This window comes from Zootoca vivipara, chromosome 5 (genome assembly GCF_965207765.1).
Source record: "Zootoca vivipara chromosome 5, rZooViv2.hap1.1, whole genome shotgun sequence".
In the NCBI taxonomy this organism is placed as follows: domain Eukaryota; kingdom Metazoa; phylum Chordata; class Lepidosauria; order Squamata; family Lacertidae; genus Zootoca; species Zootoca vivipara.
In genome coordinates this window covers 58,930,919-59,133,247 of record NC_142588.1, presented here as the reverse complement: position 1 = coordinate 59,133,247, position 202,329 = coordinate 58,930,919, and the positions used below count along the sequence as shown (strand labels likewise).

General features: G+C 41.6%; 6 protein-coding genes and 1 long non-coding RNA gene across 16 annotated transcripts; 4 read left to right on the top strand and 3 right to left on the bottom strand.

The window, feature by feature from the left end:
• The first annotated feature begins 1,467 nt into the window (after positions 1–1,467).
• On the top strand, positions 1,468–22,212 carry EHHADH (enoyl-CoA hydratase and 3-hydroxyacyl CoA dehydrogenase). The gene is made up of 7 exons (XM_035133329.3): positions 1,468–1,775; positions 5,235–5,338; positions 7,995–8,170; positions 8,529–8,640; positions 9,478–9,582; positions 13,149–13,490; positions 19,575–22,212. The coding sequence occupies exons 1-7, from the start codon at positions 1,702–1,704 to the stop codon at positions 20,843–20,845; spliced, it is 2,184 nt and encodes a 727-aa protein (XP_034989220.3). The 5' UTR covers positions 1,468–1,701; the 3' UTR covers positions 20,846–22,212.
• Positions 22,213–26,823: 4,611 nt separating this feature from the next.
• C5H3orf70 (chromosome 5 C3orf70 homolog) lies at positions 26,824–55,178 on the top strand. Its single transcript, XM_035133328.3, has 2 exons — positions 26,824–30,470; positions 51,594–55,178. The coding sequence occupies exons 1-2, from the start codon at positions 30,269–30,271 to the stop codon at positions 52,148–52,150; spliced, it is 759 nt and encodes a 252-aa protein (XP_034989219.1). The 5' UTR covers positions 26,824–30,268; the 3' UTR covers positions 52,151–55,178.
• A 3,600-nt stretch (positions 55,179–58,778) lies between these two features.
• On the bottom strand, positions 58,779–147,290 carry VPS8 (VPS8 subunit of CORVET complex). 7 transcript variants are annotated; one of them, XM_035133325.3, is made up of 46 exons: positions 147,160–147,290; positions 145,437–145,685; positions 143,586–143,654; positions 143,066–143,196; positions 142,575–142,668; positions 141,816–141,848; positions 139,664–139,718; positions 135,627–135,751; positions 133,619–133,705; positions 132,435–132,502; positions 130,844–130,997; positions 130,694–130,753; positions 129,812–129,919; positions 129,091–129,171; positions 127,444–127,614; positions 126,348–126,422; positions 125,837–125,872; positions 124,920–125,010; positions 123,714–123,760; positions 122,263–122,352; positions 121,858–121,904; positions 120,886–121,108; positions 119,820–119,909; positions 119,033–119,084; positions 118,215–118,257; positions 116,650–116,722; positions 112,769–112,888; positions 110,922–110,993; positions 102,749–102,868; positions 101,715–101,771; positions 100,343–100,425; positions 97,785–97,869; positions 97,394–97,492; positions 94,582–94,671; positions 92,907–92,953; positions 89,219–89,360; positions 87,894–87,983; positions 85,163–85,205; positions 82,557–82,660; positions 81,290–81,371; positions 80,353–80,435; positions 73,856–73,936; positions 70,364–70,533; positions 69,528–69,696; positions 61,396–61,476; positions 58,779–60,645 (listed from the first exon to the last, which is right to left on the bottom strand). In XM_035133325.3, the coding sequence occupies exons 2-46, from the start codon at positions 145,593–145,595 to the stop codon at positions 60,496–60,498; spliced, it is 4,230 nt and encodes a 1,409-aa protein (XP_034989216.3). In that variant the 5' UTR covers positions 145,596–145,685; positions 147,160–147,290; the 3' UTR covers positions 58,779–60,495. The 7 variants fall into 7 exon arrangements, with proteins under 7 accessions (XP_034989216.3, XP_088525853.1, XP_060130596.2 ...); XM_088669727.1 differs by having other exon boundaries at positions 145,437–145,679; positions 147,160–147,253; XM_060274613.2 differs by lacking the exon at positions 147,160–147,290 and adding an exon at positions 146,519–146,617.
• LOC148685698 (uncharacterized) lies at positions 72,249–76,526 on the top strand. Its single transcript, XR_015950018.1, has 3 exons — positions 72,249–72,351; positions 75,546–75,649; positions 76,405–76,526. It is a non-coding gene; the product is annotated as an uncharacterized LOC148685698 (long non-coding RNA).
• Positions 147,291–150,828: 3,538 nt separating the features above from the next.
• NME9 (NME/NM23 family member 9) lies at positions 150,829–164,722 on the bottom strand. 3 transcript variants are annotated; one of them, XM_035133550.3, is made up of 8 exons: positions 164,537–164,722; positions 164,084–164,120; positions 160,667–160,724; positions 158,766–158,869; positions 157,270–157,341; positions 155,953–156,069; positions 154,434–154,530; positions 150,829–153,922 (listed from the first exon to the last, which is right to left on the bottom strand). In XM_035133550.3, exons 2-8 carry the CDS (start codon positions 164,114–164,116, stop codon positions 153,918–153,920), a joined length of 486 nt encoding a protein of 161 aa, XP_034989441.3. In that variant the 5' UTR covers positions 164,117–164,120; positions 164,537–164,722; the 3' UTR covers positions 150,829–153,917. The 3 variants fall into 3 exon arrangements, with proteins under 3 accessions (XP_034989441.3, XP_088525851.1, XP_088525852.1); XM_088669725.1 differs by lacking the exon at positions 164,537–164,722 and adding an exon at positions 164,452–164,508; XM_088669726.1 differs by lacking the exon at positions 164,084–164,120 and having other exon boundaries at positions 164,537–164,577.
• Positions 164,723–165,092: 370 nt separating this feature from the next.
• SLC35G2 (solute carrier family 35 member G2) lies at positions 165,093–170,319 on the bottom strand. Its single transcript, XM_088669723.1, has one exon. It carries the CDS (start codon positions 170,305–170,307, stop codon positions 169,069–169,071), a length of 1,239 nt encoding a protein of 412 aa, XP_088525849.1. The 5' UTR covers positions 170,308–170,319; the 3' UTR covers positions 165,093–169,068.
• A 6,865-nt stretch (positions 170,320–177,184) lies between these two features.
• On the top strand, positions 177,185–198,929 carry PCCB (propionyl-CoA carboxylase subunit beta). 2 transcript variants are annotated; one of them, XM_035132397.3, is made up of 15 exons: positions 177,185–177,679; positions 181,409–181,528; positions 182,744–182,812; positions 184,183–184,239; positions 186,199–186,312; positions 187,319–187,429; positions 188,125–188,233; positions 189,591–189,711; positions 190,844–190,925; positions 191,880–192,003; positions 193,411–193,518; positions 195,106–195,206; positions 196,445–196,543; positions 196,997–197,090; positions 198,489–198,929. In XM_035132397.3, exons 1-15 carry the CDS (start codon positions 177,410–177,412, stop codon positions 198,608–198,610), a joined length of 1,701 nt encoding a protein of 566 aa, XP_034988288.2. In that variant the 5' UTR covers positions 177,185–177,409; the 3' UTR covers positions 198,611–198,929. The 2 variants fall into 2 exon arrangements, with proteins under 2 accessions (XP_034988288.2, XP_034988289.3); XM_035132398.3 differs by lacking the exon at positions 187,319–187,429 and having other exon boundaries at positions 177,301–177,679.
• The last annotated feature ends 3,400 nt before the right edge of the window (positions 198,930–202,329 follow it).

Sequence of the window (202,329 nt, the reverse complement as noted above, 5' to 3'; positions counted from 1 at the left end):
GCTCTCATATAGATAGTTCTATATACACGCTTACCTAGGAGTAAGCCTTAATGAACCTAAGTGGACTTACTTCTGAGTAGATGCACACAGGATTGCACTGTGATCAACCCCCATAGGGACCAACTCCTAGGAGACGGTATCTTCAGCCCTCCCAATAAAATATTTGAGGGGACCGCCCGCCCCTCCCCCAGGTTGATGGGCATTGCCATTCAAATAGTGTCATGTGATCGATTTTTATTTGTATTTTTTCACACCTAAGTGAAAAAGCTGCTTTCGTTTTGTGTATTCATCTCAGGGGCGTACCATAGCTGCCAAGTTTTCACTTTTCTCGTGAGGAAGCCTATTCAGCATAAGGGAAAATCCCTGTAAAAAAGGGATAACTTGGCAGCTATGGGGCGTACCCAAGGGTTGGCAAAACTGGCCTCCGGGAGCCAAAAATCCCCCCAGAAATCTGTCTCCAGTTTTCTCTTTCTCTCCTTGACTGTGCTGGAGATGGACATAAAAGGGGACCACAAAACAAAAAAATAAAACAAAACAACAAAGCAAACGGTGTAGAAACCTCACATCGATTACTTGCTCTGCTACCCTCCTGCAAGGGTACCCCGCTGCCTGTGGAGCAGTTGATCCATTGTTTGGAAAAGAAGAGCGGAGCTGGCGGGGTGGGCTTTCCCTGCGCCTCTGTATGTGAGTGACTGGGCGGGCATGAGGAGGAGGAGAAAGAAATGAATGAAAATTGCTTGCACAGTCAGACTTCACCGTTTCTAAAAGCGAGCGATCCTCATCCTTTCCCTTTCCCCGGTGAAGCAGAAGATGCGATCCCTTCCTGTATGGTTTTGCAGCTGTGTGATCCTGGAGAGAACGAAAGTTATCGCTGTACAGGCGGTCATTCGTTCATCTAGCTCGATATTGTCAACAACACTGACTGACTGGCAGCGGCTTTAAAAGTGGGCTCGACAAATTCATGTAGGAGACTGCTAACTGGCTGGTATTCCCGTGATGGCTCGGGAAACTAGTTGCTGGGGATGGCAAATGGGAGAGAGATTTTGCGGTCATGTCATGGTGCGGCTTCCTATAGGCATCTGAATGGTCCCTCTGGGAACAGAATGCTAGACTATATAGAACCCTTTAGTCTGATTCGGGAGGCTACAGCGTGTTCACTCTCAACTTGGTCCTGCTGATTTGAGTGGGACCTTTTCTCTACCAAGCTTGCAGCTCTTACTTGCTGCAAGTATTTTGCCCTGCGTACGCATGCGTGAATGCAGCCTCTGTGAATTCTCGCCCTGAAAACTGCTTGTCGTAGCAGAGTGAACGGTTGTATATTAGAGCAATTTCAGAGCATAGTCGTAGCCTGGAGGGCAGGGGGAGGGGGCAGCTGTCGCCCCTGGATCAAGCAAAACAATAGAAATAACTAACTGACCAATCACGTCGGTTCTGCCCCTCCCCCCAACAAAATCCTGGCTTCGCCCATGTGAGCATGCATCTGGCAAGTGTGGGTCCAAGCAGGTTACGAATTCACGATTTGGTGCCCCAGCTGGAACCTCCCCCTCGGGTGCAAACGGGCCCAGCCTCCTCTCCAGTCCGTCAACATGGAATCTGGTTAGCCCGGGTTTACTGGTTCCCACAGGCGCCGCCTTCTTCTCGGTGCTGCTTAATCCAGCTCAAAGCGTCTGTTGGGCTCGTAGGGTCCGTCCGCGCGAGATCATGGCTCTGTACGCGCGGGGATCGGCTGCAGTGGCCGTGATTCGACTGTGTAATCCTCCACTCAACACGCTCAGGTAATTTGCAAGGGAAGACAGGCAAGGGATTCTCGGGCTCCTGGTTGGGGGTGGAAACTGCTAGTCTGCAGATTCGACCCCAGAGAGCGCATTTTTGACCCCCGAAGCAGGCTCGGCCCCAAAAAAGATACGCTGGCAACAAGCGAGCCTGCATGCGTTTCTGCATGGCGGTACTCGGAGGGTCGCTTGCTGTCGCACTCAGGTTCAGCTTGCATGCTTCCCATAGGCAAGGCATCTGGCTGGCCACTGTGAAAACAGGATGTTGGACTAGCTGCTTATGTTTACATGGAAGTAAGTCCCATGATACTCGGTGATGCTTCCTCTTAGGTGCATTGGGTTGTAAGCAGAGCCATTTGCACCCTTACTCTGATTTCATGGGGTTTACTTCCAAATAATTGTGAATAGGATTGCAGCCACAACTACCTTCTTCTTGCTGGCCAACCCTTATTTTCCAACAGTGCATAAGCCAGCAAGATATTGAGATGTTGGAGTTTGGTACTGCAGAGATACTTTCACCCTAGTTGGGTGGTTAGCTTTGTTTTCAAGTTTAGCAAGCAGCGTGGGGACCCTAAGTTATGGCATCCCCCCTGCACTTCAGATTCCAGCCCTGAATTTTCTGATAGACAAAAGATACCATATGTACACGAGACATGTGAATTATTACAACTGTTTTCCAGCCTTTAATTCCAGAATAATACAAAAATTCCCTATTCTTAAATACAGTTTCTTGCCTGCAGCAAAAGTTAGTTCAAATCAGCACAGGAAACCAGCACCCACACACACTCCTTTTCTTTTTCTTTTTCTTTTTGCCTTCCTTGATCCCTTATGGGATCAGTGACAGTAGAAATCATTAACTGGCAGATTTCTCCCTGTCAGGATCTGGACTTTAAACCTACCACACTTATGCCCTCTTGGCTCTTTGCCCCACAGTCCCCCCCCTCCAAAACTTTGCTTGCTTTCCTGCCTGCCAGTAGTTTACAGCCCCAGTCCTGTTTTCCCTCCCTCCCTTCCTTCATTTTTATTAAATATTTTCTTGTGTTACAAAGGTATGTCCTGTTTTCTTTCTTGGCTCTTCTTCAACTGTTTGTCTTCACCATGCACCTCCCCTTAATCTCTGGTTAATGTTGGTAGGCAATCATCTGTGTGGGTTTCCGACCCACAGTAGTTCAACAACAACAAGCCTCTACAGCTCAATATTATACTATTAAAATGAAGAAAACTGGGGGGGGGGGTGGATATTTTTGTGAGAGGACTTAACCCCTGTCCTGGTGAAAGCAAAAAAGTTAATATATTAGTAAATTTAAGAGCTCCCCTCCCTGCCTATCTTGCACCTGACTCCAATGGGTAGATCTTGGAATTTAAATAACAAGCAAGGTAGATCCTGTAGCCTGCATATTCCTGCAATATAACATTTCTGATATATCTTCTGTCACACCACATTTTGAAATGCTGAATATAACAAATAGTAGCCTAACAGCCCATTCCAATGTATGTTTGCTTGGAAGTAAGTCGAACTGAGTCCACTAAGGCTTATTCCTAACTAAGTGTGCATATGATTGGAACCGTAAGTCATATTATCCCTATTTTTGCAAAAACAATTTGGCATTGTTAATGCCCAACCACATCATAGGATCTGCTTTACGGTTTCGAACTGACTTGTCACAACTGCTTAAATTCTCCCACACAAACAATCATGGAGCCATGGCATGGAATTGTATATGTTATAAGAACCACACTGGTACATGCAGTACTGTTCAAAAGTACAAGAGCAGACATGCAATAAGGGAGCTGAAATTCTAATTGGGAAGGTGTCCAAAACACAACATATAACTAAATAAATTAGCATTGAGCTTGGGAAAAAACTCCATTATCTATATCAATATGTTGAAATGTTCACATGATGCAGTTGTGCAATACATGTCTGCAAAACACACTCCCAGTTTACTCTGGGGCACAACATTATAAAATAATCTCTGTGTAGGATGTGTTATGTTTACTGTAATGTGAGATGTGTAGCACCAATGTTTTTCACGTAACAAATCAGTCAGCCTGGGTTCAAAGTGGTGTGTTCAAATGACTTTAAGATTAATGCATCTTCAGTTTCTAATTGTGACTTTCTGCTGGCCGTGAAGGCGGAAGAAGTAATGGGGAATCACCTCGGTTTTGAATTTATTTCAAAGTTTTTGCTGCCATTTTAGCTCCCTCTAGAGGTAGTTCATATCTTTTCAGACTTAATGCTTTATCAATGGCCCAGTATGCACATAACAGTAATCCAAGTGATGGCTTACTGTGAACAAGAAAGTGTAGTAATAATAATAATAATAATTATTATTATTATTATTATTATTATTATACCCCGCCCTTTTGGCTGGGTTTCCCTAGCCACTCTGTGTGCTTGTGCCCAGGGAGAAAACTGCAGCCGCTTTATTTCCACGCCCCCACCCCTGGCCCTGCTGCTGCACATTGCAGAGCATAACCACACCACTGTCTACTACGATACATATTTAATTACCTATGTTGTTTGTATGGCTACTGTTTTTCCCTTAAAGAGAGGTCTTTGCAAAATCACCTTTTCACTAAATACTCTAGAAACAGCTCTGTATCTGTATAGATAGATCATGTTTCTTTAGAGTATATTGCCTGGTGTTCATCATCAAGCTTCTATGAGAACAAAAATTCAAATATTCTCATGTTCACTCACACCTTCTCACTCCAGTCTTCTCCTCATACCCAATGACTTCTTCCTTCTTTTTCTGCTTCGACCATTTTGTCAGAACTGACCAACTACTGGCCTCAGTCGACGCACAGAGAAGAATGACATGGTAGAATACTGAAGTACTAGAATGGATTTTAAAACTTCAGAATGCAGATGCTGCTGCTGCTGCATATTTGTAATGTCCCCATGCGTAAACAAAAAAAAAAGGTTGCAATTTAAAACAAACAAACAAAAACCACTGCATATTAGGAGAGAGATTCTAGCCCAGCCTACTTCTTGTGGTGTTAGATTTTACTTACCAAGAAAGTTTTGGTTTTCTTTACATAGGAGAAGCATTCAGAAATGGTATCCCACACCTCCACCTTGAAGTAATATTATCTCTTTTCCATCTCAGGTCATTATCACCTTCACCCATCTCTTTTTGCTGATGTGTGGATCAGGCCTACAGTTAGTTTCAAACTATTATTGGAGGGAGGCTCATAGAGGAGCATACAATTCTAAGGCTTGGCCGTCTAATTGCCATTCTTTCTGAACAAATACATTACATGCACTTTGGTTTTACCTGTGGACTCAACATAACATCTTTGTAATGTTTAGGTCAGGTTAGAATGGTTAGAACCCTCCATTGAGAGTTCCCAAATAGATTTCATGTGATTTTTAAAAATTATTTTAGAGATTTTTAAAAATAACACTCCTATCAGATATTCCCCTAGCACTTTCAGTGATTATTTTCTTTATTTTAGCCCTGCAACATTACTGGCTTTAGAACGAGATGTGAAGCATGTAAATACTGATCCCACTGTGAAAGCTGTTGTGATTTGTGGAGCAAATGGAAAATTCAGCGCAGGTAAGAGCCTTTGACCTCATGCTTCTGTATCACCTTTTTTCTGCTCCTGTTAAAAATTAATGTTTTGAAACTCTGCACTGGTACCATGGATTTGCCTGGAATCAACTGTATTCTTAGTATTTACTGAAAATAATCCTGGCTAATGAAATGCCAGTACACTTATTCTGTACTAGCCATGTTGTGCTAATGAAAGTAGAGTTTTGGGCACCTTTCCTTATATCTTGTGATGTCTATTGTTCCTTTAACACACCATTATTTTTAAAGGACTATAAAGTGATTTTTCTGTAACTAAAATAGAGAACCATTTCTGAAGACTCACATTCATTATAGTCTCTGATGACATCAAACATTATTGTTTTCCTCTCATTCACTAATCTAGTGGTTCCCAAATACTGTATTTTGGTATGATGACTCATAGCCCTAATTTACTTGGTATGGTGACCCATCAGTTTATTGTCACATGAATTTTGGACCACTTGTCTTCAGCAGCCATCAGTTTCTGGCATTCCAACTGTAAATTCGTGTATATTGTAATTATAACTTGAAGTATCCAAGCAAAAGTGTACTTAACATTCCTGTTAATGTGGAATTTGTTGAAATGTTTAAGGAAAGTGTGACCCCATCCAGAGCAGGCAACTTACCAACTCAGGAGTGCCAGCTTGGCCCCGCGACCGTGGGTGCCCGGGGCTGTGGGTGCCATGCAGCATGCATGGCCCTGGCACCGAAATTTGTGAATACTCGACCCAGGGCCCCAAGGAGCCAGCACCTATGTACCAACTCATATAACCCTGCTACCATATTTCATCTTCATAGCCTGAGTCACAAAAATAGGTACTATCAAATGGCAATAGCACAGGTATTGCCTCATCATCCAGCACAGGATATTCAGTAGCAATTGAGTGATGTGAGTATCATGAAACCAAAATTCAGATAACCTCACTTCCCCAAAGTTATCTTTGGGAATCATGTTATGACAGTTCACTGAGTTGTTGTTCATTTTGCACAGACAAAGGCAACCTTGTAAGATTAGTTACACATGGGTTTCACATTCACTCAAATTTCTGCTTCTTCAGCAGAATATTAGTGGACAAATGTTGTTGAAGCAAACTTCAAATCACCCTTGGCTAAATTATTAACTAATCCTGGTGGCAGATCTGGTGATGGTTTGCCAAAAGGTGCTCATCAGAGGCAAGCTGTAACAATCACTCAAAACAACTCCCCAAATGAGCAACCTGTGGCAAACTCTCACTGGATCTGCTGCCAGATGCCAGAGCAGTGTTTTTAAAAAGTGTAGGACTCAAGCCTTTCCTACATTTGGTTACAAGTGACAACAGAGTATTATAATATGCCAACAAAACAAAATGCTGTTAGAGCTTTCATCATACCAGTTAAGGATTAAAAGCAATAATTAATTTGGGTTTGCTTATAAAACCCAATGACCTACTTGCACAGGTTTTGTGACCTACAGGGTTGGAAAACACTGCTCTAACCTGCCTTTATCTTGACATTGCTTATAATGGCTACATTTGCCTATGTTAAAGTTTACGTTTTGTTGGCCCTTTTGTGACTAATTCGATCTGTTTGCATCATTGACTTAACCCTAGAACTTGCTAGCCGTCTAACCCTTGTATCTGGTTTTGTGTTAACTTCACTACCCTGTTTCTCATATTTTAAGACATACCCATAAAATAAGCCATAGCAGGATTTTTAAGCATTCAATGAATATAAGCCATACCCCAAAAATAAGACATAGTGATAGGCGCAGCAGCAATGCTGGCCGCGGCAGGAGGAGGAGGGAAAAAATAAGACATCCCTTGAAAATAAGCCATAGTGTGTTTTTTTGAGGAAAAAATAAATATAAGACATGTCTTATAATATGAGAAACACGGTAGCGATTAAATCTTCCTTGATTGTCAATAGGGATGTTGAATGTAACTGGGCACAGCAGATCAGTGCAAGATCCTATACTAGAGACCCATAGTGGAAATTCTTATTGACTTGACACCTGCCTGTATATAATTTGTGGAATGTGTTCTTTGATTTTGTCTATTAAAAAGCATTACGAATGTCTCAAGAGCAGGTTCACTATCCGCTATGCAAGTTCCATTGGTTTGAAATACTGAGCACACAACTGAAAGCGAACAAAGAGCAACCCTCAAAACTCACAGATAACCTTCCATGGAGCAATGCCAGTATCCACCCTTAATAAATTACCCACTACATACCGTATAATACATCCCAACACAATTATTGTAGTCTGTTTTTCTGCCATAAAATTTTGCTTCAAACGGCATAGATTTCTGCAAAGTATGATTCAGCTAAGATATTTTCTTCTAGTTTTCATACATAAGTTTTTCCTAATAAAAACAATATGGGAATTTCAGTGGTTCCACAATTACAAGTGTGTTATTTGTGGCTTCTCCTTTGCCAAAGTTCTGCAGAGAGTCCCAAAGACAGAAAATGTAGGATATGTTTTTCAGAAAACAATGTTTGTACACCAAATTGAATCTTTAACATCTATACTTTTCACCCTTCTTGAAGTCTGTGAATCTGCCCTGTTGTTGGTTGTCATCTACCAATTTGAAGAATGGTTTATCTGGATAGTTTATTTGAAGATTTGTATATATATATTCATGGTTTTGTTCAATTTCTTTAGGTGCTGATATCAAAGGATTTCCCAGGATAGGTCAAGAAGACATGCCCAGCTTGGAGGCAGTAGTTTCTCTGATAGAGAAGAGTGAAAAGCCAGTGGTGGCTGCTATTGAAGACGTGGCTTTTGGAGGAGGCCTGGAACTAGCATTGGGCTGTCATTACAGGATTGCAAATAAGCAGGTACAATGATTTTTTAAAAAACCAAAAAACAGCTTAGATAGGTCAGCCTGTTGGAAGGGCTCCTTAATGTACGTTCTCTCCATGAGTTTGAACTTGGAATATTACCTCTAGTCCACACACCACCCAGAGACCTTAGAGACATAACCCAGGTAAGGGATACCTATTTATCATTAAAGACTATGACATCATTGATAAATGAGAGTGATACAGCTCCACATCCCCCCCTTTGTTTTCATTCAGTTTTGTTTGTTTGTTTTTTTGTTACTAGATGCTATTGAAGTGTATGTTCTCTCATATATATATCAGAAACCCCAGTAACTCTCTACCATTCATCTCAAATATCCTATCTTTGTTCCAGGCTTGGGTAGGTTTACCTGAGGTCACATTAGGCTTACTTCCTGGTGCTGGCGGGACTCAACGACTGCCCAGACTGATTGGAGTACCAGCTGCACTTGAAATCATCACCACAGGTAAGGGCTCGTCCAGATGTGAATGCTAACCATACCGATGTCAGGTATATTAACAGCTGGATAACTATACTGACATTAAAAGATAATGAATATCTATGCAAGTAACATGTTAGAAAATGGCTGTGACAAGCACACACTATGTATGTATAAGGTCCTAAGTTCGATCCCTGAAATTTCTAGGTAATAAGATGTATATAAGGTCACAAAATTGGACATTCAGACTGTTTTGGGTGGAGTTGCACTCCCCTTAGGAATCACTTCACCAGTCCAATCAGTGGAAGGATTTGCGCTTGCACAACAGGGCTTCCCGACTCTCTTCCCCCATGTCGCCCCCCAATGGCTCTGGGTTAGGGTTAGGAGAACACCCCCCCCCCCGAATAGTGCATGGGGAGAGGATGGTTCCATCTGCCAAGCTGCATTTTTGTGCAGACAGAACAACTGGAAGAGTGTGGCATTGAATTGCGCCCTATATTTCTATCCCACTTTTTAGCTAGAGTCCTCAAAGCAGCTAACAACATTTATAAATGCAACAGATACACAAAGAGCCACATGCTTCAAACAAACAAACAAACAAACAAACAAACAGCCCCACTGGATCTGGAACTGACTGCAGATATTCCTTCCTGCATGGCAGGGTGAAGGAGTCTGAGTGGTGTAGGTCCCACTCCCAATCTTCTTGCTGCCTGCCTCCCTTGTTCCTTTCTTCCTTCCCACAGGGCAGTTGGTGTCAGGTAACACTATGCAGATGGGGGGCAGAGAGGGGGCAGTCCAACTGGAGCAAACCCTGTCTTGTCTGCCTTCCTCACTCTCTTCTTCCTTCCCACTTCTTCATGCCAGGAAGACATGTGCCAGCAACTGAAGCACTGAAACTGGGAATCCTAGATGGGATTGTGGAAGGAAAAACAATCGAAGCAGCCATAAACTTAGCAGAAAAAGTAGTAGGTAAGAGGTATTAACTGTATTGGGCAGCAGCAGAACACAAGAGCCATGACCTGAAGCCCAGTCTAATATAAGCCCAAATGTGGAAAAACGCCATAGACAAATATCAGTGAAAATATTTATTTAGCAGAGCAATCCTATGCATGTTTATTCAGAAGTGTTGAGTGGGGCTCATTCCCTGGTACATGAGTGTGCATAGGACAGTAACCTTACCAAGGTACAACATTGGAATGGTACAAAGCCCTGATACACAGGATAGTTGGTGGAAAATTTGATGCCCTGCCAATTAACTGGTGGAGCTGTTTTTTATGTTTTTGTTTTTCAAATAAAGCTATAGGATTCTGAATATCAATGATCAAGGCATTCCAAAAACATTGCTTTTTTCAAAATAATCACATGACTAAGGTAGGAGTTCATGCAGCCTTGGTTGCCCTTAGTCAATATAACCTTGTTCTCATAGGGGTGGAAGAGCGTTCCCTGAAGTGTTACTCCACTTGTTCTTATTTATTGCTGATCATGGCAAATTTTTACTGGACCTTTATTGTCTTATTGTTTATTGTGTTTTTATTCTAACATATTCAATGTTAGGTAGTATATAAATGTTGTAAATATATGTCTGAAAACAGTAATTCATGTCAGGTATGGGGAACCTGTGGCCTTCCAGATGTTGATGGACTACAACTCCCATCATCCCTGACTATCCTTGGCCATGCTGGCTGAAGCTGATGGGAGTTGGGAGTCAACACCATCCGGAGAGCCATAGCTTTCCCAGTCCTGTAATATTTGCCATCACAGCACTGAATGTCCTCTTTGCCTGGGTCTGCTAAAACATAGGAGTTACAATATCCTCGGCAGGCCAAAATACATGGCTCAAGGCTTTGGTGGGTGTGTAAATCCATTCCCAAAAGAGGTAAATACTCCCCAAGGAAGTTTGGGAGCCTTCCCTTAGAACCTTCCAAGCAAGGACTTTCTATAACCTGCACAAAACAATCTGCTATGCTGCTAATCTAGTTTTGCAGTTATTAACTTCTTTCTATGGTTTAACCTAAATCTGCTTTCTGTTTCCACCATTTAGCAGTTTCCATATATTTGTCTGTTTACTTCTTTGTTGATATCCAGGCATCTGCTGTGCAGTGAGTTAAAGGACAAACGCCGGCAGGACCCTACAGGAGCACCTGAGGCCTGTCTAAATCACTGAGCAGCACATTCCTTGGTGCATATACCTCGTGAAAATGTGTCTATGCAGAGTCAGTGTCAACAAATGGCTGTCCTATAATTTTGGAGCTGAGCATCATTACTGCAAGTTGTAACGAAAACACAATTGGTTAGAAATTTTAAAACAGAGACACGCTTGCGACTGAGCGGGTCTAATAATCACACGGTCAAGAAACGCCTATTTTACGAAACACAAGCAAGCTTAATGCGACAAATGTAAGCATGGCCAACAGGTGACTAGCAGCACAATCCTATACATCCCTACTCAGAAGTAAGTCCCATTGAGCTTAAGTGGTGCTACTGGCACTTACAACAGTTGGTTGGTGCACAAGCACCAGATTGGCTACACTGGTGTGCTTGGTAGCTCTGATCTCATTGCTGCCCTGTCCAATACCAGTAAGTGACAGCAACACTGTGTGGGGAGGGAGGCTGTACACTCCTGCCCTGCCCTGCTGGCCATTCCTGGTAAGAGAGTATAAGATTGCAGCCAATGGCTGTCATCTTGTGCATGCTTCCCTGCAGAGAACCTCAATGAGCAAGTAGTATTTACTTCTAATTAAAATATTCATAGAATTCTGCTGTTAATATGTTTTTTAAGCACCAGAAAACAAATTATCGAACAACTAGATCATTCCACATTTGGCTACCCGTAAAGTCATACTTCTTCTCACTACTCTTCTGAAGGCAATCATTGGTGAGACATTTCCAATGCACAGAGGTCCACATTTCAAGCAGGATGACTTCAGGGTACTGCTGACTGAGTCACTGAGGCTGCTGTCCTATACGCACACTTACTAGGGATTGGGAGAGCAGTTTGATTCAGTTCACAATTTTCGGCAATCCTACTGACTTTGCACTTTCTGAAACAATATGTGAATTGAAACAGACATTCTTCAAATTCTGCAGTTCTCCACATTTTGCCATGCAGCTCTCCAGCCAAGTAATGTTTACTAAAATGCACATGCTAGGGTAAAATATGCATTCAAATGCATGTACAGTATTCAGGAAAATATCATACAAAAATTCATTATATAAAGGAAAATAGCTTTGGGAAAATGGGAATGTTACACAAAACTGCATACAAAGATGAGCATATGAGGAGAAATCCATGCTAAAATCTAGTGATTTTCATGAAGACTAAAAACAAAAAACAAAAAAACCTAAGTAACTTATGAACTGATGAAGAAAGGTGGTGAACTAAGCTAAAGGGTGAGAAAATGAGAAACTAGAAGAAACCAAAATGGACCAATTCATCTATTCCTACTAGGGAATAAGTCCCATTGAAACCAAAGGGGCTTGCTTTTGAATAAACATGCACAGGGTTGCCCTGTGACCCTGTTCTACAGATTACTCAAGTGGTGTGCAACTTGCACCTCTGTAAAAAAGGGGGGAGAGTATTCTCAATTCAGCTAGATGTCTTGTGAGCAAGGAACAGAAAATGTATTTGTGGGGGGAATATGTTTGCATCAGCTGTTTTTAACATCACACTATTCACTTTGTCCACCTGATGGCACTAAAACCTGGATAATAATGCTGCTTTCAGCATACAGCAGCAAATACCATCAATTTATCAGAGTTCCATAGTTCTTTGTGTTCATGGAGGCAGCTACTGTGCCATTGTTCAGATGAAGTCTGAACAGTGGCTGCCTTTTAATTCTAGGCTTTTTGAAGGAAAGACGGGGCACAAATGTAAAAAGAATATAAATGTTACCATTTAACTGTTGGTAATTCTACCCATGACACAACAAAGTTTGGAGCGTTTCAGTGCCCAGTAATCTGTATGTCTGAGGAAGGTTTCCTGCAAAGCAGACCTTACTGTAATTAGGTTGCCATAATTTTTCAATGGCGTTTCAAGCAGAGTTTGGGGGAGGTGAGCCTCCAGCTCTTGTCTGGGTGAGTCGCCTGCCAAAAACAAACAAACAAACAAAACCCCATCTCATCTCCTCTAAGAATCAATTAGAAAACACCAGTAATTGGTGACAAAGAGTGTAATTGGTAACAAAGAGTAATTGCTGACAAAGTGTGTTTGCAAACACATCGGGTTTGGGGTGGGGCTCAGATGCACTCCTATAGCGCACATTTCACTACCTACAGTCCACAGATGGTCACCTATGGCAGGTGGGGACAAGTATAGGCTGTGGTATCTGTGGACTTTAAAGTAAGTGGTAGACTGTCACTTTGAGATGATTACAATACGGCGTAAAACAGGGGAGGGAAACATCTGGACTGCAGTCCCAGTTTGGCCTGTGAGGCTGTTTCCCACAAACCATGCCCACCTACCCTGTACATGATGTCAAGTATGGGGCAGACATGGACTGACTAGTTTTATCGTCTTGATTTATCTGTCCCTACAGGACAACCGTTGGACCCTCGCAGGCTCTGCCAAAAACAAACTCCCAGGCTACCCAACATGGAAGCCTTTCTTGATGCAGCTTTTGTGAAAGTGAAGAAGCAGGCCAGTGGGTGCCTCTCGCCAGAAATGTGTTTCCAAGCTGTAAAAGCCTCTGTGTACCTGCCATTTGCAGAAGGACTTCGCAGAGAAAGAGAGCTGTTCATGTTCCTCTTGACTTCAGGACAGGCTAAGGCATTGCAATATGCCTTCTTTGCACAAAGGTTGGTGCAGAAGTGGGCATTGCCCAGTGGAGCATCTTGGAAAACTGCAGTCCCTCAGCCAGTCCGGAGAGCAGCTGTGATAGGTAAGACTATAGGATTCCACGAGTTAAGCCATTTCTTGATATCTCGTTCTCGGTAGCAGTTGTAAAGTTCCTATTTTGTTCCCTGTTCATTCTTAAGCACCACCTAATTTGCATGCAGGAGATCCAAAATTGGTGTATCACCTCTTCAGTCCCGGCTTCCCTTTTCAGTAGCTGCATCACTGTTTAGAGATCCTGGAGCTCAGCCATCCTTTGAATCTCGTCACCTTGCTTCTACTTAAGGTTGCCACCCCTAATTCTGGACAGCTTGATATGCCTTTTTGCAAATCTCCCAATACAGGGGGAGAAAAGTAAACCAATGGCCCATTATCCCTTCCTCTTCTGTGATAGGTTAAGTAGAGGGAGATTGTTTTGCTCAGCCAGTATAATAATAATAATGTATTGGCTCTATGAAATTCCTGTATTTGGAATGTGATCTTTGAAAGTAGGTCTTCTGCAACAGATGCAGAAGATATTTTTGTCAGGTGTCATGCGGAGGTGACAGAAGGTGCACCTACACCCACACAGCCCATAAAGGCTCCTTTGCTTCTGGCCACCATGGTGGGTAAAGGTTCAGCAAGAAAAGGGGGCTGTCAGGCTTGGGTTTCAAAGACTGCTTTCCTCTTGCACAGAGGCTGTTTACTGAAACGTACTTAATCATTTGTGGATGTATGCATCCCAATATGTTTTGTTGACAAGTACCTTTTAAGAAGCTTTCATCTCATTGTAGTGAGCCACTCTTCCCATTTTGGCGTCTCCTATTTCTCTAACAAAACCCCCCCCCCCGGAAAATAATGCCTTCATTAATTTTTTATACAGGCAACTGAAATAAAGCTCTTTGATGCACTGCACAGATCTCTCAACAGTCCTTTGCTGTTTTGCATATTGATCGGTATACACTACTCAGTGGGAGACAGCTCTTTAAGTAGCCCAGCCCTTAGCAATGCCCCTTTGATTTTTAAGAGACTGCCAGCCATCTCGTCCCTCCCTCACCAGTTATTAGATACAAGATGTGCTTTGCTGCAGTGGGTGCAACCTGAGCTCTCTTCAAGCTCACCTCAGTATGAGGTAGCCTTGAGGACTGTGGCTTCATATGCCCCTTTGCTTCTTCCACTTTGCAATCTTAATTATCATTCTCTGCATGATTCATACCCCTTTAGAGCAAAAATCTCTATGTCGTCAGTTACATCTGCCAACAAGCCTGAACTCTCCAGTTGCTATGAACTCATCCACTGGAGAACTGACATTCATGTTAAGCAGCATGGAGCCTGAAGCTCAGCACATGTGGGAGGGATGTGGTTTATTGTTCAGTATGCAGACGTAAATGTGTGCCGACCTGATCTGCATTACCACATGGGCTTTGGTAGGAACAGTCTCCATTTTGAGTTTCATGGGAAATCATAAATGACAGGTTTGCTGCTAGACAAGTGACAGATATGCAAAATGGATATGTCTGTTATGGAAATACAGATACAGGTCAAAACAGAAATATTAATTCTGAATTATCATTGGAATGGAGCAAGAATAGTTTGCCCAGAGGATCTTACTCCAAGCTAATATTAATCTAGAGAATATGTAGTAGAAACACTAGCATCTACCAACATCTGTTTCTCATGTTGGCACCTTATTTGCATATTCTTCAGAGACTACCAAGAACTTTGAAATAAACCAGCACTTTAATTGAACATTTACAATCTGAATATGTTTCAATTCATTTTAAGCCAACTGAATACAAGTTTTCCATCATTATACATGGGTCACTGTGCGTTGCTACAAACTTGCTTCACTGCTTCGAGCAAACTGAATCTGAAATGCTTTTAAGGCAGTGCTAGGATGAATTTTGCATGACTGCTTGAGCATATCTGGTGCTCAGCTACCTAATAAATTGATTTGGTCCTCTTTTGTTGTAATATACAGAAGCAGGGTGTGGGTGTTAAGTTGTAAGGACAGCATTATCGAAATGAAGGTAACAACACTTGTCTGTGGTGGTTGCAATATATATAACACCGCCTCCCCTGCCCCTGCAAAACTTGAATGTGATCCAAGTCTTCTCTTCATTGCAATGGAGTCTGGGCTTCAGTATTAGACCTAAAACTCTCTTTAAAGAGCCAGTGTTGGGCCCTGCCCTTTGAATCTCCATTAATCTTCTGCATTGATCTAGAACTGGTTTTCTCAGATTCTTCTGTGTATAAAGAGACTTTTCATCCTTCCCCAATAACAGCCAAATTTGGAGAGATTCATAAACAGGATCATGCATGTGTGTGTGTGTTTAAATAAGGCGTAATCGTAGCTATAGATATCACTATGATTCAGATTTGGTCCACAGCAGTGGGCGGCAGAGTTTTTTAAAAAAACAATTTCCCCAATGAGCTCCCCCTCCCCCAAAAAGCTGTTGTGTGCCCCATATGGGGAAGTATACAGGCCCCATGCATACAGGGAACCAGCTAGAAATCAACCATACAACTAGAAAACAACTATAGTGGGAACTGAGGTCAGATCAACTACATGAGATGACTTAGAGGGGGGAAAGGACTTCCAGACGTAGTAAAGGTAAAGGTAAAGGGACCCCTGACCATTAGGTCCAATCATGACTGACTCTGGGGTTGCGGCGCTCATCTTGCGTTATTGGCCGAGGAAGCCGGCGTACAGCTTCCAGGTCATGTGGCCAGTATGACTAAGCCGCTTCTGGTGAACCAGACCAATGCACGGAAATGCCGTTTACCTTCCCGCTGTAGCGGTACCTATTTATCTACTTGCACTTTGATGTGCTTTTGAACTGCTAGGATGGCAGGAGCTGGGACCGAGCAACGGGAGCTCATCCCGTCACGGGGATTGAAACCGCTGATCTTCTGATCGGCAAGCCCTAGGCTCTGTTGTTTGACCCACAGCGCCACCCGTGTCCCAGAAGTAGTAGGAAACATGTAAATAGAGAGAAACAGATTCCAGCTTTTCTTTTCATTGTCAATCAATCAAAACCTTTATTGGCATCATCCACAAACATTCACAAACATTCTTTTCATTGTGTCTTTGATCTTGTAAATATTTTTCATCCCACAGTATACTCGAGGACTGAGCCAAATTGCTACCTTGTTTGACCTGCATTACTAGGAATTGATCTTGTTTTACTTACAGCATAATTTCAGCTATTCTTCATAAAGCTGCTTTAGATTAATTTTTTAATCCCTGTGGTTTGTATTTCTTTGTCCAGCTAAAACAAGTCACATTCATAAACCTGATAATATGGGCCATGAGTTTTTAAAATAATTAAATCACTGTACAGCAAAAGTGTTAGTCACATAGTTTTGACCCCTTTAGCAAGCCTTAGACATTGACAGCTGGTTCTAAATATTGTTTATTACAAAGTTTCCTCATTCTGATCTTTGGCCCCTGCAGTACAAAGGGATTTTGATCTGATCCTCATCAGGTAGCTGTCCCAGAACACAGATTGAGAAGCTGTCCAAATATAAAATCAGTGGGCTGAAACTAGAATGTATTGAGCATTTAGCAGGCCAGCCTAGATAGCTATCTCACTGAGGAAGCACCATGTGTAAGGCTCCATAAAGCTTTGAGCAGAAGGCTTTTGGGGAACATTGACTAATAGCAATTTGATGCAGCCTTTCTGGAATAAATGAAGATCAATAAGTTTTGAAAGCATGCTGCACATGCAAGAAGGTAACCACCACACTTCATGACAGAAAAGACGGTTAATCAGACAAAAGGTCACTTGATTGTGAGGAATTCCTATTCTGCTACAAGTTTATGCTGGCTGCATTCTGATATGATGGTACACCGTAGTTTGTATTATGAACACAAGCATCCAAGAGCCTTAGGATTGCACATTCCCTCATCATCTTATTTCTATAAGTGGAGGAGACTAGAAGTATCTAGTGGGGATTTGCAGCCATTTTGTCCAAACCTAATAACTATGATTTGTGTAAAAATACAGTTTGCTGGAGTTTGGCAAAGCAGCAACTATGAATTGCTACATAGCTTATCTCCTCCACTCATGCATAGAGGAAGAAAAGGAGGAGAGTGCAATTTCAAGTAGCTATTGAACAGAATCCCCTATGAAATGCATAATCCCAACTCACTTGCACAGACATTGACGTTGCTTTCCATCTTCAGCCTTGCTGTAGTTGCTTTACTTTTCAGGATGGCAATGTTAATTCAAATGTGGATCTTCTCTTTTTTTAAAAAAAAAAAAATTTTTTTTTAATTGTACAAAGACAACTCCAAGTCAAAAAAAGGAAAAAAGAAGAAAAGGGGAAAAAAGGAAGAAAAGGAAGAGAAAAAAAGAAAGGAGAAAAGAAAAAAGAAAAAAAAGGAGAAAGAAAAAAGAAAGGACCTAAACAAAAACAAACAAAAAACAAAAAAAGGAAATACAGTATATATATATATATATATATATATATATATATATATATATATATATATATACACACATACATACATACATACACATACATTCGCATATGAGATATATGTACACATACATACACAGAGAGGAAAAAAAACTGCAACACATAAACACTAAAATGTGGTACAGATAAAAATCAATTCCTATTGTATGAACATCACTTCCCTTTATCAATTCTTCCTTATCCTGCTCTATCTTTTTTACCCCCACCAATATATCCGTATCTACCTATCTCTATTCACATATCATCTGCCAAATTGATCTTTCCTCTATTTATTATCCGTTTGTTGCTCTTTCTATATGTATTTTAATCGAAGCATATCACCAAATTTGTATTTATCTTTTCTTTTTTAAGATAATCCTCAACATATTTCCATTCTGCCTTGCTTTTTTGTATCGGAATATTTCTAATTGCTGCTGTCATCTTTGCCAAATTCATGAATTCCACTAATTTTTCTTGCCATTCGCCAATTGTTTGTACTCTCTCTCCTTTCCAGTTCTTTGCTATAAGGAGGCGTGCTGCTGCACATGCATATAATAATATATTTTTCCTATCATTAGGGAAATTGTCTGGCATGCTTAATAAAAGTATTTCTGGTTTTTTCTCAAATGTAAACCTCAGCATCTTTTTTAGCTTCTCATACACATTATTCCAAAATTCATAAATTTTATCACACTGCCACCAGCAATGAAAATAATTTCCCAATTTTTCTTTGCATTTCCAACATTCTTTCGAATTAGTCTTATAAATTTTTGCTAGCTTTTCTGGTGTGAGATGCCATCTATATATTATCTTCATCATGTTCTCTTTTATATTTGTACAAGCTGTGAATTTCATACCTTCCCTCCACAGTTTATCCCACTGCGTTCTATAAATTGGTCTTCCTAGGTCTTGTGCCCATCTTATCATTGTACATTTCACTTCTTCATCCTTCATTTCCCACTCTAACAGATGACTATATAATGACTATATAATTTTGCCAATGGTTTACTTTTGTTGTCTAATAATATCTCCTGTAACTTAGATTTATTATCTGCAAAACCAATTTCCCTGTGTTTGCTCAATAGACTCTGCATTTGGTGATACTGCAGCCAGCTCGAGCACTTATCCCTGATTTCATGATACGGTTTCAATATTAATTTCCCATTTTCCTTTATTAATAATTCCTGATACGTTAACCATTTCTTATCGTAAGTTCTGTTACTTAAAGCTGTCATCTCCAAAGGTGATGTCCACCAAGGCGTTTTGGATTCCAACAGGTGTTTATACTCCATCCAAATCTTTAATAATGCTTTTTTGAAAACATGGTCTGAGAATTCTTTTAAATTTCCTTTCTTTTCATTTAATAAATATGTATGCCAACCTGCTAAATTTCTAAACCCTTCCAAATCCAAAATTTCTTTATTTTCCAATTTTATCCAATCCTTGACCCAACACAAGCCTGCCGCAGCATAATAGATCTTTAAATCTGGGACTCCCCACCCCCCTCTTTCTTTAATATCAGTAAGTAACCTAAATTGAATTCTGGCTTTTTCAAATGTGGATCTTCTCAATGGTCCCCCCCCCCTCAATTTATTTGCCTATATTGTAAGTTGCCTAATAAGCTTCTCTCTGTATAACATTTCTAATTATTTCTTCTCTTTTCTCTCCCTGCCCTTTTTATTACAAGGTTTAGGGACAATGGGACAAGGCATCGTGGCATCTCTGGTCAAGGCTAAAATTCCTGTAGTGGCTCTTGAACAGGATAAAAAGCATTTGGAGCTGGCTAGAGGAACTATCACAGCCCTGTTAGAAAAGGAAGCTTTAAGAATGCAACAGAATGGCCAAACACTGGCTGCCTCTATCCCTGGTTTGCCTCAGTTCACACTGGATTTTGGTGCACTGAAGGATGTAGATATGGTTATTGAGGCTGTATATGAGGATATGGCTCTGAAGAAGGAAATCTTCCAGAAGTTATCAGCAGTCTGCAAACCTGAGGCCTTTCTGTGCACAAACACCTCTTGCCTTGATATTGATGAGATTGCTTCTGTCACAAACCGCCCTCAGCAAGTTATTGGTACCCATTTCTTCTCACCAGCTAATAGAATGAAGCTACTAGAGATAATCCATGGTCAGCGAACATCTCCCACTGCCATTGCCACAGCCATGAGAGTTGGCAAAGCTATGGGCAAAATTGGGGTTGTGGTAGGGAACTGTTTTGGTTTTGTTGGGAACCGAATGCTGAATTCTTACACTGAGCAAACATACTTCCTTTTGGAAGAGGGCAGTACTCCAGAGGAAGTAGACAAAGCTCTGGGGGAATTTGGTTTCAAAATGGGTCCCTTCTGTGTTTCAGACCTTGCTGGGCTTGATGTGGGCTGGAGATCTAGGGAAGGGCAAGGCCTGACTGGTCCCAGCTTGCCTCTTGGCACACCTCCTCGTCAACGAGAGGGCAGACGATACAGCCCACTCCCTGATATTCTGTGCGAGAAGGGGAGATACGGCCAGAAAACTGGGAAGGGTTGGTACCAATATGATAAACCTGGGGGAAGGGTAGCAAAGTCAGATCCGTGGCTTCATAGTTTTCTTGCTGAGTACAGAAGTGCTCATGGTATTTCAGTACGCACCATTAGCCAAGATGAGATCCTGGAACGCTGCCTATATTCCCTTGCCAATGAAGGTTTCCGGATATTATCCGATGGAATAGCTGCTTATCCAGAAGCTATTGATACCATCTACATCAATGGCTATGGCTGGCCCAGACATAGGGGTGGTCCCATGTTCTATGCTTCTGAGGTAGGGTTGCCTACGGTTCTAGCAAAATTGCAGAAGTATGCTGAGGCTAATCCTGACATACCCAGACTACAGCCCAGTGCCTTTCTGCAGAAGCTTGTAGCTTTGGGCAGCCCTCCTCTGAAAGAGTGGTCATCACTTGTGGGAACTCAGAACAGCAAGTTGTAATTGCACTGCAAGCAGTCTTGTTTTCCCATTCCAATATTTTTGACTATTCCAGTCCAGACTAAAACACAGTGCATTGTAGAACATTATCAGTGTCTCTTCTGATTCTAATACAATCTATGTTTCCTGCCTATGTGGGTGAAATATTGCTGCTTGCAGCATGCTTTTTTATCATACCTTCTTGAAATTGTGCCTGAGGGTCTCACTTGAAAACATAATACTTTCATGTCTAATGAAACTGCTCAGCCTCTCCATGAGATCATCATGGAACCTGGTTTGACAGCTCAGAAAGGGAAAGACAACTGAGAGAGAAGGCACAGAGTTTTAAAAATACAGTATATGTGACTTTCTACAGCCACTGTTTTTTCCTCCATTTCTTTGTTTACTACATTTAAAGTCGACCTGCCCATGAGGCTGGGTGAGGCAGCCACCTCAGGTGCCCCCCCTCAAGGGGTGTTACCCCCATTCTGCTGCCCAGCTTGCTGCTGGTCTCCCTGGACTCTGGGGCAAAGAGGGACTGATGCCAAAGCTCTGTGGAAGGCCTCCCCCTCTGCCAAGTCAACAAAAGGAGGAGCATTCCTCCACCCAGGTTTGCCACTGGGCAGAGGGGGAAATCCCCCCACCTGGTGGTGTAGTGGGGCTTTGCACTGACTTCTCCTGAAGGGAGGAGCTGATGCAAAGCCCCACTGCCTGGCAGGAGATAGTTCCAAATAAATTCAGAGGAGCATATCTCAATTTCACCTGCTTCTGATAGCTATCATGCTGACCGTTGCTCTTCCACAATTATTGTGTGCTAAGTAAAAAAAAAAGACCACTTCAAAGATGAAATGCAGTGAAGTGGATAAACACTGCTGAGGAGAAATGTAGCTGAGAAACAGAACTCTCAGCCTTGGAAAAAGCTCAGTTCCACCTTCTTACACATTGATGGTGGACAATGAATCTCAGCAACTGATGTTTCAAATGCTCTTCAGTCTAGCATAAACAAGTGCCTCGTTCTTGCTGGCTGCCTTTTCTAAATCAGTGTCTCCTCTCCTTTTCAAACCTATGTGATCGCCAAATTCCTCAGTCTGTTTCTCTTCCATAATTTGGAATTTCTGTTTCAGCAAGTACAGAATAAGAGCCTTCAGGAACATTGATTTTAGGGCCTGCTGGAAATAATGTGTATCAGGGATTCCATAAGCACCAATGGTGCCAGCAAAAAGGGCTTCCAAGACTGCTGTACCAACCCCTGAGTCTGAATTACAGTGCTGAGGCCGCAAGATTGTCCAAACTTCTCTTCTCATTTCTGAAATCCAGGAAATCAAAAGTAAAATCACCAAGATTCAGCAAGGATTTACCCCCCTTAAATAAAGCTATTTTAATTAATCACATATACCTTTCTACAGTGTCCTTTCCTGATCTTACACTCAAATCTAGTATCACAAAGCACCTAGAACTGGGGCTGGGAATTGCCAGCCCACTGGCCAAATTTGGCCCACCAGGCGGCCTCATTTCGCAAATCACACCAGGGGCGAACGCGGGTCTTTGAAATTTCAGTGGCTCCTGGTACGAGGCCAAAATTCACTGCTCCCCTGCCTCTCGCCTTCCATACATCATAGTTGCAACACCATGAGGTGCCCTCTGGGCTCAGCACCCAGTGCAGTGGAACAAATTATGCTGACCTAAATCTGCCTCTGGTTACTCCCAGGGCTTGGCCAAAGGGGGCTGTGCAGGCATTGCCAATATGGCAGGCCTTAAGATGCTGAATTTTCTATTCATGATTATTCAGGAGAGCTGGTGACATGTATTGGTTAAAAGGAGACCCGGATTCAAATCCCCACAGCCTTGAAGCTTGGTAGGTGAGGTTTTAGCCAAACATACCTCATGATGTTTGGAGAATAAAATAGAAGGGAGAGGGACTGTGTATGTTCCTTAGAGAATTGGTGGGATAAAAATGTTCTAAATAAATTCAAACAGTGGATTGTGCATCCTTCTCTCATGCCACTCAGCCTTGAAATGACCACACCCTATTGCATTAATGTGCTAACCACAGGATAGTAACTAGAACTAATATGTTACTTTCTCAGAAATAGAACCAAACTATAACTTCCCTCCCTCCATAATGGGTTGCAGTTCTAGGTAGTTTGTGAAATTCATTTCCTTCCTCTTAAACCTAGCTGCCTCCTTAAAGTATCCACATATAGCCTGTAAGAGGGTTCCTGTGCTTGTTAGACTTTCATAGAAGGAAGAATTTCATGTGTTGTGGCTTTTCCCATCATTGTACTTTGGTGAAGTGGGAATTTGCCCCAGCTAGAATCCTCCTGTGCATCCCTTTAAATTATAGACAGCCTCTCCGGGATAGACTTGGCAACACTTTGCCCCTCTTGCCTGCCTGGTCCACACTTCTTTGACTTCCAACACACTTTCCATTCTTGGCAACAGCGCATAACCATTCTTAGACCTACTGTAGGTCCTGCATAGCTTGTCTGCAGCCCCATCTTTTTTCTTGCCCCAGTTTTGTTCACATCAATGCCTTTGCTGCCATTGTTTCAAGTCCCTTATTTTCCTGCCAGTGCCTAGTTGGTTTTGTCTCCTAAAAGCTGCCCTGGCTCTTAGTCAACATCCTGTATTGCTCAGTGTTTCATTTGTCCCTGTTCCTCTCTTGCCAAAACTGTAGAATTTCTCATGTCCTTAGACACTGTGAACTTTGTCCAAAGCTCTTTCCATCCCTGCCAACAGCTCACAACCATTCCTTGTCCTAGGCCCTGCACAGCTTGCCTGTAGCCCCATCTTCTTGCATGGCCCTCATTAGACATAATTTCAGCTGTTTTCACTGCTTGTAGTTGAATATACTCTGAAGGAGTTCCCCAGTCAGTCATGCAGAAGAGGAGTTTGAGGTGAAGGCTGAGGTGAGGTAGGAGTTTAGGAGTGTGCTCCAGCTACCAGTGAAAGAGCCTACGATGTCAGCTTTCCTTGATGGCATCGCCATGTGCAAGATAGTGCTGCATATGAAAAATTCACTAGCCATTGGTACCACAGACTCTTTTCCTTGCCAGCCTCAGAAGAGCAATGAGGCAGTCTAGGTCAAGGTAGTAGTAATGGTTAGGGGAGAGGGGTGAAATTCTGACACACATAAATCCAGATTTCCTCCCTGATGCAACAGCTTCACCCTACTCATGACTGAGGGCCAGTATTTTGCAATAGCCACGCAGTTCCTCCCGAAGTCACAATATATAAAACCAGTGCTTACACCTCTAAAAGAATAATTGCAACTTATATTATGATACGCAGCTAAAGCTTTTTAACAACACATCACTTTGAAAGATTTAGGCAGACAGCTCAGTGTGGTTTAAAATGATGCCGTTCTACAACAGCTCCAATAAGTTTCCTCAGGCGTTACTTTATTTGTTAATGCTATAATTTGTTTAATGACATATTTCTCCAAGTGGTGGGAACTTTTGCTATTGGCATTGAAGCTCCTAGATTCTCTCTGCACAAATACCCAGTATTTATGCAAGCTGTTGTGGATTTTTTTAAATATAAGAATTAAGCCAGTGCACTCTTTTTCCATTAATGGACTAGCCCACAGGGATCTTTCCAAAGAGCAAAGGGGTGGGGAAGGGGGGATCACATCAGCATGCTAGGGGAGAGGAAAGCCTTGACTTTTATTGCTGTCCCCAGCAGTACTAAACCTCCAATGGGAATCTAAGTATTACATTCATGATGGCACAGAGACGAGTTTATACTCTGAGTATGAGGGAGTACAGGAAAAGGCCGTTCAGGTTCTGTAAAAAAGAGTTTTTAATACATTCCTTTTAGGCAGTGTTTATCCACCACTTTTATTTTATCTCAACTCTGAAAGGAGTCTGGCAGCTGCACAGTAGTGCTTGCAAAGGAGCAAGTGGAAACAGCAATTTAAATGACTCTCTTTCTCTCATCTGCACACAGCAGGATTGTATTGCGCATCTAACTCTGGCCGTATTGCAAACTGCATGCTATTTTTGCTGGTCTTTAAAAGGAAGGTTAAAATCATGCCTGCACTGCAAAATATTTAATGACGAGAACATAAAATGAATTGCTTGTATTTTGACATCTTTGCCCCAGCTGTGACTGGCTCTAACTAATTATCTATTTTTCCCTGTGAAATCTGTCCTTGAAAGCAACCGTCTTAGAATACCACATGCTTGGAAATGATGGGAAATTCTTTCTGTTCATGCTGTGATTTACGATTAGCTGGATCTGGCAAAAACCTGGGCTCACATATTGAATCCGTTAACACACATATGCCTTGTTCTAGCTGCTCCAAGGAAAGAATGTCCAGCATATTATCTGCACCACAATCCAGAGGCTGGTGGTAGATAACTTTGCAATCTTCCTTAGCACTCTGGTTTTGAAGAATCTGGTATTGAAGAATCTAGATGCACGCTATACAGTACATTTAAAGCACATCCAATGGACATTTAAAGCACACAGCTTCCTCCAAAGAATAATGGGAAGTGTAGTTTCCCCCACAGATTTACAACCCCCAGCATCTATAATAAACTACAGTTCCTGTGACTCTCTGGGGGAAGTCATGTCCTATAAATGTATGTTAGATGTGCTTTAAATGCATGGGGTGGAGATGATGCATATAATCACAGCTCAAGTACTATTGTCTTTTCAAGTACACAAGCCTATTCACGTTCCTTCCAATAACAGTCAGCATTTATTCTCCTAACAGTTTAATCTTCATAGATGCCTCTGCCACATGGTTGCTGTTTCCTTTAACAATACTTATTACCTATATGAGTGGTATGGAATTAGGAGTATGCAAATGTCGATTCCAACCAATGAGTCTTCATTGTCTTACTGTACTGGCATAAGATGACATTCTCTGTTGCCAAGTTTATCTTGGAAAAAGCAAATATATGCATTCACAAACACAAATGATGTGATTACTTCTACTACCTCAAATAAGCATCTGCTTTAGTGCTTTTCACAAAAGTATGATTACTGAGGGAGAAAGAACCTCTCCCCCCAAAACCTTTGTTATATCTAGTACATAATTGAATTTATTTTGGATACAATATTGAAGGCATTTTGAGTAAGCTAGGAAGGAGATGTGATAGAAATGTAGAACTGTATTGCAATTCTGCAGTAATCCTTTAAAATTACTACTTCTATTCATATTCATTGCAAGTTTTAAAAAACTGAATATGATGGCCAATATAACCCAACCTCCCCAAAGTGGAAAGAAGAAGAGAGAGAGAGATAAAACACTGAATGTAAACAACCAGATATATCTAGTCTGGTAAGAGGCTAGTGGGACCTGGTACACAATGTTGTGGAGCGGAATATTCCTGTTTCCAGGATACTCCATTCCATTTCCCCTCCCACTTGGATTTTCTGTTCTCTCTGTCCCTCTCTCCCCAAACTCAGTCTGCATTCCATGGCCACTGGGTTATTTTGGGTTCCTCTCCCTAGCTTTTCTTATCTTGTATGGCTGCAATCCTTAGGTTCCCATAAGCTTGCTTTGTGTGTGTATGTTGATGTTTTAGCTATACTTGGAGAACTGAGATTGCAGATAGTATAAGAAAGAAGGGAAAAGGGAAAGTATAGAAGAAGATATCAAAGAAAAACAAAAATAAGATACAGGAGAGAAGTAAAGGGAAATGCAGTTGCATGGGAACTCAGATACCATGTGGAACTATTGCTAAAAAATATGAAGATGATCTTAAGAACATAAGATGAGCCTGATGGATCATGCCAATGGCGCATCAGGTCAAGCATCTTATTCTCAAAGTGGCCAACCAGATGCCTGTGGGAAGCCTGCAACTGTGGTGTAAAGGTTAGAGTGTTGGACTATGACCTGGGAGACCAGGGTTCAAACCCCCACTGAGCCAGGAAGCTCACTAGGTGACCTCGGGCTAGTCACCATCTTTCACCCTAATCTACCTCACAAGGTTGTTGCAGGATGAAACAGAGAGGAGAACCAAGTACACAACCTTGAGATTTTTGGAAGCAAAGGTGGTATTTAATGTAATCAACACAATAAGCACAAACATTCTGCCCACTTGTGGTTCTCAGCAAACGGTATTCACAGGCATATTGCTTCTGGCAGTGGAGGCAGCACATAGCCATCGTGGCTAATAACTGTGAATAGCCTTCTCCTCCATGAATTTGTCTAGTCCTTTTCTAAAGCCATCCAAGTTGGTGGCCATCACTGCCTCCTTTAATACCATTGTACTGTATGTACAATTGGGTTCAGTGATACTTGCTCCAGGTAGGCCTGTATACTCCCAAGCTCAATCCAACCTCACTTAATTCCTGCGAAAACATTCATAGAAGTGTGCTGCAAGAGTAATAGGCCAGCCTGTGATACCAAATCTATTAAAAATTTAAAAGTGGCCAAATAAACATTAAGACTCAAGGAAGGCAAGCCTGTTACATTATTAGACACAAACGAAACTGCATATATGCAATCCAACCTACTTAAATTGATAGCTCTGCCACACAGCTATGGGAAGAAACCACATTTAGGCAGCTCCGAGCCCTGTGGTCAAATATGCTGCCACCAATCAGGAGTGGGGAATCAGTGGCCCTCCAAATGTTGCTGGACCACAAATCCAATTATTCCTGACTATTGATCACAGTGGCTTGGACTGATAGGATTTGGGTTCCAACAACATCTGGAGGATGAGGCACAGGATCAGGCAATCTATCACATCAAAACACACTGCTCTCTACAATGTACTACTAGGACCAAGACAACCAGCATTGCATAGTTGTCCTTTAAAATAATTTATAACAAAGGGTAATGGATTCTACCCTGTTATTAGAAGAGTAACCCAAAGCCTTCTGGCATTTAAGAAATTAGAGAGACAATCGACCTATATGTCCCCCGATCATCTCCCATACAAAAGAAGACGGTTTCATGTCACAAGCAAGATCCTTGTGGTTGGCTGTAATGCCAACGATCTTACTGAACACTGAAAGACAATTGTGAACAACCTCTGTGCTCTCTCCATATGTCATATAAAAAGTTAATTGCATATTACTGTCAAAACTAACTCCTTTTTCTTCAGTCCTTTTTATCCCATCTGTATTATTTTTGTAGTGGTGCGATCAGAACAAAACACAGTACTGTATCTTTAATGTGGATTTATTTTCTGACCTATCATTTGCAACTTTCCTAATAATTCCCAACACTGCATTTGCCCTTTTCATTGCTGCAACACTACCAAAGGCAAATAAAATAAAATAAAAAAACCTTCAAGTGCTTCACACCTCCCCCACCTCTGGCATTAAAGATATCATAGTCTTTCTGCTCCACTGTATTTTTAATTATTGCTTTAGGTTGATTGTATTTTCAGCGGTGGCTGGTAACATTTTTACTTGGTAGTACTGTAACCTTGCCATTTTTATTGCAATAGCACTACCACAACACTTATGTTAGGAAATTGGACCATTACACACATTCTTAATCCAAAAGTACAGTTATGGCAAAGAGGTCCCTCCAACGTGTCTCTAAACAGAAAACCTATGGGATTGATCAGCCAGAAAGTCAGCCCTGGTAGGAACGCTCTTTCTATGAGACCTGTCCAGAACAGCCATTGGACTGATTGGTCAGAGCACAGATTGACAGAAATGCCTCTGGAAGTTCAAGTAAGAATGTGGCGGGGACAGGAAAGAGTGCATGGCTTTGAGAATCTGAGAATCTGACTGTGTTGCAGTCAGAGGCACCAAATTGTTAGGAAGATTGCAGGGGTCAACATGTGTGACATTGCATGTGCGATGTCCCAAAGGTATTTGGCTTCTAAAAATGTTTTGCCATTAGGAAAGCCAAAGAGAGGGGTCTCCACCGCTCTGTGCCAAATGGCAGATGGGAGGAGCCCCCTCCACAACTTACTATTAGTTAATAAGACAAAGGCAGAGTTCGAAGGAGAGTTTTAGGGTTGGCTGTAATGTGACCTAGAGGAAAAAAGGTGACAGATGGTTTAATGGTTAAAGGCAGCAAGCTAGAGAGAGGGTCAGAGCAGGATGTCTGATTTCCGTTTGCATCCAAGGCTGCAGCTATGGGAGAAACAAGACCTGCTTGGGGTGTCAATGCTGAGAACCCCTCCATAATAGGCTCATGTTTTGTGTGTGTGTGTGTGTGAATAAACCATACTGTATCATAAAGATACCAGAGTCTCTGCTGTGCCTCATTTTCCAAAAGCAAACACAAACCCTGGATAAAGCATCTGGAACCCATGGAATCTTGCACCGCTGAGAGACCAGGGTGGCATGCAACAGTAGAAGGGAGCTTTCTGAATGCCATTGCATGGCCTTTCGGACAAACTCCTGCTTTGCCTTCCTTTTCTTCTGGAACGCACTGAGTCAAGGAGGGAGCAATTATCAACCCCATGCAAAAAGAAGCAGGGCTTCATTCATACACACTTATCAGCTTATGACATATTTATACGAAATCAGCTTGCTTCAAGCCACCCGCCTTTATTATTTAGTGTATGTCTTGCAAAGCCGACGGGGGAGCCCTGCTAGGAGCATTTGCACGTCTATAACAGATGTCCTGTATCGCCACGTTGCGGATTTGCTGCTATACAAGCCCGCAGGGTCCAGATAGAGGGGGTGGCGAGATCATCATCCGAGCGGCGTGGAAAGGTTATCCGGGAAAGCGGGGCCGCCGCTAGGTACCAGATGGAGTGTTGTCAAGAGGGAAATGGTTGCCTCTGACTAAATAAAATTAAAACAAAAACCCGCCCACCCAAAGATTCTCAGTCAGTGGTTGTGGAAGCAGCTGACGATGCATTCGATATGGCTTCCAGCAGCAGGGGGTCTGCTGGAGCCCGGGGTGGGGTGGGGTGGGGGCTTCCTCTCCCTTCCTCCCCAAGGGCAGGTGAGGCTCCTTGGTAACCGGTCCCTCGAGAGAAGGGAGGTCCACTTGTCGCTCTGACTGGCTGCCAGGGGTGGGGAGCGGGCACCGGGCGCCCCTCCCTCCCTCGCCTCGCCTCGCCTGAAGCAGGGGCTGCCAGCCCAGGAGCCGCTGCGCGTCCTCGGAGGGCGGCGAGGGCTGGCCGGTCTTGGTCTCCCGGGAGGATTCCTCTCCCTCTCCCGCCCTCCTCCCGCTCACGAGGCGTCTGGCGGAGTCCCCACGGCAGACTTCCCCTCACTCCCTCGCCCGCTCATTCAGAGCCCCACCCTCCCGCCAACCCACTCACCCGCTGGAGGGGGCGGGCTGTGGCGGCTGAGGCGGAGCCGGGCGCCAGGCCAGGGTGGCTCCAGGCGCGGCCGGGCTAGCCCGTGGCGTCGTCCCTCCTGGCCAGAAGCGCTGCTCGCCGCCCCGCTGCGCCTTGTGTGCGCGCAGGCGGGAGTGACTCGGCGGAGGTGCGCGGTTCGGCGCGGGCTGCAGGTGGCGGCGGCGGCGGCGGCGGCGGGGAAAGCGGCGACGGCAGAACCACCAGCAGCGCCATGAGCGGGACTGGGGCGGCGGCCAGTGCCGCTTCTCTGGTGGCGGGCAAGAGCGAGAAACTGGACGAGGCGCAAGCGCTGGCCCGCAGCTGCGCCGGGAGACCCGACTTCCAGCCTTGCGACGGGCTGTCGCTGTGCACCACGCACAGCCACGGACGCTGTTTCCGCCTGCACTGGTGCTGCCACCTGGGCTGGTGCCACTGTGAGTATTTTGGGGGGACGAGGTGGATGGATGGATGGCGCGGGATGGGCGGGCCGCCCGGACGAGCAGCGCGCCTTGGCCCCTCGCAGCCCGCGGACTTCCAGAGGCTTCCTTCCTTCCTCCCTCCCTCCCTGCAAGCGCAGGGAGCCCCCTGGCTGAACGCTGCAGAGATTCCTGTCGAGGCGGGGAGTGGCGCGCCGTTTGGGTGGTGGTTTGCTAGCCGTCAGGGAGGAAGAGCAGGCGAGCATCCCGGAGCGCGGAGGGGGGGGGAGGAGAGAAGCGCACCCTATTTGCCCCCCTGGGATTCGGATCCTGGGGAGCAGGCAAGCTCTTGCCCGCCTTCCTTCCCTTCGCCTCAGTGGCTCTGTGGTGCCCGGAGGGCAGGATTTGACGGCGAGATCGATAGTGGCTGATCGCATGGCACCCGGAACGCGATGGATTTCTCTAGCCTCCCAGCCTGCATGTATCTGATGAGGCAAGAATGGGATGGGCTCGCTGTAAAGCTGCGTTAGTGGCAGTAATGGGTAAAATGTGGAAGGGAAGCAGAGGGGTGCGAACAGAACCACGTTCCCCTCTCTCCCCGCTCCACGTATCTTTTTTGTTTTAGGGGGGCTGAGAAGCAGCAAACCTCCAATATAATCCTAGCCTCTGTCACTACAAGAAGGCGCTCCCTCTTCTGTCTATGACAACCGCTGGAGTTGTAGGTTCCTTGTATATGAACACAGATGTTCAGGCAGGAAATGGATCCAACATTCCGTGGGATGGGCTGCACTATTTGTAGGTTTTCCTTACTGGATTTTGTGCGCTAAGAGTGGCTCTCATAATGTGTATGAAGTCTAAGTTATATCAATGTATAAACGCTAGTGATTGAAAAAAAGGCATTTAGTTTGGCTGTTATTTTTATTGTATTTGTTAGTTGGTTTCTTACAAAGTGAGGCTGATTGACTTAGGCTAAAATCAGTTAAGAACCAAAAAACAACAACAACCCCACGCCCTAAAAAGGCAGCAGTACAAAAAAAGGGCTAAAAACACAGCTGAACAAAAAGGCAGGATTACAGGTCCTGTCCTACCCAAAGAGGCCATGCTACCACCCTTCAAATCTAGAGCCAAAAACCTCAGTAAATAAGAGGAAATTATTTGCTTGGTGCCTAAAACTGGATAAAGATGGCACTAGGCATGCCTCCCTGGGGAGAAATCAGAAATACCCATCAGAAATACCTTCTTTTGTGGGCTTGGGCTTGCTGTTTCAGGCTAGGCTTGCTGATTCAGAGTGGCTTTAAAAATTGGTGGTTTCTGTTATTTATTCTCTTATAGTATGGAGCTGCATTTAATAGAGCCTGTAATCTTATTGCTGTCTCGTTTCCAAGCTATTAAAGGATCTTCCCTGGCAACCTGAAATTTAATCTATGCCCAAAGAATGCTTCTAAAATGTACTAAAGAATGGTTTAGTTCAAATGTATTCATTCTCAATTATGGATTTGGTTTTTTGGTTTAGTCACACACACCCCTCCCTTGTCCAAGCTAGAAACACCTTATTGAATGCTAGGAGGTGACCCAGAGTGAAGGACAGGCCATGCAGAAGAAAATAGATGATAAACGATATGCTCTTTCTTCCCATTTTTATTGGTATAGTTGTCATGAAACTCAGTGCCACACCATCTATCTGGAACAAGTCACACAGCAAATCTCAGTTGCTTGATGTGGCCATTTCATTATCTACAGCCAGAAAACTGAGAGGTAGATGCATTGGACTTGTTACAAAAGAGAAATCGCATTTCAGTTTTCTTCTTCAGCATCCTGTTGTTCCCATCCAAGTCTCTGTGGGGTTTTCTCTCCACTCACAAAGCATCATGACTCATGTCCCAGTCCTTGTGACCTGAGGAAATTTATATGTTAGGATAGGATTCATTGTCATTTTCTGCTTTTAAACTATACCTCATTTGTAAATTTAGAGGTTTGTTGTATCTCCTTTTGAAAACTGCTTGCTCCACAATAAATTGTCAAGCTATCAACTAATGGTGTGTACTTCTTGTCCAAATCTATATTTTCGCACGTTTTAATGGCCTCAGCTTTCCCTCTCTTTGATCTCATTGGGTTTTGCTTTCCACCCCCTCATTTGGGAGGCCCTAGTGATGCATCAACTTGCTAACAAATGGCAATAAAACTAAAATTCACTTGGGACTGTGGACATGGTTAGCATGAACTACAACTCCACACCCTGAGTTAGATGGACATCAGCATTCTTAAACTATAGTTCTTCCCCACCTTACCCCTTTGTGCTGTTTCAGCCTACAAAATTAGGTTGTTGCTGAGTAGAACAGTGCTCCACTAAAGCTCTAATGATGCCATACACATTAGTGTTCACTAAATGCTCTCTGATAATGTTTCTGGTTTCCTGTTGGTAAAGCACACTGTTAAGCCTTTTTGAATCTGCTGCTTTAGTGCTTCTAATCAAGTGGATAAGTTGATTCTCCCACTTGCACATCACTACGATCACAGCCTGATCAAGTGCTTTCTCCGATATCAGGATTGACCAAGATTTTGTGAAAGCATTCAGTAGAAATACTCCTATCTGTAACTGATCTTAAAAAGCTCTTAGCAATTTCCAAGGACTCTGTGCAGATAACCATTAAAACAATGCACTCCTTTCCATTAGCAGTGGAGGGAATCCAGCCAAAGTTATATCAGGATTGGACAGAATGGCACTCGGAGGGCCAAACTGAACATTATGTTAAATATATATTTGCATTTGTTTGAGTGTTGTGTTTTTTTAAAAAGCAAAATACTGTATTTTTCAGTGTATAATGCCCCCGTGTATAAGATGGGGACTCAAAATTCAGAAAATGGGGGGAGATTGCCCCCCCATATATAAGCCCCCTTTTTAAACATTATGTTTTAGTAAACAAATATAGTCTTATACACGGAGAAGTACGGTAATAGCTCTGGGCCTCCTAATCTGGATTGCGACAGTAGCCCTGGTGGAGGGGGCTTAACCCTTTCCCTCTGCTCCATGATCCTAAAGAAAATTTCCTCAAAGCTATTTGTCCCAGGAAGACATATCTGCAGTTGAAAGGTTTTGTCCCTGCAAGTCAGAAGGTAACAGCACTCATCATAGACATGGAGAATTAACGAGTTGCAGAGGTCTCATAGCGTGGGATGTAATGCAAAATTCAACACGTGACAGGAAGGGTCATAACTCAGTGGCAGAGCATGCAATTTGCATTCAGGTGATCCCTTGCATCTCCAGGTAGGGCCAGGAATGGCATCTATCTGCAACCCTCAGGAGCCTTTTCCAGTGAAAGTGAAACACAGGTAGCGCCCCTCTGTCTGGCCCTCTGAACTCCCTATGCTACACATCTCACTGGTTCTCCATCATACTCCAAAGGTCCTTGACCTCAGTCAATGCCTCTTGCTTCTCTGGATGGAGGATGTGAGTAAATATTGCATGAGTTGCTTCACTCACTTTTGCCTCTGGTTTTGCCCACCACTGGCATACACAGCCCTCCAAAGGTTGCCCAAAAGGGAATGTGAGCCTAGGGCTGAAAAATATTCTCCATCCCTGGTGTAGGTAGTGCTGAACTGGATGGCGCAGTGGTCTTTTAGAAGGCAGCTTCCTTGGTTCCAAATGGACCACCTCCCACTTCTAGGACTTGCCCCATTTATTAGTGCTAAAACAGTGATTCCTGTGTTGACATACTCTGAATCTACTGAGATTTCTTTTGCCAGTGGAGAAACAGGGCTGGAAAGGAAATGGGAGGTAAAGTTCTTAGGGAGAAAATCGAGTCAGTATTGAGGACATAAATATCATAGGAATCCATAAGATCACAAAGGCTTGGCTAGACAAATTATATTTTGTATTTTTATATTGTAAACCACCCTTCAATCCTCAGATGAAGGACAGCATAGATATTTAAGGAATAGGTAAAGTTAAAGGGGCCCCTGACCATCAGGTCCAGTCGTGTCCGACTCTGGGGTTGCGGCGTTTGTCCGCAGACAGCTTCCGGGTCATGTGGCCAGCATGACAAAGCTGCTTCTGGCGAACCAGAACAGCGCACGGAAACGCTGTTTACCTTCTCGCCGGAGCGGTCCCTATTTATCTACTTGCACTTTGATGTGCTTTCGAACTGCTAGGTGGGCAGGAGCTGGAACCGAGCAACGGGAGCTCACCCCGTTGCAGGGATTCAAACCGCCGACCTTCTGATCAGCAAGCCCTAGACTCTGTGGTTTAACCCACAGCGCCACCTGGGTCCCTTTAAGGAATAAAATCAATTAAATACAAAATTAGACAGTTGAACGTCCTTATCTAGCGGTATGGATGGTCCCACTACTCATCAAGGATTCAGTCCCCACCTTTGGAGTTCCAGAATGAGGTGGCATGTTTCTTGTCAGTCTTTGGTGAATGAGCAGAATGTCTTTGGTGAATGAGCAGAATTGTGACACAGCAGTGAACATAGAGCAACAAGAGGAGGCATGAGTTCAGTGGCCTGCAGAGTTCATCCCACACAATTCTTCCTGAACCTGCTTGCTTAGCTGATTGGTTCCTTAGTGAAAATTGGCAGCTTATGATTACAGTATTGAATGAAAAGTTCCACCAGTAGTAGCTGTTGTTTTCCGTCTTTCTCTACATTGACGCTAACATTTCTTTTAAAGGTAAATTAAGGTCCGCCCTGGATTTCTTCTTTTTTACCTCCAGGAAAACCAGTGCAAACAATTATAAAATCCCTATTAATTTAGCATAGGCTCTGTATTTGTTTCCCCTTGGGAATGTTGCATATTTAAATATATTATTACCTAAGAAATGGCTTGTAACTTTGAGATGTGGGAAATGGGTGATCAGTACATATACTGTGTTTCTCTGAAAATAAGACACTTATATTTATTTTTTTCTCAAAAAAACCCCCCAAAAAACCACCACACTATGGCTTATTTTCAGGGGGAGTCTTTTTTTTTAATTAAATGTGGTACAGTTTAACCTACACAAGGTTAAACTGCCTATCACTATGGCTTATTTTTGGGGTATGGCTTATATTCCTTGAATGCTTAAAAATCCTGCTATGGGTCATTTTATGGCTACGTCTTATTTTCGGAGAAACAGGGTATGTACACTACTAATGTATTAAAATTAATTGGTAGTCTTACTTTCTCAGATAGATGTATGAGCAGATTTTAGAAAATAATAGCAATTTTCAGTATACAACATGAGCAGCCATTTTGCCATTATTATTTATGGCAAAGTTATAAATATCAGTTTTTGTAGCTTCAACAGAGTTTTGGGGTCTCAATATATTGTTTTCCTATATATTTTATGGCAAGCAGTATCATACCTTTCCATTCTAACCTCTGGCCTTTATGCATATACAACCTTGGCAAATAACCCATATTGCCTACCCCTAGTTATGTGAGAAAGGCGATACTGAGTATAGTTAATTACAATTGTTCTTGGTAAAAAAAAGTGACTGTTGCCTTGGGAGCAATTTCATATTATTGCAGAGCCTCTCAATTTATTTTTGTTTGCTTGGGAACAGTAAATGGTAACTATGACCAAGCTGGAACATACTTACCTTTTCAATGGGCAATGGAAAGAGACTTCATAGGTGGACCTAGGGCTCATCCACATTCCACTCATCCCATGCCTAGAAAGCATAGGGCCAAACAGTCTTTCGTGTGCCCTGACGCTTTTCTTTGGAAAACCCACTCTTTACCATTGAATCAGAGCAAACGTCCATCCATGGAAAACCCAACTGATGTTTGCTCCGATTCAGCCGTGAAGAGCGGGTTTTCTCAAGGGAAAATGACAAGACAAGCAAAAGTATGGTTTCCTAAACTGAGTAACCTATGAGGCTGGGAAGAGTAACTTTTTTTGGTACAGTATGTGAATTAACTTCACAACCATGGCTTTTATTGCTTGAGTCATGTTGGGAAAGATGGAGGGCACTAGGAGAAGGGGACGACAGAGGACAAGATGGTTGGACAGTGTTCTCGAAGCTACGAACATGAGTTTGACCAAACTGCGGGAGGCAGTGCAAGACAGGAGTGCCTGGCGTGCTATGGTCCATGGGGTCACGAAGAGTCGGACACGACTAAACGACTAAACAACAACAATGGAAGGTCCACAATATGAGATGGAATGGCATATGAATTAGCCCTAAACTTTACATCTTTCGTACAGTATCTCTAGTGGCGTACTGGCCTATCTGGAAGGAGGTTTCCCTCCCTTTGGTGCACGTAACTGAAGGAAACCTCCAGGTCTATTTTGACAACTTGGTTCTTTTTGGGGTTTAGCCTCGCTACCTATTTATAGCATATTTTTGTCCCCTAAAACCCAAGGCAGCAAATCTTTTGGTATTTTAGATTGGGTCCAGATATTTGAGATTTTAGTCTTGAAAACATTATGATTCTCTGGATAATGTACATTTCTGCATTATTATGAGGGGCACATCAAATTGTCTCAGGGCCACATACGCCTTCCAAGAGCATAGCATTATGTAATATGGTGTGAATTCTGCTGCCAGTGACATTGACTCCCATAGCTTCCTCCTCTTTATGCTTGCTTAAATAATAGACAATTGGAAAAATACAAGTCTGTTAAAATCTTTTTCTATTTTTCTTCAATTGATTATTCTTTCTATCCCTTGGGCTGAGAGCATCTTATAGTATTTTTTTCTTGATGTTAGTAGTTGTGTCCCTAAGGAGTCTAAGAAAATCAAACAATTTGGTGATAAACGATACCAACTGAAATAAAAATGACATTGTAACATAGATATCATACCATATTACCAAACCATTACAACCAATTTATAACAGGCATTCTTAGTATATGAGCATAGTTGTTAGTATCAGGCAAACTGAATGTGATAGCTGTCATGTGTTCACTATCATTTCCACTGGTTGTGTGAATTGGCCCTGAGAAGATCTGTTCCACAGCTGACATCTGTTTCTTTTATCTCTATGATGAAGAGAAGGGAGGCCTGGATTGCTCAAGTGGTAGGCATGAACAGATGTGGAACAATATCAAGGATTAAAATCAAACCTTCACATAGAAGGATTAATTTTGCACAGTGCATTGATTTTTGCTTCAGAACTCTGTAATAGTTTTTTTCAATTAAGCTCTCCTTTTTTTGTAAATGCAAAACAGCAGGATGCAAGATCACACACATTATACATCTCCTGAAATAGCTTTTTGAAATATTATCTGATATTGACCTACTGGTGCTAGATGACCTTGGGAAAGTCAGCTAAAGAGTAGACTTCTAATTCTGAACATATGACTGAACTTAATTTTTTTAAAATAAAAAAGAACCCCTTTTTATTTTTGTGAGGAAAACGGAATGGCCAAGTGAAATCCAGTCATTATAGACATTTGCCATTTTTCTTAGGCCATAGCTCATCATTCTTTTTAAGTTTCACAGGCATCAGATAGTAATAATTTTGTACCAGTGGTACATTAGTTGGTAAGGGATATTTTGAGAACTGATGAAGGAGTAGCTGTGATTACAGGTGGTGTTCTGCATGTGCAAGATTGTCTGAGTTGATGATTTTATTGAGAGTTTATGGGCTTTGTCAGAGTGCATGCTTTTCAAGGCTAGCAGGGACCATTCTGACCACATAGCCCAGCCCAGAGAGCATCACAATTTATTCACTGGAGGATATTTATTACTACTACTGACTCACTTGGAGATGAATTATAGTGATGCTTCATTCAGGGTGCAGTATAATATGCCACCTGCACTTCTTCTTAATCTTTTCCGGTAGTTAATTATCCACACTGTTTAAAAAGTGGCATTTTATTTCTATCTTGATTTTTAAAATATATAATTTCACATTCCACTCCTAGAATGTATCTTTAAATTTTCTGTTTGATATGTTGAAAGAGCCCTCTACAATCAAATAGCATCTCCTGGGACAGGTGTTTAAAGTTTTGTAATCAAGTTGCTTCTTCTCTTGTGATTAATCTGCACAGATTGAGGTCATATTCAACCCTGTTAAAATTGTTATCAGAATCACGTCACAAAATGGGAGCTGATATCTTTATTGTAGAATATGAAAAGAGGGGTGGGAACTGTGAATTAGCAGAAATATATAGATTTTCCACTTGAGAGAGTCGCACATCATCAAAATCTTAATTCAAGACAAGTTTACATGCCTTTGTGGGGATAAGGATGCTCTCAAGAATTATTTGGTGTACTCGTATACAGTACACGTGTTTCTCAGAACTGGACAAAAGTGCAAGTTCTTGTATTACAAATTGCAGGGGCACTACTGTCATTGAAAAATGTAACCAGGAAAGATGCCCTTGCCCTAACCCTCCTTTAAACTCTCAGAATTGGTTTTGAAGTCTTGGCTTTTAGGAAAGCATTTTCTACTTTGGGCTAATAGAGTAGAAAGGAAGCCTTGGGTTTAAATTGAAGTTACATGGCTTGATATTAAATACCACAAAGAACTTCTGAACTATAAGAGAGTCTGAACGATGGAGCAAGCATTTTGTGGTAATGGAGTCTTCATACTTGGAGGTTTCTAAGGAAGGTTCATCTAGCATGCTTTATATTACATAGAATATTCTGGCTTGGGGAAGGGATTCTTGGCTAGATGACCTTCTATACTCCCAACAATTTGTAACGGTTTCATGACTTCCTATTCTTCCTGTAACTAACAGAAAGTGTACCAGTACCAACTTGAATCTCATTTGCATTCACTATTGGCAAATAATGAATATGGGGGTTGAAGACCTCAGAAAGGAGGCAGCATAAATTGTGACAATATGTACTGAATTGGAATTTACATGACATGGATGCCTCTTTGGATCAAAGGGTGTGTGTGTGGAAATAACAATGAAAATGGCAATGGGCTCAACACAGACAAAATGATTCCCTACTGCAGGATTTTGGGATAGCCACAGGCATCATGGGCTTTGAAAAAAGGACTCTGCAAATTCATGCAGGATAAGTCCATTACGCTCTAATGAAATCTCCCATGTTCAAATGCAATTGACTTCATGTTGCTAGAGGCAAACTTCAGGAGCATATTATCGCCTTCATGTGTAGGGTATACATGTATGATGGCTGGTAAACATTGATAAAAGAATGTTGGATTAAATGGATCTTAATCTGATCCAGCAAGTGAGTTCCTTTAACATGTGTGCCTTACTGAGGGGTCTGCAAGTTCCCAGGTCTACTTTTTCAAGCATTTTTTGCTATACAATATTGACTAGACTGTTGTATATGATAGGAAGCCATATATCTTGTCATTATGCATATGAAAGCTCCATTTTATGAGGAGAATCCTATCCTCAAAGATTTGTGCACATAACATGGAAGCATAAATGATGAAAATGCATGATACCTCAGTTAAAATAATGGCTAAGTACCATATGTAAAATTTGGCTATGTGTATGTTTAGAACATGTACTTGTGGTTCACCCTCGGGCTAAATATTTATAGCTATCTCAGCTCTTGGAAATGAGCTGGAGACTTTTAGTTTGTTGAGTGACTGCTCATATTATAAATTCCAGGAAGCCTTAGAGGCCCATAAATCAACTGCCTACCTGTGTTTACACCTTGCTGCCAATTTAAAGCTTCATTTATAATCCATAAAAGGTAAATGGATCCTGGAAATATGCAATACAATACACAAACAAAAATAGTCCAGTGCATCGTTACACTTCAGTTTGACTAACTCAGCAGGTGATTAGATTAAGCATGTATTGAGCACCTATAATTTTGAAAGTCTGGAGTTATATTTCATGGTAAAAGTATTGGCCAGTTGTGAGTTTTGTTAATACATGTGTTATGGACCTCTTCACTTTTTTCATTTGGCTGGAGATCAGCAGTTACAAGCTTTTCTATTTTATTTTGGAAAACACCCAGGTAATCTTTTCTTTACCAAAGTACTACAAAACATGGCCAGTTCCCTAGGCTTTATTGAAATGCTGCCATTGCTAAGGGCACTTGTTGCAAAATGGTTTGCACATTTAGCCTGTAAATCTAGATGCACCCTGCTAATTGAGAGAGAAGTTGTGGAAATGTTGGAGCTAGCTCTTGAAGGAAGGGTAGCATAGAGGCAAGCCTCAAACCTGTGCAAGCAATATGGGCAGAATTATGGCTTATTGAGAAATTGACACTTTAAATTGAAGATCTAGTTTAAAATGCTGTCTCCCAAATATCCCTATCCATTTTTTCTTCTATCTTACACCTTTTACTTAATCTTCAACCTCTTCTGGTTTTTCCTTATGTTGTGAACAATGTACCTTTTATTTTCATAAGAGTTAATGTAGCCTCATGCATGTGATTCTGTTGGGTAGGGGACTTAATTATCCCAAGTTCTGTCTGTGTCTTTTCTTAGCTCAACAGTGGAGTCTTCTCTGTAAGCATTTCCCAAATTGGAGTGTAACTTTTATTACTTTGAAGCTGTTTTCATTATTAACCTTTTTGAAAAACATGAACCTCCAAGTTAATAAAGGTGGTGATTTGGGGGGGGGGGACCAGAAGCTGAAAGCGCTTTTCATATGTGAGCAACATTACAGAGGTTCAAAGGTAAACTGGAATGCTGGGATCAATAGAAGCAGAAAAAAGAATGTTTAAGCAAATCCTCTGTTTATTTCACGGTTAGATACCTTCAAATTAGCCACAGAATTTGATGCTGTGAGGTAGGGATGCATACAGACTGCTAAATTAGTAAATAACTCTTTTTGAGCTCAACCTATTGACTTGCTGAGAATTTTAAAAAATGTAAATAAACTAACATTGTGATGAGCTTAACAACTAGCATTGCAAGGGGTTAGTCTAGAATAGATTACCCTTCCAACTCTTTAATTCTATGATTCGATGAAGACATTCCTCTCTTTAAAATCAGTGATGTGATTGGAGAGGATTGGTGTTTGACTTTAAGATAGCATAGACAGAGAGTTGTGCCCAAGTTATGTTAAGTGTAGATGCATTGATATTAATGGAGCTAAATTAAGACATTTCCATTACTGTCAGTGAGTCTGCTCTAAGTAGGACTAACATTAGATACAATGCATAAGTTACAGACAGATTCTTACCTATCTCCATGCACATATTTGAGCTGTCACCCAATTTTAAAAAATCTGAGGCTACAACCCTATACTGTATATAAATGGAATTAAGCATAATTCTGAGTAGACAAGTATAGGATTGCATTGTCTGTTAATTATAGGTTAAATCTATTCCATCTTATAAGAGGGGATTCTTTCTTTTGGACGGTGTTTGCATATGACCTTCTTAAAGTATGTGTGTTGGCAGAGGGAACCAGAATCCCTAAGCTTAATATCTGCCATGATGGAAGAAAAAAAGTTTATCACTTAATATCTTCTCATTGCTTTCCTAGGGGAGTTTTTATGTCTCCTGCCCCAGTAGGTGCAAAACAATAGTATCCTGTCTTCTGTACCACTCATGTTTAATCTGGTATTAGAAAAAGCATAGATAAGGATACAAAATCCAAAGTATATGTTGAATCTTATTTATTTTTTTAAAGGAACAAGCTGTTATGCTTCTACTGGTTACAGAAAAAAATCATCCAATAACTGCCTAAAGGAAACTGGTAGAGATCTGTTTACAATAATGAGGTAGCACATTAGTGGAAATGATTGATTAGGTTGATTATACCATGTGAGCAAATGTTCTTTTTGCTGCAAAAGACCTGTCATGTCTGCAACAAATGAGAGCTATGAGAGTCAACTTCTCCTACCTCTGGGAAGAAACAAAAGCTTTGTATGGAGGAGCTCTTGATCCAAATATGGGAAACAAGTCTCTACCCTGATTTCACAGAATGATATGTTGCTCTTGTGAGGGCCAAGTCTTCTACTTCTTCCTTAGTACAGTATGCCGTTTTGCAAATGCAGCTGGCCCATAAGAGCAACAATAAAATTGGTATCTTTTGAAGTGCCACAAGACTTCTTGTTTTCACCACCACTGACCTTTCTGGAATCTGAAAGGTTAAGGCTCTCTCTTGAGCCATGAAATAATTGGTAGAGCAGCTGACCAGCAAAGGCTTGGGTGCTAGAGGTTTTCTGCAATGTGATGTTACGTGTTGCTCTCATTACAGAGCAGCTACTCCCAATTTTCTGGCACTTTAGTATGGGCTCTCGCACAATGCATGTACTTACTTGCGATTGGGCCACAGTGGTGATATTGAATTACCTGCTCCTAATGGAAAAAGGGCAAATCCATTTCCCCCAAAGAAAGCGCAGCTCTGCTGATGGTGTTTGTGATGGAACAAAGCACTTTATTTCTTTCCTAAGAAATAAATGCATTCTTCTAAGGTAGCCATTAATGCTTACGGTTCCTTCTAAGCATCAGACAGTGTTTGAGTTTTCACCTGGTCAGGGTTAATTACCTTGGCTGCTTTTAAAAGCCTAGGCACAATTCATTTTTTTTTCAAATTACATAAGGCTTGTGGGAGTCAGGTGTGCTTTGAACAAAATAAAAGTTTTCTGTATGCATTTTTCAAATAACATTCATTTACAGATTATTCCACAAAGATTTGTTTCCTTTTATTATAACCAAGTACTGATAATCAAGTGACGGTGGGATTCATAAACAAAATGAGTTTATAGAGGTGATATTTCCATAGTTTCACAGGATGCTGCCTTATGTCAGCTGTTTCAAGAGTACTGGACCAGTGTGCTCTCAATGTCATTGTGCACAACCACAAGATATCATTAATGAAATCATTCTTATGCATTTAGCTCTGTCACATTTTTGAACATAGTCACATTTATTTAGGTGGATGGATTGAGCTCCAAAAGGGCTGGCACATAGGAGTCGTAGACCGTAAATCCACCACCAAACTGAGATTCTTTTCTGCATTATGTTAGTTGAGCCTTTTCTTTGGAACATGCTCAAGCCTGTCTAGAGCTACTTGTAGAGGACAAATGACTTTGTGAATAATCTTCTGTTAAAAGCTAAAAATTGTTTCTATGGCTTAATTTGAGTCAGTGTTGCATCCTGGGACATTTTTACAATTCCTGGGCATGGTAAGTTTAATAAAGGAGAGTAAATTGCAGCAGCTTACATTTCCCTTGCCACTCAGTAGTTGCAACAAGTCTCAACACACCTGGAATTAGGAGACAGAGTTTCCAGGTCAAAGGATGCATGTAAATGTGAGCCTTCATACGTCTCCTTTTAGAAATCAAATGCTTGCATTTCCCGTCATTCTTGAAATTCCTACTAGCATGCTTACTTTCATAGACATACATTTGGGGAAGTAGGTTATAATTATATGCTATAGTATGTGATCTGTCTTGGACCCCTGCCATTTTCTAGTAGAACATATGCCTTCTGAATAAACATAGTGATATAAGGGGCCGCTGACAAAGCTGCAGTATTTCTTGCTCATGAAACCTTTGAGAGTTTCAAATATGCTGTATATCTGATTGTTTCTGAGTACTAAGCAAGCCTGACCTTGGACACTGCCAGGATAGGAGACCACCTGGGACCACATGCAAGTCATTCCGAGGCCCTTGGAAGAGGAGCATGGCAAATACAGTAGACAAAAAAATCTGCAGAGGCAAAGATTAACTCTTGGCTTCAAATACTGTGCAAAGCTACCTGCACAAGTATCAGCCTACTTTGCTTTTTTTGCTTAAAATATTTATATGATGTGCTGAACCATTTTCTCAGGACAGTTTAAGACTGAGATAAAAAAACAGATGAAAAATAAGTAGATCAATAAAACGCATACATACCTAAAGCCCAGATAACAGGAACTGATAGAAGGACCTGAGAAAGTAAGAGTGGCTTTACGTGGTGTCAGCAGGAGATCAAGCCAGGCATCAAGTGAGGCTCTCTGGGGAGAGCATTCGAGAGCTGAGGTGCCACTACTGAAAAGACCCTTTCTCCAGTAGTTACCTGTCACACATAACCCGGCAGGAGCACCCAGAGAAAAGGGCCTCAGAAGGTTATTGAGATCTAGGTAGATGAACCTCCAGGTACTCTGGTTCCATGCCATGCGGGACTTTCAGGGTCAAAAAAAAAACCCAGCACTTTGACTTCGGCCTGGAAATAGACTGGAAACCATTGAAGCCAGGAAAGCACCAGCATGCTCTCCAGCTCATGCTCTCCAGTTCCAGTTAGCAGTCTTTCTGTGTTCTGATTTAATTGAAGTTTCACATTGGACTATTGCAGTGTATTGTACATGGGTCTGCCTTTGAAGGCAAATGGGAGGCTATCAGGACATGAAAAACTGAAGCTCGGTTGTCCCTGTCCAGATAGAGTCCTAGTTAGTAGTACAGCAATATAAACTGGAAAAAGGTGCTCCGTGCTACGGAGACAACCTGCACCTCCAGTGACATAGATGAACCAATTTTGTACGTAATACTTTGGGAGGAGTGCAACTCCATCCAGAATAGGCAGAACACTGCTCACCTAGACAGATAAACCAATACAGTACTAGCCATATCCTCAAACCTCCAATGACATGTAATTTAAATGTTATATGTAAACATAAAACAGCATGGAGGATAGAATAGCACCCTGTGGAGACCCCCAAAACACAAGTGCCAAGCAGTCTAGCAGTCTTTCCCCATCATCACCTAGAATTGTCTATCCAAGTAGGAGTAGAACTAGTTAGTCCCCCAGTCCCCAACTCATCCAGTCAGAAAGGATACCATGGTTGGTGGTATTGAAAGATTATAAAGGTCCAAGAGAATCAACAGTGTGCTTGTCTTTCTCATGGTAAAGGTCTTACCTCAGAGCGACTGAGGGAATTTCTGCTCCCAAACCATGCCTAAATGGATAAAGAAAATCCATCTTACATTCAAGAGTGCCAGAAGCTCATCGGCAACCACACAGTTGAGTACTGTGCCCAAGAAGGGAATGTTAGCCACTGGCTAACAGTAGTTCAGATCTTTGGGTTGAAGGCGGGTTTCAGGAGTAGTTATCCCACAGCCTTCTTTAAGATAGCTGGGATCTGCTTCACTTACAAATCATCACAGGGTAGAATCTACTTACATATAAAAACTGCTGTGAAAATGCTTTTTTAAAAAGAGTTTTGGAAAATACATTAATTTTTGCATAGCTCACTTTTGCCATCTAGTGTCACATTTGTATATTGCACCTTACAACACATTTAAAACATTTTATTTGCGGCGGTGTAGCTGAGTCCAGGATCTGTGATGAAAAATCTAATTCCTCTATATTATAGGTCAGTGTACAGTGATACCTCTGATTAAGAACTTAATTCGTTCCAGAGGTCCATTCTTAACCTGAAACTGTTCTTAACCTGAAGCATCACTTTAGCTAATGGGGCCTCCTGCTGCCGCCACGCCGCCAGAGCACGATTTCTTTTCTCATCCTGAAGCAAAGTTCTTAACCTGAGGTACTATTTCTGGGTTAGTGAAGTTTGTAACCTGAAGTGTTTGCAACCCAAGGTACCACTGTACAAGAAAATGTGGAAGTTATGGTTACCGGTATGTGAAAGCTATGGCTCTGACAATTATTATTACTATTTCTTAGTAGGTGAGGCTATTGGAAAAGAAATGTTCAGAAAGACCCAGTATGTTATAGATTATTTCAGTCATATATAAAAGCTGATAAAGTCCACTGCAGTATCATTTTTTACCACATAACCTGTGGTATGAATACAGCAGCTCTGCACAGGGAGAATTTCTATTTTGAGTCACCTTTGTGTGTCTTGGAAGGAAGGATGGGTATTATCAGCCTTCCACAGTTGGTGCATTTGGAGGCACAGATGGGTTGGTTTCCTTGAGTAATGACTGTGAGCCAGCAAGAAAATCAAAAACATATCCTGTATCTCCTGTCTGCAGTCTCTGATCAAAACATCTTGATCTAAAGTGTTCTGCAACATAGCAGGAGCCAGTCATTATTTTGGAGTGTTTTAAATTTAGCATTTCCTGTATTGCAGCCCTAAATCTATTATTTGGAAATAAGTCCAACTGCTTTCAATGACAGTTACTTCTCAGAAAGTTTGCTTAAAAGATATTAGGAAATAAAACATGAAACATATGTTCTGTGCAACACAGTTTACTTGGAAGAAATAACAGGTTATGTTTAACCCACATGGCACATACCTACAAGTGAACAGAGTTGTCAGCAAGTCAGTGTTTTACCTGCCTATTTGGTATCATTGCATTGGTTTCAATATTAGGTGTTTGATTTAGGGTTTTTTTTAAATAAAAAAAACCTGTATATTAATAACAATCTCAGTTCTGCTTATGTAGGCAGCACAGCACTAGTCACGCCCAAGAGTGAAGTAACAGCAGATGTGGGAGACTCCCAAGATCTATATTAGTACAAAAGAATCTTTAGGAAATAAAACTTCAAGGGGGAATCCACACCCCCAATAAGGACTGAGTAGGCTTATTCACCAGGAAAGTGCTTGTGGTCAAGGACTGAGACTTATCTCCTTTCTTGGCCATGAAACTCACTTGAAGAACCGTTTGTCAATCACTCTCACACAGGTATTGTTCTGAGGATATATATATTTAGTTCATAAAAATTGCATACAGCTTTTTTGTTTATTTTTAAAACAACCCTCAAAGTGGGATGGAACCACACAGTCCTTAAAATAAAGTTGAATGCTGTATAAATAGAATATTAAATAAAAATAAAAAGTTGCAAAAGAACCTTGAAGGTGTTTCCGCCCCCTAGAGCTCACTTCAGTTTGTAGCCTATAGGTAGAATCCAGCGTAGGTCTATGTCTCTTATTCCATTAGGATTCTCCTTGCACAGAGCACTTCCCCCCTCTTGTTTCCCTGTACCCCCACATGGCGTCTGGAGCAAATTTTGGAAATGCACAGGCAAGGTGGGGAAAGTCCTATTGCAGAAGCAGAAGTCTTGTTGGTAGTTCGTTCATTCATTCATTCATTCATTCCCTCCTAGGCCATATTGTAAAGCAAGATTTAGTGACTGTTTCTGTTTTGATAAGAGCATCTGATACTGACAGTTTCATGTTTCTTAGACATCTTATTAGATTTTTGATGCAAATAGTTTTCGGTCCGCTTTCTCCCTCCTCTAAAATGTTGCTGAGCGTCTCAAACAATTCAAGTAAGGTACAGTATATGATTAGCTGACACCGTGCCTATGCAATGGTAGCGGCTTATCTGATGGGAAACAACATTTGTATAAGGATGAGCAAACACAACTTTCAAGTAGGATCTAGAAATAATCGAAAGCAAATAGTTCTGGTTACAGGTAGGTAGCCGTGTTGGTCTGGATCGAAGTAAAATAAAAAAATTCCTTCAGTAGCACCTTAAAGACCAACTAAGTTTTTATTTTGGTATGAGCTTTGAAGAAGTGTGCATGCACACGAAAGCTCATACCAAAATAAAAACTTAGTTGGTCTTTAAGGTGCTACTGAAGGAATTTTTTTATTTTACTTCGAAAGCAAATAGATTGCTTTCTTGAATGTTTACTGGGTGTCCAGAACTATCATCCGAACTCCTGCCTGGAGTTCTGGGCTCTGCGTATATGGCGTAGATTGGAGACTTCAGACTCTGCTAATGTCACGGAACGGTTGGCGGGCGGTTGAAGCCCTGACTGAGGACGTCAGGACCAGAGGCAAGATGGTGATGTAGAAGCAGGAACAGGTGCAGGGCTGAGGGTCCAGCAGCAGGCAGTCGCAGGGTCAAGGAGCAAGGCAGAGATGAAGGTCTAAGGAGCAAGGCGTCGGCAAGGCAAGGGTCCAAGGAACAAGAGGCCAGAGGCAACCAGGCAGGGATTGCTGTGGCAAAGAGCTGAAGAGAAATGCTGGGCTTTTATCCCTCCCAGCTCCTGCCACCAGGTGCAGTGAGGTATCAAGTGGCCTCACCTGAGTGACCACTCCTTGCTTCTCCAGCACAAGCTGAGGCAGGCCCCAGTCCTGCAAAGCACTACAGGCCCCAGAGCCTGACTCCTGTCTATACTTCTGACAGCTAAGGATTTCTCACTATGAATGAGGCCCTATCCACCCTCTTCACTTGTGTTCCTTACCAATGGTGGCTGGGAGGCCTCAGTTACAAAGAGAAATCTGTATTACAGCCTCAGGCCTTCAGACCCTGCTGTTTAGTGCTTTCATTTCCTCAACGTAGGGCCTAAAGGCCCAATCTGAACCAGCTGGCATTCATTTTCTGTGATTTCCCAGCATCCCTGGCTGAATTATGCATGTATAAAGGATTTCTTAGCCTTGTGCTTACGTCCCTGAGGTAACGGACTGGGATGGACTCAGCAGGTCTGCATCGGTAGTGCTGTAGCCTCACATCAGGTTCTAGAGGCAATAATAGGCCTGCCCAGGAACATGATTTCTACTTCTAGTTTGTATACCATTTGATCACAGTCATCCCTATGTGGCATGCAACAGAAATAAAAATGCATCCGAGCTATAAAATCAAAATTCGATTTAAAAGCCAATTGAAATATACTGGTAAAAGGTCTTCAGTAGGTGCCAGAAGTGCAGCAGGGAGGGCGGCCTATCTGACCTCAACTGGAGTTTCATAAAATAGGGTCCACAATACTGAACAGAAAGATTTGGGAGTAGCACTTGCTTTGTTATCCTGATTAATTTTTAGAATGGAGATGGGCTCCAGGTTGTCTCAACTCCGGTCTGGAGTGAATTTGTTGCCAGCAGGAGGGGAGCAACTCCCATAATCTAGCCACAAATTTTATTTTTGCAAAGCTTGTGCTTATCGCAACCTGAAGCTAAAGCTGAATTCCTGGATTCCATACAACCAAATGTCTCTCTTCTACTTCCCCTCTACCCAAGTGCTCTGCAAGAAACATAATAGACACACATGGGGATAACATTATTGTTGAAAAATGTTTGTAATCGTAGAATGACCATTATTAGGATTCAGGGTCCACCTGCAACACTTGCCTCCAGATTCTGAAGCTCAGGCAATTGTTCAGTGTTTTAACTCTACACTGTTTGTAGTGGTTAACATGTGTACTGTAATTGACACAGATTAACACTGAAAATAGATAATTGTCAATCATTTTGCATTGACTGGAATTAGAAGGATACATTAATGCATAACTGTACTGGTTTTCATAAGGTCTGTGCCTTGGGCTTACAAAATAAGAGCTTTGGAAGGATGGAGAAGATGGAAGATGTTAGCTGTGCTAGCAAATGCATATATGGGAAAAGGAAGCAGATGCTAACAAAGGCATGGATGCTTTGTTTGCCAACTTGTTTAGCTTGTAATTCATTACTGAGAACCTGGAGAGTCATAGAAAGAAAAGCGCTGTCTCAAAATAGATCCAATTAGTTGTGGGCAAGAACAGTAGAAAGTTTTCACTGAGTGTTTACTACAGTGGCATGTGAGCACAACAGTAGTCCTCCATGTTTATAACATTTCTGTCACACAGCTGCTCATGATGCATTTTAGAAGACATTGAAATTCTATTCCTTTGGGTTTTTGAATTGGGCTCAGATTTCTCATTCATTGCAACAAAGCTGTGTCTTTTTGCTTTTTAAAATTCTATATGGCTTCCTTTAGCAGCGCTTTCAAGCTTCTTGTTCAATACAGCATAAGAGCCCATTTTACAGCCAGCATAATCCTATTTTCTTCTTATTTAGCTGAATTATCAGAGTGCCAGTGGCAGTCACAGCTTTGGAGTCCTTTCATATCCTGCTTTAAAACTTCTTCCGTTGCCAGCTGCAGCCACAATCGTGTCCAATACAGTACTACCAAAAGGAAAAATGCAGCACCCTCCCAAAAGACATACTTGTGTAGTAGGCATGGCACTTATGGAAAGCTCGCTTTCAGTTGACTGTGAAGAAAAATAAGCCACAAATAAGAATGTGGAAAGAGCCCAGAGGGATTAAACCAAGGAACCATCTAGATCAGGGTTGTTTCCCACAGTGACTATGCAGATGCCTCATGGAAACCTGTGTGACCATAGCGCAGTGGGTAGAACACATGCCTTGCATTCAGAAAGTCCCACGCTCAATTTTTGGCTTTTCCAGGGAGGGCTGGGAAAGACCCCCAAGGGCTGCTGCCAGTTAGTGTGGGGAAACCACCTGGCCCACAGAGCCTTCAATGGTCCCACCCTCCTCCCACTGGCCTAGCAGTGACATACGTTGCTTCTGTGCTAGACTAGGAGGGGGAAAAACACATTTCCCACATCCAGCAAAGAAGGAAAGTCAGCTGCCACTGCAGAGACAGATTGCTCTGTTCCTGCTCTAGCAGCTCATTTTCCTTCTGCGCTAGGATGAGAAAAAGAAAAGCCTGCTCCCGCACCCAAGCATAGAAGAAAAGTGGCTGGAAGGAAATGGTGTCAATGTGGTGTGGGTGTGAAAGAGAGGAGAGAGAAAAGGGGGTTGGGTAGAGAGGAGTGTTCCCACCCACCACCAGTATGTAGCCCCTAACCACTCCTCGATGGAAATGTAGCCCTTGCCCTTTTAAAAAGGTACCCCATTCGTTTTGTAGACAATGCTATTTTAAATGACTTTTTCTGTACACTGCTAGTCTGTTAATGACAGTATATAAATACAGTGGTACCTCGGTTTAAGTACACAATTGGTTCCAGAAGTCTGTACTTAACCTGAAGCGAACTTTCCCATTGAAAGTAATGGAAAGTGGATTAATCCGTTCCAGACAGTCCGCAGAGTACTTAAACTGAAGCGTACTTAACCTGAAGCGAACTTTCCCATTAAAAGTAATAGAAAGTGGATTAATCCGTTCCAGACGGGTCCGCGGAGTACTCAACCTGAAGCGTACTTAACCCAAAGTATGAGTGTAATTGGTTCCGGAAGTCTGTACTTAACCTGAAGCAAACTTTCCCATTGAAAGTAATGGAAAGTGGATTAATCCGTTCCAGACGGTGCGTGGAGTACTTAACCTGAAGTGCAGTTAACCTGAAGCAAACTTTCCCATTGAAAGTAATGGAAAGTGGATTAATCCGTTCCAGACGTGTCCGCGGAGTACTTAAACTGAAAGTACTCAAACCGAAGCATACTTAAACCGAGTTATGACTGTACTTTTATAAATACTGAACTAGGTGAAGGTACTGGTACGTCATATAAGGCAACTTCCTATGTTCCTAGCCTTCTTGTTACATTACCTGTACTTCTCAGCAACTGATATCCAGGGCCTAATGCCCAATTTGTTCCTGACCTAGTTCCTACACAGCAGAATGTGGCTTCTAATTCATCTTTTCATATCCTTCACAGGCAAATATGTCTATCAGCCTATGACTCCAGTAGAACAACTTCCAAGCACAGAAATACCTGTTCGGCCTCGGGGAACCACAAACACCATTCAGATATCTGTCTCGCTCACGGAACACTTTTTGAAGTTTGCACCTGTCTTCCAGCCACCATTACCCCCAGATTCCCCACGGTTCTGCACAATCTCGGACCTCTTTATTGACAATTATCGTGTGAAATGCATCAATGGGAAGATGTGTTACGTGCAGAGGCAACCTCCTGCTCCCCCCAATAAAACGAAGCCTCAGGAGGTCACCACACGCAATGCCTTAATTTTGAGAGAGAATAATACACCAAAAATAGATCATTGCTCTTCCCCCTCCAGCTCTGAGGACTCTGGGATCAATGCTGTTGGGGCTCACTATATGGAGTCATGTGATGAGGACACAGAGGAAGGGGCAGAGCTAAGTTCAGAAGAAGATTATAGTCCAGACAGTAGCTGGGAACCGGATGAGTGTCCCCTCCTATCACCCTCACAATGCGAACTAGAAGTGATTGAGACCATAGAAACCACAGTGTGAAGTGCTGAGCTGGAAACTAGCTAGGCATACTTAAAACAATACTGGTTTTCTAGCATTTATACTAGCTTTTTTCTGACAGGTCCTTTTCTCCAATGCACTTGACAACCCACGGAGGAATGTAGTTAACAGTATTTAGTCACTTGTGAATTAGTTGTTTGATCCTAATCAAACCACTGAATTTCCAAGAGCCCTATTGTATGTTTTTAAAGTTACAGATTTGACATATTTTTTAGTTCTAGACTGTGCCTGATTTTGGTATGGTGCACTTAATTTGCAAAAATCAGGTCGAATTGTGAGCTGTTTCTATTACAGTGGTACCTCGACATCCGAATGCCTTGACATCCAAAGGTTTCGACTTACGAAGTCGGCAAACCTGGAGGTCTTTTCACCGTGCGTGTGTTCTGCGCCTGCGCAGAAGCGCAAAATCGCGCTTTGCGCATGCGCAAAATGGACGCTTTGACAACTAAAGGTTTCGACTTACAAAGAGCGCCACAGAATGGATTGCCTTCATAAGTCGAGGTACCACTGTAGTTCCAAATTACTTCTTCAGAGCAAGGAGGCAGCCTTTCATCAACACACCAAATGTTTGGGTGACCAAAGCCCTTCTTTATTTAGTTTTTTAATTTCGTGTATGAGACCAAGACCCATGTCTCTCACCACAAGTTCTGCAGTCATTGTACCCCCTTTTCAAATAACCTGCATGCACACCACCCTTTTACAGGCTGCAGAGTAACTCAGGGGGTTCCCAGAAAAAGCACAATATACCCTTATTAATCATAATCCTGTTGGAAAAGAATGATAAAGATGCCTGAATTTAAAATCTTTTTAGGGTGAGTTGTTACACTGCCAATTGACCAACTTTATTTGGTCTTCAGTCTGACTTAAATTGATTCATGTGTTACAAACTGAGGCCAAATTGGATTGGGTTGCAAAGGTATGGCATAGATTGAAGAGCTTCTAACCTGAAATAGGTTCATGGTGTCAAACTTTGTTTTTCTCTCTCCAAACCAGCCAGATGTTTTTGCCTGGGGTTTGAACACACCCATGGCAAAACTGATTATGCGAATCTGCCCTTGCCATCTGCTCATGAGCCCATTATTTAGAAGTCTGTCCAGCTGATCAGTGGTATACCAGCGGCTTCTGTAAAAAAATAAATGAAAATCACTCAACCCTTTCTGCTGTGCATATATTCAATACATGTACACCTGAACTTAATTTTGTAAGTCAAATAATTGTACATGTATTGACATGGATGGTAGAAACCAGCTCAGTACTGTAGTAGGGGTGTAAAGGTTTTGTTCAGCTTACTGCTCTATTGGTTTGTTCTTACTCTGAGCCAGTAATGGTTTAAGATTTAAGTTTAGTATTGGGTCCAAATTAATATCAGTTTGGAAAAGGGCAACTTTCCTGCTGGGTTGGACTATGGCTCCCCCCATGGTGATTAAGGCAGGAGGAAAAACTTGCCCAGACCTGGTTGGCTCAAAGGCCATTTCCATGCCTGTTAGGTGTCCAACTAAAAGACACTAATTCCAGCTGCTGAAACACTTTGATTTAATCAAAGTCTACTTGAAAAAGTCGCAGCTAATTGGACAAACTTTTTTTTCCTTTCACTGTGTCCTTCCAATTCACATTGAAAGTTCTCATGTAACATATAGAACAGCTGAAAAGTGTACAGTGAGTAAGACAGGTCTTTAAACTCCCTCATGTATTTGCGTCTCAGCTTTAGTTGTGCAGAGGCAGGTTATCCTCTGAGGAGAGATGCTCTGTGAATCAGTTCAAGCATGGTGGCCCTTTGAGTCCTAAGGACTGGGGGTAAGTTTAGTTTTAGTCAGAAATAGATTACACTTCAGGGTCAAGTGCTGTTGGACATATCGCAAGACCTCCCAAAACTATACGCTGTGACCACATCGTTTTTCTGACATTGGTTAAATCACTTTCCATAAGTCTTGGTGAGAATGAACATATAAATATGTACAGATATAGCTCTCAGTATTAGATTATTTTATGCTGTGTTGTCGAATGCTGCTCTTTAAACACTATCCTAACACATTACTATGTTTTCTACACTCTGACATAGACACTTTTTAGAAAGCGTTTAGATTACAATGTGTATTATGAACAACTATATAAACTGATATTGTACTATAAAATATAAAAATAACACCCTGAGAAGAAAAATGAAGTATTTATTATGATGAATTATATTAAAATGCATTTATTGGCAAAATGCTAAGGAACTCAGTTCTTGGCATCACAAATGGTAAATCCTTTCTTAGCATTTCTGGAGATATTCTGCTAACTTTTAAAGAAAAACATTCTGTTTTATAAATTTAGTAAATTCTAGTTCATAGAGTTTACTAAAAAGGTATTATTTGGGGGTTATTAAAGTGTTTTCTCAGGTGCTGTACTGTTAAGCATACTTATGGCTTTTATAGCGGGAAGACAATGCATAAAACGAAATTGCATTACTCTAGCTAGGGGTTTGAAATGCATTGTATACATTTGCAATTGGCTTTCTTATGTGTGAAATGAGTAAGGATCTCTGGAAATGGCAGAGGGGGCTAGAAAAAAATGTGAATTACACTTGAGGGCAGAAACAGGGCAGCTTCTGAAAGTACACCTTAGTTTCTTTCATTACACTTAAGAATCACGAAACCTTCCTCTCGGCAGACTAGCAGCCACCAAACCAGGGCTAAGATTGAGAAATTCATTCTGAACTGAGGCATGAGCTGGGTTAAATTCAGTACAGATTTACTTATATGGGTACACTCTTTATCAAACTGTTAATTAGCAATAGCTGCATACAATGTTAATCTGTTAAACTTGTTCTGTTCGAAAGTCTTAAGCACAATGGGCAAAATCCTGTAGTGCCTGGCTTCCCTGGAGATTGCCTGGGTGCAGGCCATGGCCGGATTTGGTTAGATGATTTAGCACATGATGCTGTGTCTCAACGTACTGCCCAAGGGTACCCTATTGTTTCATGTAAACTTCTCACAAAATAATAAATGTGAAGACTGCTTTTGCACAAGCATAGTGTTGAGGCAAATTTATTTTCCATAATTCTGTACTGCTCCAAAAATGTTGAATTCTAAATGGGGACTGGTGTGATTTGATGCTATCTTCAGGTGTAGCTGTGCATTATCATGAAATTGCTGGAGTGTAGCTGAATTGGATGCGGCAACTATCACCTGGGAAATAATGATGACACCAGAGTCTCTGTTAGCTTCTTGCTACACTAGCACCATTCTTCATTCCTTAGTTCCAATGTAGTTAATATTGTACAGTAGTTGTCTTTCTACAGTTAAGTTTTGCTAGACAAGGCCTGTTACTATTTTCTGTAAAACTACTTTAAAGCAGATTTCCCTTAGTAAACCCTGAAAGTTCTTTATCATTCTTGTAATAGCTAGAGAAGAGAATTTATACTTTCTTCTTTGACCAAACCTCATTTTCTGCTTTCTTTTAAGTTAGTCAGTTAAGACTTGAGTAACAAGAATATATTCCATTGAGCATCTGGCCATTAATTCTGCCCCTCCACAAACAGAACATTTCTGTTTAAGGAATGCACCCTCTCCTGTCTTCTTTATTTCACTTCCGACTACAGTACAGTATCTTGCAACAGTTTAACAGATACCCATTTTGAGTTTGAAAGCAGTTGATAGCAGACTTGACCTGATCAGGAATTCTGTAAACGGGACAAAGATTGGAGCTGTTTTTAAATAGAACAACATGCAATATTGTCACTGTGACATCAGAACATTTTAATGGGTCAGCTTGGGGATTGAACCTAAGACCTGCTGCATATAGAGCATCCTTCATCACTTGAATTATGACTCTTCTCCATGGGTACAAGTACACAAAGACATATTACTTATTTGCTTATACCAATCACAGAACATAGTCAGTGGCAAACAGATCCTACTGCTAACCCATGCTGATACAGAAAAGTTTAAGGAAATACCACAGCAAAGGTAAGATAAGAATAGAATAAGAGTTGGTTGACTTATCTGAACACTTGTAACTGAAATGGGTGAATGACAATGACATAAAATAGATGGTCTCCCACACCATAGATGTTTCCCAACTTCTGTCTACACAAGTCTTTCCTCCATCCATATTCCAAACATTGTAGCCAGAAGGTCATAACTGTGTGTTCATGTACAAATTTGCTTTGGGACATGGCTGAAATTGCTTTGCTGCAGCCTCAAGAAAGGACACTTTTTAGATTTCTAAATGCAACAGAAGGTAAAAGGGTATTGTGCTGCTGCCAGTCTCAATAGGGCTTTTTAAATCTAAAAATTGGTGGAATTCTTAATACTCTATTGGATTGGCTAATCTCCTAGCTCTCTATTAGCTCACTGTGCTTCCACATCCTGAATATGAAAGAGCCCTGCTCTACCACAATTAGCAAAGACCTTGGGCAGCTTAGCAGTTATTTTTATCAGTAGAACCTTCTCTTTCCTCTTTGTAAGTCATTTACAATGAAATAAGATAGATGAGTTCTTGCTTATTCCGCCAGTTAATAGAGTACTAGACATTAAACAAAGATGAACATCCTACAACGAAAACATATTCAAATCAGCCTATCCTACACAATAAGGATTGCTTGAGCACATTTGGCGAAAAAGGTTCTTTTTTTGGGGGGGGGGGGTTATGAGTAGTGTGAACAGCACTTTCTCAGAAACAATACTGGAGAATGGTATAACAACCTGACTGCTAAAAAAAGAGCAGGGGAGGGGGCTTTGTAAAGGCAGGAAACAGGAGGGACATAAGAATCATGCATTACATACCGTACTCAACACAGAGGCAAGATTAGTCTTCCTTCTATACATACAAAAAATAAAGTATTTTCAGCATGATTTAGGCATTAGAATCCATAAGCTCAGGAGCTAGTCAAAACAGATGATTTATAATGATTAAAAGGCAGGGGATTGGCACTGCTAGTGGCATCAAAGACTCAAGTTAATGCTCCAGAAACTGAATGACTATCCTTGTGAATTATACGTGGAAGGAAGCCATTATTCCACTTTCAGAAATACACACAGAGTGATCAGTAATAATAATAATAATAATTGTGTGTGTTTATATGAATGAGTTTAAATAGTAGTTACATTCTGAGAAAGCTAGCCTGCTAGTATGTAGCAAAGGCTCAGAGTGGGAAATACTTAAAAACTAGTCTCAATAGGGAAGAGTTGCAAAGAAGGGTGCAGAGACCTTCCCCATGTGCAGTTTGGCCAAACAGGGCATGAAATCTGGAGTCAATGCCTGCAGCTTAAAGGTGAACACTGAGAAGTGTGCGCTTCCCTAAGGACCTTCAGCATAAAAAAATAAATAAATAAATTTCAACAATTTCCCAAAAACACTCTTCTCTTGTATGCAAGTTGTCCACGTCATGCTGTCAGCTTGCTGCTGCCCTATATCCTCGCTCTTCCTCCTGAACTTCCATTACCATGGTTGGGAAAAAAAGCACATTCCTGCTTATAAATAAGGGACAGTAATGAAGCCAGACTCTTGACTGTTGGGGCAGGGGAGAAGAGGCACAAAGAACAAACAAAGCCTATCTTAGAGAAATAGTTGACTAGCACCTTCACCTATAATGTCCTGCCAGCACATTCTGTTGCCACGGCTGTCATTTCCTCCACAGTTCTTTTGGCATCTAGCCTTGCAACTGAAAGAACAGTTGGCATCACTTAGTGGGCCAGGGGCCTCCAGTTGTTAAACCTTCTGCTACACAGTCTCCAAATAGCAACATTATATTTGGCAGCTGGTTTTGATCCAAATGCTTGGTTGAACAAGAGTATTAACAAAATCAAGACATCACACTACTATACCCACTTAATGGGATAAAGCTCCATTGAACTGAATGGGCAAGATTCACCCAATGAGCTCATTCGGTGGAAGCCTTGCACAAGGACTTCTGCTTGTGCAGCAGGGCTTTCCCCCTCTCCTCTTCTGGTGCGTCCCCTGAAATTGGCTCAGCGCGGGAGCACAGTGCATAGGTGGGAGAAGAGCGGGGATCACTCCATCGGACTGGAAGAGCCTGATGCTGAATTCTACTCAATGGGTCTTGGTTATGAGCACTGCCCTGTAAGAACATAAGTGGACCCCTTTGGTGTAGAAGCATTTCCTTTTGTCAGTCCTATTCAGCTTCATTGGATACATCCAGGTTCTAGCATTATGAAGGAGCAAGTAAAACTGGTTATCCACTTCCTTGACACTAAGCATAATTTTATAAGCCTCTGTTATGTTTTCCCCTTACCTGCCTATCTTCTAAACTAAACAGACCTAACACTGTAACATTCCCTAATTTGGGAGGTGGTCAGCTCTTTCTCATTTTGGTTGTATTTTATGAACCTTTGCCAGCTCGCCAATATCTTTTTTGAAATTTGGCAACCAAATGTGTGCTCATACCGTACATTTATATAATAGCACTTGATACTGGCACTTTTATTTAAATTACCTACTGCAGAGACATTTCTTACTAGAACGGTAAGCATATTTTGATTAAGACCAAGAAAACCTGCTTACCAGGAGTTGATATTCCTTTACCGTAAAATCAGTGGTCACCTAGGTGCCAGAGATCTTGCTTGATTACATAGCATGGACAAACATAAGCCAGGACTAAGAGGCATCAGTTCAAGAGGAGGCAGAAGTGTTCATACATATTTATACCTGAATACTTGCACAAGAATAATAATATATTCACAGCATGATTACAACCCCCTTTCCATCAAGGGTGCAATCAAGGATGATGCTGAACATTTAAATAGGTAAGCTTTAACTGAAGAGGATTAGATCAGAAAATGGGTACCTAAGGCCCCATTTCATAATAATCCCACATCAATGAATGTTTTAAATAAATAAAATTGTATGCATATAACCTTTTCTCAATTTGTGCACTCCAGATGTACATACCTCTAGCATATGAGTAATCTGCAGCCATATGTGCATCAATTTCATTAATGCATAGTGGAGAACCATTTGCATCCTGAGAAAAGATGAGGGAACACAATACACACTGCAATAACCTCTGGACATGGCAGTCAGTAGCAGGTCACGTGAAAAAACTGCTTGATGTGCTTTTTAATCTGCACTTGTTCTCCCTTTGGACAGGTTATCACAAAGACAGGAAACGCCTTAAACAAATTGGCAGGGAAAACTGCCAACTACCAGCTTTTGGAGATGTAAGGACATTAAACAAGACACTAGTGGGAAGCTTATGCTTTACCCTGTAGGACCAGGAAAAAATCACCTTAAATTCATATTAAAACCCATTCCTGTTGCAGGCTTCTATTGATGCCCTATCTACACAGAAGAGAGCGAGAGCGGGAGAGGGGTGAGGATCATAAACCACCATCTGAAGCCTTTCCTTTAATTCAGTATAGAGTTCATAACAGATAGATGATCTAGGGGTAGGGTGGGATACAATGAAAGAGGGTGTCCTTTCCATGCAGCTCAGTGACTCGGCAGAAGCCGCCATCATAATGATGAATGTGCTGTTTTCTTTTGGTACACTAGAAACAGTGAGAGCTCTGTGGAAATGCTGGCACACAGCTAGTGCAGGCCTCACAACACACACAAGCTGGCATCAAATATTTGCCACTGTCAAGTTGGCTGAGTACTACCTTACAATGTGCTTGGTTAGCAAAATTTCTGGTTCAGGATGCTAATGAGTGGCACTTTCCTGGAATAGCATCTGTCACAGCAAACCTTCTTGAGCCACTAGCACAAGGGCCAACACAGATTTAATGCAGTGGCTAAAATCAGAGGAAGAGATAAAGCAATTTAAGAAAAAATCATGCAATTGGGACATCCTTGGCAGTTCTTTCTCGCTTGGGTTCAGTTGGGTTCTCTGCATTCAGCTACCTATTAGAATACTGACTGTAGAGCTTCACAGCTTGTTTTAAATTAAAATGAGAGAAATGTCAACTTTGGATGACTGACGTTTGTTGTATTCCCTTGGTTTTCTTCTCTAAGGGAACAGACTCCAATTATTTAAATAAGCTCTGGCTGCAGACACTTTATCCCTGGGGCTTAGTGCAGCTGCCCCAAGTACTGTTGTGTTCAGCTCCAGTGACGAACAGCATAGGTTTGACAGAGTAGTTTATAGCTTTCAGCAAAGCCCAATGGAAACAAGACTGAGAGATATTTTTTATGTCCCTTCTGCTTTGTTAAGCAAGTCACAGAGGGAAAATAATAGCTGGTCCTTACAAAGTTTCCGCATTGTTGCAACCTCCCGTCTACTAAATACAAAGTGAAGTTCTCAGGAGCTTATTCCACCATCAGGAGTATCGTCAAGTACTTTTCACGGTGCTGTTCTCCTGCCCTGGAGCCCCATCAAATAGAGATTAGTCTTCCACTAGAGGAGGAGGAGTGAGGTGAAGTTGGAAGGTCTCATTCTGGAAGACACTATTCAGTGCAGAATCACCCTGGGAGATATGGAAGGGCCCATGTTTTTCTCCACCACGGTCCCGTGAGAGTTCAGTCAGAAGAGCCAACTACAAAACAAAAGAACACCACTTGGTATAGTGTGGGTAATGGAAATCATGCGAAAAAACATATATTAGAGAGCGATGTGGGCAGTAAAAGCATTGACCTACTCAAAGGGGCAAACAATAATTTAGTACAAATAAAAAATAGCGAAAGTTGCTAATAAAAAACTACCAGGTCACAACCTCATCTACTGAGACAGCATTGACCAAATGTTCCAGCTAAGTTATAAAAGTAGGGGAAATGCTCTTTTCAAAAGCCAGCTGTGAAAGAAAGGTGTGCTTTGGGGAAACCAGACTCTCTTTTGAATAATCAAAAGAAACACACTGGAAGTGGGTATGATGAACTTACTTTACCCCTGAAGGGGATAATAAATAATGATGATGATAATTTATTTATTTATACCCCATCACTCTGGCCGGCTTACAACAGAATATTAAAATAATCTATTAAATATTAAAAGCTTCCCTAAACAGGGCTGCCTTCAGGTGTCTTCTAAAAGTCTGGTAGTTGTTTTTCTCTTTGACATCTGATGGGAGGGTGTTCCACAGGGCGGGTGCCACTACCGAGAAGGCCCTCTGCCTGGTTCCTTGTAACTTGGCTTCTCGCAATGAGGGAACCGCTAGAAGGCCCCCGGCGCTGGACCTCATAATACCCTTTCTTCCCTCCCCAAGTATCATCCTTGTGGTATATGAGAACACACCTCCAAACCAGTTAAAGTTTTACTTCATTAAAAATGAGACATAAAATTATATTACCCTTGATGTTCCTCGGTACAAACGACAAAGCTGGTCAAAAGCTTGAGCTTGCTGTGGATCCAAGATGGCCTCAGAATTGGTCTATGAAAAAGTATTACAATGTCACCAACACAAAACATGTGCATCAACCAGTGTCTTATCAGACCTGAGAAGTTCCATTACAGAAAGTTGGAGAAAACATGCTTATAACTTTGACCCTGGACCAAACAAATATAGTTAATTCAGGACACCTTGCCCTATATTTTGACCTAAACAAAGCCTGAGAATATCCCATTAAACTAAAAGAAAAGCAAGTTACAATGAAAAATGATATTTTATATCTGCAGTAATAAATATATTCTAGTCAATTCTTGTAGTATTTCATTTTCATTAAACACTTTTTATTTTATGCTCAGAACAGGCAAGGCAGGGACAGGAACTGTGCTTGCCTGATATACAAGTGAAGCACAAAAGCTGTTGCTCTAGGAAATTCTCAACTTGCTGCTTTTAGCTTGATATATAGTGTGCGTGGACTGGAATACAGCTGGCCAACCTCACTGGCCACTAGCCAAGAAACCTTCTGAGTCATATCAAGAGCTGGAATTATACAACATCTGGGTGTTAGATATGGAAAAATGGGTTGTGTTCCTCCTGGGCTTCTTGAATCTAGCAGCTTGCTAGACACCCATGTTATGTAAGTGGGTGGACCACATCCAAAAAACAAGTTAAGAGGCTCCAATATGCCATATGTAGCAGTACCTAGTGTTTTATGCTTCCTATCTTTTATATATCTTCACAACATTCTTGTTGGGAAACTCATTATTATTCCTGCTTTGGAATTGGGAATGGAGACTGAGTGAATTACTACTGCTTCGACTAATCACTGTTTACCAGCAGGTCCCAGGGCAGGTTACAACAATTTATAACTCAGAATTAAAAAGTTAAAACAAAATACAGTCACAGGAATAGGATGTGTCCTAAAAATACACATCTCAATACAGGGTAAAAATGAGCATCTTCAACATTTGCAGAAAGCTGCACATTGAAGATGCCAGGTGTACCTATGGGGAGAGAATTCCACAACTTAGTGGCTTGGCGAATACTCAATTGCCCAGGTTGAAGCAGGAAGAAAGAGTGTTGCATTTGATTAACATCATCAAGAGAAGATCCAAGAACTTATCAAGATTGAAGGAAGAGTTCATCTTACAGAATAAAACACGGTATTGTTGAGCTACTGCACTATCCTGTGCATCTGCATACTCAGAAGTGAATCCCACTGCTGAATGGAGTTTTCCTCCAGAAAAAGTGTGCACAGGGGTTGCGACCTTAACGTGAAAATTATGTACAATTATAAAGGAAAAATAACATTTAAAAATCAGGCTGCAATTTCAGGGTGACTGGGAGAAATTTACCGGTTTGGTGCAAAAGGTTCCTTGTCAGAGCACAAAGGCACTTCTATTTGCATAAGACAATCCCCAATTGCTGCTGATTTCCCCCCACCCTATCCTGCTGCAGCCCCCCCCCCCCCGCTCATCGCATCCCACATTGTCTTGACCCTCAAGAACAGCTTTTAGGGGGGCACAAGAGCCTAAAGGGGGATACCAGGAAACGCTCTACTGTGCAAGCGGAACAAGCCATTCTTTTCTGTATCCAAGCCATCATTTAACAGAGCAATTCTAGTTAAGAGTTATATCCAAAGATTATCAATATTACAATACTAACAAAATTGCAATCAAGTATTGGGACTCAACTGTTCTCTGTCTATGTATTTCCTCCCCTCTCCTTTCTCTTTTATTTCAGTTTAGTGTATTGTGAATATGAATAAGGACTTTCTTTTGAGCAATCTTGAAGGCTCTGCTTGATCTTTTTAAAGCAGTTAAAATAAAGAATTCAACATAAAAAGAACTATCAAGGGCTTATTTGCTGACATTTACTTTCACAACTCTCCAGGTCCATTTTCCACATTTTTTTTTTAAAAAAAGGAGAGTGAATAAGAATTTGTACTACACATTAACTCTCCATGTGCCAGTAGCTTTCCAAATCACAGATACTAACAACTACAAATCTACTGCTGCTATGTGATCTATTGTCTCTCTTTAGAGGCCTGCAACAAACACACACACACAGAAGTGGAAGGTAATTTGTTCTTATCAAAAGACAAGAAAATGTAATGTAACTATCTCCCCTTTGCTGTTTCTTACTTGTGTGTAACCATCAATCAGATTGTTCTTGGGGCTGATGAGCTGATATATTGCGGGCAATTTTCCTGTTGTCATGGAAACGAGCACTGCAGGGCATTTTCTTCCTTTTAACTAAACGAAAGCTTTTTATTCAATGCTGCTGGAAATCTCTTAGCCAATCTGACATCTGTGTCATTACACAGAGTATAAATGCCGAAACCTGTACGCATACATTAGGCTGCAGTTTTCACTTCAAACGCAAGGAGCCGGCTAAGCAACTAGCAACAGGTGATGCAGATATTAGCTTGCTCAGAATTGGGCTGATTGGATGACATTCCCTTTTGGAAATCATTCTAAAGAGGTTTTATTTGTTTGTTTGGAATCTCGCAAATGTGACATGTACCGTAATCCTTGAAACAGAAGTTCCGGCCTCAATGTTTCCAGAGTCCAGATTCAAAGAATCTGTTAGAGATAAGAATTTCTAATCCAACAAATATATGCAAATCTCAAAAGATGTGAACACTTCGTTGTATCCTGCAGTACACATCTAGTTTAGCAGGGCTAGTATTCCTTTCTGGACACACACTATTTGCCTTTTAAAGAAATATAATAAACAATAAGGCTAAAATAAGGATTACTTGCCTATGTTTCTATGCGAATATTTAAGTAACTAGAGCTAGATGTTACACTACACAATTCTAGTAGTGAGAACAAGAAATGGTCTACAGAGTCATATCTATCATCCTGAAGCCCAGAAGTCAATCATCCTGACAAGCAGCAGGTTCAAACTAGCTCACTAGTCTGTCAGGAAAACAGTACAGCTACCAGCTTTTCTTAATGGCAAATGCCAGAGATCAAGCTGGGAATAGTAGCTGTTCCTTCATGTACCCATTTCCTCGTTATGTGACAAACAGTGCAATCTTATGTATGCTTAAAGGTAAAGGGACCCCTGACCATTAGGTCCAGTCGTGCCCGACTCTGGGGTTGCGGCTCTCATCTCGCGTTATTGGCTGAGGGAGCCAGCATACAGCTTCCAGGTCATGTGGCCAGCCTGACAAAGCCACTTCTGGCGAACCAGAGCAGCACACGGAAACACCGTTTACCTTCCCGCTGTAGCGGTACCTATTTATCGACTTGCACTTTGACGTGCCTTCGAACTGCTAGGTGGGCTGGAGCTGGGACAGAGCAATGGGAGCTCACCCTGTTGCGGGGAAATAAATCCCACTGGGTTCAATGGGACTTACTCCCAGATAACTATGCACAGGATTGCAGCCAATGTCTCATTTCAGCTCTGGTATATTCTCTCCCCTTTCATTCATTTTTGTTTTCTCAACAACACTCTGTAGAGTGAGCAGACTGGTTGTAGGATTTTGTTTAATCGTGTCCTCCCTCAAAGAGGGCATGTGTTGCGGTGAGACCTGGCAACCAAACCCTTGTGTTGTGGGTGGGTACAAATGGATAGCCACAACACCCTATAGGTAGGTCCCTTCTTGCTGGGTTTAATCTGACCAATGGGATGCTAGCCAAATGGATCAAGGGGCCTATATATGCCTATGCACGTGACCTTGAGCTTTCTCTCTTGGTCAGTGCATCGGAACACCCGCCCACCTCTCCCTATATTTAGGGCTTGCGCGTTTGACCTTGCTATGCCATTGTGTGTCATCTGTCGTTGGAACAGGGGCACAGCAGGCATTTTCCCCACTTGGCTGATTGGCTGGTGCCATTTGGGTTTGGCCTGCCATGTAGCAAATCGTCACAACTTGTAAGGTTGCAGATAGGCTCTGGTTCAGGTGATAGGGATGGGGGAACGCTCTTGCCATCCCTATGTGAAGGGGTATTCCGTTAAAGGAATTCAGGGACTCAATGGTTTGGTCAACCCTATGAGGGGGTTGTGCCCGTGCCTGAGTCCAGGGGGACATCTGGGTGGTGGATATAGCATGTCCCCGGCTTTCCGCTATTCCAGGTGTTCACCCTAGGCTGACCTATGGTAGTGCCCTGGGTCAGCGCTACCTGTAAAGGTGCAGGGAGCTAGTCAAACCAGAGCCTATGCAACCACTCACTTGCTGTAATCAATAAAGTTGTGGCCTAAATTCTGCCAAAAACCAAACCAAAATTTTGAGTCTTCTGTGAATTTATTTAAGGGGCAGGTTTAAAGGTCTAAACACGCAATTCACACACCATTAAGGAAGGGTTGCACACTGATGATTTTCTACATTGATTCCAAGACGTGAATAACATGCTCCCTATTATCACATGATGGGAACCTATGACTTGACTGTACATTTCATATATGAATGGAGAGGCAGCTCACATGCACGAGACTTTACAATATTTAAGTATTCTACAGAATTTTCTGCACAGAGGTGACTTATGTTTCAGTCTTAAGCTGCAGGACTTATTGGCCAAATATGAAGTAGTTCTTACCTTTGTACAACAACTATACATCAGTGTAGGTGAGTAATGAACCAACAGCCAAGTAAAATGTATTTCAGTCATATACATACCAAGACAGTCAAGCTTACATTAATATATATATATATATATATATATATATATATATATATATATCCAAGTGAACTCTTGCCTTCAGCAAAGGTGTATATACATACACCTTCTTCAAGTCAAGATTGCAAAGGCAAACAAAAAATTATTTCAACCTAGAGTCATGTCAATTCCGTAAAGATCAATGGCAGAGTTGAAAAAGACACAATGTTATTTGGCAAACTGCAGAAAAATGGCAGACACTGTGACAGATGAAAGGCCTGGAATTTATTCTCAAGGCAACATCCGTCACTGCATTGACAAACGTATACTTCGGTTTAATCTACAAAACTCTCCAAAGGCTCCTTTAAAAAGGAAGGCAATTTCACATAAAGCCCAAGAAGATCTGGCTTAAATTAACAATCAAAGGCCCCAGAAAAGCACAGAGAACTAGCAAATTTTCTCATGCCTTTACGTTTTTCCTGTCTCAGCCTCTGGTATATCCTCTTCAGAAAGTGGCAGTTACCTTCAATTACTAAGATCAGTAACTAGGTTGAAATGAATGTTTTAACATGCACACAGAGCACGGGTTAAGACGCCTAAGAAAAGAGACAGAAAGAGAAACTCAGGCCAGTGCATTAAGTCACCATTGGTGGCCTCCAGTCACTCTAAGGGAATCATTGGGGAAGCTGCCTCACTATTAGCATGTACCATCAGTCCATAAAGACTAAGCATTACCCACTCTAGATAAGTAAGTGTGTTTAGAGGAAGGCTGCCTCCTGTACCTCCAACAGAGGTTTATGCTCCTGGCTAAATTGCCTTGGGCCGAAATGGTCTGTGCTCCATCTGTCATTTGTGAAATTGTTCCTGCTGGCAGTTCCTGGCTGTGTGCAGCTCTTGCCCGGAGCAACCTGCTACAAACTCAGTCTGCTTTTCTAGCTTTACTCTGCCCTTCCTCACTTGAGCTGGAGAGGAAGGGTGGGCAATGCTAGTACCCTTGCGCCTGTCACAAAGTCCAGTTACCGTCATTTTCAAGAACAAAAGCCACATCACATCCCAGCCAAGAGATCAGGAGTTTTTAAGGAATTTTAAAGTTGGGGACAACCTCTTAGGAATGGAATGCGAGCTTTGGAAATACACTTAAAATGCTGATTCCGTAAAGCCACTGAATGTTCATACACCCATTTCTTTAAACCACCCATTTCCTGGCATACCCTTTGTTTTTCAATATGGCTGCTGAAAAGGATGCTCACAGGAGAGAGGGAGGGAGAGATAAAGAACAGCGTGTGTTGGGTTGCTGTCAGTTCACATATAAATCTCAACACTACTTCAAAATTCAAGCTGACAGTCCATTTCAGAGGAGCAGAAATGGTACTAAGAAATATACTCCAGATGCTTGGTGGCATTTCACAGCAGTAATGCGTTTTTGCTCAAAGCATTCTAAAGAAAATATAACACCCAAACTCGGAACTTTACAGGTAGTCCAAGAGTGCCCTCTATTTGACCATGAACAAACATACTGTAAGTATAAAAAGAGGCCCTGCTGGATCAGACCAAAGACCTATCTAGTCCAGCATTTTGTTCCCATGGTGGCCAATCAGATGCCTTTGGGAAGCCCATAATCCGTAAAAAGGCATCTGATGGAATGACAGCAGAAGGAAAATTTAGCAGGATTATACATAGAATTCACTAAGCCGAAGGGTTTGAAGTACTGTACTATGTTGTAGGGGACCTACTACTGCAAATAGTACTACAGTGGTACCTCGGGTTAAGAACTTAATTCGTTCTGGAGGTCTGTTCTTAACCTCAAACTGTTCTTAACCTGAGGTACCACTTTAGCTAATGGGGCTTCCTGCTGCCACCGCACGATTTCGGTTCTCATCCTGAAGCAAAGTTCTTAACCCGAGGTACTATTTCTGAGTTAGTGGAGTCTGTAACCTGAAGCGTCTGTAACCTGAAGCGTCTGTAACCCGAGGTACCACTGTATCTTAGACTGCTAAAGGACTTTCAAGTGTCCACCATGTTCTCCTTCAACCAATTTCTAACAGCTGAAGTACAATAATTTCAAAGCTGGCAGCTTTAGATACATGCTACAAACAAAAAGCTCATCTGAAGGAAGTTATTTGACCATTAGAGTGTTATTTGAATTACTTGTACTTCAATGCAAATGGAGTAAAGCAATGAAGTCACTAGAAGAATCATTGGTCTGGACACTTAATTCAATGCAAATCTGTTTTCTGTTCAAGTTGTTGTGGAAACAGAGTGCCGTCAAATCCCGAGGCCATGAGATCTTGTTGGATAGCTACATCAGGCATTCCTTACAATAGCTACAAACATCGACTCCCACTGCAACCATCCTCTGGCTGCGTTGTATATTAGTCCTCTCTTATCCAATTCAAGCGTATAACATTTATACTCTAAGATCAGGATTTTCTACTACTTTGCTTTAGCAGCTGGATTACTTAAAGCTTCTGAATTATCATTAAGCAGCTTGCAAACTGAACATGAGTCAGCATTGTGATGGGAAAAAAATGCCAAATGCAATTTTGGGAGGCATTTAGTAGAAGCACTGTATCTAAAAAGCATTTTCTACATTTTAATTTTTCAATAAGGATGTTGTGCTCTTTCACACACAAATAATCCATGACAAAAACTGCACTACGGGAAGGATTTATCTCCACTTGGAGTAATTCAGACATGAGTATGCACAGAATCCAGATTAACTTGACCCACATATAGAATCACAGAATCGTAGAGTTGGAAGGGACTCTGAGGGTCATCAAGTCCAACCCCCTGCAATGCAGGAATCTCAAGTAACTCATACATGACAGATGGCCATTCAACATCTGCTTAAAACCCTCCAAGAAAGATAGTCCACCACCTCTTGATCACCTCGGAGGAATGTTACATAAAAAAGCAGGACTGTCAGAAGCCATGCTGTCTCTAGAGCTGCAAAATCAATTCCACGGCCTCACCTCAGACACTGATTCTGGGCCGGAGGAGCAAGAACAGCAGTTGCAGACCTCAAAACACACCGAAGTGGCAGTTGACGGTACAGTGCACATAATGATTCCTGCTGCTACCCAATATTTCTTTTCATGTAGGTCTGCTTTTGGGTAGATGCCTGAGCCTGCTGTTTGAAGAGGCAAGCTGACATGTCCACCTGCAATTTGAACGAATGCCTTGCCTACTACGACACATGGAAGACTTTTAGGTTTAGCACGTGTGGAAAGCAGCCATACAAAAAGCAGCACATGACAAGAAGCCATCATTTGCCTTTCATTGTTCCATAAATAAATGCATGTCCCATTTATAAAAAAACAACAACCCTTCAATTCAAACACGGCAATAACTTATCAAACCATACCAAAAGCTTCTTGAATGATGGAAGTGTAGACAAAAGAAGCTTCATTTTACTGAGGCGCTCCTAAACTCCCACAAAACTGGTATAACTTCAGCCTTCTAGGAAAGGTTCACTTCTGCAAATCTTACCTGTGCCAGGGATACAGGAGTTCCCTTCTTCATTTCTAAGCAAGTCCCGCTTAGTTTTCCTCCTTTGTTACTTGCATTGCATTTAAAACAAGTCCATCTCATCTGGCCGTCTTTTTCAGTGCCACACTCTTTACTCAGCAGGCAGAGAGAGTGGTACAAGTGGCCACAGCTGTTACAAAAAAAGAAATTTAATTGCACACATATATTAATTAGATACTCTGCACACCAGAGCACATTTGTTTTGTAAAATTAATTCTAAATAGGTTCCAGTAAACCAAATGTCACACTACTGTCAAGGGAAACAAACATATTTTAAAAGACATTAAGCCTGCAATCCTAAACACAGAGTAAGACCCTTTTAATACAGTGGAACTTACTTCTGAGTAAGCATGCTTTTGTCCATTTATTCTCTGCAACAAACATTTTCTGGATCTCTAACTGCCAAATGACCACCTGGCTATTAAAGAGAAATTAGTCTCAGTCGCCTATAAAAGCCCTTCAGAAATCTTTTTTCTGGCTAAAAATCTTCTACTGGCTAAAAGTCTCAGAAGTTTTACATTGGGGCAGATTTTAAATTCTTGAGATTAGAATTCTGGAAGCTTAATTTATGTTTTAAATTTTCTATATTGTCTGTTTTATTGTTGTAAGCCACTTTAAGATCAACATGTTGAAAAGTGGGATATAAAATTTAAAAATAAATAAAAAATACAAACTCTGAAGGCATACAGAGCCCAGTAAATCAGCTGCACTCACAGTACAACAAGACAACAACCATCCCTATGTATCTTAACTCTATTAAACTCCAGGACCTCACATTGCCTTTTCTCAACAATTACCTGAAGACTATGATTTGGTCAGCAGTCTCTTGTCTTCTCTTGTACTGCTGTAGACAAATACAACAGTAATCTTGCTTGGGGTTTAGCCCTCTAGTCACAGATGCTTTCAAATTACGTAAGGACCAGTGGAGGTCATGGTTGAGTAGATTGGTTGTAGTCTCCAAAAGAGTCTGATCAAGCACAAGGACAATACAAGAAAGACATCACTTAACCCGTTAGCCATGCTCCATAAATTCTGCATGTGGCAAAACATCTCAGAGAGATTAAATGAGAGGAGAAACAACACTTTTAGGTACCGTAATGACAGATCCTGCTATTTTATACATAATATACACTGTCAAATGCCAGTGTCTGGCCATTTTATAACAGGTCACTCTATAGTACTGTAATTGGAGCTTATCCAATAGAATGGTGTCTTCCTGGCTCACACATTTTGAGCCTTTGGGCTAAACCAATTTCGTATTTGTGTAAAGCGGAGAGAAAAACAAGCTATTATTATGCTAATGAGAACGTGTTCGGGATTACAACAGAGCACAAGCATAAACTGGACCCATCAAAGTGATACACCTAAACAAACACACACAATGTTTAAATGATACAACACCTACACCACCGAAAAAATTATTTATACCCTGCCCATTTGCCTGGGTTGTCCCAGCCACTTACGATATGTTTGCATCATGTGCAACACCCCATTGTACTGGATGGGCTCCAATTATAGAGCTGTGCATGGTTAGGGCTATCATATTGGGAAGGATACAAATGTTTATCTGTCAAACTTGTATGCTACCCTTCCCCATAGTAGTTCAGGCGGTGTGCATGGGATTAGCCACATTTATCCTTGCAACCACATTTGCCTGGTGCATAGATGACACGCCCTGGTACCCAAACCATGGTTTGGCAACCAGGGGCAACCAGGTATGCTGTTCCTCACCTCCTTCCCCTCCTCTCATTCAGGCTTCTCCCCCCCCCCCACCTCCGTCACAATCTTTTAAACTTTTGGAGACAGCTTGTTTCCTGCTTGGCAGGGGGTTGGACTGGATGGCCCTTGTGGTCTCTTCCAACTCTATTATTCTCTGATCTGTGTGAATGAGGGTACAGCTGACTTCCAACACTGAACTGTAACACGCCATGTGGGTCCCACTTGTAGGATTCTTTGAGGGCAGCCATGTCCTCTAAATGTGTAGGGTATGGATGTGTCCTAGTTAATGCTTACACTTACCATACAATCATAAAATTGTGAAAGGTACCCCAAGAGTCATGTAATCCAACCCATGCAATGCAGCTTTTTGAAGCCGACTGCCCCATCCCATGCAAAACTAGCATATGTTTATGTGATAGTTATTTGTTTCATATATTCCGGTGATTTATGTATAGTGCTACTGGGGTTGGCTCACATGCAGACACACTTATCCTACACAGAGGTGTGTACACACAACAACAGCACTGGGGGTGGCACCCCCAACTCAGTCTCCTAGCCAGCAACTTTCTCAGACTTCCTGCTTAGTACCAGCGTCACTGGAAGAAAGCAATATGGCGACACCCTGAGCAAATTCCCAAATAAATGCCAGAGCAATGCAAGAGTTGAATATGGCAGAGAAGACTCCCAGCTACAGAACTTAAATGGTACTGAAATATGCCTTCTGATGGTTCATGAAAGTAAATGCCCAGCGAGAAAATTAAATAAATTCCTTACACCTCCTCATACCCAGAGGGGCTGCCTCTGCTGATGAGTTAATGCCATTTCTCTCTGTGCCTCTTCCCCTTCTTTAGGGCATGCTACAAAGGTGATTTTGAGCATCATACCTGGAAATCACAACTAAGAACTGTCTTGCTACTTTGAGGACGAGAGGAGAAGCCTAAAGCTCCCAAGGGAAAACATGACTGCAAGGGAAGCGAGGAATGAGCTTTTCTTCTTTCTATTCTGGGCTCAAAAATAGCTACAAGAATCTCCTATTGAGAATACATCCAGGGATCAAAAGGCTAAGGTATAAATAGCAACTACCAGTAAACAATCTATTCATTTGAAAGAGGGGGAAAATGCAAGTTTCCATACAATCCAGACAGAGAGGGAAGATGGTTTCTGACCAAAGAAATGGGCTCAAAAAACTAGAATGATATGCTTAGATTTGCTCTAAGTGTGGTAAAATAGAACAGAATTTCCCATGTGATGGCACAAGCAGGTGATCTTTTATAACTGTTATTTTAATTATTGTATATTGAATTTGGTTGGATTTCATATTGTTAGCTGCCCTCAGAACCCTTCAGGGAGGAAGGACTAGGTAAACAATAAACACATTAGGGGGCAAACTGAATTAGATAAAATTTCAAAATGCAGCTCTCCACTTAGTGGGAAAATTGAACTATGAGCTCATCAAAGCAGGGGAATTTAGTGGCGAAATTCTGTTGAGAGAAATATTCAAAGGCAGCTCCTCAGCCCAAGGTGACAAGATGTACCCCTCACTGCTACCACTACCTCACCTGGAAGGAAAGCAAGCAACAGAAGAACACCTGTGCTGTGAACGTGCTCCTTTAGAGAGCATGATCATGTCCAGAAGAAACAATCCTACCATCCCCAAATTAGCTGTTTAGCAAGGACGCTACTTTTGTTACACTGCACATTTTCTACAAAGGCCTTAAGGTAAATAAAAAGCAAACATGAAATGAGGGATAGACCTCTGCTTGAGATCCTAGGCAGCTTCTACAAGTCAGCAGACAGTGCTGAGTTAGATAGACCAGTAGTCTAACTTAGTATAATAATAATAATAATAATAATAATAATAATAATAATAATAATAATAATAATAATAATAATAATAAATATATTATTTATACCCTGCCCATCTGGCCGGGCTTCCCTAGCCACTCTGGGCGGCTTACAACAGAAAAATAAAACACAATAATCTATTAAACATTTAAAGCCTCCCTGAACAGGGCTGCCTTCAGATGTCTTCTAAAAGTCTGGTAGTTGTTTCCTCTTTGACATCTGTTGGGAGGGCGTTCCACAGGGCAGGTGCCACCACCGAGAAGGCCCTCTGCCTAGTTCCCTGCAACTTGGCTTCTTGCAACGAGGGAACCGCCAGAAGGCCCTCGGTACTGGACCTCAGTGTCCGGGCAGAATGATGGAGGTGGAGACGCTCCTTCAGGTATACTGGACCGAGGCCATTTAGGGCTTTAAAGGTCAGCACCAACACTTTGAATTGTGCTTGGAAACATACTGGGAGCCAATGTAGATCTTTCAAGACCGGTGTTATGTATAAAGGAAGCTTCATAAGGTATCGGATAACCTACAGGTGTTGTCATGTCCAGGACAACAAAAACTTGCTTGTTAACACATGCTTTCATCTTACCTGGTGGAAGATTTATTTAATAGGCAATTAACTGTTTGGTTAATTAACGCCAATCAATTTATCTTCCATTAGACAAAAAGCTCTTCAATTTTTAGGCAAGATCACTTTACCTTAGTAGGAAGGAAAAGCCCATTCTACTTACTTGTTCATAATTAAAGCTGTCTAGCATACCCAGAACAAGACCCTGAATTTCTCCCAGTTTTCCTCTTCCATAGACTGGATCCTGTAAAAATTATTGCAAGCCGATGTTAATCAACTTCAATGAAAACAAACTGAAAAACTACTACACACACCAATGCAGGAGGGGAGGGGCAGATAAGGGGAAATGTTTGGTTAATAGCTATTGACTTCTCTGGCTACGATAAAAACATACAACCTCTTATCTAATCAAACTGCTAGTGCATGAGAAACAGCGAGATCCATATCTTCTAAATATAGTCAAGTGTTTATTCACATAAATATTTCTCTGTGACTGAAGTAACAGCACATAACTCAGACAACCCCAAATTCACTCAGGGCAGATTCAGAAGACTATGTGAAGGGTGGTGCAAGCCCCCATATTCTGGATATGCAGTAAAGTTACCTGTCAAAGGTTCTCTTAGTTCATTGATTCCAAGGTTGCTTCCCAACAAGGTTTACAAGGTTCCAGCCTAACAATGCTCCCTAAAAGACCTTGTCCTAGAGATGAATCCTGTTTTGCCCAAAAGGGTTTTCCTATCCTTCCATGCGACTGAAAGGAATGCACTGAAGAGAATGGATTTTCCCTGCTGAACTCCTTGATTCAATAAGAATTCTTTTCTAAACAATTTCTGGTTTGGTCATGCATGAGACCTAATTAAAGCACGATGACATATTGCTTCAGGAGAGAAAGGTCAACAGGATTTTCATTATTTACAGTTTTATAGTAATCTTGTCTAATACTTTTTTTATAGCTCTCTGCTTTCCATTTCTAAAATCTGCAGCTCTTGCAGGAAAATACTCACACCCAGATATGTTATTGAAATGTGTTCTAAAAGCTTAAAGCAAGATTACAGTAATTTTATTAGCACATGAGAGCTGAACTCAGTTTTAAATTTAAAGTCAACACTTGGGCTTTTTAATGTAGTAGGAAAAGGCAGTGTAAGAACCAATGGATGAAAATAAAATATGCAGAAATAAAGTATTTTATTCAACAGTAAGGACAATTACAGACCATTTAAGGAGAGTTACCTTTGGTGGACTGGGATAGATATTCTCTACAAATTTTACGGAGAACATTAGCTTTGCATAGTACAGTACAAGAATAAGTTGACTGCACTAATATAGAAGACTCAAATACATATCAGTGGTGCCTTATAATTAATGACCTAAAGGAGCTTATGCTACTACCTGTAGAGATTCAGGGGAGTGATAAAAAAAATTAAAGGATTAGATGGCATATTCAGGATTCTTCCAAGTGTTGTACATGACAATTCAGAATATCTGAAAGCCACATGGATTTGTCCCCATACTCTAGAGACCTGGGGACTAGCTGGATCAGCACCAGTGGCTTAGTCCCAAACACCAACTGTTGTTTTAAAACACTTTCCCTTCCTTTCTCTTGATATACTTGCTTCCCACACCTACAATATGATGCTAGAGTGCAAAGCCAAGCGCAGTCAAAGCTGCTTTCTGGACGGTCTCTGAGCAGGGGGTAGCTAAAAGAAACATAAATGATTATGAGCTACAAATGAGGCTACAAAATTCCCATACAGCTGAAGTTACCCACATGCTTGCTTGTTTGGGAAGCCTCTACATTAGGTTGTTTAAGTTTCCTGTTTAACAAATGCACACAAGTTATAATTTTTTACTAGGTCAACCTAAACCTTCTCCCTGATCTGCGAGGCAGCAGTAGCGCATACCAATGATCCATCCACACAAAGGCAGCGGAGTCTTCTGGGGTCACATTCTGTTTTCAGTAAGTACTTTTCATTTTAGCATGCATAATTTAAAAGCGGCAGCATAGGAAGTGCATCATGCTGAGGCACCATATAAATTATGGAGAGTAACTGGGAAGTCTGGGCCCTTAGCACAGCATGTACGTTGATCCATGACATATAGCAAGCTATTTTTATCTGTTAAGCGAGCCAGCTCCTCTTTTCTGAGGCACTCAATTCAAGAGTGTGCACATGTCAAGGGACGCCAAACGCTAGTTAGAAAGGAAACTGAGGAGGACAGAGGAGCAAAGAGATGGCAGTGAAGACTGTGACATGTATGGATTGCTCCAGACATTAATCCCAGCTGACAAAATGATAACACCCCAGGTGTCTTTTTAACAAGCTACAGGAGAGGTGGGGAACCTTAACCCCTATAATGCCATGAGACCAGGTTACCTGAAAGACCCACTTCTTCCCAGACATTGAGACCCTTTTCTAGATGCCTCTGCCAAGTGAATTGCTACTGGTGGCTAATTGAGAAATGGCCTTTTTCATGGTGACACCTTAGTTAAGGAATGCCCCCCCCCAATGCTTGCCTATCACTTTCCTAACCCTTTTCAGTACCAGGTGAAGACATTATTTTTAGATTCCACTGAATTTTATATTCTGCTTCTAGTGTTGTTGTTTATCTTATTATACTGTTTTACTTGCTGCTGCTGCTGAAGTTTTTTTCATTGATTTTTATTTATCACTAATCATTTTGGGTTTCCCCCCCATGTTTTGTTATTGTAAGCAGGTCAGAGAACATTGTTTCTGTTGCGGCATGCAGATGCTTATTATAAAAAAGAAGCAAATGACCAGCAGAGGAGAGGCGCCTGAAAGACTGGGTTTCCCAAATGCTGTTGGGAGACCAGGAACTAATATTACATTTGAAACCCTTATTTTAAAGCCCTTTAAACTAGACAGGCAGAGAAAGTCTACACCCGGATAAACAAGCACATTCCAGCTCCTGGATCTTTAAATACTAGAGATCAGGTCAAATCAAGCTGTGCAATATTTTTAAAAGTACTGTAGTGTGGATGAGTAAGTTAGCTAGAGGCCTTGCAAGGTGCAAGGAAAATTGATGCCATTTACATGTTGTGCCTCTTTACTTCTCAAGCAACACATGCAACAGGTTATATAATTATAATAATGGACAGTCTAGCTTAGTGTCCTACTGGTTAGTAATGGAAGCGAAATACAGTGGTACCTCAGTTTAAGTACACAATTGGTTCCGGAAGTCTGTACTTAACCTGAAGTGAACTTTCCCACTGAAAGTAATGGATTAATCCGTTCCAGACGGGTCCACAGAGTACTCAACCTGAAGTGTACTTAACCCGAAGTATGAGTGTAATTGGTTCTGGAAGTCCGTACTTAAACCTGAAGCGTACTTAACCTGAAGCGAACTTTCCCATTGAAAGTAATGGAAAGTGGGTTAATCCGTTCCAGACGGGTCCGCGGAGTACTTAAACTGAAAGTACTCAAACCGAAGTGTACTTAAACCGAGGTATGACTGTATATGCAATATGAATTTTAGCTTTTATACTGCTTATTATTTGCCCACAGTTCAATTCCAGCAGATATAGAATGCTCATTATCACATTACAGTAAATAGATATTCTATGCTTAAATGTGCTCAGACACAGCTTTGACTTTCCTACAGGCATATGGAAATAAAGAATCTTAAAGTTTCCTGCTTCTGGAACAGGGTAAACAGTGAGAAACCACAAGATATCTGATTTTAGAACATTCACAAGGGATTATGGCTTTGTGAAAGATTTAGCACTTTACCTTTCATCTCTATTTAGATACCGCTCATCCTCTTAATGGGATAATACTTATCTTAATGTCCCCAAAATTCCCTTAATATTGCTCCAAAGCATTTCTTTCATTTTCCTTCTGAATTAATGTTACTAAATCCTCTGATGAGTCAGATTTAGAATTTAAATCTAACATTAATCATATTTAATACCATTTCAAATGAGTAACTGTAAATACAATGTGAAATCATAACCCAGGTATTTCTGCTGAAAACAGCTCTAAAGTATTGCTATGGCATTTGGATTATATCTATTTAAAGCAAGCAATAAAAAAAATGTTATTGCCTTTCTTTAAAAAACATACTATTACAAAATATCTTTCTAAGCAAAGAGACAGTTCAATAGTTCAGTTTGTTGGAATGTTCTTGCTATTTACCTTACGTAGGCAGATCTTCTACTCATAGGGTCCTCCTGTGGCACAACAGATGGTTGTTGGTTTGAGCCCATCCAGGGATGGCAGTGGGCAGGATCCCTACATTGCAAGGGGCCCCTTCCAACTCTACAGTTCTATGATTCTAAGAAATGCTTTCCCTGCCCACAAAACTAAATTCATTTCAGGGCATACAGAATAGCCACCCCAAATCTGGCACTCTTCAGAAGTCATTGGATTACAATTTTCATTTAGCGTTGCCATATGTCCGGATGTTCCCGGACATATGTAGAATACTGCAGTTGGCGGCAGAGTCTGGGCAAAATGTCTGGGAAACTGCTGATGTATGGCAGCCCATAAAAATAGCTCAAAAGCGGTCTCAGGGATAGAAATATGGCAACCCTATTTCATCATCCCTGAACATTGGCGAGGTTGGCTGGAGCTGTTGGGAGGTATTAGTCCAGAACATTTCAAGGATATCAGGTTGGGAACGGGTCCTGTAGATGATATGCTGTGTCAGTCCAACATTTGCTAAGTGGGTCTGATATATTATTCAAGTGCCAGAAGTAATTATTTCCATCAGCATCTGACAACACCAACAGAAAGTGAGGCCCCAACCAATTGTGCTGCACATATGCAGCCTGACGCATGCCATCTCAGGGAGTTATCATTAAAGCAAACACAAGATCAAGAAAAGGCTCCTATTCTGGACATGAAAATGGTGCATAGCAAGTAAGTTGTGCTACTAGGTCTTCTAAATCCATAACAACAAATAAGATCATTCTCCTGTAATGAACTGATTGGTACCAAGGACTTTTATCCTCATGCGAATGCTGTAGCTCAAACTAACAAAAAGCTTGTTAAATAAGATTCTTCAGGTTTTGATTCTAGACCTATGCTATGGAAGGAATTTTACCTCGTCTATAAATTACAGTTGACAGCAAGACACTTTGTCGTGGGAAATATTGTTCTGAGGTCCAAAATACAACTAAAAAAAAAATCAATGGAGCTGGAAACTAGGGACAGGAGGGCAAAAGAAAGTAGATATCAAATTCACACTTTGCCTTTAGAAGCAGAAACTAGAAAGTGGTAATAGTGATTAGGATGAGGAGAAAGGCAGCTGTAATTTAGATGAAATAAAAGCAGTGCCAGTTCGAATCCCCAGAGTAGTATTTCTCCCAAGCACCGAAGGAATGCTAGACAGCAATTTTACAAAAATATTATCAACCTAGATATCATGAGATTTGGTATTATAAATCATCCACAGAGAAGCTGTAGTGCATCTCAGGGGAATCATGTGTCCAATATAAGGTAAATCTAAAAGCCATTATTTGATACACAATAGTAGGCTTCTGTTTTAGTAGAGGCCACAAGCAAGGCACATAATCTGGCCATGGAGCTGCTTTTTAGGTTGTATCTCCAGCAGGGAGCATTGATTTTGTAAAACATTTTCCAATAAAAGGACAGCAAACAAATATGGCTTTGGCAAAACTAAGTGTGGGGATGAGAAAGCCGTTTAAAGTTAGGCTTTGTTGGATTAAGAGCTAACAAATGCATTGTTTCTTACATGGTTTATAAAATTGCAAATGGAACACCCTGAAATGTGTTCTGTTCGTTTTAATGATGTTTTATTGATCTTTCCATACAAAACATGCAAAATACAGCAATCAGAACAAACCTCCTCCAGTCAGTTTTGTTCACCTATGAAGGAATGCACAGAGACTCTGTAACTTTCCCTGGTTACTTTTCAAGGGAGAAAAAGGGAACCACTTCGACTCAGGAGTGGAGCATCTAGTGAGACACAACTGCAGCATTGCTGCCACTTGTACTAAGAGGGGGAAGACAGCAGTACACTTGGGGCTATATAAGTGCATCAGATTGGCTCTTCCATGGTCCCTGTGCAGCCCTGACCTTGCCACCCACCACCTTACCTCTCCCTCTCCTAGTAAGTGAAAGTGATGTTTCTGCTGGGAGGCGATTGCTGTGGCTCTGCCAAACTGGACAAGCCAGTCCTTCCCTCGTGACCAAAGGGGTAGCATCTGGGAGAGGACACAGAGCCTTCATGGGTGCCACAGAAGACTTAAGGGCACCATGTTGGTGACCCCTGATGCAAAGCACGAGCTCCACTCACCAAGGTATTCGTGTTTATAGTAACAAAAAGAGGACAAAAACCTATGTAACATTTAGTTTGAAACTCAGTCCTTCACTTACCTCTAAATTTCTTCTCAGATTCACTTTATTCGGAGTATGAAAGTCTTAGCAATTTTTAAATTATTTCCTACAAAAGGCTACAAAATACCCATCCCAGTTCCTATTGGCAGCAGCTGTTTTAATGACTTCAAACCTTCTCACTGTACAACTTCGACTTTACTCAACACACCCTCTGCCACCACCCCCAAACCAGATGTAATAAGATGAATTCACAGATATTAACAGCCACGACTTAAGCATGTACACATATAAAGGCATATTTCACTTAAAAATACATTATCAGTACATTATCTCTACATCTCACCTGTAGAATTTTCTGCAAGATCAGTGGCAGGGCAAGGAATGCTGCCATGTTGTTCAACACTTGCATCGTCAAGCTCTTCAAAACTGGTAGAACAAATACATCAGACTCATAACTAACAGGAGCAAATGCTATTCCAGTGTGTGTGTTTTTAAGTCACGAGATCTAATAGAAAATTGATTCTCTGGTGCATGTGGATGGTGAATGGAGACAATTCTTTTCTGTGATTATTTAATTTCAGATGAATTTCTGTGGTGTCTTAAGCAAATCCTCTCCAGTTGAGAGGTATTTCCACAGAAACTCAATATTATATACATAGGGAGAAGGGCAATTCAGTATCTATGCCTGAAAGCAAAGGAAAATGGAGCTCCTGAAGCTTGAATGTTGAAAAATGTTTCCCATGTCATACCCCACACATGATTCAATGCTCAAATTCATGATTGTTACTATGGAAAAGAGGAACAGAGAGAAATAACCAAGCTTCAGAGTACAGAAACAGAAGCTAATACACAAATGCACTCATGACATAACAGCTGTAAACCGGAGGAGAGAAACCATCAGGGCTGGGTGCTTCTGCCAGCCTCACTCTGCACCCTCCTGCCTTAGGAGTCTTCATACAGGAGCTGTGGCTAGAAGAACTGTGAGGGGGATTTCTGGTCTTTTCTTACAAGGTATACAAGATTTTTGGAGGGAGTGAGTTGCTTGGCACCAATGTAATCAGTTTTGGCTTTGGGGCTACTTTGAAGGTACAGGATGTTGTTATCTGGCCTACTGATAAGCTTGATGCTTACATTTTTGATGTATTTTATATGAGCTGCCAATTATTGAATTGTTAGTGTTATGGCTCAGTGACAAAGCTATTCACATTCTCACTCTCAGTTATTTGGCTTCAGAGAACAGGATCTGAACTACACATTGTTATGGATATTTTGGTGCTTACATTCAGAGTAATGACACAGCGCAGTAGAACTGGACAACTTTTGGGGAGACATCATTGCTTCTAAGAGTGGAAACCACAGTGCCTAGAAAAGAAACAAAATGGAATCCCATGAGTGCCAGTCCGTATACCCGAATTAGGCAATAGTTTGGCCCAGGAGTTGGCCCTGCCACTAGGCAGAGTGAGGCAAGTGCAACCGATGGCAGATGCTTGTGCAGAACAGGACTGGCAGCCCCATGGTTATTGCTCCTGTACCCCACCCTGCGCTATTGCCCTTGTTGAAAGACAAAGCTATATATGCTATAGTCCATCCCGAAAGCCTAAGCTAGCCAGGTGCTGTGAAGGATGCTATTCCATTTTCAGTGTTGTGAAGAAAGATTCAACTTTCAATAAGGTCAACTTCTGTATGTGGAATAGGGAAGGGGCAGCCATCTTGTTCTTTGCCTTAGGGCAGGCATCCCCAAACTGCGGCCCTCCAGATGTTTTGGCCTACAACTCCCATGATCCCTAGCTAACAGGACCAGTGGCCGGGGAAGATGGGAATTGTAGTCCAAAACATCTGGAGGGCTGAAGTTTGGGGATGCCTGCCTTAGGGAGCAAAATGTCATTGGCTGGCTCCGTCTGACTTCTGGTCAAGCTAATTATTATTAAGTAATAATTATTATTAAGACAATTACATTTAAGCAAACCTCTTCAAAATAGATTAAAACATCTTAAATAAATACAAAATATACTAGAGAATAACAGTACAATAGCCAGTAGTAGAGCAATTAACCTTATCTGGTCTTTGTATAGGATACACCTGAATCAGACATGGGGAATCCTATGGTGCTCCAGAGGTTGTTAGACTGAAACTCCCATCACCCATGGTCGCTGATCATAGTGGCAGGGGTTGATGGCAGCTGGGAGTCCAGATTCCAGCAGCATCTGATGGAACTCTGGTTTTCCATCCATGACCAAACTAGATGTTATGGTAAACTTAAGGTTGTAGCTAAGAACAACAAGAAGAAAGCAACCCCTTTTCCCCTCTACAATAACTACCAGCACTTATCTTGAGTCATGATGTTCTACTTTCCATATCCCCACCCCACATCATTGGCTGTCAGTGGTGGTGGTCAGAGAAACTTGGTGCATTGCAATGTCACAGCTCAAAATACTAGATGTTATAGAGGGGGAGGGAAAGCTAGATGCATGTTTCTCGCAGCCACCCCCCAGTTACAATAAGATGAGCTTAATGGAAAACAAGCCAAGCACTTCCTAGACTTCTTACCTCTCGCTGTGGTTGATTTAACTTGTGTGAATTCCTCTGGCAAAGTGCAATTGTTTTTGCTAAGCTATCTTCAATATCCTTTAATGAAGGAAATTCTATTGAACCTTGATTTAAGGAAGAAGTAGCAATTAGATACTATTCTGGCAGTTAAATTAGACAGCTAAAAACAATGTGTTCGGGAAATAATCACATAACTTGACTGTAAATTACGGTAAGTTTGTTCTATACCCTCACAACCATGTCATAATAAGGGAGCTTCCCATGGAACAAGTTGATATTTTAGAGGGGAAACTTCAGGACGGGGGTGGACACACCCACACCCACACCAGGCTGTTTAGGTTTTTATTTATCCTTCTCCCATATGAGCAGCTTCCCCTGTGCTGTTTATTACTTGGTGGTTATCTGCTGCTATTCTACCACATTGACTGGTAGAGCTCTGTAAAATAACCATACAGACATGCCCATAACATTTGGCTCAGATGCCACAAAAGTCAGTTACCTCTTCATTGAAAACAGATGCTTCAAGCAAACGTTCCTCATAAGTTACTGTTATTATCGTTTATACAACTATTAAAACCATTTAATTCAATAACCAAGTCATAATGGTTATCCAAGCACTGAGGGTCTTACATCCCTAAATTGTCCAGTCTGTCACAATATTCAAAAGATGTTTAGAAAACCTTACTTAGGTTAGGAAGATTATGGGATGAATTACATTACCCTGTGTTCCATGGCTGCTTATATTTGGTAGGAGGTGATCTTGTGTTGCTACGAACATTTGCTTTGAGCTGATTTTATTAAATACAAAAGAAAACACCCAAAAGGCCCAAGCAATCTTTTTAAAATAATTTTTTACCTTAAACTACCTAATTCATTTATGATAGCATTCTGCCAAGTTACTACAGAGCAAAGACAAGCTCTAAGATAAATTTTAAATGTGAACTGACTGGCTACATTTGGCTTCTCTGACAAATTCAATAATGCTTTTCTCATTTATTTTTTCTTTGTAAGCAATAGTTTCTCATAAAAAATATATTCAGTTCATTATTTTCGAACAACTGTTTGACAGCCCGTTTTAACTTTACTTGTGTGAGATGGAGACTGCATAGGAAGTAGGCACATAAGCCTGGTTCAGTCCAATCTTCTTCCTCCCGCTTTTTGTTTTGCGAAAGGTAAGAAACATGCAAACCAGGTGTCCATGTGGATTGTGTGCCTTGTGCATTACATTATGTGTATGGTGGAAGGATGCAAACATACAGGTGAAACTCGGAAAATTAGAATATCGTTGAAAAGTGCATTTATTTCAGTAATGCAATTTAAAAGGTGAAGCCAATATATGAGATAGATGCATGACATGCAAAGCAAGATATGTCAAGCCTTTATTTGTTGTAATTGTAATTATTTGTCGTTAGGCAGGTCAATTATAAATGGAATGTAATTAATGAAATGTAATAGCAATGTTTCTTTTAGTTTGGTTCTGTATTATTGTAACTATTTGTTTTATTACTGTGGAATTTCCAAAAGAAAGCATTTGTAAAAATAAAAAGTTGCATTACTGAAATAAATGCACTTTTCGACGATATTCTAATTTTCTGAGTTTCACCTGTACAACTCTACTAGACAATGAGAACTGCTGTAACTCTAGGCATATGCACCCGGCTTATACCACTAAGTGACTGGAGCTTCCTATGGTGAAATTGGGACCATGGTATAAAACTCTTGCCAACTAGAACCACATGGATAGCAAACATATGAGGTTTGTAGTAGAGAAGACTGAGAAGTAAGAATTTATTCTTCATTGCATGTCTAGAACAGACTTCCCTTTGAAATTAAATCCTAAGAGCGTCTCCAAATCAGCCATTTATTTCCCTGGGCCATTTATGGCATTTCTAAAATGCCCTTCACCAAATGGTTCTAGTGTAGAAATTACCAGCAACAGATGATATTTGCATGATAAAAAGAAGCACAAGCCAGAACAATCTCCGCTTTTGTCAATGTGATCTACTTTTGTGATTTTTCCACGGCCCAATGGCAATGCAGACTGGAGCGCTAGGCCCATGTGGCTGGACCCACACATTAAATTCTGGGGGAATTAAAATGGTGGTGGGGTTACATAAAGGAACATGGGCCCTGGCCAGATCCAGCCTCAGCAGTGCTTCCCCCTGCAGGGGTATTTGCCAGTGTGTGCCACGTGTTGGTGTGGTATGATGCACTTGTGCAAATTCAGCATTTCTTACTTTAAAAACACATTACAATCTCAAACCCACTAATCCAGGAGGAGGGAGGGAGGGAGAGAGAGAGAGAGAGAGAGAGAGAGAGAGAGAGGGAGAGGGAGAGGGAGAGGGAGAGAGAGAGAGAGAGAGAGAGAGAGAGAGAGAGAGAGAGAGAGAGAGAGAGAGAGAGATATGAAGATTAGCACCACTGAAGCAAGAGATAAAATGCAATCATCTTTGTCAGGGGGACGTGGTCTAGACTTGCTCTGACAGAGCAATAAAAAGCTAATCAATTATTCTGTTATTCTCAGCTTGATATTATTGGAGTTTTACTCTCTTCAAAAAAGTCACATTTCCTGAAAAAAGGAGGAAAGATCAATTTTAAAAACTTACTTTCATCTTCACATGTAAGTGTCAACAACTTGCTTTGTAGCCACTGCAGAAAAACACGTAATCAGTTGAACTCACAAGGATTTTCTACTGCCAATTATTCTGCCCCCCCCCAAGTTTCCCTGACTTCAGAAGAGTTTACATAGTGGATAACATGGGGAGGAGCGCAGGAGGACCAGATAAGGCAGCCACCTTTTTATTTTCAATTGGTACAATCAGCTTTATCTCATAGCAATTCCATTCCTTTCATTTTGGAAAGAACAAGGGGCACAAGAGCCGTACTTTGGGATTTAGCTTATTTTCCCTAATGTCCTCCTATTACTGGATCATTACAGTCTTGGTAACGGTCTTAAGTGCTAGTTCTGTGGCTAATTGACAGCCAAGACTGGCTAGGCTGACTGAAGATTATGGATGCTGTAGTTGAGCAATATCTAGAGGGCCAGAGTCTGGTTCCCCATACCTGCTTTAGAGCGACATCCAAACATGTGTAGTTTAACTCAAGTCACAATGGCATTATACAGTAACTAGTATCATTCAGCCCGCTTAATAAACGGGCGCTAGAACATTCGGCCTTTTTCGGTGGCAGCGGCGCGTGGGGGGCTTTTATTCCTTGTCTAATTGATTGTTCCTTCCCCCCTCCCTTTGATCCTTAATTTATCCCTAATTTTCTCCCCCCCCCCGTTCCCAAACCCCAAGCCAAAGTTCCCCCCCTTTTTTTACCTTTACAGCCCGGGCTCGGCTGGGGGGTGCGGGGGGTATTTCTTCCTTTACCCCCTCCGAAGCTTGTGTTTGGAGTGCGGATCCCTCCCCACCCTGTTTTCGCGCACTTTTTGCGCCTGCTGTTTGGTTCCTAATTTTTCCCCGTCAATAGCGCTGCTGCTGCCAGGGCCCAGTGGCCGAATTCTGGCTCCTGGACGGCCCGGGCGGCTGCTCCGGGGTGTATGCCCAGTTTTTCGGGGGGGTGGGGTGGCTCCCGCTACTTTTGTTGGCCTCCGCGGCTGTTTTTCAGTCGCCTGCTGCGTCCGGGAGGAAGCTTTGCCGTCCGGGGGGCTTGCGCCCGCCCCAGCACTTTCTGAGGGTCTCGCGGTTGGCGCTGAGCATTCGGTGGCCTCCCCGCGCCTTTCCTGGCCGTTCCGGCCCAGCGGGGGTCTCCCGGTTGCTTGCGCTGTTTGGGCCTCAATTTTGGGCCTGTTAATGAGGAGAAGCCGGGGCCTCGATTTTTTGGTCGTCCCGGCTTCCTCCTCAGGCCCTTGGGCACGTTGAGAGAGGGCCTGCCCTGCTTAGGGGCCTTGCTGCCTGCTCCTGCCTTCCACCTGGTGGCCTCTGTTTTAACTGCTTATTGAGCCAGTACAGGGCAGAGGGGTGGGGGGTGGGGTGGGGAGAGCTTGTGTGTGTGTGTGTGCGTCCAGCCTCTGCGTCCAATCCCTGTGTCCCTGGGGCACATGCTCAGTAGCGCGGAAAACGGGACACAGGGAATCTGGACGCAGAGACACAGGGACTTTATTATATAGGATACTTTTCTGTTCTTGCTCCTCACTGTTTGCTGCTGCTAGCAGTTGTGAGAAAACAATCAAAATAATGGCATGAGGTAAACGGAGTTATTTGGCATTAGACATGTTTTTGGGGGTTAGAGAAGGGTTAATCCTTCCCTCTAAAGCAGGCATGTCCAACAGGTAGATTGTGATCTACCGGTAGATCACTGGACGTCTGTGGTAGATCACTGGCTCCCCCCAAAGAAGCTGAACAACTGTGGCTCCCCTAAAAAAAAGCTCAACATTTTACCTCCTCCCTGATAAAACTCAACAATTTTGACCCAACCCCCCCCCCCAAATGGGACTTCCTCCTTCCTAAAAAAAACTTTGACCTGAACCCCAAAAAAGTAGGTAGATCAGTGCCAGTTTTTAACTCTGTGAGTAGATCGCAGTCTCTTGGGAGTTGGCCACCCAAATATAAAGTTATAATCAAACAGATAGTATTTATTATCATAAAAATATGGACAAGATGTAAGTGACTGTATATGGAGAAAATATGGCAAAATGTCTTCCGAGATATGGAATAAGCTGAGGTAAACAAAGAATTGTAGAACTGGAAGTGACTGTGAGGGTCATCTAGTCCAACCCCCTGCAATGCAGGACTCTCAACTAAAGCATCCATGGCAAACAGTCACCCAATCTCTGCTTAAAACTTCCAATGAAGGAGAGCCTGCCACCTTCTGAGGGAGTCTGTTTCACCGTTTCACCGCTGAACAGCTCTTACTTGTTCATAGTTACTAGGTCTTACCAGCAGAAAAGAAGGCTGATCGCCGAAGAATTGATGCTTTTGAATTATGGTGCTGGAGGAGACTCTTGAGAGTCCCATGGACTGCTAGAAGATCAAACCTATCCATTCTTAAGGAAATCAGCCCTGAGTGCTCCCTGGAAGGACAGATCGTGAAGCTGAGGCTCCAATACTTTGGCCACCTCATGAGAAGAGAAGAATCCTTGGAAAAGACCCTGATGTTGGGAAAGATTGAGGGCACTAGGAGAAGGGGACAACAGAGGACAAGATGGTTGGACAGTGTTCTCGAAGCTACGAACATGAGTTTGACCAAACTGCGGGAGGCAGTGCAAGACAGGAGTGCCTGGCGTGCTATGGTCCATGGGGTCACGAAGAGTCGGACACGACTAAACGACTAAACAACACAACCAGCAGAAAGTGACTGAAGCATTTCAAAGTAGTTTCTAGTCAACTATACCTCAAGCATAACTAGGAAGGCACCATGAATATCTCCTTTCTTCTCAAGTAGATAGGAAGAAGCTTCATGGAGTTGGTATTTCTGTGTGATCTGAACAAAAATTATACAAACATGATTTTAGTTATGCTCTCTATAATTAAAAGAGAGGGAGAGTTTGGGTATATAATAAATTATTATTAGATTATTATTATTATTTAAAAAACAGACTTCAGGATACAACCTCAGGACCCGCAAGTTGCTATACTATAAATATTCTAGTGTAAGTGATCAGTGGTTCCCATATATTTTTCTTCTGCCTGGTGAGTATAGCAAGAGAGAGAGAGAGAGAACAAACTTGAAGGTGGGGATTCAGTGGAGAAAAATGGTAAAAATGGAGAGTGTGAAGCACACCATCTCCACCTACCTTCCCTCCCAAGCAGCTACTCTTTCTTTTAAAAAAGATCAGGGGAAATTTCCACAGAACTCTTGAGTAATGCACTTTGGCCCCAAGAATTTCAAAGGCCTTTCCCATCATAAAAGAGAAATCTAGTTTCAAGAATATATTATGAAGCCTCATCAGTTGTAGTCCTGTGTGATATATGAAAATGAGATTGCCGTAGCAATAGCTTCACCTACGGAAAAAATAATGGGGTCACATCCCAAACAGAAGAAGCTCTTGCTAAAACCATTTTGGAAGCTAAACCAGGAATACTGATTAACTTGAGTTTAGGTACAGTGTCAACAACCTAATACCACTACAGCATGCAGGACAGCATGATCAAGGCATGCATAAGTTAGACTGGCTCCCACTAGTCCCAGGTAGAAACCTCCCACTTACGCTTAGCTGTTAAGTACTGGTCCAGGTTTGAGCACAGTTAGGCACAGGAGAGGATAGAGCAGGTGAAGGGGACTGAAAGAGCATCACATGATTAAAAGGGCACTTCGAGCCCTGCAACTGCTCCTGCCTCTGAGAACCAGCTTTCTCTGCCCCTGCCCCCGTGTCGATGCATTAGAGGTCAATGTCTGAGCTGGGGAAGTCTACAGAAGTAGGCTAGCTTGAGAGTTAGAACTCAGATCACACAGGATTCCAGCTCCCATAGAGGTTTGCACAGATCGATTTGCCTGCCTCAGACATCTACACCTCATGCATGGAAATCGGGGGCAAGGCTGAGGGAAGCTGCAAGACTGCGAGTGGGGCCAGTGATGCACCCTTGCAACCCCTTTTGTCACCGGCGCCTGTTCTTCCACATACCATGTGAAAGGGCCTAGCCGACGAGTGAAAACAACTCTTACAAAACTTATATTTCCCTCCAATTCCAGCCCATTTTCAAGCTTTCCTACTTTACCTGAATTGCCTCTTCCAGCCTGTAGGACTCCAGGAATTGCAAAGTCTCTAAAACCTGGTCAGGATCATACCGACACAGCAACTCAATAAACTGCTCAGTAACGAAGGGAGAAAGCTGAAGCAACTCTTGATTGACACCTTCCCTGAAACAACAAATGGCACATCGCATTGGGGATCTGACACATTTTAGACAAACACAGAAGACTATGCAGAGTAGGCAACAAAACAGAGACTGGCACTGTAGTGCTGCTGGAGGTGGGGCAGCCCCCCCCTCCAATCACCTGGATATGGCTGGGGCATTGGCTGCGTCAGGGATGTGTTTGTGCACTGGCAGGACCATTGCTGATCTGATGCTTCCACCAGCACACTCACACAGCCTCTGCATCACCTCTGCCCTGCTAACCAAAAGCACCACCAGTGTCAGGAAGGTGGCTCTGCCCCAGCACACCTGCCCCCACTGGACTGGACTAAGTCTTATTGTTAGTATTCATGGCATAAAGTATGAATGGCTTCTACCAGTTCATGTAAAGTGATTTGGGTCCAAACAGCAAAGCCAGGAATAAGAGAAACAGAAACAAGGGAGATCACAGGAGATGGAAGCAATATATATGGACTTGAAGGCTGAAATATAGCCAATGATGATTTCAGCATGACTAGAAAAACCATAATAGGTTTATTCACTGGAAAACTGTGGAAAGTCACATAAAGCAAGGTTAAAGTGTACTGCATTACCGCAAGGGATATAGGGCATATTAGTTGCAGTGCACAAAGAGAAAGTTTTTCAAAATAGGTTAATATGTTGGATATCATTTGATATAGAGTCCAACTTGAAAACTATCAGAGCAGAAAGTAAATCCACAAGCTAAACATTTGCCTTCATATCAGTGTGCATGTTCGTCTTTCACCCCAGATGGTGATTTTACTAACGTTTTACTAAAACTGAGATTTTATCCTGAAGAGAGTAGCCTATTGTCTGAACTAGAGAGGATTTCGTGACAGCGCATTTGGGCTAGATTCCTTGCTGTGGTGTAACTACAATGAAGGGACTGGAATTACAGAGGGGATTAGTCTGGCACATTTAATTTAGCCAGAGATTTATTCTAAAATTGGTACAAAGCCAGTTGACTGGAGACTGGGGGGGGGGATGTGGAGGTATAAAATTGCCTTGGGAAATAAACACAGCCAGGAGTGCTTTTGCCCATGACCAATGAGCAGCTGTACCACAAAGCATATTGCTACAACTCCCATAAGCAACCCGCACACCATTTAAAATGTAATTTTCTCTGAAATGACATTTCCTCTTACAAACGAGAAGTACACAAAACGGAAAGTTGTGTTTCTTGATTACACAGAGGCCCCCAGAAATGGCTTCCGTGGGATGACTTCCACCGGTGATCATGGCATCCTAGTTCCTAGCAGAGATTTAACGCCAGAATCAGCCCCCTCTTGGATGTGGTTGTGCTGGCACAGAATCTCTGTGACAGGAACCAGAATGAGGCTACAGATGGTACCATATCTTTCAGTCTCTATGGAGGCAAGTCATCACAGAGAAGCCTTGTCTAACAGACAATCGGATGAAAACAATGGGATGAATTCAACATAGCCCTAAGTGAAAGTCTCTTAGCAGTGTACCAGATGCTTTAGTGGAATGGCTTGCACAGTCAAAGGTGTGAAAAGCCAACATGGTTCTCATGGTTGGGTGCACAACATATTGCTTTAGCCCCAATACTTCCTGCAGTGCCAAATTTTTGCACAACATGCTTCTGCTAGCACAACTGGTGTGCAATATGAAATCCAGTGCAACCATTATCCTTGCACTTACACTAGTAAGTTGCAACAACCCTTGCAATGGCAATTAGAAAACGCTGAATCTGTGTCAATGTCTTCTGGGTAGATAAGTGGGCGATGTAGCTTCTATAGCTGCCCATGTTTCAATAGAACATTTTGCTTCAGTACTCTGATTGATTTTTTAAAAAAAGTGTTGGGGCACACAAGGTGGACCATCAGCTAGCAATGCACTAGCAACAACAACAAATATCTGAAAAGGTAGCTAGAATAGCAAAATCAAAATCAACTGGAGGCAAAATCTTGTCAGGCTTGTCAGAAGCTATCCTTTCCAAGCATACACGCCCATCTCCTAGGAACCATTTGCATTTACAGTAAGCCCACAACTTGCATGCATTTAACATGTGCACATTCAACTTTATGTGCATGGCAAAAAAAAATAGGAGACAGGGTTCTGAGAAAAATGACTGGCAGTCTCACCCGCCATTGAACCCAATGGGTTTTGACTATATGTGATTTTGGCCGCAGGTGTGATCCCTGGAATGTAACCCCTGTGTAAGTTATGGGCCTACTGTATATCTTTGTTTCCCACACTACAGTCCCCTCAACAGGTATTGCCAAATCTGGTTCCAGTTCTCTTCTACAAACTCACTGCCTTAGCCCTGCATCTCTAATACATGTGATTTTCCAAAGTTTAAGCTAGAGGTTTTCAAAAAGTATAAAGAGGAATTTTATAAATTACAAAAGCAATGTGAATAATTGGAGTGCCCAATTAAAGCTACTTTAAAAGAACTAAGAAACTGCTTTTTTCTTTAAAGACACACAGGCAAGAGTTCTTGGACTTGAAGCCACTTCCCCCCTGTTATATATTCACTGTAAAAAGAAAAAGAGACACACAAGTAGGCTTATAATCCATCTAAGAACTTTAGAACAGCGGTGCCAATCAATGCAATGGTTTTGAAGTTGAAAAGGCATCCCATGAATTGTGTTTCTCTTTTAAAAAAACCAGAATGCTTAGCTGAACGGCATGGTACTGAAGTGGGTAAAGGTAAAGGTAAAGGGACCCCTGACCATTAGGTCCAGTCGTGACCGACTCTGGGGTTGCGGCGCTCATCTTGCGTTATTGGCTGAGGGAGCTGGCGTACCGCTTCCAGGTCATTTGGCCAGCATGACAAAACCGCTTCTGGCAAACCAGAGCAGCGCACGGAAACGCTGTTTACCTTCCCGCCGGAGTGGTACCTATTTATCTACTTGCACTTTGAGGTGCTTTCGAACTGCTAGGTTGGCAGGAGCAGGGACCGAGCAACGGGAGCTCACCCCATTGCGGGGATTCGAACCGCCGACCTTCTGATCGGCAAGCCCTAGGCTCTGTGGTTTAACCCACAGCGCCACCCGTGTCCCACTGAAGTGGGTAAGGCTTCACATATACCTGAGAGGAGGGGCCCAACTCCTCTTTAACAAGGGAATGAGTGCAAATGTGTTTCCCATCTTTGTCTTCCAAAGCCCTACACTTCACTAAATGCATAAAAATACTGCAAACAAACAAACAAACAAACAAAAAAACACAAAACATTTCCCAAGTAAGATGACCAAAATTAACTACTTTTGAAATGCTGATTCAGTTAAAACTTGGCACTCTGCAGTGAGTGTTGCCTGGTGGTTAGAGGATGCAATAGTAAGGAAGAACACTATCAGACAATCCCACTCCACTTGAGAAAACTGTTGCCTCAACAAGAAGGATCTTCTAAATTTTCAAAAACAAATGTTGTCTCTGTTCATTAACATCTGCAACAAAATGTTAAGGGAAATATTTTGGTTCCAAAAGCTAAAATGGAGTAATCCAAAAAGGAATAAAAACATTAAAAAAAATAAATCAAAATGGAATCTGCCATTTGTATACATACCTTGGGTCAAGTAGGCTCCTCAAAAACTGGAAAAGCAAACATTGATCCTGACAAACAAGGAGGAGAAAAAGTTAATGGAACATTTCCAACTGATATAGCAGTTGTTTTAAACTGTATCAGATGGAAAGGATTCACCTTGGCACAAAAAATACTGCATATTATGCCCTCAGAAACTTAAAAAACTAGGCCTGCTGTGCATATGAATGAAAGTAAAACTAGGATTTACAAAATAGCATGTTTCAGAGGGTGAAAATTATATCATTACCCTTTGTACTTTTATTTAAAGCTCCAGGTGAAACATTCAGGCCAAAACAATCTAACATTCAGGTGACATCTCTTAATTTCCTAAATCATTTTTTAAAGTTATTAAGATGTTGGTAACAAAATTATCCAAGAGCTGGACTATATTCAGTGGGGGGCAAATTAAGTTAACTGGTTCAGTAAAAAATTATTTGCCAGCTGTTTCAGTGGCTCAGTGACAAGTTCTCCATCGATGAATATAATGAGTGTTTAGAAAAACAATTTTAGACACCTTGTCTTGGCTGAACATTTATATTTGTGCTGCACACTAAAGAGTAAGAGGAATTTAGCGGGATATTTATGAAAACAATATGCTAGTTAGGGACTGCAAAAAGCCCTGTATCAATGCCTGGCCCAGAAAGAAACTTAAATGATGAATAGATTCCTCCTGTCCAAACCAGATAGAATGAGGACAGGCCTTCATATCCTTTTTTTTTAGAAGCTTGACTTTTACAACAATACTGTGATGAGAGAAGCTAAATTCTCCATCTGCCCATTTCCCCAGGGACTTTCGCCCAATCTAGCTCAATATGCATATTGGAGCCTTCCATCCCTTTCCTCAAAGGGATTAAATAAAAAACTCTGGAGCAATGGAGGATGGTGGAGAAAGGCAGGGGGTCAACTCAAATACAATCCTGCAAAGCATGACCTCATTCTCTCCATCCATTCTCCAGGGTGTCTAATACATAATTAAGGATGTAATCCTATGCACGCCTACTTGGAGTATGCCAATTAAAATTAGTAGGACTTACTGCTAAGTCAACAGGCATAGGATCAGGCAGAAAGAGAGCTCCTTTGCCCAAGAAGCTGAAAGCTGCTGCAGATAGGAGGACACACTGTGCACATGCCCTTCTACAAAAAAGGCCTTTCCTAACAGGAACACTTCAGGACCACGAGAGAGGAGCAAGAGGTAATGGAGGAGAGAAAAATGACTTTGAAGTGGCTCAGGAAAAGCTTTTCATTACAATAAAAAAACCTAAAAGTGGCTAATAGTGAGGGATTTAAAGAAGAGGGCAAGACTGCTCTGAGCATGGGAAAAAGCATGGAGCAATATTAGGTAAGCAATACTGTCAAAGGGGTTGGGATCTAGCCTCATGACTCAGCAGTATAGCTATGTATGCCACACCGGTTGAGCAGATACTGGTGCAATCCCAAGAAAATAAAATTTAGAACATCTCCCCAAAGAATATGGTCATTCTGTCACTGCTCATGCATAGATTTTGTGCTCCTTTGCGAGACATGTTTTTTCGGCGGCCCCAGTCCTGGTTTGACAATTCCTAATTTTTAGGCAACTGGCCAACGCAGTAATTTGCAGCTCTCTCTTAATAGAAAACTTCTCGATTTAAAAACTCAGTTGACACATGTGATACGTTACCTGAAGGTTCTGAATTATTTGTTCAATCTGCGCACTGAAGTGAACTGAAATCAGATCGGCTGCTTTAAAGGGACTCACTGACAGCAGCTCCTGTGCAAAGGTTGAAAAAAAAATTGTCCTTTTATCCCTACTAATGCAAAAAAAATTGTCCTTTTATCCCTACTTATACATACAGTACAACCAAATACCATAGAACACACCCAGAAATCAATTCTGTTTGAAATATTTTCATAAATCAACAAGGTGATAAAGTGACAGCTAAAAATAAGAGGTAGTTAACTCAGTGGTAACAACTGTTTCTTCAACGAGCAGACATGGAAGCTGAAAAATACAGGTTTTGGGAAATTCCCAAAACCATCTCACTGCCTTCTATGTACATTCAAGCAATTTAGCTTAACTTTGTGCAGGATGTAACCAGTATAATTGTTTTCAGAGCACATAACATATAGGATAATGGTGTGAACTGGTTTTCACACACAACTTAATATTCAACTATAGCAGGCAGGCAGTCTTGTTCAGCTAGTGGATTTGGATGTAACATTAGTTGGGGTTTTTTTCTTGAGCACATTTCGACAGGAACAAAGTTTCTCTAGGAAATCAGTAGACTCATTGCAATTTATTTATATACAAAATATATTTAGGTGGAATGTCACTGACATCAACAGAGTTAAATCTAGTTTGAACAATTTTGCTTAACTTGTTTGTAGGCCCAGTTTTTCAGGATGTTTTTGCAATAAGCATACATACATTTTATTCAACATATTGTATTATTTTAGTAGATTAGCTACTAGATTAGTAGCTTATACTTCCATGCTTAGTACCTGAAATAATACTGATTACATGTATAGAAAACAGCCAATGAAAGACAGTGGAATTCAAATTAACTCAATCCTGCTTTCATCTTATGAGAACATACCTAGAGGCTAAAAAGCAGCTCTCTCTTTCCACATGCATACATTCCTTTCTCATCCTTACTCTTAATGCTCTCCTCTGGCTGTACTCAGCAGGATTCACAGTGAACCATGCTGATATCTTTATGAATTTTCTTCTGTTCTTACAGCTCCCAAGATGGAAAAAGTCATAACATGGCCTGAAGTATAGCTGTTTCGCTCCTTGTTGTAATATCTTGCAAATTCGTACTTACGTAACTAGTTTCCAGGTTCTATTTCTTGGTCATGCTGAGCTTCAGGTATAGTACATCCATGGAGGATGTGCACACATTGGACCAACTGTTACATTTCTCCCACATAACAAGAAGCTAGCAGCAGTCCTGCAAATAGGTCTCCATCTATCACTGCCCCTAGACAGGCTGCATTCCTGACAGGGAAAAGAGGAGGACTCCTACTTCCCAAGCAGAGGAACCCCTCCTCAATGTAGGCAAGGTATTTCCCTGAAAAGGTCATTCATCTTCCCGGGAAAGAGTAACAGAGATAAAACTATCATGTCAAACTGACAGGCACTTAACCAATGTATAAAAAGCAACACACTGGTGAATAATAATAATTTTTTTTAACTGCTTTATTGCACACCGACTCTGTTGACTTCAACAATGGGATTATTTCAAATGAGTTTGGAAGTTCATGGAAATCACGGACCTAAGTTACTCACTTACGCTTCATGGCATTATTAGGATTAATAAAAAGTAATAATCTATGTCAAAGAGTTCAGAGCAATTTCCATGAGGATTATTCAATTGTGTGTCTGTGTGTTTATATTGTTAACTGCCTTGTGATCTTCAGATGAAGGACGGTATAGAATTTTTAATTTTATAAATAAATTTCTTTCTGAAAGCTTATATAGCCATACTTTTTCTATACATTAATTGTTACGGTTACAGTGGTGAGGACTAGCTTAAAGCTCTAGGCTGAGAGGCTCTATGGGATTTTCCAACTGATCTTGATAGGTAAAGCTAAAGGACCCCTGGACGGTTAAGTCCAGTCAAAGGCGACTATGGGGTGTGGCGCTCAGCTTTCTGGGTCATGTGGCCAGCATGACTAAACCACTTCTGTTGCAACGGAACACTGACAGAAACCAGAGCGCACGGAAACAGTGTTTACCTTCCCGCCACAGCAGTACCTATTTATCTATTTACACTAGTGTGCTTTTGAACTGCTGGGTTGGCAGGAGCTGGGACAGAGCAACAAGAGCTCACCCCAATGGGCAGATTCTTGATAACTGTGCTAACAATGGCTTTGTTGACCTGAGGATGGCTGATTACCAGGGGCATTTAGCTGCTCTGCATGGTGAATGGCCTGGAGGACCCAAGAGGCCAATTCATCACCTGCCAACTCACTCTACATCCAAGCTGTCTATTCACAGCTAAAATAATTGCTCTTGTGCAGGTTCACTTTGAGAACTGCTGGTTTAGATACAGGATCAGAATCTGGAGTATTAGAAACAAAGGCTTGTTCCTTTGTGATAATTCAGTTTTCACTAATAACCTCTTTCTGGGAAGATGCTGCTGGAGGGAGCATGGATAACTAGGTGTGTACTGAATTAACAGCTATTCTGACTAGTGAAAGACAGCCAGAACAAATGGGCCAGTTTGAGTAAACAATTAATATCATAAATCCAAAATAGCTATGTCTCTCGTTCCATAATGACTGAAGTTATTATCTAGAGTGCTTCTTTTAAAAAACAAACTGTTTTTGCTTTTTAATGTTTCCATCTTTGTTTTTAAAACCAGAGAGTGTAATTTACAAATATAAATAACCCACAAAGGGCATGGCACTCAACCTGCCTGCTAGACCCCTAATTAGGCAGATAAATTAGGTTTACCTTAAGACGCATAATAAGTTAATCTAAATCATACCTCAATGTGTTTCATAGCTTTTTGCCACACAGACTGTTTTTCTTCTGTGTTATATCCAGGAATGGAGAGTATATTGTGGATATAAGTGAAAACTTCTTCCTTTAAAGGCAACAAATGGCAAGAATGAATAAATAAATAAATAAATAAATAAATCACAAACTAATCTGATGGATGTACTAACCCAACAAATCTAAAAATCAATTTCTATATAATTCATTGCATGCTGAACTGCCTTGTAAATGCAAACGGCAAGGAGAATGTATTTTAGGGGTTACTCCCACATCAAAGCCTCCTTGAAAATCAAGTACCTCCCCCCCCTCACAAAACATGCAGAAGTGAATATTTCATCTGGATTCTCTCAGTGATTACTTTTGTGTCCGTTCAGCCTTACCTTTCTCAATGGATCTCGTAAGTAGCAGTCAATTATCTTATCATAGCGATGTTCCCGTTCATACATAAACTCACAGATTTGATAGCTGAAATAAAACAATTTTATTCATTCATTTCAAGATGTTAGCTCTTTTCAGGTGACAGAAACTGAAGGGAGCCATGTGGCGTTCAGGCATAACACATATTTTGCAAGCAATACATTTCCCTTTTTTTGTCTTAATACTTTAAGGATAGAAACAGTCCATGAATTTCTTAGTATACATTCTACCTATGGTCAGTGGAAGCCTGATCAGGTTATTAATATTAGAGGCTTTAGACTGTTGTTGTTGCTGTTGCTGTTGTTGTTGTCGTTGTTAGAGCTTCATGGCTGATTGAGGATTTGAACCCTCCTCTCCCAGGTCTTAGTCCACACTCTTAAGCATTAAACCACATTATTTTTTAAAGGAAAAGGCAGAACAAGTTGTGTGAGAGCTCCTTTTAAATCAAACATCTGACCAGGAGACAGGAAAATGAGCTGGACCCCTCCAGGATATGGGTGGCCTAGAAGCTATGCAATCTAGTAACATCTAGATCAGTGTTTCCCAAAGTTGGGTCTCCAGCTATTTTTGGACTACAATTCCCATCATCCCTGTCCACTGGCCTTGCCAGCTAGGGATGATGGGAGTGATAATCCAAAAACAGCTGGAGATCCAACTTTGGGAAGCACCAATATTCCAGTAGAGATTTAACAGGCATCCTTACTTAGCAGGATTGGCCTTGCAAGCCAAATTTGACAAGGATCTGGCCCATGTAACCAAAACAGGATCCCTACTGCTGCCTTAAAGCATTTTTTCCCAATGCGAATTGTGCTTACCTTTGGGGTGTCCAAAGGACTTCTAAGACTTTTGGATTGGAGGTAGTTTATTATTTATTAATTTCATTTAAAACTTGCTGTTCCACAATAAACGTACTAGAAGCAGCATACGAAAGTAACAAATTATATTTTTTTTTAAAAAAAGTGACATTACTGTTGAAGATTCATTCCCCATGTCTGCAGTCATGGGATTGTTGTCTATCACATGACAGTGTATGTTTTTCATTCAACAGAGTGGGAAGTGATGGAGACAGGATGTTTGTGTTACTGTATTCTGTGAAGTGGGACTATTGTCCTTTGTTCTTTCTCTTTGCTGTCTGATGCTAGAGAGAGGGGGAGCCATGTTGCAGTGCTTCGTGTGTGTTTATATGTGAATAAAGTAGATTAGCCAAATGCTGAGTTGCTGAGGTTTGTTACGCAAACTGTGAACACTCTGTGGATCCCTGAAAGTGCTGATGTCTGTTGGCATCAGTCACTGTGATGTTCGGGCAGAAGAATGCTCTTGAAGCTCCCGAACAATCGACCAGGAGGGAGAGAACATCCCAGTCGGGCATGTGTCTCTGCCAAGCCAAGGTCCTACTCGTGTGTAGGAAGACTCCTAACAATTACTTTAATTAAAAGTAGCAGCAGCAAGTGGACTAACAAAATAGTGGCTTGAGTAGATAACAGTGCAAGTCTATGCATATCTTCTTAGAATTGAGCGCCACAGGGGTCAAATGGGGTCTTGTTGTTGTTTAGTCGTGTCCGACTCTTCGTGACCCCACGGACCATAGCACGCCAGGCACTCCTGTCTTGCACTGCCTCCCGCAGTTTGGTCAAACTCATGTTCGTAGCTCAAATGGGGTCTATTCCTCCTAATTAAATGTATATAGTGTTGCAGCCTAAGCCCTCTTACAGGTTTGAACTATGTGTTTACTCCTGTAAAAATGCCCTGGGATGGCTTAAAGACAACAGAAGCAGCATTTACAGGTACAATATTCTCTCTATGGCACATCTATTCCAATGTTTCCCAGTATCGGATATCAGAATCAAATCTAGCAGACTGAGTCTGGGTTGATCTGAAGCAATATATACTTTCAAAAGTTCAGCAGCAGAAGTCAGTTTAACATGTTACTGTATTAGGCTGTAGGCCATGCTAGAAACCTTGTCACATGGTTAGATTGTTGTGCAAAGGACCCAGGTTTAGCTGCAATGCTAAGGCAACTTGAGGATGAACAGAGGGCTCACTGAAAGCAGTTGCCAAGCAACCACCTCATGTGCTTTTCCTAGTTCCATCCATCCATTTCCTGCAGATAATGCCAGCCTGGAGCTTTCAGACTTAGCCAGCTTGGATGAAATTACAGGAGCAATAGGCCCCATCCCCATTAGGCACCCTATTGTGATCATCTGTGTAGAACTAGAGAAACACAAAAGAATGAAATTATAGCAGGAACAATCCTAAGGAGCACCATCACACACCATGGGTGACAAAGGAGGTTTATACACACACTTGGGGAGGCCAGAGATCCACTGCAAAATCCAATAGGATCTACACAATATAAAACCAGATTAAGTTTATCCTCCACATAAGGCTGCAACAGTGTCTGGATACCCATAAGGATGTGGCTTCATGATTATCTGAAAGAGCAACACAGGTGACAGGATAAAAGGGAAGAAAGTGATAGGAAATGGTTTAAAGGGAGAAAGAATAACAAAAAAAGCCTTACAATTCAGCCTTTTCTGCCATTTGAATGAGTCTGTTCTCTTCAAACTGTACTATGCCTCCAGCTTGGAGCAATTCTAGAAGAACCTATAAGCATGAAATGATTATTAGATGCTGTGCTCATACCTGGACAATCAAGAGTTCCCAACATTCTTGACCTATAGACTTGCAGATTGTGCCCCTATGTGAGCATTTTCAGATACTGAGAGCTACATGGAGTGCCTTCGAGCTCTGAGCAATCCCAATTTTATGAGCTTGTCAACTGGCCAACCAATATCGCACCAGTTAAACACATGGCCTTTGGAGACCTTTGCAAGATCTTGTAGCAGCTCAGAATGGCAATATTGCATGGGAAATTCCAGGGGGTTGTTTTGACTATACAGTATATGATTTCAGCTTTACACGCTACCCACTGGAACGTAACCGCCCCCCCCCCGGACGTGATCCTACTGTACACATTGTTTTCATTCTAGTTGGGGCCCTTTCCTCTTCCCTCACAAAAAACTTTTCTTTCCTCTCCTTTGACTTTTAATAAGAAACCTAGGTTAGAACCCTCCTCCCTGTCACCATCGTTTTATATACACATACAGTTTCATAATGGGTAAACATTTAAACATGTCACTTCACGTCTGCAATCTGAATTAGTACAGCTCAGCAACAGACACCTCTCACAAAGCTTCCGATCACGTTTTGACTCTGAGGTAGCTGTCTTGACCCAAGCCCAGCTTGTTTGCAAAATGGAAGCTATAATGTAGTTTTGTGTATTTTGGAGGCTTGGTATCAATATTTTTGGTTTTCCAGTTCCAAGCCTGATCCATCTACTACCTCGTTCACCTGCTCCTTGTAATTCTTTCTACCACTGCACCTTAAGGTTGGCATATATCCTGCCCCATAAAGGTAACTTGCATTCATGAACAATAGCTGAATATTTTTATAGCAATGCTGATTGGCCACAATGAAAGCACAATCTGCAGTGTGAGCAAATGCAGCTCAAAACTGCACCCATAATGCATGGGCAGCTGCCACCAATAATACCAGTGAAGCTGACTGGAAAGAAAAGGGAGTGTGTTGCCAAGAGATGACGTCTCTGTCTATATGGTTTACTTCCCCACCAACAATTGAGCAGCAATTGTAAAACTGGCACTCCACACATTAAGAAGTTGTCAGCAGCTGGAGAGAGTGTAATTTACGAACAATATCTGCATTCATAAACATACAGGTTGTCCGTTGCTCTCCAGCTGCTGACAACTTCTTAATCTGCGGAGTGCCAGTTTTACAATTGCTGCTCAATAGTCTGATCATCCTTAGCAATGACCTTCCCTTCCCTAACCATACACCAATCTAACAGCATGGATTATTCGTCTAAGGATTCATACCTGCTGTCTCTCAGAGTGCCGTGAATCATCATCAGGACTGCAGAGAAATTCAAGGACCTAGACGAGAAGCAAACATGATTACAGAGATATGGATATAGATGTGCATCTTCTTGCTGTATCTCAGAAATATACACCTTATCAAATACTTCTAGGAGAGAAAATTCTCTAGATGACTATAACATTTCGGAAAAGTAGACCCATCTCCAGAATGCCTGGAATTAATTTTCTGATGTATGAATTCAGCAAAGAGAGAGAATATGGCAACCACTTTAGTCTCAAGTTCTACTTTTATCTTCTGTAAGAACAGGAAATCTTTTTGGGCTCCACAGGCCAGACTTGAAATCACAATGACTTCAAAGCGCTGCATGCTTTGTTAGGACTTCAAAGCAACACACACAGCTAATACAGCAGGTTTCAGCTCTACCACCCATCTGCTGATCAGCGGTAGGAATTGAAGTCTGCTTCCTTTGTTGATGCATAATCTGAAGCACACTTTAAGGCTCCCAACTATGCATTGGCAGGCAAGTCTCTACCTGTCCTGCTCCAGACATCACATACGATCTCTGGTGTGGAGCAGGTGGGTGTGGGAATGGCTTTAAGGGCCAAATTTGAACCCCTGGTGGGCCACGTTTGGCCTGCAGACTGGGTTTTCTGATCTTCTCGAAATCCTCCAACATGTATCTTGGTCTCTGCTGCCACTTAATCTTTATAAAATCACTGCCATCAGATTTCTCATGCTTTATATCCCATTTTTTGCACTGTTAAAGAAAGACATGATACAGCCATACACAGTCCTGTGATTTTACATTATGGCATCGCATAATGTGAGATTTTAGGCACTTTGTAAACAAAATACTAATAGTAATGAATATTAATTGCTTAATAGAGGTATTATGCAAAATAGTCCTGGAAAAATTATCTTCTAGTTGTCTGTAAGCATATATACTTTGTTTTATTGAGTAATTTAAAAAATGAAGGAAAGAAAAAACAAAATCAGCAACAGACCTTTCCCTTATTTGTGCTCCCCCTTTTACCTGGTCAAACAGCGTCCTATTTACAAACAGCGTGTTGTTGGGCTTAGCAAGCTGTCGGGCAAGGAAAGTAAAGAGACATCCAACTTGTGAGGGGGTAAAATCAGAATTCTCCACCATAACCTAGAGAAGGGGAAGCAGCTCAATTAATTAGGTTAGCACATGTTATCACTTAAGACACATGAAACAGAACAAATAACACATAGCAATAACCCAAAATACCACTGCTAACTGTGCAAAAGATTAACTGTATCCAATTCCAATGTGATAAAGAAAATCATATAAAGATTTCCAAAATATATTTCTGAAAAAGGGAATATGAGAAAGCCAGAATACTAAATTGGAATATTTAGATATCACATAAGCACAAGGCAAGCACATTAGTCATTTCAAACAAAATTCATACGACTTTACTTGCATTGCAGTGTCCATACTCTGAAAAAGAGCAATTTATCATTACACTGCCATAAGAAATTCAGCTCATCATGGACTGGATGTAAGTATCAGCTCAGAAAGCTTATCACAAGAAGCAGATATAGCACTATCACTGAGAAGTCGTATTACACCGCCTTGCAGTAACAGCCAGCGACATTGTTCTGAACTCATCAGTGGGTAACAGTAGGCATAGTTTGTGGAGTCTATGAAACAACTCGGCAGCTCATCATAAATAGTCGTAAAATGGGAGAGGGCAGAGAGAAGACGGACATAAATCGGGGGGGGGGGAGGACAATTCCATTTTCTCTCACCAAGGAGCAGACAGAAATGTTAACTGGAAAGAATCCTCTTCCAAAATCTATTTATGACAGGTTTCTAACAATTAGCATCTTAAATTTTGCTATTCTATACATAAAGAATTGCTAATACTCCCAATTATTCCTGACTATACCATGCTACCTATCCATGTTTTGCACTTTGGAAACATTTCTGTCATGGAGACAGTATAGTAATAGTGTCTTAAAACAAAGCATTCCATAAATCCATATTAACTATTTTATCTACCTTTTGTAAATCTAGATTTATCATATCTAGCCAAGCGCTAAGCAGAATCTGAGAACCCCTTTGCTTGGACACGAATGTGGCTAGGACTAAAATTCTCCTCATCACGAGTGATCGTTCTGAACAACCTGCTTTCTACATACTTAAAAGCACACTGTGGCAGGAACCACTTGTAAATGGACACCTGTAGCTACACTGAATTTTGCTGTGCTCCTTAAGATGTTAAATAGTTGTGCCCTGGGAAGAGGAAGGTCAAAATAACAAGGGCATTTTTCTTGAGACATGTGAATGCTAGCAGCTTTTGGAGTACAGTGGTACCTTGGTTTATGAACACAATTGGTTCCGGAAGTCTGTTCATAAACTGAAGCGTTCATAAACTGAAGCGAACTTTCCCATTGAAAGTAATGGAAAGTGGATTAATATGTTCCAGACGGTCCGCGGAGTACTCAACCTGAAGTGTACTTAACCCCAAGCATGGGTGTAATTGGTTCCGGAAGTCTGTTCATAAACTGAAGCGTTCATAAACTGAAGCGAACTTTCCCATTGAAAGTAATGGAAAGTGAATTAATCCGTTCCAGATGGGTCCGCGGCGTTCGTAAACCGAAAATTCGTAAACCGAGGTGTTCATAAACCGAGGTTCCACTGTAGACAATTAGTGAGTTGGCAACAGAGTGCTTGAGAAAGTCTGCTTGGAGACAGGGAAGCATAGCAAAAGGTGGTGATTGGCTAAGCTCTCCCTTATAAGCAGTATGACACAGCAGTTTGGTGTTGGAGTGTAGAGTTTGGAGAAGGAGTTTTAATCTTGTCTGTGTATATAGTAACTTGTACAAAGCTGTGCTTTATTCTGCTTGTACATAATAAAAGTTAACAAAAATCAAGTTACTGTTCAGCAAGTTCGGTTCCTGGGATTCACTGACTTGGCAGCTGGTAGTAGAGAGCTATGATTCAAATCCATCAACAATTTTGAGATGCAGCATCATGCTTAAGGGAATAAGGGAAAAACTACTCCCAACTAAATTAACTAAGTAGTTTCTCACAAGGCCTAACCAAGATATAGCTAAGTTGGCAATGTTGATTGACAATTGCACCATTTCACCCAACATCATCAGAACATTCTGGTGGTACTGCAATGTTTACAGAATTGTACACATGTACACACACACACACACACACACAGGGTAAGCTTTAGCAGTATTCAGAAGCTTCTTCACAAAGTATGGGTGGGATACTAAGGAACTGAGAACCATACTGACAAGAGACAATGTTCTAAGCTTCAGTGACAAATTAGAAACCATCAAATCTGGATTCAAACAGAATCCACCCCATCGTGGAATTCCTGATCTAACAAAAGTATGTAACTTGTCCCTAAGATCAATTTCCATACCCAAGGACTGGAAAGTGGACAATGTAACAGAATTTCTTTAAAAGGGATCCAGAGGACATGAGGCCAACTGCAGACCAGTTACCTTAATGTCTGTTCTGGGAAAAGTGCTGGAAAGCATTATTAAAGCTAGAATTACAAAACATATTGAACAGGTCTTGCTGAAGCAGAACTACTATGACTTCTGCATGGTTAAACACTGTCTCACCAACCTATTAAAATAATTTTGAGTGTCAACAAGCATACAGATGAGTCAGTTGACACTATTTACTCGGACTCTCAAAAAGCTTTTCACAAAGTCTCTCAACAGATTCCTGAGTAAGCTCACCAGTCGTAGGATAAGAAGAGAGGTGGACCAGTAATCAGTTAAAAAATAGGAAAGTTGAATCCCCCAAGGGCAGTGTTGGGGCCTGTGCTTTTTAACTTGTTCATTAATGATATAAAGGCAACACAGTGAAGTAGTAAAGTCTGCTGATAAACAAAACTGTTCAGGGTGATTAAAAGAAAAAGAGAATGCAAGGCACACCAAAAGGATATTTCCAAGCTGGGTGAATGGGCAGTAAAATGGCAAATGCAATTCATTATAAGCAAGTATAAAGTGATGCACATGGCAGGAAAAAATATTAACTTTACATATATGTTAATGATGTATAAACTGATGGTGACCAACTAGGATGACAACCTTGGGGTCATAGAATAGCTCAATGAAGATGCAAATCCAGTGTGCAGCAGCAGCTGTGAAATAAGTGAATTCTACATTTGAGATCTTTATGAAAGAGGTTAAAGATAAAACTGCCAATATCATAACACTATTCCACAAATCTATGGTGTGACTGCACATGGAATATCATGTACAGCTGTGGTTGCCTCATCTGAAAAAGCAAAAAGTAACCAAATGTATCCTCCTATGAGGAATGCTTACAACCTCTCCATGGCAGAGAGGTATATAAGATGATGTATGCTGTAGAGTATGTGGCTAGGGAGAAGTCCCCACCCGCCTCTAGAACTCAGGGCCATTCATTCATGCTGAATACTGGATGATTCAGAAAGACAAAAAAGCACTTCTTCATACACTCCCATAAGATGTAGCGATGGCCACCAACTTGTATGGCTTTAAAATACAAATTAATGGAGGCTAAGGCTATTATTAGTTACTAATGATAATTATGTTCTACTTCCAGTGTCAAGGGCAGTATGTCTCTGGATATCAGTTGGTGGTAATCACAAGTGGGAAATGAGCTGTTGCATTCAGATCCTGCTTGTGGGCTTCTAATGGCCAACTGGTTGGTCACTGGGAGAACATGACTACATAGATAGGCCTTTGGCCTGGTTAAGCAGAGCTCATGTCTTTAATGGCACAAGAAATGTACAAATTGGAAGGTTATGTAAAGGAGAAGACATGCCTGTCTTCAGACCAAGTGGGTGGAGCTTAGAAAGGCAGACTGGATAAGAGACCCACAAGACCAGGCATCCCCAAACTACGGCCCTCCAGATGTTTTAGCCCACAACTCCCATGATCCCTAGCTAACAGGACCAGTAGTCAGGGAATTGTAGTCCAAAACATCTGGAGGGCCGAAGTTTGGGGATGCCTGCACAAGACCTTGTTCCATTGCTTACTCGTGGTTGTTTATTGTGAGCCTTGTTGCCTTTACACCATGGGTACCTAATATGAATGAGTCACGCCCTGTGGCCAAGTTTGCTGTCTGCTTCCTACTTTGCTGTTTTTCCAAGTCTGAGGTGATCTATTCAACTTCTCCATTGCACACCAGCCAGCAGCACTCAGTTTCAGTTTACTCCATATGACAAATTCATTAACCATTAGCATTCTCGCTAGTCCGGACAGTTAGAAAATATTATTTCTTCTCTCATGCTCCCGTAGATTGTTCAGTGCTTGTGTAGTCCCTCATAAAATACCAAAACTGCCCCAGGTCCCTCAGATGATTTATGGGAAAGACTGCCTTTCACCTACCAAGATCATTTAGACCGATATCTCATCTGTCAGCAAAGACTGTCCCCGACTCTCCTGCAACGCTAATTCTTATACAACCTGACAACATGAAACTATGTTGGACTGATGAAGCATACAAGCTCAGACATACCTGTCTAGAAAACCTTAGTGTCCTCAGTTAATAGGGTTACCTCACAGTACAGGATACTAAAGATCCTGTAGTCAAGTGAAATGTAGTTGATTTTTTTTCCGTTTTATAATAATCTCAGAATATGCCCCAGGCAATGTATCTGTTATACAGTGCTAGACACACAGAAGTTACCAGAGGACAATAGTAATATTTTGCCTTCATGTATTCTGCCATGTATAGAGAGACACATTTAAAGAAAGTGTAGCTGTGCATTGTCTTGTAGGGGATACCTTCTTAGCCTATTATTTTTTTAAAAACCTATTTATGGCAAGAGAGCATTCAGGGTTTACTACAGGTTGATAGGGGTGGGAAGCAAGCTCTAAACGCAGGTTGCACGCATTTTGCAAAATCACAATAATGTATTATATATTTAGAAGTGCATAACGTGCACATTAGGGTGATGACTTTTTCATTTTTTCCTCAAAAATTATTTCCTGTAGCACAAATGGATGAACTTTTGCCTATTAGTGACTAAAATGAGGTATATTCCATTGAAATATTTAAAAAAGGTTACGCACAAACCGTTTTTAATTTTTTTGTATGCCGTTTTACCATTTCATAAAATTGTATTAACAATTCTATATATATTTCGTATCAAATTTGGACACAACACCACATTCCACAATGGCGAGTGTTCTTAGCAACATAGGGTATACAAATGTCACACCTGCGCAAGGTAAAAGCCCCTTTTTGGGACCTCAAAACTCAGCCAGCAGACCCTGCCGGACATGCTGGGAAAAGAACCTACAGGAGAGGTAGCAAAACATCGTCCTCTAGCGGCGTCTATACTGTTACTGCAGCTAAAAAAAGCTTCCTTGTGTGTTTGATGACCCTTTATAATGTTGTATATACTGTATGTGACTCTAAAGCTTGGGTTCAATTTTATATCTGCTTACAGTGACTTCAAAAATGGTCAAAAAACTGATAAAAATTTTTAATCATTTTGTGCGTGAGGTTTTTTTTATCAAATCTCTTTGAAAGTAAGATTTTATCTAATCTTTAATGAAAGCTCATCAAATTATGATACAGGGAAATGAGGTTGTAAAAAAGTCATCACCCTAGTGCACATTAATAAAGAGACATCCTGCCCACAGGATGATCTATATAAAAAAGATGAAGAGAATGGAGAGGATACGTGGAAGAAAAAACTTTGCTCCTTTACTCTCACCCAGCCAGCAGAAGGAGTTAACAGAATATAATGAAGACATACACAAATACCATGGCTGCAAACTCCTTCCCTTGCACCTTCTACTGCGTACTTGCTATTTTCTTTCTTCAAGTGTTAATCACGTTAAACCTCTATAGCAGGGGTCCCCAGACTTACCGTGCGGTGGGCCGGTGCCCGCCGCGCCGACCGCGCGGTGGGCCGGAGGGCGGGGGAGTGCGCGCCCGTGCGCATGCGCACACGCGCCCGTGCGGGGGAAAAATCGCCGAAAATCGCTTGTGCGCATGCGTATGGGCCTCCCCTGACCCGGAAGTGCACCAGAAATGACCTCTTCCGGGTCAGGAGAGGCCCATACGCATGCGCACAAAGGATTTTCGGCGATTTTTTGCCGATTTTTTAGATCGTCGCTGCGCCGCGCGCCGTGAGAGCGGGCGGCGGCAGCGGGCGGCGGGGGTCGTCGCGGGCCGGATTGGAAGGCCGATTGGGCCGCATCCGGCCCGGGGGCCGTAGTTTGGGGACCCCTGCTCTATAGGTTTCCCTTTAGTGCCTTCCCGTATTGTTCTGATACTTAAACTCTCTTTAACCTTTAAGTCAGTTCATGATCTTGCCCTCCTCTCCTAGTGGCTCTGGCCACATTCTGACGTTTGCCCATGGCTTAATAAACTATAAACTTCATTTGGTGCCACCAAATTCCACATGAAACAGAAAAAGAGAATGAACATTTGTCTCAAAAGCTACTGAAACACTGATGAGAATAAGAACAGAAAGAGATTACTTAAAATAGGAAGGATATAATGTATCAATTAGGACAATTAAACATCAACATACCCCTTGAGATTCTTTTGTGGGTTTCAAAGCAAGAAAGAGATGATTAAATAGTGAATAAATTGGTACAACGACTACTACCTTCAGTAATAAGGAATAGCAAATTTGTTGAAAGGATGAAAATGTGTCTTTGAAAATTTGGAAACACATGAGGTATTTACATTTGGGAGCAGATACTGAATGGACAATTTTTAAGAAAGAAATTGTTCAGAACCTGGGAGGTTGGAAACTGCTTTGGTTTCAATGCTTTCAAATACGGAATTTTATTTTAGAGGTGTTGGTTCCTACATACTCATTATTAAAGAAAGGAATGCCCTGGGAAACTTTAATTACAGGTGAAGAATCAAGGGGATTGTTGGCAAGAATAATGGTATAATTAAAAATCTGGGAAGGGGGCACAATGGAAAAGATATAAGAATTAGAATCCTACAATAGAAATGAACGTGGTATGTTAATCTGTGAAACAGGTACTGCTAAATGAAGAAAGTACAATATAAATTATTATTAAAATGGTATTTTATGCCTTCTAGAGTTAATAAGACATACTCAGATACATTATTTAAATGCTGGAAATGTTTAGCTACTAATGCAGATCTACAGTACTTCAGTTCTAGTGTGGTGGGGTTATCACAGAATTTTCTAATGCCTTTTCTAAATGTATTTAATTGAACAGAATATGAAATTCCAACTTATGAAATCTTTAGTAATTTATAATATCAGCAAATGTTATGAGTGTTTGAACATGGAAAAATATGAACTCCCCCTCAAGGAGGGAGCAGTTGCTGAAATGTTTAGATCTAGAGAAGACAAACAAGTTAACTGACGCAATTAGCAGGAAACCAATCTCTTCTTTTCAATACCCTTTCAGTTACAAAATGTTATTTCTCTATTATTTTTTCCATCTTTGAATTTGAAGTTCTTCATCCTTCTAGCAGAGATACTAGGATATGAGGCTCATTTTTTCAGTTCCTGAACCTATGACAGCAACGTATTTTCTGTTAAATGTTATGACCAAAAGAAGCCTATTCTGGAACAGTCCAAGGCCACACACAGAGGTAAACTTAGTTGCCCCCTCTCCTGTATATGACATACATCCATTGCATTAATCATTTACAACAACACTGCGCTAACAACTTATGTCCATAGTTCTTTGTCCTCATTACGTTTCTGTGTATATTATATTCAAGATAAGGATATAGTCCATCAATGCAACCAACATACATCATCACTTATGTTTTAGTAGTTTTAAAGAGCACCATTAGTTTAAAGTCAGGAATCCTTTTTCATTCAAGTACCGGTACCTCAGAATACCTTGCAAGAGGTGTTAGTGAAGCCAGTGCCATTCACTTCTTACCAATTAGCAAGGCACACAAAGGACACATTTATTCATTTCCCAAAGAAAGCATTCCAACTCAGTGACAAGACTAAAATAAAGGAATATATAACACCCCAGAAACAATCCATCTTTTACTATGGCCACTACCAGGGCCGTCTCGAGCAGGTCGGGCGCCCTGGCACTGAGGCGCGGAGATCACTCCGGCGCCCTCGCAGCGCGGCTTTGCCATGCAGCACCCCCCCCCTGCTGGCCCCGCACCCTGGCACCCCGCGCCACTGGGACTGCACCTAGAGCCGGGCCTGGCCACTACAAAAACAGGTGAGGAGGGGGCTTACCTTCAGAAGGATGTCCACAATTCTCTGTTGGTACTCTACAGCTTGCTTGTCATTCTTAAAGTCTTCAAATGTCTTTGTTAGGTAATGGTATTGGGAGAGAAAAGGGGGAGAAACACTTTATACCTTATTCCCATACAATGGGAAATACGAAAAATGCAGCAGCTAGCAGTAGGACTTGTTACATCCTTCCTTCATTCCCTCACGTCAACCGTAATTATCTACTAAACTTGTTACTTTACTCTGCTTGTAAATCTTGTTGCAAAGATGTCGGTGGCCAATTAGACTATAGAAACTGGCATAAAAGTACAACAACACTTTGCAATGAAAGCTTTTTCTGATGGACAGTATCATTTGGCCTCTGCCTGTAACACAACTCGCTCAAACTATAATTGTTTTCAGATGCCTGCAGCATCTCAGACAGTAGTTTTGAAGTGGAGAAGCTGACAGCAACATGCAAGCTGTTAAGATACGACGGCTTATATTGTGGCAGAAAGTTATGGGGTACTGAGGCAGAGACAAGTGCAGTGCATAGATGTAACAATTTCCAGAGGGGATAGCCATGCTGTAGCAAACTCAAAACCAAGATGTTAAGCTCATGCGCCTATTATAGCAGAGGGTTAAAAACAGGGCCTGAAGGAACAAAGGGCCTGTTGAATGGATTATTAACAGGGAAGAAAGGAGCAAGATAAAGAAACCTCCAGAGCATTAAGGGAATCAACCAGGAGAGGAATATCAACTATACTAAAGACAGTAGAGAGGTCAATGAGAGGCTTATAAGTCTGGAAATAAGATAATAGTTTTTGATTACTAAAGTTTCAGCAGTGTGCAGAAGCCAGATCGCGGAGTCAGTATTATTTCTACAGAGGCAATCTTCCCCACTTCCAATATGCAAACTAGACATCAATACAGGCAACAATGTTAGCTGTAACAATAGGCACAAAATAATTTAGTTCTCAGCATAAAGAGGTATTATTTACACCGAGCAAGAAGGTATCCCTGAAGTGGAAAAAAGTACCAATAATAACAGTGTGCAGTGTGGTTTGTGGGTGTCCAGTGTGAAACTATTAGCAGGAAGCACAAATGGAAAAGGAGATGAGCATCCATTAAAATGATGGGATTTTCAGTGCCATCCTTCCATCCCCTCTTCTTCAGCCCTCAAACCCAATCTAGTATTGTGGGCTTCTAACCCATAAGCCTCACACATACACCTTCCACTCTCCTTGGATATTAAAAATGGCAATGGAAATAAAAGGAGAGTCTTCTGGTTCTCTGTTCCTGTATCTAATAGTAGGGCAGCCTCTGGCTTCCAGAAATAGCAACTGCACGGTCTTTGTAAAATAAAAAAATAAAAAGGGCAGCTTTTCACACACTGAGCAAGTGTACTGCTACATAATTTTTTATAATATCTGGCCCACCAAGAGTAATGGAATCCATTATGATGAACAAATTTATCACCAGCATAACCTGGCCTGGAGACCTGTTACTTGCTGCAAAACTGCATATGCAATACAACAGCATTTTAAAGACTGTTCCCAATAAAATATGCATTTTTAAAATGCATTGAATACATTGGTTAAAGTTCAAGAAATATGACTCCCAGTGTTGGTGGAATTTATGCCAGTGGCTCCCAATTTCCCTTTATTCAGAAAAGCCTTGCAACTGTAAATGAGATGGTTGGCTCAGAAAGACTGAAACTCTACACACCATAAGGAACAAATATTATATTTGTCAAACAAGTTTTTCTAGATTAGTGGAATATATATATATATATATATATATATAATCAAATGAAGGAGGTGATGGGATTTCTCCCCCAATATCTTTGTGGAAGTGGTGTTGCCACTTACCAGTGCAAGAACATTGAGGAACTCCCGTGTATCGAAGTGCAGCAGGGTGCGGACATAGGGGTAAACCTCTTCATCGGTGGGTGCCTCTGCTGAGTGCAAACGAATGAGGAATTCAAAGACCTGCCATGAAAGATTAATAATCACTGAATACCTGAAGGAACTGTTCGAAGCTTACCAGCTCCTTAAACCTCCTTGAGAATACAGAATGGATTTTCAACAGCATTTTCTGTTCCTTAAATGCCATCCACTGTGCTGGACGTTTATTTCCTGGTACAAGTTCAATGATTTAACAGTAGGCAAAGTACTTCTGTTTAACATATCCCATGGCTTCTTACATCCACTTTCACAATTATTGACATTTATTGCTGCTCACTGGCATCTGAGAAAGATTATCACCACAGGCTTCCTAAATAATGAATTCTGGCACAAGCACATTTGCCTTCTAGATTACTTTTCAAAATGCACCTATTCCTAATATAGCGAGTCAGTTTATTGGGACATAAAAGATAAAGGGAAGATTGTTAGCAGAATTTAAAACAGGAGAGTGATTATGAAAAGCTATGAACCACAGGCCAAATGCTGGGGGAAATACCGCAAGATGGACAATTTGAGCGAGAATGACTGGGGTTACCCCATCCAATCACCGTGCTTAAAACAGAAATCCATGAATGAGGCTTGGGCCACTGGGGGAGGAAGAGGAGTACAGGGAGAGTTCACCGTCCCCTGGCAGTGCGATCCCGGTGGGGTGCCATCACGGCTGCCTACCTGCCCGTGCTGGGTGCCACGCCCCCCACAGGTGGTGTGCCATGCCCTCGGGACGGGACATGCACCAGCTGGGCACAGGACATCTCTACACGGACCATGCCTATGGCTGTCCATCACAGACTATGAGCAACAGGTACATCACAAGACCAGAACAGCAGAGCAGAGTTGCAGAGAGCCACAACTGTGCAACTACTTGGGATAAGGAGTGCCAGTTTAGTAAGTAGGTTATATGAACAATCTGTACAGTGAGGCATGAGACACAATGCTTTGCTGTGGTTTAAGTAACAGTTCCCCGAGGAGCTTTAGCAACAGGAACACTGAAGTGATGCTTGAAATTTACTGGCAGTGATTTAGATGCACCTGGCCTACATCCAAACTATCTGCCATGCTACTGAGCTGAGCACAGCTAGTAAGTGCTAATGTCTTTGCATACAGAGCAAAATGATCAGATATGCTTCAAAATGTTGCTTCAATGTGGATATTAAAAGCTGTTTTATACAATTATTGTGGCTATTTAACAGAATAGTTAAGTCACTTCATGATCAGGGAGACAATCCTGTGCACACTGTACTTTGGGGTATAGGTAGAGCACGTAAGGTTGCACTGTAAATGTATAATACTTAGTGTAGAAAAATCTGGAAGATTTACTTGTTAGCCCTTATCCCCAACAACTCAAATGAAGCCGGCATGCACACAAAACAGCCACACACTGTCCCCACCCTTTTCCATTCTGCATGTTCCCTCCCATCATGTTTGAATGCAGAATTAGGCTTTTTAGATCAATGGCTTTTCTTTCTTTACATTGCTCTGAAAAATACCATACATAAACACAAAATGTCACCTAAATCCTTCATGGCAATCCTATGATCTTTTAAACTGGATGGGGGATATTGTTTTTGTTTCTTGCTATGGTATGTATTTTTGTGTATTTTTAAATTGGAAACCACCCTGGGCAGTATACAAATTTAAGAAGAAGAAGAAGAAGAAGAAGAAGAAGAAGAAGAAGAAGAAGAAGAAGAAGAAGAAGAAGAAGAAGAAGAAGAAGAAGAAGAACAACAACAACAACAACAACAACAACAACAACAACATAAAAAAAATCCTTCCAGCAGCACCTTAAAGACCAACTAAGTTTTTTATTTTGGTATGAGCTTTCGTGTGCATGCACACTTCTTCAGATACAATGAAACAGAAGTCCCCAGAAGCTTATATGTAGAGAAAGGGTGGGGAGGGGTATCAATCAGAGGGGTGGTGGAAATGGGTGATTGACTGACTGATAGCTGTTGATGACTTTAAACGACTGCAAATGGTCTTGCATGAAAAAGCAAGGGGTGAGATGGCTGAAGATCGCTTTATCATGTATACTGAGATAAGAATCCAACGTCTCTGTTCAAACCAGGTCTCTCCATGGTTTTAAGCTTGGTGATAAGTTGCAATTCAGCAACTTCTCTTTCCAGTCTATTTCTGAAATTCTTTTGTAGTAAGACAGCTACTTTGAGATCTTGTATAGAATGTCCTGGGAGATTGAAGTGTTCTCCTACTGGTTTCCCTGTCTTGTAATTCCTGGTGTCAGATTTATGTCCATTTATCCTTTGGCGTAGAGTTTGGCCTGTTTGTCCAATATAGAGAGCTGAGGGGCACTGTTGGCATTTGATGGCATACACAATGTTAGATAAAATGTTAGATAAAAATCAGGTGATCCACTTATTTACCATCATCCCTGACAACTGAAATGAAGCTTAGGTACCACAGAGCAAGTCCCACAGAGTTAACTTGAATTACTCCCAGGCAAGTAAGAATAGGATTGCAGCCTTAGCCTTTAGACTAGTGGTGGGGAATCTGTGGCTGTTCAAATGTCTCATCAGTCCCAGCCAGCCAGCATGGCCAATGGTCAGAGATTATGGGAACTGGAGTTTTAATAATAATAATGGCTGGTTCAGCAATATCTGGAGGCTCTCAAGGTTCCCCATTCCTGCTCTAGACTCCCATGAAGTCCATAATGGACAACAACAACAAAAACCAGAAAAAAGCATAGCTCAGCTCCCAGCTGACTGTATCTTCATGGAAAGAAGGGCAGGGGAGAGAATCAAAATGTGTATGAAAAAGTGTTCAGGGACAATCACAAAGAGCTGTGGCAGACAATCAAAAGGCTACCGTTATCCAGATGATAGCAACTTTTTATCAGATATCTGCAATGTAACGGCTAAGCACAAAAGGCATGTCATTCCTATCACATTGTTACATGATTGCTATAGATAAACCAGGATCCGTGATGGGAGTCATCTGCCAAGTGTAATAAATTTAATATCTGCACATAGTCTTAAAGAATATGACACAACTGGAATGTAGGGGGGAAACTATCCTTTTGAGTTTTTATTTGCTCGTGTTCCTGCAACATTGCCTCTTTTGTTTTGTCTCAAATTTTCTACACTCCCTCTTGCTTCCTCTATAATATGACTTCCAAACATGGACCAGCAGTCTGTGAAGTTGAGCTCAGAAAACTTTGGGATATTGCTGTGGCAACCACTGCCAGAGTGGGTGGATACTATTCAAAGATGGAGGGAAGGGAGTTCCACAACAAATTATGCCTTTGATAATATTATTATTTCTTATTAAGCACACCTACAGGAGCAGCTTCCAAAATTTTAAAAAATGCACAATTATTCTGGCAGAACATAGGAAACTGCTGGACCATCAGTCATTCAGCTCATTATTTTCTACACGGACTGGCTGGGTTCCAAGCAGCAGTCTCTCTCTCAGCCTTACTTGGCGATGTCAGGGATTGAACCTAGAAGCTTCTGCATGCAAGGACAAAAACTTTAATACAGTGGTACCTCTACTTATGAATTTAATGCGTTCCGAATGCACATTCGTAAGTCGAAAAAAATTGTAAGTCAAATCCCATAGGAATGCATTGGGAGAAGAAATTCGTAAGTCGAAGCAACCCTATCTAAAAATTCGTAAGTAGAAAAAATCCTATCTAAACCGCATCCAAGATGGCGGACGGAGCTCCGTTCGTAAGTAGAAACATTCATAAGTAAACTTATTCGTAAGTAGAGGTACCACTGTACTGAGCCACTGGCCTTTCCAGTGAATTTTGCAGTTTATTTTTAACTCACCTGATTTTTAACCAAAGGTACCAGATCTTCAGGAATATTGCCCAGTGGATAAGCTCGACCTGCCAAACAGCAACTGTTAAGAAAGGACAGGTGGAGTTAAAACAGTGCTATAAATTAAGAACTGTAACATAACAAAGACCTAAATGTGGCTGGAAATGGCCCCCATTTCCTTACCTAGGTTCCTACTCATATACAAGTGGGACCCTTCAACAAACAGCAGCAGAGTGCTCCTGTTCAGGGTTCCAGTCGCTCTGTTCTATGCCCCTATAGTTTCCCCACTCACCCAAAGCAGTCTATCAGCATTAGAATTTAGTTTGCTTGCCTCAAATCACTTCAGTGACTCCACTTTTCAACCATGCAGGCACCCACTTGGCCCTGATAATACCTTTCTTGATCTTAGGTCTACATTCCAGTCAAGCTTCTATTATGATGGTTCTGAATAGCCTCTGTCCTGCCAAGTGTTCTGAGCCTCTTGACTTTCCCTTTCAATTTCCCTTTTATCTCATTTTTATTAAGTTTCCTCTTTTGAAGTCAGAACAATGTTGGACTTCCTTGGCAGTTGTCCACTTATATGCTGGATTTCATAGCACCATGGTCAACTGTTCTAAATCAGTTCAACAATACTTACATCTTGCACTAGGTCGTGGACTCCATTTAAGATAAACTCTAGGGTTGCTATCCCTCTGGTCAGCTCCATGGCCAATTTTTCTCATGCAGTTATTTAGGGTATCTGGAAATTTTACTTCTTTACTGCAACTGTGCATGTGTGTACCCAGTCGATGTGAGGGAATTTGCTACTTCAACAACACTTCGTCTTTCAGGAGCCTCCTTGATTTCATTCTACATCTCAAGATGACACTGTGCATTTGAGGCAGTGGGATGATAGGACATCCCTAGCAGGGGTGCCAGCTTGAATAAAATATGGGGGAGGCAGATAAGCCCCGCCCCACATAATAGATCAGATGATGTGGCATGCACACACCATTTGAATGGCAATGCTCATCAGCTGAGGGATGGGGCAGCCTGCCTGGGGTGCACAGAATCCTAGCTTAGCTATGGTATTGGCTGCTGGCATGGCAGGGCTGTTGGGTTTCTCTGCCCCTATGTGACAAAAAAGATTATACTGCAGCGGTACCTTGGTTTACAAACTTAATCTGTTCCGGAAGTCTGTTCTTAAACCAAAGCATTCTTAAACCAAGGCGTGCTTTCCCAAAGCAGCAGGGGACTCAGTTTACAAATGGAAAACATTCAACATGTTCTGCTTCCAAGGCAAAGTTCACAAACCAAAACACCTACTTCTGGGTTTGCGGCGTTCTTAATCCAAGTCGTTCATAAACTAAGCCAGACATCCCCAAACTTCGGCCCTCCAGATGTTTTGGCCTACAACTCCCATGATCCCTAGCTAACAGGACCAGTGGTCAGGGATGATGGGAATTGTAGGCCAAAACATCTGGAGGGCCGAAGTTTGGGGATGCCTGAACTAATCTGTTCTTAAACCAAGGTGCCACTGTACTACAGAAAGCAAAACATAAATAACTATCTCATAGATGCTGGATGTACCATACCTTATATAGACAAGAAGCTTGTTGCCCATGATGACTTGCTCGTCTAAAAACAAACAAATAAACCACACACAGAGAAACAAAAGCTTTGTATTATCTTCTGGAGTTGAATTTACTCAAAGTACATAACCTGCTTTGCTAAAAGGGCCTCAGGTGATGGTACTTGCAATAACCAAGTAATTTGACAAACTCAATGTTCCATTTTTTTCATAATCTGATATATGGACAGATGTCTGCACTAAAGACATTGCATCTGGATACTAAGCATTTGAGATGGTTCATGAAAGGCTGAAAATGTCAAAAAAATACTATAATTTTAACATTTAGTAAATAATAGTCACTATAAAACAAAGGAATGACACCATGCTTGCTCAGAAGGTTCAGGGTCTTGGTGGTGTATTCCTACCCTCTTATAGGATATTGGTGTCAGCTAGAAGAATGCATAAGTCCCCCTTCAATTGAGCTATGGAACATAATGAGCTGCCTTATACCAAGCCGCACCACTGGCAGGGTCCCTCCAGGGTTTGCAGCTCATTTGGCTACACAGAAGCTGGGTAGGATCAGCATACATGTTAAGGTATAGGCTGGATTCATGTTTTAACATGAAAGACCTTTCCAGAGAGAAAGTTTATCAGTGGTTAAGCAGCTCTCTCCAAGGGAACAAGCCAACGAGGTGAGCTGGTGAGCTGAGACTAGGATGACCGGAGGTGCGTAGGGTAGGCTATAGCAATCCCTCATATTCAGATATCACAAACCAAACCACCTTTCAAAATGCTCAAAATGTAAATTTAAACGATAAATACTTATCAAACACAGAGTACCTGAGAGAGACTTTCCAGCACTAAGAGGATGAGCAATGACCTTGAACAATTTCTGGGGGTGGGAGGAATGAAGAGAACACAAACAAGGTTAGCAGATGTTTCCTTTGTTGCTCTTCATTTTTGTTCAACATAGTAATAGTGGATTTGGCAGTAGTAAAAAGACTTCAAAAAGGGAAAGATTTCAAAAAGAGAAAATTGCCAAGTAGTCAAAGAGTGCAAATGTAGTTGAATGGGTAGTTTTGCCCGGGGCAGTTTGGTTTAAATAGCTGCAAATTGTTTAGGAACAGCGTAATACAAAGGTAGTGTGCCCCAGGCCCACATCACATGAGGTGAAGCTTTACTATGTGGGAAAGTGTACTTAAACACACACCTGCTGCCTTCTCCAGTCTCTTTCAATGCCACAACAGCAGCTCATCTGTCCATTAAGAAAATGAGGGAGCAGTATGTGGTACTACTAAATAGGTGACACTGAAGTGCTGGCAGAATGTCACCCAGGGAATGTGTGTGTGGCTTCTCTGTACACATGCACAATGCTCAGAATAAGTAAGAACTGCAGTTAGAGAACAATAAAAACTGGACTGCTCCAGTCTAAAGCAAGAGACTAAAGAGTAAAGGAAACCAATGTGGTGGCCTCCACATTGGACCAATGTTGGACCAATGTTGGACTTCAACTCCCTGAATTCCTAACCATCAGCCACCCTGGCTGGGGCTGATGGTAGTTAAGTGTCTTGTGGAAAACCGATGATGAGCATAAAAGATACATAGTATGTGGCTCCAACCTTCCTACCTCCATTGGTGTAATATAGTCATTCATGCCACTGTTGTAGACATAGATCATGGCATCATACAAACGATTCTCCCAACACATGAGGACCACCTAGGAACAAAAAATATGCCTTGAGACTTGAATATTTATTCAACACTATAACAGATAGTAAGCAGAATGTGGACTCAGAAGATAATGTAAACTAATTCAGCAATACATATACAAAAAGCTGAAACTGATTTCCTTAAATGAGGGGGAAGAGAGATAATTTGTAGCAAAAGGCTTTAGAATGTCCCCATGCTGTTTTTGGAATTCCCGGCTTTTCAAAGGGGTGTTTAAAGCCCTTTTACAAATAGAACCATGCTGCTTCTTAAACTGCAGTATGGAGCTGCTTTGGAAACGCTTTCAAACAGTCCTGTGCTGCTCCTTGAACTTCTAGTTTTTTAAGGTTCAAGCAGCACTAGAAGGGAGAACAATTCCCCCTCCTTGAACGAGCCACTGCTCATCAGTTAATGGGTGGTGGAAGTGTTTCACCAAAAGAACAATTGGGAGCTCATTTTAAGTGCCCATTTTTTCTTTTGAAGCCCTGCCCTTACCCATGAGACACCTGGTGACATCATACATGACAAGAATAGGGCGAGTGGGCATGGACTCTTAAAAATAGCTTTGCAGATCAAGTGGGGAGGCCTGGTAAGCCTTATTTGGCTTGCAGACCAGAGATTCCCCACCCATGATTTACGCCATAGCTGCCAAGTTATCCCTTTTTACAGGGATTTTCCCTTATGCTGAATAGGCTTCCTCGCGAGAAAAGCGAAAACTTGGCAGCTATGATTTACGCCAAGTTTGAAACTGGTATTTGAAACTGGTATTAATCCACATAATTATAGCTGGATTAATGTAGATTATGCTAAGAGACCTTGTCTGGTTTTAAAGGCTTTTTAGAGTTTTACAGAGCCCAGGGGGATCTCTTTAGCACAATGCAACACAAAACTTTTTAAACATCTTGTTCTATTAAAAACATCCATACTTAAATAGCCGCAGAGTGAGATTACATCCATGTCAAAATATGAAGGTTACCAATTATCACCTGCTGTATGTCTAGGCTGGTGATATCCATATGTACAATGCAAGCCTCCATGTTTGCCATTAAATTCTTATCTTGGAAGTGAAGCAGCAAATCTTTCATAATTTGAGCTGTAATTCCCATCAATTTATCACTTAAAATGTATGGCTCAAGACACTCCAGAAAGACACCCTTTGCCACAGAATTTTCACTCATCTTGTCATACATCTGGCTAAACAACAGATCCCTAGAATGAAGATGACAAGTGAATAAGTAATTATCAAAAATAAAAAACTTATCTTAGCTAGTAATGGTTGATTTCTACTGCATACACAGCAGGCAAAAACACTTCCTGCATTCATATTACGGGTAGGGGACTGGTTAATCTATTTCTGCCAGTACAGTATTAGTTTTGCATGTGTTCAGACAGTAAATCTGTTCTGTCCCATGTTTAAAATACATATTAGTCTATAAATATGTATTTGTTTCACAAAAGGTCATTTAGTAACATACCTTATCTTAAAATAAACATTTTGGTACTTTTTAAAAGTGAGAACTGCTTTGTAAAATTCAGATAAATGTGAAATTCAAAAGGATAATTGCATTCTGATCTGCACTTGAGTCCCGAAAGCACAGATCAAGTCAATTTGCACTGGAATTCACAAAGATGAAATTCCTGAAACATCTGTCCTTCGGACCAAAAACTTTAAAATGTGAGGCCTTAAGAGGAAAATCCATTTAGAAACCCGCCATTTTACAAATAAGCAATTGCGAATGCAGTGCTATAATTCAAGATCATTCAGACAGGAAATTTAGAGAAAACCTTCCCCTATGGCTCAATTGTTCCATCATTGTCAGCTCTCATATCCCACTTTTCTTCTGGGACACCTGCTGTTTGTCATTAAGGCAAGGAACAGCCATAGGTGGCAGTCCTGGTGCAGTATGTATGGCAAAGCTACTGAATTCAGTAAGCAAGTTTCTCATGCTCTCACTTACATCCGCTGAAGCAGAAGGCAGTAATCAACAATGACAGGCACCATATCCTGTGAAAAAACCACACAGAAAGTGTCACTAACAATCCGCAAGTACTACTTGATCTCCTATTACTGCTATGTAGCTGTTATCCAGAAAAGATTAAACTTGCACTGATATAGGGAGATCACAAAATTAGGAAGTCACTATATTGCTTGCACATTATCCTCAAGACTGGAATTTTTTTCTGACACAGAAGAATCTACCCTGCGTCTACCACAAGATGCCCAAGAGCAGCATAATAGCAGCCTATACAAGGAAACATTTTTATATAGGTGCTTCCATTTCTCTTGAAACAATTCATAACCATTTTAACCTCTGAATTTTAAGTGGAAATAGAGAAGAGAAATCACTGCAAAAGCATTGTACCTGAAAGTGCTGCTCCATAACCTGGATTTTACCCTGATCAGGACATTTCTTCATCGTTCGATCAGCAAAATGGATAAGAATTTCAACCATCTGTGAAACAGAAAAATTACAGAGGTAGGGAGTGCCCATCATGCTTTACAGTATATGAAAGGAAGGTGCTTGACGATGGAAGGAGAGAGAACATTCCCAGCCCTACCTGAAGATGCCAGAGACTGAATGTGGGATCTTTTGCATGCAATGCACATGCTCTAGCACCAGGGCCAGATTTAGATTTGATGAGGCCCTAAGATACTGAAGGTGTTGAATATATGCTATGTGGTAATTTATTGACTTAATAGGTATCTAAAGCCATTTGCACATGTTGCCATGCAACCAGTCCATGCAGAATGTAAAGGTAAAGGACCCCTGACAGTTAAGTTCAGTCGCGAACAACTCTGGGGTTGCGGCGCTCATTTCAATTTACTGGCTGAGGGAGCCAGCATACAGCTTCCGGGTCATGTGGCCAGCCACTTCTGGCGAACCAGAGCAGCGCACGGAAACACCATTTATCTTCCCGCTGGAGCGGTACCTATTTATCTACTTGCATTGGCATGCTTTTGAACTGCTAGGTTGGCAGGAGCTGGGACCGAAAAACAGGAGCTCACCCCGTCGTGGGGATTCGAATCACCGACCTTCCAATCGGCAAGCCCAAGGCTCAGTGGTTTAGACCACAGCGCCACCCACGTCCCACAGAATGTAGGCACCCTATATATAGAAATGAGCAAACCAGTGATATTTTAGGGAGCAGTCCAGCTGCCAAAGTTCTCTCACAGATGCTGGGTTTCCTTTTCACAATCCTTTGAATCTAATACCGGTAGTAATGGCCTTGAACTTGGTGAATCAGCAGCCAGTGCAGATCTTTGAGCAAAGGTGTCTCATTCTTATCAGCAGCCATGCTACAGCATTCTGCACTAACTGCAGCTTCCAGATCAAGTGCAAGAGAAGACCCACATAAGAGTGCATTGCCAGGAATCCAACCTTGAAGACAGCAAAGACTGAACTACTGTGGTCAAGGCTCTGCCGGTTCAGGAACAGCCATACCGGTAGCTGTGGTATCCGTCACAGCTGCTAAAGGTGCCTCTAACCACTAAGGCTAACTGGACCTCCCACAAAGTTTGGACCCAATATCAATTAATGTAGAGTGTCAATGTTTAATCATTGTGGAGGTGTAACTATATACTCTGGTGTTTGTTAATAAGGATGAGCATCACTAAGAGAACAATATGCATTGATGCCAAGTGTGACATTTAATTGTCGTTGCTTTTACACATTCAGATGTACACCAACACACACACCCTTAACTGTTTGTTGGGAAAACAAAAGCAACATCATACAAGAAAGAAAGATAGAATGTAGCTCTATATTTGAAAAAGAGAGAGAGAGAGATGAGATTAGGAAGATGAAAAACTCACTCTGTCTGCAACAACAGCCTTTCGTTTCTGTTCATCTCCAGACAACCCTGTTTAAAAACAAAACAGAATACCAAGTCTTTTCAAGGTCAGACTGCAAATGAAAAAGCTCCTCACTTATAACTCAGAGTAGGCAATTTTTTAAAAAATTAAATGTCTCAAAACAAAACTTTAAAGTGTATAACCACCACCACATATACTGTAGAATTACAATACAGGCAGGATTAAATTTAGCATGGGATTAGACAAATTTATGGATGACAGGTGTACCAACAATGGCTTTTAGCCAGGACAGAAAGCTGAAAGTTCCATATTCATAGGTAATATATCTCTTAAGATCAGCTGCTAGAAGGTAAGCAATTGGGGTGGGGTGGGGGGCTTTTGCCTTCATCCCCTGCCTGTGGGCTGCCCAGAAGCTGACAGGCCACTGTTGGGAACAGGATGCTGGGAGTAGACTAACTCTATGGATTCAGCAGGGCAGCTCTTACAAGTACAGGGACATCCTGCAGGTGCAATGTACTGCCATATCCATTTGTCCGGCAATATTTTTATTCTTAACTAGCTGGCTCTGCCACGCGTTGCTATGCTTCATCCCTGTGGTTCCCCCCCCCACCCTGTTCCGATCCATTACGTAGCCCGCCCCCTTGCCCCCACCTTATCCCTGTGATTCCCCCCTCCCTGTCCCAATCCATGACGTATCACACCTGCTTCTCCCCCCACCCTCCCCAAAACCCCACCCAGGTGAGTCAGTACCTCCATTCGGCCTAGTCTGTAAAGGCTTCGGCCTAGTATGTAAACGGGAGCTGAGGTGCTGTTGAGAGGGAAGGTTTTTTAGGTGGAGTACCAGTGTAGGTTTGTAACCTAGTTCTTTTCCCAGCATGCACTTTCGTCTGAGTGGAGTGTTTTGAAACATGGGTTTTTTGGTGTTTTACTTGCCAGAGGTTTGACATCTGTCTTAGCAAACTTTATAACAACCTTCGGACATTCGCTTGGGACGTTGTGCCCAAATGTGAATGCAATCGGTCAAGGGGTTTCTGAGAACCGTTCGGTGTCACACACATGCACCCTTTACATTTTTATATGTATAGATTTAATCTGTGCCAAAAACTGATTTTTGACATCAAAATAAAAACACTTTCTCCTCAACAAAAAGGTGAGGGTTTTGTTGAAGCAATTACTTACATAGTACAATACCTAAATCAAACTTACCTACGACAGCCTTGGCTTTCCCTTCGTGAAAGGACCAAGCAAGAGCCAGTGCTTCATTAAGGCAGTCTTGCTTCAGAAGGTGATCTATTCTCTGAAGTCAGATACACAACAGCAACAACTGTTACAGATTGTGACCAAAGGCAATCTCCAATTAAGGATTTAATTCAGGCATTCTAATTGCTCTGTTTGTGTTTTAAGACATTTCTAGGATGCTTGCTCCAACACAGAAGCATTCAACCCCTCCCCCAAAAAATTACAATGTGCACGACCCACACATACATGTGTCTCAGATCAATCAGCCACTCAAAAATAGTACTCCACAAATCCATTCCATAAACAGGCAGTACTCTGAAAAATGATTAATATCATGACATCAAAACAACTACCCTTTGAATAACATGGAGCTGGGTGATAATTAATGGCAGTTAAAATAATAAGCTGATCCATTTTGGAACAAAACTATCTATGGGGTTTGCTGGTGGAAGGAACATGATACATTAACTCCCTTTAGCAATTTCTTCACATTTTTGTAAGTTTCCCTCATTGCTTATACACATACAGCATCAACAGTACTGAGGTAATCTTTCACTGCATCATGAATATTTATTTTTTCTATATAAAAAAGACAGCACAGGCTAGATTAGCAATGCTTTATTATGTTGGTTGGTGAAAATATTGCGTTCAATTAACAGGACACCAATGTTTTCTGTCCATAGTATGTATATTTACTCTGCAAAGGTTTGTCCTGAAGGCAGCTCATTCCACCTGTCACCAAGTCATGAACCTAAGCTCTCTACAGTGTCATCCTATACATGTCTAGTCAGTTATAAGCCCAACTTACTTCAGAAAGGCTTAGGCCTATTTAAGTGAATTTAAGGTCGCAGCCTTAATACACTAGGGCCTTTCTCTTCACTTACCTCTCTCCAGCTCCTCAGTGTCATCACATGGACAGACTGAAAGTAGAGGAAAGTAAAAGCGCAAGTAAATGCAGTTGTCTGCCTAAGCATTCATTGGTAGTAACTATGAATTCCCATACTAGCTTCGCAGGATGCTTAGGCAGCATTTATTCTAGGTGCTTCAGATCAAAGGGCTATCTAATCAAGCATCCTGTTTTCCACAGCGGCTAACAAGATGTAGATGAAAAGGCCACAAGCAACATGTGAAGACAAAAAACCTCTCATGCCCTATCTGATGCTGGAGGTAGTATATATAGCCATCATGACTAGGAGCCATTGGTAGCCTTATTCTATTTATCACATTTATATACACCACCTTTCTGCCAAAGCACACAAGGTGCTTTACAAGTACTATAACAAACGACAAATAATTCTACACTGAGGTAATAATAACTTAATCATTCTAATAAGAGGCAGATAAAGAGGCCTAATAAATAATAAAATAGTTTTAAAATAACCTGGTCAGACTTACCTTTGTACCTAAATAAAAAATTTGACCACCACAGTTGCTGATTGACTGGTAACAAGCTTTCTCCCCCACCAGCGCCTAGAAAACATGGAGTGTTTTTATTTAGTACAAGAGTACAGTAGTGGTGTTTTCCATTAGTAAGAAAATATATGAGGAATATAGGGCAATGGGGGAAAAACAAGTGCAGCCAGACCAGTCGTTTCTCTCTCTCTTTTGTGTAGTAGCAGGTGGCAAATTCAAAGTAGAGCATTTAGGTAAAAGTAAAGGGCCCCCTGACCATTAGGTCCAGTCGCGGACGACTCTGGGTTTGCGGCGCTCATATCGCTCTATAGGCTGAAGCAGCTGGCGTTTGTGCACAGACAGCTTCCAGGTCATGTGGCCAGCATGACTAAGCCACTTCTGGTGAAACAGAGCAGCATACAGAAACACTGTTTACCTTCCCACCGGAGCGGTACTTATTTATCTACTTGCACTTTGTACGTGCATTTAGTAGTCATTTAACATTCATTTGTGATCCACTAAGAGTTTTAATGTGTTATGGGTCAACAAGGCAGCTAATATTTACCAAATAGGTTGAATATATTTCAGACATGTAGTTTGCAATGCAACTTGAAACATAAGCTGCTAAAATTCACCAGATGGGCAAGAGACAGAACAAAACTATGGTCAAGTTTTAAAATCTCTAAAATCTGGATATGAGACTGTGATTGCTATGTATGTAAGCAAACAAACAATTTCTTTGTGCAGCAAAGTGCTGGCAGAGTTTCAAGGTATCTTTTGGATGTGTTGAAGTGTATATAGTTGGAAAGAAGAGGAAGGTCCTTTCTGAACGTCTGCTCTCATCATTGTAGCATGGTTTCTCTCTCTATTGCTACCTGCAAGGCCATACTGCACTACATACTAAAATTCCAGCAGTTATGCCATAAAGGAAGAATACAAAACCCAATTGTAGAAAACCAGAGAACTATAAGAAGAAAAGGTGGGGGTGGGGTGGGGAGAGAGATGCTATTTAGCTGCAGTTTCAGGACACACCAGATATTAGATAGGAATTCCTAACAAACCAACATGTTCATTAAGTACATGTCTCATTTGGCCGTACCAGTGCTTGGCTGACATTGCCTCCTGTAGCCAATGATTTGAAATGGCTGCTGTTGTACACTAACTGGACTTCTGAGATCTCCACAGTCTCAAGCTCCTCCTGTGTCTGACGATCTATCACATGCAGTTTCTCCACGCTATCCAGAAGCACCACTGTGCGTGAATTTATCCACTAGAAATCAAGCAAAGATGACAGGTACCAACAATTAATAACACAAAAGGACAGGGGATATTATTGGGCACTAAGTAGATCTTACAAAGCCATAGCATCCAAATTATACAGCTGGTGGCAACATAACTAACTTTAGAAGTTGGGGTCTCAGTACAAATAAGTAAGAGAGGAATGCCATGTAATTTTCCTGGGAATATTTAACCACAATCAGCAAGGCTAGAAGCATACATTCTCAAGTGTGATGTACAAATCCCCACAGTTACGGTATATGACAAACTCTTTCTTAATACAGTATGATGGTCTCCACAACCATTGGGAGCAAAACTTGAAGCACCCCTTTAAGCCCCAAGGCACAAAACTAGAATGAAGTTTTTTTTAAAAAAAAATCATACTTGTAGGTTATACGTTTATACTTTTTAAACCTCCAGGTTATTCAGTTTTAAACACCTTTCCAATAATAGTTAATGTTGATGAGTTTTCTACTAGAATTAAACTAAGGCAAATCAGAAGAAATTAAGTTGCTGCTCAAGAGACAAAGCAATGAGAACTATTAAAGTAGCAACAATGTACCTGTATTTAAGTACGTTGAAATTCACTAGCAAATAACAGAGCAATCTAAAATGGAGGTGGGGAGCAGATGAGCCATTTCTGCAACCAACACTTTACCAGATTGCATTGGTCATGTCAGACTGTGGGTTTTGTTTTGTTTTGTTATTTGCTAGCAGGATCCTTGAGCCCCTGGATCCTGCTAAAAAAAGGTGAAAGAACAATCGGAAGTAGCTTAGCTAAGTGATATTGCAGCCTCAGTCACAGCACAGCCATACCTGCCAAGTCTCCCGCTGAAAAATGCGGGATCAGCAGTGGCGCGGCACCGGAAGTTGCGTAGAAGCAACTTCCGGGGCCGCTCTGCCCATGTGTGGGCACCAGAAATAGGGCAGAGTGGCACCGGAAGTCGCTTCTACGCATGCCCGGCAGCCATCTTGGTGGTGGCCGTATGGCAGCGGCCATCTTGGTGACGGCTGCCGCCATGCGGCCACCACCAAGATGGCTGCCGGGCATGCGTAGAAGTGACTTCCGGTGCCGCTCTGCCCTATTTCGGGTGCCCACGCATGGGCAGAGCAGCACCCCAAATGGAGGCTCCCTAGCAGGTAGGAAATCCGGGGGATTTCCAGGATTTTTCTCCATTTGGGGGAACAGCGGGAAACGGATTAAAATACGGGGGTTTCCCGTGAAAAACGGGATACTTGGCAGCTAAGAGCACAGCCCCCTAAATGCTGGTGCTCCTCTCTGCCAACAGAGAGACAACTACCAGCAGGGAGACAACTACATAAACATCTGACACCCTTCACCATCATTACCCAGACAAGTTTCATCTTCTGAAGAGTTAAGAGCCTATTAAATGGAAGAAATGCCTATTTCTTTTTAGCAACAAAATTCTTCGCATTTCCTACTGGAAAATAAAACATAACAACTTACTGTAAAATTAATGAGGTCATAGTGCAGATGTAGCTGCTTCTGCTTTGTAACATGGATTGCTCCAGATTCATCTCTTTTAACCTGGTGATGAAATTAGGTAATTCATACAAACATAATAAACTGCATTATACAGAGTCAGACCATTGGTCCATCTAGCTCAGGGATCCCCAAACTTGGTCCTCCAGATGTTTTGGGACTACAATTCCCATCATCCCTAGCTAACAGGATCAGTGGTGAGGGATGATGGGAATTGTAGTCCAAAACATCTGGAGGGGCTGAGTTTGGGGGTGCCTGATCGAGCTCATGGGCAGCTTACAATTGTGCTACCTTCAGCTGTGTTTTCATCTAACACCCGCAGAGAACTTTTTAAATTTGCCAACGTTTTTCATGATAGCTGGTGATCAGCTTGTGTGTGTTTTACTGTATTATATTTGTTGAGAACAGCTCTGATATATATTTTTAATGAAATTATGGTATACAAATAATTCAGGAAATAAAGAAGAGTGGTTCCCACTAATCCTAATGTACACTCAAGTGAAAATCAAACTGAACAATTAGATACTTTGGCTTTTTAAACAGACTAGTAAGCCGAGAAACTCATCTACAACACAACTGTTGCCATCCTACAGTCTGAGCTTCCATAAGTTAATGACCAACTACTCTGAGGGAATATGTATTTAAAAAGCAACTCTCCAAAGCTGATTGATAAAATGAACCTTACCAGAAGGAAATGGACAACATCTCCTCGGCAGAAGGCAAGCACGGGATTCACAGATGTCTGTACAGCAACAAAATACCATGCTAGCAATGGAACACTGGATGGGTCCATCTGAAGATGAAAATATACTGGATTATTAGCACCAAGTAAATGAAAGAAAAAGGACTGGCTGTAGGGGGGGGGGAGTACTGGTTTGAAAGTGAAACATACTGGTCTAATTTAAACTCAATTTACAAAAAGATTTGCTGATTCAACTAATGCTATAGTCATGCTCTTTACTAAATATATAAAAAAATACTTTACTTTTCAAAGCTTTATAAAGATGTAATCAGCTTGAAATGTACAACATTAGCATCTCCAGTCCTTGCAGAGGTGGGTACACTTAAGCCTACTGATTTCAATAGTCTTAGGTATGCCTAATTTGGCAAAGAATTACTCCATCGGCACAGTGTGTGTTGTATAAAGTTCTTACAAGACAATGGAAGGCTGTGTTAGACATCCAAACTAAGGTTCTCCCCAAATAATCCTCAGGCCTGGCCTAGGACAATTTTCTGCCTTAGGCATCCTACCCTCTGTTCACATGTATAGAAGCAGCCTAGACCAGAAGTTGATTCAAGAAAGGAACGTTCTCCACTGGATGTGAAGGAGGCAGGCTAATTTTGGGGATGCAGGACAAGCCATGTGGCATACACAGCTCTGCCTTTCAACAGAGAGTAATGGCTGGGTGGAATGGGGCAGGATCAGGAGAAACAGTCGGAGTGGGAGGGGCTGACTCTATCACCCAATGCAGTTTCCTCCCTTTGCTTCTTGGTAAAGTTGACCCCAGTAACTCTCATGCCCCACCAGAGCACTTTGAACAATCGTGAATTTGTCAAAATTACTCACACGACCATATGGGAAAGTCATCCACACTTTCAAAGACGGTTTCAAGCCAATGACAAGAATCTGCAGGTAGAAATTAAAATAAGTAATAAACATTCTGCATTCGGCAATATTTCTTCCATTTTAAAACAGGATGCCTTGTGCAGAAGTCACCTTTGTTAAGGAAGCCATTGCTAGCAGGGAGTACTGGGTGATGGGATGGTCTCTCAGTTCAGCCTTTGCATGTAAAGGCTCAATGCAGCAGACTTCTCCCTTGGAACCACTGAACAAGCAGCGTGACTCGCATGTTCTCACACCCATGACTCTCCTGAGAATCAAGTAAAAGGACATAAACAAACAGTGGCAATTTACAACGGTGACTTGTGTGTATAGGAATATGCATATACAATTTAGCTTTCAAAAGTGTTGCATGTACTGGTAATTCCAGGAATGGCTTTTAACAACTGCATTTGCAAATCCGGCACAAATGATACTGACCAGCAGAGCACCTGAGATTTTTGTTTTCTGTAGCGACTTTTTACACTTGATGGGTCTCAGCACAGAAGCAGCTACAGAGATCACTGGCAAGAAACAGAGCTAGTATAGAAACAATTCCTCAGCAGCTTCTGGCACAGTAATAAGCACCCATAAATAGAATTTATATTGTTGTTTTTACTGTGTTTGTGTTTTAGTTGCTATTTGCCAGAGTCTATCAAGATGGAACAGATTAGAAATCTGAACAGAGTTTGCCTTACTAGATTTGGGAGCAGGGGGAGAGTTGCTAAGTATGAATGTTATAAGATCTGAAGCTACTGCTGGATGTGAAGTTACTGGATATTCAGTGGGTGCACTGGTGAACTTTGTGCACAACTTAAATTGTGATATACATTAGATGGATTTTTAAATGTTAAACTTGTATTGTTACATTGCAGTTATATTATAATTTTCATTATGTATCATGGTTATTATGCTACAGCTTTGAGCACAGGTTTATTTGTGGAAAAAGCAGTAAATTAATTAATCAATAAACTAAGACTACCCTTCACCATCACAAACACTCTCAGAAAATACATCAAGGTTAACAAGTGTTTTAGTAGGTCAAATTATCCAACTCAGGCCCCAATTACTTACACCCATGTAAAGCACTGCATAGGAAGCTTGCGACAGATCATAGATCCCAAGCACATCTACACACAGCAACTTACATAAGTACATACATTTATATTCTCCTCCAAAAAGCTTGAAGCTCTGATAGAGTTCTATACCTCCGCCAATTTCATCCTCACAACAACCTTCTAAGGTTAGGCTGGGAGACAGTGACTGGCTCATGGCCACCCAGTGAAATTTGTGGCTTAGTGGAATTTGAACCAGAGTCTCCCCAGTCCTAGCATAACAACCCAATAATTACACCAGACTTAGCCCACTGCTTCTGAAGCTGGGGGTTCTGCATACTCCCATGATGAACAGCCATGGGCATTGTGAGCTAAAATCAAGTAATATGCTAGTCTGACACAAACATACCTTCTATGTGGGGATTTTGAAACATAAAAAGTAGTCCCAAATCTTTGACACTCTCCGATCAGTAATGAAAAGGGGATACTCAATAGAGAACTAGGCCTCAAAAGCCTCTAGTGTTTTTCCTCAGTCTGTTCAACTTGAAATCTTGAGCACAACCTGGTGTTTGAAATGCTGCACTTCAAGCCCTTAGAAAAGATTTCATTATAAAGGTTCTATTTTCAACAATGTTAAACCCACAGATTCTTACCTGAAAGAGAGTTCGAATACTGAGCCTCCACTGTCATTGCAAATCGCTAGAGTTGGATCATCTGTAAACTGAACAGAACATTATTTTTTGCCCCTCACGTGTATCTTCTCAGCAACTTTTAAAACTTCATTTCATTAACATTACCTCACTTCTTGGGCACTTCTCTAGATCAGATGGATGGGAGGTAGCCTGCTCTTAATGGGGTTACATTCCCTCTAAAGAAGCGGTTACACAGCTTAGAGGCATTTCTGCACCAACTGCTGTCGCTTGAGGCTCAGGTGGCCTCAGTGGCTCAAGAGTGCCTTCTATCAGCTTCTGCTGGTGGCCCAGTTTCACTGCTATCTGGACAGGGATAGCCTAACCTCTGTTATCTTTGCTCTGGTAACCTCTAGGTCAGATTATTGCAATGTGCTATATGTGGGGCTGCCTCTGAAGACAATTTGGAAAGTTCAGCTGGTGCAGAATTTAGCGGCCAGGTTGCTTACTGGGGAAAGACCTGGCCTGATTGCACCGGCTGCTAATTAGTTTCCAGGCCCAATTCAAAGTGCTGGTTTTGACCTATAAAGTCTTAAAGGGATCAGGAGGACCACGGTTCCTCAAGGATCGCCTCTAGCCCTATGAATCAAACCAGACCCTGCGATCATCATCTGAGGCCCTTCTTCATGTGCCCTTCTTCATGTGCCTCACTGCTTGTAGAATGCTCTCGCCTGGCACCATCATTATATATTGTTAGGCACCAGGCAAAAGCTTTCTTCTATAACCAGGCCTTTGATCTTTAACTATCTGTGGCCTTTCAGAAGCGGTGGGATATTTTTAATGTACAGTGGTACCTTGAGTTTTACAAACGCCTCAGATTACAAACGCTTCAGGTTACAAACTCCGTTAACCTGGAAGAGTTACCTCGAGTTGAGAAATTTGCCCCAGGATGAGAATGGAAATTGTGTGCCAGTGGCACGGCGGCAGCAAGAGGCCCCATTAGCGAAAGCACGCCTCTAGTTAAGAAGAGTTTCAGGTTAAGAACAGACCTCTGGAACGAATTAAGTTCGTAACTAGAGGTACCACTGTACTGCTCTTTCCTATGCAATTCAAATTTTGAGGTAAGAAATGCAGGTGCTGTATTAGGTGTGCACAATTTTAGTGCAGCCAACACAGCTCACAAAGCAGAATTAATTAATATTTCTTACCTTAATGTGCAAAATTGCTGTTCCTGGAGGATGAGCATCTGTTATTGATCTCAAAAGCTTTCCACTAGCCAGATCCCACATTGTAATCTATAAGTAAAAGACCATTAATTTTCTCTAATACAAGCCTGAATTACTAAAGCATGAAGACATCTATGAAATATTTGCCAACCATCTTCTTGTGTAATCAAGTATTATTCAATTATTTTGTCCTACTTTTCCAGGCACAGAGTGTATTTCACATTTTATAAAGTTTTAGAGAACAAAGGTCTAATTCAGACATCACACTTCCCCACTGCCATGGTTTGGGAACTGGGAGCGGACTCCTCCCCCAGGGATGCCAACTTGAATAAAATATGGAGGGGGGGTCATGTAAGCCCCACTGCATAATTGACCGCATGACACGGTGCTTGCACACCATTTGAATGGCAGCCCATTAACTTGGGGGGGGGGGCAGGCCCCTCAAAAAAATTGAGAGGGGGCCTTTAGGAGATGGCTCCTATGTCCTCCCCTCCTCTCCGCTCTCTCCTGGTTAGCAGTAACTATCCTGACTGCAAAGTTTGAGCTGGCATGATTAACAAAAATTACTGCTAAGCACATTTTGAGAGCAAATGGGGTCTAATCCTGGTTTCAAACTCTGGTTTGAAAGCTAATTATGGTTAAGAGAAATTAGGTTTACACTGGTCAGGCATGATTGTAAACTACTGTTGGTAACAACAAGAAAAGGAAGGGCTGTACGAGCCAAGGGGGGTGCAGCAAAAGGGTAGGGAAGGCCACAAAGTTTTCTTAATTGCCATATCACATCTAAACTGCACTATGGCTTGTCCATCAGTTTAAAAGCAGAAGCTTCCTCCCACCAGCTTAGCCAACGTGATTGAGCAAGACTGCCAAGACTGCTCACTCCTAATTTCCAAAATAATGAACATGATTCTATCTATCTATTCTTTGAAAGTTTTACTAGGAACTGAAATATAGTTTACACAAAATAAACAAATAAAATGGATGTTGTTTTCTCCCATATGACATTTTTACTGAGAAAATCAAAGCTAGACTTAAACAAAAGCTGAATTTTCTGGCATTAAAATAAGGCCTCACAGTACATAGAAGTACTACATGGGGTACATATATTGCTTACTCATCTACAGTATATCATATTTGGGGACATCAGGCTTCTCTCTACAATAAGCCACAGTAGAAAGTAAGTATCTATGGAGATAACAAAAGGTGTAAATAGAAAATCATCGCTCTCCAGAACCAAATAAGAAGAGCCCAGCTAGATCAGCCCAAAGGCCTATTGAGTTGAGCATTCTGTTCTAATAGTGGCCAACCAAATACCCATAGGAAGCCTGTGAGCAGAACCCGAGTGCAATAGCAGTCTCCTCACTTGCGATTCCCAGCAGCTGGAATTCAGAGACACTGCCTTGGACAGCGGAAGCAGAACAAAGTCATCGCAACCAGTAGCCATTGATTACAGGCGTCCCCCCCACTTACACACAACCACATAGATGTGTGGTGCTGGGAAATAATATAATAATTCAGTTGAAAGCCAGAAATGGCGGGAGAGAACTGGAGAGTCCTCATAGCTCATGAAGAGACCCTCCCTGAAGCCCGAAGAGGACAACGGTGAAGGCAGAGGAATCCCCAAAGAGACTGGAGGTGCAGCGGGGCTTTGCTTACACTGCTCAACCTCTCCGCCTAATAGCTGGTGTGCAGGGTGGCGCAGCAGCTCCTGTCAGCCCCAGAGCTTCAATTCTAGTTGTGGATATTTTTGGATACAGTGTTTTTGGTATGGATTGGAAGAAGAACAGCAGAGCAGACATTTAAAGGGTGTTTTTAGAGGATGCTCCACCCAATTTCACTTATGCGCGCGGGGGCCTGAAACGTAACCCCCCGGTAAGTGGGGAGTCGCCTTACGTCCAATCCTTTGCACATCTACCTTGGGGTACACAGAACACAGCTGGACTTACTTCTGAGTAAGCATGCACAGTATTGTGCCACATATCAATCTTACCTGTCCTTTTGCAAAACCACACAGAAGTCTTGAACAATCATTGTTGATGCTAAGAGCAGATATAGCCCCATACTGTGCTCCAACTGCAGTACTGCCCAAGCAAAGCCGAAGAGCCTGGTTAGGGTCTAAACACAAAGCATGCCTAGTTAACATATGGGTACATCAACACCACAGATCAGCACATCAATCCTAGAATCAAGAGTAATTCTACACATCATGAATTGGCTCATTTCAGACATCACATTTTCAATCGTTCAACCCATGATATGGAGAACTAGCAACAAACTGTGGTCTCTCATCCTCATCCTTCCTTTCCGAGTTTACATAATCATGATTACTTGTGACACCTAAATTGGGTGTAACACGCTTACAATTCACCAGGAGAAGGTGGTGAAGAAAGCTTTAGTGGAGAGTGAAAAATGAGGAGCAACCCCTTATGTGATTTTGAACACAGAATTTAAAACTCTAACAGGGAAGAGGAATGGCACCCAATGAAGCCCACAAAGGAGCAACATGGCCAGCACTATAAAGGGAAGGATAAGCCAAATAAAATAAAAATAAAACAACATTTATAGCAGCAAGAAGAAAGGAGACAGAAGTAGGTCAATAATAAAGTGAAGAGATGACACAACAAAACACTTTAGTTCTTTCAAGAGAAAGATTATATTTTAGAAATTTAATACCAAAAGGCTAGAGAATAATAGAAAAATGGAGAGTAGAATAAAAGCTATGCCTCAATTATAAGCTTGAGGGGAAGAATAGAACAGAAAATTATTTTGCTATGGCCACCATGTTTTCCTCCCAAAATGCCATGGAAGCACACTGCACTGAGGGAATTTCAAAGTCACAAACATGGTAGCAGGCTGCCAATGGACAATATCTGCTGTTGGCACTACCACCATCACATATTATGTAAAATATATTTTTTAAAATGAAAAATACAAAATCCTATAGGTCAAGATAAGCAGTTCCCCCTCAACCCCATGCTCGTTTGGAAGCAAGATTACATACACACAAATATATGAGAATGAAGATCACCAAACATCCTTATTTTAGTTCAGCAGCTCTCTAGAAACTGGTTAGACTCTCTAGTCAAAAACTGTAAGTGCCCCAAGGCTACTTGAGTTTCTTATCCATTTTCAGTACATGATACTTGCTTCTACTAATGTGATCAGACTTGGGTTTATGCCCAAGTATTTTAAACTTGTATGCATGCTAAATGTTGTATTAAAAAAAAAAACGTTTGACAGCAGCAGCAGCAGCAGCAGCTACAAAACATCCACTTTAAAAGTGGATTGGAGGAAGTAAAAACTAGGTATATGGCCTCAAACTCTTTTGAAAAATAAAAAAAATTCATAGGCTGATCTTTGAAGGATGTCAATACAGCAATAGGCGGTGAACAGGATGTTTTGCAACCTTGTGAATGCATAAAGTCTGTAGTGGAAGGATATGTTTTTACCTATTATTTGTAATTTAGCAACACCCAGATTCATTTACACTGTTGCAGCACAATAAAACACCACACATTTAAAAAATAAATCCAGAAAGCATGGGCCAAACACATGCTGACAGGTCTATGCAGTTTAAAATTCCCTTGGGAAGCCAGTCACTTTAATTTTTTTATGTTGCTGTGCACACCTCTAATGTTTTGTGAGCAAGTGGTGTATAAATACTTTTATAAATGAATTAAGTTAATTGTATTTACCACAGAGCATGCTCTTTAAAAATCAAATCATCATTTCACACACATTATATCTCTGCTTCAAGTATTCAAAACAAAAAATAAAAAAATTCCTTCCAGTAGAGACCAACTTAGAGACCAACAAAGTTTGTCATTGGTATGAGCTTTCGTGTGCATGCACACTTCTTCAGATACACTGAAACAGAAGTCACCAGACCCTTATGTATCGTATAGTCAGAAGGTGGGGAGGGGTATTACTCCCTCCTTTTGGTGGGAGTGGGTGATTGGCTGATAGGAGTGGTAAACCTGTTAACGACTGCAATTAGTCTTGCAGGAAAAAGCAAGGGGTGAGGTGCTAAAGAAAGCTTTACACAGGATCTGGTGACTTCTGTTTCAGTGTATCTGAAGAAGTGTGCATGCACAGGAAAGCTGATACCTATGACAAACTTAGTTGGTCTCATAGGTGCTACTGGAAGGAATTTTTTTATTTTTTGTTTTGACTACGTCAGACCAACACAGCTACCTACCTGCTTCAAGTATTATTATTATTATTGATTCTATGGATTGATACGGTACTATTCATTCATTCAGTTATATGAAAGAAAGAAAGAAAGAGCGAGCCAGGGAAGCAAACACATCTACAATTTTTAAGAACAGTTACAGTTAAAAACATTATTTTATCCAGTGACTTCAGAGTTGCCAGGAACAGGTATCCTTCAGCCACCTAAGTAAGCCAAAATGTTTTCAAATTCCTTCTGAAGATTAACGATGAAGGCAGACTCACCTCACTAGGGAGGGCATTCCACAAATGGTGGACCACCACAGAAAGGGAGAGCTCAATATCACATTGCCACCCACCCACCATCCTGCGAATGTACCCATGAATGATTTCCATGCTCTTACCAGGTCACCATTCACTAGTCATCTATCTCTCACCAAGAGGCTGGGTTAGGCACATGCACACCTTCCTAGTTGTTTCTGCCTCTCACCCAGGAATCAACCCAGTCAGATATACCAGGGTGGGGGGGGGCGGGGGGGATGTCCTCAGCCATCCCTACTACAGACTTTAAAAATGCAAGTTATTTGGCTGAATTTGCTTAACCACACAGACTTCCCAACCTCATCATTTTAATTAGCTGTGAGGTTCAGGATCACCCCCACCTTGCCAAAGCCTCTAGAGAGGAAGAGTCTCCTCAAGACAGATGGTGGAAGAAGAGGAAAAGGCAGGTGGAAAAAGCAGTAACACCGTCAGAGGTGGCAGGCAGTCAGTTTCCTCAAACAAATGCCAGCAAACCTCAATGAACTGAAGCAACGTTGTAAAGAAGAGCAGGCCAAAATTCCTCCACTATGATGTGAGCAGCTGACAAAACCACAAAGAAAACAATTGCTTCAAGTTATTGCTGCTAAAGGTGGTTCTACAAGCTATTGAATCATAAGGTGTACTTAAGTTTTCCACACATGGCTTCTCCATTTTGCCTTTATTTTTGTTAAATAAATCATGACATGGTGTAATATGTCATGTGTTGTTCATTTGAGGTTGTATTTACCTAGTTTGAAGACCTGCTAAGGAACAGGTGATTGTTATTATGTCCTGATAATAACACAGAATTCAAAGGGTGTACTTTCTTTTCCCCATGACTGTATAGGTGGTTATTGAATATGTTCTAGTTGGAGACCAGAACCTCTTGCCAGAGTGGTAATCAAAGCTATGATGTATTAAAAGCTACAGACAAAATATTTGTCTCTTCTTCAGAGGAGTTTCCCAGGACAGGAAATAGCTTCAGGTTTTTCTGTGAACTCCTGCACCCTAAAATTACATTGTGAACATATTGTCCAGACCTTCAGTAAGTGGTATACAAACGCCTCCAATAAATATAAATGTAATCTGTCATATCAGAATTCAGAGCATAGTTGTGGCACAGTTTTAAAATGTGGAGCTGTTCATGCAAGTTACATGCACAATGCAACGGTACTATACCTTTGCCTTCTCAGTCCATGAGGAAAAAAGTTGAGAGAGAAAGAAAAGCCAGAAGTCAATAGGGAAGAAAAATACCCAATAAAATGATTCTGTTCAGCAAGAGGCTATCTCAAATTAGTTTCTGCTGGTGGCGGGGTAGGGGGGCAACAGGCGAAATGCCTGTCAATTTATTTGTAATATGAGGCGAAAACAGCATATCCAGGCAACACTTCCTTCAAATGCCATATAGAGAACCAAGTAAAAAAACCAAAACCCTACCTTATTTTTTTTAATCCAGAAAAACTGCAAGTCAGGATCATTTACATAGAATATGCCACAGAAATCAAATTCAAAGTGGTTTTCTGAAGTTTAAGTAGTTCAACAGGTACCCTTGCTTACCAAATATCAGTGCCAGTCCATGGGATGTTCCCACTGCTATGAGACTTGAGACTGCCTAAACAAAGCAAAGCCAAGGGAAAGCATTAGGACACTTGAAAACATGGCAAACAATAAGCAATAACCCCAAAGTAGCAATCAGATTGCCAAAGTTTTAAATAAGCAAAATTGAAACTAGAAACTAACCCTAAAAGGTTATGCACCCATGGAGTAGGTTTCTATAAAGGACTCAGAGGAAGCCGTATCAGAAACACTTGCTGACCAAATGACTAAAAGTTATTTCACAAGAAGAACTGATCCAAGTGACCTTTATATTTGGAACAGGTGACTGACTGGATTATCATCATCATTATCATATACATTAGGTGGCACTTAGACTTCCTGATTTTTCATTAAGCCTACTCATTGGCCTGTGTAAAAAAACTGGGCTCATGTATTCCCCTTTCCTCCTCCAGTGCCTCTAGAAGGGAAAAGAAAGGATATTTTCACTTTAATGTAATCATAGTTTAGCATTACAGCCAAATACTAAACTGTGATTAATCTTAACTGTAGCTTATTGAAACAAGCCAACTTCATAAACCATGGGTTGGAATAACCTAATGAGCCCCATTATAGCAGAAGCCCTGCATAAGGACTTCCATTTGTGCAACATGGCTTCCCTCCTTGCTCTCTCTGTGTGCCTGAAATTGGCTCTGGAGGTGTCAGAGCCTCCAGAACAGCACACAGGGGAAGGAGACAGAGGCAAGCTGCAAGGCTTGTACAAACATTCATTATAGCACAACAATAAATCCCACCCCATGATTTTAAGTTGGGTTGCTTCAGTAAACTATGGTTAAGGCCATAGTTGTAGGCCAGATGTTTTGGCCTACAACTCCCATGATCCCTAGCTAACAGGACCAGTGGGTCAGAGATGATGGGAATTGCAGTCCAAAACATTTGGAGGGCCGAAGTTTGGGGATGCCTGGTTAAGGCTAACTCCAGATTGACCAGGTAATACCAAACTCAGATAAAAGAGGTTAATTAAAAGCAAGAGTATCCCATTTCTTTCTCATGGCTAAGGAGCCCAAGCCTGGCAACCCATAGCTTAGCTTTACACCCAAATGTTGCTTATCACAACTACTGCAAGGGTTACTGGAGTACCAGATTGTGTGCTCTGCTTTGGGTGGGTTTCTTTGCTTATTTGTATTGTGAGTGGAACAGTGTGTGTATGTTTACATTGCAATGTAGCTGAAACAAATTCCTTTTTTTTTTAGTGTTACAGCTTTTACAAAATAAAGTCATTACCATTGCGAAATAAAACATTACCAATTTTACAGTTTCTTGTCTCTTTTTCTTAGTTCATTTGCTCTAATCCTGATTCCTAAAACAAGTTGAACTAAAGAATTAATCTCTCTCTTGATGCTTCCACCGCCAACACATAGTTTCTACAACATATCATATTCATCCTATAGTTTATCAATTCATATTCGTACATCTGACTTCCAGTCGCTATCTGCTGTGTGTCTCCTTTGGTTCCCCTATGTACATTCCCTTCTCCTCGAATTCCTATTAATTCTTTTGTACACACTAACGCTGATCATACCCTTTTGTCTGAGTTATTGATAAGTACCAATCATTCTACGGCTGCCTTGAAGATTTCGTCATTACTGTAGTGTTCTAGTAAATATTTTCTAAATTTTTCCCATTTTCCCATAAATTTTTGTTTCGAATTTCCCCTTAATTTATCGGTTAATTGAGCCATATCAAGAAATTCTAATAGCTTCGTTCGCCATTCTTCAACTGAAGGGATTTTATCTCCTTTCCAATTGGCTGCTATCAGCAGGCGCCCTGCCGCCGTTGCGTATAAAAAAATATCTCTATACTTTTTCAGCAAGTACTTTTTCATTCCAAGTATGTTTCATTACTTTTTCATTCCAAGTATGTTGGAAAATTTACTTGGCCAATAACAAATTATTATTATTATTATTATTATTATTATTATTATTATTATTATTTTGTTATATGGATTATTCACATTTATTCATTCATTCTATATGGTAATACAAATGAAATAGTTTTGGAAAGAAACAGGGTCTGCAAAAATACTGTATCTAGGAGCAAGGCTTTAAGAACGTCAAAAATGAAACAAGCGTTGTATAATTACTCATAAACTTACAATTGCAGTGGGTAAGCCAGCATCCACTTTGGCCTAAAAGAGAAATATATATTATGCAACTAGCATCAATCATCATAAGTGTGAAACACAAAATAATCCACATGTCAGATATAATCATGTGAGGCTTCCCAACTTGCCATTTGAAACAACAGAATCATAGAATTGTAGATTTGGAAGGGTCTTGGGGGTCATCTAGTCCAAACCTAAGCCTACACTTTCCACTCCAGAGTGGATTTTGCTTTTCCCACAGATGGAAAATACCCCAAAGCTACAAAATGCAGGGGCTAGAAGCATCCTCCTCCTGGGTTTACCATTATGTGTGACCATTACCAGTCTGGAGTTAAAAGGAACTCGCACCCAGTCCTAAAATCACCCAGAGAATCAGTTTTTTCAGGATTCTCAAACTAACACTTGCGAGTTTACCAGAGCTCTTTTTAATCCACATGACAGTCAGATATAACACTAGAACGCTTTGAGGTTTGTTTGTTTTTACAATCAAGTGGTATATAAATGTTATGAAATAAATAAAATAAAGAGAAATAAATAATAGAAACAGAACACGAGGCAGTGGAAGAGTGTGCGTGACCCCATATCCAAACCCCTAGACCCCAGTTAGTTGTAGACTAGGAAAACAAACTTCATGTTTATCCTTTTCTACCTGCTGCATGAATATCATAAGAGTACCACCTAACTATTGTCTCTTCTGACTTGTGTACCGCCCATGTTGTTCCTCTGCCTAAGTGGAGAAAAGCTACTTACCGCTGCAGATACTATTTGAGCAGAGATTCCTTTCAGAAGGGACAGCCGTATCACAGAGCCATGGATGGAGAAAGAATCACGAAGTTTCTTCTTCCTTTGTAAAGTAAGGACAATCTCTCAGAACTCTACATGTAGTTAAGAGCCCAGTGCTATAGTGAGAAACTGCTAGATGAGGGGCTAAAGTCCCACCATGCCAGCAGAACACCAGATACACTATTGCCATGAGACATGTAACAGTGCAACACAACAGATACGTCAGCTCAGAAGGCCACCAGTGGAGTGGAGTTGTGAGGACGTGAGTGGTACAGGAGAGGAGGGCACTTATGCCATTTCCTACACCCCCTCATTCAACTGCCCTACCTCCTCTCCCATGGTGGGGCACAAGTTGCCAACTCTTGCTTGCCAATCCTGTGCCCTATGCAGTGAGTTCTTGGTGACCGTCAATGATGGCATCTATCACAAAGGATAGGAATTTGCCCACAAACAGTTACCTTTTCAGGTGTGTTCTATCGCCGCTGTCAGAGCTCGCTACAGATGAAGTATCATATGAGTGAGTGTCAATGTTATCGATATTTAGAAGGGAAGGATCCTCAAGAACAAATGGCTCTTCTTCATCATCAGTCTAAGAAAAGAGACAGAAATAACACAGCTGGCCAACCATGCTATATCCAGCCTTGCAATGCACTAATATAACTTACAGCAGTATTGCCTTGGTTTGCCAGGTGCCAGTTAGGCATGGTATTAGACAGGGATGAAAGACAGACTTTGCTCAAAGATTGCTGAATAAAATTCTACAGGTGGGTTCAGAAAGGCACACACACAGAGAAAAGAACACACAATGCCAATTAAACAGCTTTGCCAATTTTTAGAGGAGCTTGGTCCCATTTTCCAAGGTAGTTTAAGAGCAGTGTCATGTTATGATAAATTGGTCTGTGAGCAATTGCACATTTGCATTTTGCTCTTCCAGCACAGTATGCAAATAAGGGTTTTGTACTACCCTGCTCAACTCACCTCATTTAAAATACTTTCCAGTGTTGGGGGAGTATCAACCTGAGGAATATCAAACTCCTTGTCATCTATCTATATCAAAAAAAGAAACATTTTTAAGCTTCATCATAAAGATGCTGCTGACCACTTTTGACAGTGAAATGCTTCATGCTCCTAACCACTCTTCCCTGCGTGCTCTTTTCTGAAAACTGGTGCTTTCAAAAGGAAAATTTCAATTGGGAGTTACTGTACACACACTATGAAAAAAATGGGAATTTGATCAATGTAATGATCTAGGGCTGAACAAAAAGTTTAAATTCTATGGAAATACCAGACATGTGCAACAAAAAAATGCAGAAATCATAAACACAACATAAAACCCAGGACTTTCTGGTATTGAAAACACCAAAGCCTGAAGGTGAGAACCAGAAAAAGGATGACCATGTCCATCTTTCCCCTCTTTTGCAGCAGGATGGCACTTTAGGAACTGGAACTGTAGTGCTCCATTGCTCAATCCCTGTTTAGCTGCTGTATAAGCACTTCCAAAAGTCTGCATCTGAATGCCCCCAGGAGCTACATAAGGTGGGGTATGAATGGGTAAAGACAGCAGCAAAAACAGGGGTCACGGACCCTGCACGACTGCCCAGCTGTCAAACACCTTAGGTCACAATGATGTCAAGTGATTGGGTGCTTTGACTTATATTGGGGGGGGGGGGAGTTAATCTTCCAGCACTCAGCCATCTTCATCTACATCAAAATAAGACAAGAGAACAACCCATACGATGTAATAAATCTACCCATTCAGCTACAAAAGCAGCCCAAAGCATGCTAGACACAGCATCTTAGAGCAGATAATAGATGACACAGTAGATGACTTCCACTCTGTAGTTTGTCTAATCTAATACTTTTCAGAAAAGCACTGTAGGCTTGATTTCTGATGCTTAAAAAGCACTCTGGCCACAAACCAGGGCCTCTTTTCCCTATAGCTAGAGGAGATACAAATTGTGTGTGTGTGTGTGTGTGTGTGTGTGTGTATCTCTTAAACAAGTTTCTGACACAAGTTTCTAGCAAGCTTCTGAAAGCGTATTCATTTCCCATACTATTCCAGAGAGTCCCTCTAACTCCAAGAGTGTTTTTTGGGGGAAGTACAAGGCGTATGACACAGGTGGCGCTGTGGGCTAAACCACAGAGCCTAGGGCTTGCTGATCAGAAGGTCAGCAGTTCGAATCTCTGCAACGGGGTGAGCTCACGTTGCTTGGTCCCAGCTCCTGCCAATCTAGCAGTTCGAAAGCACCTCCAAGTGCAAATAGATAAATAGGTACCGTTCCAAGCGGGAAGGTAAACGGCATTTCCGTGTGCTGCTCTGGTTCGCCAGAAGCGGCTTTGTCATGCTGGCCACATGAGCTGGAAGCTGTACGCTGGCTCCCTCGGCCAATAATGCGAGATGAGCGCCGCAACCCCAGAGTCGGTCACGACTGGACCTAATGGTCAGGGGTCCCTTTACCTTTACAAGGAGTATGAGGAGGCAGGAAAGCCCTGTTTCCCAAGTGGAGTTCTGACTGCACTTCTCTGGAACCAACCCACTGCAACTGCATGACTCAAACAATATATTAATGATGGTTCTACTTTTATGATCCAATCCAAAAATCTGAAGAAATAAAACTCGCATAAAAATATTTTGTGATTGTGTAAAGAGGTTGTTATGCCATGAACTTGAAACTAGCACCTGCAACATATTTTCTTTAATCCTGATTAGCTAACACTACAAAAGTAAATAGTAGCACATAAAAATGTATAATGTATAGTGAAGGACAGCCTCGTAACCAGAATGCAACAATTCATTCTTTAGACAAAAGACAGGCGGCAATGTCTTACCAGCTCACTCTTGGAGTCCAACTCTCTACTCAATTCAGTCACAGACAGCTTGGGGGAAGGGGCTTCCTGGCACAATGGCTGCTGACTTGATTCATCTGCCACAAAGGGACCTTGATCTTGGTCAAGGTTTTGACTCTCCATCTTCAGTTCATCTTCCATCTTTCCTGTTCCCAGGTGTCAAAAAGCAGCCACTTGATAGGAGGAGGGAAGTTTAAAGTACATCTGCTTCCAGAGCCCAAACACCTGTAACTGATATAGAATGGTTCACATGCCACATTTACAATAGGGATACATGGAAATCGTCAGAGAAAACCTGCAGCAGTGGACAATACTCAGACTACAAGTGAAAAGTCACGGCTAAGAACTCCTACTTAAACATGAGAGTGAGATTTCCACACAACTGCTTGACTTTTGTACTAGATCAAAAATATGGAAGTAACAGTAGCTATGTGTTATCCTAAGGCAGAAATGCATTGACATCAAAATGTCACAAGCCATACTGATATCCTCTCCGTGTCTGGATTACAACTCGTACCATTTAAGTTGCAAGCCATTTTGGAGGTCCTTGTTAGGGCCAAAAGGCAGAGTATGAATTCTTTTAGAACAGACTGCCACCATTAGATCATAGAACCATAGAGTTGGAAGGGACCATAAGGGTCATCTAGTCCAACCCCCTGCAAAACGGGAATATTTCACCCAATGTTGGGCTCCAACCCACAACCCTGAGATTAAGAGTCTCATGCCCTACCACCACTGACTGAGCTATCCCAGCTGCTGCCCTACATCACCCACTCGAACTCAGGATGCAAGGGAGAAACGTGCTAAGAGGAAGGCAGGCGGCACGCTTGGCAAATCCACACCGTGATCAGCTCCCGCCCAGAAACCAATGTCCCCACTGTGGAAGGACGTGTGGATCCAGAATTGGCCTCCATAGTCACTTACGGACTCATTGTTAAAACTGTGTTTATGGAAGACAATCTTACTCGGCTGCGAGTGATCGCCAAAGAAAGAAGAACAAACAAACTAGAAGGTGCCTACAATGGAAACTCTGGGACCTCCATTGAAACATAGGACTTTCTCACCGCATCATTCGCTTCCAAGTTCAATGACAGCTCAGAAACCTGCCATTAAGTCGGGAACGTCGGCCGTCCAGATGTTTTTCCGACTACAGATCCTATCATCCCTGACCAGCATCCCTGCTTTTGGCGTACAACCACCCAAACCTCCTTCTAAGGAAGCCTGAGGTTGTGCCATTTGCAGCAGTCAGTGCAAGAGCTTGGCCGCTTTTCAACATATTTACAATGAAGTTCCAAAGTGAGTGGGGGGGGGGGCGGCAAAGCACCCGAGAGAGCCCCACAGAGGCATATACAGTCACCCACCCAAAGGTGCCAGTTCTGGGAGCAAAGCCCCACAGCAGCCACCCCACAGGCTGGGAGAAGAGGGGTGTCCGGGGATTCCCTTCTCCGCCCCACAAAACCCAGGCGCTCTCCTCTATGACGCCGCAGCACAGAGCAGGATCGGGCCATGTTAGAAGCGGCAGGAATCGCCATGCCCAGGGACGGGGTTGCGGGGTTAGTCGGCCATTTACGGCCCCGTTTAGCAAGGGCTGCGCCCCACACAAGGCCAGCCAAACCGCCTGCTGCCGCTCCGCTGGGAAACTGGGATGCGCCCGCCCTCGGCCCCGCGACTCCTGAGCCACCAAGGCAAAGGGAACAAGGCTCACCAGCCCACATCTTCGGGGACGCCTTCGAAACGTCAACGATTCCGCGGACCACCACCCCCCTCGCCGCCGCCGCCTACTTCCGCCCGGCCCCAGCGCAGCTTCTCCGCCCGGCGTCTGCTTTAAAGGAGCCGCCCAAGCTCGGGCCAAGCGGGCCTTCGATCTCGCAGCGCCCCCTTCTGGCGCCAAAGAGAGATGCATCTGAGAGCGTAAATTCGCGGCTGCTGTTGTGGTTTTCAATTCAATACGATTTAAGGTTTCGGTGGGGTCCGCGTTTAAGCTGCTGCTCCGAGGTTCAACAACCTCAAATATGAAATGGAGCGGGGGGGGGGGCAGTTCATGTAATAGTGCATTCTTAACAGTTCCTGATTCAATATGTTCTGATAGAGAGGAGGCGACGTTGGATCCCTTAAATAAATGCGGGGGTGGGCCGGGGTGGGGGCTTTAGCCTGTAATACGAGTACATTAGATAAAAAGGATTTCCCTAATTGGCCGTTCATTTGCAGATTTAGATATACTGTATAATAGATATGCCTCCTCTAATGACAACTCGTGCTCATAATCTAAAAAACAAGTAAGAGGAAGAGGCAGTATATGGGTATTTTACGCCATTTATGATGGGATGACTGGGGGCTAATAGTTGCCAATGGGTAACAGTTGCAGAAGTGCTAAAGCTACATTGCTTTGCATGTAGAAGGTCCTATGTTCAATCCTGGCCATCTCCAGGTAGGATTGAAAAATGGGCCTATCTGAAACCCAGAAGAGCCACTATCACCCATCAATGTAAACAATACCAAGCTGGATGGACCATTGATTTAACTCAGTTATGGCAGCCTATCCATGGTGGCTAATGCACCCTGAGATTAAGGGGACGGAAAACAGGCAGGCGAACCAAAGGAAGGAATTCTAGTTTTGTCACAGTCCTCCACCCTGATTAAGTCTACAAACTTCCATTCTTTTGCATAGCATATGACCGGAGCTTATTTTTGCTGACAAAGTGAGAGACCAGAAGGCCCAGGGCATGGTTGGTTGGTTGGTTACAGAGTGGTGTGTGGATGTGGGTGGGTGTTGCTGGGTCAAATTAGGCATACTGGTTTGTATGCTGGTGGGGGGGATTTGTCATTGGTTACAGTTTAGAACAGGGGCAGGCAACCTAAGGCCCGTGGGCCGGATGCGGCCCAATCATCTTCCCATGAGTAGAATGGGCCCTTTTATTTAAAATGCACCTTTTATTTAAAATGCATCTCTGGGTTATTTGTGGGGTATAGGAATTTGTTCATTTTTTTTTTCAAAATATAGTCTGGCCCACCACATGGTCTGAGGGACGGTGGACCGGCCCACAGCTGAAAAAGGTTGCTAACCCCTGGTTTAGAACATGGGTAGGCAAACTAAGGCCCGGGGGCCGGATCTGGCCCAATCACCTTCTAAATCCAGCCCGTGGACAGTCTGGGAATCAGCGTGTTTTTACATGAGTAGAATGTGTGCTTTTATTTAAAATGCATCTCTGGGTTATTCGTGGGGCATAGAAATTCATTCATATTTTTTTTCCAAAATATAGTCCGGCCCCCCACAAGGTCTGAGGGACAGTGGACCAGCTCCCTGCTAAAAAAGTTTGCTGACTCCTAGTTTAGAACAGCACTGATGCTTCAGCAATAAGGCAACTCAAGCTGGGAGTTTATGCAAGATCTGAAGCTCCACCCCTTCCTGCCTCTAAGTCAGGCCCTGATCCAGGAATGTGCTTCCACCCACTTCCCCTTCTTCTCAAGTAGCTTCTCATGCATCTAGCTGATATTCAGGCATCCCAGGCAGCTGATCCTAGGACAGGAATGTCAAGATACAGCAGCTGAATGCTCACATTGTTATGGATACTAACCACGTGGTTGGTGATGCTGCTCCATTCTGCGCTTTCTGGAGTGGCGTTTTCCTCTCTACAACTTTTATGGTAGGAGTGTACAAGATACCAATTAAGATACTAAGATACACCTTTGTATGTTACATTCTAAGGCAGGGGTTCCCAACAAAATTTTCTCGAGGACCCCTCATCGAGCCGCTATTGTGACAAGGACCCCCATTAATTCCTAATCCTAAAATTAAAAAGTGAGAGCCAAATTAAGAGTCTTTTTATATTTTATATTTATACGTTTTTTACAGTTCTTCCTCTTCATCTGTAGACCTTTGTCGTTTTAATGAACCACTTTTTAACCAATGGTCCATTTTTAACTACGCAAACTGTAGCTTCCGCGAAAAACAACGCTTTGTTTACAAACACTACTGTTTTGCAAAGAGGCAGCTCGTGCCAGGGAGGAGGGAGGGGAATGAAGAAGACAGGGTACCTGCGCAGTAGCGCACAAATGAAGCCGACGCGTGCAAAGCATCTTGGGGAGGTGAGCGTTAGTAGAATGCACGCGCTGCCTCTTTGCAAAACAGTAGTGTTTGTAAAGCGCCACCTAACGGCATATAGCAGAACTACTGCCTCTATCTAATTCTAGTTTTGCGCTAGACTCTGCTCATGCAGGAAGCGGCCAAAACAAAAAATCTGTTATCATACGAAATATATTTAATATATTTTTTATTCTAATAGCATCTTGCGGACCCCTCTGGCATAGCTCGCGGACCCCTGGGGGTCCCCGGACCACCTGTTGGGAACCACTGTTCTAAGGAGCGTGCATGGTATCAGCTAAGGTTAAAGGTACTAACTAGTTCAATTAACTGGAATTAATTCCCACTGAACTCATTGAGTCTTATTTGGTAGTAGGATTATACAATGTCAGTTATGATGCTGCATCCTGGTTAGACTGCTATTCCTTCCCATTTGGAGGGCGCTGTGGGCTAAACCACTGAGCCTAGGGCTTGCTGATCAGAAGGTTGGCGGTTCGAATCCCTGTGACGGGGTGAGCTCCCGTTGCTTGGTCCCAGCTCCTGCCAACCTAGCAGTTCGAAAGCACATCAAAATGCAAGTAGATAAATAGGAACCGCTATAGCGGGAAGGTAAACGGCGTTTCCATGTGCTGCTCTGGTTCACCAGAAGCGGCTTTGTCATGCTGGCCACATGACCTGGAAGCTATACGCCGGCTCCCTCGGCCAATAATGTGAGATGAGCGCGCAACCCCAGAGTCGGTCACGACTGGACCTAATGGTCAGGGGTCCCTTTACCTTTACCTTTATGGTAAAAGTAAAGGACCTCTGGATGGTTAAATCCCGTCAAAGGTGACAATGGAGTGCAGTGCTCATCTCACTTCAGGCCAAGGGAGCCGGTGTTTGTCCACAGACAGCTTTCTGGGTCATGTGGCCAGCATGACTAAACCGCTTCTGGGGCAACAGGACACCGTGACGAGTTCCAGAGTGCATGGAAATGCAGTTTACCTTCCCGCCACAGCGGTACCTATTTTTCTACTCATACTGGTATGCTTTCGAACTGCTAGGTTGGCAGAAGCTGGGACAGAGCAACAAGAGCTCACCCCATTGCACAGATTCGAACAGCTGGCCTTCCGATCGGTAAGCCCAAGAGGCTCAGTGGTTTAGACCACAGCGCTACTAGCTCCCTGCCTAGTGGTAGACCTCCTTTGCACAAAGGAATCCTCATGGTTTCTTTGCCATGAAGCATCCCATGACTTTCTGTTAAGGACAGATAGCATAGCTCTAAATTGTGGATGTGCAAAAGAAAAGCAAATCTGTAATTACTTGTATTTCTTTATTAAAACAGTAATCAGGTGCAAGTATTCTCAAAGAGAAAAGCAATGCCAGAAAATGCATGAGTCACTGATAGTAATAAGCAGAAGAAGCAAACGTGCGTTAGGTGGTTTGCCTGTCTCACAAAAAGTCACACTTCCAATCTGGCAAGTACTGCATGAGTCACCATATCAAAATTCAACACAGCCACTGTAAATTCACATGTTGATAAATCTTTCAGTCCCTACTAAGCTTAGAAAATTGATTCCAGTGACAAAACCAACACTGTGCAAGATCAATCATAACATTTCTGTTGTGAAAGTTTATAGTTTTGCTAATTCACATATATCCAAAGGCTTTGCAAAACTCTTATATCAGCTCTGTTCCGTTTGGAAAGTAGGGTGATGACTTTTTCATATTTTTCCCCTCAAAAATTATTTCCTGTAGCACAAATGGATTAACTTTTGCCTATTAATGACTAAAATGAGGTATATTCCATTGAAATATTTAAAAAGGTTACGCACAAACCATTTTCTATTTTTTTGTATGCCATTTTACCATTTCATAAAATTGTATTAACAATTCTATATATACCCTGTTTCTCATATTTTAAGACATACCCATAAAATAAGCCATAGCAGGATTTTTAAGCATTCAAGGAATATAAGCCATACCCCGAAAATAAGACATAGTGATAGGCGCAGCAGCAATGCCGGCCGCGGCAGGAGGAGGAGGAAAAAAATAAGACATCCCTTGAAAATAAGCCATAGTGTGTTTTTTTGAGGAAAAAATAAATATAAGACATGTCTTATAATATGAGAAACACGGTATTTCGTATCAAATTTGGACACAACACCACATTCCACAATGGGGAGTGTTCTTAGCAACAAAGGGTATACAAATGTCACACCTGCGCAAGGTAAAAGCCCCTTTTTGGGACCTCAAAACTCAGCCAGCAGACCCTGCCGGACATGCTGGGAAAAGAACCTACAGGAGAGGTAGCAAAACATTGTCCTCTAGCGGTGTCTATACTGTTACTGCAGCTAAAAAAAGCTTCCTTGTGTGTTTGATGACCCTATATAATGTTGTATTTATGTGACTCTAAAGCTTGGGTTCAATTTTATATCTGCTTACAGTGACTTCAAAATGTTGTGCAAAATACGCACCAACTGAGTGGCAACAGCGGCAGGGTCAACGAAATAACAAAGTCGTCTTCAGTATCTTTGCTTGCTTTTATTTACAATTATATACACCACACTCCTCTACTCCTTTCCTCTCTTTTCACAATCCATCACAACCACCACACCCATGAACCATTTGCTTAAATACAGAATTCAAAATAGTCAATTACCCAATCACATTACAGTAATCAAACTCTACCTTCAATTATTCAAATTAGCAAAAGCTCACAGGTGTGCTATCATTCACATCAGGGCTACAAACACACATCTCTGTGTAGCACCATTGACCACATCAGTCTTAAAGGAAAAACCTAACAACCCCCTGCTGGTCAATGATGCGTAGCAGTAACATTCAGCATCTTCTGTGTATGTTTAAGATGTGTAGCTGTTGGCAAAGCCTTTGTGAAAATATCTGCTATTTGCTCTAGTCCAGCTACATATTCAAAAGTAATCATTTTTTCATTAATCATTTGTTTTGCAAACTCCAAGCGTAACCGTAACGTTCTGGTACGTTGGGTATTGCCTTCTGATGTCAAAATGGCTATTCCACTTTGAGAATCAATGTGCACGGGTATTGGTAATTTTACTTTTATTTGTAGGTCTGCAATCAACTGCAAAAACCATTCAATGTCCCTTATGGCTTCAGAACATGCACAAAGTTCACTTTCTGTGGTTGACATACAAATTATATGCTGTCTGCGCGTTCTCCATTCAAATGGACATTCATTGTATCTGTAAACAAAACCGGACACACCTTTATATTTGAAAAGTTCAGACGCATGAGATGCATCACAAAAAATATCGAACCCTGTATCATTATGCGCCTTAAAATGTAATCTGTAATGCAGTGTGTGTTTAAGATAAAGCACCACTCTTTTTAACGCTGTGTAGCACCATTGACCACATCAGTTTTTAAAGGAAAAACCTAACACAAAAATGGTCAAAAAACTGATAAATAAAATTTTTGAAATCATTTTGTTCGTGAGGGGTTTTTTTATCAAATCTCTTTGAAAGTAAGATTTTATCTAATCTTTAATGAAAGCTCATCAAATTATGATACAGGGAAATGAGGTTGTGAAAAAGTCATCACCCTATTGGAAAGCCTTTGATCCAGGGTGTCAATAAGAGACAGGGCTGACCCAAGACCTTTTGCTGATCTCTGGCGCAGGACAAGATGATGCCACACACCCCCCATTCCCAGACGCTGACTAGACTGACAGTTGAACATGACAACAGGATAGTATTCCCCAGGGCACCATACTAGGTTCATGGCAAGCCTGTGTGACACACATCATCGTCATGATGCAAGATAAATCTATCAGTGGCTACAGATCATGATGTTTGTATATTGCCTCTAGGATAGAAACATCATAGCTCGGAGTGCCCATTCTAGGGGAACAACTGCAGCAGAAAGCTATTGTGCTCTTAGCCTGCTTTTGAGCTTTCCATAGACACATATGGGGAACAGGATGCAGGGTTAAATGAGCCTTTGATCTGATACTGGATTGGATTAGTCCAGCAGGGCTCTCCTTCTGTCCATATCCTCATATATGTTGTCTGAATAGTATTAACCTGATTGCCAGATGAAAGGAAAAATGGTACGGGAAATTAAAAATTGGAAAGAGAGAATATAATGTATGTAAAAATTCTCGTACTTTAATAAAAATTAAAAAAGAAAAAAGAAAACCACTGCAAAAGAAAACCTTATTGCCAGATTTGCAACAAGGCTTTCCTAAACATCTGTAATTCTTTTCATAGACTACTCCAACCTGAAACACATTGCTCCTGCTTATGGCAAAATGTAGCCATTTAAGTTTTTACACTTATATTAGAGAAAACTTGTATGTAACATTACTCATCAGCTCCAAATGAGAGTGAGAAAGCCAGTTCCAGAAAGCATCAATTGGTGAATTAATCTAGGAAGAAAGCATGAGAGAAAATTAGCATAAGAAGAAAGCAGGCCCTGGAAGAACATCAAAGGAGGGATATCTGCTTGATATTTACACTGTGAAATTGCTTCGGCCTTTTGGATCAGTATAAAACCGTAAAATTAAATACGCTTTCAATTTTTCTGGTTGTTTTTTTTTAAACCATCTAAGCCTAGTACTATGATAGCCCAAAATATTTCATAAGAATGGTTTTCTCAAGCATACTGGGGAGGAGAGAAAGTGACATTTCCTAAGCAATGGAGCCTAGACTTTGCAGCAACTCAACATTCACAGTTCTACCAAGAAATTTGACAACACAAGCCTCATTTATCTACATAAACCCAGAAGATGCTCCTTCTGGAATGAGTAATATCAGTGACAAAATCTAAATTGGAGCAGTGGCAAAAATCCAATCTGAGATTGCTTACCTTCTTGTGCAAAGATAATTTTAAACTATATAAATGGTATTGCCTATATGCCGCTGAGTAGAGCTAAATACCTGCTTCCTCCTCCTCCTCCTCATCTTCTTCCCCATCTTCTGCTTCCTCTCCTTCAATGGCAGTACTCACTTCTTTAGGAATCGCTTCATCCTGGATCTAGTATCAAAGCATATGAGGGTGTTGGCTGCAGACTATTTTAGAAAAACTACATTTTAATGAAGACTAGTGTTACGTAATAGACAATGGTTATATTTAGTAATAGGATGTTTCGTTGGTGGTGTGTTTTGTCCATTTTTCCAAAATGTTATCTATTAGTATTTTACAATTTTTATCTCCGGGGCTGGTTTTTATTGACAAATGGTTATAATTTGATGGATAATGAATGTGTTGTTGAATTCATGAATACTAAGGAGCTGAGGGAAGAAGCTGCACATGCTCTCACTGTTAGTAGAGGATGCCCAGAGGAAGAGAGGCATAACATTCTCCACAGGTGCCAGAGATTCCTGCAGCCTCTGAAACCCATAATTTTTCTGCATACAGAGCCATCTGTGCCATAACCCAGATGATCAGCAGTGACTTGGACACTTACTTAGAGGGGGGGGGTCCCTGTGGAACACCTTCCCATCAGATGCCAAGTCCCTAGGAAATGGAACTCTGAACTCAATATCCTTGAGCTAGGACTCTCAGGGACTACAGACCCACTGCTGGACCCCACCAGGGAATCAAAACCTTCCCCCCTCCCCTGCTCAACACCAAAAGGCAAAGCACTTGACAAAAGAGGATCGAGTGCCAGGCTCCGGGCCATAGGGTCAACTCAGAATCTCCATTCTCCAGTAAGTGGAAACTGGGCATCTATTTGAAGGACAAATAGCGGACACGGAGCAATGGATTCAAGCTACAAGAAAGAAGATTCCACCTAAACATTAGGAAGAACTTCCTGACAGTAAGAGCTGTTCGACAGTGGAATTTGCTGCCAGGGAGTGTGGTGGAGTCTCCTTCTTTGGAGGTCTTTAAGCGGAGGCTTGACAGCCATCTGTCAGGAATGCTTTGATGGTGTTTTCTGCTTGGCAGGGGGTTGGACTGGATGGCCCTTGTGGTCTCTTCCAACTCGATTCTATGATTCTATTACATGACTACTCTCACTTTTTTATTCAGTTTCTTGCCCTTCGAGTAGACACACACTAGGCAACATTAAAACTGAGATAATAATGGAAGCAGAGTTACGTCCCAGTCATGGTTCACTATCTGTAGAATTCTACATAGAATTTGGAAACAAGGACCTAGGAACATCGGCTGATAACAACATCTGATGGGCCAGCTAAGAGGCAGAAAACATTAGGAGAAACCTCTTAACAGCACAAACAGTTCAACAATAGTCAACCTTGAGGAGTGGTGGTCTCTCCCTTGTTAGAGGTGTTCAAGCAGAGGGTAGACAGCCACTTGCAGAGGAGGCTTTGCTCTGGATTTCTTGCATTAAGCAGGGCTTTAAGCTAGATGGCCCACAACCCCCCTGCCCACAACTCTAATCAAAGACGCAACTTAAAAGAAATTTAAATGAAATCGAAGAGGTTAGATTACCACCACTCTATCTGCTCCATGATCCAAGACCTTCTTTTCTGCCTCTAGCTGCTCCTGAATTGTTTTCTGTAGCAATGGTGCATTTGCTCCTCTTACAACTGCTACCAACTCTCCCCCCTGACAGAAAATAGAAAACAATTGCCAATATAGTTCACAAACGTAATTTGCGTCGACACAAGCATTACTAGCAGTAAGCCTCACTGAAATCAGTGGGACTTATTTCTGAGTAGACATGCATATTATTGCACCATAAAATAATTTACCCAGAGATAATTTATTGCCCCCAATCCACTAAAGTCAAGTTATTTGACTTCCACACTACTTGGGGTAAATGTTTTAGCTGATTTATCCTATTAATTTGCAGTACTACCGGTAGCTGTTCTACAGGAAGCAAGCATATCATCCCCGTCCATTTCCAGTGCTTAGGTTGCGAGTGGCATTGCTTATATAACCAAAGGAACAACACTCCCACACAGGAAGGAGACTTGAGAAACGTTTGCAGAAGTACAATAACTATTTTGGGAGGAACCCTGCAGAGTGGGCCAACTGTGATAATTGGCCATGGAATGCTGTCCGACTGAAGAGTGGTAAGAACACTGGGATGAGGAAGAGGAATGGAGTAGTTGTAATCTTGAACGGGGAACACTCCACACCACAAATTGTTTTGCAGGTCCTATGTGTTCCCTCAACTTCCCAGGAGCTACATACTCTGGGCAATGTTCTTCTGATATAGTTTCTTGTGCATAGCAGCCACCTAGCAGAGCAGTACCACAAGACCAACCTGTCTCTAAGGGTTCGTCCACACTTCTGCATTGTAGGCAAGGAGAGAAGTTTTGCTTTGCCCCAATCTTTAGCAATGAATCAGAAGGAATGGCAAACTGCAGAAAACCCGGTTGCTATTTGCACCAACAAATGGAGGAGTGGATAATTGCTAAGTGTGCTAATATCTCTTGAAGGCTTTCCCCACTTAACCCTAAGATGCCTAATTTATTCAGACATTACTAATTACATTCTTAATATTTATAGCATCCTAATGTCTGTCTTGTTTAATCTTATGGTTAATTTATATAAACTACATAAGTTACAACTACAGTACTGTGGAAAGTATTTTAGGTTACTGTATGCATAGAGAATGAGGGGAAATACAAACTAGGGTAATATCTGAAATATAAAAATACAATTCCCAGCAATAACATTCAGCAAGTTCAAATTCATTGATACGAGCAAAAACACATGTTTAATACATAAAAGTTAATACACACCAGAGCATAGTGGAACAAGTTTAAAGTCAAACAGGTTTCAAATGTACCAACTTACAGCATAAAATAGAAACGTAGGTTCACATTTTCCACGATATTTCTCTAGGGCATCAACTGAATCTACTTCAGCCTAAATAAGAAGTAAATAAGCAAACAACTTACTGAAAGCATTTATGTTGTGAACCACCCTGAGATCTGTGGAAGAAGGGCGGTATACAAATTTAATAAGTAAAATAACAACAACAAGGAGCGTCTCCACCCCCATCGTTCTGCCCGGACACTGAGGTCCAGCGCCAACGGTCTTCTGGCGGTTCCCTCGCTACGAGAAGCCAAGTTACAGGGAACCAGGCAGAGGGCCTTCTCGGTAGTGGCACCCACCCCGTGGAATGCCCTCCCACCAGAGGTCAAAGAGAACAACAATTACCAGACCTTTAGAAGGCATCTCAAGGCAGCCCTGTTTAGGGAAGCTTTTAATGTTTGATTTCTGTATTTTAATGTTTTGTTGGAAGCCGCCCCGAGTGGCTGGGGGAACCCGGCCAGATGGGCGGGGTATAAATAATAAATTATTATTATTATATAATAAATATAAATTATTATAACAACAACACATCATCACCATCATCAAGCAAATGTTCACAATTACAGAAGCATCCTTGGGGTAGGCCAGAAAAACATCTAGAGCAGGATTGCTCTAGAACCTGGTGCTTCCCAGTTATTGCTGGACTGCAACACACACACCATCCCTTACCATTTTTCACACTGACAGGAATGATAGGAGCTGGAGTCCAACAATATCTGGAGGACCCTGGGTTCCCTATACCTGACTGGATAAACACCTATTAAGATACACACTTGGCTCTGACCCCATAGCCCTGTGATTTCTCTGGCCTCTGCAAACAGCTACAGCAGAGAACCTTGTACTGTATATCTGTTTGGGAAGGCTTCCCCAGCCAAATGAGAACCTTGGAAGATCAGGGCTTGAGGAGGGGACAGGGTTAAAGTTGCATCCCCATATCCCTGCTCTACCCATGCTCCCTCTTCAAGCAATAATTAATGCCTAAAGACTTCTGTTATGACAATGGATTTCAGAGATCTCTAACCACAATGTTTCCTAATTAGCCAGAGGAGAGGAGAAGAGCTCGCAGGAAGGGGAGGCTGTGTTTTGTGAAGGAGAGGGTGGAGTACCTCCATCCACTGCCAGCTTTGCCCCCACCATTGTGGTCTTGCTTTGCCAACTGCTGGATCTGCTACACCTGGAAGATTAGGCACAAGGAAATGCAACCCCAGGACTGCTCCCTACTTGGGAACAGTGTATAGAATTGCAGCTTTATTTAGCCCACTGAAGCAAGATGAATTGCCTGTTTTATCTGCATGCCTCATAGGCATTTATCTTTGCCAACTATTCTTGGTGGATCCCTCCAGATGATTTCCCCACCATCCCTGAACACTGGCTATGCTAATGAGGGTTGATGTTGATGGGAGTTGGAGTCTGACAATGTCTGGAAGCCACCACGTTCGCTACCCCTACTATATAAATATGAAGGCATCTCTTACCACAGCAAAACGAAGGAGGTCGTCACCAAATTCATTCCTGATTTTCTTGAAGAGATTTACTACTGCTTTACATGGTCCACACCAGCCTTGATAAACATCTACCACTACGAAGAGATTAAGCTAACTTAGCAAATCATGGCATCTCTGAACCTACAAAGTTTAATTCAGCACATGCAAATGAATTTAGTTAATTATCACTACTTGTGTGTCCCTGATCACTGGCCATGCTAGCTGGGGGTGATGGGAGTTGTAGTCCAAAACATTTGGAAGAAACAGGTTTGGGTGAAAGGTGGTACACCAACAATAGGAACACTCATTCCTTTTCTAACCTGCCCTATAAACACTGTCAGTATTTCTATCTCTCTCTCAATATATAAAATAAATGTAAGACTGTCATCATGCATCCCCCCATTGGAGGATCTGTGATGCCTTATTACAGTCCTGGATTTGCATGAAGTCAAAGTTGGGGAGAGGAACAAGAAAGAAGGAAAGTTGCACAAAAACAACAACAACAGTGGCTGTGGCATGGGATCTAGAAGGAAAGGACACTGAAAACAGAAAGTAGTATTCAGAAGGATAGTGTCTGGGTTTTTGAAGTGTGAGAAGGGAGAAATCGCAGAGATGAATACTACACAGAAGTTAACATCAAAAAGCTAACACAACAGAACCTTACCAAACTCCCTTCTTGCTGTACTGAAAACTTGTTTTAAACCACCACTTTTTTCTCCGTGTTGCCTCCACTTGCTGTACTCAATCAAACCTCTGCCATTTTTTTAAAGTCACAATCTTCCTCCCACTGTCACCCTCTGCTTGCTCTACTCAAACATCTGTTGTTTAAAATCACTTTTCCTTTCATAGTTCTTCTCTTCTTGCTGTATACAAACTTCCCCCTCTTACTTTATTCAGCTGCTTTGTGTTTGAGAGATAAAGGGTTCAGAGGCCTGAAATATTCCATACCGGTAGTACTTTCACATAATATAGGTCTAAATCCTAGTATTATATGCCATTTTCTGTGTGTGGTGATTTAAAACAGAACCATCCATCAACTGAACTGAACCTTCTCAAGTGAAGTCAAGCTAACTGACAGGTTTGCTCACCTTAAAGATACAGTAACATACAGCATTACGGGCTGTGCATGGAAAGGGGGCTGCGGATTAGGAGCATAGCTGCCAAGTTTCCCCTTTTCTCACGAGGAAGCCTATTCAGCATAAGGGAATTTCCCTTAAAAAAGGGATAACTTGGCAGCTATGATTAGGAGGGAGGAGGCGGCATAAAAATGAGGATGGTCTGTTTGCAAGGGACAGTGCAAATGGGAGAAAAGGGATAATAATGGGATATATGGACAAAAGGGAGACTGCAGAATAAGGCAGGAGGAGACATGGAAGTGGGGGTTATTGGGGAAAAGAGGAGGAGGGAGAGAAAAAGTGGTGAAGGTGAAAATGGGGGCTGCAAAAAAAGGAAGGAGTAGGAGCAATGGGAATAGGATTGCAGATGAAAGCAGGGGCAAGAAAGAACCTGAAGAACAGGAGGGAATGGTGGCTTCATAGGTGTGTGGAGGGTGAAAAGGATGCTTAGTAGTCACAATGTATGGGAGGAAGAAGATACAAGAGGTTACCATGGGAGCATTGTGTGCAAGGGGGTTGCACAAGAGAATGGAGGCGTGCGTATGAGTGGTAAGCTGAAAAGAAGGGTGCAAAGTGGGACTGTAGAATAGAACAGAAGGGGCTTCAGAAATGGGGTTGGGAAGGTGCAAAACAAGCTTAGTAGCTGCAAGAGGTGAAAAGAGAAGTTCTGAGGGATTAATGGGGGAAGGGCAGAGGGTTGGTGAGCAAAGGCCACAGTATACTAGTATTTATGAACAGCAGCAGAGAGCTATGCCATATTTACAGCCAAGGTCTTACCAATCAAACCTTTGGAACCCAGCATTTCTTCCCAGAGTTCCTGATTATTAACAACCATCTGTGTGTAAATGAAATATAACTGAGAAAGCTTTCAATAAAGCAGAATAGCCTTTAAGAGCTACCTGAAAGGAGATTTGGTAAATTAGCAAGGGAGCAACTAAGATTTTTGTGTCAGAAAGTCAAAGTCACAAGTCAGTTTCATGAAAATACTTTCTTTAGGCAAAATATAGAGAGAGGAAAATAAAAGACAGTACAATGCTCAAACGAGGCACATAAGATGGTGCAATTTGTTTGTGCATTTGTTTTCTGTTGCTGCAGAAAGGAGGACTCAAATTACAAGTAAGTGATTTTGGCTAAATATTAGGAAAAACATCCAATAGTACAGTAAAACTTTAGGAAGTGGTGACCTCTCAATTATAGGTTTCTAAGCAGAAGCTAGATGACTACTTATCAAGGATGCTGTAACATGGGATTTCGTGTTTCACTTGTGGTTTGGTTAGTGTAAGGAACTAGCAGGACAATGGGGAGGAGGAAGAGGATCCTGACGAGGGGTGTGGCAAGCAGGGGATGGCGAGGGGATGGGGGGTCAGTGCACAGGAACCAGAAGAGCTGGACCCATCACCAGACCCGGGGGGGGGTCCCTTTCTCCAGGAACATGGCAGGCTCTGAAGCATAGGGAGCAGTGGGTGGAGCACTCTGGGAGGCTGAGGCAGGCAAGGGCCCACAACCCAGCTCCCTAGCTTGCCATGTGGGGCTCACTACCCTCTGGGAGGAGGTGTTTCCTCAGCTGGAATAGGCTTGGAGCAGCTGAGGGTCACATGACTGAAGCCCAGATGCTGCAATCAGCATGCAAAGTATAAAAGGGGCAGCAGAGCTAGGGGGCTGTGTCTGCTCATGTTGTTGGACCTCAGCTTGGATGCTTCAGGACCTCTGAAGGATGGTGCCTTCGGTTTGGACTTTGGACATGAGGACCGATGACTTTGTATACTGACTTGCCGCCAGGTAGGCCAGGAGTTCTGGATAGTTACCGGTAGATGACTTCTGAAGTCTTTCCCAACTCTATGAATCTAATTTTAAGATAGCATTATGCCACCAACACATGGTCCCCATGTGCATACTGTATTAACATTTTGGTAAATGGAAGTCTGCTTGTAAGACGTGAATGCTGTAGATCTATTTAAACTCTCATTTTGACTCAAGAAAATTACCATTTTATAGTTCAAATGGGGGCAAATAAATACAGTAAATGAACAAAAGTACAATGATTCACAAAATGTTTAGGGGTTTGCATACCCCCCCCCCCGAAAAAAGCACTGTTTAAACCCATTTGTGAATAAGTATCACTGGACTGAGTGGGACTTACCTCTGAAAAGAAACATGCATAGAATCTCATTGCGTGATTGAAGGCATCCCAGGAAGTAATTCTCAAGCAACTCATTTCAGAGTAAATATGTTCTTGCTTTTGTTGTATAGCCCAGCATATCAGACCTCAAAACATTTAATTAACAGATGGCTGCACTTTATTTTTGGCAAAGCACTTTGAGGTCAGCCTATAAGTAGCTGACTTAGAGCCACATGGGAGCCGTTCCAGTGAAATCAATATGTCTACTCTAATGTAGGTAGTTAACAGGATTGAAATAATAATCAATTTCTTCTTCTGGCCACTTGATGGCAGGATTTATAGAGATTATATTCCATACGGAGCAATTTATAATAAAGGAATTGCAAACCCATTCCCATCTTTTCTTATATGGTTTTTTAATCATGCTTTATGAATGAAAGATGGGATATGTATTAGTATTCATATATTCATGTTATTACGTCCAAAGTGCCACTGAGATCATACATGCTTGTCTCCAGACACCAGATGACTAAACTACACCAGTATGTTTCAGTTGTAGGGTAGTGTCTAACTGCGCTCAAGATGCAAACTCATTCCTTTTTCTGGCAACCAGCTTCATACTACCAGTATAATTTGTATTCAAATGGAAGTCTGCAAATTATCTAAGATACTTTCTCACACAGCCTAGAGGAGAAGGAATGACACTGGGGACCACTTGTAAATAAATATGCATCATAACAACTTTATGATAAAAGATTCATGAAACATAGAATATTAATCCATGCATTTCCAACAAAGTATTTGTTGTGCAGGCTGGACAGATCACATCATTTGTGATATTATTTCCTCAGGCAGCCCCTCAGAGCCAACATTAGAGGTTGACATTATTGGGCACATACTGATGCTTACATTCTTGCAGGGCTGCCCTTTGCTGGCACTCAGAGCTTCCTGTTTCTCCTTTCTGCCTACCCATCCACCTGTTCTCTCTGAGCATTCAAGCAGTTGACAACAGAGGTCATGGAGCAGCAACTTCCATTTACTTTGAGATTTCCTTCTGGATATTTTTGTAGATTGGGCCCAGAGGAAGCAGGCAAACGAATGGGCAGTAGCAAGGAGGAGGGTGTTATATTATATTCCAAGAGGTGCCTCTCCTAATTGCATCTCACAAACCCTAGAACTGGTATCGCATCCCTTCCAAATGTAAATAAGCACATTCCCTTGGCCAACCTGATCCTCATTAAAACCTAGGATAAAAATGAAAACACACATGCATGTATATTTGGACTAATACTGTGTTTTGATACCAATGCTAGTTTTTGTTGTTGTTGTTGACTTTGGAGACATCCAAATCAATCTGAAAGGACAATTTATCTTTTTTATCCTAGGTCTTAATGAAGATAGAGTTAACAGTAAATCTGAAGAAGTGTGTCTGAAAAAGTGTGCATGCACATAAAAGCTTATACCCAGCGCAAACTTAGTTGGTCTCTAAGGTGCTACTGGACAATTTTTTAATTTATTTCGACTTTGTCAGACCAACACTGTTACCTACTTGAATCTAAAGTTAACAGAGAAGCTGTGCTTAGTGTCTTTCTTAGAATGATATTTTATTAGTATTTTAATTTGGTTTAGTGTCTTTCTTAGAATGATATTTTATTAGTATTTTAATTTGTATTTGAAGATTTTAAAATTGAGTCTGCTCCAATTATCATACAGCTCACCCTTCAGTCTTTGGTTCTTATTTTACCCCATTCTGATCAATATAACATCCTGTGTCAGTGACTAGTCCCTGGAAAAGTGCACTGTAGGGATTAGTTTAAATCAGCTCTTACATTTCCTTTCTGATTCATCAAATGATGAAAGCAATTGCATTACTGCTTGTTGTTGCCCTGGGAGACTGGTAAATCCATTTAGAACTACTGCTTTCTATTTTAAGTCTATGCCATTGTAGGAAGGTTTCTCTGGCAGAATACAATGCCACATTGCACCTGAACCACCCTCTCTTCCAAACAAGCCAGAAATACCAAACTCTTACAGAATGAAATGCCACATTTGAAACATTAAGCTCACTTACTGACCTGCAAAGCTAATTCTTTCTTCCTGCTGGTCATTGTGCTGCCAAAACAAAAACGCCAAAACATCAGGTCACTACATAACACTACTGCCCAGCCTGGAGGAACATCATCAAGGCCCTTGGCTAATTAAATATAATTTAGGGCTATGAAGCACCAACTATGGCTTTTGCAGCACATGTTTACTTGGAAGTAAGTCTGCATTGTGTCCAATGGGATTTACTCCCTAGTAAAAAGTGTTTAGGGTTGCAGGCAGCCTTAGTCACTTCCCGGCAGCACTGCCCTGGTAACTTGTGATGTCATTTCTAATCATTAGGACCGCCACATTTGCAGGCCATTCTAATGCATTACGATTACTCAGGGATGAGTCTCCCTTGAAAACTCTCGTTTCCTGATCTTGAAACTCCGAAGGGACTCTATTGCCCCAAGAACTGCAAGGGCTTGGTAGGCAGACGGTACCTGATTAGAGGAATTCGGCAATGGCTCCTACGCACCACCGCAGCAGCAGCAGCGTCCCTCGTTTCCACAGCGACACAACCAGCCAATGGGAGATAGTCCTGTCCAGTGGCACACCCGCCCGCCGTCGCCTCCCTGACCGATTTTACTCCTGGCCCTTCCTGTGCAGGCAGATGGGTTAGTCCTCCTCCTTGCAAAAACTGCCAAGCCTGCCAGGGAGCTTATACGGGAGGATGAACTGAGGAATAATTGATCTGACAGTTGAGCTGCACCCCTAGGGAAGTGAGGCTTGGCAAATAAAACACCGGCTTTTACATGAAATGCCTACTTTCCAAGACGGCACGGCAGTGCTGATAAGGGAGCCTTGATAAACGTTTCCAACTTTTCCCTGATAAATATTTCCAACTTCTCACAAGTCATATTTTGATTACTTAAAAATATATTGCATATTTCTGTGTACACACCTACCATAAGTGTACACATGACAGATGTGATGGGAGAGGAGAAGTTCTTCCCTTAAGCCTCTTCAATACACATTTTTATTCATTTATTTCATTTATTAATCACTTCTCATATGGCAACCCCAAAACAGTTTAGAATATAATGACAAAAAATCAGCTAAAGCAATTGCAATACACACACACACATATACACACACACAGAGAGAGAGATGTATAAATACAGAAACTGGTTTAAAACAACAGCACATTCTAATATTATTCAATACTGTTGTGCTTGTTTGACTCTGGAAACTAATTAAAATGTCAGAAGCTTTGAAAAATAAGGAGGGGGGAATTGGGAGAGGTCCTCTGACCTATCAATATTTTCCTAGTAATGCACTTAAGGCTGCAATCCTATATTCACTTACCTGGAGTGAAATCAATATGACTTACATCTGGTCATGTAGGGGATAAGAATTCAGAAACTTTCAATATTCTATACAGTACACATTTCCACTTTAAAGAATTTGCTGGTGAGGTCCAACCAATAGAAGTGAAGGAAGGAAAACTCAGCAATGGATTTCATCTCAAATTGTTGACAAGAGGAAATCATACACCCCTATTCTGTGTACCGAGTTATTTCCACTAATTCAGGGGTAGCTAATGTGGTGCTCTCCAGATGTTGGACTACAACTCCACCTCCACTAGCATGGCCAATGATAAAATATGATGAAAGTTGTACTCCTACAACATCAGGAAGGCCTCATATTTATCTATAGCACATAGGTAACCATTGTCAATAGCTGCTGTCAATAGCTGACTCTTCAAGTCAGATTTTATAGGCTGTTTTACTGACATCAAAAGATGTGAACGCAATACTGTTTGTGCCAGCTTGCTTGACTCATATTCTTATTGGCTGGTTTTAGAAAGGCTGGACAATCTCAGAACCTAGAAGTTTATGATAATTAAATTATCACTGAGGGATAGTATAGTTCCATCTGATCTGAAGGATAACATCCACCCAAGAGTTAAGGAATTTGAATGCGAAATTGCCTTATTCAGCTAACCCATTGTGCTAGTGAAAGGCAGTACAATGATTCCCACTAGTTCAACAGAACTACCCCCCATGTGTACCCCCAGATCTGTTCTGGAGGGTCAAAATAATCCCCCAGAACAGCACCTGGGGGGAGGAGAGAGGAAATAATTCCATCCAGCAAGCAGAAATGCTTTTGCTGACAGAACAATCTCCTTAAGCTTCTAAGCAAACCTTGTAGAAGAACCACCAGCATGGATTCTGTAAAGATGAGTCCTGTCTAATTAACCCTTTAGAATTTTTTAAGAGTGTAAATAAGCATATTCATAGCAGTGAGTGAGTTAATATTGTGTACAGTACTTACACTTTCCAAAAGCATTTGATGATGTCCCTCATCAAAGATTTATAAGTAAGCCTGGTAGTCATGGGATAAGAGAATAGATCATTTTATGGATCAGTAACTGGTTAAGCTGAATTTTGAAAGATACAAGACATTCAAAAGGAAGTAGTTCTTCATACAGCACATAGTTAAACAATGGAATTTGCTACCACAAGATGTAGTAACAGTCACCAACTTGGATGTTTAGACAAATTCATGGAGGCTAAAGTTATAAATGCCTACTGGTCATGTTGTCCTAAACCATACCCTAACCACTGCTGGTGGCAGTGAAAGAGCATCAGAAATTGCAAACTCACAAGTAGAGCAATGCAATTCTGGGCTGCATCAAAAGGAGTATAGCATCTAGATCAAGGGAAGTAATAGTACCACTGTATTCTGCTCTGGACAGACCTCACCTGGCGTACTGTGTCCAGTTCTGGGCACCACAGTTCAAGGAGGATACTGACAAGCTGGAACGTGTCCAGAAGAGGGCAACCAAAATGGTCAAAGGCCTGGAAATGATGCCTTATGAGGAATGGCTTAGGGAGCTGGGCATGTTTAGCCTGGAGAAGAGAAGGTTAAGGGGTGATATGATAGCCATGTTCAAATATATTAAAGGATGTCATATAGAGGAGGGAGAATGGTTGTTTTCTGCTGCTCCAGAGAAGCGGACACAGAGCAATGGATTCAAACTACAAGAAAGAAGATTCCACCTAAACATTAGGAAGAACTTCCTGACAGTAAGAGCTGTTTGACAGTGGAATTTGCTACCAAGGAATGTGGTGGAGTCTCCTTCTTTGGAGGTCTTTAAGCAGAGGCTTGACAGCCGTCTGTCAGGAATGCTTTGATGATGTTTCCTGCTTGGCAGGGGGTTGGACTGGATGGCCCTTGTGGTCTCTTCCAACTCTATGATTCTATGACTCTAGGTTCGTAGAAATATACTATGTCATCACTCTCCAGCTTGGACATAAAATTAGAGATTACAGTCATTGATGTTGTTTCCCTCCCTCTCCTCCTCCCCCCCCCCCTTACCATGGGAAATCAACTATGTCATTCTGGTCCTGATTGTGGAGATTCAGTTCTTCAAGGCACAAAAACCATATTTTTCCCAATACCAATCCAAAACCCAATTCTAAATTGCTGTCCTGCATCTACTAACCTGTGACATAAGCCCCATTAAACACAAAGGGACTTACGGTACTTCTGAAGTAGGCATACAAGCCATTGTGCTGCAGGTTAACTACACAGTGAATTCTTAATGAGTGCCTGGACATCATCTTTAACACACCAAGACACATGCCTAAGCCTTTTTGCAAAATATTCACATTTTCAGTTTGGGAAGAGGATACTTTAAATCCACTTGCACTTATTCTGTACGGTAGTAGCATTTGCAGAAAATAACTTCTAGGGAGTACCTGATATCAGGTGAGCGCACCAGAGGACAGATGTGTCCTGGGTGCTAGAAAAACAGGAAGGTCAAACTACAGATTCCAAGGACTGCTAGAAAATAAGACAGAAGCAGGAAAGATGCATGAAAGGGGGGAGAACCCCAGGGATTTCTGTTGCCTGGTGTCACTTATATATCAATCACATATCTGACTTCACCCATTGGCTAAAAACATTGAAAAGTGAGCCATGCTGGCACACTTCACATAAATTACTTAGAAGGATACCTGCACATTTTGCTTCATATCTTAAGGGCTAGTTACTTGACTTAAAAAAAAAATTAAACTGAGATTATGGGGCCCCTGCCAATGGCTGCCAATGAAGACCTTTGCAGGGCAGGCACTGAGTTGGAGATTCCTGGAATAATTCATATACAATTATTGCTGCAGAGATCAAATATATTATTATTATCATTATCATTATCATTATCATTATCATCACCATCATTGTTACATACATTTTAAAATTCTTATTTATAAAACATTACATATTAAAAACAAACAATGTATTGTTTCCATGAGCAATCATTCTGCTCTTTCAGTGTCCATGTTCACCTGCTATGCTTCTTTCCGCAATCACAATCTCTCTGCTCTTGAATCCACATCAAGCATGCTGTGAGTTGAGGTTGTCAGGTCAGATTTGAGGCTACACACCATCAGTGAGCTCCAGTCAATGCAAGAAATGCAAATTGACAAGCCGGATGAAATCTGTAGAAACCATATATGTATATAACAACCTAGAATAGGTAATGTGACAAAACCTATACAACAACAAGCCTCTGTAAAAACTTCCATTTAAGATCTGGTTATTTGTTGTGAGAAGGTAAGGGGCTCAGTTTGCTATTTCCTTCTGAAGACTACCTTGCCTGAGACCCTACCAATGGTTGCTTTATCACAGGTGAACATCATAGTCTGATATAAAAACCTTAGGGTCTGACTATGCCTGCTAGACTCTAATGAGACATATTTTAAAGGACAGAGTTGTGTATATTGAATATTGGCACTTCTTACATACTAGTTAAGAGGAAAATCTAATTTTCACAGCGTTAACATTTTAAAACATTTCTCCTACACAGGACAGAAATTTATAGTGCAACTCCACTGAGCTATACTAGGGCAGATGTAACCTTTTTATATTCAGACAAGAAATGGCAGTATACTGTCAACAACACTATACAAAAGACATACACAAATGAATATTAATTGTAGATATCAGTAAACAGAATACAGCTTTGCATTCATTTAATGCAAGAATCTAGTATCTCCTCATAATCTTGTTTTCTTAAGTTCTTCCAAGACAGTTTATAACACGCAAGGAAAAAGACACTGATGATGATAACCGCTCCCCCAATCATATCATAGATACTGGGGAAGATGCGTAGCACAAGGAGCTGAAGGATCATGGCTATCACAATCTCCAGGTGCTGCACTGTACTGACCAAGGCAGGGTGAAATTTGTTCAAGGCGTAATAGACACCCAGAAAAGCCACTGTGGAACATATGCAGATGCCCATGAGATAGCCCCAGCTTGTTCCATCCAGTGGAATTATTGGCTCTTGGAGGAAAAACATGGTGGAGGCTCCCCACACTGTTCCAGTCCAACCAAAGGTAAACAGTGCTGTCCACATGCTGACGTTATCCTTAATGGACCTGTACACAATCATAGAGAGAGCTGTAGTTAAGCCTGCCATAACTGTCATGGTATATCCAAAGGCCTCTTTCCAGATACTCAGCAGAGAATCTTCTTCATCAACAATGTTGGGGATCATGACCAGGCAAACACCAAAGATGCTACTCACTACCGTAATTACATCAATGTAAGCCAATCGCTCATCTACTAATAAAAATGCCAAAATGGCGCTGAAGACAGTGGTGGTAGCTCTCCACATTGTAGTCCCGTTGCTTGGGGGTACTATTGCAAAGGAAGTATAAGCACAGGTAATGGAAATAACGTTGCATACTCCATAAAAGAACAGCCGCAGTCTGTATCCTTTCGGTCCGAAAGGTTCCTCATGGTAGTAGCACACAACTAAGACGGAAAACACTTGTAAAACAGAGCGAATGAAGATCAGTTCTAGAGATGGCACTTTGGAACGGTCAGAAGCAAGCCTAGTTATCAGGGCAACACAACCATGGGCCAAAGCAGATCCAAAAAGCACTGCCCAAGTCTTCCTGGACTGAAAAATGCTTCTGTCTACAAAACTTTGGCCTTGACCACTCTTATTAGCTTCTGGCTTTTGTGGTTCCTGAGATGGGATGTAAATAGTGCCAAAGAAGGACCTTCCTCTCCGCTGGCCATTGCTCAGCAGTCTTCGCTTTGGATTATCTTCCACAAAACTCTCATTGTCTTCATTTGCTTCTTCATACCCTTCCTCTCCAGGCTGTGGATAATGAGAAGTATATTTCACGGTCACTGTGTTAGGATGAATTTTCACTCGTTTTTTTACTGGATATTGTTTGGAAGGTGAAGTATCCATTTCCTCAGGTAACTAGGACTGATCACAAAGGGGGGGGAAGCAAACAAAATATAATCATTTCAGCATGGATAAACCTGTTCTGGCTGCAATCTTTTACCATCAAGAAATCATTACTGTTCTATTGATGCCTTAGGTAAGCTGGGGTTGCTTGAGCAGACACCAGATTGAATATAAATAACCATTACAGAAAACCAGTTGTGACATGAGATTAGTATGCTGTGCTATAATCATCAATGCACATGCTATTATTAGACAATATATGCCTGGTGTTTACCTCCCCTGCAATACCCGTACCATTTTTCCTGTGCTTTAATTTATTATTGCAGTTCTAGAAATGGTTCATTCTGAAGGGCTCTTTACACTTAAGTCAAATATAGAGAGATTCCATTTTGACCCAGAATGTGACCTTGTGATGGCTAGATGCAGAAACCAGCTTTGTTACAGAATATGTCTCAACAGAGTTTGGCCCAGCAGCTGTGCACAATTGCACTGGGGTGCCATGCAGCATATATACCGGTAGCTGCAGCGATATGTAGTTATTCTGCATATTTGCATATATTCTGCATATATGTAGCCAGGTACATGCTAGAATTCTGTATTTGTGTTCCAATATTATTTCCACTGCTGTTGATACTCCTTAGTAATGCTATACCAGATTAAGTGTTTTTGTTGCTTATTTTAACACTTTTAGGTCACCTTTTCTGGGTCAAATCTGTCCAAAACAGGTTTAAAATTGAATCAACAGCAGCACTCACATCTATGAAATATGGCTTTACTAACATAGCTGTCTCTGTAGTGGCTAAAATCCTTTAGGGTGAAGATGCCCTATATACACGTCACCCCCAGTTCTATTCTTCTCTACCTATCTCTGTGCAATGCAACAGCTTTAGGGGTGGTAGCTTTTTCTGATGTTGTGTTGACCTGTGCTGCCAGACCAGTAATGATGTTCTTCAACAATTTGGAATGCTAGTGTGATGCTACAGGTTATGATGTTGCATGGGCGCATAAGTCAGTTAGTTAGCTAGCTAGCTAGCTGCAGGCACAGTAGCTCATAAACTCAGGTCTAAAATTTGTAAGACTAACTATTTGGAAATATTGTACCAATGCTGCTAGCTAAAATGGTTCAAATGACAAATTTAATATTGCTTTCTTATTATGCAAACATGAACAAACTTAAGTCATCCAACTCATTCTCTAACCTTTCCCCCACCCCCCAACTGTATAGTGTTTACTTTTATGGCACAAGGTGCATTGCCTTATAATTAAAATGTAAAACTAGTGCTTATTTTCTGGGGGTATGCAAGGGTATGCATACCCCTAAGCATTTTGTGATTCTTTGTACTTTTGTCCATTTACTGTATTTATTTTTCCAGATTTGAACTATAAAATGGTGGTTTTCTTGAGGCAAAATGAGAGCACCCCTAAACGGTTTTTTAAAGAAAAAAAAAGCACTGTGTAAAACCATAGGATCATAGAATTGTAGAGTTGGAAGGGACCCTGAGGATCATCTAGTCCAACCCCCTGCAATGCAGAAATCTCAACATGTGGTCTCCCATCCAATACAGTAAGTTGTTAGATTCTTAGACAGCAGACATGCTGAAAAATGAATCGCAACCTCAGTGCTGATATAAAATACAGGGAGGGAATGAGGTACCCTCAGAGCTAGTGAGTGCCAGTTGAAGAGATCTCAGCAGCATGGATACTCAACAAAAACAGAGATGAGAGAGTGTTCCTCCCAAGATATATAGCATGATTTCTAGCTGTAATATCAGCTGCTTAGTACAATTTTTTTGAAACTAGGGCACTCAAAAGTTGCTATGTGATTTCCCATTCATGGTTTGAAGAGATGACAGCTTTAAAGTTACATGCCTGCAAAAATACGATGTACTTAAAATGAAACAAGGTTTTGCTTAAGCAGACACCAAATTACAGCTGAAACGTCATGCAAGAAGAGAAAACAATAAAACAACCAAATAAGAGAAAAAAAATTACCTCTTGTTTAGAAGCTGCTGAGTGAGTGATCCCTCAAAAATATACCATACCAAGAGATGTTAAAGGGATAAAATATGCTCTCCAGCATCCGATAGTGTATCCATTCCTGTCTTTTAAATTAGAAGAAAACAGAGAATTGAGAATAGCTACCTGTGAATCCAGAAACACAGACCCAAATGTTGTCAGTTTATGGAGTGTAGATTCTCTTTTGGTTACCGTCTCTTCTGTCTGCACATAAAAGCAATGAAGGGGAGAGAGAGGCTACAGCTAAAGAATCAAATGCAATGAACAGACCAGAAAAAGTGAGCATGCTCAGTAGAGCTCAAGGGCATTTGACAGCACCGTCACTACTAATTGTGGAGGGGAATAAATATCGTTCTTACTAGCAATCCTGCCAGTGGAGCATATGTTTTAGATGACACATTACAAGACTTTTGTGATCCCTTTTTGGTAAAGGAAGAAAAAAGGCAATCATTTAAAATATAAACGATGCATGCTTTTCATGACATGCAGGGCTTGAACATTATGGTTTCCTCATCCTCAGCTGCAAAGACAGGTTTTTAATTAGCATCTTAAACAGACGATGAATATAACATAAAGGGGGAGGAACCCCCATAGTAACTGCTTTGGATTCATCCACATTCTGAGACATGATTTTATATGCTAATGTAGAAGTTATTACGCCTTATGTAAGTGCATTCAATGAAAATAATTTATAGTATAAGTGGTCCTATCTGATGATTGCTAGTTAAGTGGTTAATACCGTGGCCGAGATGACTAACTGCTCATTTATACTCCTGGATATAAGCAGGATTATAGCGGTAGTCAGAAGTTCTATCTAAAAGCCTAAAATTTAGGGTGAAATGTACTGACTGATCAATGGCCTCCAGGGGTGAAGTCAAAGTACAGTGTGACATCCACAGGGCGCAAGCCAGGGCAATGTGTATGGAGGTCCTGAGATGCCTGAGATGACAAGACCCTCCCCCCTCAGCCTCACTGATGTGGTCCAAAAGAAAGCAGGGCAATACATTTGGCACCAGCTTGGCTGCAGGAGCTGCTGGAAGGAGGTATACAATACAAGGTGTCATCCAACCGTCTTAGGGACTCCACGCTGTATTTGTGTAGGGTTTACTCCTTAGCCTTTTCTTCTCCCAAAGATATTCAACAAGGCAGCAAAGGTACAGGCATTCCCAAACCTCGGCCCTTCAGATGTTTTGGACTACAATTCCCATCTTCCCCGACCACTGGTCCTGTTAGCTAGGGCTCATGGGAGTTGTAGGCCAAAACATCTGGAGGGCCGCAGTTTGGGGATGCCTGGTTTAGGATCAGAGCTTTCCTTCTCCTTGAAGGAGCCCCATCTCCCCCTTATTTCCCTTTACATCATGTGCAGAAAGTGCCTTCTTGACCGTTGGACCCACTGTTGGCATCATCCGCTGAATCCTCTGGAGCCTATCTTTGCAGGTAGGCTCCAGAGGGTTTGAGACCCATCAGCTAGCCGCACCTGGTTTAGCCAGTCAGTTGAAACTGCTCCCAGGGTGCGGCTGACAGTTTTTAGGAGCTATAGGTGAGAGCTGAGTGCAATATGAGGACCCAAAGTGGACAAACTACCCAAGAAGGAGCACAATGTGTCCCCCACCAGAGGTACTATCCCTCCCCCAACACCTTATATACCCCACCAGCAGAGTGAGACAATATAATCATTGGATGATATTCAATATTATATTATAATCAATTTATGATAAGCCATCCATTTGGAGTATGAGCAAAAAAGGCATCAGAAATGCTAGATGAAGGTAGAAAAGCTCAGACAGACAGCAGTACAGCTGAAATTATCAGTTTAGAAAGACTACTCTCTTCAAAATAATTGATGTCTCTTATGAGACTTCTCCACTTAGTGCTTTGCTGGCAAACATCCAATTCCTGTTAAAGGGCAGCTTTTAGAAGCTTTGTGGTCTGCTCAACCTGTTGTAAACATGTAGGTTTGATTAGGTATTTGTTATTTACACATCACAGAGACCCAGTTTGCAGGTAACACTAAGCCAAACCATGTCTTAGTGCAAACAAGCAAATGTATGGGCTTCCAGAGGGGAGACTGCAACCATTTTGTTCCTTCCCATTCTGCTGATATACTAAGTCATGGTTTAGCTTAGCATCTAGTCAGAAACCAGGCTTGTGGTTCATACCCTCCAATATTTCTCCAATAAAAACAGGGACATCTATTCAACAACAACAACAACAACAACAACAACAACATTTATACCCCACCCACCTGACTGGGTTGCCCCAGCCACTCTGGGTGGCTTCCAACATATAAAATCATAATAAAAGATTAAACATTAAAAATTTCCCTATACAGGGCTGCCTTCAGATGGCTCAGGGGTCAGATAACTCCATAATCTCCAACATTTCTCCGATGAAAATAGGGACACTCTAAGGAAAAATGGGACATTCCAGGGTCAAAAGAAACTGGGTCAGCTTCTGTAAATCCAGGAATGTCGCTGGAAAATAGGGACACTTGGAGGGTCTGGTGGTTTATATCTCCCCACATAAAATATAATCTGTAACCAAGGTTTGTCTTATGCTGTACAGCACAGGTGGGGAATCTTTTTGGCCTGCTGGGCCAGATCCCTATCTGTCCCCACCCCCACCGGCCAACTTTGACAGGTGGGCAGGACTGCTTGCCAGGCACTGTGCATCATTATATCAAGTAATGGAAAGGTAGACTGTCCCACCCACCTGTCACAGTCCCTTGGTTCAGTGTTTCCCAAGTGCCCAACAACCAGTTAGTTTTCAAGTACTTGGAACCAAAGTACAAGGGACTTTGCCATGCCTTTTCTTGGTGCTTGGGAGCTGGCTTGCAAATGGCAGGGTTTGCAAATCACGATGTGCAGCACTTCCCAAATTCCTCCTGACAACAGCTTTCAGGCGTTTGGGAAGTGCTGTGCAAAGTGCTTTGCAAGCCCTGTCCTCAATCAGCACTTCCCCAGCTTTCTGCAAGGATTAACTGCATGATCAAGTTCTCAATGGAGAACTTAGTTGCACAGCTGATCCAGCCATGTCTCTCCCTGCCCCATACATGGTGTTGCATATATTAACGTAGGTATGGGGCAGAGGTGGGCATGGTTTGGAGAAAGTGGCTATGTGGAAGGTCAAATTTGGTCCACAGGCTGATTGTTTCCAACCCCTATTTTTTTTTTATGGGAGAGCTAAACCATAATCCATGGGGTCACGAAGAGTCGGACACGACTAAACAACAACAAACCATAATTATGGGTTCAGGCCACATGCAGCTAAGCCAAACTGTGGCTCAGCACAGCACAATGACTGGGGAGGAGCAAATCAATTGTGATTGCCGCTCCTGGAAGCCATTTGTTTCTGCTAAGCCACAGTTTGGCTTAGCTTTACAGTGGTACCTCGGTTTATGAACACAATTGGTTCTGGACGTCTGTTCATAAACTGAAGCGTTCATAAACTGAAGCGAACTTTCCCATTGAAAGTAATGGAAAGTGGATTAATCCGTTCCAGACGGTCCGCGGAGTAACCGTTCATAAACTGAAGCGAACTTTTCCATTGAAAGTAATGGAAAGTGGATTAATCCGTTCCAGACGGTCCGCGGAGTAACCGTTCATAAACTGAAACGAACTTTCCCATTAAAAGTAATGGAAAGTGAATTAATCCGTTCCAGATGGGTCCGCAGCGTTCATAAACCGAAAATTCATAAACCGAGGTGTTCATAAACCGAGGTTCCACTGTATGTGCAAACAAGGGTAGTATGTTTATTGAATTACTTATACTTTTGGTCTTGATGTCATACTGTTTTGTAAAAAGCATTTTCTGAAGTGCTGCTTTCTTATGAGTTAGGTTGCTCCTTGCAATTACTTTTAAAGGAAGTGTTTATTTGGAATCATGAAGGCTAGATTGAAATATGTGTTTGCGTATACTTCAACAAAATGGTGAATGCTTATGGTACCATCTTTTTTTCAGCGAAGCATTCAAAACCTCCTAGCTTAATTATGTTTCCTTCACACTTTACTAAGCAATCCTATGCATTTTTACTCAGAAGTAAATCTCATTGTGCTTATTAATGTTTACTTCCAGGTAAGTGTGCAACACACTTATTTGGGCTGTTCCAGGTGTCCTTTAGTGTATAGTAATGAATTGTGCTCATGGTGGTATTGTGGTGGATATATGTAATCCTGCTTTCAATACTGTTGGGGTGGATGTGCTTTGTTTCCATGTTCTCTAGCTTTCTGCTGAAATCCTGTAATGTTCTGAGGATTATTTGTCCCACTTCTCTTAACAGTATAGTGCAAGCGTGCCTCTCCAGATTTCTATAATATGGTAACAGTGGGAAGCATTGCAGGGCAACCAATGAAGCGGAATGATGTGTAGACAGTCCAGTATAAATCCACCACCAATGCACTATTATTGCAGCAATGACATATTGCAGAACACTCAAGTAAGAAAAACACCAGTCTGGAGGGAACCTTTCTGCAGAGGAAGTCCTATAGTGACACTTACTTCTGAGCAAGTAGTCATTGCACATGTACAAAAGGTAAAAAAAGGTACAACAAAATTAAGACAAAGGATGTCTGTATCTTTAATAGTTGTATGTAAAAACAATCAGCATAGGTAGTCTCCATGCTCCAAAAAACATTGTGGCTTGCCAAAACGCACCTATTCAAATTCGGTCTTCTGCAGACATCAATGCACCGTCCTTTCTTCTAGAGCTCCTTCTCACCTTATTTCCAACCTTATCCGTAACGTGCCCTCACATCGGGGTACTGCAAATGAGTGGAGACGCACTCTCTAGTGCGATAGCCCACATCCTGCAATAAAAACACAACCTGAAGGGAAAGAGAGGTCTCGGGCATGCGCAGCAGATACACTAAAATGCTCGGCGCAAGAAGATGCCAGCCGCGTGACGTGCAACCACATTGCTCAGTATTAAAAGACTGCTTTTAAGCGGTCGGCGGGGGCGTCTTCATACGCAGTGTGCACCCCGCCGGGGAAGAAGAAAAGAAAGCGCACTTTGACACTTTGAACAGCGTGAGGAGAGAAGCGGCGAGGAAGGCGTAACAGAAATATAAAGGGAGGCTGGGCGGGGCAAATGGTTGCTGCTGTTTCCACGCTTAAGGAACTTGCCCGCCTCATCCGCCCCCCCCCCGCCCCGTGCGCGCATGCGTCATTGCAGTCCACAGCCATGGCCGCCCTGCGGATCCTGCCCTTTCGGCTCCCGAGGGTTGCCCTGGCGTTTTCCCGCCGGCTCTGCAACAGCCCCCCTCGGCGCGCGCCCACGGTGCCCGAGCGCATCGAAGAGAAGCGTCGGGCTGCGCTGCTCGGCGGCGGCCAGGCGCGCATAGATGCACAGCACCGGCGGGTGAGCGAGGAAGCGGCTGCTTCGCCCTCGTAGTCACAGCAGGCGAGGGAGCCTCTGGCTGGGCTTGCTTGCAACAGCTGGCTGCTCCGGGGCGACCCTCGGAGGGACGAAAGTCCCACACTCGCTTTCCTGACAGAGCGGGGAAGCTGCCTGGAGAATCTAGTTAGTTTTAATATGCCCCTGCCCGTTTTCTAATAAGATGGGACAGGGGTCCGAGACCCTTTCCAGCGCTCCCCAATTTCAAATTTGGTTGTGTGGGGGCTACTTGCAAACTACTATCTTCAAAGCACATTCGAAGCACAATTTCCCTCCTCCATTCTGGGCACTGGAGTTGGTTAGCTGGGAATTGTAATTCTGTGAGGGTTAAACTGCAGTTCCCGGAATTGTTTGGGGGGTGGGGATTGGGGAATGCGTTCCGGATGTGTGTGAAATAAGCAGCCCTGGATGTGAGGTTAGCGCTGGTTCATCTTGTCTACTTAAGGCCACATATGTGAGGATTTGGAAGTACTTGTACAGGAATGCAAAGTCAGAAGAAAGTTCTGAAGCCCCCATTAAAAGCAATGTTTCCCAAATATTTTAAAACTACACTGTCATTTCTCACATTTCTCACTGATACACACTTGAAGTTACCTTCAGATGTTATCTGTTCTCATTTTCAGAAAGGGAAGGCAGCAATATAATGGTCGGGGGTACCTATGGATGCACAGAGTGTGGGTAAATGTGAATCAGAAGAATATGCTTTGCAAAGCTCCCTGGATTTTTTTTTTACCATTCTCATATTACATATATAGATATGTCAGCAGATATATTATGGGTATATATTTTTTCTTCATGTCTTCAGTTTGAGGAGTTGTAGTGTTGGAAATACAAAGAGAACAAAATATTCATCCGCACAACATGTGATTAAGCTATTGGATTCACATCTAGATAGCCACTAACCTTAATAGCTCAAAAAACTGGATGTATTCATGAAGGATATGTATACCAAACATTATGAGTCATTATAACTAAATGGAATCTGTGTTCAGAGGCTGTATACTTCCGGCTGCCTGATGCTGCGGACAGATGAGGGGATGTGATTGGCTTGTGGGCACTTGGAAGAATTGGGCTGGCTGCTGCTGGAGACAGTGGTTGTGTTCAGATGTAACACTAAACCATGGTTTAGTATTACATGAGTGAACAGTTGTGGGCCATGTGCTCCCTCTGCCTTTGCAATTGGAAGCTAGTGATAATCATGGCTAGTGGCAAATCTGGTATATGTGCAAACCATGGTTTTCTGGTTTTGGACACAATTACAAGGTATAATTTGTTGCTAACTACAGTCAGAAGTTTCTGATTATAGAGTGCAAGGGGAGGAAAAAGTGTATGAATTCAAGGCTTCAGGTTGCTAGGGGATGAAATAACTAAGTCATGGCATGACCCTGATGTGATCTGGCGAGGGAGTTTTGTATTAACTGTGCAGTTAATTCCTCAGTTCAGTCTGTTGAGGAATGAATAATCGCTTTGCAGATTGCATCCTGTAGCTGTAGCTGTAATGCTGAAGATCATTAGAATCATCCCATGTTACCAGCCACCTTGTTTTGCTTTAATTCAGGGCAGACAGTTATGGCTTGAAGATCCCTTTGAACTTGCAGTAGATATAGGAATTAATCTGAACTGTTTTTGAGCCTCAAATAAATATCTTAAAATAATTTCTTTCCCTACCATGTCAGGGAAAGCTTGGGCAAAAAGATATTTATTTACAACTGACGCAACTGACAGATGATGCTTAATCTGCATTTTTAGGGATACAGTGGTACCTCGGGTTGCGGACCTGATCCGTTCCGGGGTGCCATTTGCACCCCGAAAAGTCCGCAACCCAAGCTGGGGGTTTGCGTGTGCGCGAAAGCCTGATAGAGTGCTTCTGCGCATATGTGAAGTGCACAAAACGTTTCTGCACATGTGCACATGGCAAAACCTGGAAGTAAACACAAACTGCAGTGGATGCAACATGAGGTATGACTGTACTTATACTGATTTTATTATATTTTGTATGTTGTGTACTACCTTGATATACTTTATGAAAGTACAGATTTTTGTATTTTAATGTTTTGTTGGAAGTACAGATTTCTGTATTTTAATGTTTTGTTGGAAGCTTCCCAGAGTGGCTGGGGGAACCCAGTCAGATGGGCGGGATATAAATAATAAATTATTATTATTATTATTATTATTATTATTATTATTATTATTATTTATTACAGATTATAAATATTTCAGTAAATAAATTAAATAAGGGTATTCTACAGTGTAAAGGGCACTGGCAAGAAATATCCCCTTTCAGGTGATGTTCTGCCTGTAATATTCTGTAGGATGTGTTGCCACATGTAAAATTTCTCCAGATGATTTAAGTGATGTTACAGATCTAGGCAGGGTCAGGCAGTCTTTCAGATAACCTGGTCCTGAGTTGTTCAGGGCTTTATATGTCACTAACAAGACCTTGAACGTGACCTGGTAGTTTATTTGGCAGCCAATGCAGCCATTTCTGCAAAGGTCATTAGCAGGACAAGATTACAAGTGGCCATGTGGCCAGTGAGGGTGATGGTGCCTAAATGACCCTTCTTTCTCCTAATGAAAGGTTAAATCAGAGGCATGTAATTTTCTTTTGTCGTTGTTGCTTGTAGCTTCTTTTGCTATGCATTTGCGTTTTATAAGGCTCTCTTTGAAGTGCTGCTTCTATAACATTTTCAGTGCTTGAATCAATATAAGATTAACATATTTGCGGGCTTCTTAAGATTTTGAGGTGTGGGGGAATCACCATGACAATATGTGACTTATGTAGATTTATTCAGCAATTTATTTTTGTGTCTGGTGCCTATTTATATATGAGCAGTAATAATGGAGAAATTAAAATAGTTGGATGGTAATTTAGAGCCCCTGTCTCGCTTCTTAAAATGACTTTTGCATGTTGACTTAAATTTTCGCTGAGAATGAAATTTTTAGGAATTTAGAGATTTGTCCATTGGGATTAGAGCTTCTCTTTGACAGGAATTTCAGTGTATTGCTTCTTGGCCTTTTGGCTAAGATAAAATGTAGGAATTTCAGTGTACGATTCATTTACAAACATTTAAGGTTTTTTTAAGGATCAGGCTGAAAGATAGCCCGATCACACATTTACTTTTTAGATTACTAATAAACTTGTATAAGCTTTTTGTGACTGGTTTTTCTACTTCGCTGGTGTACTAAATCATACCTATCTTCACCTCACATCAAACAGAAAAAGTATGATTTATTTAACTTGCTCTATATACCCTTAGAAAAGCACATTTGAAAGGTCTGATATTACATTTAATAGTTTCGCTGAAGTCAGACTGTTAAATGTGAATACAATCCTTTTTCTTTGCTAGCCCCTTCCTCTACTAGTCCTTTATGGGTTTTATTCTCTTCAACATATATAACTCTGCACTGTTTACTTAAAAGGATGAAAATGTAAAAAAAATCAATAAATCTCTGACAAAATGATCATTCCAGAAGAGAGCCATTTCTATATTTGAAGGGAAGGTGAAATTAAAAAGGAATTCAATTGCAAAATTGAATTTAAGGCAGCTGCTTTCTGAGGAGCAAATTTATGGATTTGAATAAAATCTTAAATTAGTATCTGACATTTTCTTTATATTTGTAATTATGCTTGGCTCTGGTGTACTGAAATGATCTCCAAACCTTACCTTGTTCATATTATTTCCTGCACTTCAGGGAAAGCTGACAGCCAGGGAGCGTGTTCTTCTTTTACTGGATCCTGACAGTTTTGTAGAATATGACATGTTTGTGGAACACAGATGTGCAGATTTTGGGATGGAGGCTGAGAAAAACAAGGTACCTGATATATATTTTGCTCCCACTTTTGGGACTGTTTGTCATTTGGAAATATCTGGCTGATTCTAGTGCCTGAGTCTGGGATGGTGAATGATTTACTGATTTACTCTAATAGAATGGTTGGTTCCCATCTCTTTCCTCTATACATGCTCTGCCTCCGCTTGGTTCATCCCCAATCATTCTATATGTAGCACTTGAGAGATAGAGCCTGACTTGGATATATTACATTCCCTTTCGGTTTCATGGTTGTATTTTACTTATTTCCAATTCATTCGTGTTCCAGGTGATGATGGACTTGTGTTAGTCTGTCTAGATGAAGGAATTGTGTCAGACAGTTGTTTCAGTTGGGCTGTCTTCTCATCTGTCATTTATAAACTGAGCAAGCCAAATACATTGTTAAATGGAGATTTTAATGGAGATTGACTTACAAGAGCTGTATGGGATAGCCCAAGCGCCTCATTTCCTCTGGTTGCTATTTTTGTCATGCCCTCATTCTAAGAATGGGATGCATTATTTGAATTGTCTGTCTGTTCCTAAATACAGGAAAGCTTTTTCCTTGGAATATTTTAACCTTACCTTCAAAGTTTTAGAAGGTATATAAAATAAAGTTGTAAATAATAGATACTGCTCTTGTTATAATGAAAAGGTAGAATCAGTTTTATATGTTTCAAAGTGTGGTGTTTTTTTAAAAAAAATAAGCCATCTAGAGAAACTAATATACCCTATTACACAGTACTTCCCAGGTTGTTCTCCAGAGTTTCTGTTGATCATTTTCTTGAATGGCCCTAATTTATAAATTACAGAGCAAGTTGCAAAATTCTTAAATGAGACAATTTTGCTTTGACTATCTAGGACTACTTTCTTGTTTTTCTTCCTGTCTTTTAATGATCTTATAGAGTCTATATTCTGTTGCTTTTGTTTTTATTTGTGGTTGGTGGAGTGTAAATAAATTATACTCAACATTAAAGGAGGCTGCTTAGAAGTATGTATTTTCCCTATCCCTCATGACCATCATTTTTTGTTGATCATCTGCTAAGTGCATGATAATATGGAAGTCAGCCTGTTTTAAATGATACAAGCAAAGTATACAGTAATTGAAATGTATACTCTGATTTCCTGGTTAGCAAATATTCACTTTGGTCTTTAAAAGAATTAAATTTCATTATTTAATCATATTGCTGTTCTGAGTTGTACATTCTTTATTCTCTTTTGCAGTTCCCTGGCGACAGTGTGGTAACTGGCCAGGGTAGAATTAATGGCAGATTGGCATATGTCTTCAGTCAGGTATTGCTATTTTGTGTTTTCAGTTGTAAACTTTTTCTTTGAAGCCTTATAAACATTTTTGTACTTCTTTACATTTGCTTTTCGTTTGCAGTGCATTTAATTTGCAGACATGTATTATGCCTGCGATTCAATATAATTTTAATTACAGTCAGTAAAATGACCTCAGCTGTCCATTTTGGCTATTTATACAGTATTTCACAGTGTGTTCTTGGACTATGGAATCCTTATAACATGTAGGAATGGAGTTGCTTTGCAGAATCTTTTTTACTTCTGATACTGCAGTCCTTTGCCTTTTTTAAAATAAAAAACAGGGAACTGGTTATACAGTAATACAACATTTTAACAAGCGTGACTAACCCATTACCCTTCAGATGATGTTAGGCTGCAACTCCCATATTTCTTGACTACAGTATTTTCCATGCTGCAAGAGTTGCAAGAGTCCATTGGGAATTAAAGACTTGCACTACAGAAACCTTGTGGGATATTTATATTTTGTACTTGCATTGATTTCTGGCATTACAGTGGTACCTCAGGTTACAAATGCTTCGGGTTACGAACTCCGCTAACCCGGAAGTAGTTGCTCTGGGTTGCGAACTTTGCCCCAGGACTAGAACGGAAATCTCGCGGCGGCGGGAGGCCCCATTAGCGAAAGCACGCCTCAGGTTAACAGTTTCAGGTTAAGAACGGACCTCCGGAACGAATTAGGTTCGTAACCCGAGGTACCACTGTACAGAAGTGCATGCCTTTCTCCCCTCTCTGCAGCTTCTCTATAAACGTTTTTTAATGCAAAAAGCGATCCTGAATTATACTATGGAGTAGAGTATTTATAGTTGTTCATAGGTGAAGGATTAGTGTGGGGAGATATGAATAAAAAATACTTCAGACTTAGGTAGACTGACATTTTGGGCTGAGTTTGGCTAAGTGCTGAGCTGTCTGTACATGTTTGACTTTGGTACTAGAACTCTATGCATCTGGGCAAATGTCAGGGCTGGATGGAGATTTGGGAGATGTGCACAGACATACACTGCACTTCTCTGGAGGAAAGGACCTGGTGAGCTACAATGCATGTATGCCTGTGTGTATATTCTGGGGTGGAGATAGGGCTATTAAGCTGTATCTCAGTCCCTCCTCATGTGCATGCTCTGCCTGTCTAGGGGTAGATTGCACTCCTTCCATGAGGGCGAAGCCTGCTGATATTTTCAACCCGCTTCAAGACAATTACACTGAATAAGTGGGAGTGCAAAAAAAGTCTGTTTTACTGGTGCTCAAGAACAAGGCAGGGGGAAAAAATTCTAAACCCAGTACTGTATATATCTTTGGCATACAAAGCTATTATTATATTTGATCTTTGAAATACAAACTTTATTTAGGACTTCACTGTGTTTGGAGGCAGTTTATCTGGAGCACATGCTCAAAAGATCTGCAAGGTAAGCATTTTAGAAGATAATAGTTACAAAACTCTTAAATGCCTGCAGCCTGCAAAATATGACAATGGAGTATTTTTAAAAGTACGTTAGGGCCTCACACCGAATCCTTGCTACATTGAAGTTTCTTTCATCCCCTTCCCTGATAAGTGTCTTCAAGTTTTAAGATACCATTTTTCCCAACACAATACAGATAGATACATTTTCAAAATAAGTGTAAACACTTCTGCGTTTCAAAAAAATCTCATCTTATTCAACTCATGGCAGTTCCTTTTCAACTAAGCCACTCAGCTTGTACGAGCCCCCAAATCTTAATAGCCTATTGCTTATTCAACTCCAGTATTGCTGAATTCCCTCTCTCTCAACATAACCTAGGGACGTGGGTGGCGCTGTGGGTTAAACCACAGAGCCCTAGGGCTTGCCAATCAGAAGGTCAGCAGTTCGAATCCCCGCAACGGGGTGAGCTCCCGTTGTTCAGTCCCTGCTCTTGCCAACCTAGCAGTTCAAAAGCACGTCAAAGTGCAAGTACATAAATAGGTAAACAGCGTTTCTGTGTGCTGCTCTGGTTCGCCAGAAGTGGCTTTGTCATGCTGGCCACATGACCTGGAAGCTGTACGCCAGCTCCCTCGGCCAATAACGCGAGATGAGCACCGCAACCCCAGAGTCGGTCATGACTGCACCTAATGGTCAGGGGTCCCTTTAAACATAACCTATTTTATCATTATAAGAAGTCTATTTATTATTACAGAAGCCAAGATGTTGCTAGGATAAAATACCTCACAGTTAATACATTCAGCAATACATTTGAGGTCACAATTCCTAATAAGTGGTGATATGAGTTGTGAGAAGTATCCACTTCTGACATTTCTTAAATATAACAAATAGTTGATGGTGTACTTCTCTTGGTAGTCCATTCTAGAACAGGGTCCCCAAACTACGGCCCGGGGGCCGGATGCGGCCCAATTGGCCTGCCAATCCGGCCCGCGACGACACCCGCCGCGCCGACGCCTGCTCTTACGGCGCGCAGCGTGGCAGCGCTCTTCCGGGTTGGGAAAAAAGCGCCGAAAATCCTTTGTGCGCATGCGTATGGGCCTCTCCCGACCCGGAAGAGGTCATTTCTGGTGCACTTCCGGGTCGGGGGAGGCCCATACGCATGCGCACAACGGATTTTCGGCGCTTTTTCCACCCTGGAAGCGCGCCGCCGCGCCAGTAAGCGCCCGTGCGCATGCGCACGGGCGTGCACTCCCCCGCCCACCGGCCCGCACAGGCCCGCGCTCCCCTGTCCTCCGGCCCGCTGCGCGATCGGCGCGGTGGGAACCGGCCCAAACGCCGGTAACCCTGTTCTAGAAGATAGATGTATAATGGTTTAAAATGCTTGGCGCCTTCCTCAGGGAAGTTTGCCTAACACCTGCCTTAAAGTCATTTGGGTATCAAATATATTGTTACTTTCCCAATATTTTTAGATAGATCTTGCTGTATTATGGTGCTTTTGTGATCTTGTTTTTTTTTCATTTGTCACACTATATAATCCTTAAGTACCCTTTATCAGATGGGACGGGCTTGTGTGTCACTAAACCATGGTTTTAAAACTATATAGTCAAGCCTCAGTGAGCTGAGCAAAGCACTGAGGATCATGATGCTAAATGATGGCTTAGCGTTATGTGTGAAGTAGCCCATTGTTTAAGATGGTCAAAGCACAAATGTTAAAGAGAAGAGTTAATTGAACATGAAGGTGTATTAATAATAATAGTGCCAGGTGGGGGTGGTTGATTGGCCAGTAGAGGTTTATCTGTAGATGTCGTAACAAGAAACAGACATTGGATTTCGACACATTCTGATCAGAATTGAAAAGAGACCCTATTTTATAACATGATTATTAATTATAATAAGCACTCACTATTTTATGTTAATTAAGCTTGTGGTAGGACTTCACTAGTAAATCAAGAGTTTCTGTATCCTCAGATAATGGATCAGGCTGCTATGGTCGGTGCTCCTGTTATTGGTTTGAACGATTCAGGAGGGGCCCGGATCCAGGAAGGAGTAGAGTCCCTGGCTGGTTATGCTGATATATTTTTGGTAAGAGACCCCTTAGGTAAGCAAGTTGATCCTTGACGCTACAGATGAGTAGCCTAGGAGCCACTTCTGACATTCTGAAAAAATAATGAAACGGGAATGAGTGACACAACATTTCTTTTCCTGCTGCTTCCTGGTCTTATGCGAGGGGCCAGGGAGGGGGCTTTTCTCCTTATACAGTACAGGGGCAAAATGCACATCTTCTCCCATTTTCCTTTCATGAGATGCTGTTGTTTCTAGATGTTGCTGCTAGAAGTCACAATTAAGGGGGAACAGGCCCTGAAATTAGTCTATTTCATTTAGGAGGTTTTTTACTGTTGCTCTTTAGGCACAATGATACCTCCCTGGTTGGATCAGTACATCTCCCCATAAGTAGTGCATATTCAGTTCCTTATTTTAGCCCTCTCCTTGCCCTCTCCTGCAAACAGAGAGCTGCTGCAGCCATCAGCATTCACGAAACTCTCCAGGCAGCAAAAGGGGAGTAATTTTTATTATGTGGGTAAATGAACTGCAGGAGCAGCATCTCTCTCCTTGCTTGTGCGTACAATGCTGGAGCTAGAAGAGGGCTGGAAAATGGCTCTCCATATGCACCTGTCTGTACCAGCTGTCGGAAGCAGCAGCTGCTGCCGCCACCCCCACATGGGGCATTCAGTACACATGGGACTTCAGCTACAGCCTGCTTCATTAATCTGATCCTGGATGCTTAATTCTCTGACATTGCCTCTGTCTTGTGCTTTTCTCCCTTTTCCTTGCCTTATTTGTTCTGATGCACGGGGTTTTGAACTTGGATTAATTTGGATGGGAGTTTAGGATCCCTGTTAGTGGATGAACAATGAAGCTAGAACAGATTGAATTCTGTTAGCTAATATATTTCTACAACATACTTCATATTTTTATATGAAATAGTTGGTTGCAAAAGTTTAACACAGATTTAGGAGCGCTTTGGGAACTTTGACTTGGAAGTGGTATAAAATGTGTAAGCAATGGAGATGTTTGTTTTCTTTTACAGAGAAATGTACTATGTTCTGGGGTAATACCACAGATTTCTCTTATCATGGGCCCTTGCGCAGGAGGGGCTGTCTATTCTCCTGCTTTAACAGATTTCACATTCATGGTAAAGGTAAGGAAGGATGTAGTGTTAGTTGCCTTTGACTGTAATAATAAAATAGTTACTAGGGAGTAAGCCCCATTGAACACAGTGGGACTTAATTCTGAGTAAACATAAAAAGAGTCTTACGAGAGTAAACATGAGTCTTACGAGAGCAGTTGTTACAAGGAGTTTCTTGCTAGTGGTGGCTGCCTCTAAAAAAGGATGTATTTCTGTTCCTTTAGAAGCTCTGGCTTAAGGAATAACATTTTTTTTTTTACTGCCCTGCTATTTCAGGCTGTAGCTGTCACCTTTCACATCTTCTAATTATGCCGTGTCTTAAATATCTATTGAGTCAGTTGGCTTTGAGCTGTAAAAAATGTCTTGCTTGGAAATGAAAAATGAGAGAGGATATTAAAACTGGAAGTTTCAGTAGTACTGGACCTGCAGTTAAGGTGGCACACTCTGTGCTTTTCTTTTCTTTTTTGCAAATGCTTTACTGGGAATCCCATGTACCAGCTGTGTGATCTGTTGAGGACTATGGCTAAATTAGAGAGAATTCCAACCAAGTGCATTGTTAGTTTGAATAAAAATAAATTAGAAATTGAAATATTTGGACCTTCTTAAATTAAGTTTTCCTATTTCGAAAGAACTAAGGGATGAAAAATGCAAACACAGAGAATATCACATCTTGCCCCTACCTCATACTTTGCAGTTGTTTCTTGCAGGACACATCCTATCTATTCATAACAGGCCCTGATGTAGTCAAATCAGTCACCAATGAAGATGTTACTCAGGAGCAACTTGGAGGTGCGAAGACCCACACTGCAGTATCAGGTCAGAAATTGTTAAGTTGTTTATAATTAACATTTGCTCCTGTTTGCAGTCCCCTTATGAAGTGATTGGAGAACAATATGAAGAAGATAGTAGTCCAGTCATATAAAATTAGTCTTGCAGATTAGTTTGGAACCTAGTAAAAGTACCTGCTGGTTGTCTTTGGCTGAAAATTATACTGCAGGGGGTGACAGAAGACTGTTATTAGAGGTATTGTAAGAGAATGTGTGTAAGAGAGATGAAGCTACTGGGGCTGCTCCTGTCTAATAAGCATCAAAGGGAAACTGTACCATTAGAACTGCCTTATTTGAGCCCTGTCCATGTTGCACCCAGTATGCTTCTATGCATGGGGATCCTGTTTAGCTATAATGGCTCATAGTTGCTGTTGTGACTATGTGCAAAAATACTTTTCCTTCTTTCTTGCTAGTCACTTTCATTGGTTGAACAGGAATTCTAGGACTGAGAGCGGGGACGCTCTCTGCCACTTTCCTAACTTTGTAAACCTCAATAACATGGGTGTGAAACTGTTTTTAGCCTGATGGCTACATTCCCTTGTAACTGACCTTCCTGGGGCTGGCTGCCAGTGGTAGATAGGGCCACATCTCTTTCTCTCACTCTCACTCATATACATCCACAGACATATTCAGTCTTTCAGATCCATTTAACACCTGCTTTATTTATTTTGCAAAGAGGCTGAAAATAGGGGTTCAGTATGACCCTTGAATTTGGGACGTGGGTGGCGCTGTGGGTTAAACCACTGAGCCTAGGGCTTGCCGATCAAAAGGTCGGCGGTTCGAATCCCTGTGACGGGGTGAGCTCCCATTGCTCAGTCCCAGCTCCTGCCAACCTAGCAGTTCAAAAGCACGTCAAAGCGCAAGTAGCTAAATAGGTACTGCTACAGTGGGAAGGTAAACAGCGTTTCCGTGTGCTGCTCTGGTTCGCCAGAAGTGGCTTTGTCATGCTGGCCACATGACCTGGAAGCTGTACGCCGGCTCCCTCCGCCAATAACGCAAGATGAGTGCCACAACCCCAGAGTCGGTCACGACTGGACCTAATGGTCAGGGGTCCCTTTACCTTTACCTTTATGACCCTTGGAATGCAAGATGGAGTGGAACAAGATAAGGATGGATGTTCGAGGTGGAAGTAGATGTGTGTAAAACATTGGCACAGTTGATCAAATATGACTGTTGAACTGACACTATTTCTTTTGGTGGACATTAAGAATATCCACCGGCATTTCAGTTAATGCTGTGACATTTTAGAATAGAATTTGCTGTGAAGATCTATTGCTTGGCCTGTTAGAAAGTTCATTGGAATCTTTGCAAAGTCAGATGGATGTTTGTTTGTTTTCCCATTATAGGGGTTGCACACTGTGCCTTTGAGAATGACATAGATGCTTTGCTCAATCTCAGAGAATTTTTTAATTACCTACCGCTTAGCAATAAGGATCCAGCTCCTGTCAGAGAATGCCATGACCCTAGGTAAGTTATATTTACAAATAATAGATGTTCATAGAATCAAAGTGTGTTTCAGAGTTTATCCTGTCAAATGTCTGCAGAGTTACAGGCAATGCCCATTTCACATGGGGGTTCTGTTCTAGGGCCCCGCATGTGTTGGCAGAGCGCGTATAAGTGCACCCCGCCCCGATCTGCCTTTTTTGTGACATGTTGAGTGATGTATTTGGTAACTTCTGGGTTCGGCAGCATCCGTGCGGCCACGATCATGCTTCTTTAGGACGTGTGTTATTCGGTCTTTGCTTGTATGATTTTCTCGATTTGTATCATTGAAGGAGACACCTATCCCTTTGAACCCATCTAGGGGAAAAATCCTGGGTGATTTTATTATTCTTGGATAGATTCACAATTAAGTTTTGTGAGGCGGGATACAATGGGACTTTGGCTTCCATGTGTTACAGATACTCCTCCACAGAGATTCCTGTTGGAGGTCTGAAGAGTAGAAAACAAAAATTTTCCTTTAACAGCAGTGGAACAGTATGGTATATGTTGCCATTCAGTTGATGGACCAGATTTTGGATATTTTCTTTTACACTCTCTTCCTTTTGCTGGTTAACAAAATGAGGTTGTTCTTTCCTAAGTGGTATCTGAAAATGCAACAAGTCAACTAAAGAGAATGGGTTGAATTCAGATTTCCCTTCCATTTTTGAAGGCAGCCAAAATCCAGCAAAAGGCTGGATCAACCAAAAGGGGGTAGGATAGATGTTTTTGTCGATGCTCCCTCCAGCCCCAGCAATATGTTCCATGCTGATACGGAGTGTCTCCTTACCTTCTGGAACAGCTTTTTGGGGGGGAACAGTGGACTGCAGATGAAAGGAGCAATTAACAAAAATTGTCTGCTCATCTCGATCGTCCAGTGCAAGCAGGACACATATTTGGATCCATCTCAATGTTGGAGGGTCTTTTGTTGTAAACATGGAGAATAAAGTAAAAGAAAAAATAAATATCTCCTTCATTCTCTCAATATTCTGGAATTGAATTCTGAATTCTGGAATTCAGTCAAATAGTCCTATGCTGTAGTCATGTCTCCTTATGTGAGTAATTTTCTCACATGAATTATGATATGATGTAAGTTTATTCCTTTCAATTCTGTTTAAAGCAACCGGTTGGTCCCTGAGTTGGATACCATTGTCCCAATGGAATCTACTAAAGCTTATGACATGGTGGATATTGTGCATTCGGTAAGCTCTGTGTACCAGTGAGCTGTTGGATAATTTTGTGTTTACACATGATGCATAAATATCCATTGCCTCTGAGAATTGTTATAAGTTGTAAATACGGTGCATTTCCTTGTATGTATGCAGGCTGCAAAAAATACTGTTATTTAGAAGGAATATAACTGGATATATAAAAGGGTTCTTCCCCTTTATTCTCACCATTTGGCAAAAGGTTATGCAACCTGTGGGTTAAACTTGATTCTAAATTGCATTATATCACTGTATCTGAGGAAATAGTCTTGATGCCCACATTAACTACCATTGATTTCATTGATTTCATATATAAAGAAGATGTATAGCTTTTATTATTTCCATGGTGTTTGATTTCCATATAGTAAGTGTAAAATATGGTTACAATATTCATTGTTTTGAGAGTCAACTATAATTGGACACTACTCTTTGGAGGTGTTGTAATAATAGTGGCTGAGTTCCAGGGTGAGTCACTGATCTTTCTCCATTTTAAAAAATAATTTAAAAAAATAGACTACTTTTATGTTGATATGAGGATCATTTGACCTCATTCTATGTCTAAAACTAGGTGGCCTTTATTGCCCTGAAGGCCATATGATCTTGTTGCAAACCCTCTAGGGGCCACATGCCAAATATAGGGTGGTGAAATATCTCTCCAGCCCCTTAATTCTGGATTAACACTCTTAATTTTGGATGTTACCCAATGGAACCATAAATCTAACCAGGATCCGTCAGGAATTAAAAAATGAATCTTACCAACATTTTTAAATTTAGTGCTGCATGGTAGAGCACTGTCAACAAGACGTCTTAAGAGCAATATCTTGAAAAAGATTTTTAAAATACTCTTTCAACTATTTTAAATTTTAAATCATCTTTGTGTGATACAGATATCTATAGGAGTATTTCACTGTTCCGTGACAGTAAGATATTTGAATCTAATTTGTGTAGATAGTTGATGAGAGAGAATTCTTTGAGATCATGCCCTCCTATGCCAGAAATATCATTGTTGGATTTGCCAGAATGAATGGAAGAACTGTTGGAATAGTTGGCAACCAGCCCAAAGTAGCATCAGGTAAGAGGAGGGTGGCAGTGGCTGGGAACCTTCGTAATGTCAATTTATGTTGAAAGGCTGGAAAACTTATACTTGCATATTGCATCTGTTTAAACCTCATTGCTGAATAGCTCAATATGTTCTCCTTAAAAAAAATGGTCCTAAGGTAGTGTTTAGTGTTCTTTTGGAATTAAGATGAAGGTTTGGGACTCTGTGCATACTGTAAATAGAGTAAAACCTGCTTTACATCCTTGTGTTGTTCATGCTTTGTAAGTACAGTGGTGCCTCGCAAGATGAAATTAATTCGTTCCACGAGTCGCTTCGTCTTGCGATAATTTCGTCTTGCGAAGCGCGGTTTGCCGCGGCAAAACCCCCACCGCAAAAAAACAAATTCATCTTGCGAAGCACGGCCATAGAAAACTTCGTCTTGCGAGTCACCAAAAACATCGCAAAAACGCTTTCGTCTTGCAAGTTTTTCGTTGCGCAAGGCATTCATCTTGCGAGGTACCACTGTACCGTTGGCCAGTATTCAAAGCACCATGAAATGAGATGTGTTTTTAGGTGATAAGTGGTGTGTTGGTGGTGTTATCATAACACCACCGTTTTTGTACATGTTTGGAATCCATTGCCCTCTCCTGGCATCCCTTTTGTACACCCACCCATACGTCACCAGCTTCTTTCCTTATTTTCTTTCCCCCCTCACGTCCATCGGATCATTTTACACTTCTGGCAAAGTATTCGACTTCCAAGACTAACTGCTTGGATATACACCCCGTAAAAAGAAATGTTTTATGTTGATAACCGTGGTCAGATGAAGATGTTAGAAATCTTTCAGCGTCAGTGAATTATAGGATTAGTCCTGCAATTATACCAAGATTTCAGGCATCTCAGTCTGAAACATCCAATGGTAGTCATGGTTACCAACATAACACATGTTGTTGCAGGATTTATATGTAAGTGTTTTGGTCTCTAAAGATAAATTGTTGGTGTTTGCTGTGGTGAGTGGCATTTTAGAGAATGGAATAGGATTCAGCCGCCATATTGATGTTACTGGTTTTGATTCCCTCCCCACCACAGATTAATGTAAACGACTTACAAAGCTAAAATGTAGTCATTAATTACAGCTTCCTGAGAATAGCAAGTGTACATCTTTCGTGAACATTTATGCAGGTTAGATGAACTCTGTCCAGTATTTCACAAGGAGGTAGAAAATCTTCTTTTGCATAGGGTGTGTAAAATGTTGCTGGTGTTGCCTGTTTGGGTGATATCTAACCAAGTCATACTCAGGGTAGACCCATCAATTTTAATGAGTACCCCGAGTGTGATGAACATTGAATGTCACTTTTTGTATACATATTGGCCACTGCAAAAGGTTCTAAGTGTCTGGAGAAGTCTTGTAAGAATCTTGTCTACTTTGTCTGAAATTAGGCTGCTTGGACATAAACTCCTCCGTGAAGGGAGCCCGTTTTGTTCGCTTCTGTGATGCTTTCAACATTCCTCTGATAACTTTTGTAGATGTGCCTGGATTTTTACCAGGTAGGTTTTTTTTCCTGCATCCTCTGACTAAAGATGGAAATGAATTGAGTGGAAGATACTTCACTTGGTTCTTCTTACCTTTGGAACTGAAAATAGTCCCTTGTATTCAAGGAATTGGGAAGTGGGGTTACTTTTTATTTCAAGTGCAGAGGTAAAGCCATTACTCTGTCCTTTGCACAGCATCCTCCTTCCTGTTACATGTGTAAAATGACATCAGTTGCATTTTTAACATTTATCATCATGGGGTTGGACATTCTCAGAGAGATTTTATTCCTGGATAGAGTTTAGTAGTAGTGCGAAATCCACTGAAATAAAAATATGTGGAAAAACATATTACCGTAGTCTTTTCATCCAACTTAACTGCCCTGTCTCATGCTTCTATAAGTACACAATTAGTTTAAGTATGTTGTGTACACTAGGTAGCAGTCTTTTACATATGGGGGTTTTCAAACGAGAATGAGTGCTGTGGATACAGCTTTTCATGGCACTGACCTGTATTAAATAAAGCTGCATTATATAGCCCAGTACGTTTCCGAGCACAATTCAAAGTGTTGGTGCTGACCTTTAAAGCCCTAAACGGCCTCGGTCCAGTATACCTGAAGGAGCTTCTCCACCCCCATCATTCTGCCCGACACTGAGGTCCAGTGCTGAGGGCCTTCTGGTGGTTCCCACGCTGCGAAAAGCCAAGTTACAGGGAACCAGGCAGAGGGCCTTCTCGGTAGTGGCACCCACCCCGTGGAACGCCCTCTCACCAGATGTCAAAGAGAAAAACAACTACCAGACTTTTAGAGGACATCTGAAGGCAGCCCTGTTTAGGGAAGCTTTTAATCTTTAAGAAATTAGTGTATTTTAATATCCTTCTGGAAGCTGCTCAGAGTGGCTGGGGAAGCCCAGCCAGATGGGTGGGGTATAAATATATTATTATTATTATTATTGTTGTTGTTGTTGTTGCCTGTGTTTATAGCTTTCTATTTTGTGCTGGTGAATATTATGTAGGCAATAGGGATACCTGCTCTCCTTAAGTAGTTGTTGCTTGCCTCAGATGACCAGGTGAGTGCTGAATCACAAGGCTGACATTTGTAGATATAATAAACAGTAGAAATAGGATAAGATTTTGGTGTAATAAAAGGATTTGGCCCAGTGGATCACTTTCAGTCAAACCAAGAATTGCCATGCAGAAGGTTATGTTGGCTTCGCTACAGGCTGTGGATCTATTATAAGAACATAAGAAAAGTCCTGCTGGATCAGGCCAAAGGCTTATCTAGTCTTACCACCTTGCTCTCCCAGTGGTCTTCTAGATGCCTGTGCAATGCCTGCAAGCAGCTTTCTTCCCACATGAAATTCCCAGCCTCTGTTCTATAGATACATACTGCCTCTGACAGTGGACGTAGAACATAGCCTTATCCTCCATGATGCCCAGCCTGCTGGTTGATGTTTGGTGCAGTCATGCAGTCTACCTCTACTCTTGGTAGAGGCTTTTAACAGCTATCTTAATTAGTGCTGGGCGTATAGTTTCTTATTAAATATCCTCTCTTGGAGATAGTAAATTTCCTTTAACCATGTTTTGCTGGTTCCTGTTGTTTTCAGGGACATCTCAGGAATATGGTGGGATTATACGCCATGGAGCAAAACTGCTCTTCGCTTTTGCAGAAGCAACTGTGCCAAAAATCACTATTATAACAAGGAAGGTGACGTAAAATTGTATTTTATAGTTGCTAGCTGCCGCACGCTGTTTAAGATGCGTAGAAGATTTTTTCTTATCTTGAGCTCAGCTGACCTCATCAACACCAATTCTTCCAAGCTCTGTTTCGATTTTTTCTACATCACTTTTTGCTTCACTAATACTGCATAATTTCTCTAGATACCTCACAATCAAGCCTGTTTCCCCTTAACAAATGCTGCCTTCAGATCTGCTTCTAGCCTAATGACTCCCACATAAGTTCTTTTATGTAGAATCTGAACATAAATGCCTTATACATACACAATCTCATCCTGAAGCCTTGGATTATATAATGTTATTTCCAGTTTGGGAACACTCATTCCAGGGCTAATTGCCTGATGCCTAACTTGATGAGTTTTAGGCTCCAGGCCAAGTCTTTTAATAGGCCCACACTTTTAACATTGGAACCACTGCATGAGAGTTATCATCTGTTTTTTGTGTTGCTCTTTTCTTATGTATAGTTAGTAATTGTATTCTAATATTGCCAAGTATTTAACTATTTTTGCAAATCACCTTGAGAATTTTTAATTAGAAAGTGGGATACAAATTTCTTAAAACAGTTCCAGGGCTGGCTATGGCAGAGGATAAATATGAGGGGGACATAGCTGTCAAGTTCTCCCTTTTTTTAAGGGAAATTCCCTTATGCTGAATAGGCTTCCTCGTGAGAAAAGGGAAAACTTGACAGCTATGAAGGGGAATGTTTAAGGGACATTACACGTTCTAGGAATGTAGGATGCTTCCTTATTCAGTCAGGCTGTTGGTCTACCTAGCTTAGTATTCTCTGCACTGACTTGCAGAGGCTCTCCAATGTTTCATAAAGGGAACATTCCCACCCCTACCTGGAGATGGTCAGCAACTGACCTGGGATCTTCTCCATGCAAGGCAGATGATCTGCCACTGAACTATGGTGCTATATAAGATATCAAGGAATAAACTATATAGGTAAAAAAGTAGGGAAAGGGAAAGATGAATGAGAGAAGGAGAGCAAGGCCATTGCACTGGAATTTGAAAATGCTTTAAATAAGTGAGAGTGGATGCTTCATAACTATATCACATAATTTTTTGAATGGTTGTAGTAGGAATTGAAGGATTGTAGGAGGAAAGAGTATGCTTTCATATTCTTAATATTAATAGACTATCCTGGTATATAAACATAATGACTGAATACAGTACATAACTTGCTGATACTTTTATTTCCTGTTCCAGGCTTATGGTGGGGCCTATGATGTGATGAGTTCAAAACATTTAAGAGGAGATGCTAATTATGCATGGCCAACAGCAGAGGTAGCAGTGATGGGTGCCAAGGTAATTCCCATTTGTACTCATCTTATCTAGATCTGGCAGGTAGGCCAGATTGCTACACCACCCCTCCCGCATTGATCGATCATTTGATGGCATACAACTATTTTTTTTGCCCACAGGAATCTGCAGAAGCCCTTTTCAAAGTGCTCTCTTGCCCAGCACTCTGCAAGCAATGCCAGTTAGCTGATCCGTTGTGCTTTCAGATCCCCTTTTGGCTGTGCCAGGTTTTACCTGCTCCACACCTGATATCATACTACATCAGGTGTAGAGCAGGTGGGTGTGGCTTGGCCAAAATGGCCTTGGAGACCAAATGGGGAATGCTGGCAGGCCTGATTACACCTGCAAGCTGGAGGTCCCCCCCCCTTGTTGTAAATGGTTTAATGACCAAATCCACATTCCAAAGGCCTTTAGAACTATGGGTTGAAATAATATCCTATTCTTATATTTTCTCCTTAGGGAGCCGTGCAGATAATTTTCAGGGGAAAGGGGGCACATGCAGAAGCAGAGTATGTGGAAAAGTTTGCAAATCCTTTCCCTGCAGCAACCAAAGGTAGTGGCTTTGAGAATGTCTATTATTGAAACTTCAGATACATAATTAAAGTTTTTATTGTGATTTCAGAGTTCTTTCACTTCTTATTTGGGTGTTTATTTTAGCTGCATTCAGATGATCATGTATGAGGTTAATAAGCTAATAACATAGTTACGAAGTTGAAATGTATATAAACTCTAGCCAGCTACCTTCCTGGCAGATTGAACATTTAAGAAGCCAATTCAGGCATGTGGAGCAAAGGGGAATGTATTTTCATATTACAGTTCATGACATTTATTTATTCATTCTTAGAACTTCCAAAATGTGGGCAAAGGCACAGAACGTAAAGCGCTAACAAGCAGCTGATCTTCAGGTCTTGCAAAGCCCCTTCTTTGCAAGCACAAACTATCAACTGATTGATGGTGCTTACAAACCCCATTTGGGGGCAGGTAGCTGTGCCTTGACTGATATGGAGCCAAATGGGGATGTCTGGCAGACCTTTCTCCACCCATATGTATGATGCATTGGTGTGTGTATATCATAGCTGCCAAGTTATCCCTTTTTAAAAGGGATTTTCCCTTATGCTGAATAGGCTTCCTCGCGAGAAAAGGGAAAACTTGGCAGCTATGGTGTATATATGTATTACGGTACATTGTTCGGAATGCAAAGCAGAAATTACTAGGCCACAAATGCTCTTTTAACATTTATGGCTATGCGTTTCATGATCAGCCCCAGATCAGAGCCACTTATTTTTAGATGTATCCCCTGCTTCTAGACGACTCAGATCCTCTGCCTTTGAGAGCTATGGCATGATTGTTTAATCAGAGCATTATTTTAAGATCCACGATCCCTTTGTTTAGAGGTTATGTATCTGAGATGAGACCTCAAACTTATAGTAATTCTGAAGTAAAATTATCTCTGTGTTGAACAGCATACTTTGCAATGTTTCTGAAGTGGTTTTCTTCTATTAAAAATTAAAAGTGGGAGATGGGAACTTGCAGAATTGCAGAAAAATTGTTCAGTTTTCATATGTAAATGTAATCAGAATGATGGCAAATGTTTTTGCAAAGCCATATTCCAGATGTTTGGCTTAACAGTTTGTTTCTTCTCCTTTGCTTGTTTGGAAAAATGAAACATTTCTGTGGACTTAAATCATGAAATCAAATATTGGTGATCAATACACCCTAAAATCCAGATTTATCCCATTTTAAAGGAATTTGTTTGTATTTAAGTTGATGAATAAGATATGCAACACTTTAGCAGTTCATGGCTACCTCTGGAGCAGCTTGCACAAAACATCAACTTCGATTTAGTGGAAGGCTAATGTGAACCTATTAAAGGATTATCTACATGATGCTTTTTGCTGCAGAAGCAAGCACAGAGCAATGGGAATAAACTGTAAAACCTGTTTTATAACAGGGTTTGTTGATGACATCATCCAACCTTCCTCAACTCGACTGCGAATCTGCCGTGACTTGGAAGTCCTGGCTAGCAAGAGACAATCCAACCCATGGAAGAAGCATGCCAATATTCCTCTCTGAATTTGTTTTATGGAAAAGGGATGATAGGTTGCCAGGAAAGCAGTGGAGCCCAGCTGAAATCCTGATTCTGAATCTTCTGAAGTATGTGGAAATTTTTATGGATTATATTCTAGAAATGTTGGGATACTATGAGATTGTAGACAAGGAATCAATTGTATATTTAAGCAAAAGGTCCAACATATGGAAGTTGTCACGATATCCTGTAACTTGATCTTTGACAGTCTAAAGACAGAATAATCATACATAAATGTAAAGCCAGCATATTGCAACAGAAGTCTAAGAGAATATGGAATTAAACTATTTGGTTTCCTTTAAACAAGATTGTCTGTGGGGAGATTATTTGTGGATTAGATTCGGAGGATGCAAAACAGGATTTATCTCCTGCAAGGGGAGATGGAAATTGCCCACATGGTATTCATCGCAAGAAAATATTACAGGATTTCAAGGTTTTCTAATGCAGATGTTATTCAGTATAAATTTCTTATGTCAGATTTTGGTCTCATCAGCTACCTAACAAGACTATTCGCCTACTGACTTTATAAGAGATTGTTTTAGGGCTCTGAAAGGCTTGTGGGAGAAGATTCTCCTTTGTGCCTATGCATAATACTTCTAACTGAGAAGCCCTTATGCCAGGTAGAACCACGCAGGCCAAAAGAGGTTCATTCATTCTAGCCTGATATACCTTGAAAATAACTAAATGTTGTATCTACAGTGGTACCTCGGGTTACAAACGCTTCAGGTTACAAACTTCACTAACCCAGAAATAGTACCTCTGGTTAAGAACTTTGCTTCAGGATGAGAACAGAAATCGTGCTCTGGTGGCACGGCAGCAGCAGGAGGCCCCATTAGCTAAAGTGGTGCTTCAGGTTAAGAATAGTTTTAGGTTAAGAATGGACCTCCAGAACGAATTAAATTCTTAACTAGAGGTACCACTGTATTAGAGCAGGCACCTTTTGCCCATTTCTACCTTAAATCCCTTACTTTCATGGCTATAAAGCCAAGCAGAGGTCTCATACCTTTTTAGAAAACATTTTGGATGTTTCTAAAAATAAAAATAAAATTGTGTGCTCGGAATATAAATGTGTACCCTAAATTTGATTCCTGAAAAGGTGACTGATTAGTAAACACCAGGTGATATCCACTTGAAATCCATTTATTTCAATAGGGCTAATTCGAGTATGACTTAGCAGTCTTGTTTTTAAGGATGGGTTGCCCTGTCCCGACTAGTAATATCCAGGTGTGGTGCTTTTTAAACAAATCTGTCTCGCAAAGCTGCACATCAGAGATTAATTCTGTTCTGATCCCACTTCAGGAAGCAGGTTGCTTTTACCAGTCAAATGCTTCATATACAAATGCTTCTAGATACTTTGTCATTTCACTCATGTGGCATTGCGGCTCAACATCCCATATTCGTTGCTTAATTGTGGATGTGGCTTTCTCGTATCTACAGGTTATCAGAGCCTGCAGTGTGAACCCTAGACTTCTCAATTTCTTTTGCAGCAAGGATTTCCATTTTGTTTGACTATTAAAATCAAGGGTGCCAGACCTACCGGGAAGAAAATTAGTTTTAGCCAGTAATGGATCTTCAGAATCCATATCCAGGACCGAACTGGGATTTGTCCAAGGGGAAAAGATAGTCAGAAAACTGGGCTAACAAATATTCAAAGCCTTTGACAGAAAAGTAGTAATAGCAATAGTTCTAACCCTGTGTTACATGAATTGGTTCAGATGAAGTAGATATTTAGCACACACAATACAAAGACTATGAAAAGGTAATTTGAAAAAAAATTGGTCACTGTTTATTATATTGGAGTAATCTGTTCCAAGATTCTTCTGTAATTGTTAGTAAAACTACAATAAATTTCCAATACAAACAATTTAGAGAAGAACTATACAAACGGGTATTTATGTAGCCCTAAGTATTTACAAGTCCCACCTTTAAGTCCACCTCATCTCTGCAGAGCTCTTGTAATTGAGAGGGTGAGTTAAGACAGCAGTTGAAACACATTTACAAGTGTGTTGGTTGGTAATGGTTATTAACCATAGACAAAACAGGGTTAAAAGAGACTATGTAATTGACATGGTTAGGGACAAGATATGCTAGAAACAAGAACAGCATGGACTCTTAACAATGTATTTGAGGTCAGAAAGAAACAAGGTTCATAAGTCAGCAATATTAATATTCCTGTTTGGTATGCAGAAGGTGGATGCATTCTTCATCTTGTTCCGATAACAGAAAGGATTACCATTTACGAGCATTTTAATGAACACATTGGGATAATTAATGTGGACAAGACCACCTGCCAGCATACTTGCACCATTCAAGATTAATTGAACTAATAAGAGTAGCAGCTAGTGATGGACAGGACAATATCAAAAAGGTAAGATAAAGCTGGCTGATGCAGCCAGAGAATACTGTCACAAGTTGTTCCAAATGACATCTCCAAAGCAACAAACAGGCACCTTACACCTGATGTATTAGTAATGCCAGGCAAAAACTTCAAGTATCAAGGTAGCAAAGCACATGAGCTCTATTAAGACTAGAGCATCTTTGTGACTAACTCCTTTAATCTTATCCACATTTTCCTGTCTATGGTGGGCAGCCCTTTAGGGCAGAGAGATTTGCAGCAGTAGAGCACCTAATGTATGATACTACTAAAGCTGCAGGCATGAAAATTTAAAGTAATATTTAAACCTAAGGATATTTGTACTTATTAAGGAACCAAGAAAAGAAAGTTATGGCTAAAAGTGGGACACAAAGCCACAAATATTCCACTGCATTGCTGTTCCAATATTATCATCACTCAAGTATCAATATTCAGTCCAGGGTTCAACAACCCTATAAAAATAGCTGTATAAAAAACTCGCTGTTTTTTTCATATGGTTATCACAATTGTACAGAATTCCAAAGTGTGTTTTATAATCTGTGTTTAAGAGACCAATTATTGTTGCCAATGAATAAATTGGATAGGGCCACAATAGAAAAATTGTTTACTACTTCTAGAAGTTGAATAATTTTTCTCCTTGCTCAGTGTAAAGCTGCTGTATCCTTTGGGCAGGGAAGTTTCCTTTGTCAGAGGGTGAATTTAAAGAGTGCAAAGAGATAACAGTACTTTATGTAGACCTATTGAATCAACTGTGGTTGACATCAAGTTGCTGTACAAATGTGTTGCATGGTTTCTGGACTCTACTGGTAGAAATAAATAGCCAAAAATGCTAAAATCCAGACACTTATCTTCTACCCCTGCCCACCCAAGATAAGACACAGAGGAGCTACAGGAGTTCTGCCAATAAGAAATATAGGAGACCACATATCTGGAGAGGTCTTTTTTAAAAATAATAATAAAAAATAAATCTTACATTTATACTCCACCAATCTTACATCATGGAACCAGAAGCCATATATTTGTCAAAGCCAGTCTACAATCTATTGTGTGATGGTAAGTTGGTCCATTCTCAGGTGTTTGCCAGGTGTAGAGAAAAGAACAAACTTCACCTCATCAACTCAGACAAGAAGAAGGCTATGGAAGCCCAACTCAAGTTTCTGTCCGTTTTCAGCAAAAAACATTGTCTGAATTCTGTACTACTTCTTACACTTCAAGTAAGGTGTCACTTACAGGAACTCCCATTTCAATGTGCAGCATAACCACAGATTTTCCAAGTCAACTTATTAAATGCTTACTTTTTGAACTTGTTATGCTTTTGTATAAATAACCACC

Excerpts from the sequence above, each read along its gene's own strand:
- PCCB (XM_035132397.3), top strand. The coding sequence starts at position 177,410 with ATGGTTGCTGCTGTTTCCACGCTTAAGGAACTTGCCCGCCTCATCCGC. Across the intron at positions 182,813-184,182 it reads TGGCATATGTCTTCAGTCAG|GACTTCACTGTGTTTGGAGG; the intron begins GTATTGCTATTT and ends AACTTTATTTAG. Across the intron at positions 188,234-189,590 it reads GACCCACACTGCAGTATCAG|GGGTTGCACACTGTGCCTTT; the intron begins GTCAGAAATTGT and ends TTCCCATTATAG.
- NME9 (XM_035133550.3), bottom strand. The coding sequence starts at position 164,116 with ATGACCAGCAGGAAGAAAGAATTAGCTTTGCAG. Across the intron at positions 160,725-164,083 it reads AGAAAGAATTAGCTTTGCAG|ATGGTTGTTAATAATCAGGA; the intron begins GTCAGTAAGTGA and ends ATTTACACACAG. Across the intron at positions 158,870-160,666 it reads GGGTTCCAAAGGTTTGATTG|TGGTAGATGTTTATCAAGGC; the intron begins GTAAGACCTTGG and ends ATCTCTTCGTAG.
- EHHADH (XM_035133329.3), top strand. The coding sequence starts at position 1,702 with ATGGCTCTGTACGCGCGGGGATCGGCTGCAGTGGCCGTGATTCGACTG. Across the intron at positions 1,776-5,234 it reads CCTCCACTCAACACGCTCAG|CCCTGCAACATTACTGGCTT; the intron begins GTAATTTGCAAG and ends TCTTTATTTTAG. Across the intron at positions 8,171-8,528 it reads ACAGGATTGCAAATAAGCAG|GCTTGGGTAGGTTTACCTGA; the intron begins GTACAATGATTT and ends TCTTTGTTCCAG.
- VPS8 (XM_035133325.3), bottom strand. The coding sequence starts at position 145,595 with ATGGAAGATGAACTGAAGATGGAGAGTCAAAACCTTGACCAAGATCAA. Across the intron at positions 129,172-129,811 it reads ATGTTGTCCATTTCCTTCTG|GTTAAAAGAGATGAATCTGG; the intron begins GTAAGGTTCATT and ends TTTCATCACCAG. Across the intron at positions 123,761-124,919 it reads GAAAGCCAAGGCTGTCGTAG|GGTTGTCTGGAGATGAACAG; the intron begins GTAAGTTTGATT and ends GTTTTTAAACAG.
- C5H3orf70 (XM_035133328.3), top strand. The coding sequence starts at position 30,269 with ATGAGCGGGACTGGGGCGGCGGCCAGTGCCGCTTCTCTGGTGGCGGGC. Across the intron at positions 30,471-51,593 it reads CCACCTGGGCTGGTGCCACT|GCAAATATGTCTATCAGCCT; the intron begins GTGAGTATTTTG and ends TATCCTTCACAG.
- SLC35G2 (XM_088669723.1), bottom strand. The coding sequence starts at position 170,307 with ATGGATACTTCACCTTCCAAACAATATCCAGTAAAAAAACGAGTGAAA.